Below are 288,358 nucleotides of genomic sequence, written 5' to 3'. Positions count from 1 at the left end.
CGAGGGGTAGCGCGTTCCAGGAAGAAAATATTATTTTACTAATCTACCTGTATAGTTGTATACTAAAACTAAATACATAATATACTATTATAGTAATACAAGACATTATTAAAAGTTGTCTAACATTTTTTCTTATAAATTTATACTTACAACTTTAACTCTTTAGGACAGTGACTATTTCTTTAGTAACTTGACCACTTCATCAACTTCTTCTATTGTATTTACATGCAGTTACCAGTTTAACATAAGTTGTACTGCAAGCTGAATTTAGACGAGAGGAACCTTATCGAGTTCGCAAAGACAACCGGAACAGACGACTAAGTTTTTCAATCAAGTAAAGGTTACATACCGAGAGGCCCAGAATCGATTTAACTTCCGATGCCTTCCTACATCGAGACGAAGCAAAAGCCTTTGTTTTAAAGAATTGAAAATGTTATTTTATCTTCTTTATATACGACAATGTACGTATTGATGGAACAACATATAACAAAACCTTATTTATTATTTGTATTAGATTCTAATTTATATCATAATCAATTATGTAATATTATATATATATATACATATATATATATATATATATATATATATATATATATATATATATATATATATATATAACACTGTGATTAAAAAGTAAGTTAAATTGTTTATAAAATGTAAATTATTTATTCTTCGAAATCAATTTCATCACCTTCAAAGTAATCCCCGTCAGATTAAACTCACTTTTGCCAACGCTTTTTTCAGACTTGGACGAGTATAGCCGTCAAGACCTTTTTCGATTCGGATTATCTCCTCAATCGTGTCAAAACGGCGTCCCCGCATTGGCCCTTTGAGTTTGCTGAACAGCCAGAAACTCACGGAATGAATTACGTCATAGATAATTTAAAATTTAAATAATTTCGTCCTGGTAGGCATATTTAGACGCATTTTTGAATTGTCTAATATTTTTTAAAATATTTACCATGAATTTCTGGTCTAAAGAAATTTAAGAGTGTTTTATGTATATATAATAATATAAACAAACTGAAATGAGCCAACTGACCAAACTCCACACGTTTTGATCAAGTAGTAACTCTTGAATGCTTTGATGATTTATTTAATATACTTTAAATTTTAGATTTATTAGCAAGAAATCGAAGGTCTAATATATCTTGTGCAACTTTATTATATATTTATTTTTATTTCTTATATTTATCATGTATATTTGTCGTGGCGTATTAATTATATTTTATGGAATCAGGCGTTACCTTGCGGAAGTCCATCCTAAGTAAGAAAAGGGTCAATATTTAGCCACTTCCAATCTGAGAGACTCTGTGTTTGGCACTAATCGGTGTAACATAACTCCTGAAGATGCCCCGAGGAGGGGTGAAACACGTGTCGTGTGATTTGACGGTGGCGGTTGTGTGATCCGCATTATTTGCCGCATACGCATTTATCAGCGGGCTGGCGGGCGGTGCACTTTGTTGCACGACTACCACTGCATGTGCGGAAGTGGCTAAATATTGGTCCTTTTCTTACTATTAATTATATGTTAATAAGTATGTATTGGGTAGCAACCTTCATAATACATATACATATCTTTAAAATATTTTTTTAGGTAATGTTTAGCTTTTAAGGTATAAATATCCTGATAAAACTCTTTTTTGTACAATAAATATCAGTTTCACCCCGTAATGAAATTTAAAAAGATAAATGCCATGAAAATAAATTAAAAATTGAATTTTACTCTAATATACTATAGGAACTACGTCGTCGTTTTAAAAGTCGTTTATATGGATTACTTTCAACTGAAATAGGATGGACTATTATGCTCGTACCATAAAAATTTTCATCAATTCACGCCCTATTGACTGACACTCAATGCTCTTGCAGTAAATAGATCGACTTACAAATAGGTCTTTCATGAACGTTGTATCGTGGAAATTCTTTTATGATCTACATTTTGTACGGATATAGTTGAATGGTGCGAGGACATTGTTAATGTAAAAATATGATTTATTAATTGACATCATTGTTAAGTACAGGTTTGTTGCCGTCTTGAATGGAAGTTTCATTTTCTCTTTGTTTACATAAATGGCGTCTATTAACTTCTAATGCTATTTTGCCGGAATGGCTTTTGAACTCTGCAAGACGTGTATAATATTACAGAAAACTCACTAGATGGCGCTAATTTACAAAACCGGTATCGATTAACTGCACACTGTTGCAAATCACGCAACTAGATGGCGTTGTTATCAATAATGATTATCCTCTTTCAATCATTTACCGTGATAACTTGTGAGCTTTTTGAATGCTAAATGAGCCAAATTTGGCAAGATATTATAGTCAAATTGAACTCCACTATAATCAACGTCATAATGTCAGCCGATAAAAAGGTAAGGCATAAGCCTCTCTCATAGATATTTTTGGACCTCCGTCTTCGGGGGTCTCCCGTTCCCCTTATCTTTTATTGGACAGGGACTTATACTTTTTGTTTCATTTTTTCTTGTTTCATGCCTCACACTGTCTTTCATACCACGCCATATATACCTTACAATTATACGTTATCTCCTGTTCTTCACTACATCTTCAGCAATTTTGTATTTATTATTTTTAACATTAATAATTTTTTTAATCAATATTCATTTTCTTGTTCAATTTCCCTCTATTTAATTTTTTTTGTGAAATTTAAGTTTATATGCTATTGAAACCTTTCCTTGTTATACTATCACAATTAGCTAAGCCTGTATAATTTTTTAACCTTCTTCTTCTTTTCAGCCTAGTAACGTTCACTGCGAGGTATAGGCTTCCCCCAAAGATAGCCGCGAAGGCATGTTCCGCCCCGCCCGCATACAACGACTTCCCTCGTCCTTGACTATGTCAGAGGCTTACCTAGAAGAAGGCTTACCCGCGCCGCGTCTACTGGCTCGTGGTCGACGTCGATTGCTCGACTGATGTGCTCCGCCAATTGCCACAAGCAATTCTTCGAGCTACGCTATTTCGATTCCTCCCTAAAACCTTCAATTTGAGCGCGTGACTACTAAGAAATTCTTGCAGGAACGCACGAAAACTGCGACATATTTTGGTTTTGATGTGAAATAAAACACTTTCATTTAAATAAATATCAATTATATTTAATATTTTCTCTTACGATGGTTTAGAAAAAAAACTATAATCTGTTAAGGGTGTAGCTATGGGGAGGAGGCATACATCTATTAGCATCAGACTCACTGAAACTAGCAGCGCAAAGTTTTGCAAGAGAAACAATGCAGCGTTTTTACGCCGCGTAGCAGTTTTCATAGGATATTCTATATATGCACTGATCTCATAACAGCCCACAATAAACCTAGTTAGGTTTTTTTTGTGTTCACTTTCGTAATCGTCTTAAGTTCTGTACCTAGATCAATAGTTTTACAATCGTTATTATAACGTAAAAATTATTTACACTGTAATAAGAATTTTTAAGAGTTTTTTTTGTAAACTTTTCTAAAAGTCAAATTTCAGGAAAGATATTTCTTACTATTATATCATTACGTTATTTATTATATATGACCAGAAGAAAAAATTATATCGCTAATTTTATCAATATATATTAACACATTTAAAGCTTTTTCACCTATAACTAATCATCCATGAAATTAGATTTTAAAGCCTCATAAAGTTAGAAACGATGTCAAGATATTACTTTGAACTATCCACTTTTAAAGCCGCGGATGTGGAAGCCGCAAAAATGCAGAACTTGATCCCGGACGAAGGCTCCATAAGACTTTTAATCTGTTCCCAGATGTCGCCGGGTCAACCTCGGAGTTCCATAATGTACATTTATTAAGAAATAAAACTTTATAGACCTTGTTTGCACTAGATATCATACGATATTTTTTTTTATTAAAACTCAAATTTAATTTGAAAATTTTCATATTGCTTGGACAACAGAAATTATTGTTCTATAGACATGAGTTATTCATAAACACCTACCTCTATTTATTTGAATTAAAGGCTTAGGTTACGTACGTAATAAGAGCAGATACGACCATACCAACATCAACGCTCTACAGACACTCTAAAACCACCCGGATAGCAACGGGGGCGGATTAGTTCCAGCGCAATGTAGACCTCCACAGGGACCTCAAACTCCCCACGGTCCAAGAGTTATGTCTGGCTTGCTCAAAAACTTACTTTGAGTCGGGGTCCGCGCATCCCAATCCTCTCACGCTACTCCCCCGCACCTTTCACCGCACCCAGAGACGTCCTAAAGATATTCTCCCCGCGCCCATCAGAGGGTTCCCACATGTCTTGAGAAAGGTACTGCATATTTTTTTTTTCAGTGAAATAACATTACAATATTTTATTATAGGAATTAGCATTGCTTGATTGTAGACTGCGAATAGACTCGTCGGTTTGCACTGATCCCGATGCAGCTCGGTGGGCATGGTTCAAGCGCTACTGCAAATGCATTCGCACCGCAGGCGCGTTACTCCGTCGCATCGCAATGCCTCCGTCATTTCCGTCCGACGTACGCAAAAGGCTTCATGACCTTGGCGTATACAAGGTGGAAGACAACGCTTTGGACAACCCTTACCCGTGGGAGATAAATACAACCTTCACTAAACAACATGACAAACAGTTACTGCATTGGGTTAATGAGTGACTTATATTCATGGGTCCGTTAGCAAAAAATACAATGTGTCAATATTATCAAATTATACGTATTTAGTCGTTACGATCTAAAATATACCTTCATCTGGTTATCGTAATTGAATTGAATAATTTTCTTGCCTAAGAGGCTGTAATTAGGTCTGTGGACAATGACAATTGATTGGATTTTTAATGTGAACGGACTATAGATTCAATTCTGTCGATTGATGTTTCGTTCCCACATTATTCTTATGCAACCGTAACCTCTGTACCGCGCCTTAGTTATGCGCACGGCTAGACATGTGAGAGTACCAGCAATCCCCTTTCGTCAGTCTTCCATCAATCCCCGCTATACTGTTCTGAAGCACCATAGAGCAGTTGTAAATGTGTATAGTAATGTATGTATGCACCCCCTCACACAGACACAACACTGCAAGCGCAAACCACTCAGAAACATCAGCAACCACTGCACCTGCAACACTTTACACAGGTTTCCGCGTCTTACATAACATAACAAAACATTATCCACCACGCCACATCACCCGTTTTTAGCGAGCAGCCGCCGCTCCCTAGTCGTGAACAGCGTGGGCGGACCGTGGTTGGATCCGGATCCCTCTTCGACTCACCTGTGGTCCACGCTGCCGTATCAACCCGCAAGCATACTCCAGCAACAAACCCCGTCAAAGCTCTACCTCGAAGTGCTATAGCAACGTGCGAACGTTACCTTGCAACTGGTAAGTGTTCTACCAGCTTTAGATTTTAGTTTTTATTTCTAGTTCACGGACCCTTCCGCTCCGTGAACTCAGTACCGACGAAGCTGTAAAAGCCTTAGGGCTAACGGCATTAACATCGATAGAGAAAAAGCATAGATACGACCCTATAAGAGTTCGTTGCTTCAAGGGATTTTGAGACACATGATCTGACTAACATGAGATATATCTCCATTTTAATTATTTTTGATGAACGCCAACTGCAAGGCTTGCGCCTCCCCCAAAGATCGTCACGATGACATGTTCCGCGCCACCCGTATTCAGCGATGTCTCCCTATGTAGTCGGATCATCTATTGAGGGGCCTATCCACACAGCCTCTATCAACTCGTGGTCGCCACCAGAGAACTTTCGGACCCAACGACCATTGTTTGCACGAACAATATATCCCGCCTATTGCCAATTCAGACGGGCAATCCTTCGAGCTAGCAGTAATCTTTGTTGTTCTGCAGATCTCGTGATTTCTGATTCGATCTCGCAGCGAATAACATAGCCCTCTCCGTTCTTCTCTGGGTGACCTTGAGCCTTCTTATCAGGCCCGTCGTGAGTGACCACGTCTCAGATCCCTGTGTCATCACCGGCAACACACATTGATCAAAGACCTTCGTTTAAGTTTATCTAAATACCTAAAAATATGATACACGCCCCGGTGATGCAGTGAAGCATAGATTCGTTACTTCAAACGACTGAATTTTATATTTTCATCCAAATTTCATCTCGTCGCACCGTCTGTATTAAGCGCATGGAGGGTAACGGGATCTTTCTCAACCTATTTGCATAGACAAATATTTTCACCAACTTTTCTGCGGGAATTACTACTTCTTATCGAGGAAACCTAGACTAGCCTAGAAAAGTCTAGCGTATGCCCAGCAGTAAAGTGTATACTTTTTTTTTATTGTCCCTCGCTATTGGCGGTCTCTCGTTCCCCTATCTTATTTACGGGACAGGGACGTTTTCATCTTATAATGATTCACTTTCTTTTCTCTTCTATTTCCATGCTTTTCTGTCATACTTCACACGATCTATCTATCTTCTACTTATATTCTACAATTTCTAACTTTCTTTTTTTTACTTTCTACAGTTCATTCATCGCCTCAATTCCTTCGCCTACTTCCTTACTCACAGCTTTTCACAGCTTTTGGTTATCACATTATTTTTACTTTATCTTATCTTTTATTTTACATTTTTTTATTTGGTTATTTACTTTATAATTATTTCTAATTGGTTTTAGCTACTATCTGTATTAATTTTGTTTACATTTACTATATGTTTTGTTGTTTTTTTTTGCAATAATAACACTAGCCTGTTGAGTTTTTCGTCTGTTAATAAGGCCATGGTGTCCTCTCTTATTTTTTTGCTCAACCTGCTTTCGAAATCTTACCGAAGTCCTCCGAACGCGGGACAGTGGGCCACGATCTGGTCCACGCCCGGTTCACAGAAGCTGTATATTAAAAGAATATACAATATCTCACACGATAAATGTGACAGCTATTAAATAAATACTTGTTAGTTAATTAATACGTGGCAGCGGGTGGAACACATCGCGTAGCCAACCTGTGGTCTTAGTGGCCGAAAGGTTCTCGAGTGATGACCACTAGCTGGTAGACACGGCGTGGTTACGCCCACCACTAGGTGACCCGACAACTTAGTTAAGGTCACTGGAAGTTTTTTTGGGGAGGCATATGCTTTGTAGTAGTCTCGACGTAGACAGATTGTAAAAAGCTAGGTTATGCTTTAACCTAAGATTAACCTAACCTAACCTAAGATTCTTTTATTTTGCCTTTATTGCTATTTCATGAAAAGCTCCGATTTACTACAATAAGCCGTTAATTTTTTCTTTTTTTCTTAAACTTTCACCATCTTCTACCTAATTGACTCTACGATATAGGCTGTATCATTTGTAGTGCGTTTTGTTAAGCATTCAGTTTTATTGTAATTTCGTATAGGAATAAAAAAAACACAAAGTGAAATTAAAAATATCTAATATATAAAATTCTCGTGTCACGGTGTTCGAACTTGAACTCCTCCGAAACGGCTTGACCGATTTTTACCAAATTTTACATGCGTATTCAGTATGTCTGAGAATCGGCTACTATCTATTTTCCATTCCCCTAAGTGATAAGGGTGGTCCACCCCTAAATTTTATTTTTAATTTTTAGACAATTTTTTTGGTTTTAATTTTATTATGATTCAGCATACAAAAATACATGCAAACCTAAATTTTCACCCCTCTACTATCAACCCTTATCTTACATTTGTTAATTAAAAACTTTAATTTTTTTTGCAAAGCAACGTTTGCGGGATCAGCTAGTATCAATATATAAATCTTATTATAGCAATTCTTAGTTGACGGAAATGTGCTTAATTTGGTAACGAACTAATGGTAGCTTATTACATACAATGTTAAAGTAATTGACGATTCAAAAATTCTTGTAAAAGCCTATTCAAATATGAATATATTGATATACATTATAATATTATTCACGTATGGTCATTTGTTAAGGCTGTATTTAAGTGAAAACCATTTTTAACACCAGAACACTTGTACGTATAATATCGTTTACTCAATACAAAAGACGGAAGATTTCGAGCATCTTCCCGAAAGACTCATCACGTAATTATATTACGTCGCCGTGAAATTGGGTTAACTTTGCAGAAACAACACTCACTTTAAAGGGCCGTAAAGGGTAGCATGAGTTTTAATGAGTAATTTCGTTTTCTACAGCTTAATAAAGTCTTAGTATAATTTCCATAAAAGCTCCCCAGTAATATGTCCTAATATTATAAAGCTGCATATATTATAAGAGCTATATCATATCTATACGAGTATATCAGTAACATAATTTTTACGATGCTATATAATTTAACAAAGGAAATTATTACATTTTTAAATCGAATTCTTGTTCTATTTTTAAAGTTTAAAATTACTAATACAATCTAAAACTAACGTTCTTATTAGTTCATCTTATCAACGTAAGATTAATTTTAATAAACGATTATAATAATTTCATATAATAAAGCAAATTTGAATAAGTTTTGCTTGGAGTTTCATTGCTAGAACGAATCAGAAATAAGGAGATCCGTGAAAGAACGAAGGTAGGTAGCTCGAAGAATTGCTCATCTGAAATGAAATAGCTTCTCGAGTGGGTGGGTGGTGGGTGGTTCGACGAAATGGTTACGATCAAGGAGGGTCACTAAATGCAGATAGTGGAAGACCGCTCATTGTGGAAACCTTTGGTGGTGGCATATTCTTCGTAGTCTTCTATCAGCTGAAAAGTAAAAAAGAAGAACGAATTTAATAAAATCCCTTAAAAAGAACATAAGTTTATTGTACTTTAGTTAAATATTTATCCCGTTACGGTACTAAATTTCTTATTTAAGTCCGTTGTAAAGGAGTCTGCACACGTACTTTTCAATTTACTGTGTTTTCTAATATTTTAATATTATTAATTATTGCATTGAAACGTAGCACCCTGTGTATTAGTGAGAGCAATAATTATCTATTTTAAATGAATAAATGATTACTATTGTAATTTACAATGAAACATCTTCTGTGTCCAATATCCGTCTATAGTATATTAGAAGAAAGTCTACCACCAATATATGTTAGCAGTGATTATTTATGCTACTGAAACGTGATCTCTCTGGAACGCATCGGTAAACTCAGTGATGATGATCAGTGATGAAGAGGGCTATACGGAATATCTATAGCAGATTAAATTAGGAATGTGGCAGTGGCAGCAGACATGTAGCCAATGAACAGATGGATGTTGGAGCATAAGGTTCTGGAGGAGAGACCTCACCAGCAAGCGCAGCAAAGGACATTCAACCACATGGTGGACAGACGACTGTATTAACTTCATCGGAGGACGAACAGATACAGAACGCTTTTAGACGATCATATTCCATCATCATCACCACTTCAACTACAAGACGTCTACTGCTAGACTTCCAACGACTTCGAGAAGGTCGTCTATCAATTTCAGTCAATATCACAAGACAATTATAAATCCGGTACAGGACGGATTTATAAGCAACCTTAAAAAAATATTATTATAAAAATAATAATACACTATTCAAAAATAATATACCGATGTTAATGCGTGAAATTAAATGTTGATCCTCACTCAGGAAGCTAATTATTGGTAAGATCTCTTCATGTAATTATATTTGTGAAGAGCAACTATTGAGTTTCTTCTCAGCAGAACAGCCTTCCGAGCCGGTGGTAGCTTCCTGTAGGGAAAACAATGCTGACATTTTATATTAATGGACGATTCGAAAGTGTTTAAAATAGCTTTTTTTGTTTGTTTGCTGTCCAACATATTTGAAGGTTAAAGAAGCCTTCTTCTTATAGCGCCGCGTTCACTGGCTCCGTCGGCCGGTTTTGCACCATCATCATCTTCGGGACCGTCGATACTATCATGCCCGTCGAAGTTTGTAATACGTAGGTTACTTAAATAATTAACTTTGACTTCGATTTTGATTTTTGATTTAGTCCTCCTTGTAGGTGGACGTCCAACACTGCGTTTACCGATCCTATTGATTTATCAATACGTCCAAAAATAGAACAACTACCGTAATATGCTTCACTAAACCTCTATTGCAAGTTAGTTTTCGATCTGCCGGATCTATCAGAGCTTTAATTCCATCGACGCGCACTACAGATACTAGCGTATCCATGTCTCGAAAAAATGCAAATCGTTCCCACGTTCGTGAGCGTATCTTTATACTCTGTTTATTCAAACAGAACCCGACAAAGCTTAAAGCTTATCAGATCAAATATGTAAGCGAGTTACCGTGATACCTCAAAGGTTTTAGCGCGATGTTTCGGTACGTTCAGAATATATATAAATAAAAGTGAACCTTGAAGTTGGCTGTATATATTTTTTAAATTGTATTAGACAAAATATCATATTAGTAATGGAAAACGACACATTTAATGGAATCAGGCGTTACCTTGCGGAAGTCCATCCTAAGTAAGAAAAGGACAAAGGCCAAATTACTCACTAATCGGTGTAATATAACTCCTGAAGATGCTCCGTGGAGGGGTGAAACACGTGTTGAGTGATTTGGCAGTGGCGGTTGTGTGATTCGCATTGTTTGCCGCATACGCATTTATCAGCGGGCTGGCGGGCCGTGCACTTTGTTGCACGACTGCCTTTGCATGTGCGGAAGTGGCTAAATATTGGTCCTTTTCTTACTTTGGAAAACAACGCTTCTCTGGAGTACATAGGCAAACATATTACCGTGAATCAAAACCAAAAAATCAGGTGTTGGAACGTAATCAAATAAAAAAGAGTAGAACATGTAATAATTGGTTAAAACTATAATAATTTTATAATGCAACTAAAAATATAGTGGGTCTTGAGGTAGTAACAATACGAAGCCCAAAGTAGAAGTGTGTCTATTCATTTAAACTTCCCTCGTATTTATATAGATGTTAATGAACAATTATATTTCTGTGGGATTCCCCTTTTTGATGCGACGCTGCCTAAGATATAATTTTGCCCCAACAATATATTATTTTATTAATATATTATGGTTATGTTATGGGCTCATTAATAAAATGTTATGCAAAAACAAAATGATAATGTGAATGTGCCTTAATTTTTACAACATATATATATACTTCATAACTTATTTAAAACCTATTCTATATAGAGATCTATATCTTCATCATAAATATGAAATCACAGTGATATTTAGCGCTTTTTTTATAAATTAAAGGATCTTCACATTATGACATTACTTTTGCACCAACTAATTCTGTTTTACAGGGTTATACGTTACTTAGAAAAGTCGCAGAAAAAGAACGAGTAAAAATACACGTAGTATATAATATATATAATATTTGAGCATATGTTCAATAAATTTAAAAGTTCCTGTTAAAAATGATGTGTTTAATATTGAAATTTCATATCAGAACGAGTTCGCAGTGAAGTTTTTTAGTTCAAGGATATCATTGGTGAACCAATTTTCATTCCAGTTTCTATTAAGTTTGTATATCAACCACTATATATGTACAATATATATTTATAATATCTATGACGTCATCAAACAATAATCCTACTTCGATATCTAAAAGATATCCTTAAATAAAGTCAGAAGAAAACGACGTCAAATCCGATGACAAATTTATATATCGTCTCCATAATCTTAAAGTGAATTCTATTGTACCTATTATGAAAGTTTTCAATATGACATCGCACATTGGTCTATTCTTGCTTGACAATAAGTATTAAATTGACTTCAGGATTCAAACCAACTACCCGGCTTTGTTGAATAGAATGCGGCCCAAGTTACAAGCTGTTTTACTATTTAAACAATAGACGCAAACCGAGTTTCTTAGTTATATAAATACATTTAAAAAACTTTTAAGTTAAACGGTTTTTTGATACCCATATTGAGAGAGTTAAGGAAAAATATGTAATCCGCCATTTTGTATCGGCGGCTATCTTAGATTTATATTGTTATTGATTTTATTATATTGTATTGTCATCTAAATTAAATGTGTGTACCAAATTTCAGATCAATCTGACAACGGGAAGGTGCTTAAATTTCAATTTCCTATTTTGACCCAAACAAATTCCGTACGGGTCGAACTAAATAAAACCGTTTCATTACAGCAGATACGGTTTCATATACACCTATAGGCGCCTTAACATATGTAAACATTCATCACGTCAACCAATCTTACTTTTATACCTGTTGCTTGGAGTTTTGGTGCTAAATCTAATCTGAAATGAGGGTATCTGCAGAAGAACCAAGTTTACCAGTATAGCTCGAAGAATTGCTCGTCTAAAATGGCAGTAAAAGGGGCATATCGCTTGTGCAACTGATTGCCGTTGGAGCTGAAAAGATATGGAGTGGCGATCATGAGTAAATAGACTTTGGCAAAGACCTCAACAAGGTAGACCGACAGTATAATTAAGGTTGCAAAAGGCCGCTGGATGCGGACAGATCAAGACCAGTTACAGTGGCGTTGCAACGGCTATCGCCTAAAAGAAGAAGAAGATACAGTCTTTTTATTCTTGTTACTCGTCTGTGTTCTGTCCAATGTGCGTTCTTGTCCTACTAGACATACAGAGTTAACCCCTTCTAATTTACACAACCAAATGCCAAACTCACGTATTTTAATTCATCGTTAATTTCATTTTTGAAAAAAATGGTGATTCCAATTTGATAGAAATAAGAATCAAATTGAGATTCTCTTCGGCTAACTTCAGTTCAAAACATTCAGCTACAGCAGTTCAAAAGTCGCCTTGACTTGTGAAGAGTCTACAACAAAATCAGTAGTGTTTTCTTTGTTGTGTAATTACTCTCTCCCTTTTTCTCCCCCTCTCTCTCTCTCTCTTTAGATAGGATGTTCAAACGCAAGCTAAGATTTAATTTTCTCCTACTACGAGTACTAATTCTACCTGCTCTTTTTGCCGCTTGGACATTATGTGATGCGTCTGACTCGACTATACTGTTTCTTCATCCTTCTAGGTGGTATTGGGTGGAGCAGTGGTCTTTAAATAATCTAGACCAAATCATCGTGGCGCCGTGTTAGTGTTGATAAATACTGTTTCTAATAACTAAAGAAATACTTGAACTGCTAAAATAATTCATATTAACTAGTTTATGTATCACAGAATCCCATTGAGGACTAAATTCTTACAGGCAACCTTACCAGATAACTCTGTCATAAACACGTCACCTCGTCTCTCGTATAAATAAATGTTCGTAGTTATTTGTTAACATCTCATGTCCATAGACAATAATTTTTATTGTCCATGAAACATGGTGAGATATAGAGTGATTAGTTCCAAAAGTGTAAAAGTTTCAAAAGGTTGAATGTATAGCTAGCTTCTTTGCTGACAATTATTGTATGGTACAAGCTAATTGAAAATCAATGGTTACAAAAATAATAAATAAAATAACATAATTTATATATCATAAAGAAAAATACTTAATAATTTTAATTTATTATTACTACATATTAAAATTAATAATTGTTTATTATCTGTCTATGTAGACTTTGTTACTGCTGTTCAAAGTTATATTTCTCAGTGATCATCGTGATGTGATTCGAATTAGGTGTAAAAGAATAAAAGATTAAAATGAGTTGTAATTAATTTTAAAGCTTTTATACTTAATTTCGATCACCCTGTATACGTATTAAAATTAAATCCTTATGTTCTATGTCTTCTAAGAACAATTTTAAGCCTGTATGACCGTGTACATAATGAGGCGGGAGCAATATCACTTCGCACGAACTCGTGCGTGTATTGCACGGACGAGACTTGAGATGCGATCGCAAGATTCGGCAACCGCCGCACAGATACTGCCGTACAACCTGAGGATGTTAATATGGAGTAGCGATGAGGAAGTGGTCGTACGAAATGTATTTTTAAAAAGTGGACTTTATTAGGACGTCGTTAAAATAGATTGAGAGACTTATTTTTTTACTTAAAAACTGTAACAAAAGCGTAGGCAAAAAATATTTAGAAATATCAAACGTAAACATAAAAGCAAAAGCACGGACGCTAACCTATGTTGAACGTAGAACCTTATAATAAAAAAATATTCTTAGGCTTAAAGTCTTAACAGTACAAAGCCCGACGGTAGGTTAGTTCTGTGATCATTTCAGCAATAAATGCAGAATAATTCCTTTTACAATTCAACAATACTGAAAATAGCTTTGTTTGTAGATCTTCTGAAACACGAGACGTACCTTTTGCCTGAAAGATGCGCTTTTCATCTAACAAAGAGCTTTTGATGCTGCAGAACGGTTGATCTCGGGGACGTTTTTATTGAAAATGCGCATTTATCCAGTTCGTAATTTAAAAAGCAAAGTTGATTTAAGAATTGCAAGATTTGAAATCCAATTCCTTCCTCGAGTGTTTTCACTGTTCGTTTTATATTTTTAAGGTTCAGAATAATGAAGTCAATACTATGAAATATAATTTGTAACTTGTCTTTAAAAACATGATTTTATGTATTTAATGGAATCAGGCGTTACCTTGCGGAAGTCCATCCTAAGTAAGAAAAGGACCAATATTTAGCCACTTCCGCACATGCAGTGGTAGTCGTGCAATACATGCACCGCCCGCCAGCCCGCTGATAGATGCGTATGCGGCAAACAATGCAAATCACACAACCGCCACTGCCAAATTACTCAACACGTGTTTCGCCCCTCCACGGGGCATCTTCAGGAGTTATGTTACACCGATTAGTGCCAAACACAGAGTGATGATTTTATGTATAATTTTTATATACAAAGATGTACTGCATTTGCGTTGCTTCATCAAAAGTTCTTAGTTTTATCCCATAAACCTTTTCGAGATATCCTTCAAAAATGATATAACATAATCGCCACGCTTAATATGCAGGTTAATAATCGCAGTGTGGTATTATGGTACGCAGAGGAAGATCCAGTCCATCCTCTGTAAAATTGTTTGTGAGCAGTGACAATCCTATGTAATAAATGCGCAAACTGTGAATTATATGATATTATAACCCGGGAATCGAAACCGTGATCTGTGATAGTCTAAGTTATTGATTTCTCTTCATCTTTGCAATTTAATTTACCTCGATGCACCATCGGCATTTACACATCTATGTTTATAAATCGATTACTTATTTCTCTTGCCCAGGAGTGTGTATAGGTCATGGAAGTAGCTCATAGAATTGCTTATCTGAAGTCGCAGCGGGGTAGGGGGTACATCGCTTGAGCTGATGGTCGTTCGAGTGGCGACCATGAGCGAGATAGACATGGCAAGGGTAAGTTTCCCACTAGATGGTGCGATAACATAGTTAAGATCGCGGGTATTTATTGAATACGGGCAACGTAAGGCTGGTGATCGTATCAATATTTGGGGAAAACCAATACCCCTCCTAGGCATTGGCTTTCCTCAAATATCGTCTTTATTGACTGACATGATTTCTTTGTCATTCCCCTTCTTGAGGATGACTTTAACGATTACTAATAATTTTTTTTATAATTTTTGTTAGATTTATTTTTCAAAACATTCTTATAGGAAAAAAGACAATTTCCATTGCGACCTGCATTTGCAATGTTAATAAATAAATCATAAAGACATTAGTTGTGTGTTTATGAGGCTTTTATATTAAAATTTTACATTATCAAATTCATATTATATTTTGTAGCACCGTTGAAAAGCATCAAAATTGTTCATTAGGCCGACTTACTAAATGTGCTAAAATTTAATAATAGCTATATATTAGGAAGGCCAAAGTAATGACATTTTCTTAAGTTAAATTCACACGACTAAATTTTTAACAAGTTTTTATTTCTAATCAACAATATCTTCGTTTTCAACAACCTTTTGCCATCTAGTATAAAAATCAATGCCGGAGCGGTAAAAAATCAATCGGCTTTTTTGTAAAATATGTCGACAGAAACGGCATTACTTTCCGGTCCTCCTAATAATTAAAACATTTGGCCGATATAAATAAACTTTTTTATCTTAATTCAACAGACATTAGCGTCTGTGTCCTTGAATGTAATTTTTTTTTGATCGTATTTCTTCATGTCTGTGTTTACTTAGTCTCTTAAAGTATTTCTTAACTTAAATATTAGGTTGTTATATCATTGAATCACTGTAAGCCGGTGACTCTGGGTCAGTTCCCAATCATCTGAAAAATACCCTGCAGAAATAATTTAACATCAAAAACTTTCCATTATTGTTCTATTATCAGGTGGATAGATGACCCCTTTAAAATAAGAAGACGATGCCCTATCAAGGCCTGTCTACCAGTGGATGTCTTAATTGAAAAGATGATCATCATATATTTTATTTTTAAATCATATGAATGTATTTGTATAGCAACAATTAAAATGCGAATTTTATTGTAAGAAATCTTTGGTAGTAATTAACAATAAATTATTGGATGATTTTAATTAATAAATCACGAAATAATAAATGTTTCGCACCTGTGAATTGTTAGTAACCTTGAATGCCAGATTAATTAAAAACGACCCCAATTCACAATGGAAGGTCATATTTCGATGTCAAACAAAAATTCAAATTTATATTAATAAATCGATTATCTATGAAAAGATATAAATTTTTGTTTCTCGTTATAGCACACCGTCAACGTGCTGTAACGACAAGAAATTATATTGCATAATTAATTGTACTATTACATACAGGGTGATTGGATATACGTGTAAATCTTTAGCAACTTAGCTTCCGATTTTTCACGGAGCGTACAGCGAGGAGCCGGTCTCGCGCCGGCGCGAGATGTCTACTCATTTAATTCTACTAGTCAACACGTCGCCGGCATTGCGCGAAGTAACATGCTAACGTGTTTGCAAGGCGCCTGAACATTCCAACTTCGTTGGCTGTCTATTGGGTTCTAATTGTATTTTATATTTTTTTATTACGCCGGCAGCGACAGAGAGAATTCTTTCAGCGGTGCCGGTCTCGCGCCAGCGCGTGATGTTCTTGATTTCTCTTTTTTTTTTTGTTAAAATTATCTTAAATATACAAAAAGTACTTAAATAATAAGATTTTAATCCTTTTAAAATAAATAATAAATGTTGGATTTTGACTGACTTATGTTCAAAAGATTGGCAGTGAAGCCGTTGAGAGAGTGAATGTATTGCACATTTGACAGCAATAATCTTTTCATACATTTTTTTAATTAAACTGTATAAATCGATCACTCTGTAACGAAATTTTTTTAATGCGACAGGGTTTAATACCTTTGGCAATATAGCCTGCACGTAGAAATAGTTAACAATATTTAATGTAAATTCGTAGTAAAAACCATTTTTAAAATGGTTTTTACTTATCACGTTATATATTATTTCTGGATCCATTGATAAGATACAATAATTATTTGAATTGAATGTTATATTAGACTAGTTACGTACGGCGATCGTTGCACTGAGCGAGTAAACGCAACCCCCTACTCGTGTGCCCTGTACCTTGAGGTCCTGTGAATACCCCATTGAGGATTTCAATCTGATTCTACAATAGTATCTCTCAACGCGTGAAGACACATTCTTCTCATAAAGTTCACAAGTCGTTACTTTGAATCAGTGATTCCCAAAGTGGTCTATATCGACCTCTTGGGGTCTATGACAACCTGCAAGGAGTCTACGTCAGCAAAAAAATAATTGAGGGTCCATGAAATGAAAATGGGAGTCCACGATAGTGGATCTCAACAAATACACTGACAGTACCTATTTACTTACATCATACTATCTTATAATATCAAAACATTTACATTATTTATAAAAGTACCTATGAAGTAAAAAATTTATTATAATTGTTTATAAAATTGTGTTAGTTGTAGGATGTTGGTATTCGTTTTGTGGTCGCGATACATTTTTAATTGTAAAAACCTGAGAGTCGCAGTCTCGTGTTTATTTAAGGTTACGTATATTTTACATAAAGATGCAAAATTTTATTTTGAGTAGTTTTAATTTAAATTAAATTAAGAAATGTATAAAGTAACATGTGTTTTTACTTTAAGTTTTTAACACTAAACTTCACTACAATTAGAAATTTACAGGAAATCAATATCAGGTAAGTAGAGGTTCTACCCAACACGTAAAAACATGGCAAGGGGTCTACGACATAAAAAGTTTGGGGAACTCTGCTTTAAATGAACCTATGGATGTACATACGAATAAATGAATGAAATTTACTGAACTAATACGTAAATAAATGTATACTTCGTCAAGACTTGACAAATCAAACACATATACGTTTCGGCTGAATAATGGAGGCTGTGTTCATATCTTATATTTAAACGACAAGCTTTAGCAGCCAATGACATCAATAACTCCCGCCTTGTCAGAGCACACAATGCGCTGTAATATGGCGCGAGCGTGAATTTTATCTTCGTTTGTGGCACAAGCCTTAAACGACTAGCGGTAAACACATTAAAATAAATATATACGCACTTGCACTATTTTTAAAATAGTGTAAACCTGTTTTTTTTTCTTCTTTTTATGATAATAGTCTTAAAAGTTTGGTCTGTGTAGTATATTTGACCGGTTGAATAAATAATTTAATTTTGTTCAGAAACGTCATAATTCTAATGTAGATAACCGATACAGATAAATCCAAAAATTTGGTAGCCTCCAGGACGCTCATCATCCACGAGGGTCAGGGGATAAAGTGCGAGGCATCAGGTCACTCCAACTCGCGCGTTATGTGGCGAATATGGCAACCGCCACACAGGTACTGGCGCACGATATGGATACAACAACTTGTGAAGAGCGTCAGAAGATGTTGAATACAGAAAGCATAAAATTGGTTCTTTTGGAAATTTGAGAGGTAGGGGGCTATGTCAAGAAGTGGGCATCTTACGGGTGAAGTAATTATGATAATGATACATTGAAATATATCACAACTTATGAAGTTTCTAAACGTCGATAAAGATGGCGTTCGTTACATAACTTTGGAGGAAGGCGATAGATGGCGCTAAGTGACTATTGTTTTGCGCTATGGTTTGAAGCAACTACATAAAAGTGTTTCTTGCTTGAATTGTAAATTTATTATAAAGAAACAATAGACCGACATACAAGTTGTGAGCCTGAAACATTAAGCCAGTTACAATTGTAATGACACAATTTTGCTGCTTACAATTTGGCAGGCGCATTTCATAATTTTATTTTGTCTTTTGGCATTAAAAACTACACAGTTAAAACCTCTAACTGTATAAGAAATGTTACTTCGTATATTGTTGGAGTTCCATAGCAATAATATTATCTTGAGCATTCCTTGTTACGGTCGTATAGGTAAATGAATGATATTTGTCTTGTCCCAAAATATAATATTTATTAATTTTATAAGAATCAAACTATCAGGATACAAAAGGGTACTTTGAAACTGTCCGTATTTTTTACGTCAGTTTACGGCTTAGTGCCGTGAATCTCGGTTTAAAGAAATCGATATTCTTATGGTGGCTTCACAATGTTTATGATAATATTTTGTACGTTTACTATAATTATAAAAGAAATAGGAGACATCCATAGTGCATGTAGACTTTGTGAAAAACTGGATATATCAAACCTTGGATTGCAAAATTTCTCTAATTCATTTGTTATAACAAAATTGCGCAAAACATTATTCGATTTCCATTTGCAAAATTCAAAACGATTATTAAAAGTAAATTAAAGGAAAACGCTTGTTATTCAATAAACGGATATTAAAATTATAAGAATCCTAGGCAGCGATGTCGCCTGATTATTTTAATTTCATTTAAGTTATATCAGATCTTTGTATGTATAAATCTGTGTGGTTAAACTATTAAAAGATATGTCATGGAATTTCTTTTTGCTTTTCCTCCACATGTATAACGCCTTGCGAAGCAGAATGTAATATATTTTTTTTAAAGTTGACGATCGATAAGAGTTCAAATGTTGAATAAATTGTTCTATTTATTTATTTACTTTATTGGAGATAAACAGTAACAAAAGGCAGTAAGAAAGTACAAACTTAGAAGCTTGGAAAAAGAAAATTAGTTACAATTGTTACCTTTTAACTATCTCACTATAGAAACAAATAAAAACATTACTAAATAGGGATCAAAGACTATGGTTTATATATTTATATTATGTTTGTTTATATATTTATATATTTATGTTATGGTTTATCTTTATCTTATCATATTTTTAACGGTTTATAACAAGAACTTAAATCATGTTTTATATACATTTATCGTACATTTGTGTCGTCGTTTATTGACGACTTTATCACGAAAAGAAAAAGAGTCGAACATATAGGCTTGATAGAATATACTCAGCAGTCCGAGAAAACTAGAGGGTTAGGTTTTCCAGATGATGGGCAGCAAGTGACCCATGACGCGATTTTCGGAAACTTAGTTAACATAATCGCGTAGGTTATTGCAGATAATTGACTTAATGCTGGCTTATGAGCAACATGAAACTGAAACACGTGTTGAGTGAATTAACGGTGGTAGTTGTGTTTCGCATTGTTTGCCGCATGTGCATTTTTTAGCGGGCCGGCGGGCGGTGACTTCATTGCACGACTACTGCTGCATAGCGGAAGTAGCTATATATTAGTCTCCTTTTTACTTAGGATGGACTTCCGCAAAGTAACGTCTGAATGTATTACAAATTTCATCTCCTTGCGATAAAACGCATTTTTGCCAACGCTTTTCAGTTTAGTTCTCGAAATAGTGTCGGTATAGCGCGAATTATAAACGTGAAATTGAAACCCGTAGTACGTCAAGGGAACGTCACCGTGTAATGATGGTAGTGGGCTGACTACCAACTCGTCTTATTCAGAAACGAAGGATATGGTAGTACAGTTCCACAGAGAGTTACCTACAATGCTGGTAATAATATAAAAGTTTATAGAGTCTAAACATAGGTGGTCTCTCTCCCAAAGTTCATTTTTCAAACTTAGAAATTCTTCGTGAAATGCAAATCAAATATATATTTAAGAGGTATGAAAAAAATATTGTTACACTAAATAAATATTTATTTAGTGTAACAATATTTATTGAAAATATATAAATATAAGAGAGAATATTTATATTATATATTTTAAATATTAATTTGGCGATATAGTCAAGGAGCGCAAGACCGATCATTGCGGCGGTCTTTAGCAGGGGGGGTTCTATGACATGCATTGGGTGTCCGCTGCCATGGTGGTGATGATGATGATGGCGAATTGGCCACAATTTTTAGTTATGATTCATATAGGTAAGTTATTTTATATAATGAAGTAATACGACAAATAATCCAAACCAAAAATGACTGGCAAGCAAGTTTGCCCTCCTAGTATAAAAGAAGTAAAAATGGCGGTTTAAAAATAACAACAGAATATTACTTAAGAAAAATAAGAAATAATTAAAAAATAAAAAAAAAACAAAACTTCGCTGCTTCTTTCCGTGACAAGCGACGTCGTCTTGAACCCCGAAGTCAATTCCTCTGCATTATAGCCGGGGTCGGTGTTATCATTTATTGTACGTATTGTTGGAGATACCTTATTTTCAACGTCCATTGTTGCTACAACACAACGACGACTTAATATTTTATAACGGAGTTTTCAATGTATACACACAATTATTATGGTCGAGAACAATTTTACTTGTTGCAAACGTCTAAATAGGATAGTGGAATGTTTTTTTATCGAAGAATATGACGATTTTTGTTCGACTCAAAATCAGTTATATTAAATGTTCTAATGCAAATATTAAACAATGAATCTGATATATGAATATATGTGAATCAAATGTGTGAATGTATAGCCCGTATGTCAGCATATAGCTTTTAATCTTTTATACCCATTTCAAATCACCCTGAATAAAGTGATAACCATTAAATGTTGCATATCCTATATTAGCCTCGCTCGGCAGGCGGTTTGTTTATTTTTTTTTATTAATGTAATGGAATAGGCATTTGTCTTTCTTCTCGCCTGATAGAAAGTGAAGATGAAGGTGGTATAGGCTCATCCAAAATAAACCTGTTCACTGTTTTTGAAGGCTCCAGAGTTCAACATTAGCACATTTCACATGCACATTGTAGAAATATGTACATTACTTGGAAAAGGTATTACATAAATACAAAAAAATAAGAATGGCTACCAATTTTTTTATTTTAGAGACCAAGAAAGTGCACATGAAATATGAGTTATAAATATACAATTATTTGAACAATCTAAAAATATCAGTCGAAGAAAAATAAACGAAAAAAACAAAACCTGCCTTTCTCTGTCAGTTGAGTTAGAAAAATATTGCCTTTTCTCAAAATTAACTTTCAACTTTTAATTACGCAAACAAAAAGTTGGTGAAAAAGCTTCTTGTACTCCAACTGAAAATTCGGCTGGACTTCAACGGAACTTGTCAGAGTTGTCACAGTTTTTGTAGGAGCCGAAAACTTCTTATTTGTAGCGAAGACGAAACTGAAAGAGAACAAAAACTTTGGCATTTCTACAACAATTTCAAATTAATATTTTAATATAAAAATTATAATATTTATAGCAATTAGGATAAAACCTTAACCCAGGTTTTATATCTTGACCAAAATACCAACAACACGAGAATTAAAATGTAATAATATAAGCATAGTGATACAAATAGATTATGCATAAACTTCTAAGCGATAATATTTGTCCACCAGGAAAAACCTTCCAGTTAGGCAAGTTCAACTTCGAGAGGAAGATCACTCGCCCAAATCAACGTTCAGGAACCTCCGAAACAACTTCTTATACAAAAGCAATAAAAATCTTTGATCAGTGTGTGTTGCAGGTGATGTTCAGCGGAGTTGAGATGTGGCCGTTTACAAAAAGCCTAATACTAAAGGTTTAAGGTAACTCAAAGAGAGGAGATGTCTATGGTAGAACCTTTACTGCAAGATAGAAATAGAATAATTGCATATTCGTCTTAGGAAATCCTCAAAACAAGCAAGGTTACCGAGGTATTGGTCGTCCGAAGTGGTAAGAGTACGTGCAATCGACGCAACATTACCAAGTGATGATTACGAACCGGTAGGTGTGATGTGGGTAGACTTGCCACAAGGCAAGTTAAAGTGGGTAGACTTGCGACGACTGTATCAACGTCGCTGGAAGTCGTAAACATAACTGCTAGACGAGAACAGAAGAAAATGTGACGAATAGAAGAGGATATAGTGATAGAAGTGATGGATGAAAGAGGAGAACAAAAATAAAATAGTAACAATGAAGCAAAATTATTGCTAAATAAAGTTCCTGTCCCAAATGCGATAGAGGAACGAGAGGCACCCAGAAATAGGAGCCGTTAAAATGAACAAAAACGTATCAGCTGACATGATATAGGAGTATATTCCCAGTAACAATTATCTTATTATAATATATCCAAGTGTATATCAAGGAGTGTTTGAACGTTTCATATTTTTTAAATATTTCAAGCTTCATTCTTCAAAGCTGGATCCGAGACGCATCTGCTTCGTATGCAATAGCATTTCACGAAGCAGTCGAACAAAGTTATATAAAGTTCTCTCTTTTTCACAATTCACTATTTCTTACAATCCAAGTTATAACTCGAATGCTGAAGTACTAAATCAACAATGAAAATATTTTTATTCTCGCTATTGTTTGAAATTTCAAACTAAAATGTATCATATTGTACACAAAAAAAATGATTTACGATTTATTTTTTTTACTACATAATTCTAAATAACTTTCGCTGCGAAATCGAATCAGAAATAAGGACATGCGCATAAGAATCAAGGTCACAGACGTGGCTCGAAGAATAGCTCGTCCGGAATGTCATTGCGCGGGGCGCATTGCTCATGCAACCGATGGTAGTCGGGGCTGACGGCCGTGAGAAGTTGCGGGTTGCGGGCAGCGCAAGACCGGTCATCGCGGCGATCTTTGGGAAGGACTATGTCTTGCAGTTGGCGTGTGTTGGCCACTATGAGTAGAGTTAACTTGTAGTGTCATTTTAAATCGTTTTTTTTATTTCAATATAAGCTTACGTTTAGATATAAGCTAACATAATTATGGCCAGGGTCAAATATGATATTTGTACTTTGTTATTTGAAACTTATATAAACTTATATTATGTATTATATACATTCATGAAAAGGTACCGGAAATAATAGAACAGATAATTTGAGTCCAGACCGGCAGACAATAAATTCGACCCCAAAGCAATTAGGCAGCGAATTCGTTTTACACAAAAATTTCACTTTTTTCCCCCGACCGCCTGCGTTTTGTTTATGCAAATATGAGCTATTAGGAGGCTTTAATTGTATACGATGAAATAAAACATTTTTATTTTTATTTTCATCGAAAAATATCGGTGTACAGTCAGCGACAAAACTTTAATCCAAATAATAAAGTTATCATTTTTTGTCAAATTAGTGAACACTGTAATTTTGTGTAAGTCTTATGTACAGCGATATTATGCTAAGGTACATCTTAGTAAATAGTAGCACTTCTTCTAGCATATTCGCTATTTTCACAGCAACATTAGACCATTTTTTGTTACTGACTTCTCCTGGTTTGTTTTTAGTAGACAATTTTTATTTATTTATTTATCATATTAGCCACATTGGATTATTTTTAACTTGTTTACACTGCCAGATTAATAACAATAAAGAGCAATTGAATAGAAAATTGAATCCGATTAAGCTCGACAAGCTTTAAGTTGAAGGACGCCTAATAGCATAAATGTACGAGGGCTCCAAACGCATCCAAATCGGAGAAAAACTCACAGCAAACTCCGTTTTTTTAGTGGTTTTTATTTATTTATTTACAATAACTAATAAATTTATTGCATTATAAATAAGATGACATCACTCTGGAGCGTATTTTAAAACCGTACCGGGCTTCCAATAAATGGCTTTATTTATTAGTTCATAGGCTCCCACTGCAACCGTAGGCCTTCCACGAAGATTGCCACGAGAACTGGTCCTGCTCTGCCTGCATACAGCACTTTATATATATATATATATATTCGAAGAAATATATTACATTTACCGTAATCTCTACGTCATCATTGAACTTTTCTTAGAGTGAATATTTCGCTATTACTCCTAAACCCTGTGACCATATTACTCGACTTCTATGACAGATGGAAGAAACCTTAGCATCTTATCCATAATTGAAGCTAGTGATCCTGGATCTTATGATGAAAGGATCAAGTGAGGACCACCACAGAATACTTTGATGAGGGAACTATTACACAAATCTTCAATGACCCGAATAACTCCAGCGACTCGTATATAAAAGGAACAAAAGGAACATACGACTCCGAGTTCGATGCAAGGTAATTAAAATTTATAATAGGAAAAAGAAAAATATTTAATTTTTGATTAAATTAAAAAAAAATTGAACAAAAAATTAAAAAGATAAATAAATTGTTAATTTATTATTTACTCACAGAAGCTATTAACATTCTAGTTAAAATGAAATAACTTCTACAGATACCGTTAATGTATAATACATTTGCAGCATTCATTGGTTTAAGTGTTTAAGCTCTTGAATAAAATCAGCAATGTAAATCAGTTTCGACTCACATGTGAAAACTACATTCGTTTACATGTACTCGGGTAGATTCATGGAAAGTTTCTGATACCTCCAGCGTCATTTTGATGTTTATGTTCCTATAGAAAATAATTGTGAAGAATTTTATTCTACAGGTTGTTAGCAAAGAACCAAAAAGCTTACACGTATTTTCAATCACCTTGTATAAAATGATTATCCTGAATTAAGATACATTAACTCATTTTTTATATTGGAATGCGACAGACTAATATCTTTTGGCTGTACAAATCTGCAAAGACAAATAAACAATAATTGATTTTAATATAAAGGAATATAATTTTGAAAACGTTTTATCTTACTTTATTATTATTACGTAATTAATTATTTCTGCAACTAACATATATCATACATTAATTTACAGTAAGTAGCATATTTTACACATAATATATAATTACTCCTATAAAGCCTTTACAAGCATAAATAATTATCCTGTATGGTCCAATAGCTTCGTAATGGTCCTTCACTTTCCAAAGCCTTCCGTTTACACGAAGGTTTCTCAAAGCGTCCCATGTGACATCTAATCTAATAGCTTCTTCCATCTGATATTGTTGACATGATGAGGTTTCAACCTTGACGTGTTTAACCCTTAAATGCATAATGATGCAAATCTGCAACATACCACTTAAACGGTATAAGTAACAATAAATGCATAATGTTGTATAGCTGCAACATAAGGTTTTTAAAAAAAAATAAGTATAAGAATATTAAACATGTATAAAAATATTTTCCTCTGCATTGTAGTGTACCTATCTGCAAGATATATATTTTTTAAAAGTATAAATAAAAGTCTTGCATTTAAGGGTTAAGCTATTTGAGATAAGGTTTCGGTGGATTTACCCAATTGGTCAATCGACAAATTTTTCTAATGCCTTTGCATAACTTGGCCTAGCTCTAATGACTTGACCAAGTTAAACATAATCTCAACGGTTACTTGGATAGTAAATCATTGAATATCTTCATCAGATTTAGGTAAGGAACATCGCCTCCTTGGTAGGTGACGAAAAACATCACCTTTCGTTCCTAATGTTAAGCATAGAGATCTTATAGGTTGCATGAAAGGGAAATAAAATAGAGTAGTGAGAGTCAAATTGGATCATTAATTAATAAAATGGAAATATAGTTATTATATTATAACTAAGAAATTATAAAAATTGTATGAGAATGTAATCGGATAGACAAATTAGTGGTATATCACCAAGGACAATAATTAAATGGTTCTGTCATATAAAAAGAAACCTACTGTGATATTTAAGAAGCAAGAAAGGTGATTTATAGAAGAAAACTCGTAACCTAAAGGAATGTGAGATAATGTGAAGAAAATTAGAGAAATTTAAATAAAAATAGAAGTGAAAATCAAATATTTCGTACTGTATATAGTATTTCCTTTCCTTCCCAAGATAGGAGTGAACGAAAGGTCTCCAATAATGAGGGTCATAAAGAAAACCTTGATTAGAATTTCAGCCCAAGGATCTGCCCTAGTGGATATAGACCTATAACATAGATATCCAAAAAGACCCGGAAACCGTACCAAACGTTTCCACGTGAAGTCTGACAAAGTCACTTGTCTACCTTATGTGGATGTCAAATGCTGCGGTTACCGGTCCGTGGTATTCACTTCAGCATAGAGCCATCAACGGCCATGGAAGGCATCGGTTTTATTCACTACATATTCTGCAAATTGCCATTTTATTTTCTAATCCGCTGGACTACCTCAATTACTTTCATTGAATTTTAATTATTTTTTTTTACAACATACCACCCACCACGACCGTAAACCTCTACTTTAAAATGGCAGGGACCTTGCAACTTAAACGAAGATTCAGGATCTCGGCCGACACATTTGGCATTTTCCGAATGTCCTGACAGCCCTCGAGATAGCGCTCATTTCAACCTGGAAGGCGCAATAATTCTGAAGTTTGAATTTCACTACACCGACCTCCTCGCCTCCACATCAGCAAGATCATAAGATCACGTTTCCGTCCCTGCTCTGAATCTTGCTACTATCTATAAACAGCAATAGTCGTCGTCCGTCTTTTTCCTGGATTTCCCATTGCTGGGTCGAGTTCACTAAATTTAATCACCGGAGAAACTGCAGTGACATCTTTAGGAAGCTATCCCTTTGTTACAGTCTCCCATGCCATCGATCTTACGCCCTTCAGGTACTGATAGAGCTTAGAAACCTCACGGACTTGCAGGTCCAAGAGCAATGTTCCCGTGAGGATCATTGCGAGGGTAGGTTGACCGTACAGTAGGGCTTAATTGAATAATAATATTGCGTTAAAATATTTATTTAATCTAGGGTCAATTCGCTGGCGAGTAGCGAATAAAATTCCGTCTTTCTTATTAGATTCCATCTCCGCTATACTCACAGACGTGTCTAATTAGGACTTCGTAAAATCAATCATTGGGGCGAAAGTGTATCAACCCTGAGAGGTTTTCCTGAAACCTAATTAACGGGGTGAATGGCGGTCGAGGGCAAATGAACCATGGAAAATATTTTTCTTTGACTTATATATTATACTCATAGCATCATCTTGATCATCACTATTGTTGAATACTGTCTCCATTGTAATTTCGAAATTCGAAATTTAAAAATTCGTAACATTTATTCAACTAGAGATTAACACATACATTTAATCGTCTATTATTGTAACATAAGCGATAAACTACCACCGATTCGGAATACCATCTTTATAATTCATTGTATCTATTACAGATTTTTAATTCTCTATTTTAAGTAAACAGCCTAAAGGAAAATCACTTCAAATTTAAGAGCTCTTTTGGTATCTAAAAATGAAAGCCAGACGTTCTCTCTTACGTGCGATCACTTTTCTTTTAATCTTTTTTTACGTAGTCTGACCTTTCTGAAATGTTGTAGAAAGTAAATTTTTAATGTTTTGTCACCTATAAAGAAACACGTAACAGAACCATTATTTATGCGATAATTTTAAACGTCATTTTAATTTATGTGTACTGCTAAATAAATGCAGTTGCTATAATTAAATGAAATCGAATATGTTATTAAATATGTACTGACAAGCAACCATTAGTCAATATACTTATTTATTAAAAACATCTGTCTTACCATCAAATTTATTATCATCACCAAAGATTTAGGGTTGATTGGATGCAGCCTATATCGAGTTTAACAGCGTCGTCTTTCCATCTGTAAGGTGGATATTCTTCGCTGTGCTTGTTGGTTCTTTGAAGTATTAAAGTTTAAATGGCCATTTATTCTGTGAGCTATATAGCTCACACACTGCCACTTTTAATTGCCAATCTACTGGCTTATGCCAGGAACTTTCGTTTTTCTATTAATCCTGATCGGATCTTCTATAGAAATCCCGAGCACAGATTCCTTGCCTTCGGCGACCGTAAGCTGGTTAATAAAATCTACAGTATGGCGTTACACATAACGTTTGTACAGTATCATAAAAATATATTTAAGAAAGTTTTTTTTTTTATTTAATATTTTTTTCAAAAATAAGGTCACTGCATATTATATGAGACACCTGCCAGTATAAGTTCCTTTAAAATGGGTCCAGCTATTTCAGAGATTAGGAACAAACTGACAGATAAAAATTTGTAAAAATTAATTTTGGTATATGTACCGTATTTATATTCAAGTGCGTGTAATAAACAGCGATTGTTTTATTTGTATAGCTTGTATATAACTCCTTTTTAATAGTCTACCCTTTTAACCAGCTAACTGTGATTGACGAGTATGCTCGTCATGTAGAAGTGGTACGATTTCATGTTTGACGAGTATAATCGTCATGGCTCGTTTTGGCGACGCAAACAGTGCACGTCCGCCAACGATGGTGCCATAGTTGACTGGTTAGACATAGTACTATAATGCGTTTTTATATTATGCGATTTCATTCCTTCGTAAATGCTTTCTCTCTCCCCCCACTCTCTCTTTATATATATACATATGTATACATAATAAGTAACCCGCACACAAACGTTCATTATTAATTTCCTACTTAATATTTCTTTAACGGGAAATAATAAACGAGAAATATTTGTAAATAGACGCTGTAGGGGGGTCCACTCAGCGTGTTATACGAGAATGCGCTTATCTAACGCTTTATAAGAAATATTACTGCTATACTAACAAAATTCTGTTCTATTTATATGCAAAATATTACATTATTTATTCTACTATTTAATTCGAAAAATATAAAAGAAATATTACTTTAAGTTTAATTATTTTCTATGCATTATCTGTGTGCAAGTAAAAATATAAATGTATTGAAGGGTATTAGGAAAAAGATTTGTGTCATACGTCAAAGGCTCTCGAGTAAAGAGTCTGGAAATATAACTCATTGGATATGAAACCGTATCCGCGAGGTGATAGCAGCTGGCACGTTGACAGGTGATGCTTCAAAATTAAGATGCTGGCTCCTGCAAAGGTATTTATTATATTTTATATAACACTTTGATACAAACTTAAACTGTTTTATATAATATATAAAATTCTCGTGTCACGGTGTTCGAACTTGAACTCCTCTGAAACGGCTTGACAGATTTTTACCAAATTTTATATGCGTATTCAGTAGGTCTGAGAATCGGCTACTATCTATTTTCTATACCCCTAAGTGATAAAGGTTGTTCACACTTAAAATTTTTTTTTATTTTTTTATCGAAATTTTTTGTTTTTATTTTTTTATGATACAGCATACAAGAATACATACAACCATAAATTTTCACCCCTCTACGATCAACCCTTATTTTTTATTTGTAAATTAAAATATCAATTTTTTTTTCAAAACAACGTTTGCGGGATCAGCTAGTTATTTTATATAAATATTGTTTCACCTATGGTACACTTGTGTATATTGACCATAGACTAAATGACTACATATTTTTAAGAAAATTGTTAAGAAATATTTACTACACCTATGATTATTAGTCATTTAATTAATTTATTTTAATTTTTCTGTTTCTTTATTTTTTCTGACGCAAGTGCGTTTCAAATCAGTTTGATGTGTTTATTTATTATTGTATTATATTTATAAAATGTATTGTACCTTATTTATTATAAGTATATGAGCTATATACATATATATGTATGTTTTGTACACGTTAAGTTCATTATTTATACCTCTACTGTTTCCATGCTAAGGTTGTATGGAAGAGATCGCCTTGTGTGATAAAACCGCCCAATGTACATTTTTGTTTTTTATTATTAAACTATTTAAATTTTTTAACGTGTACAATAAAGAATAATAAATGAAATTTAATTAAATAGCTAACAATAAAGCTTTTTTTCATTCCGTAAAAATAACTAAAAATAATAATTTTATACTTTAGATATTAGTTTTAATAATATGGTACTAAGTTTGTATGGACCCCCTTCAAAGTTTTCCATTTTTCTCTATCTTTGGCAACTTGGAACCAGCCGGGATCTGCCGTAGCCACGTTCTCGTCAGCCCATCTGGCATGAGGTCTGCTTCTCGCTCTGGTACCTCGGTACCATGAGGTCCATTTTATAACCCTTTGTATCCACTTTCTCGCCGCGTAACCTGCCCAGCTCATTTCTTTGGAAGGAATTGGTAAGTGCATCTGTTATACACGTTTTTTGGCGGAAGGCTGTATTCGTTATTTTGTCTTTTAATTTTATATCCAAGTAGCTTGGATACTTGAATATCTAGAAGAGATATGTACACAATATATTTTAAAAGTTGTATAATAGGTATCTTTTTATTTTTAAATTATTAAAAAAAAATTTCAACAAGAAAGTAAACTATGCGATTCAAATTGAATTTCAAAAATTGTTTCACTTGACAGATTCTTCAGGAATCTGAGTGTACGCATGCATAATAAAGTTCCACAAGATATCTTAGACCTTTCTTTTCTTATTTTTGAATATTAAATTAAAAGTATATTTATTACAGTTATTAGAAATACATTTAGCTAGGTTTGTAGACTCATTTACATGATTGATGTTATAAAATACACATAAAAAATTCTTATTTTTCACTTAAGCAACTGTTTAGTTTCTGGCTCTTCTCAACAGATCAACGCTCCGAGCCAGTGGTAGCTTACTGCTTATAATGTAATAAACTATAAAAGGGAATGTAAATGACTACTAGAATAAACATATTTTGAATTTGAATTACATCTCCTTATGTCATTTTGAGTCTAAATAGTCGTAATAACTATAGTTGGACTATGTATTTCTTTAAAATATTTTTTTTCAATAGATTATTTTTTTTTATTTAAATAATTTAATTTATAATAAACGTTGAAAAAGCATTGAAAGCATTATTGTCAAAATGTGTTATCCTTTATATAAACATCAATAGTGTAGTTATATACACAAAATATTTTTCTACTTTTTTTTAATAAATCTAGTGCTGAATTTTTTTTATATCAAAACATTTCGGAAATCATACAAATGTAAAATTAAAAAATTAATACAATAATATCCATAGATAAAACTAGCTTCAGTTCCCGATTATATACCTATATATATATATATATATATATATATATATATATATATATATATATATATAGGAAACTTTGTTCATATTAAAACTATCAACACTACATTCTTGTGCGTTGAGATATATGTGCGCTGTTTCTCTCTATCATCATCATTATAATTTCACCCGAAAACGTCCGTAGATGGACATAGGCCCACTCTATACATTTGTAATGAGATACGTTGTATACGACCAGCATTTGTATCGTCTTCTGAATATATTAAAAGTCTCAGCTGTCTACCCTGTGGGAAAACATCACCCGTTACGTCACTTTGTGGTCTCTCATCAATAACCAACACCCAGCAAGCATCATTTTCATACGCTACTTGGTCTGCCCACTTTGAAAAGAAAGAATGAGATAATTACATTAAATATATTACCTATGTTTATTTCAAGCCGTTTCCGGTTCTATTTTACATCTATGGAATATTATTATGTCCAGCTGTAGATGTCTTACGGCTGAAATTATGTTTATGATAATGATTAGTTAAATTAATCTTAACTAAATTAATTTGTCTGTTTTTTTTTTTAATTAATAAATGTTTTTTGTTGATCTATCACCCATATAATTCGATATATATATTCAAATTTTTAAATATCGAATCATATCTAATCATACCGATCACGAGATGGTAAACATAATCAAAATATTTTCCGCCTACATGTGTGTATATTTACAATGTCTGGTATAAATAAATCAAAAACATTATGTGAAAAATTATCTGAATTTGTACAAAATTGTTTGTCTATTTCGACTTTATAAATTCAGCAGGTTTAAGGCGGTAGAAAGATGAAGATGTGTAGCCTTAAATTTTCTTCTGCACGTAATTGCATGGCTTACAATACCGAAGAATATTTTAAATACCGGTATTTAAATATTTTTACTTATCTCAGTTGTTATATTGACTTATTAACAAATAATATATGAATTCTAATAAATATGGTTCTGAAATGAAAAGATATTATTTATTTTATTACATAGAGAGTAGGAGTAGATAGATACAAAGAAATGTGCAAGTGAAAGAAGTATATATTAAATTCTATGTTACATTTCACATGTAAGAGGCTCGTATGGTATTATACAATTAATGAAATAAATAAATACATTTAAAAAACTTTTAAGTTAAAGTGTTTTTTGATACCCATATTGTGGTGGTTGTGGAAAAGTATGTACCTAGTCCGCCATATTGAAACGGCGTCCATCTTGAATTTTAAATTTTGACATAATCATCGTGTTTTACTAGTGTAGCCCTTTTCATTTGATACCCATATTATGGGGGTTAAGGAAAAATATATAATCCGCCATTTTGTATCGGCGGCCATCTTATATTTATAATGTTATTGATTTTATTATATTGTATTGTCATTTAAATTAAATGTGTGTACCAAATTTCAGATCAATCTGACAACGGGTATGTGCTTAAATTTCAATTTCTAATTTTGATCCAAATAAATTCCGTACGGGTCGAACTAAATAAAACCGTTTAAAAATATAATTAAATTGAAAGCATCTATTAAATAATATTAGTAACTTGCGTTTTGTATGTATGAGGTACATAAATACCGGTTTTTAGTAGAGGATAAAAATCGTCCGAGATTCCGGTATTCAGGATCCCGGAATCCCGGTATTGTAAGCCCTAATTGCATAAAGCGTTAACATATAAATTTTAGTTACCAAGTTAAATGCCCACAATACTAAAGAGTTATTAGGACGTAATAAGTCACGTGACCAGTGGCATGTTGACCGAAGTCATGTTGTTAGGAACGCTGGGTACTACATCAACAACGCAATTAGTACAATTACCTCAAAGTCAACAGATCTGGCTTCCAATTGAGGTTCGGAATTCACGTACGCAACATGTGAATTAATTTTCAATTAAATTGCTTAAACTGTCCTAGCTTTGTTATCAACTATGTTGATGTTATGAGAAACTAGCTTCATACATATAGTTTGCGAGCAGGTACCTCGTGCTTAGCAGTAACGAGATATAGTAAAAGGAAAAACCTACTTATAGTCTAAATCTGATTGCAAAAAACAAAATAAAAAATGATGTACTTCATATTTAATGGAATCAGGCGTTACCTCGCAGAAGTCCATCCTAAGTAAGAAAAGGACCAATATTTAGCCACTTCCGTACATGCAGTGGTAGTCATGCAATAAAATGCACCGCCCGCCAGCCCGCTGATAAATGCGTATGCGGCAAACAATGCGAATCACACAGCCGCCACCGCCAAATTACTCAAGACGTGTTTCACCCCTCCACGGGGCATTCTCAGGAGTTATGTTACACCGATTAGTGCCAAACACACAATTAGTGCAAAACAAGATGTATTTCATTGTTAAAATAAAGTGGCAGTTGGCTACGCAACGTACAGAACAGATGACTGCTAAAGTTATTAAGTTCTAAAGTGGAGACCACGATGTGGCAAGTATGAAGTCATCCTACAAACTGAACAGATGACATTGTTAAGTTAGAAGAAGCTGCAAATATAAGTAAGACGCCTACGCCTAGCTGTGTAAATCCTACGGCTGATACGATGATAAATGATAATATAACTTTAACAATTTTTATTTATAAGTAAAGATCATGTATTTATGTTTAAAACACTATTTTGAAAAACGAACGAACTAAACTTTTCCAAAATCACTGACCAACTGTCAAATAATTTTTTCTAAACATTGCTTTATTCAAACAAATTTCTAAAAAAAATGTGAAGCATGATGTTAATAGAATTAGATGTAATCTATATTTTATAGTCATTTACATAACGAAAACATGTTTGTAATGAGTTTAATACATCGTTTGAAAATTTCCAAAAACTCGACGTAACCAATGACAGTGGTCATTGGTTACGTCGATGGTGGGAGACCTAGTGGATGTTGTTCTGGTGTTACCAAAACCGCAGCACTGTCAACATGAATGTTGTTGAACCTATTCACGTCGCAGAGAACCGGAACAGATATTGGTATATCGTAAGAGATAAGATTACTTTGAGATTGTCATGTACATTTGTAAATTGCATAGAGGAAATGTCTCAAGAAATAGGAGGAGTTACCTTGCCCATTATTTTATCTTGAGTTATAAGATGATGCAATTTACAGAAGGTAATCACCAAGGCAATCATCAAATTGTCATGGATAACAAATTTCTCGTTAAGCTGAATTGGTTAACGATACGGCTTCACCGGAATGTTCATCATTCATTTACTCTATAATGTTTTTTTCCATCCTGCTTCTTCCCTCTTATCTCAAATCAAGGTTTCAATTTCTTCATGATACACATAGGAGGTCTTTGAGATCATCAAAGAATCTAAAATTTTAAATTCCGGTGCATTATTCTTCGTTCGTGGTCAAATCTTTTACAACACAGACCGTTCTATTGCGGAATGAATTACCGATGAATGCAAGTCATGCTAAATGGCTACCTATTTTTAAGAAAATGGTTTATAAATATTTATTAGACCCTTGATTCTTTAACCTTTAATTACATTTTTTTCTTTCTCTTTCTCTATTCTTTCTGGGACAAGTGCGATCCAAGTCTGTTTGATGTGTATAGATAAACACACATTGTGCTTACAACATTGTATTATACTGTATTTGTATGTATGCTATGTACATCTGAATACATATGTATGTTTTTTCTATATGTACACTTAAACTTCCTTTACAATTCTACTGTTTCCATACTATGATTGTCTGGAAAAAATTGCCTCGTTTCATAGGACCACCCATTTCATTTTTTTCTCTACTATTATGTACCAATGTGCATATTTTCTAGCATGTACAATAAAGAGAGAAATTTCTTAGTGCCTGATTATGATGCCTTTCTCACTATTTATTAATTTTAATTCCAGGTTCGATGTATTATATGTAAACTAATATTCTGCTGCGCCAATTGTCGCCGCCGACACGAGAACACTGAACACAGCTTGACCTACGACTGTCCAATCTGTAGAGGCGAGAGGTTTCTTTGCAGACCAGAAGATATAAACGATGACTTCATACAACACCTAGCGGATAACCATATGCCGCTGCAGTGTAGAAAGTGCGATAAGATCTTCAACAAAATGGAGGATATGATCAATATAGACAGATGTCTAACTACATCTGAAAATTCCGTGAAAGGTAATGACACAGAAGTAATAGATGGAAATGGTATTGACACAAGCACATCTATTAATAAATCGAATAAAACAGCAGTGATCACACCTGTTATAAGATTACAGCGTCTTGTTGATTATGATTTAAGTGAAACAGAAACGGAAGGAAGTAGAATAGATGATACCAGCATTCCGTACTCGAAGGAATTCCCTAAAACTCCTCTTCCGATGAAAAAGCAAAGAGCTGTAACGCCGCACGTTAGGAAGTACATCACATTAATGAGACAAAAAGCTGTTGATGAATATGAGGAAATTTTAGAAAAAATGAACGGTTCTCCTTCTGGCATTGGTGTTTTGGAAGGTATTTTTAAATGCAATTTTTCAATTTTTATTATAAATTATTACAAAATCCAAAAATAAAAATAAATAAACGATATAATTATCATAACTGTACCAAAATAATCTTTTCACTAAAATATAATATAGTATAATATAATTTTTGACATATTGAAAATTTACAATACGAAACGCTCAATGGGTTATGCTCTTATTCGGGATTTCTTTCAGAGATCTAATCAGAAATACGTAGACGAGCGAAAGTTACACACATTCATTGCTAATTCAGCCCCGTGGATTGGGATTTGGAGTTAAGATCACGGGTTGGCAAGCCTAGTGTAGGGCGACCACTTACAAGGTGGACGACCTTCTTTGACCATTGGACGACGCTGTATCCAGTCCGCTTCTATACAGTTCTAATAGATACCAATTAGGAAACTTATATTCAACATTAGACTCTCGACGGCTCCATTTCTCCTACGGCTGAAATGACGATGAAAACAATTTATTCTTTAAAGAAAAACTTGAGACACATGTCTCCAATATTGGAGACAATATTGTTGATTCGCTTTCAAGAGCATAATTACGATTTTTGAGTAATTTTCATAATCAAAATACTCATAACAGTATCCCAATTGCTTCAGAATCAGAAAGACAGAACTTCAGTCAGAAAGAAGCGACAACACCAACTTCACAATTACCATACATGCTAAAGTTAGCGCAAGCTGTTACAACCAGCACGCCGACCCATCCAGCTGCAGCAGGGTGGACGCTGTTCGACGAGCAAGGAGCAGATTCGCCGCTTTCAGAAATAGAGGCGACTGAAAGTCCGGCGCAAAGCGTTGATAAAGACGTGAGAACTGTTTTGCTGGACCACATCAATAATTCAATATCTAAACTTTTCAGTTCGTGCGCCATCTAAGAACACACGTCTACAGACTTTTTTTTTATCAAAGATTACATTAAAAATTTTGCTACTTCCAATGGATCATAGAAATATCTGCAGATATTTCTAGAATATGCAATTTTTGCAAGTAAAGGTGGTTGAGTTTGTTGAAATATTATTACCCTACATTATTAGATAAAGTCAAGTCTTTATGTTAATTCTTTATTATTGAGAGCAGATATATTATAGTGGACTCTGCTTACGAATGTGATCTCTCAATTTTCGTCTCGCTAATGTAGACCCCGAGCGAGTCTACCTTGGATTTCGGGAGATTTATTTCCACCACAGGGAACCATTGTCTCAGACGTTCTCAGTACAGTGATATATATATGTATATATATACATACATATACATAATAAAGATAGCAATTTTAGTACTGTTAGTAAGTTCTTTAACACTCTGTAACTATGCGCTTGTAACACTCTGAAATATATCGAATTGAAATCAAAGTGACACTAAGGTTTGCGCTTGCAGATCTGGATGTGAAGAAGGAAGAAGTACTTCTTTGTACACAGTACAACAATATGTCGTCCATTGTTGTGTATAGGTCCCTTCAAGTTTTCAATACTACTGGTTAGAAGCGCCCTATGTACAGCATCTTCTAGTAATCTAATCAAGTTCATCTGTCCTCATCATTATGATTTTGAAAATTCTTATATAATATTATTTACCTGATTGTACACCTTATCCAATTATTATTAGGAAAGACTTTAATAGTGCTGTCTTTACAACCGTATTTTTGGACTCTATGAAAAACATGTTTCAGTCAAAAACGGAATCGGAGAATCTGCAGCCGAAACTGAAAAGCATAATTGTGACCGAAAGTCGTATTCGTCTAGGCAGTCAGGACAGTTCCGACAAACCCGTCGCACTCCTCGACACAGAAAACAGCAACGAGACTTCTGTGAAGATTAAAAAAGTTAAATTTGCACAGGACACAGTTTTCGATCCGGAGCCAAAGGTCAAGAGAGGTATGAAAAATTTCACTTATGTGTTTGTAATATAATATATGAATAAAAATGAAGTTTTGTCTGGTTATCCTTTATAGTTCTGTAAACTATGCATTTGATCATGTGATGATTTAGAAAAGTTGTTATGCATGACCCCACGATGATTTCTAAGTAGGTATGATAAAATTTCGATAGATGGCGCCATTGTCATCCCAAAGAGTTCCTAGTTTTGCCGTAATAGATCATGCTGATTTAAATTGCAATGAAAATAGTGAACGATTGACGACATTTCGAGTCGTGGGTCACATAAGAATTTATGTAAATTATGAAATTCATGCCCGGCTCACATAATTAAAATAAAAGCTAAATACTCTATTTATTAAATTCCTTGCAGACAAAGTCGCGAGGCACTGCTAGTGTCGTACAGAATGGAAATTAATTATTTATTTGTTATTAATCTAACTTAATGAATCAACTAACATTATAAAAACAAATTCCAAAACTTTTATATTTATCTTACGTTCAATACTTTTATAAACGATTTTCTCATATTTTGAACACCCTCGTAATATCCTCTATCTGATATATTCTTTCTTAAAATATTTAAAATTGCAAAAAAGGACTTTTAAAGCTCTTTCACTCTAGTTCTAAATTTTACCATCGGGAATACCATAGCACCATCTTTTTTCGCATAACACGGCATTGACCTTTAATATAACCGATTATTGAAATACAATACTTGATGTCGACCTCTTGAAGAATGGTGATATCATCTCATTGTTCTTATCACCACGAAAATTCTAATGGTAGTAAGCCTAGATTTATTATTAGAAATATGCTCTTAGACAAGAACATTAATTATGTCAACTGTTTAATACAATAGTGTATAACAGTCATCATCATTACCATTTCTGCCATAGAAATTCCACCACTGGACACAAATATCTGCCACAGATGTCTACAACACCAGTAATAAGCATCCAGCTTGTAGTACATTAAATATTACTTAGACTGGTACCTGCGTAGATAATTTTACAATTTTTAACTTTATTTGAAGCCTATGGTTTTAAAAGCACAGAGTGACGGAATCGTTTGTCATATATTAATATCTATTTATCTAGGCTATATTAAACAGCAAGACAAGACGTATGGGTTTACGACTTCCGCATACGGTTGAAATTCCTTCCACCCGTACTAAGCATTTTATAGTGCAAGCAGCCAAGGAGTGGAACAACCTGCCGGCGTAATTGTTTTCTGATAATAATAACTTAGAAGTCTTCAAGATAAGAGTAAATGGGATTCTTCTGAGCAAGCAGGGCTTCGTCGTCGATTAGGCAAGACAAAGGTTAAACGCTTCGCCTATAAACGCTTATATTTGATTCATACGCATGATTTATGGCTGATAGTAATTACAAAAACAAATTAGTTGAGGGCGTTATCTGCAGTATGGTTACAAAAAATATCATTAATTGTTTGGTGATATGAGAGTTGATTAAAAAAATACATTTCAATTTTTCAGTATACAGAAAACCGAAGAGAATGTTAACACCGGGTCCACAGAAACCGCGTTTCTGCTACAACCCTCACTTCCAAGCTCTCGTCAATCGGTTTGAACCTCCAACGAGGACGCCTGTTAATTGCAAGGATGAAGCCGATGCCTGTACGCCGCCCGTTGGAGATCACGGCGTGCATGCCCGCGCCATAGACTTCAGGGAGGAGAGCTGCGCCGAAGACGAAACGCACTCAAGGGAGTCCAACGACCTGTACAGCACCTGTGTTAGCTCACCAGGCGCCCCGCTCCGCGCCGCTCTCTCCGCTGTGACCGCGAACATAGCAGGCACGCTGGAAACCTGCATCGACACCGTACTTCGCACAACTGAGGAGGAAACTGAGATAGAATTCAAATTCGTAATAAAGAAGAAGAAAGTCAGCGTCAAAGCCATAGCTGAAGGCCCACAAGACGCAGAAGAAGGAAAAGAAAATATAGATAAAGAAGCAGCGGAGAATAGAGAGAACCTTTGGTCGTCGGTAGCGAAAGCCGTGAAAAGCGTGATATGGGGAAAACAAGGTGATCACATGTTTCTTTATATATATATACATAGTTATATAATTAGCCGACGACTTTTTGCAGAATAATGCTTAAACTAAGCAAGAAATTATATCTATTTCTTAACGAATAAGCTTCTTGACGAATAAGCCACCTATTAGACTATTTAAACATCTGACTTCGCTTTCAAGAAACATAACAACGCGAGGGAAATTGAACGATTATGGAGCGGCCGCCCGCTCCCTTACCGTGAACAGCGTGGGCGGACCGTGGTTGGATCCGGATCCCTCCTCGGCTCGCCTGTGGTCCACGCTGCCGTCCCAACCCGCAAGCACAATCCAGCAACACACCCCGTCAAAGCTCTACCGCGAAGAGCCTTAACAAGGTTCGATCGTCCATGTGAAATTGGTAGGCGCCCAACCACATTTAGTTTTTAAATCTAGGTCACGGACCCTTCCGCTCCGTGACCTCAGTACCGACGAAGCTGTAAAAGCCTTAGGGCTAACAGCATTAACATCTTCAGAAAAAATACAACGGTCAGTTACAGCGTCAGTCCTAAGTTAGGCTCCGGGGGAATTTCTACTCACCAGAGTACTAGGTCAGACTCACAGAGTCCCCAAACTCTTATATTAGTTAAAAAATATAAAAATACTCTTGTATAACTTTTTTTAAAAAGAAGATTTATTTAGATAAAGCTTTATGAAACGTGACTATATTATAAACATCATTAAGAGATTCTCTAAATAATAATAAACATAACGAACAATCTATTAAAGGTTGAATTAATTTTAGCTAAGATTATGTACTTTCATTACAGTGATGTCATAGGAATAAAATGTGTACATACGTACGGAGCAACCTCTTGGTCAAACAACTCAAAACAATCTCGTGATCGATCCATATTTCTTAAGCAATGTCGTAAATACCAATACGCCGAAGTTGATCTACTTTTTTGAAAATGGAATCTACTTTATTTATACCATCTTTATATTTACAATACAAATGATTAGACTAGAAGCCTTAAACTATTTTTGGTCATATATTTATTGGTAATAAAAACATTCGGATTCAAAGAGTAAAACCAAAGAGAATTTTGGCAAATACATGATGATAAAAACTAAATTACTCGATCCAGTAATATAAACATAACCAATTTTACAAAAAAAAGAAAATATCTTAATAAAAGTCGACTAAGATCATATTTCGTGCACAAATTGTGATTTTGGCTTTTTAAAGAAATATGTTTACCTTTTATTATTGAAATAGGTTTTTAATTAAAAGATACTGTCACATTCTTACAGTATTTATGTCCTTGTTCTCGTAATCATTGTTCCACAAGTAGGTTCGTCGTATTTCAATACACTTTATTTTCCTCTCCTTTTTTCCCGGCATTGCGGCGCCCGTTTCCAGGTAGACCCTCATTTTGTCCTCACTTTGGGGCATCGGGCTTATATATTAATGAATTTCCACGACCAGTGCTCTCTTTAAAGTAATTTATTGTGCTATTTATGTTTTTTTTTTTTTTTGAAATTGTTGTTTCGTCATTTAACATAATACTTTTAGATCCCATATCTTCTTGTGTTTCATCAGGAGATGAATTTAATACAAATTCCTGTAAGTTTTTTTCTCAGGCATCCTTATCTTGACGAACATAACTCATCACTATCAATGATTTCAAGTATATAATGAATAAATCACAATACACATTTCATTACAATTACTTGTTATTTTCATCGAAAAAATATGACTATAGGCAATTTCCAAATATTGGAAATCTATGAAGTAGATCTATGTATACCATTGGATTTCCTATGCCTGGAATGATGATGATAATGATGATGAAATTACACCAGTAACGAGAATAAGATTAATCAGTTACTGTAATATTAACTTTGACAAATGGCAATCTCTGACAACATCTTGTAGACATATTAATGGCATTATACCTTTGTATCTATTTGACTTTAGACAATATCTATGTAATTTTGGAAATAAACAACTTGAGTTTTAATTTTATTAGTTATATCAGTTTAAAATATTAAACTAATTTTCTTATAAGTATGGTTATTACGAAGTGGCAAGCAAGCCCAAAGTAAGGTCATGGGAGGTCGTTAAATGCGGACAACGTAAGATCAGTAATTGTGGCAATCTTTGCAGGGGGCCTATACCTTCCATTGGATGCCTATCAGCCGACATGATGATAGAAGACGCATGTGAATATAAAAGTTGACAAGTAATATAAATTACATAATAAAATATACGGTTTACCTTCTTGCAGTATGTCAGACACCACACCGACCGCTAGAGAGCGATGAGTCGAGCGCTTGGTCGGCGAACAAGCGCAAGTACGAGGAGATGACGGAGCATGAGCACAGCCCGCATGATTACAAGCGCCACAAGTACGCTGGGCGCATACGTGGCCGCCCACCGCTGCGCCGCGCTTCCACCTATACACTGGCAGGACTGGTAGACTCCGACGACTAGACCATAAGATACAACTGATGAAGATATAATTTTTTTTATTCTGTAACTAACATACCGCAAAAAAAATATCATAGCCACAAATTATACATCATAGTAACATAATATACATCTCAGTAAGAGAATATACATCACAGTAACAGAATATCATTAATTACACCAGAGTAATATACATCAGAGTAACACAATATACACCACAGTTACCAGTTATAGATGATAATAATTTAAATAATGTAGTTGACATTAAGTTTGAAAATGATTGAAATAATAAAATTTTTATAGAGAGAAAATTGATTTAAAACGCATACTTTTAGTTCTTTTTTACTATTTTATTCGAAACGGTGTCGGTGATTAAGTTAAATATCTCTGTTTTTTTTTTTAATTAATAAATAGCACAAAATTACATCATGACTTTTTAATTGAGTTTTCTAATCACACTTTTAATTATACCTATGTACGATTTATATATATAAAGTCAGTTCCCGACTTACAACGCGGTTCAGTTCCACAACTACGAACGGCTGTAAGTCGAATTTCATACAAAAACAAATAATATAATATGCTAGACATATATGTATATATTATATAAGCAAATATAATGGCTTTTATTTCTGATTTTTAATTGTTAATTATTTTTATTTTAGTTGGTTAATTAAATAACAACATACACAAATAAGTACATAAGCATTATTCTGGCTTATGGTCGATTATTATCTGAGCTTCTGATATTCATTGCTGTCTCTTGAGATATATCAACGAGTGTAGTAGTAGTGCTTTTAGTTTTTATAAACAAATCCAATTTTGTTTGGACAGTTTGTTTTTTCTTCACGCTGTAAATTTAATTATAATAGGCAATTGCTTGGTGAATATTGCATTGTACCTTATTGTGAGAAGCGTGCAAGATTATATTAGATATATATGTGACGAAAACTATAAAAAAATTAACACATATTTTTTAGAATTTTTTTTATGAAATTTTTTCGTCGTAAGTGGGAATGGTCGTAAGTCGAGAACTGACTGTATTATTAAATTGTAATTTATTTCTTACGCACTTAAAATAATTTTATTAAATTTTGGGGCAACGTGTTTTAGAGAGATTAATCTTTTGGAACGCATTCATAATTTAAATTGAAACATTGTCATATCATGTGTATGCATTCAGACTTTTCGCCCCCTCTACCGTTGTTCACAATACAACATTAAGGTTGTTGAATTCCTAAATAAATATAAAAAAAAGAAAATAAAATCCAGAGCATAATATAACCTGTTTCGCTGGTAACCCGATATATCTCCCTGATCTGTTTTGTGACATCAGTAAAGGCACTGATAGAAAAACTTCTGCAAATTACTTTAACGCTAGCGTGAGGAATTTAGAGAGATTTTCGGACGTCCGAAAACATGGCATCTAAGAAAACTTGTTATAACTTCACTTCAGAAATTTAACGGTGTGTCGGTGAATGGAAGAAATTGGGAAAATTGAAACTTTTAACGGAACTATTTGTAACTGTAAACCATTGAAAGATTTTCAGAGATGAACGTTTTGAGTGATTTTGTTGAAATATTCCATAAGGTAAACCTTAAAAACTGATAATTGCATTATAAACTTTTTTGATTTTTTTATCTACAGTCTAATAATTTTAACTCTGTCTGTGCCGATCTTAAACGATGACTAGGTCTACTATGCTACATGCCTAGAAGAAACCTATTTACTCTTGTCTTAAAGACTCCTTAGTTATAAGTCGTTCCACTCCCTGACTGTTCGCACTATAAGTATAACATTTAAACGTTTAGTGCAAGTTAAAGGGATTTCAAACGTGTATAGATGCCGTTAATCCGTGAATAAAGGATGGGAAAATAATGTATGTAACTCTGACGCCCTTTCAAAGATGCAGTTTATAGAACACCGATAAACTGTCAACAATCGCCGATGCTCCAAGCTCTGAAGCCTAGCGCGCCATGCCTAGTGAACTGGAGGGTGTCACGACACTAAGCAAGGGTTGAGGAGGATATTTTTTTATGAAAATAAATATCCACATGGAAAACCACAATTGAACATTGATGGGTCGCCGTGAAAAACTAACATGATAACAACAAGCTAAATTACCTGCAAAAAGCTGAGTGTTATTGGGAAGGTTATGCAGTATTTTACACCTGGACAGCTCTTAAGTCTGTATGTAGTACTAGTGGCGTAGCTAGGGGGTGGCGAGCGGGGCAGCCGCACCAGGCCCCACAAGCAGGGGGGGCACCAAAGTAGAAAATAATATTTTTTTTCTTATTATTTTGAATGAAAAAAAAAATATATTAACTACATTCTATTCTGAATTTTGAAATTTATTTGGACTCTTTGGGGGGGGGGGGGGGGCACCAAGCCCCAATCTGCCCTAGGCCCCAAATACCATAGCTACGCCACTGTGTAGTACAAGTCCGGTCATGTGTAGAATACTATAGCCGTCTTTGGGATGGATTGCAGAAGACCAGCTCGAAGCTTTGGACTCCGTACTGAGTCGAGCCAGAAGGCTGATAAGTAACGATGTTGCCAGTTTATCGATTTTATATAAACTGCATTTTGGAGACTGTGCATCGGAATTGCATCCAATAATTTCTCCATCTCCTTTCTTCCATCGGACAGCAAGACGTACGGTATCACGTCATCTGTACACGGTTGAAATTCTTTCCACTGTTTTGATAATACTTTTATAGTGCGAACAGCCAAGGAGTGGTACAACCGACCATCATCATTGATTCCAGACAATTATAACTAAAGAGAAATGAAATCAAATAGGTTTCTTCTAGCCGAGCATGTACCATTGTAAACCTCGTCATTGCTTAACATCAGGAGGAACAGAGGTCAAATGCTTTGTCTCAGTTTTGTTTCCGCGAACAAACTTCAAAAAGATCCTAGACGAATTGAAAAATTTAGGTACGTAGGCTATTGTCTATGTTCCTTCGTTTTTTCATTTTTATATTAACACGTTCACTGCGGCTTGAGGCCGATTCAGCCTCATGGTAGACTTTGCACTGGTGCGGCGCGTAAAACTCGTGTTTTCTCTCTAGTGCGGCGGCTGTTTACACTCAACCAAAACATGAGGCAGAAAAGGCCTCAACCGCACTACTAGGAAGTTCAGCTTGAGGCTGATTCGACCTCAGCCGCACCAGCTGAAAGTTCTTCAAAATTGGGCCCGCAGTGAACGTGTTAATATGGTATTTTGGGTATATAAATGTAGGAGATAGATCGTAGCTGAGACTAAAGCCCTAAACAAATCTTTTGGATTAATTTAGTAATGTATAACAGTGATTATTGTTACGCCTTTCAATAAGTTATTTTGTAAACATCAACTACCCATTATTAGTACCTCTACCTTTTCCATATTATGGTTGTCTGTAAGATAGGCTGTGTGATAAGATCGCCAATTGTACTTTTTTGTATATTATTTTAAAACTTATTGAATGTATCCCAACGTGTGCAATAAAGAATATAAAATAAAAACTAAATAATGTAATGATAATATAATAAAAAAGGTTTTAGATTCAGATTATTACATGAATTTATCTCACACAATCAAGTCTAATTTAGTACGAAATTGGACTTATATACATATATCTTTTCGTAAATGTATGAGTTTTCCACCTATATACTGACACATTACGATATATCTGAAACCATAAGGCTTTACTTAAAATAAGGTAGTAATTTTTTCACCAAATATATTTGCATATTATCGTGAAACTATTTAGATGTGTCCTAACGTGTACAATAAAGAATATTAAATAAATAAATAAAAATACGTCGTTTATTTGGGTTCCTTTCTTAGCACCATCAAATAGAACTGTATACAGGTTGTTAATATGGTAGAAAAAAATATATACTATTTATTTTTACACGTTAATTACTAATTCTTATTGATTTCAATAACCTCCTTTTCAATTTTCTGTGATACTTTAGTTAGTTGGCAACACTTATCGTTGCTCAAGAAGAAGGCGACACTTACGCCCTCTATTTTTCTTCCAATCTCACGCTCACACTATGCACTGGATTTTCTGAATACGAGACTTCTAGTTTTAGGTGGAGTTTCTGCGCTGCTCTTGTCTGTATGTGATTTCTAGAACCTTCCTTTTGCCTTTTCAAATTGCCAATCTTCTAGGCAATATGATCTGATCAAATCATAGTGAAAATGTTAATATTTTAGTATGATTTGTGATACGCGTATATGTTTATGTTAGTTTAGTAGCAATGGTTTTGTTCTCTCCCACAGAGTTTTATTTTCGCTGCGTAATATAAGTCGATCCAATTTTACCGCGTGACGTCACTAATTGAATTTTTCGCCTATTAGCCTCCGTCCAGCTAATTGAGGGCACGTGTATCTGAATTGGTTTAACTCTTGTTTCGGATCAATTCAGTGGTCATTCTTTATCATTAGTTATCCGTCAAGATATAAGCTACTGATTTTGATTTCACATCACAAGGCTGGTGACCTTGTGTAGATCATCGAAGGACGTTACAAGTAGGACACTTTTAACTGGTCCTACTCTCAATCTATGAGGTAGGTGTTTTGATAGATGATGATATTAAACAAGCGACAGAGGCTTTTACTATGGTTGAATTAAATGAAAGCCTTATATGAAGGCAACTCATAGGAGATTGCGAAGTAATTGAACAGTGACATTCATGAACCTGTCCAGTAAAGAGTCGTAAAGGCGCAGGTGGATTTCAGGGTTCGATACAATGTCTTCATGAATGCTCTCACTCCGCCAAACACATAGCTGGCGCATAAAAACTGACCGAGGCATGACTACGACCATCCTAACAAAAACACGACTTAGAAGAATGTAATATCTTTAAACAATTTACCGAATATAGTATCCTACAAAAATAATTATTTTCTTTTATTCCATTAATACATTGGATTCGAAATCAGTTGCAAAAGTAGAATGTAAAATCTCCTTTATTTTATTAAGTCAGGCTGGTTGAAAATAAAAAAAAAGTTTTCGATTTTATTCAGTTGGTTCCTCTTGCAATCAAACTGGTGTCCCAAAGTCTCCGATCGTGCGATGGACTGGCGACACTAATTGAATCAGGACCGTCTCGCGCGAACAGATAATTGGGGCCACACGAGGCTTCGTAATTCAATCCTGATAGTGTGTTACTTACGACTTTATTGCTTCCAGAATTTAGTCAAAACACAAAATGATTTATAGCTGATTTGTCAAAATGCGCCAAATACTTTTACACGTATTTACAACCTTGTGTAAAGCAATCACTATATTTATAATAACTTTCAGCACTTGTGTGTACACCTATCCCCCGATTTACACGGTACTCGTTTTACACGTTTTCGCTTTTACACGGTTTTCCAAATAAGTTTTTTTTTGTTTTAATAATCGATTTTATTACCATCTCTCATAATGTAAATATTTCTACTTCAAACATCGAATTGGCACAAATAACTTGGAATGATGAAAGTGAATTCGAACCTTCGATTCCGAATGAAAAAGAATGAGAGTAATTTATTTTTTGTTCTTCTGTTTAATGTATATTGTAATTAAATATAAAAAAAAACAGTTTTTCCGTAATATACTAAATATTTTAACTTGTCAATGCATTATATTTTTATTTCTGTGTACACCTAAAATTATTGAAAAAAATAACAACTGTTAAATAGCAAAATCATGCATTTTTTGCGAGTTTTTCGATTTACACGGTTTTGACTTGAAAATTTTTAATTTTCGATTTACACGTTTTTCTCAGGAACGTATCTACCGTGTAAATCGGGGATAGGTGTAATATGTTTTTCTTAATATGGTATAATTACGTAATATTTTTTAATCCATTGCTTTTTGGATAATGTACACCGTACATTAATTGATAATAAATGAGTCGTTTCTTTCTTCATTCACTTCCACTTTCTTTCTTGATTTACCGTTTTAAATTTTGTATAAGGTGATCACCCTAAAATATGTTACATTATTTTTTTTTCTATAAGAATGCTACAGGAAAATACTTCTGGCAATAGCCTGTAAGTACAGATAGTAAACAATAATTAATTTTATTATATGGTAATTATAATTTTGAAAACGCTTTTTCTTACTGCATCATAATTACGCTATTATTTATTTACACTGTATATTAATCCACAACAAAAAAGTTGTATATTCACACTTTTAAAGCTTTTGAATTTGTAATCATCCTGTATATGCAATACATTTATTCATGTTATTAATCGCTGAGGAACTTCTATAGTTATTACTTATGTAGAAGAAAGAAGGTTCCAATTTGATAGAAACTTGAATCAATACGAGTTGCTTATATTTTTAGCAGCTAATTGTTCAAACATTTCTTCAAACATATGTTATATTAAGAGTTCTTATGACCAAATTTTCATACTGATTTTAAGCAAATCAAAAAACAACTTTTTTATTTATATATTGTATGCATATGTGTGTGTGCATGCACATACATATATGTATACATGCATGTCCATGTGAGTATATGTTTATGTTTATCGTGTAAGACTTTGTTGCTCATCTTGTACTATAATCCTTGTATATAATATAATGATTATAATCCTTTTGCACGTTCTCGCAATGTAAATAATGCTAAAGGCGGAAACTTGTTATAACACCTTGATGTATGTCTCCTCTTAAATTGTAACTTGTTTTTAAGCTTCCTTAACGAGTTAAATGAAAATAAAAAATGTAATTAATAAGTAAAGAAGAAAAACATCACTTTTTAGAAAATTGGAAAAAATGATGTCGACTAACTTCGACACCTTTTTTTCGTATCGTTCGACATAAAACTACATATTTCGGCCGATTTAAAATAATTTAATTTGACCGGTGTCGCTATTAAAAATAATTTCGCTCGGTCGACAAAATTTCAACTTGTCGTATATTTCCCCTTTTTGGATGCGAGCCAGTTTTCATGAATAATAATTTTCCTGATTTTTTCTTCTGGACACATTCCAATAAAATTTAAAGAACATACAAGTGTCTTTTTAACCGATATTACGATCTAAGTTGGTATATCTTTTCAATTCATGTCACTTATTATCAGGTGTGTCGAATAATAGGACTTTCTACACTATACGTTCCCATCTTTTAATGAACTATCACTTCTTTTACAAGGAAAAATTTTCCTTTCCTTTCAACGGTGAATATCTATTGATCACAAGAAAAATTTTAAACTCTCTCTCTCTCTCTCTCTTACTATCCCTTCATCTCTTGTCCTATTTCTCGTGGTTGTAATTATTTTATCAAAAATACGATAAAATGTCAAATTAAATGTTTCAATATTCGGTCGCGCGCCTACTGCGGTCCGCTGGCCAGCTCCGTCACACACGGCGGGGCCCATTTATGCGAAGTTGAAACGGTAGGTGCGACTGGCTCATGTACACGGCGCCACTGTTATAATATTTATTTAGTTATCGTTTCAGCCCACAGATGCTTACTGTGTGGCCTCCCCCAAAGATATCTATAGGGGGATATACCAGAATCGCCATGATTGGCAGGCTGTTTGGTGATCGCATCGTGGTATTATGGTACGCAGAGGAAACTGCTGCCCATCTTCTAGCGCAGAGCTCCACAAACTTTTTTGTGTCGTAGACCCCTTGCCATATTTTACCGTGTTGGGTGGACCCCCTACTTACCTGATATTGATTTCCTGTAAATTTCTAACTGTAGTGAAGTTTAGTGTTAAAAACTTAAAGTAAAAAACAAATGTTAATTTATACATTTATTAATTAAATATAAATTAAAACTACTCAAAATAAAATTTTGTATCTGTTATGTAAAATATACGTAACATTAAATAAACTATAAATAAAATAACATAAGCAATAAACCAATATTTTTAGTGAATACCAACATCCTACAACTTACACAATTTTATAAACATATATAATAATTTTTTACTTCATAGGTACTTTTATAAATAATGTAAATGTTTTGACATTATAAGATAGTACGATGTAAGTAAATAGGTACTATCAGTGTATGTGTTGAGATTCCCATTTTCATTTCATGAACCCCCAAATTTTTTTTCGTTGACGTAGACCCCTTGCAGGTTGTCATAGACCCCTAGGGGTCGATATAGACCACTTTGGGAATCACTGTTCTAGAGACTTGTTTGTGAGCAAAGGCAATCTTATATAATTAATGCACAAAGTGTAATTTAATTAAGATTGTATCCGGATTGTAACGGTTATTTTTATATTATGTTGTTATGGATTGAATTTCACTGTACACCGATTGTAATATTATTGTGATGAAATTGATTTATTTTTATGCACGTGTCCTGTTAGGTAGCTGAGTTGAGATATGGCTGAGGAAAATATTTTTTTTTATTTGTGTCTGATCCAAGCGACAGGTCCGGTAGGTTTTAAGTAATTTTTAAAGCGTTCCATTTTAAACGATTACGAAAATCTTTTTAAATTTCCAGCGTAAACTACTTTTCATAGTTGCCAGTGAAATTTTTAAGTTTCATTCAATGCGGTCCGCATGCATCGCACAAGAATAGGTTAGTGTTGATTATTGAGTAAACGCATATTCACCACAGACGCAGTTGGAGACATTATGGTATATATTAGTAGCTTTAGATAGTTTTGTGTTATTATAAATAAAATTCAATAGAAGTATTGTATGAAACATTCCTCAAACAAGAACTCAAACATAAAAACCGAAAATCAAAGTTGGATTGTAATAAAAGCTCGCAGAAAGCTTTTATTGCGACGTAAAAAGCTTCGCGATGTCTTCCAATCAGCGCCGGGGGGAGATTAAGATCGCTTACAACCGTTTCCGGTCCGCTAAGGCAATATTAATCATAACGATGTCCTTTCAGATTTAAAAGGGGCCATTTTAATTAGGTAAACGCGTTCGTGTCTTTATAATTTCTTCAAGGAATACTCAACCGTGCGCTTTAGGATATAAAGCTGAAATACAATTGAATCATTGAAAGGAAGAGATTTAGATTTATCTAACATCTTTTTGAATCCTAACATAGTTTCTATATATAATACAATGGCAATATTTAGCCACTTCCGCACATGCAGTGGTAGTCGTGCAACAAAGTGGCTAATTATTGGTCCTTTTTATACTTAGGAGGGACTTCCGCAAGGTAACGCCTGATTCCATTAAATATAGTTTCTGTTCCCCAGCAGCAAAGTTATACGTACCTTCTTTTATCATCTAATTTAGACAAGGAAATTTTAAGAGTAGAGAATGATTTGTTTCTTTCTTCTTCTTGGTCGTCATTGCTGAGGGTTACGTCTTTCCTGTAAATCTTTGGTCGAAAAATCGACGAGCTACTTTCATATATCTCTATAACCTGCCTTTCTGAGTGCTCCCGTCATTGTGAAGGCCGTGACATAGTGTCGGGTTAGTAATCGTTTACTTTGTGCCGTGATAGTTGCTGAAATAAGCTATTTCATTTTATTTTACAATGAAACCTTACACACTAATATTAAATATATAAACCTTAACACTTGTCTATATAAGCATGCATCCACATGAACAATAGATATTAAGAAATATAAGATAGGTGAGGAATTTATAGAGTATGGAAAAAACATTAAATCTTAAATAAAAGTAATGTTTCACTTTAACCCTTTCCACTCCAAGGCTGTGATGTAGCATCGATAAAATTTAATTGAATTATAGAATCTTGCGATTCTAGAATATGTTTCATTCATTCGTGATTCAAACATTTTAGTAATAAAAATCTTTCCTGTTTTAAAATTTTCCGGAAAAAGAAGTATAACACCATGCCGATTATCACTCGACAGTGGAGCTTGTGGAACAAAATCAGTGTCGAGTGACACTCGACATTGGAGTGGAAAGGGTTAATTTTATCTTGTTAATTTTAATAATCCGATTAAAAGAATTTATTTAAACATTTTACGTCTCACTGTCAAACTATAAGTGTAGAATTAGTCGATATTAATATGACACGAAACGTCATTGAATATTCCTTCATTGCGTAACATAAAAGTATTGCATTCATAATTTGTTGTTGCAAATGGCATGTACAATAAAGACCGTTGTCTCAGCGTTCTATTACAATAAAATAGTAGTATATAGCGACCGAAGCAGAGGATCTTGGAGCTCTAGGGATTTACCTTAGGAAAAGCCTTAAACTTAAAGTCACGGAGTTGCAAATGACATTTGAGAAGCAGTGAGAATAAGAAATCTCAACGGGTTCGTGCGAATAACTCTTTTTCTTCTTCTACTAAGCTGAAAGATACGCAATTTTTTTTTATGGCCCCTGCTAATGGGGGCACTCGTACCCCTATCTTGTGTGGGATAGGGACTTTATGGGCAAATTTATTTATTCACATTATTATTTATTTACATTCTCTCCTTCCATACTTCACATATTCTTTCAGTCTATTCTTTCATGCCACAATTCTGCTGTCTTTCCCTTTTGCTCTGTGACCTTTCATTCCTCCCTCGTTACACATTACATTTTATATCTTTATTTTTATTTGTTTACATTAACACATTTTTTATTATCACATTTATTTCTTATTATCTATTCGCATTTCTAAATTTTCCTTAAGTTTTATTTTTGTCTATTGCTATCATAATGATTTTTTTGCAATATGCGAGGGAAAGATACGCACTGCAAGGTATTAGCTTCGCTTTTTTTTTGCTACGTTGACTGGTCGTGCACTCTTCATTCAGCAACTTCCTATGATCTTCACTATGTCAGGGTGAATATAGAGTATATATAATATATTCTATATATGTTTATATAGAAGAATAATCACTTGAGGTTTGGTACCTTTCTCATATGAACTGTTTCTTATGAACATTTTTGCCAGCCTAACAATAAGGGGAGCTAGCGTATTATTAATGTAGAGGGTCGTTTTAATAATCCATAACATTTCTATTCATACTAAATTCTATCTTAAACAGAGCCTAACCCACTTTAAATTAAAATATTAAGGAGTTTTTAATTGTTTTGCCTTACGCCTTCAGTAGTTGGAGCCGACGAGCTTAGGGCGGGCGGTAATAAGATGCCGGTACAATGGTCCACAATAGCGTTCCTACGTGAATGGTTGCTTTGTATAATGGCCTGTTTGCACGGCTGCTGCGCTGGTGTTTTATTCAGGCTCGACTCGCGGAGGCTTCGCAAACGTTCAACATTAGCTCTTTAAGATAATACTTACTTTTGTGCACGACTCTGTTCGTTGTTCTGAATGGACATAGCGCATTTTTTTTATTTTTATTTGCCCTATTCTTTTTATTTAACACCGGCATATCACTCGCTAACACGCTCTCTCTTTTATCTTACCTTTTTTCTTTTATATATTTTCTAGACTTACAATCCACAACATTAATTTGTGTCTTTATTTACAAGTTTTACTTTTAAACACTTATAATATTTAACTGTCGTGTTCGTTTCGAAATAAATTCTATCTGGAGTATTTAAAACCAAAACTTTTTCAATTTTGAATAGATAATTTTACTTAAACATCGTTCTTGTGAATCTTTGATTCGTATAAATAACCCTAATCTCTAGAAAACTTCTGTATACATTCTGTCATGCCTTCACCATTTCACATTCTCCGTCACTCTCACACATACTCTCTGTCACACATTTTTTCTCTACTTCACCCTCTCTTTCACGTAATCACCCGCATCTTTTTACGGGAAATTCATTTATTACTCCTTACAAGCTGCTGTAACTAGTGAAAACGAGACGGATATACTCAGAACGAGTCAAGAATCTATAATTTCAAAATACAAAGTCGTTTACTATGGTATAACTTGTAGTTAAGTATTTATGATTGGAGTGTGATAGAGACATGCTAGAGAAAGTGGGAGAGAAATGAAGAGACAATATAGGACCAGTTCTAAAAGGCATGCGGAAGAGAAGAAATGCAGGGGAGAGTGTGACAGATTACGTGTGTGATAAAGAGAGAGAGAGAGAAAGACAAAAACGGATATGCATAGTAGTATATCTAAGAGAGAGAGGGAAGGGGAGTGGAAGAGTGGAATAAAGAGTGTGTGAGAGAAGATTTGACGGTGTAGTTCTTTCAATTGTTCCACTGTCCGAGAACTGTTGGTATAAATAAAATTTGTAAATAAAACGACATTTTTAAAAACAGAATTTTATATATTTATTTATTAAACAATTCGCACAACTCGTAAAAACAATTATAACACTACAATACGTAGGAAACGTAAATGTAAACCGCATCGGAATTTTTATTTCATTTATACGCACTGTACCATTCGCAAATCACATAAATAATTTGAGCTTGACTGTACTTTCGCAATTCTATATCCGATCTAATAGAATAAAAGATATCACTTTAACAATAACACTGTACGCTTAAGATATTTACACATATAATACAGAGCATATAGCTTTCAATTTGGCGAATCGAATAGGATATAAACATATAACTATGTTTATTTATACAGTGAAACTATTATTAATGCCTTACATAATTGATTACATATACTGCTAAACATCTACCCTATTTATAATAGTAATCCGTTATATATAATATTTATTATAAAGAACGATAGATAATATTTTATATTTAATAATAAATTAATATTTGTCGAATAATTTACATATATTTCAACGATATAAAGGATTCATATATCGAACCCTGTCAAATTTGTTTATTTATACGCTGTTCATATTTAGTAAATGTATTTTTATTACTTTAATTATGCGAGTTTTTTGTTACTTGAAGTAGAAGCTAGTTGATTTTTACAATGTAGTCAAGATATATATTTAAAAGGAATATTTAAAAGAAAGTATAGTGTCATTGAATTTTATTTCTCTTGTAGAAATTACATTGCGACATCGTCAACGGCGCATCGAAAAGGGGAATTCCACAGAAATATAATTCTTCATATGCATCGGGCGAAAGAGAGAGCTATACAATACTTCTGGCTCGTGATTGGGTGACGATTTTTATTAGTTAAACATTGTTTTAATAGTTTTAAATCGACATCAATATGGACTAAGCTTGATGAATACACTTTTACTTCGGATTTCGTCTTATTATTTTCTCCAAGACTAGCTTTAGAAGGAATCCCACACTCTGTCCAAATATCTCGGCGAAAAAACAGTGCAGATGTTCTAAATTAGGGAGCTGCAATAGAACCAGTAGGAAAAGTCATCCACGCCTTCCGACAACCTTAACAGAAGAGAGTTGGACCTTGGTGCACGACGCCGTTTGTTGTTCCATATTTAATAGACAAGAGAAGAGTGTTATGCAGTTGAGAAGGAAGACAGAGAGCAGCAGAATTGCCTCCTTGACCTATCAAGATGGCGTACAAGAAATTAAACGTAATAGTTTCAGAATTGTGGTGAAAGAGGAGAAGAAGGAATGCAAATAAAAGTTTGAGATGTAATATTAATAATTTGTAAAATTTACACTGTTTTTATTAATTATCAGTGAGATAAACTTAATTAAAGTTTTTAATACCATTTTCATATTCTATTTTTGAGAAATATACATCACCGATGATCGGAATGACCTGTTGGGTAATTTCATCGTAAATTCATCACATGTGTACAAGTTGTTTGGGCTATATATATATATATATATATAGATAAACTGTTTAAAGCTTTTATATATATATATATATATAAAAAATATTTTTAAAAAATTAATAGATTTAGACATATTAAACAAAAAAAAAGCATTTTTAAAATTCGAATTGCAGTATATTAAAATTGATATAAGTTTACTATCAGCACCTGAAGACATGGTACTGTCAGAAGAAAAACAAGTTCATGTAATATATTTCAAGATGAACACTTTATTCAAGGTGATTTTAAATACATGTTAAACCTTACAGCTGTTTGCTAGCAACCTACAGAAAAGTTCTGCGAAACAGTGTTTTGTTTGAGTTGTGCAGGCTTTGTATTGCCAGAAGCTGTTTATATTTACTATTTAACTATACCATCCGCCTTGCTACGCCATTAACTAGATGGGCGTTGGGACTGAAAGGTTCTCTAGTGGCGACCATAAGCTTGTAGATGAGGAGGATTGACTGCTTAGTTAAAGGTAAAGAAAAATTTGCAAACCCAATGAGATTTAGCTTTGGGTTTTGTTCACGTGAAGTGGCACGGAGGGGCGCTGGAGTTGCGTGGAATGGCTGGTCAGCCATTAATAACATTCATCGACTAGATTTCGAACTCAAACGTACATATTTAGTAAGTGTAGTTTAGTGAGTTACGAAAAGAAGATTAAACGAGTCATTCAAGTACTTGAAAAACTATCCCAAAGAAGACGTAACTCCAACAGGTATGCTTAATTTATTCTAGCTTCTTGTATTTATATTGCATATGCTATAGTTCTTGGAAAAATCGATAATGTTTTTATGAACATACAATACATTTTCATATACGTATTAAGAAGCAATAGTATTTAAATTATGTAAAAGAAACAGGGGCGACTTAACCTATAGTGCAGGGTGGGCAATGCACACGGGCGCCGCCGTCTCAGGTAGCGCCGCTCCTTGAGACAGCTAAGAGCATCGTCTTGGAATCTATCGGGGTTTGCTGCTTAGTTTCGCAACAGAGATGTGCTACAGGCATAAAAACGATGAGTATTATTCTGCCGTCATAAGAAAGGCTGTAACTAATACCATACTGTAAGCTATACCTACTTATAAAAAAGCTTGTTGGAATATGAAGAAACTTTCTTGTTATAACGGCACAATTAATAGTTATAGGGGGGGAGGGGGTTCAGGCCTAGTTGGCGCCAGGGTTTCATTGCGCTATACGAGCTAGAGCCGCCACTGAAACTAAATAAGACCGTATGCAATTATTTTGCGAGAATCGTACAACTCCGATTACTGGTCATTACATGTTCATAAATATCTTTAAAATAATGTTTCCATCTACAATACATTTGATATGATCAAAATATTACCACGTAAATAATTACATACTATGGTATCAAATCGCGCCGTGCGTTGACTTCGTATTTACAAGTATTAACATCTAATAGTAAGTACATTAACACGTTCACTGCGGGCCCAATTTTGTAGAACTTTCAGCTGGTGCGGCTGAAGTCGAATCAGCCTCAAGCTGAACTTCCTAGTAGTGCGGTTGAGGCCTTTTCTACCTCATGTTTCAATCATTTTTTTCACAATATTGAGTCAATGCTTCGCAGACATAAAGAAAGCTATATTTGTCTTTGTCATATCTCACACGGTTGAGTGTAGACAGCCGCCGCACTAGAGAGAGAACACGAGTTTTACGCGCCGCACCAGTGCAAAGTTTACCATGAGGCTGAATCGGCCTCAAGCCGCAGTGAACGTGTTAACTAATGTAAATAAACATTATTTGATCTCTTGTACAAAGCGACCCATATTTGAACTCACTTGCCTTGTAATATAAGATAAAATAAAAGCAAATAAAACCCCTGGACGGAAAGGCGAAAATTTCAATATTGCCAATATTGTACTTTTAAACGCTAACACAATTCATACATATCATCAATACACTTACTTACTGGTTAATTATCAGTTTTAATAAATCTCACTACCTTATTCAAGTGTAACTTACATGCGACTTATGTATATTCTAAGTTAACAGCAAAGACTTAAGTGAGCAGGAACAAATGATAATGTACAATTAAATGTAAAAAAATATCACAACCTTAAAAACTAAAGCTTTATATTGCTGTATCTATCTTTTGGCGCATTTCTTAAAGAAATGTCATTAATACTGAAATGATTTTTGGAGAATATACAAAAATTGAAAGTTGTAGGAGGAATGATATTTTAGTGTCAGAATAGACGCAAATATTAGAATGACATTTTTGTAATGGTCGTGTGGAAAGGAATAGTTACACGGTACGCAGTCAATCGTAAGTTGGGCTCGGCCCGCTTAACGCGTTCGCATATCCTTGGATGTACTGTTACAATATATATTTTTATTCAGTTAATTTTCTTTTCGCCAATTCGCTAATAATAATGATATTTGGCTGTGTTGACAATATATCATTGGCGAATATAACGCTCAACGAATCCGCTGGCTTGGTCACTTGGATCGAATGGGATCGGATCGGAGTGTGAAAGACGCGTACCTGGAAAAACCGAAGGGTCGAAGACCAGTGGGTAGACCCAGGTATCGCTGGATCGATCGCGTTGAGGCAGACTTGCGCGAATTGAATGTCAACCAATGGCAGACGATGGCGCAAGATAGAGGAAAGTGGAAGTCTCTCGCTTCGGAGGCCAAGACCCACTTTGGGTCACTGAGCTAGCGGAGTAGTAGTAGTAATTTTCTTTTATTTATTTTATTAAACCACAAGAAAAAAATACATGTGGTCAAAACTGTATATGGAAATATTTTCCTCTCACTTTACTAGGATTGTAACAATTTTTGGAGAGTTTGTATCACACTGTGTTACGATATAAGTGCCAGTCTGTGGTGTGTATTGCTTTTACTGCTGTGGTATCAAGCGTTCGAATCAGACCAACACATGAAGCTGCTGCTAGTGATATGTGAAATACGGAATCTTGGATAGCAGTTTTATGCAAAAATAAATTAGACTGAAATGCGTGTTAGTTAAAATTGGCTAACGTTCTCGGTATATGGGCCGAGCCGGACTGACGATCTAATGTAGATATATTGCAGCCTTTCTAAACAACTGTTAGAGTATTTATAATTCTTAAAGCATTCCTCCTACGAAGCATAATATTTGTCTTTTAATTTAAAAATATTATTACAATTTGTATAAGTATTAATTATTAAATTTACTTTGATATGCTAATCGACTACCTTTAGGACAAGAAGTAGAACTATTATTTGATTATCACAACGTAATTTACATTTGTAGTTACCTTTCCGATTTTATTTTATCACTTATTGTTATTTGGTCGTCTCAGGAGATCTCAAATGCAGGTATGAAGCGCAGTGGGGATATGAAAACGTTTCGTTGTCGTTAGAACAGTACATAGTAGTTTAATAAAGAATTATTCGAGTGATTTAATCTTAAAATACAATTTATACAAACTGTCGCCTACCTGCAAAAGGAATCGTGTGAAATTCACAATCTACTGAGTGAAAACGACCAAATAATCTACGGGCTAGGTACTACATCTTAATATTTTCCTAAAAGCCTTCCTGAATTCAGGGTTGAAGATCGTGTAGATGACAGGATTTAAGAAGGAGTTTATGTAACCGAGCCAGGTGTTGAGGATAAAGACGGTGACTCCAGGGCTGAATTGAAGACCGAATTTTCCACAAATTGCGTCCACGACGTTGCAGGTGAAGAATGGTGCCCAGCAGAATAGGAAAACACCTGTAGACATACACATTATCATTTATTGGTAGCACTCGTATCAAAAATTAAGTAAAAGTTTTAACAGTTGTAAATACAATGGTTTTATTGATTTATTTTAGATTTCAATAAACTGTTTCAAAAGACTTACTGTAAAAAGTTTTTAGTTTTGTCATTAAGTTGCAACTTTTCCAAAAATCAGAGTTAAATCTTATGAACAATTTATATGGTCTCCATCATTTTGAACCTCCTATTCACCCTTATTTTAAAAGTGCAGGGATTTAATTTTTAGTTTAATATCTTTTTTTAGTTACATCTTTTCTTTCACTCTCCTCTTCCGTGATTCACATTTTCGCTCTCCTGGTGTGCATACAATAGCATCTCAATTTCTTTCTTAATTTTTTCGTTATTTTCCTCCTTTCATACATCACCTCACCCTTTTCTACACGATTTCCACAGTATCGTAGTGAAAATTTTCTCTTATCCTAATATCTATTTTGCAAATTGCTTTATAAAAAAATACACATTTTCTTGTAAACAATTAAGAACCAAAGTTTTCGAACTTTAAGGTAAATTGTAAACCTGTAAAGAAGGTCATAAAATACTTATTATATCGTGGAAAAATTATAATTGTATTAACTTCAAAATATATTTCTTCAAAAAAGAAAAGTATCAAGTTTTGTTATGCCGTATATAATATTGCGTCATGTAAACAACTAACATTTAATGCTGGCAAGGCCTAATCTCGACCTATGGTAAATAAAAAAAAACATTTTGTAATATAAAATACGTTTATGGAATATCGTTTTTGTTTGTCCAATTTGCTTAAATCAACGAATGGTATCAAAGTATAATTAAAGAGACTGTGTAATATTCCTCTGATTTTTTTTTATATACAAGTTTGTCAATAATTGTGCCAAACGTTTACTTTTAAGAATTATATTAATTTAATTCACCATCACCAACATTTCAGCTTTCATGTCCACTACTGAACGCAAGGCAACCCGGTAGATTTCCATTTTCTTCTTAACTATCTGTACCGAGTTGTCTATGCACTTTTTAAAATCGAATTATTGTTCATCGATTTTCCAAATGTGAAAATGAAAATTGGAAATATGTAATAATATAATAGTAGATGGCCGTTGAGGCCGACAAGTTCTCGAGTAGCTATCACGAGCTGGTATATACGGCGTGGCCGGTCGTCGTGATCATATTTCCTGAAGGCCTATGCCAATGGGCGTCTATTAATTGAAAAGAAACAGAAGATGTTTGTTTTTCATACCTAATACGATTGCTAGTGTTTTAGTCGCTTTCCGTTCCTTTTTAGCGGATGATTTCTCTCTTTTCTTTTTGCTCGCCTTGTTCGCTTTGTATATAGTGAAGCGGGCGGTGGCAGCGCTGGCCTTTCTCTCCTTCTTTGACGTTGTACCGTCTCTGAGGTCGTACGTGCTCGCCTCGTGGTCGTCTTCGGATCGCATGCCGAGTGACGCGTTCCTGTGGCCAAAAAATAATTAATATCATAGAAGATTCTCGACTTGTTTTTTTGTTTATTTAAATATTTGAAGTATGCATACTATACTTTTATCAGATGTTCTGTTTAAGTTTATACACACCTGTGAAGTAATAAACGTATGATATAACTGTAGTATGTTTCTCTCAATATTATAATATTAATCACCTGTTAGTTTTTTTACAAATTAAAAAATTGCGTCATATAATAAATAGGTAAACTTTTACGCTTTTATTTCATTTATTTCTGGATATAAATAAGTTAGAATACACAAGGCACGAAATAGCACTAAAGCTAGTGAATAAATCCTATACCAATTTAAAGAAATTTTCCTCCCCCCCCAAACAAAAAAATCTTTACTATGTTGTTGGTCCACCATGTTGAATATTTATGCGACATTGGTATTATTGACATTATTTTACATTATTACTTCTATTATTACATATTACATTATTTACATTATTAAACATAGTAACATTATTTAATTGCGCATTTATCTTCTAATAAACTAAAAGTAAAGAGTTTTATTTTAATTTGTTGTATACTTAGTTATTTGAATAACAAACTTGTACTTGGAAAATCCTTTAAAAATACTACATACGTTTTACTTTGTGCAAGAAGACAGCAAATATATTTTTAATGAAACCCAACCTTGATTCTGGATAGAGACGTGTCATCTTCTCGTTCTTCCTCCACTTGGTGTCGCAGGACATGTTACGGAGCACCGTTGCTCCCTTGGATCCCGGAGATGCCGGCGGGGAGATGTGCTCGCGGATTGCATCATCCAAATTGGATGCTGCGTAACCCGAGTCGTTGTTCCCGTTTGGGTCCGGTGTTATTTGCATCTTCAGACTCTTTTTCGTCTTCCTAAAATACATTATTGTTATTCATTTTTATCCTTACTACTCCGCGTTACAAATCAACTACCATACGTGCATATATTTAAAAGCAACTCTAGTTTGAATCATGTTAGAAAAAATCTTTAAATTATGGGGAAGTCGTCATCGATGTCGGTGGGAAACCAAGATATGAGTTAAATATTTAGCGCTGCTTGCATCGATTTTGGCGGAGGGCTATACCTTGCAACGGGAGTCTATCGGCTAAATATTTTTTTTCTGAATTAAAATGGTTTACACTTACTGCATTCTATTTTAAATTCATTTTCGTTGTGATTTTTGTAGTTTCTCGTTACTTTAATTTATGTTGAGTAATATTTAACATGTAAATCATTTTTTTATATAAATGCCCTCTTAATATAATTTTAATTGAATAAGAATTGAATTAAAATAGAATTTGAATTAATTTGAATAAAAAGAATTGATTCGGAATTGAATTTGAATAGAACTAGGATTAGATTGAATTAGAATTAGAATAGGATCTGAAACTGAATATGAATTAAAATAGAATTTAATTGGAATTGAACTTGGATTGAATATGAATTTAATTTGAATTGATCTTGAATTGAATTTGAATTCATTTTAAATAGAATTTGTATTGAATGTGAATTAAATTTTAAACAAATATAAAGTTTTATAATTTTTATGAGAGAACAATTAGTAAATACTTTTTGGTATATATATCAGGACAATACAGTAAATTGAATATATTAATTGAGAGAGTAATTGACATCTTCAACCGTTATTCCGCAACGTTTATTATGTCGTAGCTCCAAATAGTGTGCGACCTACCCACTGTATGTATATATATAATAATAATCTTATTGTCACATTTTTTGGAATATATGTTAATTATTTTTATTATTTAAATATTTTTTTTATTGCATGGATTGCAAGGTGTGTTGTACTCCAAGGATACAAAATACTATTAAAAATGCTAAGTTTAAAATATTACTTTGTTGTTTCTTCCGTGACAGATGCCAGCATGAACTCCGTGGACTTGTCGTTCGGAATGACGTGACAATCGTCGGCCTCGGCTTCCATATCTGCAGATCTCTTGTCGAAGCTAAAATTAATAATTTTTATTAACAAAATTACTTTGAGATAAGGTTAGAATATCTGTTGTATCACGTTTGATATTATTGTCACAGATGATCAACGTGGCTTTCGTATATGTATATGTATATGTATATATACACCATGAAGTGATAAATTTATAGCTGCAACACACAAATATATTATTTAGATTTCAAAGGTATTTTGTATATATAAATAAACAGCAACCGATGATCGTTGGGGTCAAAAGATTCCCGAGTGGTGAGAAGGTAGATGGTGGTGGTGGATGCAGGTAGCTCAGGGCAGGGTGTCGTGGCGACTTTTAAGGGAAATGTATGATATTGCTACAAAACACGAGTTACAGAACCCTCTAAACAATAACACAACACGGAACCCTAATAAGCGCCAAACACAAAAGTGCCGTAAACACTCGTTACCTTAAAGTTATTTATAGATTTTTGTGTGCGGTTCTCGGAAATTCTTACCGTGAACTACCCTAAACTTAAGAATACCACGGAGAAGATCTGGAACCTTCAGTATAAATAGGTGTACTCTCCATGACGTCAGTTCAGTGTTGCTTTTCAAGTTATAAGATCAAGATATACGATCAGTGATACAAAGTGACTATTTGATAAGTTATTTGGACAGTGATTTCTTAAGCAATTTAGAAGCGTAGTTTTGACTAAGCGAAAGTATAATTTGTGTCACAGTAAGGTGACCATATGATTTGTGAATAAAGAACTCCTTATGAACCAGTGGTGTTCTTTCCAAGTCAGAACCCACAATACGTACCAATATAATGCAATGTTCATCGGCTGATAACAATACGAAGAAAGCGTACAAATAGTCTAATTATTGTTACGCACTTGTTATTAAAGTATGTATATATATTAGAGCAACTGTTGAGTTTCTCGTCGGCTCTATTCAGTAAAATTGCCTTGCGAACCAGCGGTAGCTTCCTAGAGGGACAACAATGTCTGATATGTTATGTTTATTGTCGAATCGTATTCGAATAAAGAAAATTTTGATTTTGAAAGGGTTGGGTGTGTACATTGACTGAATGATCAAAAATACAACGTGAAACCAATAACAAATTGTAATAATACTGCTACATAAAAAGCCGCCATATGTGAAAGTTCCCGCGGACGTCGTCACAACGCTCAACCGTTTGCTCGTCTCGCCCACTCGTCTCGCTCACTCACACGGCGTGCACTATTCGCGTTCTTGCTTGCTTTGGCAGATAGCCAAGGCGCAGCACGTGCGCCCGCGACCATTGGAGTTCTCGGGAAGTCGGATTTGAATTAGGAAACGATGCGCAACCGCTCGTAGGCGCATTATTCATTTTCCAGGCACAAATTATATTAATTATTCAATAAACGTTTTTAACATCACAAAATTAAATTTACCGCGAACATAACATGCAATTACTTTATTGCGGAGTTTATAACGATAATTAAGTGTACACGAAGCAAATCCCGATGCCGCAATCAGCTGAATAAACAAAATGGAGGGAAATGCGGAACTGATCGTGAATACTTAGCTAAGTATTGCGGAGGAAATGAGAGAGGATACACTGAAGGTTTTACTTACATAACTTAAACATATTCTTTAATAATAAATCCTTTTTGATAAATTAGTTTTATCTATATAAATACAATAAAGAATAGTTTAAATTCTACTTCGTGTGTATGTGAAATATGTAATGCTTACTTCAGTGGCATAGCTATGGTATTTGGGGCCTGGGGCAGATTGGGACTTGGTGCCCCCCCCCCCCTAAATAGTCTAAATAATTTCAAAATTCAGAACAAAATGTAGTTAATATATCTTTTTTTTGGTTCAAAATAATAATAAATATATATAAAATAACATTAGATCTTAATAAAATTTATTGGGAAAATTTATAAACGAACATTCCTCGCTTTTTGGCCTGCAAAGTCATTAATCACATTTCAAAATCAATAGTGTCGTCTAGTTCATGTTCTATTGACATTATTGCAATATTATTTAATCTATTTATCATTAAATAATCTTGCAATAATGTAATAATTTATTATTTTGTCATTTAGGGCCCTTTTAAAAAACACTATGTTCTTTGTGAATGAAAAGGCTTAAACACTGTGTATATTGTAATTCGTAACCGTTTATTTTTTTTAGTGTTCATATTAATTAACAACTTTTTTAGTATAAAAATAGTAAAATTCGATATTCTTTTTATGTTATTTACTTTAATTTATGGTTTTCATTTTTCTTTTAACATTTCATTATTCATCATTCAAAAAAAATTCAAAAAAATTATTTTCAACTTTGGTGCCCCCCCTACTTGTGGTGCCTGGTGCGGCCGCCCCGCTCGCCACCCCCTAGCTACGCCACTGGCTTACTTATAACTAAACGATATATTTTTAGAAATATTTAAGATGATTGTATCCTAGAACCCAACGGTAAGCATTATGACCTGCGATCATAGGTGATGCATGGTAATTGATGCGCGCTGTTAGCCGTTTTGGCGATTTCCGGCGACCCTCTCTATGTAGTATGTCGATTGGGGGGCGGGGTTACTATGGTTTGGTAAAATCAAAAAAAAATAGGCAGGATTTTATATATGTGTCTATCGAGACATATGCAAGCATATGTATAACCGTCTATTATAACAAGAGTAGGCGCAACTTGAATAGAGCTAACTTAAACTTGAATCAATTTTGAAAAATAACGGTAATACTTTTAAACAATTCCTAGTAATTTTGTACGATTTTGAGTAATTTTTTTTATATTTATTATTCGCAGGAAAAATATTGTGTTACGAAATCTTTTTTTTTTTTCGTATAAATATTTACTTTTTTTGGTATACTTTCAGCTTTCATATTTATGCTGCCCATATGCATCGCACAAATCACACCTACAAATATATTAGAGTATAGTTAAATGAGTAAAATCAAATATATTGTCTACGAAATAGGTAACTTTGTCGTGATCACAGAGTAATATTTACATAGAGGTTACCTATCATCATGGTCGTCTTCATTGCTCCCAGAGCCGGTGTTGGTGGGTCGGTCGTCGTGCAGCGCAGTCTCTGCTAATTGTCTAGTCTGTGCCACGTTCTCGATGACCACAGCTGTAGTCCCAGTGATGGGATCTCCGGACACCGGAGGCTTTTTGGCTGCCCTCTGTTTTTTCGCTCGTTTTCTCAAAGCCTGATTATTAATACAAAAGTCAAAATTGTAATCATTGGACAGTTTCAATACTAAACAGGATAACTTGAAATAGGTTGTAAAATCTTTAAGAGGTGAATATATATATATTATTTGCTAAAAAAATTATAGCAATATAAAATGATCAATTATTATCGAATAATTCAAACAGTGAAAAGTTTGCAAGGACGGTATGGTAAACAATAATTTAATTAACTTGTTTAAAATAACATACATCTCAATGTTATTTTAAATTTTACACAGCAATGATTAATTGCGAATATTTGATAAAGGAACCACACTATTTAGTTTGCGGCAAAAAATTACAAACACGAGTTAATTAGATACAATGTATACTACATTTTTATGAAGGGAAAGTTTATTTTCAAACATTAACAGAATAATTAAAAATTGCTGCACATAAATGGGGGTACCACTACACACACAACTATTCGAAATTGAACAGGCAACCTGTATACTACTTAAAAAACAAGTCATTTTTTATCTTGTGGGATCATTCCCAGGGCCGGCAGGACAGGCAATGATAATAAGAAGTCCAAAGTAGAAGTGTGTATATTGAAACAGCCCATATTTATACCGATTCTTAGAACCATGATGATTAACCACTTCGACACGAATGTCGAGTATAGTCGACGGCCACAGGTGAATGCCCACAGCCGGCTCGTACCTGCTGCGACACTGTGCTCTTTAAAAAACTCGTAATAAGAGTGTTTTACATCACAAGCTAATACAGATACGCATTACGTTCATATAATGTTATTATAATAAACTTCAATTACAGAGATAGGTAAAAATTGTTCGGTTGACGAGTAAAGTCGACGCTCATCTGTGCGCAATCATATTGCGGCCGTCGACTATAGTCGACGCTCGGATATGTCTATGGTATTATGGTCGACAAGCGCTGTACCGAAGTGGTTAATATTGACCCAAGAAATAGTCATCCAATCAGAAGGCAAGAAGTATAGTAGATCTCTCTGGCGTGGGATTCCCCTGTCCGATGCACCGCTATTTAAACTCTCTATATATATCTCTATAATTAAAGTTGACTTACCTTAAATATATTGTAATATAGAAACATCATCATTATACAAGGTATGTAAAAAGAGCCAATAGAAGAATACAGCACGTAGTTTTGGCTGTTGAAGAGGCACTCATTGAAGTTGCGATCCGGAGTGTCGTTGAGCCCCAGAACTATGGGAGCGCCTATAGCGGCCGACACCAGCCACACGAGCACTATAGTGAACCATACACGTCTGTTGTTCTTGTGCTTCGCATATTTTATCGGTTGAGTAACGGCAATGTATCTGAAACAATGGAAATGCTTCGCCGTTAGGTTTAATATTTATTATTTATAATGACCAGGTATTTATGTTAATTCTAGAACGTCATTGCATATATTCTGGAATTTATTACGTAAATTATTGTTTTTTTTTTTAAATAAAAATTGTAACGACGAATAGTAAACGTTTATATTCGTATTAATTTGAATAGTAAGTAGTTCGAACCGTGAAAAGGATTTTTCATCCCATAAATATCTCCAAAATCGACCTCGTCAAGGCTTACAACCAAATTTGCGTCAACCCAGATGACGTACCGAAAACTGCCCTGACGATTCCATTTGGATTATTTGAGATCGAGTTCATGACGTTTGGACTTAGGAATGCGGCTCAGACTTTCCAGCACTTCACAGACGAAGTACTCCTCGGTCCTGACTTCACCTATGATTACATCGGCGACATTCTTGTGTTCTCCCGTACTGCGGAAAGTCATAGTGCTCACTTGCGCGAACTCTTAAACCAACTGAAGAAGTACGGGCTACCGATCAACACTTTCAAATGCGAACTTAGAAAACTAGAAGTCGATTTTCTTGGGTACGGTGTTTACAGCTGCAGGATCCAAGCCGCTTGAGAATAAGGTTCAGGCGATTCTGTATAACCTTTCTCCCAAGACCGTCAAAGAACTGCGTTGCTTTTTGGGTATGTTAAACTTTTATCGCAGATTCCTTTCCGGTGCTGCGAATCTTCAAGCTCCTTTGAACGCTTTGTTAAGCGGTCCGAAGGTAAAAGATTCTCATCCAGTCATATGATATCCACTAGATGGGCTATCATCACCGATACCTCAGAATCAGCGATTGGAGCTGCACTACATCAACGGAAAGGAGATGACTGAGAACCGTTGGCTTTCTTCTCTTACAAGCTAACCACCACTTAAGCGAAGTATAGCCCTTACGATCGTGAACTTCTAACTGTGTATATATGTAAGCTATCAAATACTTTTGCCGTGTGATTGAAACTAGGACTTTGGTAGTGTACACTGACCACAAACCACTAACTTTTGCCTTTCTGTGTGCAAGGAGAAATGTACACCACAACAGTTCCGACATCTCGATTTCATTGCACAATTTACGACAGACATTCGCTATCTACGAGGAAAGAAGAATCTTGTTATTGATGCCTTGTCTCGCGTAGAAGAGATATGCTCCATCGACAATTAAGCTCTTACACGATATCAGGATACAGAACAAGAACTGCAAGACTTGTTACTCCAAGGTTTCGCCCTGAAACTTGAGAAGATCAAGTTCATCAACAGTGACATTTCAGTCTACTGTATAGGTGTCGACCTCTATGAGACAACCCCGTCCTTATGTCACTCCTCAACTTCGCAGACTGATCTTCGACACAATTCATGGACTATATTATCCTGGAAACGCAGTTACAGCACGACTGGTCTCACAAAGATTTGTATTTCTATGGATTCGGAAAGACTGTAGAGCTTTGCCCACAGCAATGTTTACAATATCAGCAATCCAAAATCTCCAGACATACCAAATCTTCCTTTTACTCATACCTATCTTCGAGGTTCTCTCACGTTCACTCAGACATCGTACACGTTTTACGACAATGTAGTGAAAGATTATATGACGGTCGCAGATTCCTGTCATGGTTGGAGTCATGGAATTGCATGTATGGATTATGTAGGAAGGCGAAGTGTTAGACCTAAGTAAAGAATAGACAATAGTTTTTACAGTATATTTTTAAATTTATTTTGATCTGTTGGGCCCCTACAGATTTATGTAGATATATAGTCAAATTTCGACAAAAATGTGACGATCAAATTGACTATGGAAATTGGTGTTGCAAATAAGTTTCAACTACGAATTAATAGTTTGTCGCATACACAACTAGTCGTTTTTAGTCCTTTTGTGAACAAGCCTTACATACTCGCGCTTTGCAAGTTTTGACACTTTTTAAGGCGTCATTATTGGGGATTTATCGTACAACCCTGTCTTCGATTTACAGGGACAGGTTTTTCCTCACTCCCTTTTTGTCCGTCTAAATAATGCCTCGTTTCTCTTTTTTCCTTCACATAATCTTTTATCCCTTTTAATCCCTTTACGTTTCATACATCACGTCTTTTCTTCCACCATTTCCTCCAGCACTGCTTTTATACAATTCTTAATTTTATTTATCTGTATTTTTAACAATGTCCTTATACTTTTTATTTTCTTTATCTATAAATATTAATACATTATCACAATTTTTATGACTTATTTTTGTATCAAAGCAATTTTTCTTTACCCTTTCAAAGATTATTGTTTTTCGCTAGTTTAATATCTTACTTATTGGAAACGGTATTTGCAAGTGTGACTAAAAGTTTGCTAAACTTACTAAAACATTATCTTTCTACATTGACACACAGCTAAGAGCAGATAAATGTCCGTGGACTCTTTTTACAAATTTTGAACCGTCATCTTTGTCACGTCAACGTAAAGCCCCGCCGAGTCTCCCATGGACTTATTTGAATTGCCTGGACCACTATAAGGAGTAAAGATTTAAGATGATTACGCTTCGTATTGCTGATCACTACCACAATACTTTTATGTAAAATTATTCTTGAGCGTTCGAATTCGTATTCAAATTCAAATTCGGAATTTGAATTCGGACGTCATGAGTGATGAGGTCGCTGCCATTGCGTTAGATTCGTATAAGTTTTAAATATTGCGGTAACTCAGCTCCGCCCGCAAATTATTAGGGGGACTGGAAAGTAATGTCGCTTTCTCAAGTTATATTCACACTACTACATTTTTAGCAAGTTTTTATTTCTAACCTAACAGTATATTCATCTTCGTTATCGACAATCTTTTTCCATCTAGTTTACAAATTTTTAATGCCGGAGCGGTAACAATACAATCGGTTTTTTTGTAAAATATGTCGACAGAAACGCCATTACTTTCCGGTCCCCCTAATAACATAACGGATGACAACACCAGAGAAGAGGAGATCGATATCCGTATCCAGAACTCGCTGAGATGCAGTGCAGCACTTCACAAGGTTCTAGTGTCTAGGCTCCTAAGCAGAAGTACAAAAGTCTGTATCTACAAAACCGTAATACGACCAATATTGATGTATGGCTGTGAAGCTTGGACGCTAACTTTGAAAGAAGAACAAAAACTGCTAGTGACGGAATGCAAAATCATGCGGAAGATCTTGGGACCAGCGAGAAATCAAGACGGATCTTGGACGCTCCGAAAGAATGCCGAAATTGAGACTTTAGTAGCACAGCCAAATATCATTGGCGAATATAAAGCTCAACGAATCTGCTGGCTTGGTCACTTGGAGCGAATGGGATCGGATCGGAGTGTGAAGGTAACGTACCTGGAAAAACCGAGGGGTCGAAGACCAGCGGGTAGACCCAGGTATCGCTGGATCGATCGCGTTGAGGCAGACTTGCGCGAATTGAATGTCAACCAATGGCAGACGATGGCGCAAGATAGAGGAAAGTGGAAGTCTCTCGCTTCGGAGGCCAAGACCCACTTTGGATCACTGAGCCAGCGGTGTAAGTAAGTAAGTAATAATATCGATTGCATCTAAGATGTTACTTCTGAAATAAAGACTAATTTCAACAACAACACCTCGTTTGTATTATTTCTAATAAGTATAGAGATATGATCTCATAAATATAATAGTATGTAATACAAATCTTACCTGTCTACAGAGATGGCGACTAGATTGAATATACTGGATGTAGATGATGTGACGTCCATTGCGATGTAAACATCGCATATGAACGCCGGCAAACCCCAAGAGCCATTGACCTGAGAACAATAAAATGATATTGAATAAATTTGTAATTATAAAAATTGTAGTTTGTTCTACAATTCCTTGCTTATAATAAACGTAGGTATAAATAAGAAAAGGACCAATATTTAGCCATTTCCGCACATGTAGTGGTAGTCATGCAATAAAATGCACCGCCCGCTAGCCCGCTGATAAAAGCGTATGCGGCAAACAATACGAATCACACAACCGCCACCGCCAAACTACTCAACACGTGTTTCACCCCTCCACGGGGCATCTTCAGGAGCCATGTTACACCGATTAGTGGCAAACACAGAGTCAAAGCGGGCGGTGCATTTTATTGCACGACTACCACTGCATGTGCGGAAGTGGCTAAATATTGGTCCTTTTCTTACTAAGGATGGACTTCCGCGAGGTAACGCCTGATTCCATTAAAAATAGTAGGTATAAATGTCGTTGGAGTCGAAAGATAACGACTAACATGTGCCGGTAGACACGGCGTAGTTAGATCTCCCACTAAATGGAGCAAATGTCAAAGTTTTCATTTTTTTGTTGCCTATGTTTCGGAGCTTTCTGGTTAACCCCTAGCATCTGTAAAAAGACGTTACAATCTCAGGTAATAAAATTTTCATATATATCTTTTATTCATATTTTACTTCTTTCTTTCTACGTAAGATCTTTTACTACTTTTTCTTTCCTTTCATTCTTCATCTATTTTTTCCTTTCCACATCAAATTTTATCCCTCTTCACCATTTCCAAAATGTAGTCTGTCTATCACTATATATTTTAATTATAGATACATTTTTATTTATCACAGTATTTTTTTTATCTGCTAATTTTAATTATTTATTGTTACGTACTGTGGGTTCTGACTCGGAATGAAACACCACTGGTTCGCAAGGAATCTTTTATTCAACAATCAGATGGTCACCCTACTTTAACACAAAGTAGACTTTCGCTTAGTCCAAACTACGCTTCCAAATCGCTCAAAAAATCACTGTCCAAATAACTTACCAAATAGTCACTTTTATATCACTGATCGTAGATCTTAATCTTATAACTCGAAAAACAACACTGATTTCTCGTTATGGGGAGTATATCTATTTATACTACGGATAAGATTCTAGTAAGTTCGCGATAATACTCGGTTAGAATTTTCGAGATTTGCACACAAAAATCTATAAATAACTTCAAGGTCACGCGTGTTTACGGCACTTTTGTGTGTTTGGCGTTTACTTGTGTTCCGTATTTTTTGATAAGGGGGTTCTGTAAATCGTGCTTCGTAACATTATGTTCGATGATTATTGTAAATGTAATGCTACTATTTTAGATTTAGTCATGGCAACATTATTTATAATTGTTTTTAGGTTTATTAATCTGGCAGCTTTCTTCTTCCTCACCTGTCATTTTGTCTATGCACATCAAGTGCTGTAATTTTGTATAAATTTAGACCATGCATGCGTTGTTTTACTTAACAATTTGTACTTCATTTATTTTGACTTTACAGTTAAGTTTGCGGGTAGTCGCTGGATGGGAACAGCTATTAGTATTTGTGTAAATATTGTATAATAGATACACGGAATATTTGTACCGTATTTAGCTGTAGGTGTGAACGCGACCGAGGCCAGGGTCCTTCTCCCAGGCAATGGATGTAAACTACTGTAGTTGGTGCGCGGGCGCATTGGAATGTTTGTTATAAAAACGAGGGTCCGCTGAACCAATAGACACTTCCACGATCCCACTTGAGATGTACCGTTCCCCGCCAAGGGTTCAACAATTTTTTTATGACAGATCAATTTTAGTTTTATTCGGATAAATCAACTTCTTAGTTTGCGTCCACTGATACCGTATAATGATTTTAAACATTAATATTCCTAATTTTTTTTTCATAATGCCTATCACAGTTATAATATGTCTTATTTAGGCTCTTACTCGACCTTATTTATTATTTTATTACTACATATGACAGTCTATACTATTTTCCTGAATAACATCGGGAATATGAGGGCGACGTTTATAGTTAATGTGCGTTTGTTAATTTACTAATAAGTTTGATATGAGAAAGTACAAAGAATAAAGTTCACTATTAAACTATATTTAGAATTTAGGACAGTACAGATATGAAGACGGAAACTAATTTTATCCAAAGAGAAAACATTGAATATCAGAAATGCGATAACGGCAAAGCCAAAGAATATAATGCAAGGTTTATTGCGTTGCAAACGATTTGGAAAAAATCGCGGCAGCGAGAAGCGAGGATCAAGCGCCCGAGCATAGCTAACAATGGCGAGCAGCGGCCGAAGATTGCCGAAGTTAACCGATGCGCCAGCGCAGATAATAAATGCACGCGTAATGTGGATGCGATCTTTGCGTTATTAATGTTAGGAACATTAAACATTCCTTTTAGGTTGCCAAAGGTTCATTGTCACTCATACACATAGGTAGTTTTTTTTTTTAAATTTTCCCCCTTTTTGGGAACCTATCGTTCCCCATGCTTTCTTTGGGACAAGGACGTTACAATGCGGTTGTCAATATTTTTTTTCTTTTTTCACTTTTTTCTTTACAACCTTACACGAAATCTTTCATTCTTCATGTTCTGATATTTCTAATGAAATTGTTTCTTATTTCGCAGTATATTTTTATTTGTTTCCGTTATTTACGATTTTGTTTATACTTTTTATTTATTTATTCATTCAATTCCACGAATAATTCACCTTACTTTTTATTTTATTACCATTTACGTCATATGTAGATTAAAATGAGTTAGCTACAATATGAAAATAATAATCAAATAAATTCTCACGGATTTTATTTGAAAAATATTAAAATTGGTAAATAAAAAAAGGAAGCGAGTGAAATCAATTAGTTAAATGTATTATTTAAAAATCTACCGACAGTTCGCGCTACTGCAGATTTGCATATAAAATTAACATTCATTTAATTTTCGAGCAAACGAAATAAATATTCTCGTGTATTTTACATGAGCGTGAATCGAGTTCAAATAGAATTAACTGTTGCAGGCTCTGTGTGGAGTTGTGTTAACACTGAAGCCTTCGAAGCCACGCCCACTACATTTATTTACAGAAGCAATGAATCTACAAATTGAAAGCGAAAATAAAATTAATGAACGTTTTTAAATTAACAAACACAATCACTATTTTATATAATTACATCATATTTATATTTCGTCGTTTCATCCCACTGGCATATATCCCCCTCCCAAATATCTATGGGGGGATTTATCTTGATCCCCTTGCTTAACAGGCGGGTTGGCGATCGCACTGTGGTATAATAGTACACAGAGGACGCTGCTGCATATCTTCAGAAAACTTAATTATGAGCAATGGCAATCCTACATAATTAATGCACAAAGTGTGAATTATAAGGTTGCATCCTAAGAATCCAACTCGAACTTTACCGCTATACTACCTATGCTCGAATATTATTTACAATTACATTTTTTTTTTCAGATTTATTATTGTTAGGACCTGTATATATATTTTCTATTTGTAATGATATATATCATCATTCCACAATTATTGTAACCCTTTACGTACAAAAGAAGAATGTGGGAAGAGTTTTCTTGATAGAAACTACAATCAAAGTAACATCCTGAAATTAAAAATGAAGCTAAAAGTTGTACACTACCATGCAAAAGTTTTTGATGGTATAGGTTAAGCGAACTTGTCCCAGATTATAACAAGGAAATACCTTTGACATTGAAAAAAATTAAATTTTAAAAGATGATGTCGATATAATAATAATCTAGAATTCCAAATAACATAGGTTGATTAGAAAATAAAACTTCACTGTATATTTTATAAGCCTTATATTTTAGTTAAGCGTTAATCGTACAAAGACTATAAAATTGGTCTGGCCAATTCGATCCAAAGCGTAACAGAAAATTATTTTATCAGCGACATAAAAATTGTTATCTTGTGTAAATCATTACTGCAATGCACAGTTTTTTATTTCGTATAATCGGAAATCTGCAAAAGAACCCAGGTCACCGACGTCGCTCGAAGAATTGCTCGTATGCAGCCAACAGCAGTAGGTACCGAAGGGTTCTCAACGACCACCGGCCCATAGACGCGGCATGGGTAGACCCCAATGAGGTTGATCAACAACATGGTCAAAGTTACCAGAAGTATCTTGATTCTAGATTACAAATTGCTTATAATTACTTATATCTACTATCATGTGTAATTCAGTAATAAAAATGGATTAATCCTTATTCCATTGTTTATTGTGGTCAATGTCCAGTTCATCTTCGTCCTTAGCCAGTGGGCATGCGACACGACGTAATGGTGGGCGTCCGCTGATGCGCCCAGTGTACTTGTGGCGCTTATGTTCAGGCGGGCTGTGATCCGGCTCCGCTACTTCCTCGTACTTACGTTTGTTCGTCAACGATGCACTAAATTCTAAGCTCTCCATCAACCTCTGCGGTGTCTGACACGCTGCAAGAAGTAAAACCGACTAATTTCAATAGTAATAATACTACTAATAATATAAACCTTCACATTTTTCACGATGACATCAATTTGATTCCATGTTTTAGCGAAATTTCCTAAACTTTTTAGGGAATTAATGGAAAAAGGTAAATAACTTTATTAAAATCATGCAGAAGTTTCAGATGGACTAACCAAATAAGAAACATTATGGTAATATTGGCAGATTAATGTAATCAAAACTAGAAATGTAATTGCGGACAAAAGTAATCAAAATATTGTGACATAAGTGGAGGTAAGAAATTAGATTTCTTAAAAAGAAAGGAAAATGCAGGATTGTAGTAGAATAGAAAACAGTACTAAATACGAGATGATAAAGTAGAAGAGAGAAAGGAAGAAAAAGGACAGAAAATGTGCACAAAATTGACAACTTAGCATTAAAAGGATACCAAATAGGAGATACATCCTAAACACCAATTCACATCAATCTGCATATTACAAAAAAGAGAACTAACTAAAACATGGAACAGCATTGCGAGGTATTGATAGAAGGCATATATATGCTAGCAACTCATAAAAGTCCTATAAGTGAATCGAAGAAGCATACATAGTGTAAGATCGAAATATTTACATATACTTAATAATTTACGGACCTATCTATTTTCTTTGCTTTATGCGTAATGAATTTTAATTGCTATAGCTAACTGAATGCTAACGGTTGCAATTAAAGTTATTTAAATTTACTAATTATGATTTATTTTAATCATGTTAGCTTTTAAATGGAATTAATTAGCAAGTTTAATCACCTTGTTTGCCACATAGCATGTTCTTTACAGCGTTTGTTACTTTCGACCAATAATTCTGTGTATTTTCTACTGTCGACTTTTCAATACCAATTTCTTTTTTATCATCTGCGCTCTCTCTTTGTTGAGTCATTGTTTTAATTGTGACCTTCTTTTTCTTTATCATTAATTTTAGTTCTATTTCAGATTTCTCCTCGATCGTGTGTAGTACGGAACTCAGCCTGCCGGTGATGTTTGCGGTCAGGGAGGAAAAGGCAGCACTAAATGGGGAACGTGGAGTGTCAACATTCACATCTTTAGGCTTATTCGTGTGACTCACTTTCTCGATTCCACTATTTTCCCCAAAGTCTATGGCGCGGACATGTAAGCTGTGATCGCTTAGAGACGGCGTGTTGACATCGCTCTGTTTATTGTGTTCGATCTTTCTCGGTCGAGTCTCAAACTGGTCGATGAGGGCTTGAAAGCGTGGATTGTTGCACACCTGTGGTTTAGCTCGACCAGGTGTTAGCATTCTCCTCGGTTTTATGTACACTAAAAAAAGTTTGAAAATAATTTTTAATTTTCACTTTAGTTGGAGCTAAATAATCTGTCATAGTTAGTTTATCACAAGTGTTTAAAATTTACTGAAGTTTACCGTCATGATAGAAATTATTTATTTAACAATTACTTCCTTCTACATTTTAGATATTTTAAAGAAACATAAAAATTACACTGAAGTACAACTGACGATCATATCTCGTTCCTGTATTAATTACAATGTTTGATTTGGAAAGGTTTTGTATTTCAATAGCAGAATTGATGGATATGAAAAAAGAAGAATTATTTAATGTCTATCTACGAGGTGGACAGATGATCATGTTAACGTCATCGGAAGATGCTTGATGCAGGCCGCTTCCTAGTGGTAATTTATTGAGAATCTATGGAAAAGGTTTATGTCCAGCTGTGGGTGTTTAAAGACTTAAATGATGATAATGACACTAGGCGTTGCCATTCACTGGATGTAACGACGACATAGTTAAGATCAGGAGAACTCGTTGAATGTGGGCCGGTCATCGTGATGATTATAAAGGAAAAATGAACATAAGTAATATAAACATACAAATTCTGAATCGTATTAGATAGACCTATCGCATCATTTAGTTTTGCAGTAATTTTACATCGAACGATAAAAATAATAAATTTAAATCTAAAAGTCAAAAGCTTTAATAATTTATATATAAACTTGATTTCGTTTGTAGATGGGTATTAATAATTAATAAATAATAATATATGGGATAAGCAATGTTACGGATGCTTTAGATTTACGGGATATTATTATTTAAACAAGGATATTCGTGTTTTAAGATCAATCTATATGCAGTTCTATATCATAATTATATTGATATACTAAGCTTATATGTATTGCAACATATTATCGTCCTATATCCCTCAGTGATTACACGAAAGTATAAAACAAATGTGTTACAGATGACGATGGTAAGAAACATCACTCACTTCTGGTTGCATTGAAATGTGAACAGTTCGGCTTCGAGTGCCGGTCTGGAATTCAAGTCAGGAAGTAGACAATACCCTCCCTGATCAGTGGCGAAAATAAAAAGACATTTTTATCCCTATGTCGAGAAATCGCAAAAAAAGCCATCGACAGAAACAAAACAAACATTGTGTAAAAAATATAAAACAAAATAAAAAGCTAGAAGAACAAAAATGTAAAATAATAGTATAAGATCAATGTTAAACAATGTTAAATAAAATTAAAATTATAAATGTAAAAAGGAGAAAAAAGGGAAGAATGTCAGACGAATAGAGCGAATGAGAAAGAAAGACGAAATGTAACATGAAAGATAGACAAGACTGAAAGATTATGTGAAGAACGATAGAAGAGAAAGACAATAAAAATTCTGTGAAAAAAATTATATTAAAAGATTAAGTCCCTGTCCCACTCAAGATAGGGGTGCGAGAGGCCCCCAATAGCGGGGGTCAATAAAAAAAAAAAATGTGAACAGTTGTTCAATGAGCCTTTGATGTTCATGTAGGAGATCTATCGATGAGATCGCAACAGGAATTAATTTAAGTACACGAATCCCTTTGCTCCGTGAACATAGCTCCGATGAAACTGTAAAAGCCCTCGGGGTAACAGCAATAAATTCAATAGAGAGTAAGTAACAGAAACGAAGAGATCTAATGAAGAATTAGAATGACTAATTTAACCCAATGAGTCTTTAGAAACGATTTTCATAATTCACTAGACCTATGACGGATTTTTGAGTACTTTTAAGTACATAGCGTTAAAAACATTTTCAAATTAAAAGCTCTTTTGGAGTCTAAAGCCGTAAGCCAGTTGTTTTCTCTTACGTACAATCACTTCAATATTTTTTGTTGATTTTATACGGTCTGATCTTTGTAAAATTTTCTATTTAAAAAAAATAATGTTGTGTTACCTATAAAGGAACACGTAACAGAACTTTTATTTATGGGGCAACTTTTGATGTACTTTTACCTTATATGTGCTGCTGATATATAAATAAATAAAGCTGCAGAATAAGAAGTACACCTACAAGATGGACAAACAAACTTGTTACGATTATCCAAAGATGCAGGCCGTGACCAATCTATCCGATTGGGAATCATCACACTTATGTCCAGCTGTGGATCGATCGTAGATCGTCTACGGCTGAAGTTTCTTGAAAGACCCATGCTAATTAAATCATTATTGATTTTTTACGAAATTAAAATATAATATCATTTGAAATTGGAATACCTCTCTTGACGTCCGTTTCCGGCTCGAATACGGTGCCTTGTGCAAATTTAACTGTTTTAACGTTAGCGAAGGCATCGGTGCTAGTTTTGGAGTCCAGAGCTGTGGACGGTTTATCTGAACCATATTTGCTGTCCAAACTAAGTTGATTTCCGGTCGCCATTGTTTGTTCTTCTTTCCCCTGTATGACTTTCGAATCCATTTTTGTCTGTAACATGTTAATTGAATAAATAGATACAATTACTTCGAGTCTGAACAAGTTTTTATATTCTTATTGAGGCTCAAATTGCTCAAGCAAAGGCTTAAATTGCATTTGAAGATACTTCTGCTATGAGGTAGCAGGATGCAGAGTGCGCCTAGCATAAGGCCTCTTTCAAGGTGCAAAGGCTTTCAAGGGAGCCTTGGCTTGGGGCGCTACACATTAATACTTTACAGAATAGGGAGCCCACCGAGCGTTTAAATCACTTGGGTGAACGCTCCAGGTAGTGTCTATGGTAAAGAACTCCCTCAAGCCTCCCCCAAGGGGGTCACTTGCACGAGGTGGCTGAACCACAGCTTGGCCAGAGGTTATTGTCTGGCTTATATCACTACTGCCACTTCGGAAAGTGTTAGTGCTGTGAGAAGAAGAAGTGGAAGAAACTTCAGCAATGCTTCTATATAGTATGATACGGGTTGACGTCCTCTCTGATTTACGACCCGACCTCGTTTCGACGAGACCGGTTGGTAATCAAGTTTATTTAGTTTACAACTCTGAATATACTTAATATATACTCACTTCGTACTAATTGACTAGATTAAAAAAATACAACACGTATTAAACGTAGTGTCTTCAATTAAATGGGAATACATATACAGATATACATTAATGGACACTTAGTTTGTTTGTTTATTGTTAACTACCTACACCTATCTCGGTGTTAAAAAAAATTAGTAATCAATTAGTTTTTGGCAAAATTTTAAGACATTTCCCTTGAGAATATAAAAGTATATAGTTATTAAATGCTCACGTCTGTATCGGTGCTTTGTGTTGAATTTTCTGTCGCTTTGATTTCCAAAAATGGATCTGCCTCATTCTCTTCGAAAGGGCCCCACCCACCAGCTATTGAATACCTTGGAGTACTAGTGGTAACAGCTTGAGGCCACTTAACTTTGTACGACGATTTAGAAGTCGGTGTTGTCGTTTCATTCTGTGTCTCCGTAACTTAAAAGTAAAATTGGATTAAAGATACTTGCAAGAGATTATATTAATCGCATTCATAAGATGTTATAAGTGAAAATTATAGAAAATTATATTACCTTCTAAATGATTTATTCCTGATGGTGAACTATTTAGATTGTCATCATCGTTAGTTTCCTCGTATTCTTCATTTTTTGGTATCACAAGTAAAAAACAATGATCGAAATGCGGCGTTACTGTTCTTAGGTTTACTAGTTTTATGGCAGGAGTTTTAGGTACGACATCTGGATTTGAAACGTGTGTATCTTCAATTTGACTTCCTTCTATTTCTGATTCACTAAGTTCATGATCAACTAGACGCTGGTTTCTAGTAAACGGTATGATTACCGCTGTTTTATTAGATTTGTCGACCATCTCTGTCATTCTAGAATCTTCTCCTTCATTGTTATTTGTAACTTTTCTATACAACGAATCGAATTTATCATCCACTGCCTCTACTTCCTTAACTTTGATTAAATAGTCTGGATCAACTAACTCCGATATTGTCACGCATTCATCCGTAGTTCCTATGTTCTCCATTTCGTCGATGACGTATGTTCTTCCTATCCAGAAAATAACTTTTCAACTAATCTGATCAGGCGGTTGAAAGTTAAAAACTACTTTCCACCTTCTTGCGATGACGCTTCACTAAGAAAATAAACTATTTACCGTACCCAACAATTGAACCTAAAAAACCAAAAAAAAAATAATCAAAACATTAGTATCTTTTTGATATTTAAGAAAGCAGAAATAATATTCATCTGTTCTGGTATCTGATATCAGATAATGAAATTAGACAAAAAATTCTACTTAGATACGTATGCGTTGTATTGCCTTTGCAAATGGAATTGCAGAGCTGATAAAACCGGTTCAACTCTTCTAAGAATTACAAGAGCTGTTCGCTAAATATGTTAATTTCGAAAGCCACAATAACATCGTAGCAGTAGGTCGTACCATTTACCGTTAGGGGAACATGCTTCTCGTCTCAGCAAGATTTACAGTAACTGCGAAGCCATTTTATCTTTTTACCTCCGAGACGGGAATGTTCGTTGCGTTCTACCCCATAAGTATTCCGGTAAATCATTGATAAAATCTTATGCAATTTACAGGTGGAAGCAACAAGACTTGACGGGATTTTTTTTATAATTCTATTAAGAATTTCTACACAATTCAACGCCAGAACAACAAATCAGCACCAGAAAATACATATAAAAATAATACATATATATTTTTAAAATGTAAATTAAAGTAATAATCTTAAGTAATTGATAAAAAGTACTAATACCTATTAAAATACATTCATTTCATGAATGTATGTATGAATTCTGGAGTATGGTGTACAAAAAAGCAACTCAAAATAACTTAAGAATAAAACAAAATAATAAAAGTAAAGATTCAAAATGATGATACTAGTGTACTAGGTTCCTACATTACAATGCATGATTAATATATCGAATAGCTTCAATAAAATGAGTGACATTATTTACCTCAGATTAGCCAGTAGTAATAATGTAGATTTTTTATGGATATGACGTTTATTTATGGGACACCATGTTTGAATAAATCTCAAAATATATTTAAAATTTATAAAGCTTGATTGATACATTAAAACGCACACTGTAACAGAAATATATGAAAGTGAACAGAAATGTATATTTGATGCCTTTGCTTCTTTTGCATTTTTAGATTTAATTTTAGATTTCTGTTACTATAATGGGTTAATATATATATTTATTTATTTTAAACAGAAACACTATATATAATAATATTACATTTGATTCATATGACATAGTACAATAATAAATTTGTTCCTTAATTGCATGCGTATACCGCCATAATTATGTTAGCTTATATGTAAATGTTAATAACTGTATAAAAACTATATTAAATAGTTTTCTAATAATAGATCAAAATACAAACAATCCATTTTATATAAAATAATTATAGATAAGATTGAATCATTTTCGTTACAGTGTTACAAAAATTACGGAAATTGTTTAAGCATTCTAACCCTGAAAACACAAATAAAGACTAAAAATATTCATCTGGTTATATAAGAGATATATCTCAATATCGTAAAATGTAAAACAAATTTAGTTGTAAAACAATAAGCGTGTTAATCTAAAAATAAATAATACCTACCTTTGTGGTTATGTCATCCAGGACTATGTGCCTCAAATAACAAAACAATTTATTTGTAAAAAATAGAATTTGTTTTGTTACTATTAAATTCAATATTTAACTTTTAAAAATACTTCAATGTCACATTTAATTGCAAAATTCAATAACAAGATTGTACGCAAACAAATCAAAAACACTAATGATTTATTTACTTCTACCCGTAACTTAAAAGTAACCGCATTTTATTTTAAAGCTACCTTCAGTATATAATGAAATTAAATTATTATGAAATTGATTAGGGAATCACATACAGACAGATGAAGTTTAAATTTAATTGTCTTTATAGTACACGATACATAATTTATATATAGTTACCAGCGGATCCCGCAAACATTGTTTTGCAAAAAAAAATTTTTTAATTTTCAATTTAAAAATAAGGGTTGATCGTAGAGAGGTGAAAATTTAGGATTGTATGTATTTTTGTATGTTGTAACATAAAAAAATAAAAACAAAAAATTTTGTCTAAAAATTAAAAAAAAATTTTTAAGGGTGAACAACCCTTATCACTTAGGGGTATGAAAAATAGATAGTAGCTGATTTTCAGACCTACTAACTACGCATATAAAATTTGGTAAAAATCGGGCAAGCCGTTTCAGAGGAGTTCAAGTTCGAACACCGTGACACGAGAATCTAATTATATATTAGATATATATCTATAATAAATACTTTCTAAAACAATATTACAAAAAAAATCAAAATGTTAAATTATGTTGGATCACACATGCCTGATAGAAAATAAAGAAATAACCAGAATAACCAAATAAACCAAGTATTTGAGCAACCTGTGTTGCCAGTGACGACTTTCGCTGCGAGATGAAACCAGAAATGAGGAGATCCGCTGAAGAAGGTGACTAGAGCTCGAAGAAATGCTGATCCGAAATGGCAGGGAACGAGGTGCATCGTTCAGGAGATCGTAAGGTTTTCAAGAGGCAACTACGACCCTATAGACGCGGCAGGGCCAAACCCACCACTAGTTGGAACGACGACATACTAAAGGTCACGGGAAATCGTTGATGCCGGCAGCACAGGACCGATCATCATTCTGATCTATAGAGGCCTATGCATATGGGCGTCCATCGGCTGAAATTAAGAAGAATCAATGGTCAAGTAAATATTTCACAAACATTTACTGAAAATATGTGGTGACTTAGCATGTGTTATATTTATCAGTAACGCATATAAAATATAGTTAACGTTATATACTGTTTCAAATGCGAAAATATTTTTAGTGCTATTAGTGATTTTTACCTCCAATGATATGGAATTAATTGTTGAGAAGATTTTTCCGAATTGTATTTTTATAACGAAATTTGACTGTTTGTTAATGGATGTCATTTAATATATTTACAAGGTTTTTCTTCTAGTACAGGACAGCAAGCAACAAGTTAAAATACCAGTGGGCATATATAGAGTACAGAATAGATGGCCGACGCAGCCTTAAGGTTTAGAAGTAGAGATATCGAACCACAAAGCCGAAGTGTAAATTTTAAATATTCGAGCAGTAGATCGCTAACCAGAGGACTCCCACGGTACATAAACATCGGAGAACGATCACCGCAGAGCGGTTCCGAAGCTCCGAAGTCAGCGAGTTGGCACTAACAAATTTAACGAGTCAGTCTCAGGTGCATTGTACACGCTGCTTGCTTCCCTGTTTAAGGCCAGTGGGGCCACGAAATGTGCTTTTGTATATATATTAAGTGCACAGTTTAATATTATTATTAATATATTTGTAAAAGCTTTATAGAAAAGAATATATAGATCATTTGTTAGCAAAAAGCTGTGTCTACACCAATTTTCAATCATCCTGTATAAAATGATCACAGTGGATCATTTATAGTGACCATTAGTGTACGTTATGAAAAGAATGGCTGAAAATTAAAATAAATACTTCTAGAGTCTATAAAATTTACTTGATGTGTGACTCTAGAATGAGATTGAACTTCTCTAAAATGACAACCTTTAATTTAAATCTACGAAAAGGTTGAAAACACATCGTTTTCCGAGGAGAATCCACAAAAAATTCTAATTTTACTAATTTTATAAAGCATAGAGAAAGATATAACAAGCTAATCTTTATTTCTAGCTGTAAGTTTACGTACATAGACCAATATTTCTACAATTTAGTAAACGAGTCCCCAAAAAGGGGGCCATTAAAAAAATATACTTCAGCACATGAACCTGAACCATATATATATAAATATGTGGGGGTGTAAGTGGGCGGTGTAATTATGTATTAATTTGGAGGTACTCACATAGAATCTCTTTTAAAATTAAGACCCGCTCCATGTTTATCAATTCGCTGCTTTCATGGCCCGACAATCTAGTCGTACCTTAAATAACTGGGCCACCAGTACGGGTGACGTGGTCGCTGAGGGTCGGATTGTAAATCTCCCTAATTCAAGTTACGCGTTCATTGCACTTCCTCAAAGTTTAATTGGTTTCTAACATAAACTATACATTCAAATTATTTCCAGTTTGAAATCATTTGAAAAGAAAATCTGTATCTGATTTAAATTATGATTAACTTGACTTCTATAATGATCCATATTAAAAACTTGTAAACATAAAATAAAAAGGAATGTAATCAGTTGAAAACTAGAACCTTTTTTTTTAATAAATTACCGAACCCAACAGCTCTAATTGAAATGGGCAGATATGTATTTAGAAGTATGATGTACTAAATGTAAGTATCATAGACTAAAAAAGATGAAAGAAGAAAGCTACTTAGGTGGGACGATGGCATTACAAAAGGTTGAAGGAACAACATGAGATAGAAAGAGATAAATTTTTATTGACAACTCTTTGCAAGGCATATGCAACAAAGCAAGAGAATCAAGATAAGGTGGATAAAGTTTGAAAACGCATCCTGATTCGTGAAGGCACAGTAAACTTGCTCATGCAAGCATATAAAATATCTAAAGTAAATATTAGACACTTTCTAATAATAAAACAAACAATATATTATATTTTAAAAAATTCACAAATAAGATCAAATAATTTTCGATACAGTGATATTAAAGGAAATAGTTAAATAAAAATTTATTAGTAATAAACATTCGTTTCCAAATGTATCCAACTTGTGTATTACCTTTAATCATATTGTAATATTTAAAACAATTACAGTAGCAAAACAATAAACAAACTAATGTGAAACAAATTATAACACCTACCTTCATATTTATTTTGACCAGGAGATTGTGGTTCAAATAGTAAAACAATTTATTTGCTAAAATAGGTTTTGTTTGTCACATATATAAATACATTTAAAACACTTTTAAGTTAAACGGTTTTTTGATATCCAAAGTGTGGTGGTTGTGGAAAAATATGTACCTAGTCCGCCATATTGGAACGGCGTCCATCTTGAATTTTAAATTTTGACATAATCATCGTGTTTTACTAGTGTAGCCCTTTCATTTGATACCCATATTGAGGGGGTTAAGGAAAAATACGTAATCCGCCATTTTGTATCGGCGGCCATCTTAGATTTATAATATTATTGATTTTATTATATTGTATTGTCATCTAAATTAAATGTGTGTACCAAATTTCAGATCAATCTGACAACGGGAAGGAGCTTAAATTTCAATTATTAATTTTGATACAAAAAAATTCTGTACGGGTCGAACTAAATAAAACCGTTTAAAATCAACACATAAACTACAAACCTATTTCACTATTAAATTTAAAGAAACTGGTGTATCAAGAAAATTACTATTTTTAACAAAAGGTAGTTAACAAAAGATGGTTAGTAAAGTCTGTATTGATTTAATTTTATTTATTAATAATGATATCCCGGAACATAAATGCACGATGATTCAAAACGCATTCAGATCCGGGATCCAACAAGCTTAGTCCACTCAAAAACTAATCCTTCATACCTTTGACTAATTAATTTTCCACGAGTGTCCCCGAGTCGAGTTAGTTCGAGCAAGTTAATCTGAGATAGCTATCAGTGTGATCAATGAAAGAGAATCCAATGATAAATTGCATTTCCATGAGCTAAATAACTGTCGTTCATATTAAATAACTTACTTAAAATGACTGACTTCCGTGTATATATGGTTATTACATATGCAATTTAATATTTCTTTTTAAATTTCACTAAACCAAAACTATAAGACTAGTTATGGGTTTTAAATATTTAATGGAATCAGGCGTTACCTCGAGGACGTCCATCCTAAGTAAGAAAAGGACCAATATTTAGCCACTTCCGCACTTGCAGTGGTAGTCGTGCAACAAATGCACCGCCCGCCAGCCCGCTGATAAATGCGTATGCGAATCATACAACCGCCACCGCCGAGTCAACTCAATAACAACTCTGTGTTTGGCACTAATCGGTGTAACATAACTTCTGAAGATGCTCCGTGGAGGGGTGAAACACGTGTTGAGTAATTTGACGGCTAAATATTGGTCCTTTTCCTACTTAGTTATGGGTTTGATAAAAAGGTTCAAAGTCACCCAGAGAGCAATGGAAAGGGCTGTATTCGGAGTTTCCCTGCGAGATCGAAGGAATGAGGAGATCCGCAGAAGAACCAACATCACCGAACTTTAAGAAATGCTCGTCTGAAGTTGCAGTTGGCGCAGCATATCGCTCGTGAAACCGAACCGTGCTGCTGCCGTTGAACTTGTAAGGTTCTCGAGTAGTAGACCACGAGCCGGTAGACGCGGCGTAGGTAGGCTCCCCACTAGGTAGACCGACGATATAGTTAAGGTTGTGGGAAGTCGCTGAATGCGGGCAGCGCAAGACGATGTGACTATGTGACTATGACTATGTGACTATGTGACTAAAACTATGTGACTATGATTATGTGACTAAGACTATGTGACTATGACTATGCAGTGGGCGTCCATGACTAAAAAGAAGAAGAAGGAGAATTATCAATAGAAGACGAGATAAAAGAAGACAAAGGGAGATTTTTTCAAAATGTCTGCCGGTGTAAATTTGACAATTTTCACAAGGCATTTAATATATCATATTCGGTTAACTGATAAGATGACACATTGGTGAATAACTCCACCAGCGTCTCAATTTGTGTCGGGCCATCTAGTGAGAGGTAAACCTAACAATAGTTAAAGTAAACTGACAACAATGAAGGTCGCAGTAAGTTGTTAAAAGCGGGCAACGTAACACTGGTCATCTTGGAGATCCTTAAAAGCCTATCCCTTGTAATGGTCATCTATTACCTGACATAATGCTGATGATAAAATAATAAAAATATAAGATTACTTTGATAAAAATAACTTTTAGTTAGTTATTGATATGGTTTAATTAAATATTTTGTACCGATCTCCGGTGTAGGCAGTGGTCCTGTATAAATACGTGCCGGTTGCTAATATACCTGTAATTATACAACTCGGAGGCCTAAATAAATACATTACATGCTTATCTGACGTGTTTCCAAAATTAAATTAAGCACAACAATAAGTTGTCTACTTGCAAAGTTAAATGTTAATTAGTACTTTGAAGTTGCGTTGCGAATGCTATGTTTTTCATTTCACGATTGAGAACTGCATGTTTAACCAAAAATAAGTCCAATTCGAAAAAGATATCACACGTCGAAACGTTTTCTCGTCCAAAATAATCCGTAAGGTTTGAAGACAAAGGTCTTTGACCAATGGGTGTTGCCGGTGATGATATATGGATCTGAGATGTAGTCACTTACGACGGGCGTCATAAGAAGACTTAAGCTCACCCAGAGAGCAACGGAGAGGGCAAAAATGATGAAAACCGCAGAAGAATCAAGTTCACCGAAGTAAGTCGAAGAAATGGTTGTCTGAAGTGGAAGTTGGCACATCGCTCGTGCAACTGACGGTTGTTGGTGCCGGAAATTTCTCGAGTGTCGAATAACGCTACTAGTGCATACAAAAGTTTTTAAACTTATTATGCGTTTAGTATTTACAATTGTCATTAAGAGCCTGTTTAATTATACATATATATACTACTCAAAACAAAATAGGGCCAACCATCATTTTGCCCCTTAATTTATGTGCATACATGATTATTAAATTTTTACAATTAGTCGATGCTGAATTAGGGTTTTACACATTAAGTAAACACAAAATAACGTTTGAATTGTTTAATTTTATCGCAATACACTCAAATACACATTTTTTGAGAAAATGAGCACTAAGTAGACTGTCAATAAAAACTTTTATAGTCACTGTTTGTTTTTAATAAACTTGCCGGGAGCTTTTCTTTAGTATCGAGTAGGACCTCCTTTGCTCCGTATGCACTCTCTGAGCCTATCTGGAACACTCTCAATCAGATGAGTGATGTTTTGGTCGGGTATTCGTTCCCAACAGAGTTTCAGCGCGTTTATGAGGTCCTGTTGGCTGTTAACGTGGCTATGGATCTCTTTAAGGCTTCTTTTCTATTGATCCCATAAATGCTCAATCGGGTTGAGATCGGGACTCATTGCTGGCCAAGGTAAAACCGAGATATTGGCATCAGAAAGTGCCCTCTGAGTGACCCTAGCTGTATGCGCACGAGCGTTGTCTTGCATAAACACAAAATTATCACCTACTCTTTGTGAATATGGGATGACATAAGGTCGGATTACTTGCTTGACGTAACTGGCTGCAGTGACCGTCTCTTTGTTCAAGATCACCAGCTCTGTTTTGCCTAACAAGCTTATACCGCCCCATATCATCACACTCGGGCCCCCAAAACGATCAGTACCGTGCATGCATGGTTCAGTAAAACGTTCTCCTTCTCTTCTCCACACACGTACATGCCTGTCATCGCTAAAAAACTTAACTTTACACTCGTCTGAAAAGAGTACTGTCCTCCATTTGTCCATGGTCCAGTCCAAATGCTCACGCGCAAACCTCAAATGTGTTGCCTGGTGAGCCCTTGTTAATTTTAAACGGATAACACGCACCACTAACGCGTGTGCCAGTAGATTGCCTTAGCCGGGATTGCAAGGTCCGGGCGGTTGTCGTGCGGTCCCGGTGCGCAGTTAATCGAATGTACCGGTCTTCTTGAGCAGTTGTGGCTCGAATCCTTCCTGATCTAGGTCTTCTAGCCACACTACCTGTCTCCTGGAACCGCTCCCATACGTTTCGAATAGCTCGCCGTGACACACCAAGGCGAGATGCAACCGATCTTTGCGATTCTCCCTCTTGAAGCAAAAGAACTGCCCTTGTCGAAGTTTCCACATCCATATGATGACGAGAACCTGGCATTGTAATCGGGAATAATGCCGAAACGAAAAAAACACAGATAAACAAAGTGTGACCAAAGTATTGCGCTTAAAGCAAGACTGAGAACACAAACGATTGAAAATTTAAGAAATGGAAAAAATGTAAGCACTTTACTTTTTTGTCTACCCATTTGAAATCAACAAAAAAGTTTTAAAACATCATTATGAACTAATAAACATGTGTGCTAGAAGTGGTAGTGCTTCATTTTGTCAATGATTGGTATATGAGTTATTTATAAATACGATTAGAGACAAAGTTGCGGTGGGCCCTATTTTATATATATACACTAGATTGCAAAAGGTTGTTGATAACGAACGTGAAAATATTAGTTAGTTAAAAATGTAGTGTGAATTTAACTTAAGAAAGCGACATGCCTTCTGGTCCTCCTAATATTTGTTATATAATATATATATTAGGAGGTAACAAACCAATCGATTTTTATGTAAAATATGTCGAGACAGTATTTTGGACATCATCAAAACTACGGCGTCCGAGAGATCAAAATCGTCTGATCTGGACTATGAGAATCATTTTTGGCATTATCGTACTTAAAATTCGCTTCACATCGTAAATATTTTTAGTCACAGCAGTTGCGGTATCACCCTTACGAAACTTAAAGCATACAATCCATGCTATGCTCTTATCCTATCATATCCAAGATATGCTCTTCTAATATTTGGTTGGTCATTTGTCCCTAACATTGCAAAAAAAAGTGTAATAATTAATTATTCGGAAACAAATATGACACAATAACTTCAAAATCCCTTTGATACACCTTTCAAGTACGTAAAGAGCTACCAATTGACTATCAAATATCGACATGTGCACAAAAGACATTACGTTCTTGTTTACCATATATATATATTAAAATCGTTTCATAATCAACCAGTTAAGTACCCATTATTACTTTGATTGCGACGGTCGATCTGCAAAGTGGAATGTGGCTGACAGCCGAGCATGACGTGGGTTCACGTTTTTGGCTGTACGTGTCATTCCTTTTGCCCGTAAACCCTTTTGTTGTCTGCATAATAACCTAACAGTGCTATTGTACCGTTGAATACAACCAATACATCCGTCCGGGGCTGAAGATTTCTTCAAAACCAATGACATATTTACGCCAATAATCTTTTCAATCTTTTGCAATGATAAAAAAATTATATACGTCCATACATGTATACTATTGACACTTTACCAGTATCTCCGTTTCAGCTGTAAGACGGCCGCTGCTTTACATAGACATCTTGAGTAGTTTTCCAGTAGAACCTTCTGAAAGCGGCCTGTATCCTACATTTTCCGACGATCTTAACATGGTTGAAAATCAGAATAATTTATACGCATTAATAATATATTTATATCACCGTTAAACTTTACCAAGCAAAGATGTCAATGCTTCTCATCTTTTTTCTATAAAATATAACTTAAGATTTTGCCATGTACATCTATCGTTTATAAAGTATTATTTTGTATCCACAAAAACACCCAAAAAATATAATAAAAAACCAGGATAGACACGGTGTTAATAATAGGAATAAAAATTAACTGTATAGTCCTAGTTTTAAAGCCTATTAAAGCCTTTTTGGAAACCAGTGTTTGAGACAATTTAATGATCCTTTCGTTCAGAAGTGAGATAGGACATTTCTTCAACCACCACACTCCTGTTCCGTCTCGCCTTCGTCGAGGACGGTATTAAACAGCTACTGTAAGAGTCACAAGACTGGCTATCCACCTGCCTTCGAAGCTCATCCATTATTTCATCCTCAACTGGCGCTTTATTCTTGATCTGTTTTATGGATACACTAATCTCAAACAGGCTGAAGTCTTGGAGATCTTCAGATATAGCGTCAAATCATCAATTTAGCTCTTGGGTCTTTTGCTTTTGGTAACAGTTTTACTTGCCGGTAAATGTTTGTCCTAGTTGTATGACAGCGTATAATAAAACGCGATGTAAAAGACAACCAGCGCCATCTTGTATATAAAAACGCAACTTCAGATTAACGTTCTTTGTTAAATGGGTTAATATTTATTTTTAGCTAAATCTACAGATGGAGATTAGTTTAATGCTAAATGTAACACCAAATCTTTTATTTTTTAAAATGAGTATAATAGAAAATTCCGAATTTCACAGACTGTTCATAGAATTCGGATTATCTTCTAGCCTTTACACTATATGCACAAGGTGTAATTATGAGCCTTTTGGCGTTGTCTACATAGGAGGTGATAAGTAAGAAAAGGACCAATATTTAGCCACTTCCGTACATGCAGTGGTAGTCGTACAACAAAGTGCACCGCCCGCCAGCCCGCTGATAAATGCGTATGCGGCAAACAATGCGAATTACACCACTGCCACCGCTAAACCACTCAACACGTGTTTCACCCTTCCACGGGGCATCTTCAGGAGTTATGTTACACCGATTAGTGCCAAACATAGAGGCTCTGTATGACTACCACTGCATATGCGGAAGTGGCTAAATATTGGTCCTTTTCTTACTTGGGATGGACTTCCGCAAGGTAACGCCTGATTCCATTAAATATTTTAGAGGTGTTAGGTTGAGAAACATTTAATCAGTAGGGAACCATGGAATGCGACCCAAAGACTGCAGCCCCATGGATGGTCTAATCAAGTCCTAACTACGCTCGATACATCGTAGGATAGATAGTTTAACATATTGCGCCTTAATATTCCCAAAAAGATTCAAGATCTTCGGTAGTAAGAGATACGAGTATGTAAAGAATAGAAGATGTCCTGACGTGATTTCTATTCTTATTTTCTTTTGGGTTTTTTAACCAGAACCAACAGAGAAATTAAAGAGAACCCTACTTGTCTCGGGTATATTTCGCTGCTTGTTTTTTTTCTACTCTCTCTAACTTATTTCGAACGCAGTCGATTTCAATTTAAAATGAACGTAGACTTCACGTTTGCGCCGTTTATTAGGGGAATAAAACAAATTAATGGAGGGTACTCGTAAAATTTCTCCTCATTACTAAACAACTCACAATTTTACTAAGCGCCCGTAATAAAATGAAACATCTTTATAAATGTAATATTACATTTCGTTGTGTCTAAAACGTGAAAATACTAAGTATGATGAACAGCTGGATATCTTAATATGTACAGATATCTTTTTGAATAGAAGGAACAAGAAATAAACATTTATTTCTATACATAATAAATCATAAACATCATTGTATTGTTTCTTGTCTCTTTGTATCAACGAAACACAGTTTTACTATTGTAATACATAATAATACAGACCGAACGCAGAGCACGTCCGCACGCGAAAGCGATCCATGTGCGAGTGTCATAATTAGGTTGTACATACACTACAATCATTCATATCAATATATAAGCCTATAAACGCCCACTGAAAAGCTTGGGATTCCCCTAAATATCATCACGAATACCGCTTTCGCTGCGCGCATCCAGCGGCATGTCTCGATCTTGAATAAGTTAACTTAGAAAGGGACTAATATATAGCTACTTCTGCTGAACCAAACCAACCAGCCAAAGCTCTGCCAAACACCGAGTCTAAGAGCACTTGTCGGTGTAACATCTCCTGATGATGCCCCGTGGAGGGGTGAAACACGTGTTGAGTGAATTAACAGCGGTAGTTGTGTTTCTCATTGTTTTCCGCACGCGCATTTATCAGCGGGCTGGAGGGCGGTGCACTTCATTGCACGACTACTGCTGCATAGCGGAAGTAGCTATATATTAGTCCCTTTCTTAGTTAGAATGGACTTCCGCAAGGTAACGCCTGAATCTATTAGATACTTGACTATCTATCTATTTAATGGAATCAGGCGTTATTTTGCGGAAGTCCACCCTAAGTAAGAAAAGGACCAATATTTAGCCACTTCCGCACTCTGACTCTGTGTTTGGCACTAATCGGTGTAACATAACTCCTGAAGATGCCCCGTGGAGGGGTGAAACACGTGTTGAGTGATTTAACAGTGGTACTTGTGTAATTCGCATTGTTTGCCGCATGCGCATTTATCAGCGGGTTGGCGGGCGGTGCACTTTGTTGCACGACTACCACTGCATGTGCGGAAGTGGCTAAATATTGATCCTTTTCTTACTTATCTATCTATTTATTACGCAACTGTCAGGTCTTGGTCAACACTTAGGAAACTGTCAGCCATAATAGAAATACAATTTTATATACAATTTAAAATTAAATACAGCGGAAAAAGTTTCTTGATAGATAAAAATTAATTATTGTTATTTGATAGTGATTATGGTTTTTGATTAGTTTTAGAGAATAAGGCTTGCTGTAAACGCCACGATAATTTTAGTCCATAACACAATTCATACTACAAAAATGTTAAAAAGTTAGTATTGCAGGCAATGGAGACCACTTCGTATAAGCTTTGTGTATTTAAATTGTTTATTTAATGTATTTTTATTTTAATGTATTAAACTGACACACTGCAATATTAATATATGTTACGTACCATCAAATTTTTTATATGTAACGATATTGATGGCAAGACTAAGTACATAATACTTAATGGAATCAGGCGTTACCTCGCGGAAGTCCATCCTAAGTAAGAAAAAGACCAATATTTAGCCACTTCCGCAGATGCAGTAGTAGTCGTGCAATAAAATGCACCGCCCGCCAGTCCGCTGATGAATACCTATGCGGCAAATAATGCAAATCACACAACCGCCACCGCCAAATTACTCAACACGTGTTTCACCCCTCCACGGGGCATCTTCAGGAGTTATTTTACACCGATTAGTGCCAAGCACAGAGTCTCTGTGTTTGCTGGCGGGCGGTGCATTTTATTGCACGACTACCACTGCATGTGCGGAAGTGGCTATATATTGGTCCTTTACTTACATAATACTTGGTTAACTACGACGTGCCCCATAAGAAGGCTCAAGGTTACCCAGAGGGCAATGGAGAGGGCTGTGCTCGGAGTTCCGCTGCGAGATCGAATCAGGAATGAGGTGATCCGCAGAAGAACCATGATCACCGATCTAGCTCGAAGAATTCCTCGTCTAAAGTCGCAGTGAGCGGAATACATCGTTCAAGTAACCGACAGTCGTAGGAACGGAAAAGTTAACAAGTAGCTACCACAAGGCGGTAGATACGGCGCCGGTAGACCCTTCTTTGAAGAGGGAGGGAGGACGCCTTGTAGTGGGCGTCAATCGGCTGAAAAGAAGAAGTGCATAATAGATAATTGTCATTTAATGGATTCAGGCGTTACATTGCGGAAGTCCATCCTAAATAAGAAAGGACCAATATCTAGCCACCTCCGCACATGCAGTGGTTGTCGTGCATGAAAGTGCACCGCCCGCCAGCCCGCTCGTAAATGCGCACGCGACAGACAATGCCAACTACACAACCGCCATCGTAAATTCACTCAACACGTGTTTCACCCCTCCACGGGGCATCTTCAGGAGTTGTTACACAGATTAGTGCTAAACACCGAGAGATAATTGACATCATCTAGAAGAGGCGTTGATTCTTTTACGAATTTAAATTCTTCCCTTTTGTCTTATCTGTCAAGTTACAAGTTAATCTTTGGCGAGCACGAGATCAAAAGAACAAGGAAAAACGTTGATAAAATTCCCTAAAGCATTATGTAAGAGTCTAAATCACCGATATTAATAACGTTTCAGGCGATTTGTTGCCCCCGATCGAAGATTAAGAGATTTTAATAAGCCCTAAGCACACGCTGGGGGCGGATTTAACGGGAAATATTAAAAATAAAGACTGGCCATATCACAGCAACATATATTTATCATTTTTAAAATATTTCTATTTGTTATAAAGACAGAAGTCTATTGGATGCGGTCGCGGTTTTTTTGGTTATATATATATATATATATATATATATATATATATATATATATGTATATATTTCTATTCTATAGACGTATGATACAATATAAAGGCTCTAAAGATGTGCATGTATCGCTTAATAAACTAATTTGTGGGTGTACACCATAATCAAAAATCTATGGTTTTTATAATTTAGTAAAAAAGATCGCTACCATTTCGGAATAATATATTTTAATAAAATTCATTGTTTACTATCTGTCTTTGCAGTACTATCTGTATTTCCAGTAGATATAGGTTATACAGGATGATAAAAAATAGATGTAAAAGTTTTGAATCTGCATGCTGCCAAATGAGTTTTACATTCAATCCATTAAACCGTTTAAACATATCACTAATTAATCTATATATGGGTCGGGTGTATATTTTGATGGATTAGAAGTTAACTTTATCTTATATATATAAATAGACGGAAAGTTAATGAACACTGCTTCTATGTATATCTACTACGCTTTTAAAATTACTTATAGTAATGACTATATGAAATCAATATTTTTTATTAAAAAAGTCTCACTTTACAAGGGGATAATAAAATGGAAACGTCTTAGAAATTGAACTGCGGACCATTGAGTCGTAAAAGAATCACTTTGGACGTGATCAACGGATGGTCGGGGCGGGCGGATGCAGGATTGCTCCCCAGAGGAACCGCTTGATTTAGTAACACGGCCCTTCATACATATCTGTTATTAAAAGAAAAGTTTCTCCAATGTTTTTCAATCTGACGTGCAAAATGTACGTGAGCTAATTTAATTGATAATGAGGGTCAAAAAGATTTTGATAAAAAAATACGTGATCGAATCTTACTCACTTACTCCCCTGGCTCAGTGACCCAAAGTGGGTCTTGGCCTCCGAAGCGAGAGACTTCCACTTTCCTCTATCTTGGGCCATCGTCTGCCATTGGTAGACATTCAATTCGCGCAAGTCTGCCTCAACGCGATCGATCCAGCGATACCTGGGTCTACCCACTGATCTTCGACCCCTCGGTTTTTCCAGGTACGCTACCTTCACGCTCCGATCCGATCCCATTCGCTCCAAGTGACCAAGCCAGCGGATTCGTTGAGCTTTATAATCACCAATGATATTTGGCTGTGCTACTAAAGTCTCAATTCCGGCGTTCTTTCGGAGCCTCCAAGATCCGTCTTGATTTCTCGCTGGTCCCAAGATCTCCCACATGATATTGCGTTCTGTCACTAGCAGTTTTTGTTCTTCTTTCAAAGTTAGCGTCCAAGCTTCACAGGGGTACATCAATATTAGTCAAATTACGGTTTTGTAGATACGGACTTTTGTCGACGAGATCGAATCAAGAATCGAATATGGAAGTAGCCCAGTGGATTGACAAGTTGAAGTAACAGTGGGCAGGATGGCAGTTGGGACCTTAAGATTTTGAGACCACGGACTAACAAGTGTATCGTGGACATCCACACACTAGGTGGACAGACAGCTTTGTTAAGTTTTTTTGTTTTTTTTTATCCTCTATGGGGACCCCTTGTACCCCTATCTATTGTGTGACAGGGATTTTGTTCTTATTCAATAATTTTCACATATAATATTTTTGTTTTCGCGCTCTTTTATCGTTCCTCCTTTGATCTTTCATTCCTTTATTTCCTTCCTTTCTGTAATTCCTCTTTCTTTCCTTTTCGAATCATTTTTTCTATCTAATGGATTCAGGCGTTATTTTGCGGAAGTACATCCTAAGTAAGAAAAGGACGAATATATAGATACTAGCTAGCTACTGCGCATGACGGAAGTAGCTATATATTCGTCCTTTTCTTACTCATTTTTTTCTTTTTATTCGATACCATTCTTTCTTCTCCTCATACTTTAACTACTACAATTTCTTTGTTTTTATTCTGTATACTACTATACTACTACAATACTACTACTACTATATACATTTTTGATCTAATTTAGGTACATTTTTGTATGTATTATTTTATTTATTTAATTACCTGTTTTTCCACTTTTATTCACAAATTTTTTAATTTTAGCTCAAATCGTGTTTATTTTTCTCACGTTTTCCTCAATCGTTCTGCACATTTATAGGAACATTGGTCTTGCTTCCTTCTCTTTGATTAGCGAGGCCATAGAGTCCTCACCAACCTTACCGCCTAACCGGCATTCGGAGTCGACTTGTTAAGTTTGTTTGAAGACACTGGATGCAAGCCGCTTCTATTAGGTTGATTTTACAAGGTCACGTTAAATACGTTGGTTCTCGTCAGATGATCTTAAATAAGAAACTTCGCGGTCAGTACTTGAAAGGGTGATTGCTTGGGAACAAAGCGTTATGTTGGTTAAAATAAAATCTAGCTTGCACTATCTATCGGTCGATAGTCGAAAAACAGGTAGTATTCGCTAATTTAATAAGTTAAGGTACTGCATGATAAGTATGAAAATCCCTGCTCAGTTTGATGAGATAAAATTATCCTTTCGATCATAGCCATCCCGGAAAGATGTAAGATCAGACTGGAAGGCAGCATCGACGTAAGAGGTAATGTGGTGGGCGTGTTTCGTTCCTTTCAGTGGCAAGGAGACAACACTCGGATAGCATGTCTTCTCACGTACGGTTATTCAAAATAATAATACAAGCTGCTATTTAGCATAGCTATTTGGCTTAGCTATTTAGCATAGCTATTTAGCATAGCTAATATTAAATGTTCGTAGCGATGCAATGGCCCAAGGAACGGCACGGCAGCTGCCCGTCAATCTAAAACGATGTTTGTCGAATAAAATGTATCCAACTTTAGCTTTAGCTATCAACAGAATATGAGGCAAAGTATTGAACAGCCTACATAATGAAAATAATTTCGTTTGTATTAAAGATAAAATTGTATGTCTGTCTTCACAGTTCGACTGCTGTTAGACGTAGAATTTTTCTTACCCAATGCATCTAAGTTTAAACTCAGACTAAGCAACGCTAAGAACTCGGAGCATTCATTCGTTATGGAATCACTTGAAACGTGTTAAGCGCTCCTTCCAAGTGAGCGAGCCGGTTGATTGCTGTGCGGACTTTCTTCACTTAACTGGGTTTAAGCCCGGAGGGGAATTGATATTTTGCTTATAGCTCTCATATTATGTAAGCAATTTGCAAAATTCATGTTGGCATGTCTGCACAGAAGATCAAAGATTCTAGCATCGAGATTGCATTTAGGTAACATATTACAAATACGTACAGGATGATAGTTTACAGATGCATATGCTTTAATGTGGTGATTGTTTTTCGCCAATTATAATTAGAAAATCTTCAAGATAAGAGTTAATAGATTTCTAGACAAGCATGTACTGTTATGGACCTCGTCATCGATTAACATCTGGCAAGACAGAGGTCAAATGCTTTGCCTATAATGAGTAAAAAAGTGTATACCTTATTTACTGACAATTAACTATGGTACACCCAAAAGTTAATGGTTTCAGAAATAATAAATACATAATGGTAATATAGTAAGAAAAATCGTTATAAAAATTCGTATCAAAAAATATTAAAATTGATTATTGTTTACTTCATCTGTCCTTGCAAACTTTGCATTTCCCGCAGTTATGAGTCGAATTCTATTAGAAAAAATAAATTAACATAAAATATTTCAGAATGTTTAATTAAATTATTTTAATTATTTATTTTACACGTCCTAAAATATATAAATAGTTATGTAATTGTAAAAAAGTACAACGGTCTGTTATATCACACGAGGCTTTTCTTCCAGACAACCATAATATGTAAACAGTATAGAGATAAATAGCATATAATTAACGTACTTATATAGAAAAAACATACCTACGTATAAACTTATTTAATACAGGATTTTTAGAAATGAGTGTAAAAGCATTTATCAACATACGAGGTATAAATTTTCCCAATTAGAACTTTAACAATAATAATCTATCAACTTATATATGTATTTATTTTCCACTGTGGAGAATTTTTACATATTCACGTTAAGGGAAGAATAATAGAAAAGTACAATTTGATACATAATAAAAAAAAATTATAGAATCCTGAAAGAAAGGCGATGGAAGTGGAGTGATGGATGGAAGGAAATATAAGAAAATATGACGTAAAACAGAAGAATGATTTAGAAGGATGAAAGGTAAGAATGAAAATAAAAGAAATACGTGTAAAAATTATCATTGTATATATATAGGGAGTACAAGAGGTCCCAATAACGCTTTTATGCTTGCTTTAACTTGAGCAGAACTCCGAATAAACATGGCCTTGTAAACTTTCTTTGACATTCATTTCGTTGAACAAATCAAAACCACGTTGATAACGGTTTGTTCAAACATTTTAAGTGATTTATTATGTAGTTTTCGTTGGGGATGAAAGGTTCTTGAGTCAACCAGGCGGTAGACGCGGAGCAGGTAGGCTTCAGCAGGAGAACCTTTGACATAGTTAAGGTGGCCAATAGTCGCTTGATGCGGATCATTGGGAGAGGCATATAGCCTTACAGTGAGCGAAGAAGATACATGCACACAATGCGAAAGAAATTGGTAGTGACTTTGGATCGAGTCTAGTCGAGTGTTTAGTAAGATTATGTACGACGCCCAAAGCAAACGCGAAATCCAAATGATTTTTATTTATTTATTTGTAATCTTTTCATACATTTTATGTATGACGACTAACTTTATGCCGAAAGCATTCTCCACCAGTAAACTGTTAAGCGGCGAAGATATATATTAATGAAGGTAAATGGAACAAGTTAATATCATAAAAGACTAAAAATAAAATAAAAAAGTAAAATTGAGAAGAAAAATAATCACATAAAGACACCTCATATAAATATACTAATGGCTACTACTTGATATAATTATATATAAAAATACAATAATACACATTTAAATATATACGTATACTATTTATATAAATATAATAAATAATAAAATTCAATTATATATATATATATATGTATATTTATATATATATATATACTCAGACACTGCTAAGAAGGTTAAAAATCTGTCGGAATTAACAAGATAATTGAATTTTACACATATATATATATATATATATATATATATATATATATATATATATATATATATATTATTTCTGAGTATATTTTTGTAGAGGCTTGGTTGGATCTAAAAAGTTTTCTCTTCCCTTACCGTTGCTTTACATTTGTTGTGGTACAGTTCTAAAGAGTTAGACTGTGACAATATTAGGATAAAAAAAAACAATTTGTTTTAAAACTTAGTAGCTACTGTTCGGATTATTAAAGAAATCAAAATAATTTGTACATATTAAAGATCATACTCGTATACAGTGATCACATTACTTTGAGATGTAAGGTGAATTTAAATTTAAAGTAAACAAAGTTCGATCAAACGTATTTTTGTTTTCTTTTCAGTTCTTCGAAGGCTGATTTCATGACTCCCACTGCTCAAATATTGTTTTTTTTCTATGTAATGTCTTCGTACCTCACTGTAGTCTTCTCTTCTGGTCGCTTTGAAAAAAAGAGGCTTTTAGAGCTGATAGAACTATATTCACTATCTTAATCTGAACACTTGTATAATTTTTCTTTTTTAAACACAATAACAGCGTAATTTAGCGAGAGTAATGCTGAGTGAGATAAAACTTAAAGCGCTCAACACAGTCGAATATCTGCCAAAGCCACTAATTGTAATGGCCCCTGGGAATGGAAAGATATCGCGGATCTCTTTTACGGAACAAGGAAAACGCCTCGCCCGGGACCCGAGGTATTATTCTGTAATTTAAATTTGAAAAATCGTGGCACACTTAGTCAAGGGCACGGGATGTTGGACCAAGTGGAAAACGTTTCGTACAATTAGATCATAACAACTTCTCTGAAAAAGTACCTAGCATTTTTTTGTACAAACTCCCATAAGAAGAAAAAATTAGTGATTTTTTAATTTAGATTTATATTCTATAGTGCTCTCTCTTTCTCTGTATACATATATATGTATATATATACACACACACATATATATATATATATATATATATAAGAAGGTTAAAAAACTGACGGATTTAACAAGATAGTTGAATTTTATTATTTATTATATTTATATAAATAGCATACGTATATATTTAAACGTGTATTATTGTATATTTATTTGTATATTTATCAAGTAGTAGCCATTAGTATATTTAATTAATTATTTATTTTATTTTTAATCTTTTATGATATTAACTAGTTTCACTTACCTTTATTAAAATCTCTTCGCCGCTTAACTGTATATAGCGTACCTTATTTGTCATTCTTGTTTGCTTTAAGTTAAACGTAAAGTCAATTTAATGTCACAAGAAATATTTAGTGACAAGATTGTTACGCTAGCAGCGAATAGACTAATATATAATTATATGAATTATATATTAACATATAATATTAAAGATAATTGGAATAAAATAAAGATTTGTGTTCTGGACCTCCGCCTTTATTGTTTAGCAAACCTTCGCGTTTATATTTTTATATATTGCATACTTAGCAATGGTAGTCCATCGGTAGATTGATATGTGAGATCATAGGTCGCGAGTTCGATTACTGGGGTACAATCTTATGTAATTCATAATTAGTAACACCACACTGCGATCTCCAACATGCCAAGCGTAGCAATCGTGGTATATTCTCCCAATGGATATCCTTGTAGAAGGCCTTGTAGCCGTCTTTATCAGCTAGTTTTTTTGCATCGTGATCAAAGCGTGACAATATCGCGATTACAACGTGACGAAAGCGCGAAAGAAGCGCGGCAATATCGCATTTGCAACGTGATGAAAGCGCGACAGCAGCGCTAAGATATCATGTTTGCGTCGCGACTAAAGTGCGACAAAATTGCGTTTATATCGTGACAGAAGCGCGGCAATATCGCATTTGCAACGTGACGAAAGCGCGACAGAAGCGCTAAGATATCATGTTTGCGTCGCGACAAAAGTGCGACAAAATTGCGTTTATATCGTGACAGAAGCGCGGCAATATCGCATTTGCAACGTGACGAAAGCGCGACAGAAGCGCTAAGATATCATGTTTGCGTCGCGACAAAAGTGCGACAAAATTGCGTTTATATCGTGACAGAAGCGCGGCAATATCGCATTTGCAACGTGACGAAAGCGCGACAGAAGCGCTAAGATATCATGTTTGCGTCAACAGAAGTGCGACAATGTTGCGTTTATATCGCGACAGAAGCGCGGCAATATCGCATTTGCAACGTGACGAAAGCGCGACAGCAGCGCTAAGATATCATGTTTGCGTCGCGACAAAAGTGCGACAATATTGCGTTTATATCGCGACAGAAGCGCGGAAATATCGCATTTGCAACGTGACGAAAGCGCGACAGAAGCGCTAAGATATCATGTTTGCGTCAACAGAAGTGCGACAATGTTGCGTTTATATCGCGACAGAAGCGCGGCAATATCGCATTTGCAACGTGACGAAAGCGCGACAGCAGCGCTAAGATATCATGTTTGCGTCGCGACAAAAGTGCGACAATATTGCGTTTATATCGCGACAGAAGCGCGGAAATATCGCATTTGCAACGTGACGAAAGCGCGACAGAAGCGCTAAGATATCATGTTTGCGTCAACAGAAGTGCGACAATGTTGCGTTTATATCGCGACAGAAGCGCGGCAATATCGCATTTGCAACGTGACGAAAGCGCGACAGCAGCGCTAAGATATCATGTTTGCGTCGCGACAAAAGTGCGACAATATTGCGTTTATATCGCGACAGAAGCGCGGAAATATCGCATTTGCAACGTGACGAAAGCGCGACAGCAGCGCTAAGATATCATGTTTGCGTCGCGACAAAAGTGCGACAATATTGCGTTTATATCGCGACAGAAGCGCGGCAATATCGCATTTGCAACGTGACGAAAGCGCGACAGCAGCGCTAAGATATCATGTTTGCGTCGCGACAAAAGTGCGACAATATTGCGTTTATATCGCGACAGAAGCGCGGAAATATCGCATTTGCAACGTGACGAAAGCGCGACAGAAGCGCTAAGATATCATGTTTGCGCCAACAGAAGTGCGACAATGTTGCGTTTATATCGCGACAGAAGCGCGGCAATATCGCATTTGCAACGTGACGAAAGCGCGACAGCAGCGCTAAGATATCATGTTTGCGTCGCGACAAAAGTGCGACAATATTGCGTTTATATCGCGACAGAAGCGCGGAAATATCGCATTTGCAACGTGACGAAAGCGCGACAGAAGCGCTAAGATATCATGTTTGCGTCAACAGAAGTGCGACAATGTTGCGTTTATATCGCGACAGAAGCGCGGCAATATCGCATTTGCAACGTGACGAAAGCGCGACAGCAGCGCTAAGATATCATGTTTGCGTCGCGACAAAAGTGCGACAATATTGCGTTTATATCGCGACAGAAGCGCGGAAATATCGCATTTGCAACGTGACGAAAGCGCGACAGCAGCGCTAAGATATCATGTTTGCGTCGCGACAAAAGTGCGACAATATTGCGTTTATATCGCGACAGAAGCGCGGCAATATCGCATTTGCAACGTGACGAAAGCGCGACAGAAGCGCTAAGATATCATGTTTGCGTCGCGACAGAAGTGCGACAATATTGCGTTTATATCGCGACAGAAGCGCGGCAATATCGCATTTGCAACGTGACGAAAGCGCGACAGCAGCGCTAAGATATCATGTTTGCGTCGCGACAAAAGTGCGACAATATTGCGTTTATATCGCGACAGAAGCGCGGCAATATCGCATTTGCAACGTGACGAAAGCGCGACAGCAGCGCTAAGATATCATGTTTGCGTCGCGACAAAAGTGCGACAATATTGCGTTTATATCGCGACAGAAGCGCGGAAATATCGCATTTGCAACGTGACGAAAGCGCGACAGAAGCGCTAAGATATCATGTTTGCGTCAACAGAAGTGCGACAATGTTGCGTTTATATCGCGACAGAAGCGCGGCAATATCGCATTTGCAACGTGACGAAAGCGCGACAGCAGCGCTAAGATATCATGTTTGCGTCGCGACAAAAGTGCGACAATATTGCGTTTATATCGCGACAGAAGCGCGGAAATATCGCATTTGCAACGTGACGAAAGCGCGACAGCAGCGCTAAGATATCATGTTTGCGTCGCGACAAAAGTGCGACAATATTGCGTTTATATCGCGACAGAAGCGCGGCAATATCGCATTTGCAACGTGACGAAAGCGCGACAGAAGCGCTAAGATATCATGTTTGCGTCGCGACAGAAGTGCGACAATATTGCGTTTATATCGCGACAGAAGCGCGGCAATGTCGCATTTGCGTCGCACTGAATCGTGGTTATGTAGTGCGACTACACAGTTGACCGCTACGCAACTGTATTGATTCACACGCGCGACAGCTTCGCTACTAAAAGCATCGGGCGTGAGACTAACACAATAATCTTTGACTAAACCGATTGGACTACAAAACGTTGTGTCTGATGTCCAAACTAAATGAATCCATTAAGACTAGAGGGAATGATATTAAATCACAATTATCATATACAAAATACATAAAATTACTAGCTTGTTGTTTGATCGTAGAGGGGTGAAAATTTAGGTTTGTATGTATTTTTGTATGCTGTATATAAAATAAAAACCAAAAAAATTGTCTAAAAAATTAAAAATAAAATTTAGAGGTGGACCACCCTTATCACTTAGGGGTATGGAAAATAGATAGTAACCGATTCTCAGACATACTGAATACGCATGTAAAATTTGGTAAAAATCGGTCAAGCCGTTTCGGAGGAGTTCAAGTTCGAACACCGTGACACGAGAATTTTATATATTAGAAGATGATCGAGGAATATTTTTTTGAGAAAACATTTCGACGCGTGTCATGTAACCTGACATTCTGACAAGGGTCCCGTCACGTAATGACCTCTGTAGGTGGATATTATGTTTCGCATATTTGCTGATTCCACCCGGCCGGGTAGCAGGACAAGGAGTTTGATATTATTAACTTGCTTACAAGGTGCCTTTTGACACGACATGCTAGCGCTTGTGATCTTATGTTAACCCTTTTTTTAGTTAAAACTTACGAAATCTATATTTAAAATACTTTTATTCAAATAGACATGTTTATTTGAATTGTCGATTATTTTAACATAAGCAATAAGCTAACACCGACTGGAACTCAACAGAAGCACTCTTAAAATAAAATTTTACAATTTTTTATGTGTACTTTATAATATCAACTATGTGAATTGCCATAGTTATACACATTTAGATCAAGAAAAACTCTAATATACATACTTTTAAAATTGGGAAACGTGAGGTCTAAGATAGCTCTGAGATATCTTGCGGAACTTTATTATATATATGTAAACTTCGATTACTAAAGGATTTGTTAATCTATTGAAAACGAAATTTAGTAGTTATCACAAACATTATTTTAACCATAGGAAGTCAATTGGACATAGGCTTTTGATATTTTAAATGGAAGGAGCCTACATCCAGCGACTTCTAATGGTTTCAACAAGGTAATTTTAAACTTAACTTAAATTTCATACTTAGTTAAAAACACTTTATTAGTTACGCATTCTTGTTAACACTTCTTAAATGTGTTTTCCTTGCCATACAATGTTTACGAACTACTGCATGATGAAATACACAATTTTTTTGTCATACTTTTATCAAAAAAAAATTACAAACCAAAGTGTTTTGGAGTTTGTTGTCAGTTCTTTTCAATAGATGGCGCTTTACACACTAAAATAAGCGTTAATTTAAGCTGACGACTATAGATTATTGTTATAATCTTATGTAATAAAGCTACTTTGACTAAGATATAGCTTCTCCGGATTTCTATCATCACTATCCTTAAAATTATTAAATAATTTAATGCATGCTTATTTATTTTATGTTGTTGATTTGATCCAACGATAGACAACCACTGCAAAACACTGTCCGGTTTTTATATTTATATGAATAAATCGTTATGCCAGATGTCTTTAATGTTTTATGTTTAAAAAATCGTGCATGCTCTCCGGCTGTATAACAGTGTCCATCATGCGGCGTTAGCAATATCACGTCAAAGGAACTCGATCGAGCGATAAAGCGATCGCAAGATTCATCGATGTGGCGAATAAGGCAACTGCCGCACAGATAATGGGGTATGACCTGAGGATAGCAATATGGAGTAGGGATGTGGTCATACGACACGTTAATATATAATAGATTAAGAGAGTAAATACTGTAATATGCAAAATGTGAGGGACAATGTCGTATATATATTATAGATATGAACACTAATGTCTGTGGAATATACATCCTAATAATAATAAACTCGTGCATACCTTAAGTGTTTCAGCCCATAGAAGCTCACTGTAAAGCATAGACTATCAGGAAGATAGATATGAAAGAATCGCCACGCTCGGTAGACGGGTTGGCGATCGCGATGTGCTATTATGGTACGCAGACCACGGTACTCCCCATCCTCTGAAAACTTGGTAGTGAGCAGTGGAAATCCTATGTTATCAATGCGCAAAGTGTGAATTATAATACATATATAATCTTTTTATTTGATTTCACTTAGTTTCTTGGCCCCCGTTTTTGACCTCTCTTTCTCCCTGCTGTGTGTGGGACGGGGACGTCACATAACTAAAAATTTTTTTTTTAGTTAAAATTTAAATTTTTCTTCTTCCATTCTTCACAAAGACCTTTATGCTTTCCTTTCTTTCTTCACAATATCTATCTTTCTTTCGCTTACATATCATCAGCCTTTCATTTCCTTTCTTCCCTCTTCTTCACTCTTAGATCATAGTTTGAATCACAGGTAAATTTTGGTTTCACAGTATTGACTCATTTTTATTTTAATTTATTTCTAGTGTTTTTTTTATTTTAACTTTTTAGCTAATACTATTTTAATTTATTTTCTTGAAATATTTAATACCTATCTTGCCTTAGAGTATTTCGAAAAAGTTTCCTAGCAATGTCAGTTTGACTTTTGAAATAATATATGCAGAATGTAATATAATTGTTGGACATAACATGGTCCAGAGGTGGGGAATTAAAATAACTATCCATTTCATACTCATATATACTTAACAATTTTCAATGGCACAAATGATATTCAAGTAATTGTATTTATTCTTAAATATCAGATGTCTTCACAAGAATTAATGATACAATGTACAATGTATATGTTAGGTCAACGGTACAGATTTGGTGTCAAGAATCTTTGGCAATGATGTTGCTTGATTATTTTAAATTCATTTAGACTATATCTTATAAAGTGTGCATGTATTATATTTGCTTGAGGTATATAGCTCCCTACAGGACAAGTATCTTATTTAATGGATTCAGGCGTTATTTTGCGGAAGTCCATCCTAAGTAAGAAAAGGATCAATATTTAGCCACTTCCGCATATGCAGTGGTAGTCGTGCTCTCTGTTTTTGGCACTAATCGGTGTAACATAACTCCTGAAGATGCCCCGTGGAGGGGAACACGTGTTGAGTAATTTGACGGTGGCGGTTGTGTGATTCGCTTTGTTTGCCGCATACGCATTTATCAGCGGGCTGGTGGGCGGTGCATTTTATTGCACAACTACCACTGCATGTGCGGAAGTGGCTAAATATTGGTCCTTTTCTTACTTAGGACAAGTATAGTTTATTTCTAAAACTACTTTGTGTCAATACAAATCCGTGACTAACGTATATATTGAAGAATTCACAATACGCGCAATCCTTTTCCCGATCAAATACTCCTTTTAAGCTTCAAATATAACACTTTTGAAAAATACAGCCAGTGTATTCTTTTCTCCTTGTATTTGACTGGAGAGGTTGAAAGAAGTTTATACAAGATCTATAAATAATTTTCGTTAATGAAATACTCAATTAAAACATTGCGCTAATTTTTACACTGAAAATGTTTTTTTTTAAATGTGTTGTTGTGGAGTTCTTTCCAGCTTCTTCTCCACAAGTATAACAATTTGCGAAGCAGAGTAGAGTAAAAAATAAAATAGATTAAATTTATAAATAATACGTTGACGATCGATAGTTCTGTTAAATGTTTCAATGTTGAATTTTGTTCCTATCTTTCTTTTATTTTTTACATCGGGGATGGTACAGCCTGTAACATCTTAACGACATATATTTCAACACGACCTAATGCCACTTGGATGGTCTATTTCTTAATTACAATACTCTGAAAAGAGAATTTTATAACTCAGCGTGGGTCATTATAAAGCTCGAACAAAAACGTTTCGCGTCGAGCACGCTTTTTGAGTTCATTGAAAGACGAGAATGACAATCGTTCATTACAGTTCATGCATTGCCGATTCGCTGAGCGCTCAAAAATAATTTTGCGCGGCGAGAGTGCCGTGTATAGCTGGTGACTAATTTGTGACGTTTAATTTTATTTTATTAGTGTGTTGTAATATTTCAGCTGCTATTTGCTATTACACCATACCATAATCAAAAGATAAGAGGAACTTGTTGATAAAATTTAAATTATTTATTTATTATTCCAAATTATATTCATCCACATCCTATAAAAGGTACTTTTGCCAACGCCTATTCCATTCAAGTCAAGACCTTCTATTAAAAAGGCGACTCCCTCTCCATTACTCAATTAATGTTTTCAGAATAGCCAGATGATTATCACCTTACTTTTTGATCGCAGAGTAAATATAGCTTATACACTGCAAGGTGATGCAGAAGTAAGATCACCGATGTAGATTGAAGAATTGCTCATTCGAAGTGGTAGGGGCGTGGCACATCGCTCATGTAACCAATTATTATATTGACAAATGAGCTATACATTCATCCCTTTACAGTAATTACATCAAAGCTTCTATATGCATAGATTTTAATTTTATTTCAAAATTAAAATTAGTTTTAAAATATCTTTTACAAAATTTTCATTTGTCCTTTGACCATGTATTAGACAATGTACGTCGTGAAGAATCACACCTACTGTAATTCTATTATAAAGGAAGGTATATATATATGCTATATAATCCAAACACCTGTATCATATTGTTATAGCATAAATTAATTAAAGCACTTGCACATTCAACTGTCAAACCGGCGCTGCCAGCGCTGCCTGGTTTGACGCGACGCGTGAAATCAATTACAAACGGTAGATTAATCAAGTTGATTGAACTGATAACTTCACAGATTTAAAGATCCAGTTTTCCAGCAACAGATAACAGATGAGGCGAATGTCAACGAACAAAATGCTGAAGCGCATTCGGTAAATGTGACCTAAAATTCTGTGTAGGTGATAGGTAGGTGGTTGTTCTACGATAGGTGTGACAGTTTGTACTTAATGTATCAGTTTTTAACTTAATCATACAACATTTATTTATTGTTTTGCATAAGGATTGTAAAAATCAAAATTTAACGGTTTGACAGCTCGTTTTTGGTGAGAGTTGCCAAGATTTGGAACGACCTGTCAGGGTCTATTTTTCCTGGAGACTTTAAGCGCAGAGTGAAGAGGTTTCTTTTGGATTGGCGTATACCACCTTCATCTTCATCTACACTTCCCATCAGGTGAGATGGAAGAGAAACGCCTATTCCATTTGAACTATATAAAAAAATCTAACTTGGATCCGTCCTTATCTTTTATTTTACTTTTTTAATTTAATTTTTTTACGTTTTATCATAGATTAAAGGCTTACTTGCGTGAGTAAGTGTTCTCAAATATCAAGAAACTAGAAATTTCGACAAAAAAGTCTATGTCTTCACTCAATACGAGTAGGTATTGTATGTTCATGAACGGAATTCAAAATCTTCGAAGTTTCCAGATGCGTGTTTGACCCAATGATGAAATGGGCAGCAAGGGACCTCTTTATTCATATAATATGCTAATTTTAGCCCCGGCAATATAAATGCGCTTTACCTTCGACCCTTCTGCCTACGTAAGGAAGGGACGATATTTATATAAATGCATTTGTACGTACGAACAAGATACATCCATCTTGTTTACAAGAGGGAAATAAATTGAAATTAACCTTACCTTTCTGCTCTAAACCAGCTTTCAACGTGATAATACTGTGAAGGTAAAAAGGATTTTGTTCTTATATCCCATCTAAGATAAAACGTTGAATCGTAAAATATTTTACGCAAATAACTAAGAATCGATTTTGTACCTCAAAAGAGTGATTGTTTTTAAGCTTTAAAATGAATAGTTAGCTGTATTTGCAATCAATTTATGTATGGGTTACCCTATTAAAAATCAACAGTTTTATAAACAATAAAAAAGTAAATATATAGGAAGTATTAAAATTAATTATTGTTTATTATATGTCCCTGTAGACTTTGTACTTCTAGAAGTAATTAGCCTTTACTATACAAATTTTTTTTGTTAAATTTTGTACCTGTCCATAATTTGTAATATAAAATCCCTTTTGAATATTTCTGGATCGGTTAAACACCTTGACGTATCTTACTCAACACATAAAAGGTTGGCGAGGAATTTTAATACCAAAATAAAATGCACAGTATCCTACCGTCTTTGAACCAAACTTATAAATATATAGTAAAAAGAACTAACTAGAATGTTGATATATATAATCATACGCACATTATGAAGGATAGATTTTGTATTTATATATCATTCTACTCATTACAGAACGTTGCCGAGCATTTTTAAATACAAAGTCCTTTTTGAATTTCATTCTTCATTGATTTTGCACATGACAGACCTTATAAAAATGATATAGGATATCGGAAGATTGAAGAAACAGGACATATGTTGTGCTGAAGATATGGTTGTTTGGGTCGTTAAGGTTTCGGAGGAAAGATCCCGGATTCGTATTTACATCCAGCAATGGACATCCTGGGATTGAAATAATGATGGAATATTTTCTTTAACGGCACAGATTAAAAATGCGTGATATTTATAGGTTTATTTTTATATGTAAATTTGCTCATCAGATATTCTGTTGTATCGGGACTTTTTAGATGAAAATACATTACTGAACTCACGCTGTCATATCTCATTGTAAGCGTACACTTTGTTAGGTTATTTAATTTGACAAAGGATGGGTCAAAATTACCGCTCAGAGAACCCTGCTAGATGGAAGGGACTATTGCTTGAATAAAAACCTTTTATACTTATATATTACGACAAATACATCGGCAGCCATCAAATTTGTTCGATTAGTTTAAATTTGTTACAATAAATGCATAAAAACTTGTCTTTTCTGTCCATAGACTGCAAAGCCTTCCATGAAGATTTTTAGGGATATATAACCTAATCGCCTCGTTTAGCAGGTGGGTTGGGGATCGCAGAGTGGTATTATGGTGCGCAAAGGACACTGCTGCCCATCCTCTGGAAACTTCTTTGTGAGCTGTGACAATATCATATAATTAAAACACAAATCGTGAATTAAATAAAATTTTATTTCCGGGAATCGAACCCAATCAATACTCTACTACGGGACTGCCAATGTTCATAGATATAGAAATGATTACATTATAATTAAAAAAGATTTTATTAACCCATATGCTACACTATCCTTTTCAAAAATGTATAAGATATACAATCTCTAAGTTAGACATTTTTGAAAATTTTTGAAATGCCTTTAATAAAACCTCAAACACCTTTTGTTTATTATTTATTTTCTTTCTATAATATTACTGTAATTAAAATACAAAAGTTGTTAACACTTATATAAAGTTAGATTTCGTTTCAACCCATAGACGCCCACAACAAGGCATTGCCCCCCCTTAAAGATATTAATGGGGGGATATACTATAATTAGGTGGCGCTCATAGATGCACATTATGCATGCATTTCAAAATGTATGTACTGCGTCCATTAGGAACAGAGAATGGTTTAGGTTTTCTCCACCAATATGATGGGATACTCCCCCAAAGATACCTATGGAAGGATATTTACTATAATCGCCACGCCTTGGGTTGGTGATCACAGTGTGGTATTATGGTACGCAGAGGACGCTGCTGCCTATCCTCTGGAAACTTCTTTGTAAGCAGTAGCAATCGTATAAAATGCGAATTATATAATATTGTATCCCGGGAATCTTCCACATATGATATTTGTTACTACTATTAGCTTTATTTTAAGGAAATAGTACAAATATACCCACATCTCTTAAACAAGTCAAAAAAATTCTATGACCGGTTTGAAGAGGTTTACATCCAACGTCTTCCGATGACCTGATGAAGGTCATGGACAACATACCCTGGGCTTGCTGTTCTATGGTCTTTACTCTAGAACAGACATTCCCAAAGTGGTCTATACCGACCCCTAGGGGTCTATGACAACCTGCAAGGGGTCTACTGGGCGAAAAAAAATTTATGGGTCTATGAAATGAAAATGGGGGTACACGATAGTGGATCTCAACACATACACTGATATTTAATGGAATCAGGCGTTACTTCGCGGAAGTCCATCCTAAGTAGGAAAAGGACCAATATTTAGCCACTTCCGCACATGCAGTGGTAGTCGTGCAATAAAATGCACCAAACAACCAAATTGTTTGGTGGTGGCGGTTGTGTGATTCGCATTGTTTGCCGCATACGCATTTTTCAGCGGGCTGGCGGGCGGTGCATTTCATTGCACGACTACCACTGCATGTGCGGAAGTGGCTAAATATTGGTCCTTTTCTTACATACACTGATAGTACCTATTTACTTAAATCATACTATCTTATAATATCAAAACATTTACATTATTTATAAAAGTACCACCCCATGAAGTAAAAAATTTATTATATATGTTTATGTGTAAGTTGTAGGATGTTGGTATAATAGATTGGTTTAGTTAGTATAGTAGATACAAAATTTTATTTTGACTAGTTTTAATTTAAATTCAATTAATAAATGTACAAATTAACACGTGTTTTTACTTTAAATTTTTAACACTAAACTTCACTACAGTTAGAAATTTACAGGAAATCAATATCAGGTAAGTAGGGGGTCTACCTAACACGGAAAAGTATGGCAAGGGGTCTACGACATAAAAAGTTTGGGGAACTCTGCTCTAGAACATCAAGGTCCCAGTGGTAATCCGTGAGGTAACTGGCTTGTCTACTGCCAATTTAACTTGGTAATTTTCTGGACTATGTTGGTTATTTACTTTCTACGGATCTTTTCATTTCTGATTGGATCTGAATATATTCCTTTCTATAGCCCGTTGAGGGGCTTTTAGCTTGTCCATGGGGTAAAGTGAGAGTGAGATATGATGCTTTTATGTCGTAGGACATCTGTGATAACACACTTTGGTCTTAGACTTTCAACAATTTCTTGAATGCGGACAGCAAGACGATTCAACGATTGACTACCTTCTCGAAGTTTGACTTAGCTTGACTATTCTCCATCATTCTGCATAGCACATTGAGTAACTATAAACTTGCCTATATGGCTAGAAAATATATTTAAGTTTAACACAACCTTTTTTTAAAAATATCAACGCATAAATTATTCCTAATTAATTTTACACCCTTATCCCCTTTCATTCGCATCTCCACTCGTGTAATGTTAACTGTTTGTCTTATATAAAACGGTCGAGCGGTAATTTTGACCCTTCCTTTGATAAATTAAATGCCCTGGGCGAAATGTTAAATTTATGCGCCGTGAGAACTGAACAGCGACAAAACGGTCGTTTTAATAAAGAGAACAAACCATACCAATTAATACCTAATGTTCGGCATCCGAATTGAATATAAAAAACTATTATTTACATCATTTATTATTTTTTTAAATAACAATACATTTTTTTTCTTTTATATCTTTAGATATAGACAATATACATATGCTCGATAGATTTACAATAACACGGGCTTGAAAAGTTCTTCATCTAGCATCTTCTGATGATGACATTCCTTGCAAGTAAACATCCTATGCTATGCTTACAAGTCTGTAGTCTTCATTCCAGAATATTAGGGTCATAAAAGTCATCTATTTTGCGTGCTATGTGTCTTATCAACTGCCACTTCAAGTTACTAATTCACTGGGTTACTACATCTAGCAGTGGCCTTTCTGTCAAATGATGGTGATGTCATTGATTGTTCTAGTTATAAAGTGCCAGTAGAGTTCTTTTCCTAAAGAAAAAAGTTCTTCTTGGTTCTTCTTCACAACTATAACATCTTGCGAAGCAGAGTACAGTCATATATAAAATAGATTCAATTAAAATAAAAAGTATGTTGTCGATCAATAAGAGTCTTGTTAAATTCCAATGTTGGATTAATTATATTTATTTTATCTTTATATATTATTATCTATAATTAAATGATACATTCAAGTATATTATATTAGGGTAACCGGAAAGTAATGTCGCTTTCTTAAGTTAAATTCACACGACTAAATTAACAAGTGTTTATTTATAATGAACAATATATTGTCTTTCTTTATCAACAACTTTTGCGATCTAATATACAAATGTTCAACGCCGGAGCAGTAAAATCAATTGGTTTTTTCTAAAAAATATGTCGACAAAAACATTACTTTCCTGTACGCCTAATATAAACAACAAAAAAATAGAAAGACAAGTTAAATATTGCGTTGCTAAATAATATTTATGAATACGTATCAGGAAAACTCCAATTCACAGCACAGTAAATACTTTTATTCCACTTTTAATACTCTTATAGGCCAACTAGCATAGTTTCCACTAGACAACTTATCACTTCGATGGTTATCGAACGAGTGACCGAGCTCCCGACTCAATAATCAAACTCGCTGTTACAACCCCACCACTCTCAATCCTTTCCGGTTGTCACAAAAGAGTGACGGGGTCGAGTACTGTTGCCATTTAAGAAAAATAATATTGCCTTTTATAAAATTACATACATGTGTTTGTTTATATGTGTAAAGATTTTTTGGTGTGTTTCATGTGTTTAAATCTAATATATAAAATTCTCGTGTCACGGTGTTCGAACTTGAACTCCTCTGAAACGACTCGACCGATTTTTACCAAATTTTATATGCGTATTTAGTAGGTCTGAAAATCGGCTACTATCCTATTTTCCATACCCCTAAGTGATAAGGGTTGTTCACCCTTAAAAATTTTTTTTTATTTTTTTGACGTAATTTTTTGTTTTTATTTTTTTATGATACCATATACAAAAATACATACAACCCTAAATTTTCACCCCTCTACGATCAACTCTTATTTTTAAATTGAAAATTAAAAATATTTTTTTTGCAAAACAACGTTTGTGGGATCAGCTAGTAGTCTTATAATATTTCTATTCACAATATTTTCTTGAAAGAGATTGCAAGAGAGATTTTGTATTAAAAGAAATTCAAGCACTTTTTTTGTAGTACATGCACGAATATTTAGATAATATAATTTTTACTAATTTCGAACCAAAATAAATATTTTAAAAAGTATTTTTCTTAAATGAGTACTAAATAAGGTTTTGTCGTAGGTAGGTTTATGTATAAACCACGGAGAGTCACTAATAGCTACAAACGTGTAAGCTTTTCAACTGCAAATTATTAATCAGTCAGGATGGACGCCGATACAAACACGACCCCGATAGGAAGCCGCGCGAATTTCGAATGTAACTTTGAATTCGTAATGACCGCTATTGTATTGTCGATCGTATCGAATATTGACGAGAAATTTAGTTTGCTAAGGTCTAAGGTTTTACAGTTCATTAGTTTCTTAAATTAAATTCACATGGCTACATTTTTAACAAGTTTTTATTTCTGATCAACAATATATTCACTTTCGTTATCAACAACCTTTTTCTATCTAGTATACAAATATTAAATACCGGAGCGGTAAAAATCAATCGATTTTTCTGTAAAATATGTCGACAGAAACGACATTACTTTTCTGTTCTCCTGATATATACCAGTCGTCGTTTTAGTAATATCATATCATAACACCTACTGCAAGGTATATGCCTCCCCAAGAGATACCTATGAGGGTATATATCATAATCGCCATGCTTGGCAGGCGGGTTGGCGATCGCAATGTGTTGCCTATACTATGGAAAATTATTTTTGAGCAGTGGAAATTATTTGTTGCACAAGGTATGAATTATAAGATTATATTCCACACGTTGGGCTATCTCTGCCCACAACACACTGGTCAGTAGTATAAATTAGTAAAAGAGAATTAGATAGAGGACTGAGACTGGCGAACATAACTCTCTCTGTGTTTGGCACTAATCGGTGTAACATAACTCCTGAAGATGCCCCGTGGTGGGGTAAAACACGTGTTGAGTAATTTGGCGGTGGCGGTTGTGTGATTCGTATTGTTTGCCGCATACGCATTTATCAGCGGGCTGGCGGGCGGTGCACTTTGTTGCACGACTACCACTGCATGTACGGAAGTGGCTAAATATTGGTCCTTTTCTTACCGGCGAACGTAAATCGTATGTTCGATTCCTCGGATACAATCTTACAATTCACAGTTTCTGAATTAATTATACAAGATGGCCGCATATAAACAAGTTTCCAGAGGAAACAACAGTGTCGTCGGCGTACCATAATACCACACTGCGATCGCCAACCTTCCTGCCAAGCGTGGCGATTATGGTATATTCAGTTATAGTATGTTTGTATATAAGGAAGCTATACGTTTTTCTTATAAAAATCAAGTCGAATTACAATAAATATATAAATAATATTATAAAGAATAACAAAAAAGGTCATAAAGGTAACAATGTCTACATTTTTATTTCTCACATGCCCTTGGAGTCTGCGCCGGAAGTAATACATGAATTAATATGTTTTTCCACTTTGGATCAAACCACAACAAAAAAATGCCGTAGTATATATATATATATATATATATATATAAATACATAACTTACTTACCAAAAAAATTAAGGAACGTCAAACAATTCTATTCTTTTCAATTTGATTTTAAGATTTTATTTTAATTGCGATCATTTTAGTACTAAAGAACAATAATAGAAAAACTCTCTACTAAGGCATTTTCATGCAATTTTCTCTTCACGTACACACAAACGTTTCACGTTTGATCCAAAGTGGAAAAACATATTAATTCATGTATTACTTCCGGCGCAGACTCCAAGGGCATGTGAGAAATAAAAATATGACCCGCATAAAAGAAAATCAAGTTTTCCCGGGTGTGGTGATAATTCCGATCTTAGCGTACGCCAGTCGCATACTAAGCGACCGCGCGAGCTCCTGTTACAATAGACTTGTGATACTGGATTTTGCTGCTCTATGACTGTGACCTTGACGAGAAACACCGCCCAATGCATGTTGATATTTTATATTAGTTTTGATAAGTTATTTTTGTTTAAAATATGACACTATGTGCATAAAGCAATGGAAAAAAACACAATCATTTAAACTCTGTTGCTATGTCAACAACTAAGTGTTATTCCAATAGTTTTGCGCGCTTAATTGTGAGTTGAATTATTTCACGTAGATTTTTACTTCACCTATAATCCTAAACATCATCAATTTCGCTGTTTTCGTTTCAATTCAAATCGGCATGAACTGTCACGGTAATTTATGAAATTCTATTGGAGCGACAGTGGCGCCATCTATCGAAAATTGGTTATACTAATTTAGAAACTTAGGCTCATGTACAACTTCGATAAAGATTTTTATATGATATAATGGATAGTTTACAATTCTATAAAGGACATAGATTATTTTTATGTAGATAGATGTCCAGTGCAAATGTTTCTGGAATGATGATCACGGTTGACAGGTGACCTTGTTAAAGAACATGAATGCAGACTGCTTCCAACCGATCTTTGGATTCTATGCCCAGAAGTGGTCGTAGAATGACGTATATATGATTTTTTATAGCCGTTATGGAATAGGCGTCTTCTATCTCATCTGATGAAAAGTGTAGATGAAGACGAAGGTGGTATACGCCCATCCAAAAGAAACCTGTTCACTCTACTCTTAAAGGCTCCAGAGGTCAAATCATCAGGGAAAATAGGCAAGTCGTTCCTGATCTTGGCGACTCTCACCAAAAACGAACTGTCAAACCGTTTAGGTCGACTTTTGGGTGTGTCAACAACATAGAGCGATTTAAAATACTACTAACGCCATCTAGTACGGAGTAAAAGACTTTAAATGTCTTGAGTTGAAGTTCTGTGATACACCAGTTAATTATTTCTTAAATGGAATAAAGTAAACTTGTAGGAAACACAAATGTTAGTGAGTTGGGGCTGTGAGTTATTTAGTAGTTCTCAAGACCTTTCTGGCTTTTAGATTAGCTGAGTAATAAATTATTTATTGCTTCCGCCCTCAGCTGTACGACTTCATGAATCTTTGAATACCTTTTCAGGCTAAATATCCCTACCTATTATAGTATTTGTAATTTTATTTCTAATTATTTATAAAGGTTTCTATTCATTTTCATGAACAGGTCGTAGCAATTCTTTGTGCCGGTTTCGTCTTTGTGCATCCAGCAGTTATGACATTGCAACATTCAACCGCTGGAACAATTTGTTTCACCAAGTCCAGTTTTTTTCACGTGATAGCAAAAATCTTACAGATTTTACACATTTTTCCAACCATCTCGTATAAAGTGATTTAACTGTAGTGATAGCAAAAAGCCTATAAATTTACACAAATTTCCAACCATCCGGTGTAAAGTGATTGCTTTGAAATGTTACATTATTTTTTTAGCTTAGCAACAGCTTCTGGCAGTACAATGTCCGCAGGGGCAAATTGTAAGCAATAATTATTTTTTATATTAACTTTATACGTACACCCCTTTAAAACTTTACACATAACCAATCACCCTGTATAACAACTGAGTCGTTCATGTCAAATTATCAAAAGGGTCTCGTGAGAAAATGTTTACGATATATACAACAAGAATACAAAAGTTATTTCCTCTCCACTTTGTATTTGATTTATGAATGACATTTAACATAACATTCTGTAGATATTTCACATTAAAGGCACCAAATTTATATCTACGAGGTGGATTTTATTTATTGCTATTCCGCACCCGTGGATTTCCTTTTTTAATTTCACGTCATGCGTTCGTGATTCTTTAGAATTGCCACCGTTTGACATTGACTTTTAAATCAGCGAACATCTAGCGCTGTCATTACCTTTCTGTCAGAATAGACTTTTCATTCTTTGTACCATAATATTTACAATCAATCTTCTTTATAATACGTCTTTTAAGTTTGTGTTTCAATATATACTTAATTAATTGATTTACCTATTAATATCTTATATTGAAAGTAATCTTACATTTTTTTTGAATATCATTTTCAGACTTTTTACAAGTACATATACAGGGAGAACCATAATCTAAGAAAATCAAATTAAAAAATAAGCAAATTGTAAACTGTAAGTCACCCTTTGGACGACGAACGAGAAAATAATTAAACCAATTAAAACTGTGATACTGTAATAGAAATGGATAACTGAAGTGTTTGAGGATGTACGAAAGGAATGGAATGATTGAGAAAGGAAGATGGAATTGTAAAATTATAGAAGGAGGAAAAAAAGATGTTTTGTACTATGGAAGACGAGAACGAAAATAAAAATTCTAGTAAAAAAAAATAATTAGAAATACAAAACCCTGTTCCCAAATAAATAGGGGGTGGAAGGAGAGGTCTCCAATAGCGGGGGCCACAAAAAAAAATAAAAAAACCCTTTTGTAAGCGGCAGACGAAAATGACTGATATTGAAAATTTTAGTATAATATGGTTTATTCTATATATCTTCCTTTCAGCCCGTCTAATGTAAGGCATAGGCCTATATATATATATATATATATATATATATATATATATATATATATATATATATATATATATATATATATATATATATATATATATATATATATATATATATAATTTTTTTGTACATATCGACTAACCTTTATTATAGAGTTTCTAATTTGGCCCTTTTTTTGGATCTCTCTTTCGCCCCTACCATGTATGAACCAAGGACATTACAACTCATTTAAAGTATTATTTTCCTTTTTATTCTTGTGTTTCACTTTCTCCTTTCATCCTCCACAATCTCTATCTTTCTTCACATTCAAATCATCTCCCGTACATCACCTTCCTTCATCTTTCTTCTTAGGCCACAGGTTTGCTATATTATCACAGTTTTCACTCAATCACTTCTAGTTTTATTTTTATACGGTTATATCTATTTTATTATTTTTTCTTATTAACTACCTATATTATTTGTGCTGTGTGTATCTTAGGATTTTGCGCGACCGACTATAGATACTTTTTTTCATATACACTGCTATCTGGTTTTGCACAGGGCTTTATATTTTTAATATGCTTTTCCTTATTTAATAATCGATATCATATATTTTCACAGCAAGATTTAGATATTTTATTATTATTTTCATATTTTGTTAATAATTATGATTTTAATTATATTTTGATTTCCTCCTATTTTTACATGCTTACCCGACCTGTTTTATTTTTCGGTACTATGTCTTTTGATCACGTCCTCAACTATGAAAAACGCATTGAAAAACGCAGGCCTATCTTTATCGCCATGTATTAGTGAGACGATGCTCTCAGTATAAATACAGATACAGATAGTACACATATATATATCTTATATGGATTTCCATCAATCAGAGTCAGGGTGATATCGGTCATAAAGGAAAGTAGTGACTAACAGGGAGACTAATTAAAATTTATTTGACATTTTCATGAAATGATTGTCAGTCTTATTATACGTGTATTTCTTTCATATAAATTTCCCAGCAACAAACAGAAACATTTTCCTCGGAACGTGGATAATAATTATAAAGTAAAAATTCAAACAACAATAGCATTAAGAGTTCTTCTTGCTATTAAAGAGCAACAGAGCGAACAAAGACTCGTTTTCAAATCTCGTCCTGCACCAGAGCCAAGGAGAAACTTGTTAAAATTAATAGAAACATAACGAAATGCAACGTCGGTACGGAATATTGCATTATAGAAAAGACAGCGTCCACTGCGATGAGAGAAATAAATACTGTGATTATAAAACCGGAAGAGACTCTTCAAGCGAAAACTTTGCTTTGCGGAACTGCTTGCATAAACTATATTATTTATATCTATTCATTTAACTAAACTGAATACATATTATATAAGTAAATACTTTTATACTTCAATTACTATGTTGTTTTAAAATAATTACGCCCTCCAGGTTGTATTCAGCCGCCTGGACATATGTATATTATCAGTATAATGACATTGTATAAGATTATTTTTCATCCTTTATTTTATCGTTCATCTATATGTGATAATATAGTCCTCGCAAGACTCCTTTTGCCAGACACATATTACAGCACAATTTCAATTACAGACCATCACCGTGATCATCATTTCAGCAGTAGTATTACCAGTGCTGAACATAAATAAGCCTCCTTCTTAGATTTCTAACAAAAAAGATTTTTTATTTATGAGATCCGCAATTTTAGGGGAACTCTCGCTTCAGGGAAAATGAAAGTTTCAATTTTTACCCTATACTCACTTTCGTCCTTCTCATTATATTCTATTCATTTATTTTGTGCTTCACATGATCTGCCATTACTTGCTTGGAGATCTTCTTTCTGAGATCTCCTTCCTATCTTCATTCCTAGATCACAGTTTTTTTTAAATAATAATTAAACTAATATCACACTCTTTACACTTATTTATGGTTCTTTTGTTATTTTACTGTAACAGAATAAGTTAGATGCAACCTGCGTTTATCATGTTCCAAAGGTATCAACATCATCATCTGTTCACCTTGTAGGCTGTCGTCTCTCGTTAGCTAGTTCGAGATCACCACTCCAGAAATTTAGCTTCAACAGATATCTACATAGCCTGCATACTGCCTTCTATATAGATATATGTGTATACCGCGGAACATAATAAATACGACAGTATATAAAAAGTTGAAGCATCAAGTAAAACTTGAATGAATTTCGTAAGAAAATAATGTTATATAACAAGTAAGGTACGGTACGTAAACATAAGACCCGAGAGTTTACGAAGAAGTTAGGCGAAATGTTGAAAATCAATTACGCGTTTAATTCGACAGGCGAGATACTCTGATGGGGGCCTTGTTCAGTCTAAGAGGTGAAACATGGATCGAAAATAACTGGAGTCTAGTTGTTAGATCGTGGGCAGTGTGTTCGATTCTCATTTAACTGCGTAATTACAACTTCAATGTACATACAATGCGATTAAAATAAGAATAGGACCGGCCTAGCGCCATGTTGTGACGTCACAACGGGAACTTGGTATAGTGTGCAAAAAAAGCAATGTTAAAAAATAATACCAGTGGCTAAAGTCCCTCGCTCGGTTACCTTCGAAGCATTTTCCAAATGCTTAATGAAACTTCCAAATACATCACGCGATATATGAATATTGCCATCTGGCCCTGGTACAATTCTCGCTTGTTTTAACTGGTCCAACAACATAATGGCACGTTTTTTCTCTTCCTCGAAGTACTTATCAACATTGCTGATATTCTCTCCAGCTCGTCGATGTAAAACACTCTTTTGCTCATTGTAGAACAAATAAAACAATCAACAAAAACAATAATTATTATTTTTTTATTTTATATATTTAATGCTGACCGTACTTATATGAGTGAAGTTAGCCGAGAGCCCGTCCTATTTTTATTTTAATCGCATTGTACACTCCAACATCCCTCGCTCCGATATGTAATGTATAATTGATTGATAGATTTAAAATCTTTAAATAGTTGAATAAATTGCTTATTTATTAACAAGAACCTTAAAGTCTTTTACATCTATTTTCCTTCACCCTGTATAAAGTGATCACTTTGAAAATAGTTACACTAATTTATCTGCTTTTATGTATACGTATCAATGGAGCAGTGGTAGCTTAGCGGTATAAGACTAAAACTTGCAAACGTAGATGGGTTTGATTCCCGGAATACATTCTTATATGAATCAAACTTTCTGTATTAAATGAGTTTTCAGACGATAGACAGCGGCGTCCTATGCTTAACATAATACCATGCTGCGATCGTCAATCCTAAGTGTGGCAATCATTGTATATACCCCCATAAATGAACAGAAATTGTAAGACACTTTTTATTACTATGGATAGGGTGTAACATACAAAAGTTGACAGTAAATGAGGTAGACTTTTACACCTTTAAAGCCTTTGTACCTATAACCAAACATATATATGTTATAGAACAGTATTTCGACTTCAATTAAAATAGCAAAAGCTCTTAGATTTTTCTATATGTGGCCGGCAAGATCGCAATGATAATAAATCAAACATAAGTAGGGGTTTCTTTCAGATGTGACACGAATACAGATTTCGCATCGCGACCGCAGAGCTCTCGGAAAGTATATAGCCTCGCCAGTGACCTTGGATTATGGTATTAAAGTGAGTTGGATAAAATTATCTTTACTTTGCCTTGAACTAACTAAGAGGTGAAGATATAGAGATTTCTCTAATATAATATTTAATATATGTAAAATATTAACTATTTAAATTTTTTAACACGTTCACTGCGGGCCCAATTTTGAAGAACTTTCAGCTGGTGCGGCTGAGGTCGAATCAGCCTCAAGCTGAACTTCCTAGTAGTGCGGTTGAGGCCTTTTATGCCTCATGTTCATCAATATTTTTTTACAATATTGAGTCAATGCTTCGGAGACATAAAGAAAGCTTTATTTGTTTTTGTCATACCTCATACGGTTGAGTGTAAACAGCCGCCGCACTAGAGAGAAAACACGAGTTTTACGCGCCGCACCAGTGCAAAGTCTACCATGAGGCTGAATCGACCTCAAGCCGCAGTGAACGTGTTAAAACGCAAAAAAGTTAATAAATAACAATGGTGTCTTTAAAACCACTTTATGAAACATACTTCTAAAATTGGTAGGATTATTTACAAATTTGGCTGGGAAAAGAAGGAGAGTCTGGTACCTAATGGTGAATGCCAAATGTCTTACACATGCTATACGGGTGGGCAGCTTCAACCACCGTACCCGGCCCTTCGTACAGTACGATAGATCCGACACCCGTACGACTATAGTCCAGTTGTTAGAGATGTTGGTAGGTAGTGAATTCGATCCTGAATATATACACTGAATTATAACTTCAATATACATACACCTCAATACTGCCCGCTTCCATATGTAGAGGAATATTTTCAAAACACTTGTATTCAATCAGTATAGTGATTACTCTGAAATAAGTCACATTAATATATTTTTTTAATGTGATGAGTCGAATAGACAATAAACTATATATATTTTTAATATCTATACGTACTATTCGAGCAGTGGTAGGATAGCCCAGCTGTGGGGCACCGAGACTTGCGAGCTTAGGTCGCGGGTTTGAATCATAGCATACAATCTTATATTTCACACTTTGTGTGTTCATCATATATGATTGTCACTGCTCAAAAACAAGTTTCCAGAGGATGAGCAGCAGCACCCTATGCGTACTATAATACTACACTGTGATCACCAACCCGACAGTCAGACGTGGTGATTATATATCACCTTCTTCATCTTTAAGGGAGGCCTATTCCATTCAGTAGGCTTCTATGGACTGAAACAATGATATATAATAATAAAAAATCATTTTTAATTTTAGTTTTACATCACATTTAAGATATGTATATATATATGTATATCTTTTAAGAGATTTTAAAAATGAAATATGATATAATATAAACCAGAAATCGTCAACATTTTTGACCAAACGAAAAGACATTTAAATAATTATATTTAAATTATGTACAGGATAATTTTGTCGCGTGCCGAATGTTGACAATACCTGAATAAGAATACGTTGAAAGCTAATAAATCGACAGCGGCGAGTCGGCTATAAATTAAATAGAGTATCGACATTTAGTGCCGCGCCGTAAACATCGACACCAACGGTTAGTACAGTTGCATCGATATAAAACACATAAAACTCGAATTTGTCCCATAAAAATGATCGAATTTGAATCTGGCCATATCGGAAACAAGTATAAATGTCATTACAAATTTATGTCATGAAAATATTTTTTCATCCATACACGGTTAGAATTCAGATCTTCCTTTTCATTTAAGCCGATAGAAGCCATACAAGGCTTAAGCCTTATATTAAGCTATTATCGATCTGTTTCAGTGATTCCCAAAGTGGTTTTTGATTCTAGCTTCTACCAATAAAGAAACTTCACGCAATCTTATCCCTCTTACCCTAGGGGTCTATGACAACCTGCAAGGGGTCTACGTCAGCGGAAAAAAATTTGGGGTCAATGAAATGAAAATGGGGGTCCACGATAGTGGATCTCAACATAAACACTGATAGTACCTATTTACTTACATCATACTATTTTATAATATCAAAACATTTACATTATATTACATTATTATATATGTTTATAAAATTGTGTAAGTTGTAGATTGGTATTCGCTTTGTGGTCGCAGGACATTTTGAAGATACACTAAACTTCACTACAGTTAGAAATTTACAGGAAATCAAGATCAGGTAAGTAGGGGGTCTACCCAACACGGAAAAACATGGCAAGGGCACTGTGATCTATTTGAAGACCGCGTCTTCCGTCTCGTGGTCGCCCCTCGAGAACCTTTTACGTAAATACAGTAAACAATATTAAACCTTCACTAAAGTATAAACGTTTCCTCAACCAACATTTTGGTTAATAGATATAATCAAGCTAAAAGGATTCAATTACAATTATTGACAACTGATTGAATACTACCAAAATTGTTTATTTACGATTGGATGTCTGTATTTGAAAGCTAAGATTTATTTACATAGGAATATTTGCTGATAAATAGATAATACATCTACACAATACTTTAGTATACAAAAAAAAATTATGTTTCGAATCAGAAATGATATGATCCGCAAAAGAACCAAGGTGACGGGAGTAGCTCGAAGAATTTCTCGTCTGAAATGGCAATGAGCCAGTATTAAGTGGCGATAACGTACTGGCGTGGTTTGGTTTCCCACTAGATGAATTGACAGCTTAGTCAAGATCGCAGGAAGGTACTAGATGCAGGCAACGCAAGACTGTGATCATCGTTGGTAAAGGCCTGTTTCATCAGGCGCCTACCGGTTGATATAATGATTATATCTTAGAGGAGTAGAGTAAAAAACAGGTGATCGAGCTGGTGTACAGTTTGTAAAAAACTTAGAATTCGAAAACCAATTATTAACTTACCTAAACATAATGTTAGTGCACGAGTTACAGAACCATTTAAACAATAAACACTAAACCCTAGGATCAAGAACACGCGTGACTTTGAAGTTATTTATAATTTTTTGTGTACGGTTCTCGGAAATATTCATCGAGTACTATCTCGAACTTACTAGAACTTGTTCCGTAGTATAAATAAGTGTATTCCTTATGATGAAAGTTCAGTTTTGTTTTTCGAGTTATAAAATTAAGATCTACGATTAGTGATACAAAGGGACTATTTGGTAAGTTATTTCTTAAGCGATTTAGAAGCGTAGTTTGGACTAAGCGAAAGTATACTTTGTGTAAACACGTTCACTGCGAGCCCAATTTTGAAGAACTTTCAGCTGGTGCGGCTGAGGTCGAATCAGCCTCAAGCTGAACTTCCTAGTAGTGCGGTTGAGGCCTTTTTGCCTTATGTTTCAATTATTTTTTTTCAATATTGAGTCAATGCTTCGCAGACAAAGAAAGCTATATTTGTCTTTGTCATACCTCATACGGTTGAGTGTAAACAGCCGCCGCACTAGAGAGAAAACACGAGTTTTACGCGCCGCACCAGTGCAAAGTCTACCATGAGGCTGAATCGACCTCAAGCAGCAGTGAACGTGTTAAAGTAGGGTGACCATCTGATTAGTGAATAGAGGACTCCTTGTGAACCAGTGATGTTTTATTTCGAGTCAGAACCCATAGTACGTAACAATAACAAGGCTAGTATACAAGAATGGATGAAAGCATTCCTTCCGAGTCTCAACTAATTGTCTTAAAATTCCGATCCCCGCCGTCTTGCTTCCCGAATTTATTCAAGAACGCGCTTAGCTCTTGAAGCTCGCGTACCATAAATATTTCGCAGTACTTTAAACGGATTAAGCTGGCTAAGTAATCTGCTTAGCGATTGCACAGCTACCTACACTATATTTAATTCAACAATTACTAATAGTTAAAATAAATAACGTTCATTTCAAGTTTTATAACAAAGATGCAATAACAATATTGCTACATCTATATTTTTTTGGCCCCGCTGGGGTCCTCTCGTTACACTCCCTATTTTGTTGAGAACAGGGATTTACTTTCTTTATTTAATTTTTCACTTCCTTTTTATTATTTTCATACTCTTCTTCCATTCTTCACAATCTCAGTCATTCTATTCCTCATTCTATAATTCAGTCAATTTTTCTCTTCCGCTCTTATATCCTTTCATCCATCCTCAATTACTTCAGTTTAGTTTATTTATACGATTTATATATCACAGCTTTTCTAGTTAATTTTACACTTTATACCTATATATCAAAGTTCTCTTATTTCTCATATTTTCAATATTAGTATTTATATATTAAATTTATTTCTATTGTAATTAGTTGTAATATACATTTTTGTATTGCGCTGTTTATCTTAATATTGTTCCTATTTATTACTGTTTCGGCTACTATTCTGCAGAAGCCTAGGAAGGTTTTTCTGCCCTCTTTCTCTATTAAAAGTTATATCTATATTGCTACACAATGATTAAAAAAATTACCAGCACTCGTATGTAAGTACAATTAATTAGTTTCAAAAATTATGCATGAAAGTCAAAATGGCGGCAGGAATACTATGAAATATATTTATATTTCTGTATATTACTAGAATTATAGGAAAATTTTTGTGTATTTTTTCTGACACAATACTGCGAGCAAATCTATGAAGTACATCGTTGACCTAAGTTCTTCCCTGCGACATCATATAATCTCCATACGTAAAAGTCAATACATACTTTAAGACATATTTTAAATGGCGATATCTGTGTACAACATATCAATGACTATAATTACTTATTCTTTGACTACATTCCTTCATTTAAGGCTTCGCTGCATGGTTCTACGAAACAATCTATGACATTATCTACGTCAAAAATGTTTGTTTATTATAAGGCGTGTATTATTGTCAAATTAGTTGTGTTCATCAGGGTGCGCTGCATGTATCTTATAATTCCCTTTCACTGCACAATATCCCACAATATCTTTTCCGAGGTACATCGAATAGATAGATTCATATAGATATATAAATTTGGTCATTTGATTCATTTGGTTTTTTAGTTTAGCATTCTTTATGACAGGTATTAAGTTTTCCTCGATTCGGCGTGTAGTAACCTCGGACCTAAGGAAACTTCATATTACAGATGCTCTTATTATATTATTTTGGTTCAGGATCTTTCGTGGTCCTAATATGTTTGCTTAGAGATATATATAAATTAACCAGGTTTGATAGCAGTATTGGTAACTTTTTACAAGAAAAACAATAAGAATATGTTTGTAGCTTTAAAATCATTACAATAACTATCATTTTAAATAGAAATAAATCCAGAGAAAATTGTTAAAGCCTATTTATCAAGACATAATAACGATGGAAAACTTTTTCAAAACTTTTTCTTCCTACGGACAAAAAGATGCACAGATTCACGACATCCGTACAAGGTTGAAATTTCTTCCACCCGCACTAAGCGTTTTGCTAATACTTTTATAATGCGAATAGCCAAGGAGCGGAACAACCTATCGGCGTAACTAAGGAGTCTTCAAGACAAGAGTGAATAGGTTTCTTCTAGGCAAGCATGTAGCATCGTGGGCCTCGTCATCGCTCAACATCAGGCGAGACAGAGGTCAAATGCTTTGCCTATAAAGGATAAAAAAGTCTGCCACAACTCCTCGCTCAGCAAGACTACCCCGCCGGGCGGGTTTTCTCCCTAATTTTTGGTGAGGGTGTGTACATTTTGGTGGTCGTGTTGTTTAAGTGCCAGTGTTACTATTGGAGTATATGTATATACGCGTTTTAAAATAAGTAGTAAATATATTTAATATATATATATATATATATAGGGAACACACACATAGACACACGCACACACGCACGCACACACACACGCACACGCACAGGCACACACACACACACGCGCACACGCACAAACACACACACAATGAATGAATAAATAACGATTGTAAGTTGATAATTAATAAGGTAGTAGTATAATAATTAAAATGTATTTATTCATTCGATCACTCCCGTACGAGTGATATTTCAAAGGCGAATCATATTTTAATAAGAATCACGGAATGATTGATGCTGGAAGTTTTAATGGGAGTTGATTTATGTTGCGTTAATTGAGGAAATTTAATCAAGGCGCCGTAGAGCCGCGCTACGATCTTAATATTGCTGTAGCAAGCTGTAGCCGGCTGTAGCACGTCGTAGCAAGTTTTACCAAACTCCTACAACTAAGATGGGACGGGCAAGTTTTCTTTTTTTAAATTTTCTTTTTATATTTCAGTGACTTCACGTTACAAATTATAATAGGTTAAATGAACGATTTAAATTATTTACTTTGAGAAGGGTTAAATTTTAGAATATAAAGGTAATAACACACGTATATATATATATATATATATATGTATATATATATATATATATATATATATATATATATATATATATATATATATATATGTGTATACGTTTTTATAATTATTCACGGAGTAGACGTATGAAATATATTCCGTAATAAAAAAAATAGAAAACCCGGAAATTAAAACACAACAAAAATCTTTTTTTATAGTGGTTCCCGATTGAATAAAGGAACCTCGACGATTAGGCAATTACTTTGTTTTAGGTCAAACTGATTATAATTTTCAATAACATAGCAACATGTTACAGTTATTTTATTATCATACTAACCGGTAAACGACAGTGGGCGTCAGTCAATATATGATGATAATGACCATCATATATTTTTTAAATTTTTTGTTAAATGAAATGAGTGATGTTCATAAAAATAAGTGAAATAGGCTTTCTAAATTTTTAACGGGAAGGCACGCATAAGTGCATGCTCGCAATCACATACACATAAACATGTTGAATTTATTTTTAGTATTTCGTTTCCTTCGGAATTAATTATTTTTTTTGTTCACTTGTAGCATTTTATTACTACGCTCTTACACGGATGTGGACGCCATAATAGTCACGTTGTTTTTCTAACTGCAGTTACCAACTATCGACCATTCCTCTTTTCCTGTTTATTATTGTACGAAATATAAATTTTAATATATTTTTTCACTTACTTCAATGGTTTATCCGAAATAAAGAATGATGTAGTAAGGTTATATACACTTTTCCAGCGACAAGACAACCAACTCACCAAAGAAATGACGGCTATGTTCTCATAGCTTTAACTGTGTGTATTTTTTAAACTTCTATGCTTACCTGTAACAAAAATAACGTAAGTTTAATGAAAAAAATAATATAAGTATGATATAGACAGTCCTAAGAGAATTGTACATATAAAAACATGTCTTCGCACATTGTGTTTTCTTGGAAAACTCAACCCGTAACCATAACCCATCACTGCAGACGACGATAGTCTGGTTTTCAAGGTCTAGAAAGACAGAAACCAGAAGGCTATGGAAAGAGAAGACATTACATTGTAAATAGTGTAGTACATAAAATAATACAGTTTATATATGTATATCCTGTGTTCTTCGATTCTCTAATTAATTAATTCCCGGCTTCACTGAGAGATATTCATTTGTAAAACCTGCATTAAAAGGTCCGTAGTTACAGCGTTGCGATATGTACATAAATAAGGCTTTTATATTTACATGCTTAAAGCTTTTAGTTCTCTTATTAACCATCCTGTAAAATATATTCGCCTTTGATTCGTAGCGCTAAAAGAAACTTTACATTAAACGCAAGGATTATTTGAAGTTAGATATTTATAATTGCAACTAGATGAATACGCAGTAGGCATGATATTGATTCCAAATCAAAGTGTTGTGTGCTAATTGGATTTTGAACCCGTAGTGTATAGTGGATGCCGGCTCACTGGCTTACCTTTTGGAGGGAAAATGCGTGTTTGTCTAATCACTAGCGCACAAATGGTTTATTCAACAATATCTACAAAAATTATGTTATATGTTATTTATTTATATTATTGTATGCTTTATTATGCATAAAAACTCTATAAAAATGAATCAACAAAGAAATGTAATAAAATAACGTAGATAATAAATAAACTATTTATATTTATTCGAAGCGAATCAAAATTTACTACACATTTGAGAGTTTCACACTATATATATATATATATATATATATATATATATATATATATATATATATATATATATATATATATATATATATAATAACACACGCTACGCAATGTCCTATGTTAGATGCCAATGAAGTGTCTTACTTTCTTTTTAAATGCTGGCGGCGATTTAGCGCATCTTACTGCTTCTGGTTACTCATTCTATAGAGCAGTGGCAGACCAGTTGCAGCGGACTAAAACTTGCAATCGTAGGTGGCGGGTTCAAATCCTGAGATGAAATCTTATGTATTTCATACTTTGTGCATTAATTAAAAAGATTTCCAACGATCGCCAACCTATCTACTAATCTTGGCGATTATAGTATATCTCCTCAGATATGGTTGGGGTAGGCTGTACTTTGTAGTGGGCGTATTTGAGCTGAAACAACGATTCAATCCATTACCTGACAGTGATAACAGAGAAAGATTACTCCAATATAGTTTTAAACTTAACCAGAAATGTAAAATTTATTTACTTTTGTTTTACACGATAGAGGTTGTATATACTTAATAAAATAGAATATTGTTGTCTGTTGTAAACAATATGGCTATTCGATACGAAATGATATACATATTGAATAATATCAATGTTCTCAGAGTAGTGCGGCGTGTACTGTGGCGAGCCCTGTCAACATATATTCTGTCTTTTCTTTTTTTTTTCCAACTTGCATATACAGCCAGTGTCCTTTCATTTACATCTACTTTGTTAGTTATAAAAAATTTTTGTCAAATAAAATAAATAAATTTTTATGTCGTTCGCTTAACCTTCTTACTATTAGAATAAAATTAAAGGAACTTAAATTTGTGAATAATTTAAATGAAGGTGATTATTAAATGACATTTAAAAGGAAAAAATTACATTTAAAAAAAGTTCCTATGTAAAACAGAGGAGCTACGAATGCCCAACCGTCACCAAAAAAAAAAAAGATCTGTTATATATATTATTGTGTTTTCTATACAGAATTTACTAAAAGTTACAAAAACATACCTGACTTTGTATACATTACCATAATATAGTATTAAATACAATCAAATTATGTTTTTTAAATTATTTTTTCTACAAAATTTTATTAATTTTTCTTGTTGCTTGTTTTCTTATCTTTAAGTTTTACAAACACAAGGTTAAAATTGCAAACACGTTATTTTTAACCTTCCTATTTTATTCTCTAGATCGTACATTTCTTGTCCATAGGTGGGAGTGGAAGTCCATGTTTAGGCTTTTTTTATATGACCCCCACTATCGGGGGCCTCTCGTACCCCTGACTAGTTTTGGGATAGGCATTTTCATTTTTTTTAAAGTAATTATTTCAAATATTCTATTTTATTTTTGCGCTCTTCTTTCACAAGTCTTAAGATCTTTCATTCTTTCCTTACTTCCTACATATCATCTGTCTTGCCCTTTCATTTAATTTTCCCTCTTTTTCAATTTCTTTCATCCATCACCTCATTCCTTAGCTTTTACAATATTTGTTTTTTTTTATTTTGCAGAATTTAATTTATGTACATATTACTATTATTTACAAATACTTTTATATTTTTAGTTCTTATTTCTTTTTATTATTTGTGTTATAATTTTTTTGCATAGTCTAAGGAATTCTGGTCGCATCTCATCAGTTCTCGCTGATCTTCGTGCGTAACCGGCATTCGGAGTCGACTCTGAGTCCTCCGAATGCGGGGCAGTGGGCTACCAGGTGGAATACGGTCTTATCCACGTCCGGTTCACAGAAGCACCAGGGGTCCTCATTGAGCTTTGACCGATGAAGGTACTCGGAGAACCCTCCGTGCCCTGTGAAGAGCTGGACCAAAACCGCATCCACCTCGATAGTGCGGAACATGCGATATTCTGAAACGGCGTCCGAGAATGTTTAGACGTTACTAGAAGTCTGTTGTCATGTTAAAAAGAGTTGAAGTATATCGTCAGGAATTTTGATCACAGTATTATATTTTTAAACAAATTTAAATTTCGTTGACTAAATTTTCAGTCAAGGAGATAGTATTAAACTTCTAGACGACCCTTTAAATTCTATCACCCTTTAGATGAAGAACAGTGGTTGCCTAACGGCCTACTGCAAGGTATGGACCTCCCCCCAACATATCAATGAGGCTATATACTAAAAGTAACTCTTGGTGGGCGGGTTTGCGATTGCACTGTGGTATTATGGTAGTAGAGGGCGCTGCTGTGCTTTCTTTGAAAACTTGTTAAGGAACAGTGGCAATCCTGTATAATTAATGCACAAAGAGTGAATTAAATGAGATGGTGTCCCAAGCATCGATCATCAGTCTCAGTCTACTGCAGATCTACAACTATGTGTTCACTATAAATGATCTAAAATGAATTATATGTGTAAATAAAGATTATCAATTCGATAATAAATCAAGTATATAACTCTACTGCGTTGAAAAAAGAACCTTAAGACTATACAATAAGTATGTGTTTTCCTTAGCCAGCGTCGCAAGTTGTTTATCACGACAGCGTCTATTGTTCACGAGTATTATTCTTAAGTGAGTAGATGATTCTCGGTTCATTAATCTCGAAGCTTCCGGAACATTCGATTTTATATAAGAGCACAAGAGCTGCGTATATGTGAACATGTGAATTATAGCACCGGATTGATCGCCCGGTAAAGATAATTTGAATTTCGAAGCGAATGCCAAGAGATCTGATATTCTATTGATGCGTTCAGATAGTTGGACTACTAAGAAATTTAAAGTGCGTTCATTTATTTTTCAGTTAAGTAATAAACGACATATAGTTGACCGATTGAATTCTATTACCCTTTAGGTAAAGGATTGGGACTTGCAATCTTAAGTACGGGTTTGATTCTTACGATTCAACCTTGAATAATTCAATCTTTGTGCGTAAGTTATATAGGATTGCCACTGCTCACATAAAAGTTTCCAAAGGGTGGCAGCAGCGTCCTCTGCTTACCATAATACCACACTAAGAACACTAACCCAGCTATCGCGGCAAGTATGGTATATGCAGGATATATATAGATGTCTCTGAAAGAGACGAAACGATGACCTATTTATAGCATAGGCTAATTAGTTTCATAGAGGCCACTATCGCCTCCCTTTTGATAAAGGAAAAAGGCAGAAACACCTTCCTCGACTTCTGCATACCAGAAGCAAAAGCAGACAAGACAAACAGCGCAATACAAAAATGTATATTAAAACTAATTATAATAGAAATAAATTAGATATGTAAATACTAATATTGAAAATATGTGAAATAAGAGAACTGTTATATATAGATGTAAGATGTAAAATGAACTAAAAAAGCTGTGATATATAAATCGTATAAATAAACTAAACTGCAGTAATTGGTGATGAATGAAAGGATATTAGTGCGGAAGAGAAAAATAAACTGAATTATGGAATGAAAACAGAATGATATAGATCGTGAAGAATGGAAGAAGAGTTAGAAAATAATAAAAGGGAAGTGAAAAATTTAATAAAAAAAGTAAATGCCTGTTCCCAACAAAATAGGGGTTGGAACGAGATGTCCCCAGTGGCGGGGGCCAAAAATTGATTTATGATAACTAGTCAAAAGGTTGTCGACATTCATTAGTGTCCAATACTCAAAAGGTAATGGCAGATATATATCTTCGCTAAATATATGCGCGTAAAGGTAATTGTGATACAATATACCATTATCTTTAGACACCAAAGCAATATTAATCTACAATTCAATCTATTATCTATGTAATCACGAGAAGATTTGACACATATATTTATTTCTTACTACGAAGTTATGTAAAAAATAGATTCGTTAAAGACATAAACGCCTTTAAGTTGATAGAAGTGTAAGCTATTTCTCAGCAAAGATTTTTAAAGCTTTTACACCTACTTCTAATAATATCTTATTTTTCTTCTTCTTAGCTGATAGATGCACACTGCAAGACAAAGGCCTCTCCGAAAGATCGATGACTCCAAGGATCTCCGAAGACACGATGAACAGTTTTGATCTTCCGGCATAGAGCGATTTCGACCTTACAACCAGGAGGGGCCTACCCACGCCGCGTCTACTGAACATGGTTGCCAATCATCATTTATTCCTATGTCTCCAATATGCGGCAAAGGGCGTCCACAGCCTCGCGCTTTACTTCGCTCCACGTCATTCCAATCGCCTTCAATTCTGCAGTGATAGTCCGCCGCTAGGTTTAATTTGAGCGGCCACGTCTTCGCTTTATTTAAGGATTCTATTCTAGGGTCTGCCTCGGTATGTGATCAGGGTTCCTTCGGAGCATGTGGCCTATCCAGTTCCACATACAGCGTTTGATCTGCTGGTCGATAGGCATCTTACCGCAGCGTTTCCAGAGATCTACGTTGGCGACTTTCTTAGACCATTATATACTGAGGATACGTCGAAGCTAGTTGGTAACGAAGAATTGGAGCCGTGGCGAGATATCTTCAGTGACCTTCCGCGTCCTGCATACATATAGCGATACGGTTTTCAAATTGATCTGGAATATTATGAGCGTAATTCTCCTAGACAGTTTACGTGATTGCCATACGAACGGAGCTGCGCGAAGGCTGCTCCTACTGTTTGTTATGATATGTTTGCCATACTGCTAATCACTATGTGTAAATTAATTATTTATAAATATCTATTTTTCTATTCAAATGCATCAGGACAATTATTTAAGGTAGTACAAAGTCTGGAACAAATAGTAAACAATAATTAAATTTAATATGCAGTTAACTTTGAAAACGCTTTTTTGTCGTATGATATCAATACGATAAATAATTATTTATTAATTCTAAAACCGTAGATTTATGGCAGCGAATAAGCTATAAATTCAAGTTTTTAAAACTTTTACACCTATTACTAATCATACTTTATATCCGATACTCGAAACTCACGTCGCCGATTGAATGTCGGATGCACATTAAAAACATCAAACAAAATCTAAATATAACAGATATTTCAAGATCTAATATGATTTTATGATTTATTTCAATGTTTATAAGTAAATATAAAACAGGTAAAGAGTGTAAGATGCACATTAAAAACATAACAATGATATTTAAATAGCATATGCATAAATTTAAATAGTTTTAAATTATCTTGAAATATCTGTTAGATTTAGTAATATAACAGATATTTCAAAGATCAAATATGATTTTATGATTTATTTATTTATTCCAATGTATGTAAGTGACAATAAAACAGATAATAAAGATATATATAAATAATGCTATGGAGTCGTGTTGTTGTTAAAATATTTTAATTTGTTTTAGACTGCAATGTAAAGGATTTATTGAGAAACTTACGACCGTAATATCGTAAGTTGAGCAATAACAATTCGAGAACCGAGTGGGATGAGGTTTATTTCCTTTGACTTTGTGCGATGGTTATTAAAAAAAAAACTTTAAGGCACCTTTTAGGAGGTAAAATATAGTTCTGTCGATTTTATTAATGACATTCATCGTGATGCGTAGTTTCTCAGTATTCCATAGATTCACTTTTAACATAATTTTTACGGTGTATTAATTTTTATTTTTTATTTTAGATGCCCTGCTTGGCAAGCTATTATATTTGTAGAGAAGAATCAGGAAGAATTTCCACAACAACACACTTTTAATGGTTTAATAATATAGATTTATACATTTACACTTTATCAGATATACCCTAGATGAATCGATATTTATGAAATTCGGTGTGTCCACTCGCAACTTCAAATTGAGGAAAGCAAGGAAGTTTTTTTAATTCTTCTCACACATAGCCAGAATAACTTAGAAAAACTTATGATTATTGGAATAAACAACTAACGAACTGAAAGGAGTAGATAGATGGCGAACAACAGACCGTTGCCTCATGCTTTTGTTTTTACAATTACATTTTTTTCGCTTGCTATTCTGCATGCCAGTATTTACTACGTCTACTTAAACTATTTCTTAACTTGCTGCTGCCTCATGGTTCGATCCGATGAAGTCTGAACTATACTTGATACTACAATAGCCGAAGAGAAATACACAATCGAAGACCGGTATAGATGGCGTAATGTAGAGAGCGGTAAATTTTTCCAAAAAGGGTCACAGTCCTCAGCAGAACGGATAAGATTCAAGGAGGTGTCGCTTAAATCTAGATAAATATGTGATCCAAGAATCATGAATATTTCAAAAAAGAATATTTAAATATTACTATAGTAAAGTCATTAAATAAATGCATTTTTATTATAACATAAATATTGTAAACTTCGTCGATCGGTTGAAACCGGCTTACACTATCCGTGACACAAAATCATGTGATCGTGTACAAGAGAAAGAATGCTAGAATCCATCACCAACAAGGAACCCGGAAGCTCGTGCGTCACAATATGTTTCGGGAGAAAGAACAAGCCTTCTGTACGCTTCGCTTAAGAGAGAGCACTGTAGCGACGTCGACCGGCTACTTTCGCTCGTATCGTTTCGAAATATACGTTTATGATACGATATTAAACATTTACAACTAAATGCTCAAAAAGCCTTCGGGGATGATCTCCTACGAAGAAAACATCTCTCCTAAAATATTAAAATCTGTTAAAAATAAAGAAATATTAACTAGTAAACAAGGAAATATGTTGGCGCTAGGCCAGACACGTGTGGAGCCCCGAGCTGTGACAGATGAACACGTGTAGAACAAGCTATTCCGGATTTTTTTTAGACTGTGAAAAATAAATTTCCGTAAATATTTATTATAAATGTACATACTAGCTGTTCCAATAGACTATTATGCCAGAAGTAAAGGACCAGTTTCGTATCACTTTTGAGGATCGAAACTCTTTTTGAAGAATTTGTCGTGCGAAATGTTGTTCATCTCGGAATAGGACTTCAGATACTGTGATATCGCGTACTTCCTGATAAAGCCAGTGCATGGACTGCAGCCTAGTGGTAGCTGTCCATCCATTTCGGTGATCATATTTTATATAGAACCTTAACACAAAACTAATCATATTTTTCCAAGATGTCATAGTTTTTCCTGGCTATGTGACATAAAAACCTTTTGAAAATATAGTGGAAAAGCGTGTGGACACTTAGATTTTCATCATTGGATCAATCAGTCAATGGAATTGACAATTTTCGTCTCTAATACTACTTCCCAAAGGATACCTATGTTGCCGAAACAAAGACTACTGAGGTATAGAACGTGGTTTGGACCTGTGCTGAGGTTGCGGCCTTGTGGTCGCCGTCCATATACGTTTTCAGTAATGAAACCTTTGTCTAACTTGTTATCGTCTTTTCAGGCTCTGCGATAGAAAACCTCAAAAATCCGGTTTGTGCATAACGGAAACACGATTGGATATTTTGTGTTCCATTTGTTTCAATTCGTGGGTTTTACTTAATTAGTATAAGTTACATTTAAATCCAGAACGATCAAAATACCGATATCGTGAAAACTTTTGAGATATCAATGTTTTGAAATAACAAAGGCCGTGGAGCTTTTGGGCTTCCGCTACATTGAAAGTTCGCTCGATTGTTACAATCACACCGCGGGGATTAAAATCCAAAGTCAATTTTCATTGATCCAGCGCCCGGCTGGATTACCTCAACTTCCCCGCATAATCTGGCTTAAAAGCGACTTTATACTTTTAATTGCGTTGTTGCATCACGACGTCAATTTTTGAAGTTCCTTTTTTGAAATTGATTTTTTTTTTATAATTACTACTATCAAGTTTAGTGGCCAGAACGAGAATCATTTACACAATATTTGTGTGCAATCTTTTTATGATTATTTAAGCTTCATAAAACTAGAAAGTATTTTAACAACTGTCTTCTTCTTTTCAGCCAATCGAAGAGCAGTCCTACGCTACCTGCATCTAGTGACTTCCTGCAACCTTACCTTAGTCATCGATCCACCTAGTCTGGCTTGCAGGAACGATGTCCTGCGCCCATTGCCACTTATCTCTTAGCGATCATTTCTGATTCAATCTCGCAGTGAAACTCCGAGCATAGTCCTCTCCATTGCTTTTTGGGTGACCTTGAGCCTTCCTATGAGGCCCGTCGTAAGTGACCACGTCTCGGATCCGTGTCATCACCGGCAACACACATTGGTCAAAGATCTTCATCTTCAAACAACTGTCTACGGTATAACAATATACTCCCTCCTATTAATATAGTATACAGTTGGCATTATCTCATACGATATCTCGCATTAGTTACTGCGCTTTGCAGGCGGCAGTAGAAAACTGGTCTTGCTCAAATTTCTTTCTTTTACATTGTAGAGTAATATAATATCCAACTGTGACATATATAGTATACATAACAGATAATATTTAGAATGATGTTCGATGGAAAAACAATGGCAAGTCTATCACTGTCAACATTTGAATTCAAATCGGCGTTCAAATTGAATTCGAACGAGCAATGATAAATATTTTTAAAAAGTATTGGTGATAGTACACGTGGTGGCCAGTATTCTTGTATATTTGTCACTCGATCGCTGCATAAACTGTAACATCTTACTAAAGGATATGTTTCCGCTTAATCTGTTTCTACAATATTCTTTACCTTATTGTTTTTATTTGTTTTAACGTATAAATTATAAATTTATGTATTATACCTAGAGGTACGGAATTTTCGCAAAAAAAAATCACCAATTTCGCATTAAATTTTTTCAAACATTGCAAATTTCGCATTAATTTCGCATTTATACTTTTAAACTTATTAAATTTGGGGTAATAGGCATTTTTCGACAAAAATTTTTCAAAATTAAAGGTGCATGCCTTAACATTTGACAAGTTTAGTTAATTAAAAAATCGTAAAAAAATTAATATTCGCAACCTTAAGCGTTCCTTTTTAGTTTGTTACGACGACATTGTATATTTTAAAGATGAGTTAAGCGTCCACTATGTAAAGTTGGATGTCAAATACTCTGTATTAGATTCCGCTCCATCAAAGGACGAAAAGTTGCATTTGACGGCCAACAAATTGTCATGCATATTATGATTTATATTTTTATAAATGAGTTCATGGATTAGCCCATTGATGGCAGAGTTCGAAAAAAAGATAAGGCGTTTTTCTAAAAATTAGGGATTTTCAACTGACCAGAGGTCTTTTACACAAAACAAAGAGCTTCTTAACTGGTAAGTAAGCCAAGAAATATATCCCGTAGGCCTTAGGGGTCTATGATACGGGGTTGACATCACTGAATTTACCTATGAAAGTGTGTATATTCATCAATTAACTCATTTAAAAATGACCTTGAAAAACAGAAAATTGCATACATTTCGCATTTATTCGCATCTATTTCGTAAATACGAAATTTCCGTACCCCTAATTATACCCTAATAAAAAATACATAAATATTATGTGAATAAATTTGTAATTAATACAAAGTAACTTTAATAATCAATCAAATGCATTTTTCAGTATAAAGCTTTTAACGGCACGATTAAAAAGCATAATATTTTTATAATCTCTTTAAGGCTCGAAAAAGATTTTTGTGGGAGGGAAATATTTAAAAAATTACGTAAAAATTGTTTAAGTTTAGACATACTACAGAATAAACTACAATACTTGTGGAGCAATATATTTGACGACAATCAAAACTATAGAATGGAATTAAAACTTAAAAATACAAGAAATAACTTATTTTTGATGATATTGTTGTTTTTTTCTTAAGACACTGGCTTTGCCAAAGGCTCCTCCGCATGGAATTGAACAAAAACATTTAGTTTATTTACTTATTTTTTTGTTAAAGAATTTTTCTTAAATAAAAGTAGCCCAAATAACTTCTTTAAACATCAGCTACTTGCCAGTAGCCTGTTACAACCCTTTTAGCCATTTCAGATATTAGTCAAAACACAACAAAAACAGTCAGACAAAAATAAAAAAAAACGTAATTTTGGTGTATGTACCGTATTGATATTCATGTATTAGAAAGTTGTTAATTTAATATTATAAACAGACGCTCAAATTTTATGTATATGTATAGATTAAATCAATAAACAGCAATCACTTTAAAAATGTTTCTTTTTTTCCTTTCGAATGCCATGCCAAAAATTTTTATCATTACGAAATGGGATCAGCACAGATTCACAATTAATATATTTATTAATTCAATATCTCCTTTTAGTCAAATTCTATAAAGATAAGTTAAATGTAAAATATATTTATTGAAAATTATAATTTTTAATAAATCTCTCATTTATCGTCGACTTATTATCTATTTTTTTAAATCTATTATATTTATCTTCTTTGCTTCGCAAGGTATTATAGGTCTATAGCAGACGCAGGTAGATATTCCACAACAATACGGTTTTTAAACAAGCTTCAAGAATACATACACACTATCAGATATAGCCGAAATGAAATCATAATAATCAGGCATCATCACTGCCAAGGATTTTTATCATTTAACCCTTAATAGCCTGATTTACGAAAGTGATGTTTTTATTATTACTGTTTGCTTGAGGGTCTAGATGAAGGGAAAAATAGTTTTTTTTTTATTTCGTTATAAAGAATATTATACAACAGTAAAATTCGTACAGCCAACCTATAAAAAACACTAATAGTAATGTGAACATTCGGTTTAAAAGATTGGTATCAAAATTGAAACTCTAGGCTAAAATATTCGTTTATTGAATAATAAGCTTTCTTCCGTCAGTTTTCTTTTACTATGCGTTTTGAATTTTGTCAATAGTAGTCCAAAAATTTTTGCGGCATTTTATTTAATAATCGAACTAGAAACTTTTTGCAATCTAAACTTCGGTACAGTATATACATGATGTACGAACAAAAGAAAATAGATCAGTTAAAACAAATCTTCTCAATTTGATTTCTTTGACTATTTTAAATTATTTATGGCTACACAGATAGAAAGTTGCAATATATTAGTTTCACAAATCTCTACTGCATAGATTGCCATTTAGGTAAGCATATAAATTTCTAAGACATAAAATCAATCATTTATGGGACGTAAAAGGTTTATTGCATTGTGTGGGTACTTTTATAAGATACCAATCCTTAGTTGATGTATCACTTATTTATTAATTACACTTATTTTGTACTATGACAATAAATAAAAGCCTTTTATTTCCTATATATCCATGCATGCATGAGTTAGTTTGGTTTATCCTTTTCTATTAATTTACTTAATTAGACTATATTTTTATGCGTAATTTTAAAATATTTATTTATTTATACTTGATTGTACACCATAAATAATAACTAAAAAAAAGTAAAAATTATATACAGGAGGCGGTCTTATCGCTCGAGGCGATCTCTCTCAGACAATTATTGGAGGGCAACTATTTTTTTACTATCTTTACTATTTCCCACGATTTCACTGTCATTATTATTTTCCACCATTTCAATGTCATTATTATTTTCCATTAATTCACTGTCATCGTTATTTCCTATCATTTCATTATCTTCACTACTTTCATTACTTTATTATTTTAAATATTTTATTATTTCATATTTTTTTGGTTTATTATTTCATAATTTCATTACTTCATTATTTCACTACTTTATTGTTACATTACTTCATTATTTCATTATTCCATTATTTCATTGTTATATTACTTTATAATTTCATTACTTCATTATTTCATTAGTTCATTGTTACATTAATTCATAATTTCATTACTTCATTGTTACACTACTTAACGATTTCATTTCTTTATTATTTCATTACTTCATTATTAGATTACTTCATAATTTCATTAATTTATTATTTCATTACTATTATTGACTCATATAACCTATCTTTGTAATTATCAAATAAACATTAAATGTTACTATTTTCTTATATATAATTTAAGCGGTCACGTCAATATAATTTGAATTACTTAGTGACTAATATTATTTACGTAGACCTTACATTTGTAAGTGTTTAAGAATAGAGACAAAAAATAAACAAATTACCCTGTTCTTAACAGCAAATATTCCGTGGTGTATTTTTCTTGTCTCGACTCCGATGTAACATCGCGTTGCTTCTTCGATCCTATTCTAAGTTCCACTCGGGAAATATATGTCGGGAGCAGACGAGACTTTCGTGTATAACAAATATTGCAACGTTTGAGAGTAATGGTTCCTTCTACCCGGTTCGAGGAAAACGAAAAAAATTCACGCGAATATTTTACCACTCATTTGTATGTTTGTTGGCTTAATACTATATTTTGCGAAATATTCATTTGATACATTTAAAACTTATGAAGTAAGTGATCGTATGAAATAAAATTTTATTAAATTTAGGTTACACATAACACTGAAACCAGAAAGTATATCAAATTAACATTTGTAAATAAATTAAATTAAATACAATAATATAACAGAGTATACCAAAAATAAATTATAGGAAATGTAAAATGTCCAAAATTTCATAAATAAAGTACAATACCTGGCGACAAATATTGCAGATCGACCTTTGGAAAGAGACAATTGGCTAATTTCGGCTTCGTTGAGCACTATCTCTGTCCCACACTACCTATTTGACGTTTTGTCAGTCGTTGTATTTCGTGCGAAAGAGACAACGCTCTACGAAGCCTAAATTAGCCGATTGTTTCATTAGGAAAAATTGTAACTGCGATAGAGTGGAAATCGTGGAGAAGAGAATAAGATGATGTGCGGAAGGAAGAAAAGAATTTGTTGTGATGAAAGGCAGATGAAAAGAGCGGAAGATAATGTAATGCGTGGAAGAGGAGAGTTATATAAGAAAGTAATTAAAAATTATATTAATATTAAAAATAAAATCAATGCCCCTTCCAAGACAGGATTAAACGAGAGGTCCTTTAATGAAGGGGACCAAAAAATATATATACGAGTGACTACGACTCATTTGAGTGCCAAACTTCCGTCATAGAAATTGTGATTACATTTTAAACCCGGACTATCTTAGAAATACGGCTAAAGTTTGGACATCTGCACGCGACGATTTATATGTTCTCCTTGAAACTTTGAAAAACACTGGATAGCACTTTGTTATTCATTTATTAACTGTACTTGTTGTTTTACAGTGGATTCGGAGGACTCTTTTACGATCTCGCGAAAAGATAGTCAACAGTAACGTCGGAATAAATGGTAAAAATACTTTTGGATAAACAATTTTATTTATAACAGCCTTATATTTCTAATAGATTCCGGCGTTACTTCGCAGAAGTCCATCCTTAGTAAGAAGAGGACTAATATATAGCTACTTCCGCCTTGCAGCAGTAGTTGTGCAATATCCTCTCAATGATACCTCTTTCGAAACACGTATTGAGTGACTTAACGGTGGTAGTTGTGTAATTCGCATTATTTGCCGCATGCGCATTTATCAGCGGGCTGGCGGGCTGTGGACTTTATTGCACGGCTACTGCTACATAGCGAAAGTAGCTATATATTAGTCCTTTTCTTACTTAGCCTTATATTTTACATATGGATATACTTTTTGCTTATTGACAACTAATTCTCTATATATCAACATCATAAATATCAAAACCCTGTGACATTTGGCACTATTTGTGAAAATTAAGGCACATTCATATTATAACATTACTTTTGCGCCACCTTTTAATAGTGTCATGCTGATTTTTACATGTCATAATTTTTACAGGTATCAGGTTCTTCTCGACATAATCAATATTCCAGACCTAGCTGTAGTCTATATATAAATTTATATTTAAATGTACGTTACACCAATATCTTCACTTTTCGAAAGTGACACTCAACAATGCCTTTTGAAATTATAATTTCCATTATCTGATTCATTTAAAAACTGATTTAATAGAAAAAAAAACTGTATATTATTGATTGAGACCTTGTTAGCTATACAGGTTGATGGATAATTGGTAGTAAAAGCTTTGGAGAGGTATATAGATAACTTGCTGAAAAAATTCACTCAAAATTATTTTAAAATTATTATTTTTTTATTATTAAAATGTGACTAGCCAGTAACTTTTGGCAGTACAAAATCTGCAATGACAGATATTTTAAAATAATTATTTGTAATATGCAGTAATTAGAATTTTGAAAACTTCTTATCTTCCAATTTTATTACACTATTATTACGTTAAAACCATTTATTTTTAAACTGGGTGTACCGTACACTGATCGAAAAAAAATGACCCACATATTTATCTCCTTAAAGCTGGACTCATTTTACATCGAACAGCTGACGACCTTAAACTGCATACTTGTTCAAACACTTACATTTAAGTTATAATTAAGTTATAGTTTACTTCTATAGCCAAACTCGTAGGAGTTTTTTTTTTCAAATATTCTATTACAAATCTTTACTAACTTTAACTGATAACAATATAATTATTACCTTTCGTCCCAAACCATCATTTTATTACCTATGTTCAATTTATCCCATCACAAGAGTGGCGATTTCGGTAAATCCCCACAAAGATATATTTGAATCCTATCGTCTAGGCATCTATGATCTGTCAAATTGCCTGCAGCTATAAACCTTCCATAGCATTTTATTTCAAAAATTGTTTCTTTGATGTTTATTAGAAATAGAGTAACAACTATATTTATTATATGTTTCTGTTTTGTTTGAAGGAGGTTTTATATCGTCTCAAAAATTCTGAATTGTCCAAAAACACTTCGTCTCTTTATCATTAACTTATCAATTCACGAAGGAGTAAAACTTAACCTTAATTACTCAAATGAAACTTTTTTTGAAGCAATCAGCTTGTTGCCGGTCTTAATAATGATTGATTACTTGAAAGATTCTCAATTTTAAAGAAATTTCATTTTAACGCACAGATGTCTTTTAATAAAGTAAAGTAAACCAATACATCGAACTGGACACATGTCTGGCCCAAATGTTCACGGGGCATATGTGATTCTCAGAGTACCTGGATTAGTATAAGTTTAAAGAGAGTCGGCCTTGTACATTTGTGACCCAGCTGTAGACCAGATCGTAATATATGCAGTCACTTACTATCCCATGTACAGAGGGTCTAGAGTGGCTTGTGTGAAAAAGAAGAGAGCTGTTACACTTTCTTGCGTTTTTGTTACATTTTGAGAAGAAATTGTAATATAGAGTATGGGAAAGATACAATATCAATGTATTAAAAAAATGCAAAACAGAAAATTTGATGGTAAGAAAAATAAATATAGTGTATCGGAAATGTAAATATTTAAATTTTAAAGAAATGTGGCGAAGGATGGGAGGCGATGCGTGAATGTAATGTAAATGAATGCTGTGAGAGTTATTGAAAATATGAAGGAAGAGAGAGACAAGTAAAGGATAAGAGAGAGAGGGTTAATATATTTATTTATTTACTTTATTGGAGATAGACAGTAACAAAATGCATTAAGAAAGTACAAACTTAGAAGCTTAGAAATATAAAATTAGTTACAGTTGTTACCTTATAATTATCTCATTGAGAACATATAATGATTTATAGTCAAACAATGAAAAAACAAATAAGAATAAAAACATTACTAAACAGGGTACAAAGATTATGGTTTATATATTTATATTATGTTTGTTTATATATCTATATTATGTCTATATTATGGTTTAAATTGCATTGTATGTACTCAATAATTTCAAACGAAATTGTTTTTTTTAAAAGATACGAGAGAGCACGAGAATATATCAATATCACTAACATATGAATTGTGGATACACACATTCTGTATAAGGGTGCACGTAGAAAGATTTATATCCCTGTTCTAAAACTAAGATGGAGAAATAAGATTTTTTCTTATTTGTTGGTATGTTCATACATGTAAATAAGTGTGGTATTTAAACGGTGTAAGTGAAACGAAACATAAATTTATATATTGCTAATAGCAGTTTACATAAATGCCTTTGTTCATAATTAACGATTCCCTTTTACTCGTTGTTTCAGACACTTAACTTACTGCAGGTCATGCCATTCCCCAAAGATGTCTATGACGAGATATCATAATCGCCACGTTTGGCAGAATGATTGGCAATCGCAGTGTGGTATATAGTACGCAGAAACATGCTACTTCCCATCCTGTGTTAATTTATTTGTGTAAGAAAATGTTATGCACGCTGTGTTTGGCACTAATCGGTGTAACATAACTCCTGAAGATGCCCCGTGGAGGGGTGGAACACGTGTTGAGTAATTTGGCGGTGGCGGTTGTGTGATTCGCATTGTTTGCCGCATACGCATTTATCAGCGGGCTGGCGGGCGGTGCATTTTATTGCACGACTACCACTGCATGTGCGGAGGTGGCTGAATATTGGTCCTTTTCTTACTTAGGGTGGACTTCCGCGAGGTAACGCCTGATTCCATTAAAAATTTATTTGTGAGCAGTGGCAATCCTATACAGTTAATGTAGTGTGAATTATATAAGATTATATCCCGGGCATCGAAACCACGACTTACGATCGCAAGTCTCAATTCTCTACCGTTGAGCTATCACTGCATGTGTGATCTATAAATTAAACATATAAATATATACATAAGGGGTGATTTGCCGGTGTATATAAAGAGCAGATTTTATACTACCAAAGTTACTAATCTATCGCATTTCAATAGTTTCACATTATACAGGATGATTAAATGTTTAACTTACTTAGATATAAGTTAATTTATTAAAAGCCTTTACACCTACAACAAACCATATTGTATGTATATCAATGAAGAATTTTCCAGCAAGCATTGGGTTTTAAGATGTATTTGTGATCTAGTATTTAGTTTCATTGTTGTTTCCGTTTGTCATATTCCTTTTATAGCAGGTGTAACTTTTTATGATTATACTGCAATTATCTATCTATATATATCTATTATTAAAAAATGAATATAAAGTCAGTTTCCTTGTTTCACAGTTTGACTGTGAATCCAATTTCCTGTCTTTTTTATCTTATGGTAACCTATACAAAATGATATTAGATAAAAACCCCGTTGAAATCAAATAATGATTTTATCTCGTAAATATTTGCTTGAATATTTGAGTAGGCGAGAATGTAATGGAGGTTTTATTGAAGTTTTATGTGAGCTTGTTTTACGATTATATGTTTCTTCTGTACTCAAGCGGGGAGAAGATTACATGTGTAGTAAATTTGTCTGTCAATTTCAATCGATGTATATATATATATATATATATATGTATAGCATCCACGCTACGTATTCCTGGCCACTACGGCCAGAATAATTTGATGTTAAATCACTCTCGCGCGTTCGAACTCAAAATTCGAACGCAGATTTGAATTCAGAAGCCATCAGTAATGCGATCGTTGCAGATCATTAAGGCCCTAAATTGTAAATAATTCTTACATATATGAATACAGTTTATTCGATCACCGTCGGCTATATTGAATAGCTTATATATATTACGAAAGACGGCGCAAAAGTAATGTCATAATGTAAACATGTCTTAATTTTTACAAATAGCGCCTAATGTCACTATCCCTTGATATTTATGATATAAATATACAGATAATTAGTTATCAATAAGCTAGGAATATATCTACATATCTACAATATACCTATCAAAGAATAGTCGCGCTACATATGCAATTAGGCGCGGTCTAGCGGTGCTACGCGTGAAAATTGTGAAGAAACACAGGACCGCGTCTGCACTCTGGACCTTCGAGTCCATGAAGCAGCCTGTTTATTTATAATAAAACGTGGTTAGCTACTAATGGAGAATCCCTCCTGTGATCCGGATGTGCGCCATACCACGTGCACCTGATCACCGGCTGTCCCTTTCTCGGGGCTAAAGTTGAATACCAGTCTTTGCTAACATAGAAAATAGAGGAGGAGAACATCGCTTCACTGGTTAGTAAAGAAGAATGTCGTGTAGATATTTTGGTGTTCTGCAAAGAATTAAAAGGTGTAAATAAATAAAAAGAAGAAAATTTATTAAAATAATAAACAACAGTGATAAAACAGTTGTGATATTAGAAATGTAAATTAAGTGTGATATAGACCGATAATAGGATAAATAAATTGCCACAAAATGATAAAAGTAACTAACTTAAAGTTGCAAAACTCTGGAAAAAAGTCAGGCAATGTATGGAAAGGAATGAAAAATATGATTTTAGAGGAAAGAATGAAATACGAAAGATGGGTATGGAAATTCATTAAAATTATGTGAAAAATTATAATTAAAATAGACACTCTGTTCAGTCATGATAATAAATGAAAAAAAATGCGATAAAAAATAAGTACATTGTAGTTAAGATCACGGGAAGTTATCTATAACTTGATATAATGCTGTGTAATTAAACAAGCTTACTTTTCAAGTATAACATTAATACATGTCTTGCATTATAATTTGATGGTGTAAACATTTTTAAATTTTCATTGTATATATTCCCGATAGAAGAGGTAAAGAGTGGCCATTACTCTTGTCTGTGCAATAGTTGTACTTGAGCGGCAATAAATTTCTTGAATCGAGGTTAAGTGAGGTGTCTCGGGTACAGTGCGCCGTAAAGTACAGCGAGAAAGAAAACCCGGAACCTGGATAAGTTAAAGCTTAGCCGATAACTTACTTTATTTTTACTAATTCTTTAATTAAGTTTCACCGTGTTACCTCTTTACGTAATTAAGTTTTTACTTGACAATAGTGGACATTTTTTTCTTTTTCATCTTTACTCTGTACTAATACAATATAGGTTAGGTTTTGCTTCTCGTAAATATCAAATATCTGATATTATGACAAATTTATATTTTCGTTTTAGTCAGCTATGTTTATAGGATAAATATTTTTTTTATAATACATGGATGTTATATCATTGTGGATAATTTTGAGTGTATTTATACTTACAATAAAAAATATTGCATTAGTAACACTAATTACTCGAACTAGAATAGTATGACAAAAGCTAACAGATACATAAAGCAAATCAGAAAATGGTTAAGAACTATTCACTAGATCTATTATTATTTATCTGTTAATTCATTTCTTTTTCTTTCTGTTTCTTTGTTCTTTCTGAGGCAAATGTGATCCAAATCAGTTTGATGTTTTTATTTATTATTGCATTATATTTATAGTACTTATATGTATGTTTGTATATATGTATGTTTTGTACACGCTAACTACCCATTATTTATACTTCCTCTGTTTCCATACTAAGGTTGTCTGTAAGAGTTTGCCTTGTGTGATAAGACCGCCCATTGTACTCATTTGTGAAATTTTATAATTTTATGAAACTATTTAAATGTATACTAGCGTGTACAATAAACAATATTAAATAAAAAAAGCAGTGAAAATATTTATAGGAACAATTGTATATATTCTTAGCGTAAGAAAAGAGTAAAATATTTTCATATATCGTATAAACTTTTTATTCTTCGTACTTTACCATGTTTATTTACAAAATATAAAAGATAACTTTGCCTATCTTTGCCAATTTTAGTCCGAAAATTTGCAAATATTTAAAAACCAATAAAAAATTATAAGGGCGTTTTTAATTTCGTGCGATAGGGGCGGCGACACAGGGTGTACCATAATTTTCATTATTTTACAGCAAATGTGTAATTTTACCCTTTTAATACTTTTACAAAAGTAAACAAACTTAAACATCCTGTATATGATACAAAGTAGAAAAATAAATAAATAAAAGAACGAATCACCTAATATGAAGTGTATATAGCATTTTACATGTATATGAAAATACTTTTGTAGTAAAACTGATTAAACGTAAGTTATGAAGATTCGTCGCGAGAAACAGTAAGTTACAATCCCAGTTTACTTAACGGCGGGGAACTGGTGTAACTAAGTGATCACTTAAGTTTCCAAGTTTATCTGAATCATATAGTAGATTAAGGTGGAATAATATGTTTCTTAAGGCTTCAGTAACTTACGAATACTAATGAAGCTCCTATCTTAAGTTATTATTAAATGATGGTATTTATTATGTTATTTTAGTAGAGGTAACTTTACCATTTCAACAATGAAATGTCCACCACTGGACATAGACCTCCTCCATATTTCTTCAACAAGACGAATTGGAAACTACTTGTCAGCTTCTTCCCTCGATCTTAACAAGGTTGTCTGTTTACCTTGGTAGTCTCCTCTCTAGAACCTTAACGTCCTAGCAGCCTTCTTTTCTGGGATCGATCTTGCCTGCCTACTGCCACTACAACCTGCCTACCTGCTGGGCAATATAAATAGATATATACAAGATACTTATACATAGAACAAGATGTACCCGTTCACGTGTTCCTGTGCTGTGAATATAATTAAAAATATGAACAAAAAAGCAGTCAAACATATACTGATATAAAAACCTTCCTTCATATCCCCCATATAACATTTTATTAAATTTTCATGGTGATTAGTTGTATGGTTTTTGAATCTATCGAGTACAGAGAGATAGAAAGACAAACATTAAAACTTATAGATGTATATAAAATTAATTTATTCAATTTTGGCAAATTATTTTTTTTTAAAACCTATTTTATTTTTGACTCTACTCTTTGTTATAGTTGCGGAGAAGAAGCAGGAAGAAACTCCAAAACAATACATATTATATTAAAGTTTAACAATACAGATTTCTTCAGACACACTTTACCGGATATAGCCTAAATAAAATCAAAATAATCAGGCGACATCATTGCTAAGGATTCTTGTCGTTTAAATATTCGTTTATCGAATAATAAGCCTTTACCGTCAATTTACCTTCAATATGCGTTTTGTATTTTGTAAATGGTAGTCCAACAAAAGTTTTCTGAAATTTTATTAAAAAAACTGATTCCGTTTGTTACAAATAAATTAGACTTTTTACAGTCAAAACTTTGTCACAGTCAGTTTTCCACGGTGCCTTGTAAATACACTATGGACTTCGCCTATTTATATATGTCAGTATATATGTATGTCTATATATATCTATATATATGTGTGTGTATATACTTCAATAAAAGTTCTTAATTTTCAAGAATTACTGATTTTTTTCAATTTTTTTTAAACTCTTAAATATACATGTACGCAACATTACTCAATATACATCCATATGTACATATATATACGTGATCTATGTAGCTACAGCGACAAAGTCGAACTTGACGTTGGGTTGTAAGATTGCTAAATGAGATAGCTTCGGATATATAAATGACTAAAATTTTTTCGAACTGGCCGGTTAAAAATAATAGAAAAAGTAATTTAAAATTCGAAAATAGAACTCTACTAATCTTTCACGAAAATTACATCAATTTCATATGCAGTAGTAGCCCAGCGATACAGAACTGAGTCTTGCAATCATAGGTCGTGAATTCAATTCCTGGAAAATATTCTTATATTATTCAATAAATAATAAAAACAGAAAAAATATAAAAAATATCATGATACGTCACTTTAGATTTCGTATTTAACGAATTTGAATGTTTTTAATATATATCTTCTATGATTTTTCATGTATTTATAGCTTCTGCTATTCACATTTATTTATAAATATTTTTTTGCTTGATCACTTTTGAACGTCAAGTTACAAATATCGATAGTGAAATTTGATTTGAAGGTCGACGTATTTTCCACAAGTGTTTATAACACGAACATCTACGAATGTAATAATAACTCTTATTGTGCCGATAAAATTAACTTAATATTTTTTTTAAATTTTAAAATGAAACTCACTTAGGCTACACCTGCCTAAAGAATTGCTCGTTTAAAGTGACAGGGAACGGAGTACACTGCTCATGCAGACAGTCTTTGGCGCCGGACGACTCTCGACTGGCAATCATAGGCCTATAGACTCGGCCTGGGTGTACTTACAATATAATAAAGCCGCTAAAGGATGCCTATATCTTGTTGACCGACATGACAATTATGAAATTTTAAATTCGAAATCATATCATTCGTTGATTATTGTTTCAATGACAAAACTCTTTTCATTATGCTCATGGATTCCCTCAGAATCTCCAGCTTAGTGATATCTTAACGCATTTAGAGGCTGCCAAGGTTTTATAACACTTCTGAAAAGGCTGTACCGCGCCTTAGATATGCGCTTCATTCCATCACTCTTTCATTAACATTTAAGGTTACGCTTATGCTCTTTTGCTCGGCCCTCACCTCACCACTGTCCTAATGAGCGGTACAGCGGTAGTACTATTTTACTAGATTTTAAGAATCTTGTTAAACCTTTAAATACACTTAACCATATTTTTACCCTTACTATTATTATTACTTTGATACAATTTTATTAGTATGTTAATAACGTTACACAAACCTATTAATATATATTCTTTTATAATCGAACTGGGTAATAAATAATAATTAACTTTCCTCTTGATATTAATTATTCATCAATAAGTTAATTACACACATAATTCTTTTTTTAATATATAATTTTTAATATATTTTTTTAATATATCTATCTAAAGGTTATAACAACCTATAGATTAGTAGGCATTTCATATTTTGAGTGGATATAGTGGTTTTTTCGGAATTACATTCGACGAACTGTACACATTGTAAATTATTAACTTGGTCGAAATAATTGTTGTTCTATAATACAGGGTTGATTAAATTTACCTAGATTACATCTACAGGCCGCATTTATTTTTATTACGGCAATTTTATAGACGTTATAAATCTCTACACGGAGATGCGGGAGTAATTTGTGTCAAATTAAACGTATAGAGACAAATCAAGTATTGCTTTTAACATCGAGTGCTTTTGTTTTATTATCTACCTCGACATACTTGGCACTGTTATGTCATAGCGGCACCAGAGGAAAAGATACAGATGAACTAACCAAGAGTGGCTTCAGCATGGTCGCTTACGGCTTGGAGCCCCTCATCCCATGGCAAGGCCAGATCTCTCGTATCGAAGCGTACTATAGGGTAGGCCAAAAATTTTTGCAAATAGCAACACTTGATTTCTCCAAAACCGTGAGAGTAACCGTGAGAGTGCCAAAGGCGAGACGGAGCACATCTCGACGATGTAATTTTTAAAAAATAAATTTTAATAAATGATAATTACGGTAAATAAATCATAAACAAAATAGCATTTGTACTTTTATTTCTACACATGTTTCAAAAGTGCAAAAATTTATGGCCCACCCTATATAAGATAATACAATGAGCTATGGAAACGTCGACTAAACTGAAGGTAGATATGGAAAGCATCGCCTTAATGATGGGCGACGACAACCTTCGCCGATCATTCCTATCGTTTGCTCGCAGGGTTGTAAGTAATGCTATTAAAAGGAACAAAACCAAATAGAAAAACTGAAACCAAAAATAAAATAAATGCACATGTAAACGAAATTATCAAATAATAATAAAATATAAGACAAGTCTAACAATGTTTGTAACAATGTCTAGCAAAGTTCAAATCCAAACAAATCTGAATCAAAAAATGAAGATAAAGATTGGAAAATAAAAATGTACCTAGACACCTAAGAGTAAAAAGATGAGGAAAGGAAGGCGGTGAAAGCAAGAAGGAATGAAAGAACAAAAATTGTAAGATATTGTGAAGGATAAAAGGAAAGAATAAAAGAAATTGAGAAGTATGAAAGTGAGTGTCGAATTAAGATAAAACTCTCAAAAAATTATGTGTAAATAAAGTCCCTGTCCCAAACTAGATAGGGGGTACGAGAGGCTCCCAATAGCGGGGACCTTAAAAAAATGAGCTATTGACCAACCATAAGCATAAAAAGCCAGTTCTTCAATAATCTGCTTCGTCCGTCACAAATTCAACTTCGTCTGTTGGCAGAGAACACAGATCGTGGAATTTTTTAGCAAACATATGTTTACTTTAGGTTTTACGGAGATTCCTCTGTGCAAAGCATGTCTAGAAGAGGACAAGGCTGTTGCCCATGTACTAAAATACCCTACAGGACTATATCAGAGCACCAAGGTTATTTCCTAAGATCGCTGACGACATCAAGTGACTGCTAGAATGTCTCGAAGAGTTAGTTAAAAGAGAAGACAGGACAAGACTGTCAAATTATGACCCGTCTATTTATTAATTATGTTTATTAAATAATAAGTAATCTATGAAAACTACCAGACAATGATAACGTGATGACATTTTAATTGCAGTGTAACATACAACCTTTTTTTCATAAAGAAAATTATTTCAGTTATAAAACGTCCAAGACTGGAAAAAGTCTCTACTTAAAAGCGGCTTCATCATCTGAAGATATTAACTGGATCATCTATCATCTTGTAAACCTCCTAACCCGATACGCTGATGATACAAAATTTTAATAACATGACAACAAAAACAAATTTTATATACCTAAGACACGAGACAATATTCGTACCGTATTCGCCGTAGTAAGAGCAGGATACCAGCCTCGGTAAACAGAGAGAATAGAGGAGAAGAACATCGCAGCACTGGTGAGTAAAGAGAAGTGTCGCCAGAGCTTTTTGGAAGTTATGCAAAGAGGTAAGAAAATACAATAAAAATCAATAAATAATGAAAATAACCAAGAATGATAAAACAGCTGTGGTATTAGAAATGTAATTTAGGTTTGATGCATATAAATTTATACAAATGTATGAAATAAAAACAATAAAGAATTTAAAATAGTCCACTTGAAACTGTAGAACCCTAAAAGGAAAGCGTGGGAAAGTATGGAAAGGAATGAGAGATCTTGTGAAGGAAATTAGGGAAAAGAATGAAAGACATTAAAAGGGACGAAAGATGAGAGCGATAAATTAAAAAAAATTGAGGAAAAACATTCAAACAATTCCTTATGAAGGTATGCACCTATGATATCCAGTTATGGGGCTGCACCAAACAAAGTCATATAAATACAAATCAGCTGTTCCAAAATACAGTATACAGCGGTATAGTAAATATACCTCAGAACTTTAGAAATGAGATCTCCACCAGAAACTTGAGCTGGAATCCGTCAATAATGTTATTAAGAAGTACACAGACGATCATGAACGAAGGCTTCACCATCATGTGAATATTGACACTATCCAATTCCTTGATGAGAAGATTATCAAAAAATAAACTTAAAAAATAACTTCGGGTATAGTAAAATCGATGTTTAAGTCGACACTTAAGTTATTCACATAATATTCAATGACCGTTGTGAGGCATCGGAGCGTACATATGACCGTTCCACGCCCGGGAGTCAGCGCGACGCCGTCCCGAAGCTAAGGGAGTATTGACCTACTTGTAACAAACGCCACGATCCGTGTTATTTTTCAGGAGTCGTAAAGTGCGCAATGAAACGACTACTTTATGCAGATCACTCCTTTACAGTATATTTCTATTGTATGTTTTTTCACTGTAGCTGTAGGGGCAGTGGTTAAAATTACTGTCATTGCTATACTACGGCATGGGTTCTTTATGTAATATATAAAATTCTCGTGTCACGGTGTTCGAACTTGAACTCCTCCGAAACGGCTTGACTGATTTTTACCAAATTTAATATGCGTATTCAGTAGGTCTGAGAATCGGCTACTATCTATCTTCTATACCCCTAAGTGATAAAGGTTATTCACACTTAATTTTTTTTTTTTTAACGAAATTTTTTGTTTTTATTTTTTTATGATACGGCATACAAGAATACATACAACCATAAATTTTCACCCCTCTACGATCAACCCTTATTTTTTTATTTGTAAATTAAAATATCATTTTTTTGCAAAACAACGTTTGCGGGATCAGCTAGTTTATCTATATAATTTTTATGCCAATCGACTAAAACTTAACTTAGAAATGTGCGTAAATATCTGAAAATACAAAAGAGGTAAAACAATACTATACCGGTTACGTAAATGTAAATAAAAATATACAGGCTATTTTGTATACTGCTAGACTTCAGTAATAATTTGTATATATTTACATTGTAATGTTTTATATCGCAAATGTTTTGTTGTGCTTAAATAAAAGCAATGAAATGTGCTAAAAAATAGAAACACAGTTTTTAGTGATTATTGTCAAAAACGATGTTAAAATGTTATTAAAATATCAGCATAACAATGTGTAACAATTTTTTAACTATTTCACAATATTTTATGATATTTATTTGTGATAAAAAAAGGATGAAGCTTCCATTAGAATGAAACTGCTACTTTAGGGTGGTATTTCGAAAACGATAGACTTTTATCACGTATGTAACGATATCCGCGGGGGCCGATTGAAATAATAGCGAACGCCCGATAAACGCAATGCAAAATCGCTTCCGGCATCAGATTAGTAATGTACGGCCGTTGTATGCTATTATCGAACATATATACGTTGTTACTGGCTGCCCACAGACTTAAAACTGTCAAAAGTTTCCCGTTCTAGTTCTAGTTTAAAAAAAAAACATAAAACGCGTTTCAAAGTGATCAATTATTATTATTTACAATAATAATTTATGTTCTGGCTCCTAACAATATCTCTGGAGCAATAAATCATATAAACATAAAATTGGGTAGAAATATACCTTACGTTAAGCAAAAGTCAATTAAGAACGAATAAGATTGATTTTTCGGAATACAACCCACTAAGGAGTTGAAAAAAAAACCGATATTTTTCAAACTCTATACATTTATAATACCATAGATGGTTTTCTGAGGGAGTTTATTTAGAAATATCATACATCAAAATAATATATTTCTATTTATATTTTACGCCCCGCGAAGCGAGCAGAGGACAGGTAGTAACTTAAAAGTAACTTATTTTAAAATACAGGTTGATTCGTTATAGATGTAAAAGCTTTAAATCGGTGAATGTACAGGTACAGGTATATATATATATATATATTTATATATATATTTCATATATATCGCAAGGTCGTCTGTTTAGTTTAGAGGTTTATCCTTCTTGTAATGAATTCGAAGGCTTCGTATCAGCCTTTAGACGCCCACTGTAAAGCTTACTCCTCCCCCAAAGATATCTATGGGATAGGCATGTGTCTAATCAGCAGATAGAAGCCTTCGAGAAGATATATGCCTCACTGAACATTGCCACCATAATTATACTGTCGTTCCATATAGTGGGGAGTCCAATCCTGCCTCTTTTACCGGCTCAAGGTCGCATCTGTCAATTCAGACAAGTATTGTTCGAGCTGCGTGGATGAACTTGGTTCTTACGATTTCATTTCTTATTCGATCTCGCAGCGAAACTCCTAGCATAGCTTTATATCTTTTAATATATTGAAATTTGCTAATAACAACATGATTAAAATTGTTACATAAATTGTAACTCGGTTTAAGTTGCTTCAACGAATCCGTAGCAACTGAAGATGTAACATAACGAAACGTCACATTAATACGAGACGTTGCATGCCATTATTAAGGAGATTATTCCCTACACAAAGACAAACAACTCTTAGATAAATGTCTTTAGTTTGACCTACTTTCGTACGTTTTTTTTTCATATATGGGTAAACAATAAGAACAAACATTAATAAATCATGTCGACGTTTTTTCATTTCTTTTTTTTTTTAACCTAACTTTTGCGAAATTTCATCAATTATTTAAGTCATCGTTATGGCTTGTTCTATAGAAGTTACCTATCCATCTTTGTTCTTCTAATGACTAATTTATAGCATTTCTAATTGAATACACCATGTTTTGATTGTTAAAATATAATCACGTAAAAATGAAAAGGGTAAAAGAACTTTTGTCATTTCTTAGAATTATTTTATTTCTTTACTATTTAGGATTTAAATAGGTTCACATGTTAAATGTTTCGATTTTAATTTAATTGTGTTAAACGCAAAGGACTCCCCTAAAGATATTAAAAATAATAATAATAAAGTTTAAAATTTCATTCCATAAAAATTACTTAAAATTAGTAATTAGCTTTAATAATTTTGTACTGTTTGTATGTACCTCCTCAGGGTAAAAGTCTACTGAAAAGCTTTCCATTTTTCTCTATCTCTGTTAACTTGGAGCCACCCGTGACCTGCCGTTGCCACAATCTCGTCAGCCCATCTGGCATTAGGTCTGTCTCTCGTTCTGGTACCTCGTCTAAAGATTTATGGGGAGATATACCATAATCACCACACTTGGCAGGCGCATTGGCAATCCTATAATAGATGCACATAGTGTGAATTATATAAAATTATGTCTCGGAAATCGAGCCCGGGATCTACTGCTTACGTGATCATTATAATCAACAATTTAGAATAAAAAATCGAAATACTGAATGAAAATTAGTATAAGCGCCATCTATCGACACCAATAAGAAACTGGTTTTTCAAACAAAACACCGTTTTGAAATTCGAAAATATTTGTACGTAATACACAAAAATCACTCCCAATGGAGATGGTTTATATTCTTTAACTCATTTTTGTGTTGACAGCCAATCTTTTATCGATATTGAGTGGCTATGTATATATAAAAATATAAGGAAAATCGTAGATAAGCGAACGTTATATTTTTCCCCTTGGAATCTATATCCAATATGGCGAATTTTAGACGCTGCTTAAACTTGGAGAGTGCCTATAGATATGAATCTTTAACTAATAAAAACCAATCTATTTATTAGAAATCAAGTAATTTCATTTATACAGGATGTTTGTTTATTTTTAATTTAATATTCTTTATTGTACACGTTAAGATAGATTTAAATAGTTTCATAATAATATAATTAAATTACAAAGGGCGGTCTTAGCACACAAGGCAATCTCTTACAGACAACCATAGTATGGAAAAGGTAGGAGTACTAATAATTGGTAGTTTACGTGTACAAAACGTACATAAACTTTCATACACTTGTATATAACATATATATTTATAATAAATAAGGTATAATACATATTATAAATATAATACAATAATAAATAAAAACATCTAGCTGATTTTGATCGCACTTGCCTCAGAAAGAAACAGAGGAAGAAAAAGAAGAGAATTTCGATATTTATACTAAGTAAGAAAAGAACCATTATTTAGCCACTTCCGCACATACAGTAGTCGTGCAACATCTTCAGGAGTTATGTTACACCGATTAGTGCAAACACAGAGACTCTGTGAGATGCCCCGTGGAGGGGTGAAACACGTGTTAAGTGGTTTAACGGTGGCAGTTGTGTAATTGGCATTGTTTGCCGCATACGCATTTATCAGCGGGCTGGCGGGCGGTGCACTTTGTTGCACGACTACCACTGCATGTGCGGAAATGGCGAAATATTGGTGATTTTCTTGCTTAGGATGGACTTCCGCATGATAACGCCTGATTCCATTAAATATTTATACTAAGTGCCCGATGCCAACTTAAAATACGCCCCCTAGATTCAATTTCCAAGTCTTTACTACCTTACTGTTCTAGTAACGTCGTAGTGAGTACAAGAGAATCCTAGGGAATACAGATATAGATAATAAGCAATTAAAAATTAAACCTCTCTCTTATCGGGTCACTCGCGGTAGTGTGTCATGATTATAAATTAATTAAAAATACAAAAGCATACTATGATAAAAATGTTTAATTAAAATTAAGTGCACAATCATATGCCGCTAAGCTATATTAACCGAACGAAGATGTATACATATGTTAGTGCGCTCTTACTGGTGATACTGAGTGTATATTTATGTTCGACCGAAAGTAAAGTCGCGTTCACATTTACCAATGTTTGTTTCGCTTCCTAGAGTAAAAATGAAGGTTTAATACTATTTCACCTATTAAGCAGTTAATATCATTATTTTATAAATAGTATACAGGGTGATAGGTTTTATATGTAAAAGCTGGATATAGGATAGATGATATATGTATAGATCATTTTCCAGCATGAAGCTTGAAATAAAACTTTCAACGTCTGTTTTCAAACATCCTATATAAAGTGATCGGTCTGTAATATGTTACATTTTTTTCTATTACAATCCAATTGAACCATAGCTGCTAGAAGTACCAAGACTGAAGGGATAGATAGTAAATAAGAATTAATTTTATTATGTAGTAATAAAATTATTCTTCTCTGCAACGCGCTCCCTCTTGATTATGATCAGGAATCGTTGTGCATTCAAAGCGAAGGTTTGAAAGGTGTTGCTTGACAAGCTGACAGAATCATCACGAATATGTCTACATATATTTGATCATTATATATTTAAATATATATTATATAATATTTAAATATATAATCATCATTAATATATTTATTGACGGGTTTTTATTTTAATTCTTATTTTGATTTTACTTTTAATTTTCTATGCACCGCCCAAATGATTAACTGCCAGAGAAAGCTTTCGGCATTAAGTTCGCTGCTATACGTTCATTGTATAAGTGCTTGAATAAGTTGTAGGGTTGAAAGTTTAGTATATTCACTAGGTGTATATGAGAGATGGAATGAAAGTTTTTATAAAAAAGTTTTATCGCTTAAAGTTGCTAGTTTGTTCACTAAGTTATCACAAAATGAGTTTCAAAATTAGTTGGCAAAGAGAAAGGTGCGTGCGTTTAGTTTTGATCTCAATGTATGATCTTCGTAAGTTAGATGCGTTGATTATTTAACAATAATTAGTCGCGTAAGGTAGGTGCGATTTTGTACTAAAGATCGCCACAGTTTAAATTATCTGTAATTAATACGAGTATGCTAGTTACATATGTAAGTAGACTCGTCGGGAGTATGGGAACGACAGGCAACATAGTCCGCCCGCCGCTCTCGCGTCTCTAAGTATGCTGACATTATAAAACATATGAGTGCCTTCAAAGTTAAAAGATAAATAAATAGTCCATATTTTTTAAAATACATTACCTTACTATGTTAACATTACGTTATTTAATGAAATCAAGCGTTACCTTGCGGAAGTCCATCCTAAGTAAGAAAAGGACCAATATTTAGCCACTTCCGCCCATGCAACGGTAGTCGTGCAACAAAATGCACCGCCCGCCAGCCCGTTGATAAATGCGTATGCGGCAAACAATGCGAATCACACAACCGCCATCGTAAAATCACTTAACACTCACACAACCGCAGACACCGATTAGTGCCAAACATAGAATGACTCTGTCACTAATCGGTGTAACATAACTCCTGAAAATGCCCCGTAGAGGGGTAAAACACGTGCATTTATCAGCGGGCTGGCGGGCGGTGCATTTTGTTGCACGACTACCACTGCATGTGCGGAAGTGGCTAAATATTGGTCCTTTTCTTACTTAACATTACGTTATGTATTATCTTATAACAATTATTTTTTGGATAACATGTACCATATATTCATTTATAGCAAACAATATATATATATATATATATATATATATATTTAATATTTTTAAGATTTTACACAAATAACAAATTAAACTGTATATTAAATTCGAAAAATAAATGTATGACTCGTAATAGAATAAATACGGAGCCTGTTATAGAGGCATCTATTGTACACTTAGGGCGGGCTTGTCCTACTTTTACCTGCCTCTTAATGGCGGATTATTATCCTTGATTGCAATACATTGTTGTAGTGATGTGTTTGTTGGTTATTTATGTCGATATTAAAACGGTTCTCATGAATAGAAGAAATCCTGAAACTTGTGCCATTAATTGGCTGTTGATGGTAGATGAAAGAAAACAGTTACTCGGCAACAGAAGAAAAAAACATATGTTTTATTAACCCTAGAAAGATAACCATATGACAACGTACGTAAAAGATAACCATACGCTTCGGAGGCGCATGCTTATCTAAGGCGTCAATTTTATACTAACAATGGATATTTATGTAAGTTAATCTAGTCATTTTAAAGATTTGGCATTACTATAAATATAAAATACATTTATATTATATTTTTTGACATTTTAAGTAATTTTAAACGTAAATCACTAGACCTCTATGAAAAATTAACAAAAATTAACAGTCTTCGGTTTATGGGAACAAATCCCGTAAAGTATCACAAAAAATAGTGTTTTATCCTTACAAAATAGTAGACTATAATATTATCAGTTTAAAAAAACTATAATATCATAGAAAATGGGTAGTGGACAGAAGGCCTGGTCTGATTTTACATCGCAGCTCGGTACTCCCCTAATGGTGGTTGTAGACAGCCACGCGATCTCCCAGGACTGGTCAGGCGGCAGCAAGTCGAGAGCAGGGAGCGCTGGTAGTTCACAGGATGTGTTCGTTCCGGTGCAAGGTGATATAAATTCAACCTCAATGATCGTATGTTATTTTTAGTATAAAACTCGCATCCCACTTTGGGGCGCAAGGCGATATAGAGTTTGTGGCGTGAATTAAAAGGTGCTCCGAGAATGAAAAGAACCAAGACGTGAATTTATAACATAAATTGGAATTGGCCCCGGCGTGTGAGACGTCACGTAGCTGGTGAACGCGACCGACACAAAGAGACTCGCTTCCACGATCCCACGCCACTCTAGATGTACCGTAACTCGCCAAGGGTTCAACAATTTTTTTTGCTGTATTGCGATTTATGAGATGTTACTGGTGTTTATATTTTTTTGGTTCAAATTTTAATTAATTTGATGACACAATGATCGACACAATCACCGGAACTGCAGTAAAGGTTAAAGAGATTTCAATCGTATGTAGATGTCCGAGGAGAGAAAGGAAAGTAAAAATTAGTTGATGTAACTTCGACGCATACTCTCCAAAACACAGTCTAAACAATACAAAACAATATACATCATATATATATTTAAAAGCTTTACTGTTTTTTCTACCACATTATAAAATGATCACTGTGAAGTATAATATTCATTTTTTTAATTTAATTGCGAGACACAAATAACTTGTGACATTACATAGTCTGTTGGTACATAAATTGAAAAACTATTTTAATATGACTGTATAGTACCAACTAATATACAATTGAGTAAAACTTACAAATTTTATGGTTAATATGTATATATTTTAGCTGTATTTACCCATAAGAGAAAATTGTGTAAGAGAAATTGTAAAAATTATAAAACGCTGTCGTGCCTCGCAGCTGGAAGAAGAAAGATCCGTATCAAATAGCGGCAACCCTCTCCCAACTGTCTGCGCTTAGAAAAAGCGAAAAAAAAATTAAAATTAATAACAAAAAATATGTCTATATATGGTGTCAGTATTTTATTTTTTATTTCTGAATCTACTGATTTCTAGACAGGGTATATCTGATATTAATTTACAGCAAATTAGCTATAGATTCACATCTATAACTTTTATCTAACCACCCTGTATGTACAGTATCGAAATAAAAAGCACATCACTAAAGTCGGCAGAGAGTGTCGGTCTGTGCACGATAATGGTTGTGTTAATCACACGTGAGCCGCGTTGTAATTAGATTTGTAATTAAAACTACTATTTTACTAAATTCATTTTCTTTGAAAATAAATTAATATATAACAACAGTTAATCACATATATTTATTGGTATAATTATTATCTAACCAAATAAACTCTGATAAGATACAAGTTTGAGTATCGGAATCTCAGAGCAAGAATTGGTAGCATCTTCTATACCACACAGCTAAGGTGACAAAATACAATTGCCTGAAACTGTAAACAAATCCTTTGTGAATTCGTGTGGTGGAACTAGAAGCGTGAGGTATAATTGTATAATATATCTATAATCTGCTAAACAATTTAGACCTATTAAGATGGAATATAACCAATTATTCCAACAGGTTTCTAAGGCAGTGTTAGTGGTATATATATTTGAGATAGGAGGAGATAGATGGCATAGTTATGTATCTAATGGATTCAGGCGTTACTTTGCGGAAGTCCATCCTAAGTAAGAAAAGGACTAATATATAGCTACTTCCGTCGTTTTAACATTCGTTATAAGGAACATATTCCCGCGTATAGGAATGATCGTCCTGAAAGATCTCATTTCTCTAAACATTTATTTGAGTCGGGACATAGTTTACCGCACGGTCATTCCTATGACTTGCTGCATACCTGTAGCAAGAGATTGCGGATGGACGTGTTGGAACAGTTAGAAATAATAAGACACGGGGCTATTGGAACTATATTTAACGAGCAGGTCAATGTTTTCTCTTCTCCATTATTACAAATTTACCAGTGGACTAGCTCAAATTACTCATCTATTACGTAAAATCGCATATAACTTACGGATAAGAGAGGGTATAATAAAAATAGCTCACGTGATCGGTCACGTGACTTTGAGTGGTAGTGGGGGAGGAGGTGGCATATAATATAACAAAGCGGCGACGGACTGAGCTCGAATCGAGTGTATGAAAATGAAAATGTAAAATTAAAAAAAAAATCATGACGCTGTTTTTAACATGAGATAGATGAACGAGAGGTCCGTAATAGCGGTGGCCATAAAAAATATTGACCCTCCATCATCGATAATGGATTTAATAGCCTAAGTATTGAACTAAATATCCATTTCACCCGCAAAGTTGAATGCGATTCGAATTGTTTAATGTGTACGCCCATTATGTTAGAGAAATAGAGCGACTTAAGAGAATGTGAAAAGCTCCCTAAAGTTTCGGGACGTAATCAATTTTGACGCTCACAAATGTTGACCTCAATATTTCGACGTATGCTCGGACTTGGGTTTACGTATGTGTGTGTTATTTACTAGTGTGTGGTAATTTGAATGGACACTTCAAGTCCATAGAATATACAGAACTAACAAAACCCGAAAAAAAAATTAAAAGTATTTTAAGTAAGAAAAGGACCAATATTTAGCCACTTCTGCACATGCAGTGGTAGACGTGCAACAAAGTACACCGCCCGCCAGCCCGCTGATAAATACGTATGCGGCAAACAATGCGAATCATACAACCGCCACCGCCAAATTACTCAACACATGTTTCACTCCTCCACGGGGCAAACACAGAGACTCTGTGTTCGGCACTAATCGGTGTAACATAAGTACTGAAGATGCTGCATGTGATGAAGTGGCTAAATATTGGTCCTTGTCTTACTTAGGATGGACTTCCGCAAGGCAACGCCTGATTACATTAAAAATATTTCATAAGTAAGACTTAGATTTACTTAGTTTTTCGAACCTTTTAACTGTTGAAAAAATTTCGAACTAAACGTTGTAAATCGAGCAGTTATAGCGCAGCGGTAAAGGACTGAGACTTACAAAGATCGCAGGTTTGATTTCATAGATAAAGTCTAATTACAAATTAGTTTTTACTCTATGTTCGATGTAGTTTCATAGATCGATTTAACTTTTAATCAAATGATATTTTAACATAAAAAATTAGATTAAAAAAATACCTTTAAGTATATAGTACACTAAAACAGACACACACAGACAAACTAACTACTCACGTATACATAAATTCAGGAATAAATAAAACTTAGTTGCATAGGACTAGTAGGCGTGGGTTCGATTCCAGAGATAAAGAGTTATATATAATTAAAACTTTGTGCATTATTATATAGGATTGCACTGTTCACAGACAACTTTCCAGACAAAGCACAGCAGCGCGTTCTACGTACCATAGCTTCACATTGTAATCGCCACCCTGTCTACCAAACATGGCGATTTTGATATTAAACTTTGAGGGAGGTATATACCGAGCAGTGGGGACCTACGGCATGAAACGACGACGAACACTTGGATCGCCAACCTATCTACTTAGTGTGATGATTATGGTATATATTCCCATAGATATTTTTGGGAGAGACCCAACGAAGAGCATTTAGAATAGACCTCTAGATTTGTTTTTATTATTTATTATATTTCTTGTATTAACCTGTTAATATAATACGTATTTATATATACATTGACACGAAAACAGATTTATAATGCTGTTGGAAATGTTAAAAAAAGTTCTTGTCACGTAGTTATTACATTTTAACAAGTGACGAATCTTTATTTCCAACTTATTATGTCAATATATACGTATATAAAAAAGGATAGTAAGCGAGTGAGATAGATGAGAGCGTAGTGTGCGTGTGAAAGAGATGCAAGATCAAAGTGACAGATAGTACTTCGTGAAACGTAATAAGCGAGGCATATTTACAAGACAAACTAGACGTATTTTACTACACGACTCGGCGTGTTTTATTACGCGGTAGTAAATAGAAAGGAGTTTGGACGAAGAAAATATATTTAATTTTTTCTTCCTAATCTCATATCGGTAGAGAAGACGTGTTTAATAGAATCAGGCGTTACCTCGCGGAAGTCCATCCTAAGTAAGAAAAGGACCAATATTTAGCCACTTCCGCACATGCAGTGGTAGTCGTGCAATAAAGTGCACCGCCGGCCAGCCCGCTGATAAATGCGTATGCGGCAAACAATGCGAATCACACAACCGCCACAGCCAAATTACTCAACACGTGTTTCACCCCTCCACAGGGCATCTTCAGAAGTTATGTTACACCGATTAGTATCAAAACTCTGTGTGTGAGACTGTGTTGTGTAATATTGGTCCTTTTCTTACAGAGGAGACGTGCTCACATACGACGCGTTTCATAAGAATTGCTCGTCTGTTAAAAGTCCACATAGTAAACACAAGATTTAGTGATACATAAATGTATCCCTACAAATCATATCCACTTATATATCTCTGATATCAACCTACGGCAAATATCTTTTGACGGTATGATTTTAGATGTAGCATTTATTACAAACAGATCATCGATTTTATGTTTATTTATAAGAATCTACATTTCACAGACAACGTCCATGCCTTTATTTTCACAGCAAAGTTTAATATTAAAAAAAATAATAATTCAAAGTTTTAAATCGTGAACTATTTAAAATAAAATAAAGTAAAATAATTATTATGACTATTTTTTTTTAAACAATTGGTGCTTGGTTTGTTTTTAACGACGCCCTAACAATGTCTATTTTTAAAATTAATATTCCTGTCACCACTTCCTCATTCATACTCCATATTGCCATCCTCAGGTTGTGCGCCAGTATCTGTGAGATGGTTGTCGTATTCGCCACATCAATGAATCTCGCGATCGCATCTTGAGTCTCGTCCGTGCAATACACGCACCAGTTCGTGTGACGTGATATTGCTACCGCCGCATGATAGACACTGTTATACAGCCTGAAGGTGTCTGTAATTCAACGGGCAATGATGACAGCCTCTCTCTTTAGACCCTGAGCCTCGTGGATGGTGAGCATCATTAAAACTGTCTAAAATTAATGGTTTTAGAAATAATAAATAACATTTTGACAATATAGAAAGAAAGACGATCTTCATTTTTTCTCGCAGATTAAAATTAATTATTGTTCTTATGTTTACCTGTTAATTGCAAGACATGTTTCCTATTCTTTAAAATGTCTGTCATATAAAGGTCAAGCGTTTTTGTATGTAATCGGCTACAGAGGTAATGCTTAAAAGGTTGTATGCGCTAGGACAGTGATAACCGCCTAGTTCTATGTAAGAAAAGTACCTATATTTAGCCACTTCCGCATATGCAGTAGTAGCAACTACTGCATGTGCGGAAGTGCAACAACTCCTGAATATGCCCTGTGGAGGGATGAAACACGTGTTAAGTGATTTGACGGTGGCAGTTGTGTGATTCGCGTTTTTTGCCGCATACACATTTATCAGCGGTCTGGCGGGCGGTGTACTTTGTTGCACGACTACCACTGCATGTGCGGAAGTGGCTAAATATTGGTTCTTTTCTTACTTAGGATGGACTTCCGCAAGGTAACGCCTGATTTCATTAAATATGCCTAGCTCTATGTTTATATAACTTGTATAGCTATCACACTTGAAGCTTGAAGGAACCTCTAATGATTATTATCATTAAATGTTCTCACAGTGTTATCACTGCGGGTGTATAAATTGCCATAAACTTTTATTAATACAATCATTCTTCTTGTTCACGGAACAGTTTCATTTTGACATGAAAACAATCTCTACTTCTGAAACTCTGTTCCACTAAACTTGTATTATTTAAATTTGGTTTCGCTAAAACCGAGTTGTCAACATCCATTAATAACTTGATGACTTGTTTGTCTTCGCATTCATTTCGAGCGTTTCGCATAAATACTATTGAGATGGGACTCGGAATTGGAACAAACGAATTAACATTGCCTTGACGATTTGTTTCTAAACTTATATACAGGGTGATTGGTTATATAAGTTTTGAAGTTATTAAATATATCACTCATTTGAAAGTATAGTTACGTACTGTGGTTTTTTACTCGAAATAAAACACCACTGGTTCACAAGGAGTCCTTTATTCATAAATCAGATGGCCACCCTACTTTAACACAAATACTTTCCCTAAGTCAAAACTACGCTTGAATATCGCTCAAGAAATCATTGTCCAAGTAACTTACCAAATAGTCACTCTGTATCACTGATCGTAGATCTTAATCTTATAACTCGAAAAACAACACTCAACTGTCGTCATTGGGAGTACACTTACATATACTATGGATAAGGTTGTAGCAAGTTCGAGATAGTACTCGGTTAGAATTTACTGGAACTGTACCCAGAAAATTATAGACAACTTCAAAGTCATGCGTGTTCACGGGATTATATCACTTATCTATTTAACATAAGAATTAATTTCCTGTATAGTCCATTTTCTAGAACTATAGAGCTGCAAGTAGAAGTATTTTTTTTTTTTGGTTCTTACTTGATCCCAGGGTTCAGTGTTTATTGTTTAGAGGGTTCTGAGGTTCACAACAGATGTAACACGTGCTTTGTAACAGTATGTTACAATTTATTCATAAATCAATGATTTCAGAAATAATAATAGTTATGAAAGTATAATAAGAAAAACCGTTTTCAGAAGATAACATATTGGAACTAATTCTTATTTACTCTCTATACCTGCAGATGTTTGCTAGATGTTATTGACCTGTTGAACTCTAATAGAAAAATAAATTAAAATAGCATAATTCAGATTGATCATTTTATGCAGGTGAATATAAATATATGTAAAAGCTGTAAATATTTCCGCAGTCGAACGAGCTCTTTATACATATACATATATATATATATATATATATATATATATCTATACGTATCATTATTTTTAACCTCGAATATAGAGTTTTTAAATTGGCTCCTTCTTTAGCCCCTACCATGAATGGGTCAGGGACGTTACAACTCGGGTTAAGTATTTTTTTTCCATTATATTTTTGTGTTTCACTTTCTCCTTTCATCCTCCACAATCTCTATCTTTCTTCACATTCAAATCATCTCCCGTACATCACCTTCCTTTCTTCATCTTTCTTCTATATATATTACATGCTGTATATAGTTTTGTGTTCTTTAGACTGTATTTTGGAGAGTGTGCGACGGAGTTACATCAACAAATTTTCACTTTCCTTTCTCGTGTCGGATATCTACACATGGTTGAAATCCTTCAACCCTCGCTAAGAGTTTTGATACTATTTTTATATTTCGAACATACAGGTTATGCAACAACCTACCGGTGTTCTTGTTTCTACTATCTATCTATTTATAACTTGGAAGTCTTTAAGTCAAGCATCTAGCATCGTAGATTTTGTGATCTCTTAACATCAGGGAAGACAGAGGTCAAATGCTTCAAATATAAAGGATTAAAAGTATCACCTTTTTGAAGCTTTTACACCTATATACAATCACTCTGTATATCAATCGTTTAATTAACTAATTACACTATTATTCCCTTGGTCTACACGATTTTTTTCCAATTTCTGGAGCTATAGTTACCAAGAAAGTCGATCGCGTGCCTTATCATTTACCGTGTAGCTGAAAATGTGTATTTTTCATGACATATATATATTACACTGCAACGATAGGAATTGTATAATAATAAACAGTACTTAGGTTCAAACAGTAACTTTAAGACGTCCTGGTGCAATTTCATTCAATTGATCAGTTAACAAAAATGATTATTAAAAGTAATTAAACCTTAATTAAACCTATAAACACCATTCATACTCGTTGCTTTTGTCTATGGCCCAAATTTTTCATCACGAGTCAGACTCATACTCGTTAATGGAACAAGTTTTTCATCACAAGTCAAACTCGTGGTTATAGAGCAAAGAGTTAGCTAATATTATCTTCCATATCTTATGTATATTTAGTTTTAATGTATTTGTTATTACCTTTGTTATATGATAAGTGATAAAACTAAAGTATTGTGTAGGAGAGTTGGTAGCAGAATGATGACCTAACAAGCATGCCGAAATGCACTGTAAAAATCAACCATATCATCACCAGTATATTTACTAATTTATAAATATTTATATTTATTTAAATATAATATCGTGGCATAGGTTCAAGGTAATAACGAATAAGTAATGGCTTTTATAAAACGTTCCAAATCGTGTAAAGAAAGACAAAAAATAAATATCTTTTTGGCATATCTTGATCTGCTTATATGTGTATAAATGAAACATTCAAATAAATATGTAGAAAGAAAAAGTTGCACAATAAAAGTTTCTCAAGGAGCAAGTAAAGTCAGATCTCGTAAATTTGTAGTACAGTACGGAGTTTATATAACAATTTATTGAACCGCGTAACTTTTTCAAAAGAGAACAAAAGCGAATAGTACCACAAATTGCTAGTAGGGCAAACTTTAACACAGAATAACCTCTATCGATGTCGCTGTTATACAACAGAAAACGAAGGAACATTTAAAGTTTTCCAAGCTATATTCATTAATATCGCTATAGAACTACAAAAGCAGTGGAGTCGATGAAATCGAAAAAAAATTCTTTACATTAGAGAAGATAAGTTATAAACGGAACACCAATTTATCTTCCAATAAGGGAAAAACCTTTGTTAATTAAATCAGAAATGTACTTCAGTCTTGACTACTTGAAGTTATAAAGGTGTCGTATGACGGTTTATGTTATTTATTTCATTATTGATTATTGTACAATGTATTTATAATACGAAATCTAGTAAAGCGACCTTTACGGAATTGCGTGTATATTGTTATATACTTTAAAATATTACATTAGGCCTCATCTGATAGCTTAAAAATATCACTAATCTTATTTTAACTTTTAGTTTTAGCATTTGAACTTTTAGTTTTCCGTATTAAATTGTTCGCATTCTTACATTATGAAACACACACACACACACACGCACACTCGCACATGCACACGCACACGCACACACATTATTTTTATATATAATATACACACACAAACACACACATGTGTGTCAATATTCTTACGGGGGCCTCACAATGTATTTATGATAGTATCTTGTACGTTTACAATAATTATGATAAATCCAAAAAATAGGGTATGTCCTTAGGCCTTACAAGCCACCGTGAAAAACTAGCTGCACCAAAGTTTCAACTGCAAAAAGTACATGATACATTTGCTATAAACGGAATTAGATTTTTTAAAATTCCGCAAAACATTATTGGTCTACTTACAAAATTCAAAACGCATATTAAAGAGGAATATTTAAATTACAATAATTCTTGGCAGTGATGTCGCTAGATTATTTTCATTTTATTTCGTTACATGTGATAAAGTGTATATGTATAAATCTTTGTAAAAATCATCATCATCATCAAAATCAACCAATACAGGTTGTCTGTAAGAGATTGCCTTGTGTGATAAGACCGCCCCTTGTACTTTTCTGTATATTAAAGTAAAACTTATTAAATGTATCTTATCGTATACAATAAAAAATATTAAATAAATAAATAAATAAAAAAATAAAACTTTATTAAAAGATGTATTGTTGTTGAGTTTCTTCTGCTACTTATCTACAAATTCTACACCTTGTAAAGAAGAGTAGAGAGAAAAATATATAATATATAATAGATTTTTAAATAAACGATGCCGATCAATTAGAGTTCTGTTAAAAGTTTCAATGTTGTATAAATTAATTTTATCTTTTATCAACTGTGCCGATAAAATATATTGACGGGCATATTTTTAATTCTCAACTTGCTAACACATTGTTATTTCTCATCGGACTTTCATGCATATATTTTTTTTTAATTTTCTCCCGACGTAGGTGTAATGATGTGGGGTTAACGGAGGTATGAACTTCACATAAAAGTCTGATGAAAAAATTACTGCATCGTGTTTGAACAAAGGGACGCTGTGTTGAAATCTCTTTACCACGTCACCCACCTATGATTAACACGGGCTTTATGGTAGACAGACTAACGGCCCCACAGCTTTAGTGATGGGTTATATATCGATAAATGGCGAACACGAACCGAAAGACTAGGTGTGGGTATACGCACCTTTAGGTAGATCGCTGAAATAATTAAGGCTGCGTTCTATAGCCTAATATGACTAAGTTATAATTACTAGATGATGATCATGATGATGTAATAATTAGTAGCGGTCCTGACACTCTTAGTCAAAGGCATAATAGATATACAATTAAGTTATGTTGGTACGTAACACACGACCGATTTTTTTGATAATTGTATCAGTAATGTTACAAAGCACAAGTTACAGAACCCTCTTAACAAACAACACGGAATTCTAGCAAAATAAAATAGTATGGAACCCTAGAATGTAGTGGTTGAGGATGGATGTATGGCTAATGGAATGAAAGAGAAAGACTGGGAAAATTGTAGAACGAAAGGAACAGTACGACAGATAATCTGATACATGAAAGAGGAGAATGATAATAATAAAAAACTATATGAATTAATTATTAGAAATAAAAAGTCCCTGTCCCACACGAGATAGAGGAACGAGATGTCCCCAATAGCAGGGACCAAATATAAAAAAAAAACACGGAACCCTAGGATCAAGAAGTGCCGTGAACACTTTTAAATTATTTATAAATTTTTGTGTACGGTTCTCGGAAATTCCAACCGGGTACTATCTCGAACTTACTACAACCTTATCTGTAGTATAAACAGGAGTACTCCCCATGGTGACAGTTCAGTGATGTTTCTTGAGTTATGCGATTAAGATCTGCGGTCAGTGATATAAAGTGACTATTTGGTAAGTTAAGAATTATGACTTCTTGAGCGATTTGGAAGCGAAGTTTAGACTAAGTGATAGTATACTTAGTGTTAAAGTAGGGTGACCATCTGATTTGTGAATAAAGGACTCCTTGTGAACCAGTGGTGTTTCATTCCGAGTCAGAACCCAAAGAACGTTACAGTATTTTTTTATTATTTCTAATATTAAAAAAATTCATTTCCTAAAACATTGATCAAAATTATTGGCTTGTTTTGCTTTGCATTCTAATACATAAAATAAATTCATGTAACATTAACTGTCACAATTAATAGTGAAATAAATAAAATATTCTTGTGATCGATATATAATGACCGGATTTTAAACGACATGTGATTCAAATGCGTGAAGTTCGTAGCAAACTGTCAAATTCAAATGTAATCAGATTTTGTTAAATTTTTCAAGTTTTTACGTAATTTATAAATTCCTTTACTATGAAAAGACTCTGGAAGTATTAGAAAACATAAAAAGTATGAATGAAATCGGTAAAGTGGTTCTCTAGTGTGACTGACGGAAACAGAGTTTCATTTACATACATAAAGATTGGTTATATGTGTAAAAGTTGTGAAAGGAAGAATGTACTGCTCCTTTATAGTACATCCAATCCAAAAATCAATGGTTTTAGAAATAATAAATAATGTAATGATAATATTGAAAGAAAAAGCGTTTTCAAAATTAATATTACTACATATTATAAATAATTATTGTTTACTATTTTCCATGCAGACTTTGCAAAGTCACAAGTTATTAGTGTGTCTTATTTTATATATCGGTGGGGGAGCGATAGTAGGGGGATAAAAACAGCAACCCTATCATTTTTCCATTTTTCCTCGAAAATTTTATATTTTCTAGACATCAAAAAAAATTTTTTTTTCTATCGTAAATAATAATGCTTAATTAGTCTAGACATTCCCGAATTATATTTTGAAAATTTCGTGATCATGTTTTATTTATAAATAAATATAGATAATAAATTATCGATACCACGCAACTTTTGCTATCGTCCATCACTAATCTTGTATAGCAATCAACCATTACGCCTCGCTATTAAGACGCAAGGAAAGTAGGGCGAATGCGTTCACAGTTCCGAGGTAAGCAGTGTTTAATATTATCGTCAATAAATATTCAACACAGTTTTATGCACTCCCTGTGTATAAGATACGATATATCATTAACATCGTCATCGTCGGTATACTAGAAACCTCACCATGTCTTGCGTTTCAAGAGATTCGCCGAAATGACCAGATATGAGTTATACCAGCGCTTAGAATTTTTTTACTATTCTCACTGCTGCTTAAATTTGCAGATGACATTTACAAATTCCGCGGGAATAAGGTATCAGGGCGTAGAGTGTACCAAACCTTAGATCTAGTAAGATAAAGTAGCGATGCTCTATAGCTTCCGGGGATCCTAGACTCGAGCTGCACATGTTACTATTTTACTGAATTAGGCGGCATCTGAGTGAATAGATCTTCGGTAAAGTAGGGACTTGTAAACCGTATCCATAGGCACTCTCTCTCTCGGATACGGTTCTGTTAACATAGTGTAGTTAGTTCGTATTATTTACCTATAGTTTGTGTGTAAACAAGTTTTAACAGTTACTGTATAAATAAGAGTGTTTTTAAAGTAAAGATGAACAAGTTTCTTTCCAATATAGTCTTGCGAGTTTCTTTTGAAAGCTAATCCCACGTGTCGTACTAACTAAACTAAAAATCAAAGTTAAACCGCCTCTGTGAAATACGGAAGAAGGGGTACTAAATATTTAATGGAATCAGGCGTAACCTCGCGGAAGTCCGTCCTAAGTAAGAAAAAGACCAATATTTAGCCACTTCCGCACATACAGTGGTAGTCGTGTAATAAAGTGCACCGCCCGCCAGCCCGCTGATAAATGCGTATGCGGCAAACAATGCAAATCACACAACCGCCACCGCCAAATTACTCAACACGTGTTTCACCCCCCCACGGGGCATCTTCAGGAGTTACGTTACACCGATTAGTGCCAAACACTCGGACTGGCGGGCGGTGTACATTATTACACGACTACCACCGCATGTGCGGAAGTGGCTAAATATTGGTCATTTTCTTGCGGAGGGGTAATAGTTTCATTCAAATGACGTCAACTGTTGGACTCAAGCTATGCCTGTAGAATTCCAATAACATCCTACTATACCGGTCTTTTATCCACGCTATATATAGAAGTTCAATGTTGCTCTTGAAAGTATTTCGTCTCCACTTGACCAGACCACAGCGGCCATACATTCTACGCGCCATGACCTGATTACTGCCACTTAGGACATTTATGGACATATGTGTCTGATAGTTCTGTCAATCCGAGGTTTTACTCTTCCGAGCACGTTAGGATCTGAATTCTAAATACTAGTGATAATAATCGAGGTTTATTGGGGGCCTTTGATCCCAATTTCTTCATAATTGAGTAAAACTTTTAAATTATATTGTTTAGATGTATAAATGTTATCAGTATTTATCCATAAGAAAAATTGTAAAAAATAATAAAACGCTGTGGTGAATCGCTGCTGGGAGACGAAAGATTTCTGTGCTCAGTAAACGGCAAAAATAAAATATTTTAAACCAAACACCCTTGCGATACAAACAAAAATTAATTAAAAAATAAGATAAATTTTTAAACCATTGTAATAAAATGAATAAATGTGAATGTAGAATCTGGAAGAGAAGGCGATGAAAGCGATGCAATTTATGTATGGAAAAGAATGAGAAGGTATGAAAGAAAAAGTGAAATGAAGGTAGGGGGAACCAATAATAGACACTAAAAGGATGTGAGATAATAAGTATAGTATTTAAGTAAATAGAATATGTCGTATTATTAACTTTTGTGTAACATTTAAAAAGGCCTATCAATTATCTGTACATCGCCTTGGTTTAGCTGGTAGAGAATGAAAAATTAAAATTATTAAGTCCGCCATTATGAAGATTATAAAAAGGGCGAATAAATAAAATAACTATAATGCAAATTTAAGGATTATTAAAATCATTTACAAATAAAAATGAAAGTGTAATAAGTAAAATCATTACCGAACGTAAGTTGGAGAATCTTGTGAAGATTTCAAAATGGCGTCCGCTCGGTTCGTAGTTAAAATCAATTTTGTCGGCACACATGTCGGCCCAAATGACACAAGGGTGTATAATGGAGCACTTAGAGAGCTATAACTTTACGGAATTTGGCGTTGATAATAGTTTCTCAGCGTTCAACGTACAGGATGTCCCAAATTGTTGATTCCACATAAATTTTTTGACGAAAACTAATGTAAGATTGTTATTATCAGCACATATTTGAAATTTTGCAGTTCCAAATATTAGGAATAATTAGAAAAACATTAATACGTATATTTATCACTTTCACAAACTCTATCTCTTCTGTTTCTTATCTTCTTCTTCTTTCTTATACCTTCAAGTATCTTCGACTATAGTGAGCCTATATGTAACCTTTGAAATATCACCTCTGTAGCCAATTTCATACAAATACGCATGAGATTTATATCACAGATAATTTAAAATATAGGAAACATATCTTGCAATTAACAGGTATACATATAAACAATAATAAATTTTAATATGTAATAAAAATAAGAAAAAGCGTTTTTTTCCCACTAAATATAATAGTAATGATAATAATAATTACGTATTTTTATTATTCCTGAACCATAATTTTCTCGAAAGGTTCAAGGACTCTCACCATCCACGAGGCTCAGGGGGTAAGGAGCGAGGCGGTAATATTTTACCTTCAAACAACAGGCAGTGTTCATCATGCGGTGATAGCAATATCACGTCACAACAACTCGTGTGTGTTTTACACGGACGAGATTCAAGATGCGATCGCAAGATTGATATTGCGAATACGGCAACCGCCGCACATATACTGGCGTACAACCTGAGGATGCCAATATGGAGTAGGGATGAGAAAGCGGTCGCAAGAAACGTAATTTTAAAAACTAGACATTGTTATATCGTTGTTAATATATATATAAATGGATTTAGTAAAAATTATGACATGCTAATGTATGAGTAAAAAAAATCAAATTCAGAATTATTAATGTAAAAACAATGGAACAAACGCCTATATATGTGGAGTATAGATACTAGGAATAATTTGAAAATGTTACCGATTTTTGAATATGGTGTACCGTACATAAATTGACCGCAAATAATCTTTACATCTACCTGTGTATAACTTTTATATCTATTATTGATCATCCTATATAAAAAAGCTTAGTATACTATCCATTAAATTTTCGATCATTCGGATGATTACATACATAGTAAACATACGAAATTCCCCCGTATTCCTAACAAATATCATATGTCGCAAATATTTGTTCAGCGCAAGGCTCGAAGCAATAACACTCGACTTTTTTACTAGTGCTCGATATATTTTTGTAGAGCGCTTGTAACTAGATACCGCTTCAACTTTTATATGTGTCACTAAATTGTCGTGCAGGAAATTTAACACCGGGTTGAACTGTAGTAACAATTTATATAAAAATGTAAATAAAAATATTCACTCTTTAATAAAATTAAATTCTAAGTATTATTATGTATTATAAGTAGTTTAGATACAGTGTGATTGGAAAAAGGTTTAACAACTTTGAAGAGGTGAGTAAATACTCGTAGATCTTTTAACAGTAAAAACCTTCAAAGTTTTACCTAACCCAGTCAATGATTCAAGATCCATAGGTCACTCAGCATGATGGTGGAGTCAAGCGAGTACCAGACATTCACCACTTATGATGAAATGCTTCTGTGAGAAAGAGATGGCAAGGTTATCAAGACTTTCGTGACCAGAACTCCTCTGCGAAGACCGCGAAGTATGAAACTTCGAAATAAACGTGAGAATGAACGGTTTATCCATAATCGGGTACATCGGAGTTCCACGAGATCAAGTTACAACTTACGAACAAAAAGTTTAAGTAGCCCATCTCGACAAAGTTTACTGAACTCGTCGTATCGGGGACTAAGTCACGTCAGAAGCAAGTCCAGCTTAATTGGAAGTCACAACGTCCCTCGTCTCATAAACCTCACGAGTATTAACGAAATATACAAGATGTTTTAGATCATATTACTGTTTATAAACAATTTGCTTTTAGATTAAGTTTTATTGTTTTGCTTCTGCTATGCGTTGATCATGTTTATTCGTTTATCATTCGTGTAACTTTAAGTTAAAGCCTTCAAGAACTTAACCTTTTCTTTGTGACCACTTTCATAAAACTCCTTAATTATATAGGCAGTTACATCTTATAATTAGTAAAAGATATCTTTAACACTGTGATAGATTTTATTTCATAATTATTTTTTTATTTTAAATTTGTTTCACGGATACATCACCATCATGACTACGTTTATCATGATCGTAAAAATTATCACCATCATCACCATAATCATCACACTCATCACCAAAATCATCATTATTATCACCTTCATCATCGTTTCAGCATAGAACGTCCTCTACAGTCCACTCACATAGTTAATCAATCGAAAATAAACTCAACTCCGTCGTCTTTGCAATAAAAAAATAAGACAATTGACGGACTTAAATACAGCTCGACTGATATATTTTAGCTTCTTTCATGGAATTTCGTTTTAGGGTATTTTATTAGGAGACGGTGCCGCCGAAATCAGTTCTGTATTTGATTTTACAAAAAATAGCTATTTGAGATATTTATAACTTAAAAGCTATGGATTCCCTGAGAGATGTTTTTAAATAAATTGTTATTCTAACAGTTTCTTTTCAATATATATTTAGCAACATATTATTTACGTGGAAAAATTTAAAATATTATATAGAAATAGTTACAGGTAAATAATAAATAAAAGAAATGAAAATAAACTCGTAACGCCTACATTTTCACCTTCAAAAGGGTTATAAATCTTTCGTGGGTCTAAAAATACGTAAATAAAATATAAATCCACAAGATATCTTAGACCTCCCTTTTCTTAGTTCGAAATTTAAAATAAATAGTATTTTATTAAATGAATCTAAATATAGCATTTAAGATGTTTTTGGTTCATCTAAACGTGTGGAATTTAGTTTGTTGACTCATTTACATGATTGATATAATAATGTACACATTAAAAATGTATAATTTCAACACATCTGCATTCGGAGCCGGTGGTAGCTTCTACTTCTTCCTTCCTTTTTCCCTTTATTTGGAGTCGGGTCTCCTTATCAATTTGCGCCAGGCCTCTCTATCCTGGGTTGTCTCTACATCAAGTTGAAGGGTTTCCAGTTCCTTTCCGATATTAGACCACCACGTAGATTTTGGTCGCCCTCTCCCTCTTAAGAATTCTGGGAGGCTTAAGGCAGTTTTTACCACGTGGTCATCTGGTTTTCGTTGAACGTGGCCATACCATCGCAATCTATTTTCCTGTAATTTGCTCGGGATCGGAGCTACCTTAAACGAACCTCTGATATATTCGTTCCGTATTCTGTCCATTCTAGTGACGCCACCCGACCATCTAAGCATCTTCATCTCATTGACATGATGTATTTGCTCGTGTCTCTGACTTACAGTCCAGCATTCCGAGCCGTAGAGCATAGCTGGTCTGACAACCAAGAACCAGTGGTAGCTTACTATTTATAATGTTAAACTAATCGATATTTCGAAAGCTATTATGAATTTAATTTTTTTTAAATGTTTGAAATCAGTGTCGTAATCAAAAGAGACTGAATAGGACATCGCTTCGAGAAGTACAGCCTTTGCACGTCTCCGTTCTGTATAGCAATCACAGAAACTGACTTAGAGACTTTCCAAAAAATTCCAAGGTTCAAAACATTCCAGTCCAATGTGAAATCCGTGTTGCTGTAAGAATGCGAGACATGGAAAGTCACCAAAGATATCTCGCGTCGGCTCCATGTCTTCGTCGTATTCTAGTTATATACTGTTCTGAGAAAGTCTCTAATGTAGATCTCTGCAAACGCTGCGGTGAGATGCCGATCGACCAGCAGATCAAACGCATCAAGTGGAAATGGATAGGCCACACGCTTTAAAGGGACCCTGATCACATACCGAGGCAATCCCTAGAATGGAATCCTCGAGGAAAGGAAGACGTGGCCGCCCAAAGCAAACCTGGCGGCGGACGGTCACTACAAAAATGAAGGTAGTTGGAATGACGTGGAGCGAAGTAAAGCGCAATGCAGATCCAGACTGCTCGGGATGGCGACGTACTGCGGACGCTCTCTGCACCACCTCAGGGACATGGGAATAAATGTGTTTGAAATTAAGACTTCTGTTTCATCTAATAATTTGACAGTTTATCTTTTCACTTGAAACACAATAGACGATTCAAGAAAGACAATGTGCACTCGACGAGCGTGCACGAGCACAGGCATTCACAAATCTGGAGGCACTTAATCAAAAACAAGTCAAGTATTAATAGACAGCACTTCTTGAGCTCTTCACATTGTTTGTGAGTTGAAGTTGACTCTCGAGTGTTGCGTGGATAGCGAGCATAAGTAAGGCGAGGCTTTTGTTTGGGAAGTATTTAACAGTTCTTAGGGGATCGTGATATACAGTTCGTTGAAACAACTATTATCTAATGATCAAATACAATAAAACATATGTTTTAAGACCACAAAATTTATGGTATTAGAAATGCTTACACCTATTGCGATCTAGTTAAATAATGCTGTACTTATGTGCTTTGTTAGCAAAACAAAATGGAACTTTTCTTACAGAGTTGACCAGTAGCCACAAAGTATGACTCAGTGTTTGGCACTAATCGGTGTAACATAACTCCTAAAGATGCCCCGTGGAGGGGTGAAACACGTGTTGAGTAATTTAACGGTGGTAGTTGTGAAATTCTCATTGTTTACCGCATGCGCATTTATCAACTGGCGGGCGGTGCACTTTGTTGCACGACTACCACTGCATGTGCGGAAGTGGTTAAATATTGGTCCTTTTTTACTTAGGATGGACTTCCGCCGAATAACGCCTGATTCCATTAAACAAAGTATGACATTACAAATATTTTATTTTAACTATCAAATCATGAAAGAACTTAGCAGTCGATTTAGGCCTCCTACTTTTTATTAAGTATATACGAAGCAATTACATCTGTCTCGCCTGATGTAAAACGAATAGGTCTACCATGCTATATGCTTGTCTAGAAGATACTTTTTCACTCTTGTCTTGAAGACTCCGTAGATATAATTGTCTAAAACAATGACGCCGGTTGGTTGTTCGCATTAAAAGAAGTATTAGCAAAACGCTTAGTACGGGTAAGCAAATTTCAATCGTTTACGGATGTTTTTAATCCGTGCGTTTCGTTGTCCGATGGAAGAAAGGAGATGGGAGAATTTTTTGGTGTAATTCCAACACACACTCTCCAAAATGCAGTCTATAGAACACCAATAAACTTTTCGTCAATGCTCCAACCTCAAAGTTTAATGCTTACAAAACTATCGTTTTCAATCAACCTCTTGGCTCGTTTCGATATGGAGTCAAGATATTATTATATGTGAACCTTTTCATTCCGCGAACTTAGTTCCGATCAAACAGTAAAAGTCAACAGCGTCAACATCAACAGAAACTAAGCAAGCTTTTCGCATGACATGCATTAATTCTGGTAGGTTAAATTAAGTCAATATATTATTAAATTATCATAATTTTTCTAAAATAAAAATAGCCCAAGTTACTCCTCATTACTTCAACTACCTGCATAATAAAACTTGTATAATCCCCGTCAAAATCGGTCCAACCATTTCGGAAATTAGCCGGAATAAACAGATACAAAGATGACAGATATAAATTTAGGTGTATTTTAATGTATGTACCATATATATGTTCATATGATTATATAATTATATTTATTTATAAAGATTATGATGTAAATATTTAATGGAATCAGGCGTTACCTTGCGGAAGTCCATCCTAAGTAAGAAAAGGACCAATATTTAGCCACTTCCGCACATGCAGTGGTAGTCGTGCAGCAAAGTGCATGCGGAAAACAATGCGAATTACACAACTGCCACTGCCAAATCACTCAACACGTGTTTCGCCCCTCCACGGGGCTTCTTCAGGAGTTATGTTACACCGATTAGTGCTAAACACAGACAGACTCTGTGTCTGTGACCTTTTCTGACTTAAAAATTATGTAAAGCCACCGTAATACTTACTAAGCCAATGTAATGTATTTATTAACCCTTAATTAGGCGCATTAAGAAAATCACTCAATTAGGCGCATGGGGTCTTAAATGACCCCAAAAAAACATTGGGAAAGGAGTATCAAAAAGGAATAAAACTTAATGGATTTCTATAGTAATTAATAAAGTTCTTTAATATACTTAACTTTAAGAAACAAATACTTACTATGACATTAAAAATATTTAAAAAAAGACAAAAACAGTAAACCTCTCTTTAAACTAATTTTTTTGGCATAGCCGAGATCAACTTAAGAAATAAAGTTTATTCAGCCTCATCAGCGGAATCTTCTGTTCTGCATCCGACGCAGTAAATCCTTGAGTGTTGCTGACAAATAAATTTACGACACTTGAAACATTTTGTTGGCATTTTTATGTCGTCCTTTCTAGGACATGATGAACAGCGCCCGCGCTTAGCTGTCGATTGATAAACCGCCTTGTTCACATTATAAACTTCATGGAGCCGTTTTTTTGTTGTCGCTGGTACAGCACGTAGTTGTATGCGACGTTTTTGGTGATCTTTCACAAGTGTCGCAGCTATTTTCTTCAAGAAAATCCGTCTTGTATATGTCAGTCTTCTCAGTATTCGCTTTGTGTATGACAAATGCGTTGATGCCAGATATGTTTATACTCCAGGTAAATGTAAAATAATATTTTTTGCTCGGGTCCTTACTGCGTTCGATGGTGGTACTTTACAACATTTCACTTTCGGGCCATTCCTCTGAGTATGTCGAGATAAAAAATAATTGTCTTCCGTTGACACAGGGATGTCTTGGATATGTTCAGACTCCTCAATTTCGCTTTCTAAATTATTAGCACTATCAATGACAGCATCGTTTAAAGTTTCGTCTTGCGAATCCGAACCCACAACATCTTGCTCTTCATCAAGCACTTCATCCAGCCGTTGGAATACTTGTTTGTCGTTAGGCATTTTAATTAAAAAAAAAGGAAAAAGCATAGAAAAAAACTGAAAAATACATAAAGAAATCATACCGTATCAAAATACACACATACAAAGATAAATAGTAAACAATATACTAATGTAAACACAAAAAAATTACAAAAGTAAAAACTTACCTTCGCCAAAAAATGTAACGTAACTGGGCGCATGGGGTCAGCTCTCTAAAGGACAGCGATGCATGCACATGCGTTAATGTTCTGGATGTGACTAATTCGCGTACCCCGGGGGGAGTGAGGAAGCTAGAAAGAGCGTTAGTATGCTCTGAAGACTGTAAGCCATTATTTTTTGAACATCAAGTGGCCCTGACCCCATGCGCCTAATTAAGGGTTAAAACTGTGTCTAACTACCAATCTAATATGTGTTATTTCTCTACATGTTTTATTAACATTTTCTGTTCAAACAATTTAGCAATAAAACAAAAGTGATCATAATAAAATTTGTTTAGATTGCTTATGTCACATTGTAATTTACCTTTATACGTTTTTATGTTCACTTTATGCTTTTACCTTTAAGTTCTTTTTATTAGTCTAATAATACGGGGCAATCAAGTTAAGATGTTTGTTTTTAAATTTGAATCACGTCTGAAGTGTGAATAGGTATCTATTCAAGCATGTAGCATTGTAGACCTCAACATCTCTTAACGTCAGGTGAGAAATTAAATGCTTTGCCTATAAATAATAAAAAAAAAATTAAATTTTTTTTCAGAGAAATTTGGAGATGTCGTTTTGTACCCGCACTTAAATATAGTTGAAAGGTTTTCTAACGGTTTTATTTAGTTCGACCCGTACGGAATTTTTTTATTTGGGTCAAAATTAAAAATTGAAATTTAAGCACCTTCCCGTTGTCAGATTGATCTGAAATTTGGTACACATTTAATTTAGATGACAATACAATATAATAAAATCGATAACATTATAAATCTAAGATGGCCTCCGATACAAAATGGCGGATTACATATTTTTCCTTAACCCCCTCAACATGGATAACAAATGAAAGGGCTACACTAGTAAAACACGATGATTATGTCAAAATTTAAAATTCAAGATGGACGCCGTTCCAATATGGCGGACTAGGTACATATTTTTCCACAACCACCACAATATGGGTATCAAATAAAACCGTTTAACTTAAAAGTTTTTTAAATGTATTTATTTATTATTATTATTACAATCTATGTTCCACAGACATTAGCGTCCGTGCCCTTGTTTTTATATTTAGTATTTACAATATTTTTTTGGGCTCACGTTGTTGCATGTTATATTGTTAACTAAGTCTCTTAATCTATTTTAATGCCCTAACAATGTGAAGTTTTTAAATTACGTTTCGTGCGACCACTTCCTCGTCTTTACTGTATCATCCTCAGGTTGTATGCCAGAATTTGTGCGAATTATTATCGTTTTCAATTATTGTTGTCCTTTCAGCCCATATACACCCACTGCAAGGAATAGGACTTCCCGAAAGATATCAACCATAATCGTTACGCTTGGCAGGCTGGTTGGCGATTGCAGTGTGGTATTATGGTACGCAGAGAACGCTGCTGTCCATACTCTAGAGCAGTGATTCCCAAAGTGAGGTATATCGACCCCTAGGGGTCTATGACAACCTGCAAGGGGTCTACGTCAGCGAAAAAAAATTTGGGAGTCCATGAAATGAAAATGGGGGTCCACGATAGTGGATCTCAACACATACACTGATAGTACCTATTTACTTACATCATAATATCTTATAATATCAAAACATTTACATTATTTATAAAAGTACCTATAAAGTATATATTTTATGTTATTTTTTATAGTTTATTTTACGGATATTTAATGTTACATATATTTTACATAACAGACACAAAATTTTCTTTTTAGTAGTTTTAATTTAAATTCAATTAATAAATGTATAAATTAACATGTGTTTTTACTTTAAGTTTTTAACACTAAACTTCACTACGGTTATAAATTTACAGAAATTCAATATCAGGTAAGTAGGGGGTCTACCCAACACGGAAAAACATGACAAGGGGTCTACGACACAAAAAAGTTTGGGGAACTCTGCTCTAGAAACTTGTTTGTTATATTTGATTACATTACCGGAATCAAACCCGCGACCTACAATCGCAAGTCTCAGTCCTCCACCCCTAGGCTACATTATACAAAATCAATATATTGATTTAAATATTTAAATTATTATTAAAAGAGAAATTCTTTCTGTGATACCTCTGGGTGAGTCATTACTTCACTCGCGCAAATGACCCGGCCCAGATATCGATAGCAAATTAAATAGAGCAAGCAATCGGTGAAGAGAGCAAATAAAGTTTCTAAATTGACTCATTTGGTTTACCGTTTTATTTACAAATTTTGGTTTATTTTTCAATTGCTATATTTACTGACAAATTATCCTGATATACTTCGTATTGTCAAAGTTACTCGCCTGTCAAATTTTTTTTAATTTCATGATTATTCAGAAATGTTACATGGGAATGAATTGGCAAGTGAGTAGGAGCGCTCTACAGCAGCAGAACTTAGCCTTTGAGGCTTTAAGATGGAGTGGAGACCACAGAGCCGCAAGCGCAGAGTAGAATGTCCACCCACAAGGTTGATAGACGTCCTTATTAAAGATAAGACAAAGATTAAATACATTTATTTAACATTTAACAGGACTCTTATTGATCGTCTAATTTTTATTTTTGACTCTACTCTGCATCGCAAGGTTATAGTTGTAGAGAAGAAGTAGGAAGAAACTCCACAACAACACCATATTTTAATAAAATTATTACAGATTTAAACATATACACTTTATCAGATATAGCCTAAATGCGATCAAAATAAGCAGGCGACGTCACTGCCGAGGATTCTTATCATTTAAAAATTCGTTTATTGAATAATAATCTTCTTCTGTCAACTTATTTACTCGTATTAACTAATTTTATTATTAGTAGTATAATGATAAAAGTCGACAAAATACTTTTTTTAACGTTTGGCCGTTTTTGTAGACCTCTCGTGCGCCCCTATCATGTGTAAGCAGGGAAAATATTTAGAATAAATTTTTCATAGATTTTTTTGTTATTTTCACGCTCCACTTTTGTCATTCTTAACATCTTTCGTTCATTCCTCTGTTGTGCTTTTCATTCTCTTCCATTCTTTTTCATACCTTATTACCTTTCATACATCGCCTCTCTTTCTTCGACTTGCCTTCAAAATACAGTAACAGTTCAAATTTTTTTATTTTTGATCTTTATTTTACACTTTTTTTAATTTATTTAGGTTTTATATTGAATACATTATCCTTTACAACTATACATTTCTATATCACAATATTTATTTCAGTTTCTCCCAGCTTATACATAATTTTTATCTCTCTTTTATTGAATAACGTGTCATTCTTTTGTATTACTATTTTGATTATCATTCTACAGCATTCTAGAAAGATCTAGCATCATTTTTCGCTAACTAACGAGACGATGTTACTTTCCTCTCTCCTTTCCTGTTGGATGTCGACAGCTTAGAACTGTAAATCTGCCAAGACTTATGTCCAGTAGTGAATGTCCTTTGGATTCAATGATGATATTCATCTATTATCATCTCAGAAAGCCTTTATAATCTAGACTGCATGAACTATTCGTGGATATCTCATCTGCAATACAAAAATTGTGTAGGTGTGTACAAAATTATTCCATAAAAGTTACTCTAAGAACGTACGTTGTAAAAAGAAAAAAAGAAAAGAAAGGTATACCTTTAAAAAAAGAATTCGAAGTAATTTGTGTTGGAAATGTCCCCGCATTGCCAACCACAAATCACTCTAACGTGCCACGTCAGTTGAGCCGCTCGATGCTATTAAAATAGACAGTCGACGAAAATAAATCGTGTTACAATTCTACTCCACGCCAATCAAGTTCTAAATCAACGAGAACTTGAATTAAAACCTCCTTCGTGTTCATCTTCAGTTGAACTCGATAAGGGATATAAATTTAAATAATTTTTCGAATAATAATGTTTACTATAGGTTACAAATAGTTTAATGTATGCAAGATTAGCAGCATGACCTTGGACTTTATTTTGTTGAGATCTATTCTTTTAATCGTACATACTAGTTTATTATTTTCACTCAGTGGTTCGTTTAAGTCAATTCTACGTCAATATAGTCACGTCAGCCAATAGATGCTCTCTACGAAGTAAAAGCTTTTCCCATAGCTCACCACAATGCGCTGCACCAATCCAACCTATGCCGTTGATCCAACCATTGGGAGGTCTGACCACACCCCGTCTACCGCCTCGTGGTCGCCATTCAAAAAAACTTGGACCTCCACAGCCATCTGTTGCATGAGCGACTCACTCACTGCCACTTCATATGAGCAATTCTTCGAGATACGTCCGTGATCTTGATTCTTCCGCCCATCTCCCAGCAAAGCTCTCTCCATTCCTCTCTGGATGACCTTTAGCCTTCTTATGAGGCCTGTCGTATGTGATCAAGACTACCTCCGTATTGCCTCACCGGCAACACACATTAGGCAAAGACCTTTGGTCATATACCTTCATCTTCAGATATTGTAGGATTATGGACGAGAAGAGATTTCGGAGCTTTCCGAAAGGTACCAATCCGAGTTAGATTCTAGCCCAGCGGTGGAGGATTAAGACTTGCGAACGTAGGTCGAAGGTTTGACTCCCTGGGTCAAGTATTTGTAAATCACACAGTGTACATTAATTATATAGTATTGTCGCTGGTCACAAACAAGTTTACAGATTATCACACTGCGATCGCCAACCCATTTTCCAAGCTTGGCGATTATAGCATATCCCGTAGATATCTTTGGGGGAAGCTTGTTCATATTAAGCGTCTATAGACTACAATGACAACGACGACTTTTAATCCAAAAATCAATGATTCAAGAAATAATATACAATGTTATGATAATGAAGTTAAAAGAGATTTTTTAAAATTGGAATTACTGCATATTACTTTTAATTATTGTTTATTAGTCCCTGCAGATTGTGTATTGCCAGAAGTTATTTATCTATTGCATTTCAATTTAAAAATATAGGTATCATATTTCAAAGTAATCACTTTATACTTTATACACGGTTATTGGAAATATGTGTAAAAACTTAATACACATTTACTTATACATAAATACACAAACTTAATAAAAATTTTATACACACGAATGAGCTATATATAACACTTTTAGACTGTAAAATCTAATTGTGATTAATCACCCTGTATATAAAAATAATATAGAGCTTCTTTGCTTACATAAATCAATTAGGAAAACAGAATTACAGTGATGCAATAAATTACAAATGTGTACGAACCCAAGTTGCGTCTTAACAATGCCTTTTAATTAACCATATAATTACACTGAGTTATTTAAAGTAATTTTAGGCTTTCATTGATTATATCTACAATAAATTATATTATATATCAACTAAGAAACGGTAAATAAGCGGATAACAGACTAGTCTTCAGTTCGAATCCCAAAAAGTTGATATAAACTTCAAAGAAAAATTAAAATGGGTAATATATCACTTGGATCGGAACACTCAAAGAATAAAAATGTATGTTTGTTCGTTTACTATTTAATGACTTTGTACAAACCGCTTTTAACCCTTAAATGCATAATGATGAAAAATTGCAAAATACCACTTAAACGTAAAACAAATAAATACTACACTTAAAAATAAATGCAGTGTTGTACATCTGCAACATAAGGTTTTTTTTATAAAGAAAGTATTAAAAATATTATATATATATCTTTTTCTTTTTTTTCCGTGCTTTGTAGTGTACATATAAATACTGTCGGATATATTTTTTTTAATGTATAAATAAAAAACATGCATTTAAGGGTTAAAGTGGCGCACACATAAATTAAAACAAACTCGATTATCTACCACTTCATTGGAAGTGTTTCTAGAATTTTCCGAATCATAAATACAGTACATGTGCAAATAAAACTTAATAAAACGGATGTAGGGAATGAAAATGAAAAACACAAATTGGCCGTCGGAGCTTAACGAAGCATGTTCTATATAAATTAAGAGAACGCCTTAATTAAAGTGGCGCGAGTACTGTTTTACAGTTAGCTGTTACGTGGCATTGATAATGAAAATTCAATGAAACTAGACAAAAGAAAACTCAGTAATAAATAGTATTAAAATTATATGATAATACCAACTTGAACTCTGAGTCTTATTTGCAAACTCATAATCACTCAATAGGCTACGTAAAAAAAGCTGTTCCTGTAATTTTTTTATTTATAACGTTGAGAATTGTTCGCTAGGCGCAATGAAAACGTTCATGCACTGAGCTTCCGTGTGAGATTGAATTAGAAATGAGGAGATCTGTACAAGACCCAAGACCTCCGATATAACTCGAAGACTTATTCGCTAAATACTTATTGCTCATCTAGTACATCTGAAGAGTAAGCTAGTTACTAATCATAGTCAGCTACTGTCAAAAATATACTGGTGTAAAAAAGCAAAATCATAAAATAATGAAATCTATTTTATAATTCGCTTTAAAAACGTAAATAATTATAATGTGAAACACAAAACTAAATAGAAAGATTGAGATAATTTTTTTTTCTTTCTTTACACGGTGACGAATTTTGACGGCCGCGTGGGATTTACTCAGATAGAATACTTAATAGGATTAAATCCCTTTTGTCTTTATTTTTATAATCGGAAATAAAATGTTATAAATAAATTATATCAAATAATGACCCAAAATACTTTATTCAAATATTAATCATACTTTTTTATAAAAAAACATTTGAAGATGTTAAAAACGTGATTGGATTTAAAGGAGTGAATGTATAGGTTATTTTTTGCCTGTATAATTTTTATTACATTTTTAAGTTGGTAATAAAAGTTGTGAATATTTTTATCTCTCTCTCTCTTACGACACTAGTTTCTTACGACAAACCTCAAAGTCAAGTCGTCTGTTTTTGCGTGCAACACAAATTTATTTCTTCCTCTCATTTTTAGCTGATGATTCTGCATTACCTGAATCCAGCGACTTCCGGCAACCTTAAATATGTCGTCAGTCCTCGCAATGGAGGGTCTATCCATGCCTCGGCTCACCAGCTCCTGGTCGCCAATTAAATATTGTTTACTATATATCTGTGCAGGCTTAAGCCTCCCAGAATTCCCCAGAGGGAGAAGGCGTCCAAAAGCTACGTGGTGGTCTAATATCGGAAAGGAACTGGAAACCCTTCAACTTGATGCAGAAACAACCCAGTATAGAGTGGCCTGGCGCAAATTGATAAGGAGACCCGACCCCAAATAAAAGGAAAAGGGAAGGAAGAAGAAGAAGATATATCTGTGCAGGCTTAAGTCATTTATGATTTTTAAAATTTTATAACTGATATAAATACATGAGTGTGTTTCTGTATTCGTATCTGAAATAATAATTCTTATTCTAGATTAATTAAGAATAATAAGTAATTGAAAATGAAAATGAAAGAAAAATAAAAATTCATATGAATTATTATTCGAAGACACCGGAATATTAAGTTCAAAATGTATCTTCCTAACTTACGAGCTTAACAGAATACCTGTTAAGTTAGTAAAAGTTCATCACGTATGCTTTTAAAAGCTCAAGTCACGAGCTCGCCGGAGTGAATATCACGTGTAATGGTTTCGGCAAGGGAGCAGCGGATATAAACGTCGTATGGATTTTATTGAGGCGCGTGCGGTTTAATCTATGTTTTTCGATCTACGTGATTCTATTTTCAATTCTAACGTTCACGTTATTTTAACAATAATTAAAATTACGTTAATAATTGAGTACACTATCTACTATTATATTACTTACGAAGAGAAGACTATCAAATTGTGTTATATATATATATGTATGTATATGTATATACTCTATGTATTCGTATGTACGTACATCCTTATATGCCCTCTCATTCATGTCTCTCATCTCCATTCAAAGTTTGTCTGGTAGATACCACACCGAGCAACAAAACTGCCCTTTGTAACCATTATATAAATTGTTTCTTTTTTTAGTTATTACCTATGGTTTACAATAAAGTGTCAATAAATATATATATATACATATATATATAACGGTGTCGTTTCCAACATTTATTATTTTAGACAAGTTTAATTTGAAACATATGAAAGTATGACAACATTCAAGGTTAAAAAAAGAGATTGATTTTTTTCCGACAAAAATAATACCATTCGTAGCACTGCTCCACAAGTAGGTCACAAGTCCCGTAGCCCCGGGAGAGATCGCGTCGCGCCTTCGGCCTCCGAGGGAGGTGCGGCCTCTCGCCTCCGTGTTTGTGCTTTCCGCAGGCAAAGAACGGTCATTGAATTTTAAGTATATAACTCCGAGACCAATGTAACCATTCATTGTTAACTTAATTTAACTTACTTTTGATATTAACATTATTTCCAAGAAAAATTACTTTTAATTAAATCTGAGAAACAACTAAGTATTACAAATAACAAATTTTATTATAAATAGTAACTTCTTAGTAGTTTCTTGTTCGTACTTTACCATGTTCATGTTTTGCCAAAAATTATGGAGACACACACACACTTACACATACATTTTCGTCTGGCCCCGATTTAATGAAGTCAGGAGGTCTTGAGAAGAAGATGTATGCTGCAAATTTTATCTTGAAACTCTTTCTCTTCTCACCCATGCTTGGGAACTTACGAGCGCGAATTCTTCGACCGTGCTAAAGGACTTGGGAAAAAGAGAGCAGGAACGAGAGAACCTAGCCTGAACAGCCACTATATTAGGGAAAGCTGCGTCTAAATTCCTCCCGCGAAGTGAGTTTATATATATATACATACATACACACACACATATATATTTATATATACATATATGGATGTATATACACACACACACACACACACATATATAGATGTCAATAAAATATACACGTACCGAAGAACCGTTAATCCACAGCTTTGAACGAAGTCGACTCCCTTTGAACAATCATCTTGTTCGACAAGCCTTGCCTTCAACAACGCACCACAACAGGACACCGTGTTGACAAACATACTACGCGATGTCCAAACTTTTTACGATATTACTCCCTAGGGTGTGTAAATAGCGATGTCATTTTTATTAAAGAAGGCAATGTATGAAAGCCTTTTTCAACAGATGGGAAAACTCTAGTGGAGGCTTTTGTCCAACAGTAAATGTCAAATGGCTAAAATAATAATTATGGTGATGAAGTATACGGTATAGAACAACAAGGTGTTTACTCCATGCTGCTGTGATCAAAAAGTCATTGAGAAAGCAAATATTTGTTTTTTAAGTTGGTAGAACTGTCATATGACTCAGCACCGATCATTTTAAAATATGCTGTTTTATGTTTCAAGCTAGTCAAGTCTTCTTGGTCAATGTCAAACTGCATTGGTTATTCGCAACTTTTTTGCCTAAAATTCGAATCATATATATAAGGTGCGTATTCGCCTGATTTGTCTTCGTGATACTTCTGGCTATTCAGCAAACTCAAAAAGCTAGTGAGGGGACGCCGTTGTTACATGATTGAGGAGATAAAAAACGAATCATACGTCTAGAAAGCTATATCTGAAATAGACTATTCCGACTGTTTCAAGGACTGGAAAAAGCGTCGACAATAGTGTGTTTTCGGACAGGAGGAAATTGATTTGAAAGAAAAAATAAACAATTTACATTTTATAAAAAAATCACCTTACTTTTTGATCATAGTTTTATAACCAAACATTTATAGTTTATCTATTGTTAAATATTATCTATATGTACATATTTATATATCACAGTTTTACTCGTGTGTAAACATACAGAAATTACTATATAACAAGCTATGTACTTTATATTACATATATAATACAATAAGAAGGACAAAACAACATAGTATTTGTATACATAATGTACTGCTCAGGCTGCAGTCGCTGATCAAAATGATGATGACAGAAGAAAAGCGCTGTCGCAGTGTTTGTTTTACACTCAGTGGAGACAGTGTCACTACTTGTAAAAGTCTTATATATGCTAGTTTATTTTATTACTAAAGATATATAAATACATTTAAAAAAATTTTAAGTTAAACGGTTTTTTGATACCCATATTTTGGTGGTTGTGGAAAAATATGTACTTAGTCCGCCATATTGGAACGGCGTCCATCTTGAATTTTAAATTTTGACATAATCATCGTGTTTTACTAGTGTAGCCCTTTCATTTGATACCCATATTGAGGAGGTTAAGGAAAAATATGTAACACGCCAATTTGTATCGGCGGCCTATCTTAGATTTATAATGTTATTGATTTTATTATATTGTATTGTCATCTAAATTAAATTTGTATACCAAATTTCAGATCAATCTGACAACGGGAAGGTACTTAAATTTCAGTTTCTTATTTTGACCCAAATAAATTCTGTACGGGTCGAACTAAATAAAACCGTTAAAAATATGTAATATACATGAATCTGATGTTGTTCCATCACGTGTATATATTAACATATTACATGTTTCCGGCAGAAACAGTTAATGGAGTGCAATGGTAAAGAATTTATGGGTGACTTGGCTTTAGGTTGCCCCGGAGAGCCGGTCGCGTGGAAAGGCCCCCTTTCCATATCTCATTTCGTTTCCCAATAGTCATTTATGCGTAGAGGGCGATGTTTGGATACATTTTCTTACTTTATTTTTCACGGAAGTCATTTTACTTTGCCAAACTCTAACAGGATTCGATTCTAAATTTACATCGCGTTTGACATCCACAGAAAAACATGGTAATATTTAATAGATAGATTTGTTATTAATTTTTTTTTTGTCTCTAATAATGATTGATAACAAGATACGTTTGAAACATTTAACTTTACAAGATCGATTCTACGTGGATTTGATTTATTAAAAGTAAAAAAAAATTCGCAAAAAAAATATTCGGGTTCCATCACAAAGATCATTTATTTCACGACACGCTATTAAAACGGATATGCGCACAAAAAAAACAAGTTGCACAATAAAACAGCAGTAAAACCGGCGAGCACCGAGTTACTGTGGGTGCTAAATAACACCGCGCACCATATGCGTGGACGATATCGTGGGAATATTTCGTTAGACTCACGCCGGCCCGCGGTGACGTTGGCTCGCAATTTTTCCCAAAGTTTTCCGCATCCCCTTTCCTCTTTTCAATTGTAAAGGAGCTAACACACTTACAAATCATTGATGTATTTTATAATTACCTTTACTTGTCTAAAATAAAAATGTATCAATTTATCATGGATTCACAAGTTATTTTTTATAGCACCCATTTTTGGGGTCCTCTCGTTCACCCAACCACGTGTGGGGACAGGGACGTAACTCGAGAATATTTTTTTTCATTTTCTACTTTAATTTCACTTCCTCCTTTCGTCCTTCACATTCAAGTCGTCTCCCACTCCTCACCTTCCGGGGAGGAATGCCTTCTTATATTGTCAACTTCTTTCTTAGACCACAGTTTTGACTCAATTTGTTCTATTTTATTTCCCCCATGTAGGTAGTTTATTGAGAGTGATTAGTTATAGGTATAATATCTGTGAATATATAGCTCATTTTAGATCAAATAATCTATAGTCCACCGTATCCAAAAACCTAGGGTGTTAGAAATAATAACGTGAGGTATAGAAGGAAAAACGTTTTCAAAATTTGAATTATTCACGTATTTATATTATCACACACACTGTACAGACGGAAGATATGTCGAAATAAATTGACTGCAACAAATCAACGGCTCGGTGATCAAGTTATTTAAGTACATTTCACAGGACAGACTGCAACGTATCAAAGGCTCGGTGATCAAGTTATTTACAGATCAAGTAAATTTCACAGGACAAACACAAATAATTTTATTATAATTACGTTGTACATAAATAACAATTGTGATGTGGAAAAACATTTATGTAATAATTAACATAATTTGTGCCCGGAAAATGAATTATGCGCCTACGAACGGTTGCGCATCGTTCCCTAGTTCAAATCCGACTCCCCGAGAACTGCAACGGCCGCGGGCGCACGTGCTGCGCCTTGGCAACCTGCCAAAACGCAAGCAAGAGCGCGTATAGTGCACGCCGTGCGAGTGAGTGAGACGAGTGGGCGAGACGAGCAAACGGTTGAGCGTTGTGACGACGTCCGCGGGAACTTTCACATATGGCGGCTTTTTATGTAGCAATATTATTACACAATGTTAGAGAAATAAAATGTAAAACTAATCAATGTATCTATTTACTGGTTGTTTTTAATTCTTTAATAAGAAAATGTACAACATCCGAAATGCGTTTTTTTAAAACGTTAAAAATATGAGTATGTCAGTGTGTTGGGTCCCTTACCTTCATTCCGGTTATAAAGCTCAGTAAATGGACGCAATATCTTCCCCGCCACGTGGCTCGAATCTCGACAATTCGCGCGGAGACACGCCGAGCGTATATCGCGGTAAGTGGAACGGACTTTATTGAAGACATTTTAGTGGCAAAGTTGTTTACCGCGCCCGGCTTTGTTTATGTTAAAAGCTTCCGTTTTATTCCGGTGCGCTGCCGCCTTTACGAGCAACGGGATACGTTGAGGCTTCAATGCATCTATACTTATTCATGAAATCAATACAAAAAGCTACGACGGCGGTAAGCTTTCGTAGCGTTACTGGCCAGATAAAAGCTCACTTTGATTGTGATTGGAAACACAGCTATATACGCTATTGGTATAATGTATATATTTAAAAAAGCTTCTTATATAATTCATTTAATATTGCGAATTTAATGTCGAAGACATTCTTTTCCATTTAACCGCTATGCGGTGCAGAGAAATTTAACGTGGGTAATTGAAACAAGGCAATTTCATAAAGAACAAAAATAAATAAAAAAGTAAATTCAAATTGAGAACTAAAATAATCACTAAGATGAAAAAATACCTTATGTAAAGAAATGAGTAAAAAATAAATAAAATCGGTGTTTCCGACAAAGAAAAATAATTTAACAGACTTCAGCCATCATTTATTTATTTAAAGCTTTTTGTATAAGTAATCTGTAACGGCAAACTTAATACCGGAGGCTTTCTCTAATAGTTAACCGTTACGCAGTGCAGAGATAAATTAATGAAGGTAATAAACAAGAAAAAAATGAAGGTGAAACAAGACAATATCATAAAAGACAAAAATAAATTATAATGGGCAGGAAAATAATCACGAAGATAAAAAACAATTTAAATAAATAGAACAATGACTATTACTTGCTATTATAATATATAAATATACCATAATATATATATTTAAATATATACATATACTTATCTAATAGATTCAGGCGTTACTTTGCGGAAGTCCATCTTAAGTAAGAAAGGGACTAATATATACCTACTTCCGCTATGCAGCAGTAGTCGTGCAATGAAGTGAACCGTCCGCCAGCTCGCTGTTAAATGCGCGTGCGGCAAACAATGCGAAACACAACTACCACCGTTAAATCGCTCAACACGTGTTTCACCCCTCCACGGGGCATCCTCAGGAGTAATGTTACACCAACCAGTGTACACATTACATTAATATAATAAATAATGGAATTTAATAATCGTGACGATTCCATCAGCTTGTCAAGCGACAGCTTTGGAACCTTCGCTTTAAATGCGCAATGATTTCAGATCATCATAAAACCCAGGGGGGCGTGCTCCAGACTACACTGTATTGCGAAGAAGTGAGTAAAGTCGGTACTATAGGGGGGACATCTAAGTAGACGAATTCTCGAGGAGTGTAGTGTTTTTTGTGTGTACTGGCTATGAACTGGAATTGAGATGTTAAGAAGATTGTTAATACACACAAATAGCGCTGTCGGATAGGCAGTCAAATCTATCTATATATAAATACTGGAGTTTAATTTTAAAATCTGAGAGGCATATACTTTGCGATCTTGTTCTTTTTTTTTATTATGGTCCCCGCTGTTGGGGACCTCTCATTCTCCTATCTCGTGTGGGACAGGGACTTTTTGTTTCTAGTAATTTATTCTTATTTTCTATTATTATCATTCTTCTCTTAGGTGTATCATATTATCTGTCGTACGGTTTCTTTCATTCTACAATTTTCCCAGTCTTTCTCTTTCATTACATTAGCCATAAATCCATCTTCAGCCACTACATTCTAGGTTTCCTTAATGCGATCTTGTTCATATAAACATTAAAAATGAGTAACTTTGAGTATCTGGCCTCTGGCGTTAAAATCAGGGAGGAGACAATAGCCTCCCTGATAGGCGGAAAGGAAACTAGGGAAGAATTCCTCTCATGCTGAAAATAATTAAAAAAGTTATACAAAAAAATAAAAATTTAAATAGACAATAAGAAAAAAGGTGATATAATGTAACTCAAATGTGATATAAAGTGTGATAAAAATGTAAATGAAAGAAAAAAGATAAAATGTAACAAGTAATGAGGGAGGAATGAAAGGACACAGAGCAAAAGTGAAAGAAAGCAGAATTGTGGCATAAAAGAATAGAATGAAAGATTATGTGAAGAATGAAAGTAGAGAATGAAAATAAAAAATTATGTAAAAAAAATTAAATTGCCAATAAAGACCCTGTCCCACCTAAGATAGGGGTACGGGAGGCCCCCAATAACGGGGGCCAAAAAAAAAAAGTATCTGGCCTCCTCTTTCAGTAGATTAGCATTCCGTTTTGGTGTTAGCTTACTACCTATAATGCATAAATAAATAACGATTTACGTACATAAATATAAATGTGTAATAGAATGAAGATATTTTGACTGGTAAGCATAGATCTCACCTATAGATTTCCAGCAAGATCGGTAGAAAATGTCGTTAACTCTTCACAGCCTTTCCCGTAGTCTTCCCCGTGATCTCTTTTTGTCTTTATGTCAGCAGACGGTTGTATCAGGATTACTGACAGACATGACATTTAGTCTTTGATTTGTTTGTATTTCTATTCCTCAGAGTGTAGAAATATAGTGTAGAAACGTTGGCATCTATTTTGTTTATTTATTTATTTTCATAACAGTCTGTGACGATTATATAACATTTATGTGTGTATATATATATATATATATATATATATATATATATATATATATATATGCACAATCTGGATTCTTCATAGGGCAGCTAGATCTTGAGATAGTAACATCACGAAGTCTGATGTGTATATTCATTCTAACTTCGTACTTATATCGACCCAAATGAACAATTTTAGTTCTGGGGAATTCCCCTTTTCGATGCGCCGCTGACGATGATTTAATGTTGCCACGTCAAACTCATAAAAATATTATTCATTTATTCAACATTGAAACTTTTAACAGAACTCTAATTGATCGCCAACTTATTATCTATTTATTTTTAATCTATTTTATTTTTGAATCTACTCTGTTTCGCAAGGTGTTATAGATGTCTAGAAGAAACAGGAAGAAACTCGACTACAACGTATCTTTTATTAAAGTCTAGCAATACAGATGTAAATATATTCACTTTATCAGATATAGCCTAAATGACACCATAGTGCGACTTTAAAGAAAAAGAAGATGTGTGCACTCTGTGTTTGGCACTAATCGGTGTAACATTACTCCTGAAGATGCCCCGTGGAGGAGTGAAACACGTGTTGAGTGATTTAGCAGGGGTGTTGTGTAATTCGCATTATTTGCCGCATGCGCATTTATCAGCAGACTGGCGGGCGGTGCACTTTATTGCACGACTACGACTGCATGTGCAGAAGTGGCTATATATTGGTCCTTTTCTTACATAAGAAGATGTGTTTTGAATTTTGTAAATTGTAGCATTACTGAGTATAATGTTTTGCGGAATTTAAAAATCTGATTCCGTTTATTACAAATGAACCATAGTAAACATGTAAACATAAATAAACATTCCATTAACTCTCAGCCAAACCTTATATATATTTCAGTAATTAAAGACCCAATAATGGTTGATGTATGTTCCTCGATTCGAACAATTGCTTCGTGTATTATAAACGTTCCATAAATAACTAATATTGGAATTAAGTTCAGCTTGGGATGTTACATGATGGTTATAATAAACCAAACGCTTATTACTCTTAATGGTACAAAGTTACTGCGACCAACTCAAACTAAATAACTAGATATAAATTCATAGTATATTTGTATTCGATGAAGGTAGACGTGACAGGTAAAAACAGCGCAATATTTCCATGTTTATACATTGAAACTTTTCTGTTCAACACAAATAAGAAATGTTTACTTATATTTCTCCTTTTTTTAAAATAGAGTATATATTGATCTTTAGTTCAGTTTTTTTATACAATATGAAGTTGTTTCGATGGACCTCATAAGAAAGCTCAAGGCTATTTGAAGAGCAATGGAGAGTGCTATGCTTTGTTTTAAAGCAAGATCAAATCAGAAATGAGGAGATGTGTAGAAAAACCAAATGCACTGAAGTAATTTAAAGAATTTTACGTATGAAGTGACAGCGGTCAGCGCACATCACTAGTGCGAAGCCGTGGGGGGGTGAAGGTTCCTCGACGACCACGAACAGGTAGTCGTGGGCCCTGCCCCCACTAGGTGATCTTACAGTTAAAGTCCCGAGAAGCCGGTGGATGCTACTCGAGAATCTTAACTCCACTTGGCCACACGAGTGATGAAACCCAGCCAAATGCCACTTAAGACCAGCAGTTTTTATTACTTACATTAATTCATGCTATTATCTTTTCTTTTTGTCTATATCAGAGTTCCCCAAACTTTTTTGTGTCGTAGACCCCTTGCCATGTTTTCCCGTGTTGGGTAGACCCTCTACTTACCTGAAATTGATTTCCTGTAAATTTCTAACTGTAGTGAAGTTTAGTGTTAAAAACTTAAAGTAAAAACATGTATATTATACATTTATTAAGTTTTTACAAGTTCAAAATGTATTGCGACCACAAAGCGAATACAAACATCTTGCAACTTACACAATTTTATAAATATATATTTTTTTTTTTCTACTTCATAGGTACTTTTATAAACAATGTTAATGTTTTGATATTATAAGATAGTATGCTGTAAGTAAATAGGTACTATCAGTGTATGTGTTGAGATCCACTATCGTGGTTTCATTTCATGGACCCCCAAGGTTTTTTCGCTGACGTAAACCCCTTGCAGGTTGTCATAGACCCCTAGGGGTTGATATAGACCACTTTGGGAATCACTGGTCTATATCAAGATAAGATTGCGAGAAGATTCTTTATTGATAGAAGCTAGAATCAAATAAGAGGTTTTCAAACACGTGTTTACTTTGTCATCACTTTTACAATTATTCGCATGCTTACAGTTTTTAATTTCTTTAATAATTAAAAATCATTATCACTACCACAGCTGATGCCGGATAGAGAAGACTAAATAACGTGAAACGTGAAATAAGGTTACAATGACGTAAATTGAAATAGATTATCTTTTTAAACAACATATTAGGTAACAAAGGAAGAAGTTTGGTTTAACAGTGTCCCAAATGCAATTTATTTGTATAACAGACGACACGCACACAAACTAAGACAAAATATTTAGTTATTTTGGTTTAAGTATTAGAAACGTAAAACAAAATTATGAAGTAATAATTAGATATAAACAGTGTCCCTCAATGACATACTTGTTGTAAATAGAAGGCATTTACACATTGTATATATAGATTTAGTAGATAATTTAGGAATAGGAAATCAATATATTTTATACTTATATATGGACCACGTTATTGGATATATTTTGCAATGATTTTTTCACGAACCTTCCAATTTTCACCATCTCTCTCTCATCCTTTACTTGTCTCTTTCTTCCTTCATATTTTTTATAACTCTCACAGCATTCATTTACATTACATTCACGCCTCGCCTCCCATTCTTCGCTACATTTCTTGAAATTGTAATTACTTCCAAAAAAAAAAATTTTTTTTTTGTTCAATTTTTGTTTTTTTATTTTATTCTTAACTATTACAACTTTCTTATAATACATAATAATTTATTCTAAATATTTTAAATAACTCAAGCTATAACAATATCTTCTCGTTACACGATTTTATTACCCTTAATTACATCACTTATCAATTTGTAACAAAACCGCAAGAAAGTGTAGCTTTCTTCTTCCAAAAGAGAAGCGATGCTGCCGCAAGTAATGTTCTAACACATTTCCATTTCACAAGCCTAATGTATATTATATGGTAGTAAATTGAAAAATAAAATAAATAGATTAACATATAACTATAAGCAATCTAAATACATAATAAGAAAGTAATTATTAAGTACTGTACAGATAAAAGAAACTTATTAAATAATGAATTAGCGGCGAGGAAAAATGTAAATGTAATGATAATTTTACCAATATAAAAGCTCCCTGCCATTTGGCGCCACAGGATTACATGTAGTTTAAATAAAAGAAAAATGGTTGACATTGATTTTTGCGATGATTTTTATAAATATTCATTTTATTTAAATTTGTTCGACCATTTTATGTGTGGTAAATATATAGAATTGTTTGATCATATTTACCATAAAAACCTACTAGATGGCGCTAGTCAATAAGCCTCATAGACGTGGTACTGATTTACCGACGTGCTGTTTAAAACCATTCAAAATACCTTTATACATGCTCCACAAAATAAATAACTATATATACCAAACATGGTGTTTCGGTCTTAAGAGCAGAGTTCTGTCCTTTAAGAGCAGCCTACTATTATCTACAATGTGTAATTGTTGATATAGTACACCTATCCCCCGATTTACACGGTAGATACGTTCCGAGAAAAACGTGTAAAACGAAAATTTAAAATTTTCAAGTCAAAACCGCGTAAATCGAAAATCTTGCAGAAAATTTATGATTTTGGTATTTAACAGTTGTGATTTTTTTCAATAATTTTAGGTGTACACAGAAATAAAAATAAAATGAATTGACAAGTTAAAATATATAATATGTTACGGAAAAACGTAACAAACGTTTTTATTTTTTTAATTTAATTACAATATACATTAAACAGAAGAACAAAAAATGGTGATGGTAATAAAATCGGTTATTAAAACAAAAAAAAACTTTTTTGGAAAACCGTGTAAAAGCGAAAACGTGTAAAACAAGTACCGTGTAAATCGGGGGATAGGTGTATATTATTTCTTATATATTAATACGTAAGATGTCAAGATATCTTCTAATTTCGAATATGGAATAATTATATATAAATATATTACTTTGGCTTTACAGATGCCTTGTCAGTTGATTAGATAGAGAGTATAAAATATTATATTTTAATTTATGTAGTCTCTTACATGAGAATAAATTAAAAAAAAACTTATTTGTAGCTCGAAATATGTAATTATCAAAATTTTCCATCTTAGTAAAATTTTACTTGTGCAAACATCGTGCGTAGGATCAAACACAGTAAATTGAAACAAACAGTTGTTCTGATATAACCAACAGTCGTAAACAGTTAGGAGGAAACTTCATGGCAGGCCGTGTAACGCCGGGGGCTGGAGTTATACTTCGGCGGTCGGACCGCAGCCAACTTAAGCAATAAGGAATGCTTTGGCGGTATAATTGCTCGCATACCCAAGTTTTGGGATATTTTTTACATTCACTTCGTATTTCTGGAGTTAAATGAGGCTTTTAACATTTTTAACTTGCTAACAAAAGTGTAAATATTTTGAAAGACGCCGATTTATGTGGTTTCTTTGAGTTCTCTTAACTGCTAGGTGAAGTCGTCAATTTTTGCGTGCAAATAATTTCTTCTACTTTTCAGCCGATCGTTGCCCATTGCGAGGAATAGACCTCTTCAAAATTTTTTAGGTTATTTTGACACCCACTATATACACAGTAGATATATTCCTTGAAATACAAGCAAGAAAAAACGTGTAAAAAATAAAATGAAAAACCTGTAAATATTTTCCAAAAAAAATCGTGCAAAAGAAGTAATTAAATATATATTACATTAGTATTTATAAAATGCAAATATTGTTTTTTTTCTTACAAGCAATTTTTAATTTTTCTATTAAACATGTAAATTTAATTGGTGATCAGTTTCAATATATAAGTACGAAATATATAAAAATTAAAATTGAGATTTATACAAATTCTTCTGAAGAACAGCTTCTTCGATCACTCTTGTCTGTTGTCTATCATCTCTCTTGTTGGTCTATCATCTTGCTTGGCAACGTGCTCGCACGGTAACTTGCCGCCGCCAGCTAATTGCGTACATACGAAAAATCTTTAAAATGTTTAGGACAACCTCATAAATTGATTTGGATTTTTTTTACAAGAATCCAGTCTTTCTGTGTACATATAAAAATGGATGCCATTTTACTGTAGCGAAAGTAAAATTGTAATTGGTTGATAAGATTTGTTGTTAAGCAAACAAACATAACGCATGTACAAACGCGTTATGTTTGATAATTTCGTTACATGATTATGATATATACGGGACAGGTTCGCTGTATTTGCGTAATTTGGCAATCCGCGGTCAACCGCAAATACACAAGCCTGCCTTTACACGGTAATTATTAACAACCAAATGACCTAAACGTTGAAGTACAGTCAGTTACTTCTAAATAGGCGGTTCGATTTCTTTTTAACTTTTCACTTTTAAACTTTTATATATATATACGTACAAATATTTACACATAATTTATATATATATATATATATATATATATGACTAAAGAGCACTTTTTTGCCTTTAAAATAGGATATAGTGTAGCATCTCATAATTATTTATATTCATTTCGTATACTTTCCCACGTAAATATTTATATATATACATACATACATACATATTTATATATATACATACTTATATATATATATATATAAGTATGTATATATATAAATATTATATATATTTATACATACCTATTTCTGTAACAAAAAACTGTGCGAGAAATCTACTATTGCCAAAATTATAATTGGCGTTTTTAATTTGGTTTATGGTTCTGCTGGTTCTAAATTATTTTGTGGTATTGTATTAAAATGAATTAGATAATATTTTAGTCGAAACTTTGGTACAGTCAGTTATAGTTATAGGTTTCCAATATGTCCGGCTTAAAGCGACCCTTTCCATAAATCTTAACAAAGTCATCTGTCCATTTTCTGTGTCGTACGTCCTGCGCTGCTAAAAATATTTTTGTTGTTTATTTTCATTTCATAAAATATATCAATAATCTGTTTACGTCATTATTAAGAACTTCGGAAGACGTTTGGTGAAGGTCGCTTTCTATCGGTTTTATAATCTATAAGGCGAGCCCATAGGTGGCCCACAGCTGGACATATACCTCCCTTATAGACTTGTGGTAGAAACAGTAGGAAACTACCTGCATGCAGCTTTGTCCAATAACCTTATCAAGGTCATCTGTCTAAATTCTGGGCAGAGGTCCAACGCTGCCCAGTTACCGCTTAAGAACTCTAATGACAAGTGCCCCGCGCATTGTTACTTCAACTTGCGACCACTATGCTATCTTGAAATCATTAAACAAGATCAATTGAGGTGACTAAAAACGATAACGAATGAGATTTTATTTCAAAGTTTCATTTATTTAGAAAACGATTGACGTGGAGTTGAATTGTAAATCGATTTATTTTCGTCGACTGTCTAATAACATCGAGTGGCTCTACTGATGCGGCATTAAGATTGATTTGAGGTTGGTAAAGGGATTTTTGAACATATTTAAAAAATATTTTTTTGATTCTTAGGTATTAAAGTGAAGACTACAAACACAAAAAGAGTAAAGTGGACAAGCGACCTAGGTCGTCTAAAGAGACAGTATTCATGCTGCATCGTTTTTTATGGCCCCTGAGAAGATCCTGCACTATTTGGGAGATCCAATCACACAACCGCCTTATCATTTAAATATTTATTTAATAACAGACATGCAATCCGCGCGTTGTTTAGCGATCGACTACAGGCAGGCAAGCGCTTGTGCCCCGCGTGGTGGATCTTGTTATTCGTGCGCGAGCTTTTTCGAAGCGGACGGATTTTGTACATTTATGTATTTATTTACAAAGATGCTATGGCCCCCATTTTTTGGAAACTTCTTTTCACATCTACAACTTTGTTTATAGAGATTTACCAAGTCATTTATTTTATTTTCTTCTTCAATTCTTATAATTTCTTCTTGTATTCTTCATCTTTCTAGCTTAAAATTCATGACCTTTATATTAAGTAATACAATTTCATAATTCATTAGTTTCTTAGACTATTTACAGGTACAGTCAGCGTCACGGAAAATCACTGAATGGCATCGCAAGACGGATTATCGTACCAATCTATGGGGGAGTCCTATTCCTTGCAGAGGGCGTCTATCCGTGGACAAGATGATGCTGACATTATATCATTTATTTATGTTTTCATCTGCAACTATTAACTAATCTATAATAATTAAAATGTATATAGGTATTAATAGAGCAGGAAACCAATGAATTTGTGGAATTGTTCCCAGGGCCGGTAAGTTTTGAGGTACTCGTAATATCAACACGAAGTAGAAGATGTGTATTGAATATTTAATCGAGTCAGGCGTTACCTTGCGAAAGTCCATCCTTAGTAGGAAAAGGACCAATATTTAGCCACTTCCGCACATGCAGTGGTAGTCGTGCAACAAAGTGCACCGCCCGCCAGCCCGCTGATAAATGCGTATGCGGCAAACATGTATTCATTCAAGCTTCGCCCGCATTTATACCGATGTAAATTAACAATTTTATTTCTGTGGAATTCCCCTTTTCGATTCGCCTCTAGCGATGACGTAATGTTGATCCTAGAAATTGATGTTCACGGGGCGCGGGGCATTCGCTGATTACCTGCGTGGGTTCGAACTATAAGAGTCCTTCTTTCGCCTGTTTTTCATTCTTTCTGACCCTGCAGTGGTCAAGACCGAGGCGCATCTGATCACTGACTGTTCCGTACTTGGCGCACTAAGAATGGATTGTCAGTTTCGGTTGCAGCTATGGGTCGAAGAAAGAAACATCGCATTACTTATGGACAACGAGGGGATTGATTGAAATTTTTCTAGAGCACTGCAAAAGTATTATAGGAGAGACAATTAAAAGGAAAACTGGTATAAGACTAGTCAAAATTAAATTCAAAAATAAAATAAAAAAAAAAATTAAAAAAAAATCAAAGTTAAATCTGTAATAAATGTAAATAAAATAGGAACGTAAAAATAAATTATGATGGATTGTAAATATAAGATTAAACTAGCGGGAACGCGACGAAAGTATGGTAATAAATGAAATAAAAATATATAAAAAAATGTATTACTTTCTAATAAAATCACTTTGTTTCTCTATAATATTTAAGTTTACGTCATATGACTGCAATATTAAATGATGAAGTTATCTATAAAATTGTGTAACAATTTTTGTAAAAATAACTTAAATGAAAAACATAAATACATGTATATTCCTCATAGATAATACGCTTGTAGTACAGATTTTTTTATGGCCTCCACTATTGGGAGCCTCTCGTACCCCCTATCTGGTATGGGACAGGGACTTTTGTTTTTATTTATTTAATTTTTCACAATAGTTTTTTTTTATTTTCGCTCTCTTCATTTATGCATCCTTCGATCTTTCATTCCGTGTTCATTCCACATTTCTTCTTTCATTCTCTTTCGCTCTGTGACCATCCATTACTCTCTCATTATACATTAGTATATTATTTATTTTATTTCTGTTTATTTACATACTTTTGTTTTACATTTGTTTCAATTAGGCTTTATAATTCTATTTATTTACAATTTACTAAGAGTTGTTACCACTATTACTTATGTAGTACAGATATAAGTACATTAGAAATGTGAATAACATTTAAAATTACTTTCTGTTTAAATAAAACATGAATAATACATTCTGCGAAGAGGGAGTTTGAATCAATCTTGTCTGCCTACCACAACGCTACATACCGACACAACCTAATGACGAATGATTTATTTTAACATAAAAATTGTCGGCTTTTTAAAATGCTTTCAATGTAATATCATTCCAAAAAACTTTTTGAATTTTCGTATTTATTTATAAAACCTTATTCATTTACTTAATGATCACATTCACACGTCAGTACAGTCAATAGCTGAAATTCACAACTGTGGCTTTGAACTGTTACCGCATCCGCCGTATTCACCTGATCTGGCACCATCAGACTTCTTTCTGTTCCCTAACCTAAAAAAGCACTTGGGAGGTCAAAGATTTTCGACAAACGACGAGGTCAAAGCAGCTGTAGACGCATATTTTGACTCTAAAGAAGAATCATTTTTTTTCAACGGTCTAAATGTTTGGAAGGGGGGGTGGCAAAAGTGTATTGAACTTGATGGTGATTATGTAGAAAAATAAAAATATAACTGATTTAGTATGTGTTTATTTTCTTGGTTAGGCCGAGTACTTTTCAATCCACCCTCGTATACATCAAGATAATGCGAATAATAATACTAACAAGGCAAAAGAGATTTTTTTTTTTAATTTAATAATCCAATTTTTGGAGGCTTCTCTTTTCATCTGCCTTGTAGTGGGCAGGGACGTTACGAATTCAGGTAAAGTGAGTTTTTATATTTTAATTCTACATTCTCTTTCGTGCTTCGTATTATCTCTTATTCATTTCTTTTACGCTTCACATGATCTATCATTCTTCGAATGCAGATCGTTTTCTCGCATCATCTTCCTTCATCTACATTACTAGATCAGAGTTTGTTACATTAATTATCAGATTTTTTTTTTCCACAGACTATACTTATTTTAATTATTTACGTTTCACTTATTTTGCTATTTGGCACTATGTTACTGCCAAAATAAAAATACAAACACATGTCTTATTGTAATATCGTTTCTTGTACAACCATTCGATGTAATTATTTACTGGTTAAACATAGTACAAGATTTATCATGTCATAAGAAATTATTGGAAATCTGATCTATAATTACAGTGACAAGCTGTGCCCGCGACTTCGTTCGCGTGGAATACAACAAAAAAAAGTTTAGTGTATTTAGAAAATTTTTTTCGTTTAAAAATTTTTCCAAAATAAAAGAAACCTTAGTTACTTCATAGTACATCTGCTACCTGCCAATATAAGTCCCGATAAAATCGGTCCAGTCATTTCAGAAATTAACCTGAAAAATTAGACAGACAAACTGACATTTTTTTTTAAAACAACTTTTTTATTAAACGTATATGTATGTATATTCATATGCATGTAGTAAAATGTGATATTTTTATATTACAAACAGACACACTAATTTATTTATTGTATGTAAGTAGAATTACAGAGATAATAGTGAAAAGCAATGAAATAAAGTCTTCAAGATATAAATAAAGATACAGACTTTCTTATTAACATAAGAAACACAAGCGTTAAGCCCAGGATAAATGATTTTTCTAATAAGCGCACATAGAAATTGTGAATGGAAGATTCTTTTACGATTGCAAGATTCGTAAAATTGCTGCCATATATATTATTAACAAAAAAGATATACCCAAGTTTAAAACATTATGAAAACACATTTTTACACAAACACAAGTTTAAAACATTATGACAACACAAAAACTATTTGATGCTATTTTTTTTTTTGTTCACTTAAACAGTTTATATTACACTTTAAGGCTTTTATACATATGAATAATCATACTATATACTGCCTTAAGATATTACACATAAAGAAACTAACGACCCACTAAATCCCTTACAAATGTTAGTGGTCGATCTAGCGAGAAAGCGTGAGAGGGGCCTCGTCATAGACAAATAGATTCGCAGAATTTGCTCGAACCGTGTGGGTTTACCGCAGATTAGCGTGGAGCTTTCGAATTGTCAGCAGGAAGTTGTACTCACGTGCTTACGAAATATGACTAAGAAACCTGAAGCTTTTGAACACAACTGTATTCTTTTACATCAAATAATAAGTGCACTATATCACTGCTTTACAAAGTGAATTTAGATAATATAGAAAGATACAGGAAACATTTTCAAGTAGAAACGTGTTAAAAATTTCCTAATAGAGTCGTGTATTTTTTATTTAATGGAATCAGGCATTACCTTTCGGAAGTCCATCATAAGTAAGAAAAGGATTAATATTTAGCCACTTCCGCACATGCAGTGGTAGTCATACAACAAAATAGGACAGTAGCACTGATTAGGACACTGTGTTTGGCACTTATCGGTGTAACATAACTCCTGAAGATGGCCCGTGGAGGGGTGAAACACGTGTTGAGTGAATTAACGTTGGCAGTTGTGTAATTCACATTGTTTGCCGTATAGGCATTTATCAGCGCGCCAGGGCTGGCAAGCGGTGCACTTTGTTGCACGACTACCACTGATTGTGCGGAAGTGGCTAAATATTGTTCCTTTTTTGACTTCGTGTATTTTACTAAAAAAGCTTTTTTTTCATGACACGCATGGTTTCAACAGAACAGTTACACAACTACGGAAAAGATGGAAGATGACTCATGATTTACATCAGTCATCAACATCATGTTGTTGTGGAGTTTCTTTCTGCGCCTTCTCCACAACTATAACACCTTGCGAAGCGGAGTAGAGTCGAATATAAAATAGATTAAAAATAAGTTGACTACTAACTAATAAGTTGTATAGTAATTTTATCTCTATCTCTTTCTATACCTCTGTCTTCATCTCCATATATATCTTTATCTATGTCTCTGTCTCTGTCTATGTCTCCGTTTCTGGCTCTGCCCTCTGCCTCCATCTCTATCTCTACCTCAATTTCTATCACTAAATATAAATGATTTTTAATGTTTATAATAAATTATTAATATTTAAAATAATTTGTTGAGAACAGAGTAGATATTATTTTCCAACGAAGGTTTATTGCACGACTTAACATAAATAACATTTGAAAATTACACGATAAATCATTATTAATAAAAAATCACCTATACCAATATAAATCATGATCTTCTAATATAAGCCTTTTTATTTTCACTTCAAATGATTTAAACTAAGTGTAGAATTACCTTATTTTAAAAATTCCAACTCAACACCAAACCTGGGCTAACGATCGCTGCAATTTATCAACGACGTTGCAACGGCCCGACGTATCCAGAGCACGAACGGCTTTCAAAATAGGCAAACTCCCCCGGGCACTTAGAGCAGGGTTTAACTTGAACGATCGCTAAATATATAGCTAAGTATGAAATATCTACGATAGGTTATATCTGTCACTACCTTTTAAAGAATTTGGTGTTACATTCTTTTCACCAAGTGATCACAAAACTTTATCAGATAAGATCATATCAAAAAAATAGCCAAGGTTGCGGACGTTGATCGAAAAATAGTTCGTCTGAAGCCTTTGGGGTGAGGTGAAAGATTTTTGAACAGTAACCGGGAATATTTAATGGAATCAGGCGTTACTTTGCGGAAGTCCATCCTAAGTAAGTAAAGAACCAATATTTAGCCACTTCCGCACATGCAGTGGTAGTCGTGCAACAAAGTGCACCGCCTGCCAGCCCGCTGGTAAATGCGTATGCTGCAAACAATGCGAATTACACAACTGCCACCGTCAAATCACTTTTTCGTTTCACCCGTTCACAGGGCATCTTCAGGATTTATGTTACACCGATTAGTGCCAAACATCGGGAACCCAAACTCGCAGGAAATGCCGATTACTTATTTAATTCATGGTAATATAAGAAGAGAATAATTGATACACACGAGAACCGTGTTAAACTTTCTTCTTATATCTCACTTTTAAATCTATCAGTCCATCTTTATATATATACACGCATATATTTAAAAACCTTTTACTAAATTAAAATCTACTGCTTTTATTTACGTATTTACTGTCAAAATTTAACGCAGTTTCAGCAGCTCGTGTACAATAGACCAAATTTCAGAAAATCACAGAAATAAATGGATATTGTTGAACAATAGTTTGTTGCAAAATGCTATAAAGGATGATAGGTTTTAGATGTAAACTTAAAATGTGTTTGTATAGCTTGTTTGTCAGCAAAATTCTTTAGAGATTATAGAAATATTTTCAAATACCCCGTTATAAATTGTTTAATCGGAAACTAAGTTTACATCCACTGAGTTTACATCGATTGACCGGGAGTAGGACCCTGGCCTCGGTCGCGTTCACTAGCTAGGTGTCGTCTCACACACCGACGCACACTCTTTGTGCCGGTTGCGTTCACCAGCTACGTGTCGTCTCATACACCGGGGTAATTCAAATTTACGTTATAAACTCTCGTCTCCGTTCTTTAACTTCATTTTCGGAGCATCTTTAAAATCACGTCACAATCTTTATATCACCTGAGTATTATAAAAATAACCTTCGATCATTGAGGTTGAATATATTCGTATCTCGCATCGAGAGGAACACATCCTATCTACTATCGGCGCTCCCTGCTCTCACCTGCTGCCGCCTGACCAGTCTCGGGAAACCGTGCCGCAGAATACCACCATCAGAGGAGTGTAAAATCAGACCAGGCCTTCGTCCCACTACAATTTAAAATTAAATATATTTTTCTTCTGTTGTTCGCTGTTTCTTTTCACTTTACCACCCACAGCAAGAACCGGTACACTACTCGAAAATCAATGAATACACTCATCTTTTTAAAGCTTTTTCATTTATAACCAATTATCCTCTATAATGAAAAATTCTTCTTGTAACCTCACCCAAAAGAACCAGATCCAAAGTTCACTTATTTTCTGTGTAAACAGTGTGATTTGATTTAAGTTATTATGACATCACGATTCCCAATTGTGAGTTTAACTCTGTCCATATTTTACTTGGTTTTCCCAAATCTGATTAAGCTATTGGTTTACTTAATTTTAACAATAAGGGTATAAAGTTTGTCATTCAAATGTTTAACTATGGGATACGATCCCATGGTTATCTTAAATGCTTTAGTTAACTAAGTTTATGGATTTAATTGCAATTGTAAATTATTTAGTTTTATATTTCTTAGATAAGCTTATTATTCAAAAAACGTATATTTAAATGACAAGAATCCTTGGCAGTGATATCACCTGATGATTTTGATTTCATTTAGGCAACATCTGATAAAGTGTATATTTATAAATCTGTATTATTAAACTTTATTAAAAGATGTGTTATTGTGGAGTTTCTTCCTGCATCTTCTACACTATAACACTTTGAGAAGCAGAGTAGAATCAAAAAATAAAATAGATATAAAAAGTCAATAAATAATAAGTTGACGATCAATAAGAGTTCTGTTATAAGTTCCAATGCTGAATAATTTAATTATCTCTTTTACCTTTAATGGCATCTCTTGGATATTTAATTAAGACTCAATTTATTTTCGTATAATTGTCGCTTTATTAGGATTGAGAAATTCCGAGGAAGAAGAAAAGTAATCTCGGAGTGGCAACAGACAGGCCATATGGCGAGCGAAACCGATGACCGCTGAAGCCTTAAGGTTCTGAAGTGGAGATGATGGACCAGTAAACACATCGTGGGAAGGTCACTCATAAGGTGGACAGATAAGCTAGTTAAATTCGTCGAATAAACTCGTCATAGGCCCCTTCTAAGCGGTCTTATTGTAAATCAATTGCGGACGCACATAACTAGAGGTAGATAAAACTGAATAATAAGTCTTAATCAGCTAATTACTTAAAAGCAAACTAACGTTCCAAACGCTCGCACAATCAAGTCAAGTGCCTCGTGCAAAGTGATTCAAAAAGAGATGTCGCTTTCAAAGCTAACATTTAAGAAGATGTTGCTTTTTTGAAGTCAGATGTTTTGCGAGCAATAATTCTTTGCATGCAATGCATTCATGAGATGGTCACTTGAGAGATATATTTTTTTTAAATAACTATTAATTTTACACTTTCAAGTAAACTTCTTTCAACATGAAAACCTTTTTTTTAATTTATAACAAAATGGCTGCTGGTTCAAATTATGACATTGCTTTTGCACCACTAACAACATTTTGCATTTTGCAATTTTAACTAAGGAGTCAAGACAAGTGTAAATGGGTTTTTTTCTACGCAAGCATGCAAGCAAGGAGAGAGAGAGGTCAAATGTTTCGCCTATAAAATATAAAAACAAAACCTTTTTAGTGCAGTAAGTATAAAAGGAACCAAATCTTATTAAATTAAACATGATGATATCATAATATAAAATTTTAAAAACGTTTTTGATTATATTTATAATAAAAGGGGTAAACACATTAAATAAGTTTATCAATCTCACGAGTTCCTATTTATTTGTACACCAAATTAATACCAGAGAATATATCCGGAATTTTCTGATAGAATAGCTTGTAGAAGGAATCATTGTATACAGAGTAGATTCATAGAGGAACCGATATAGGTTAGGGGATTTGCGAGAAGTAATAGTGGGCAGGTCATGTCGGTTCAGCCCATAGACGTCCACTGCTAGGCATAGTCCTCACGTACAATATTTTTGGGGATATACCTTAATTACCGCGTTTGGTAAGCGGGTTGGCGATCCCAGTATATTATGGTACGCAGGGGACGATGCTGCTTATTATCTGGAAACTTTTAAGTGAGCAGTGGCAATCCTATATAATTAAAGCACAAGGTGAGAATTATTTATGATTTCATATCGGGAATCGAACTCGCGACCCATGATCGCAAGTCTCAGTCCTCAACTACTGCGCTTTCACTACTCAGAGGGCATATAGCACTAAAACAGATGATTACAAAAAAAAGGAAATGATATATTCGAACACTTTGATTCCTATAAAATAAACTGCGCAGTAATTGAAAAAAAAAACCCAAAATATTCTTAAAAAATAGCCGCCTAAGTTTTGATTTACTAGAGTTCTATTTTAGCTGCGCTGTTAATATAATTTGAAATGAGCGCTTATTTATTGGGCGTTTCTCCATAAAATGCCCGACTTAATCGAAAAAGCTAGAAAGTAATATGGAAAGTAAAATGGAATAAATTTCTAGTAAAGTGTAATAAGTATGCCAAAAACCAGTGTTATATAAATTTCTCACGGAGCAAGTCGAGCGGGCCGGCGTACCTTCCCTATAAATTTGTATCCGATTAAAATATACTACGCAGGCAATTTTATATTCTTATATATTGCGAACATACATATTATATATCTGGCACTGGAAGTAATTTCATTTGCAAGAACCTTCTAAGTAAAAAACGCAAATTTTTTGCATCGAACATAATCAACGAAATTTCAGTCATAACAATTCCACTTCTGGGCATACATAGACTTACCCTATTATTTCCAAGAGATCCAGTCGAAAGCACTAATATTAATAACTCAAAAAAAATTACTACAAGAAACGGAAGCAAAGGATCAAAACATAAATGAAATAGTATTGTAGTATAGTTAGTAGTATAGTTAGTAGTGTAGATAGTATAGTAGTATAGTTGTATTGAGTGGTATTTTATTATATATAATAATGGTGTACTAACAATAGAAAAGAGAAATAAAAGAACAATAATGTTAGGATAGGTTCTAGACAAGATTTTACAAAATGAGCAGTTTGGAAAAATAAAACAGTTTGATTCCAAAATCGAATCGCATACTTACATGTGTACTCTGAAAGATTTGCGAAGTTTCTAATATAGGCGATTCCCATACTGTCGCTTAGTAGGTTAATTTTGTTTTAAGTATTACTTGAACAGGTTAGGAATACGCTCCATAGTCTTTTAGAGTACGGAGGTAATTGAGGTCGGTAATTAGGGTCGGCATCACTACCTTCATAAGTGCAGGTTGTACATTTGAAAGCCTCCAAGACTTCAGAGCTTTCAGTTATCCGACGTCTATATTTTTATCTGATTTATCTAAACTAGCTAGCTTATTACACTTATTACATCACTTGTATCATAAAATTATTGCTTAAAGAATCCAGTTAGATAGTAACTAGACTTATATGAATCACTTGCAGTTCCGTATACGGAGGAGTAAGAGCTGGTTGTAAAGCAGATATAAAGGAAAAGTTAGTTAAAGAAAGTATTACATCCCTCATGGGAGAAGATAGGAACCGTCACATCCTTTTGTGGTTTTCCAAAAAAATAGTGGAAAACGTAACACAGCGAAACAAAAAAGAAATCGAATGAAAATAATACTGTCCAAAATAACTGTGATAAGTATAATAAGAAAAGATTTTAACTGCACATATGCCTGTAATGTGTAAAAAACAGTTTTTTAAACAGAGAAAAAATCGAACATAGAAAATTATCGCAACCAAAAATTTATAATTCAAATTTAAAATGTAAAATTGCGAAAAATGTGACGAACGATGAAAGATGAAGCATAAATATAACAGCATGAAGCATAAATAAGTGTTAATATGCTATGAGTGTGGCAGATAATGTGAAGAAAGAAAGAGAAAAAAATAAAAGAAGTTGTGAAGGATGAGGGAATATAAATCCTTGTACAAAAATTAAAATAGGGAAAATAAGAGGACCTCAAAAGCGGAGGTCACAAACGAAAACTAGCAGTATATTGAGATGTCGTATAATGTTATCCTATATACATCCTATTCGGGTTCTAAATACACCATGACCTGACAAAAAAACCACAAGCGAACAATAAACTCAGGCGAATACTTTAGTCATCATTTCAGAAATTATATTTACGTTATTTCTGCCCCAAAAGCCTTCAGTTATAAGAACGATGTGATCCGTCCACTGCGACTTCAGACAAGATATATCGATGACTGGTTCTTCTGCAGGTCTCATATCTAAGTAAGAAAAAGACCAATATTTAGCCACTTCCGCACATGCAGTGGTAGTCGTGCAACAAAGTGCACCGCCCGCCAGCCCGCTGATAGATGCGTATGCGGCAAACAATGCGCACTAATCGTTGTAACATAACTACTGAAGATGCCCCGTGAAGGGGTGAAACATGTGTTGAGTAATTTGGCGGTGGCAGTTGTGTAAATCGCATTGTTTGCCTGTGCGGAAGTGGCTAAATATTGGTCCTTTTCTTACTTAGGATGGACTTCCGCAAGGTAACGCCTGATTCCATTAAAACGTCTCATATCTAATTACATCTCGCAACGAAGCTTCGAGCCTTTATCTCCATTACTTCCTTGGTGACTTTGAGATTTCTTATAAGGCATAGTAGACGATAAGGTTTCTGATCCATTTTTAATCATCGGAAACACACACCTATTTATCTACAAAGTTACCACTCTTGAATATAACTTGGTAATACAAATTAGTAAAACTGTTAAGTTATATAAATAAAGATCCATAAAAACGAATCGATTTTCCAATTTTTATTGTACATTTTAATGAGTTTTAAACTTTGTGTTCAGTTCTTAAATTATCAGTTTGTACTCTTCCAACCATGTTTTCCTTTTCTTTGATGCTCAAGTGAAAATATTTGGCTCCGTTATTCCATAAACAATCATTACGTCGGCCTCAAAGCAAGAATTCCACTCTATGTTTCTGTGAAATCAAATTGGTAAAGTTCTTAAGGCGGCAGGCATTTTCCATTCGAGAACGGATGAAAAGCTCCCTCACTCTTCTTGTAATGGCTTGCTTTCATCAAGCAAATTTAAGTAAAACGATCATATTATTTATTTTACCACCGTACGTTGTATGCCCTTGACATTTAGACGTACTGCTTAAAATAAAATTTATTTGCTAGAAACATGGTTACAAAATGTCACAGATATTGCAATGTTAATAAAAATTTTAAAACAGAACATCGTATTCTATTTATTATTAAATTTTTACCTATAAATAAATAATATATTTAAAAATATTTAATACTTACTAAAATAACATTGATTCAGTCTCTGTGAAACATACTTATAACATGTTATGAATGACACTGTAAAAACATTTTCCAATGTGCTATTATTTATCTTTAATTTTGAATTATTTGAGGCGCAATTTTGGTTTAGACTTAGTACTTTGTTGCATAGTATTTAAACGGTTTTATTTAGTTCGACCCGTACGGAATTTGTTTATTTGGGTCAAAATTAGAAATTGAAATTTAAGCACCTTCCCGTTGTCAGATTGATCTGAAATTCGGTACACACATTTAATTTAGATGAAAATACAATATAATAAAATCAATAATATTATAAATCTAAGATGGCCGCCGATACTAAATGGCGGATTACATATTTTTCCTTAACCCCCACAATATGGGTATCAAATGAAAGGGCTACACTAGTAAAACACGATGATTATGTCAAAATTTAAAATTCAAGATGGACGCCGTTCCAATATGGCAGACTAGGAACATATTTTTCCACAACCACCACAATATGTGTATCAAAAAACCGTTTAACTTAAAAGTTTTTTAAATGTATTTATTTTAAAATGCATTAAGGACTCTAATATATACTACTATGATCAAAAAGTAAGGCGAAATTGTCATTTAAAACTTCTGGGCATTAGAAAGACAGCTGTTTTTTTTTCTTGGTTCGTAGGACTGTCTGCAACATTTGCCAAACGTTTATTTGTCGAAAGTTGGAATATCATCTGGCTCAGGTCAAACCATTTAAAAGGATGTTTTGTGTACCATACCTGTGAAGTTTCGATTGGTCGATGTCGTAATGCATTGGTTCTTCGCGACTTTTTTTGCCAAAATGTCGACTCATATCATTCCGCTATCATCGTATTCACTGTTTTGTCTTCGTGCGACTTCTAGCTATTCAGCAAATTTAAAAGGCTAATGCGTGGACGCAGTTTTATTATTGATTCAAAAGATAAAAACAAAATCTAAGCAGATCTTGAAGGTTTGAAAAAGACTATTCCAACTGTATCGAGGACTGGAAAAATCTTTGGCTAAATTACGTTCTATGGTACGGGGATTACTTTGAAGAGAATGAAATCGATTTAGAAGAATAAATAAGTAATTTACATTATATTAACAAATTCAAGTTACTTTTTGATCACTATATTTTATATATATATATATATATATATATATATATATATATATATATATATATATATATATGACCTAGTCTTGGAGCGTCCCTTTTAACCCCTATCTTGGGTGGAGCGGGTGGACGTTATTTACATTTTTTTTGCTTTTTATTTCAATACTCATATTTCGTCCTTCTCAATGTCTTTCATTCTTTCCTCTAATTTCCTTCACAATATCTCTCATTTCTTTCGATATTATCTTTCAAACATCGCCTCACTTCCTTCGCTTTCCTTCGAGTTCTACAATTGTAAGTTTATTATTTTTATCATTTGTCTAAAAGCTTCTCTTTTTACCTCATCTTATTTTCTGCCGATGGACGTTCACTGCAAGGCATACGCCTCTCCCAAGGATTGTCACGATGACCAGTTCTCCACTGCCCGCATCCAGCGAAACCCCCACGTTCTTAACCATGTCATCGTGGCCCACCTAATCCACCTACGTGGTCATCACTCGAGAACTTAATATATATATAAAATTTTCATGTCACAATATTAGTTACTGTACTCCTCAGAAACGGCTTGATCGATTTTTACCAAATTTTATATGCGTATTTAGTGGGTCTGAGATCGGCTACTATCTATTTTTCATACCCCTAAGTGATAAGGGTTGTTCACCCTAAAAGATTTTTTTTAATTTTTGAACGAAATTTGTTTTATAATGTAGCACTAAAAATACATACAACTCTAAATTTTCACCCCTCTACGATTAACCCTTTATATATATATATATATATATATATATATATATATATATAAATAACTAATGCAACGGCCTTGACATGAGGCCTACTCTAATGTCCAGTACAGGATATCCTACTCCTGAAATATTAATGTACAAATGCCGTATAACATAAAGGCTCATCATCATGGCCGTGTCAGCCGATAGACGCCCTAGACTAGACTTCTTAGCCCCCCCCCCCACAAAGATTGTCACAGGAACCGGTCTTGACCCACATCCAGCGACTTACCGATACAATGACTACATCTTCGGTTCACCTAATGTCTCTTCTACCGGCGGTCGCCACTCGACAAATTTACGTCTTCAACGGTTATCAGTGCTTTGCCGGACTTTTTTAAACTTTTTTACGAACTATTTTTCGATTTATGTCAGTTGCTCTTTTTCTGTTTCAATCTACCAGTTAATATTAGAGCATAGCTCTGTTGTCTTCCGTGTGACCTTGAGCCTGCTTATAAGACTCAAATTATGACCACGTCTCAAATCCGACGCATCACTCAATGGATTTTGAAGCATTGATTGGTGATGGAATCTCCTAGCCGTTCTGGCTTCTAGCGTCTTCGGGCTCAGAAACCTGACAACCTTACCTTGTTTCCGTGTGCGACGCAGCGCCTCACTTACCGGCGACTCCAATCGATCTTCTCCCAACTCCGATAATAATTCAGATAAAAAGGCTTCAGAGAAAAGTATCACACCTTTCAAAATCCTGGTAGATATCAATTATCCCATACGTCAGGCGATGCATCTGACGTAGATTTTTTTAAATTTATCACCTCGCAAATACACTAGTTATGACAATCATTCTGTCTTTCTTTAAAAGATCGAATGACAATATTAAAAACTATATCTATCACTATGTGTCTAGTGTCTAGGCTCCTAAGCAGAAGTACAATAGTCCGTATCTACAAAACCGTAATACGACCAATATTGATATATGGCTGTGAAGCTTGGACGCTAACTTTGAAAGAAGAACAAAAACTGCTAGTGACGGAACGCAAAATCATGGGGAAGATCTTGGGACCAGCGAGAAATCAAGACGGATCTTGGAGGCTCCGAAAGAATGCCGAAATTGAGACTTTAGTAGCACAGCCAAATATCATTGGCGAATATAAAGCTCAACGAATTCGCTTGCTTGGTCACTTGGAGCGAATGGGATCGGATCGGAGCGTGAAGGTAGCGTACCTGGAAAAACCGAGGGGTCGAAGACCAGTGGGTAGACCCAGGTATCGCTGGATCGATCGCGTTGAGGCAGACTTGCGCGAATTGAATGTCAACCAATGGCAGACGATGGCGCAAGATAGAGGAAAATGGAAGTCTCTCGTTTCGGAGGCCAAGACCCACTTTGGGTCACTGAGCCAGCGGAATAAGTAAGTATCTATTTCTATCACACAATGAGTCAATTTTGATTTTATGTCAAACATAAAAATAAACTTACATAAAATACGAAAATAAAAGTGAAAATTCGTGTACTAGAAGGGCGAGAGCTTTAATCAAGAATATTCAATCTTTTACTAAAAAGTTTTTTCCTCTTCAATGAGCTAAATCTGTCTTACAACAGGTTCAACGAAATTGTTGCCTCTTTGTCGCTGGTCTGGAAAAGTTGAATTTACCCAAATGTTCACCGTTTGCAGAGAATTCATTTTGCTTAGCAACTTTTCGTACGCAAATTGCTGTTTTTTTATTTTCTAATTATTTGTACATAAAATTTCTACACGTATATACACGTGTTCATTTGTTTTAACAAAAACCTCCGGTGTCATCACAATTGACATAACAGCTACAGGATGTTCACCGTTGGACTTAGACGTCCCTTTTTATATATTTAAATTTTAGTGTCGTTTATCCTGATATTTATAAAAGATACCTTAACAAATAAATAATTAAGATATGTAGTACGTACTATGAGCAGTGGTATACCAGCGGTAGAGGACTGATAATTGTGATGGTATCTCGCGGGTTCGATTCCTGGGATGCAATTTTATAGAATTCACATTTTGTGCATTTATTACATAGCATTACTACTACTCATAAACAAGTTTCTAGAGGATGGATAGCAGCGTCCTCTGCGTACCATTGCTTCACACTGTAATCGCCACCCCGTCTACCATACATGGCGATTATGGTATATCCCCCATAGATATCTTTGAGGGAGGTATACACCTTGCAGTGGGCGCTTATGGCTTGAAACGACAATGGACTACATTTTTCTAATCACCCTGTATAAAACGATTATTTTGAAACAAAATTTAAATGCGACAACCTAATAATTTCTGGTAATACAAAATACGCATTTCAATATCATCATTTCACCCATTATGTTCACTATTGGACATATGTATCTGTTACAAGCGGCACAGGGTCTTCCAATGACCTTAACAAGATCATGGGTCTACCTAGTGGGCGGACATTAACATGTAAGTACAGTAATACCCCGCTTTACGCGAGGGATACGTTCCAAAAAAAAAAACGCGTTAACTGAAATTCGCGTATAACGAGGTTTATGATTAAACATAGTCAAAAATTATTACAAAAAAATACAAATCATTTTAATCAATCACTTTAATTCTAGGAACACTTTATGCAACACATACTCTTATTTTTTACGGAAAAATACATCTATTGTCTTTTGGGTAACGTTTTGTTTACGTTCTTGTAAAATACGTTCATAACACCCAACACTGTTTTTAATTGTTTGACAGATGGTCAAGACACCATAGAGAAGTTGATGACTACATTATATTTATACGCACTCTTTCGCGTAATTCGAGGCATTTGAGCAAGAAATTCGAAATTTGCAATACGCGTTATAGTGAAACCGCGTATAACGGGGTCGCGTAAAGCGGGGTATTACTGTAATACGAATTTTAAAAACGCTGTTACTCATAAATACGTTATTTTTTAAACAATTGTGTTTTAATATACGTTAATTGATATAAAATGAGCTTTAAATAAAAATCTTTTACATTTATAATCATCGAGTCTGAATCGATGTGATAATGAAATAAAAATGGGTAGATAAAAAAATTTAATTATACGTTCAAAGCGCATCCATAGATTGGATTTATGATAGCTGTTTGATCTTCGCTTTATTAAGTTATATTATTAAAATCCTGCAACAGTAACTTAAGAAAGACTCTCTCAAATTAATACACCAGTCCTTATTAAACCGGGAGTGGAATAATGAACCATTGCCTTTGCGGAATAATTGATTTGTTCCTAATAGCTTCGAGTAGGATCAACTGGATTCGATATTTTCGGATTAATATTTCTTATAATTCGATCGATTTTCTTTATATTTCTAATATTACTCGTCGCTACATAAATCACTTCATATACTTTGTCTCTTTTGCATTGGCTAATAAATATTGTGATCAAAAACAAGTTAGGGTTGTCAATAAAATCCCCTGGGCATTAGAAAGGCAGGAATTTTGTTCCTAAGATGGTGGACTTTCACAACAGACTGTAGCTGATGTAATAACTTAGGCTACATTTATCAAAGAAAAATTAAAATTTAAAAAGAAAATAAACGAACTAAATAATTCTTTAGTTATTTAACGGAATCAGGCCTTACCTTGCGGAAGTCCATCCTAAGTAAGAAAATGACCAATATTTAGCCACTTCCGCACATGCAGCAGTAGTCGTGCAACAAAGTGCACTGCCCGCCAGCACGCTGATAAATGCGTATGCGACAAACAATGCTAATTACACAACTGCCACCGTTAAACCACTCAACACGAGTTTCACCCTTCCACGGGGCATCTTCAGGAGTTATGTTACACCGATTAGTGCCAAACACAGAGTCTACGCTTTGTTGCACGAATACGACTGCATGTGCGGAAGTGGCTAAATATTGGTTTGGCACTAATCGGTGTAACATAACTTCGCGAACGAAGCCGCGGGCAAAGCTAGTGTATAATATAGTTCGTACCTTACAACATTCAAATTTTATTAAAAAATAGAAGAGGGTTTTGTGACATTTACTAATAATTGTAGATATAGCATATGAATTTAATGCAAATTAAGAATCACTCATATAAATTCTAAATTTGAACGTATAATACATTCAATGCCACAGATAAAAAATATAATGATTGATACATAAATTGTGTTACAGATAAAATGTTTACCATTACCTTAGAATATAGATTATCTCATTTTACATCATTAAAAAAGTAAAGCTAATTCAAATGCGATAGAGCAATAAAAAAGTTGAGTATGTATTTGTTAATAAAAGGTGTAAACAAAATAAGATTCCCGTGTAAATATTTTATACAATGTATTATTAATTATCGTGTTATATATTTTTAATTATGTTATGGTATAATAAGCGTCATGTAACATTTGTCTCAATAATTTTCCACGCGCCCTCAGGGTGGGTAGGCGAATGTTTTTACATCATTAATAATTACACATCGCTCCGAGGTGGACTTGTCTGTTTTAATAATAAAATTGATTTACGAACAGGGGATGAAACTTTATTAAAGGGAAATAAACAATGTTGTCGGAGTGGCGGCCTGGTGTTCAGAGATTGCGATTTGTAAGCAGTGGTCACAGGTTCAATTTGTTAAGATGATATATTAATACCGCTGTTTCGTTCGAAAATCTAAAGTGTATAATATCCACGGAAAAATTCCAAAGATATGTTAAAACTAACATAAATCAGAAAATTGTGTGAAATCAATTAAAATCTGAAAAATTTGTGATATCTAGTAAAAATTCTAAAATATCTGAAATGTACCAGAAATCCGAAAGATAAATTAGTCACATGTACCAAAACTCTGAAAGAAATGTAAGATCCATAAAATACTTAAAAAATTTTTGATGTACCAAAAATCGATAAAATATTTGAAATATTCCAAAAATCCGAAAGATGTCATGTACTAAAATTCTGAAAGATATGACATTAACCAAAATTCCGAAAGATATGATCTATGATTAATCTAAAAGGTTAGTGTTTTCTACCAAAATACAAAAATATACCGGAAATGTACCAAAGAATGCAAAAGCAAAGTCCAGGTACAAAGGTAAAGTCCAAAGGTACATGTACCAAAAATTTGAAACCCGTACCATATCTCTAGTCTATAGTATCGTGTGAAGTTTGTGCTGTTAGCCTTGCGGCTTTTACAGCTTCATCGGTAATGAGTTCACGGAAGGGAGGGGTCCGTGGACTATATAAAATTTACAAGATTCGAGTTTCCGAACCCGTATCAGTACTCGGCGGGGAGACGAGTCACAAAGGTAGTGGCCGCGAGATAGAGGCAGCGGGGCCAACCCAGCCAGCCCTCGAGGACACAAACCCAGCGCGACCCAGCTGGCCGGCAGAACTTACGACTAGCGCGCAGGTCTGTGTTGCTGAAGTGTACTGAGTGAGGAGTTAAGTGTTGACGGCAGCGTGGACCACTCGGCAATCTAAGGAAGGATTCTGATCCTACCTCGGATCGCCCACGCTGTTCGCGGCGGCGGCGTCGGAAGGCCGACGCCGTTTAAGTAACGGACGATGAGAAGTGTGGTGTGTGATCTTTGTGCATCGCACGCCGTACCATGTGTATCTCAAAAGTATTTAAGAGACTTTATCCTTTCTTACAATTAACCTATCGTCACTAAATCTAACTTGAGAGGCAAATGTTAAAGATACGTACAATACCCGGCAATAAATATTGCACATGGACCTTTGGAAAGAGACAATCGGCATGGGTAGTTGTGGGACAGAGATAATGCTCTACGAAACCGAAATTAGCCGAATGTCTCTTTCCAAAGGTCAATATGTAATATTTATCGTCGGGTACTGTATATACTCGGACCTAGTGTACAATTTTAGTTATCTTTTACATACAAATTCAACTATATGGATAATATATAGGATATAGAGAAATTGACTTCGTGATCAAAATTATACAGTTGAGCCATTCTCATCTTAAAATTTGAGTTCCATTACCGAAACTTGTACAATGTTCGCATAAGACGATACGTGACCGGAATATGTTTAGCATAACGCATGCAACTCGTGTGAAGCAATGCAAACAATCGTGCATTCGGATCTACATTGTATCTGCAATTGTCTTTATGCACTAATTTACTGATGATACTAAGACACAATACAACCTGAATAAAAAGGTTGCTGATTTACATAGAGCATCTTTGAAATGCAGCACTGGAGATATAACTTTCGTTTGCAATTGATAGAGGAGAGTGGAGTGGTCACATTGGGCACATTGGGCACAGTGGGCACAATGGGTACAGTGGGCACAGTGGGCACAGTGGGCACCGTGGGCACCGTGGGAAAAGTGGGCACGGTGGAAACAGTGGGCACAATGGGCACAGTGGGCACAGTGGGCACATTGGGCACAGTGGGCACACTGGGCACATTGGGCACAGTGGGCACAGTGGGCACACTGGGCACATTGGGCACAGTGGGCACAGTGGGAAAAGTGGGCACGGTGGAAACAGTGGGCACAGTGGGCACAGTGGGCACAGTAGGCACAGTTTGCACTAGGGCTTGTGCCCAAGAGCAGGTAAGATTTTTTGTAGCATTATATTCATCGCATAAGAACAACAAAATGAACATAAGCTGAATATATCATTCTTGTTCCCTTGTCAAATCAAATGCACTTGAATATCGTTGTCATGTATCTAATAGAAATCTGTATTAAATTAAGATACTTATGATCACCGATAAAGTTGTCGGAGAGAGCATGCGATCTAAGTCTAAATATTAGCAATGATATTGACAAAATACAGGAAGAAGTGGAAAGGGAGACAAGTATAATATAGGAAGAAGAGAAAGAGAAAGAAGGGAGAATACGAAACCTTAGGTTGTAAGGCTCTACATGTTTTAAAAGACAGGATGATAGTCTATAGTTAAGTATAGTAGCATAAAGAAGTCCTATACTGATGTAAGATATGATTCTAAGTATTATTAAGAAGAATCAGGAAGAGGAAAATCTTGAAATATGAAAAAGTCGTCGCTGTACGCGGGCAACGCAGTATCAGACATCATAGCGATCTTTGGGGAAAGTCTATGCCTTGCAGCATGCGCCTATTGGCTCAAAAGACATGTAGTCTTGCATTTAAGAACTCCATTTTAGCCTAATTTTAAAATCTAGCCTAGATAAAGATGGAATAATATGCACTTTTAAAAATATGCACCTTACTTTCTTGTTGATATTTAATATGGATGTAACATCTGTACTGGTATATCTTGCCGTGGCGGAACGGTTCAGTAACTGAGCCCTGGTCATTCATAGATAAGATAAGTTGAACCTAAACACAGCTTGAAGTGCAGGGCTGTCCACAGGTCGCTATCCTATGTTAGATCGATGAACTCACTTCATCAGTAACTATCGTCTTTTTTCAACAACGTCAAAATCTCTACTCTTAATTTATAAAGAAATGTTTAATGTTATTTTTAGATTTTATCAATATATTATTTTCCAATTGCCATTTAGAATATTTTTAAACGACCTAAAAAAAGTTTGTGAGAAATTTATTTATCCTTTGGATATTTTTAGCTGTAACGGTCTATTAAACGTAAACAACCTTTGATATTGATATCAGATGGTATTAAATGTTAAATAAACTAAATTCTTACTAAAGTTGGACATTAAATTTATTAAATGTATTCTGTAGACGCATATTTTTCTTAAATCAATTTATATTTTATGTTATGAACTTAAAAAATAAATTATACGAAATAAGCAATTCTAGAAGCACAAACTGCGGTTAACTATACGGCGTATTTTTCCAAACAACCTTTTTGTAACCAGACTTGAAAACCAAGGAAAAACAGCAAGCGGACATCAATTGATAGAAGTGGAAAGGAATAAAAAGTCAATTGGAATTAAATTACGGAGTAGTCATAATAAATATATATTGAAAGTAACTATATTTTATAAAACACACAATCCAGATGAAATACAATGTTTACATGTGTATATTATCGAGTGATATATAATATCTTTACATGCCCTTATTAAAAGTATTTTCAAAAACCTTTTTTTTTTAATTTTTTTCTGAACTATTGTAGCTCAAGAGTAGAGGACTGAGACTCGCGATCGTTGGTCGAGGGTTCGATTCACACTTTGCATATAGGATTTCCACTGCTCACAAACAAGTTTTAAGAGTTTAATGGAATCAGGCGTTACCTTGCGGAAGTCCATCCTTAGTAAGAAAACGACCAATATTTAGCCACCTCCGCACATGCAGTGGTAGTCGTGCAACAAAGTGCACCGCCCGCCAGCCCGCTGATAAATGCGCATGCGGCAAACAATGCGAACTACACAACAGCCACCGTCAAATCACTCAACACGTGTTTCACCCCTCCACGGGGCATCTTCAGAAGTTATGTTACACCGATTAGTGCCAAACACAGAGTTTTAAGAGGATGGGTAGCAGCATATTCTGCGTACCATAATACCACACTGAGATCGCCAATCCGCCTACCAAGAATCGCGATTATAGTATATCCCCTCATGTGCATCTTTAGGAGAGGTCTATACCTTGCAGCGATCGTGTATAGGAGGAAACGATAAACAAGTTTTTAGAGGATGGACAGCAGCGTACTTTGCGTACCATAATACCACACTGGGATCGCCAACCCGCCTAACAAGCGTGGCGATTATAATATATCCCCTCATAGGTATCATCAGGAAAGGTCTATACCTTGCAGTGATCGTGTATAGGATGAAACGGAAAACAAGTTTTAGTTAAAGTTTTCTTCGAAAACCCGTCGCTAGTGTTGTACTTAAAAAAATATTACGACAATGTATTTTCTACCTAAAAATACGATAACTTCTTGATTCACTGAAATTCCTGAAGGGAAATCGTTCAGATTCGCTATTGTGCGACCTGAAATAATTTTATTACATATATTTTACGACCATCCGAATTTTCTGCGGCCTATAAAGTTTTTTTTACGACTGGATTATTCGGCATAGCAGCACAAGTGTAGTACGCGTGTCCGAGTACAGGATCGAACTCGGGAATTTTTATTGCTAATGTATTATTTCATATTTTGCTAAGCCTTTTATCCGACTTGCGAAATGATTACGCCAGCCCCGTCAACGGTTGGATAAAGGAGCTTAACTTCTACTCGCTCTAAGGAATTAAATTAAAAATTTTCTTTTGTTCATCCATTTTTATTTTCCTTATTTTGTAGGCTTATTCCTGGCACGGAGCTTTCATATGCTACTCGATAATTATATAATTTTAAAAGCTTTAATGATTTTCTTTGTTTTTTTTTTAATTGTAATATTGTTCTATTATAATCTGTAACAGTTTAAATACTGAAACATATATATAGTTATTTATCCATCGTAAGTTAAGAAATAATACTCTGATCAATAAATAAGGTGATTTTTTTTAATATCTAAATTCTTTATTTATTCTTCCAAATCTATTTCAAAGTAATCTCGTCCAATAAAACACATATTTGTTAGTTCCAAAACAGTTGAAACAATCTTTTTTCGGTATAAACTTCAAGAGCATCGATTCGATTTTTATATCCTCAATAGTGTCAAAACACCGTCCGGACATGGACTTTGTAAGGCATGGAACCAAATCAGACGATTAAAGAAGAGTTTCAATTCAGGTTTTGCGGATTTCTTCCAAAAAAATGAGCAATTTTAGCATCGACCGAGTCGGCACATTGGAAAAAATTGAAACATTTAACAAAAACACATATTAGCTGAAGATAATTAAACCTTTTGAAAAAAGAGACGCTTGGAAAATCCTAAAGAATGTCAAAAAAATTTCTCTCTCTTCTGAAAGAATGCCGAAATTAAAACTTTAGTAGCACAGCCAAATATCATTGGCGAATATAAAGCTCAACGAATCCGCTGGCTTGATCAATTGGAGCGAATGGGATCGGATCAGAGCGTGAAGGTAGCGTACCTGGAAAAACCGAGGGGTCGAAGACCAGTGGGTAGACCCAGGTATCGCTGAATCGATCGCGTTGAGGTAGACTTGCACGAATTGAATGTCAACCAATGGCAGACGATGGCGCAAGATAGAGGAAAGTGGAAGTCTCTCGTTTCGGAGGCCAAGACCCACTTTGAGTCACTGAGCCAGCGGAGTAAGTAAGTCAAAAAAATTTATCTGCATCCCTAATGATCTGGAGTTTTAAAAGACAATTTTACTTTACTTTTGATGATTGTAGTGTATATAGTATAAATAAGCCACATAAAACATAACACAATATAAAATATTAAAGACGTTATATTTTTTAATTATCAATTAAAATAAAACTAAGTTGTACGTAAATATAAATATACAGTATGATAAGTAAATAAAAACAATTCAGAAAATTGTTAGGTTTTTTAAAACAAGTTTTTTATTAAACTTTTTGATTTAAAATAGAAGGAAATGTTTTAATATTTGCAGAGTAGATTCAGCAATATTCGTACAAAATTTAAACATGATAATACAGACATATAATTCAGGTAAAATTTTCAATTTTATTCCACTTTTGAGGAATATTAAGTCAAAAGGTGAGAGGTAAACATGTTATGAATATCATCACATTATCATCAGAAGTGGTAGCAAAGTTATTGAGACTTTCGATTGTAGGTCTCGGATTGATTTCTGGGAAGTAATATTACATAATTAACGTTGTTTTGATTGCCACAGCTTTCAAACAAGTTTTCAGAGAATGGGAAACAACGTCCTCTGCATACCATAATAGATACGTTCACCAACCTGCGAAGTGTGGCAATCATGGTATATCCCCCATAGAAACCTATAGGCGAGGCCTAGGCATTGCAGTGGGTGTCTATCGGCTACAAAGACACATCAGGATATAGTCAAAGTACAATATGAAGTTGTTATTTTTATATTAATAAACTCAGGAAGCATTTCTGTCTATATATTCTAAACACGATATACCAAAAATAAACACTTTATACCCTGATTTATGTACACAATGGATGTAAATTTTAATTTAATCAAAATCAAGTTATGGCTTATTGTTATCACTCACCAAGTAATACACTCCAAACGGCATCACCACCACCGCCACCAGCAGGTCCGCAACCGCTAAGCTCACAATGAAATAATTCGTCACCGTCTGCAATGTTCTCTCCCTCACTACACTCAATATCACCAACACATTACCGAACAGTGTAAAAAATGGAAAAATCAGCAATAATAGCGCCCAGAAATTGTACTCCGGATGTACCTCAACCCGGCTAAAACACGAAACGTTTAACGTACCATTAAATGTACAATTAGAGTACTCATAAACATCGTTAAGCGCGTCTATTGTACGATTGTGTACACTAAATATATCTTGACTTGCGTTACTGTAGAAATAATCACTGAAATCATCGACTAGCATCATGAATTTCTCACTCTTATCTCTTGTTCCATTATCCTCTTTTCTGTTATACTCTTTCGTTTTCTCTATTGTGCTATAGTTTGTTTCTTCTATATTCTTAACCATATTATCTGGTGGTCTTTTAGAAGGGTATGAGTAAGTTGTTATGCTTTGGTATACTGTGTTATTGTAATATGGTACTCTGGTTGTAACTGTCATTGTTGATTCTACTGAAGCGTGACCATTTAGCTTATCATGCTTCATGATAATTCCCTATCTGTCTTGTGAACATTTTGGAGCCTCGATTATTTATGCCTTTTCAGCCCGCCTTCAAGATTCTTCTTTCTTCGACCATGTATTCGTGTTCCATTGTAAATCTGTAACAAATAGAAATTATATCTTAATAGTTCTGTTTACATACATATAACATTAATATTTGTCAGCAGATAGACACTAAAAGGCAAGACCTTCCTCAAAGATCGCTACATTGACTGGTATTGCACTTGATTATGTCTTCGCTCTACTTGGGGGAGAGCTTACCTGCGCCACGTCTACCGGATCATGGTTGTCATATTCACAAAATACGACTACATTATTTTAATATGATAAAGGTATGGTGAAGTTTTGAGTTTCTTTGTTTTTTAATTTTTTTTTCGTTTAAGAATTTTCTAATGTAAAAGTAGCCTTACTTACTTCTTATAACATTAGCCATTTCAGAGATAAACCATAACAAAAAAACAGACAAAAATAAAAAAATGTCAACTTGGAATACGTACCGTATATCAGGAGGACCGGAAAGTAATGTCGCTTTCTTAAGTTAAATTCACATGACTACATTTTTAACAAGTTTTTATTTCTAATCAACAATACATTCACCTTCGTTATCAACAACCTTTTGTCATCTAGTATACAACGTTTTCCAAGTACGAAATGATCTACCAAATGACAATCATATATCGTCATGCGCAGAAATGACATTACTTTCCGGTCCCCCTAATATTAACATGCATGTAGTAAAAAGCTGTTATTTCAATGTTACAAACAGACAGTCAAATTTTATTTATTTTTATAAACGATTTACTTTTCATTGTTTTATTGTCAAGTTTATAATCTGTACCGATGATATCTGATAGATTGTTATTCAAATACATAGCATGAATTTAATTTAATCTGTGAATGTAAACACCGTGTCCTAATCCGCTTACACTGCCATTAATATGGACTTTAGTGATTATCTGAAAGAAATTCGATCATCAATCAATTTAACGTGTTATATGGACTTCCTGTACCAAAGCTTTTAATAATTATCAAAGAGATTTAGGCGTGTAAGTCGATTCAAAATGATTGATTTAAAAATCGGTGTCAACTTTGAAACAGAGAATACAGTGATCAATCATTTCATATGTAATATTGATAATACTTTTGTGAGTTTAAATACTTTTTTTGACTCTTATGTGTCATTCTCTACCTACAATGTATACACGTTAAGAAAACACTGACTCGTCTTCGTAATTCAGTACAATAATACCCTTTAAGCAATTCATCATCTCTTCAGTAGTAATACGTCCACCGCTGGGCAAAGGTTGGATTCCCAGGAAGGTATATTGTAAGCGGTCTGTTCATCATGTGGATTCGTGATCACTCCAGAACCCTAAAACCCCAATAGCTATTTATTCTAAACGTTACATGCCCAGCTCATTGCCACATCAACCTGGCAATCCGCTGGACTAATTCAACTGCTTTCATAAGTCTACAAATCATCATCATCCCTGATTCAATCTCGTGGGTAAATCTAAGACAGCTCTCTACATGGTTCATTGACTGTGAGATAAATGTGACCAATTCTTCTATTTTCAGCCTATGGACATCTTTGACAACGTTTAGACCTTCTCAAAAGATCTCGACCCTAGAGAAAAAATAAGAAGAGACTTCCAGCGATCTTAACTTTGTCTTTACCCACGCAACGTCTGCCGGCGTGTGCCACTCAAGAATCTTTTAGGTCTACCAGTAATGGGCGACATACTCCGCCCAATGCCACTTCACACGAGAAATTCTTCAAGCTACATCGATGATCTTGGTTCTTCTGTGGACATATTCCGATTCGATATCTCAGTTAAACTCAAAGCATAATCCTCTCCATTGCTCTCTGAGTGTCTTTGAGCCTTCTTATGAAGCCCGTCGTAAGTGACCATGTCTCGTATCCGTATGTCATCACCGGCAACACACATCGATCAAAGACCTTCGTCTTCAAATATTACACTATTTGGACGAGAAGAGGGTCCTGGTAAGAATTAGATCAAATTAAATTAGAACGCCGTGTTCACACTGACCAGTTAGGTCGATAAAACATACGAATGAATATTTTGTTTATTTAAAAAATGTATATGTCAGGTTTGGAGTAACTTGATCGTATCATAATTTTATTTTAAAAATTTGATTTACAGTTCATTTGTTTTTCGGGAAATTGTTTAAAAAATCTCCAAGTTGCAAGTGCTTTTATGTTTATTTGTTAATTAACAAGAAAGTTTACATAGGTGTTACAAAGTAACAACTTTTAGTAATAATAAAATTATTCTACCAATTATTACGGAGTTCAAAATTATTATATATGTCTCCATAATACGTAACACGTTATAATTAATTCGTAAACATTTCAAAACAATCTGATATTGTTAACGACTAAACTTTGGCTGTGACAATAATAAAATGTAACCTTTAGTGTCGCGTAATATTTTATTGTTCATATCTGACCTTTTTTTTAGAAACGTAACAAATCATTTTCGATATGTAAACTTTTGAAACGTATGTTTTACTGTCAGTTTGTAAACTACTGTGTGATATTGTGTTATAAAATTTTAACATTTAAGAACCAGAAATAAAGAAATCCACAGAAGAACTAACATAACCTATCTAGCTCGAAGAATTGTTCATCTAATGTGTCAATGAGCAAGGCACGCTTATTGTGTAAGAAATGACTGTTCAGGATTAAAAGTCTTCGAGTGTCAACCACAAGCAACGAGCCGGTTATCATAGCGATCATTGATGGAGGCCTATACCTTGGAGTAGGCATCCATCGTCATGAGGCTGTATATTTTACTTTAATAATTTTTTTTCATTATTCTTATAAAAAGTACAACGTAAACCATACTTAGTTACGTAGGTTAACATTAGCTTAACATGGTGGTATATATGGTGGTGGAATCGGTGGCAGAAATGGTGGTGTACGTGGAGAAGTAGGGCAGGGACTGTGGTAGTGCTGGTGATGATGACGAGCAGTCTGATCATCTTTTCTACCCACTGGTAAAAAACATGACTAGTATACAATTAAGAAACAAATAGTTAACATTTCAGGAACTAGCAATAAATTCAGAGATTGCATCCGTGATGAATGGTAAATGTAATGCGGTCAGGGCGGTGGTGGGGAACTTAAAAAGCACGATTTAACCCTTAATAGCCTGATTTACGAAAGTGATTTTTTTTAATATTTCTGTGTTTGCTTGAGTGTCTAGATAAAGGGAAAAAAAGATTTTTTTTTAATTTCGTTGGAAAGAATATTATACAACAGTAAAATTCGTACAGCCAACCTATAAAAAAACTAATAGTAATTTGAACATTAGGTTTAAAAGATTAGTATCAAAATTGAAACTCAAGGCTAGCAAGGGTTAACTAGTAACACGTCTATGAACGAGAACCGAGTGGCGAAATCATTAAGACGTAAAATTAGAGACATATTCCCTACTAGTAAACCAGAGAGGTGCAGGGATTGATTAATAAAGAAAACGAAATAAAAATAACGAAAACCATTATCATCATTGCAGCCAAAGGATGTCACACCTGCATATAGGCCTTCGCTATAGATTTCCAATATGATCGATGAGAAGTAGCCTATATCCTGTCCTTTTATGCGACTTTGACAAGGTCGTCTGTTCAACTTGCTGGTAGACTTTGGCGCTACACTTGCCTCATTCTCTCTAGAATTTCTCTACCACAGCGGCGTTTTGATGAGTGCGGTTAGTAACATATATGATACCAATTTTGTATTATATATGTGACGTTATAAGTTAATATGTAACCTTATGAATTACGTAAGTATTTGTTAGTATGTTATCTTTTATAATTTTAACTGTTATGCAGCCTATATATCAATTCTGTAGTAATACCCGACTGCTTTTTGTTTGTAATTTTTTTTTCTTGTACATTCATATACTATTTTTTTATATACTACCTATTTTAATATGTTTATAACTACAAAGTTTATCAACCTATTAGTATTTTTTATTATTTATTTATTAATGATCCCGTTTTTGAGCTCTCTCGTTCAAACCTTGGGTGCATAGGGTATTTACTGACATATCTATTTTTTTGTTTTTTTTTATTCCTACTCTTTTTTTCGTTCTTCTCAAGGTTTATCATTTTTTTCGTAAATTTCCTTTTCCATATGTTTGATTCTTTACATACTTTCCTACGTTATATTACTCGACGCATGTGGTAGTGGAATTGTCCACAACATAAAACATCCGATTGCAAAAACATTCCCGATAAAAATCAATAGCTCAACAATGTCAGCCATTATGCAAATCCTGCTTCACGGGTTTCGGGGCTCGGCAAGTATGATGGACTGTATTATGGTAATTTAGGCAATTCACTTGGTTTGATGGATTCGGTGCTGACAGCACTCTATTGTCAGCGATTTTAACACCCATTACCCTCTTTAAATGAAATGTCGGAACGTCGAAATATCCTTTATCGACAGATCCACTGACCTGACTCCGTTTAAGAACATCACTGTTAACTTTATTTCTTACAAAAAGATTATTTATTTATATATACACTTCTTTTATATAACTCATCATCATAAATCGGCTATCGTTCACTGCAAAATATAGGCCTCTCCAGAGGGTCAGTTACTTCCTGCGACCTTATCAATATCAATGGTCCACCGAGCCGTGTGGCAACAGGTATCACTGTGTTTAATGGAATCAGGCGTTACCTTGCGGAAGTCCATCCTAAGTAAGAAAAGGACCAATATTTAGCCACTTCCGCACATGCGTGTGTGGACTCTGTGTTTGGCACTAATCGGTGTAACATAACTCCTGAAGATGCCCCGTGGAGGGGTGAAACACATGTTGAGTGATTTGACGATGACAGTTGTGTAATTCGAACTGTTTGCCGCATGCGCATTTGTCAGCGGGTTGGCGGGCGGCGTACTTTGTTGCACGACTACCACTGCATGTGCGGAAGTGGATAAATATTGGTCCTTTTTTACTTAGGTTTCACTTTGCACCAAAACACTGCGGTCCAAACGGGGAAAGCCAAAATCCAAGAGTAGATTTTCCACTGCTAAAATGATGACCAAGATATTAAATTATGAATATTTATTTATTCAAAAGTTATGAGGAATACCTTCCTCAACAAGGTGGTGATGATATCATCACATTATCACTTCAGCAATGTACTCCCCCAGAGATTTCCAATAGGAACTACATCTTCTATACTTCAACTCTTTTCATAGCGCCGTGGTCATGTTCCTATAGGTCTTGGTGTCTCTGCATGTGCTTGTATTTGACATTAGTGACAGCTGTGATGATGTCTGTCTATCTCGTCGGAGAGCATGCACGAGATCGCTTGTTCCATTTTTCCTTTCATCATCAAACGTTGCATTGAGTCCTTATTACGGGTGATATGTCTAAAAACTTAAGAATAATGACCTCTCTCTTATACTGCTCCGTATGAATGACATAAATCTATTTTAAATATTCATTCTGTGACTTGATAACGTTGTTAGATATGAAATAATATAATGTTCAGAATTTCATAAAGGGAATTTCGATAAAGTTCTTCAAACAAAAAAAAATAATTTCCGCTTCGATACCAGGAGCGGCATAATGGCATTTTAATTACAGTCTACTTCTAAAACAGATGCTATCGAATATTCGTTCAGGAATCTCGCGCGCGCCATCCCGATATCTCGACTCTTACACGCCATCTCTTCTTTTCTCTTATTTCCGGCAATTCAGACATCTTTTATATTGACTTGGTAGTTGATGACCTTATAGAAATATTTATTTATGTTCATTTTCTACTATTTTACACTCTTATTTAATACAAATTATAAAAATTTACAAGTCACCAGTTTTTATTTTATTTAACTAACATCATTTTGGGTTTTTATTATTGCTTCCTAGTTCTTTTAATTCTAGTTTTTTTTTTCTCCACCTCCCGTTTATTTGGTTGCTTACCCGACCTGTATCAGCTGTAACAGCTTTATTTATTTTATAACATCCTTCCATATCTTCCTGCAGCATTTTTGGAAGGCTGGTCTGTCATTGTCATTTTTCATTAGTGAGGTGATGCTGTTCTCGCTATGCCTTTTGCCCAACCGGCATTTAGAGTCGAACTGAGGTCCCCCGAATGCGGGATAGTCAGCTATGATGTACCTCGGTCTGGTCAGCACCCGGTTTACAGAAGCATGCGGGAATCCCCCTGAGCTTAAACCGGTGATGGTACTAGGGGAATCCCCCGTTCCCTTTGAAATACTGGACCTAGACCGTGTCCAACTCGGTGCTGCTAACTCCGCGAATAGATATAAATAGGAAACCGGGTACCGTATTCACGCCAACTGTCTTACATACGGTACCGTTTTTATCATTAATAGACGAAGCATTTGAACCTGTCTTGCCTGATGTTAAATGATGACCAGTTCTACGATATTTAATGGAATCAGGCGTTACCTTGCAGAAGTTCATTCTAAGTAAGAAAAGGACCTATATTTAGCCACTTCCGCACATGCAGTGGTAGTCGTGCAACAAAGAGCACCGCCCGCCAGCCCGCCGATAACAGAGACTCTGTATTTGGCACTAATCGGTGTAACATAACTTCTGAAGATGCCCTGTGGAGGGGTACAACACGTGTTGAGTGATTTGGCGGTGGCAGATGTGTAGTTCGCATTGTTTGCCGCATGCGCATTTGTCAGCGGGCTGGCGGGCGGTGCACTTTGTTGCACGACTACCACTACATGTGCGGAAGTGGCTAAATATTGGTCTTTTTTTACTTACTACGATGGCACATATTTGCCTAGATTGGGAAATAACTTAGATTCTGAAAGTACGTATGTAAATATGCAATACTATACTGATAAGCTGGTAACATAGTTACCAATCAGCCTCTTGACTTGTATCTGTACGGAGTCCAAAGCTTTTGAACTAGTACTTTGCAGATCATCCCACATATGGCTACAGTATGCTACACATGACTGGATCTGTGCTACATACAGCCTTAAAAGCTGTCCTGGTGTAAAATAAATCCGAACCTTCCAATACTTAGATTTTTGTCAGATAATTAAGCTTCTAAAAGTACCAGCTTATTATATTATTACCTTATGGTATATTGTAATTAGTTGTAGAATAAATTAGCTTAAGATTGTATTTAAACTAATGTTACTTAGCGGATTTCTTTAATGTATTGTCCTGTGAATTTCTTTTAAAAGCTAGCTCCAAGTGTCTCGCAGCAGTCCAATAATTAACTTGAAAGCGTCTCCGTGGAATACGATCAGAGACGCAATATACATATATACAAAAATCAATGTTTTATATTACGAAAAATATTTGAATACATACTAATTATTAAAATCTAAAATGAATTATTACTTACTGTCACTCATTGCAGAATTTGTAATGACATAAATTATTGGACATCACAATAGTTAGACGCAATAGAGTTTTCACTTTGTACAACGTGATTAGGTAGGTATTATTATAAAGCACTTAATAAAACTATATTTGTAAAGAGCAACTGTTGAGTTTCTCGCCGGCTTTTCTCAGCGGAACTGCCTTCCGAGCCGGTGGTACCTTCCTGTAGGGACAACAATGCCGACATTTTATGAATTAACTTTTCTAAAATGCTTGTAATAGCCTATTCGAATAAAGAATATTTTGATTTAAATTTAGAATTACTGCTTATCAGTCCTTGCAGAATTTGTACTGCTAGAAGCTATTGGCTCATCGCATCTCATCAGAGTTTTAGAGTAATAACTACCTCTGTATAGTCTTTTAGTGTTTTGTTAAAAAAGTAAAAAATGTAAAACTGAATAAATTTATTTAGTTTTACAATATGAAAAACCATTAAAAAATTCTTAAAAGGGAAATGTATTTCAAACATACTTCTTTTATTTGAAAGCCTTCAAAGGCTTCAGTTAAACGACAGATTTGTACAACCTTAATTGGTGAAAAAGAAAAAGTATCAATTAATAACTTCAAACAAAAGTTTCAGAGATTCACTTCTTACTTTACTTTGTTCTTTTCTGTTTCTCTCCTAGTATTCGGGCTCCATTGATTTATAAGTAAATATACTTTTAATGAAAATACATTTTAATAAAAATTATTTTTTAACGAACCTCTGTGAAGATATAAGTATGGAGGCTTATTTTATTCTTTAAGGCCATTTTAAGAGATATCTACGGCGGAATATACATTAATACCTACATGGATAAATATATTTTGAATTTAGAAAACTTTTATGCCGACGATTTGTCAACATCATAAGCATTTAATGGAATCAGGCGTTACCTTGCGGAAGTCCATCCTAAGTAAGAAAAGGACCAATATTTAGCCAATGTTTGCCAAACACAGAGTGGCTTAGTGTCAGTACACTAATCGGTGTAACACAACTCCTGAAGATGCCCCGTGGAGGGGTGAAACACGTGTTGAGTAATTTTGCAGTGGCGGTTGTGTGATTCGCATTGTTTACCGCATACGCATTTATCAACGAGCTGGCGGGCGGTGCACTTTGTTGCACGACTACCACTGCATGTGCGGAAGTGGCTAAATATTGGCCCTTTTCTTACTTAACATCATAAGCGACTTGAGAATATAAGATGTTCATATGATATACATTGGAATAAAGTGTTAATACGTAATAACACTAAACTTGACATCAAAGTTTCATTATTCCGTTAACTGCCAGCACTTTTAAGTATCAAGCTAACAGTAACTTAAACCACTTAAGCATCGACTATGCGTCAAGAATCTTCTTACTTCAGTTAGTTGACTAATTCGTACGTTTCAGTCTGTATCGAGTTAAGTTTAAAGTTTATATACTGTTTATATGTAACATATTTTTTTATGGCCCCCGCTATTGGGAGCCTCTCGTACCCCCTATCTTGTATGGGACAGGGACTATTTAACATTATTTAATTTTTGCACATATTTTTTTTTTATTTTCATTATCTTTTTTCATACATCATATGATCTTTAATTCTTTTAATTCTTACCACAGTTCTTCTGTCTTTCCCTTTCGCTCTGTAACGCCTTTCATACATCCCTCATTGCTCTTTTACATTTTTATTATTTTATTTCTATATAGGATTATATGTAACATATTAATTATATGTAAAAGTGATTACAAAAATCAGCAGTGACAGGCCAGTGGTAGAAGACTGAGATTTTCGATCGTAGGTCGCGGGTTCCGTACCCGATATACAATTTTATAAAATTCAGACTTTGTATATTAACTACATATGGTTGCCACTGCCTACAAAAAAAGTTTCCAGAGGATAGATAGCAGTGTCCCCTGCGTACCATAATACCACACTGTGATATCTTTGAGAGAGGCTTATGCCGTGCAGTGAATGTCAATGGGCTGAAGTAACAAGGAACGACGCATTCTGCTTTTTAATGGCATACTTATAAGTTATATTTTAAGCGTCTAGTTTTTATATGACGACAACATATGACGGGCCTAATAAGAAGGCACAAGGTCGCCCAGAGAGATATGGAGAGGTCTATGCTCGGAGTTTTGCTGCGAGATCTAATTATAAATGAAGGTATCCATGGAATAACCAAGATGATCAAGGTAGCTCGAAGAATTGCTCATTGGAAGTGGCAGTGGGCGGGGCAGATTGCTCGTGTAACTAATGGCCATTAGGACCAAAAGGTTCTCGAATGGTGACCACGAGCAGGTAGACGCGGTGTTGGTGGACCCCCCCCCCCCCTAAGTGGAACGTCGACATAATTAAAGTCGCTGGATGAAGCCAGCTCAAGGCCGGTCATCTGCAGTGGGTGTCAATGAACTGAAAAGAAGTTATATAATGGTATGCAATTATTTTTAAAGCATCTATGTCGTTAGTATTATGTATTTTAATGTCTTTATATCCTGAATTTTTGACCCTTTCTATTATTTGAAGACCATCCCTACTATTTTTCCTTGGTAAATAAGTCATGTGGATAAAATATCAAATTATTTATAAAACTTCCAATTGTATTATATTATTATTTTTAATGTTTATTTCCTATGTTTATAGCTGTTGGATAAAGTAATAAAAAATTATAACTAAAGAATTAATCTGTTTGTCTTATTTGACATTTTCGATAGCACATTTAACATTCACAAATCTTACTCTTTTTAATTAAAGATATAAAAATATTCAGTTATTGAATAAGTAAAAATGAAAAAAAAAAAACAGAAAAGCTTGTAATAAAGACGAGAAATCTAAACACCGTTATACTTACTCGTACATATAAAACTTTTTTAAATTAATCTAATTATTTTAGAAATGTTTTTTTCTGTGCCACTCCATAGCGTTTGAAATTTTTTTGTTCCGTAACAGTTATACACGGGAGTAGCAAAAGAAAAACGTACAAAGGCCGCCTTCACAAATCCTCGCCGCGTCAAGTGGAACTGTTTGAAGCGCTAATGTATTATTTTCGCATAAAGACCCGCGCTCCCTCTGTTTAATGTAGGACAAAGCCAGGTCAAGGACTTGGAGACGTATAAAAAGGGTGAAAGTTGTTCACGTTCCTTTTGCTCTAAGGACGAAGATCTGAAGTGAGGAAGTTGCATTGTCTTTATAAAAAATACCCTTTTACATCACCTAGTAGTAGTACCCGTGCTCAAAACTGAATGAGTAATTAGGTGCTATTTAGAACAACGAAATACATAGAGAGGTATACATACTAGAGACATCTGAAAGTACCACCAAGCCACTAAAAGGAATGGAGTAGCTAATTGGTACCTTTACGTTATATCGTTTTTGTTTCTTCATTTAGAAATACGAAGAAATACGTATGCAGTACACACCCAGGGTTTTGAGGAAATGTTCGCAGGAAACTTAATCTTAAAAACTGGACGTTGTTAGGGCTTCATAAAGATAGATAACTTAAACACTGTAAAATGCAAAAGAAAGGCACGGACGCTAATATCTATGGAACTTGAAGATATCAATAAAAATATATGAAAGAATGAGTAAGGAGGTATCTAAGAAGGTTATGTAAATGAAAATGAGCTGGGTCTTCATGCCAAAGAAATAGAAGATGATTAGATTAATTGATATATTCTAAGAAGAGAGGCTGCCACAGGATCTCGAAACGAAGCAACCACTGGAAGGAGATGAATAAATATAAAGATAATTACAAATCATACAAAGCATAAAATAATCTCAGTTAATTATAACTAATCAAAGCATTTTAAAAAAATAAGCAAAAGACTTTCCTAATTGCCGCTAAAATAAAAGTACCAATTAAGAATTTCAAAGAGACTACGGGTTCAGTGTTCTATTATACACTCCTTTGCTAATTAGGAATTAGCGTGACGTCACGTCCGCTGAAAAGTGTCCGTCCATCTTTCTTTTCAGTTAGTAACACCAAAGTTCCAGCTAGCTTTTCACTTTGACATTGATTACAATTTTAATTAAAATTACTTTTGGCTAAAAATAAATATATACTATGTTAACATGTAATATATATATATATATATATATATATATACATACATATATATATATATATATTTATACATATATATATAGACTTGTCGATTCAACTCAAAGACGCCTATTTCAAGGCATAGACCTCCCAAAGATAAGGGGATGTACCGCAATCGCCACGAGTTGACGTTCGCAGTGTGGTATTTTGTTACGCATAGGATGCTGCTGCCAATCCTCTAGTAACTTATTAGAAAGCAGTTAAAAAGTGTGGATTATATAAGACTGTATCCCGGGAATCGAACAGTGGCCTAACATCGCAAGTCTCATTCCTCTATCGCTGTGCTACCACTGCTTCAAACATAGATGATATATCGATATATCCATAACTGATTATTATTACTAATGTAATCTCGGGCTTCAACTTCTAAACAGCAATCAATATTAGAGTAAAAGAGTGTATAGATACAATAATTGTATGTAAACGCATTCTTATCTTGCCATTACCAATCTACTAAATATGATGTGTTCCACATGGAGATTAAAAATAGGTTTAAAAGTTTTAAAGAGATGAGTGTACAGGTTATTTCTTTTTTTTTTCAGCCAATAGACTCCTTTTGCAAGGAATAGGTCTCCATCAAAGATTGCCACGAAGACCAGTCTTACTCCACCCGCATCCAACGAGTTTCCGTATCCTATGTTGACGGTTCATCCTGATGGGGGGAAGGGCTACCAACGCCTTGGCCTACCAGCTCGTGGCCGAGAATATTTTCCAACAGCCATCGGTTCCACGAGCGACGTACCCCGACCACATCACTTCAAACGCCCAATTCTTCAATCTACATCGGTGATTTTGGTTTTTCCGCAGATCATTTCATTTCTAATTTGATCTCGCAATGAAACTCCGAGCATAGCTCTCTTCATTGCACTCTATTTGATCACAAACCTTTTTATAAGGCCTATCGTACCACTTCTTTAATCTACGAGTACATTGGTGATTTTGGTTTTTCTGCAGATCATTTCATTTCTAATTTGATCTTGCAATGAAACTCCGAGCATAGCTCTCTTTATTGCTCTCTGTTTGATCATGAGTCTTCTTATAAGGCCCATTGTAAACGACCATATCTCGGATTCTTGTATTATCACCGGCAAACTTATTGGTCAAAGACCTTCGTCTTCAAGCTGCGGAATTTCGGAAGAGAAGATATTTCGAACCTTCCCGAACTCTGCCCGATCTGAGTAGGACTCGAGTAGAGATCTCCTTCTTGAAGTTGGACTCACCAAACTTGATGGTTTACTGTCAATTAATGCATGGTATGTATTGTTAAATATGGTTTCAGAAATAATATATAACGTAAGCTTAATGTATTTAAAATAGCGTTTTCATTATTAATAATATTTTTTTTCTATCTATCCCTGCACACTTTAAATTGCCAAAGGTCATTGCCCTGTCGCATTTCATTCGTAAAAACAATTTATTTTAACATATTTTGGACTAGAGTTTCCCAACCCCAGGCCCCATAGGGGGGCAATTTGATTGTTAAAGGGAGAGAGGTACTTCGAAAGTGGATTCGAAACGATTCTAGCCCATTACATAAAAATATTTATGTTAAATATGGGGGCAGAAGAATTTTAAAAAGGCTAAGATGATGTATGGCACATAAAATGTTGATAAATATAGTTTTTGAGTGATCATATCTATATAGGAGGATTGTAAATAGGTGCAAAAGTTTTAGAGCTTTTTGTTGACAAATGACATATGCATTGACCCCCCGGTCCAACACCGAGTCTCACTTCGTTGCACGACTACTGCTGCATAGCGGAAGTAACTATATATTAGTCCCTTTCTTACTTAGGATGGATTTCCGCAAACTAACGCCTAAATCTATTAGAAATTTTAGTATTTCGTTTTGCGATTTTAGTAGTATTTATGAAAAAATTTTTGTAAAGTTTTTTCCTGTAATGGATTTTCCTAATAATGTTTATTGAACATCGCTAGACGAAATAAGGTTGGATAATTTAATATCTTCAACGAGCCGCGGCACAAGAATGCCTGATACGGTCCCCGATGGATCGATTGATCCCTGACTTGTGGATAATTGATATCTTTATTACCCAGGGTACATGATTTATTTCTTTCTTATAAAGGATAATATATAATTTCCATTATAACAATAATAAAATAATATCTTCAACCGTATATATCAACCGTAACATGAGCCAGAAAGTACTTTTTTATTTATTTATTATACACGTTAAGATACATTTAATAAGTTTTACAATAATATACAAAAAAGTACAATGGGCGGTCTCATCACACAAGGCAATCTCTTACAGACAACCATAGTATTGAAAAGGTAAAAGTACCAGTAATGGGTAGTTTACGTGTACAAAAAATATATATTTACAAACGAACGAACATTAACATACATACATACGTATATATCATGTATACTTATAATAAATAAGGTTTAATTCATATTATAAATATAATACAATAATAAATAAAAACATCTAACTGACATCGATCAGTATTGGTTCGATCGCACTTGCCTCAGAAAGAAACAAGAAGAAAAAAGAAATAAATTAAGAGATAGATAATTATAGGTCTAGTTAATATTTCTTAACCATTTTCTTGAAAATAGGTAGTGAGTTAGCACGTCTTATATTCAAGTACATATATAAAAAGTACATATTTATAAAAAAAGTTCCACAATATATGTTACACCTTATTTTACTTAATTTCAAATGTAAAATTGAAAGTTTATTATTTATACATCTTATTATAGCATTCAAAAGTAATTATTTAATAGAAATATGTAGAGTTGTTTCAGGCCGGCTTGTATCAACAGATCAGCGTTCCAAGCAAGTTATAGCTTGTTACTTATAATATTAAAATAATGTATGATTAAATAGCTCATGTAAATGCCCTTCCTAAATAAAAAAAAATGTATATTAAATTTTTTATACAGAATTGAATCTAGTAACGTACCATCGTAAATTACAACACTCAACAACAACTATAGTCATATGATGATTGTTGTAAATGACCGATCATTTTATAATCTTAAATGATATTAATTTTCATCATTCATTATCGATTAAGATAAGTGGGTTATGCTCCTATAACCATTTTTCATACGCATCAAGACACTGCAAGCGATGGTTGACGGCTCACGACAGAAACCGATCCATCACCGCAGCAAGCGAGTTGGGTTGAAATATCAAAATGTAATAATTGAAAATAATTTTCTCAACTAACGTATTTTAATTAAACTATTTATAAAATTTAAACTTTGTTTGTTTTCCCTGTAATAATGAATTTATGATCAGCGGTGGTATCCCAGCGGTCGAGGACTAGGGACAAAGATCGTAGGTCGCGAGTTCGATTTCAAGGATACAATTTTATAAGCATATACTCTATTCGTTTGTTATATTGAATTGTCTTTGCACACAAACAAGTATTTAATGGAATCAGGCGTTACCTTGCGGAAGTCCATCCTAAGCAAGAAAAGTACCAATATATAGCTACTTCAACACATGTTTCTCCGTTCTCATTCTTGTCTCCGTGGGGCATCCTCGGGAGTAATGTTATACCGATTAGTGCTAAACACAGAGTCCAGGCACTAATCGATGTAACATAACTCCTGAAGATGCCCCGTGGAGGGGTGTGTGAATCGCATTGTTTGCCGCATACGCATTTATCAGCGGGCTGGCGGGCGGTGCACTTTGTTGCACGACTACCACTGCATGTGCGGAAGTGGCTAAATATTGACACAAGTTTTGAAAGGTGGCGAACTCGCCTGCCAATCGTGACGACTATGGTATATCTTTCTATAGATATCTTTGCGGGAGACCTATGTCTTGCAGCGGGCATCTATGAGCTGAAACAATGGAGGTAATATTCATTGTGAAATTGTATGTGCTTTAAAGCGCGAGATATAAGAGAAAAAATCTATCTTTTTTTGGATTCCATGACAGGACAAGATCCTTCAGAAGGATGGACAAAAACATTGTCATTGGTAAGATAGGTATTATTTAAAATAGACAGAGAGAAGTCTGGTCGTTTGTAAATTGCAGGCAGGGCTGTTTAAAACTGCTACGCCAGTCGTCAGCCCCGAAAACCTCAGTTAGCTCCTCTTTCTACAATCCGATGAATTTACCATTGCTAAGATGAAAAAGAAAATGTTAAATAGCATATCCAAATTCATCACTCTTGGCTCATTTTTGTGGATTTGTGTTAAAAATGTTAAAACAAAATGAAATTAATCCATTAAAATACATTTTTAATAGAACAAAGTTTCTTGACATGCTTCTTGTATTCAATTAACAGTGTAACAATGACTTGAGACATCCGAATGCTTCGAACATTTGAGGAACAATTTTCTATCTTTGTGCCGTCAGTGAATCGTTTATTTATATTCATCAACAATACTGTTTGTCTTCCATTCAGAAATATTTTTTGACTACACTACTAGTTACAAAGTATATATCACCACAATCGTAGTCGATATATATGGTATATATACAAAATTGTATCATCAAAATGGCATTTACAAAATGACATTTAATCTATGAACAAATTGCTCTAAATCACAGGCAAAAATTTTCTATGTTTACACAAAATCCATTCAGAAAAATAGGATTTAAAAATCAATGCTAAAGATATGATAAAATACAGATATGTATTTGTTAACAGGGAATATTACACGTGCCACGTCAAGAGGCGTAAGGGATACGAAAACAAAATGGCCGACGTAATAGAATCTGTTTTCAGTAAATGCAAATAAATTTCTCGGCACCAAATGATTTCCATTAGAGTTCGAAAAGAGATCTAACGGGGCAAACACGACGCATGCCGGCAGCGGGAGGGATCCGACGTTATTTTCTTTGATCTGATTATTTAAATAAATTTATTTACTTCGTATATTGGTTCTTTTTTTAACTGTCTATATAGATGTTAACTAAAAACGAGGGTGTGCTCTTAACTTTTAAAAACCATAATCAAATTCAAAATATCTTTTTGAAGTATGCATTTCAAACAGAACAGGACCGATAATCGTGGCGGCCTATGTCTGGCAGTGAATAGTTCGATAGTCAGAAAATGACTCATTCATCACAGTTGATTTTCTAAAACAATAGTTTGATTAGTAAATACACAACAAATAAATACATTTAAAAAACTTTGTGAAAAGTGAAACGGTTTTTTAACGGTTTTATTTGATACCCATATTGTGGTGGTTGTTGAAAAATATGTACCTAGTCCGCCATATTGGAACGGCGTCCATCTTCAATTTTAAATTTTGACATAATCATCGTGTTTTACTAGTGTAGCCCTTTCATTTGATACCCATGTTGAGGGAGTTAAGGAGAAATATATAAATATAATCCGCCACTTTGCATCGGCGGCCATCTTAGATTTATAATGTTATTGATTTTATTATATTGTATTGTCATCTAAATTAAATGTGTGTACCAAATTTCAAATCAATCTGACAACGGGAAGGTGCTTAAACTTCAATTTCTAATTTTGACCCAAATAAACAAATTCCGTACGGGTCGAACTAAATAAAACCGTTTAAAAAGGATGTTTCGGGTTAACAATTTTGATAAATTACTCGATAAAGCAACTAGTAATCTGCGTCTGGAGCCTGATTGGCCAACAATTCAACAAATTTGCGACTTAATTAGACAAAATAATTGCTCTCCAAAATTTGCAGTTGCAGCTGTCAAAAAAAAATTATATTCGCAAAATCCTCATTAGGCAATGTTTGCACTCCTCACTCTAGAAAGCATTGTTAAAATTTATAGATTTGTAGTACATGATGAAATAGCATCTAAAGTATTTTGTGAAATGCTCAGAGATTTGATGAAATCAACACAACATGAAAATATTCGCAATAAGATCCTTGAACTGATACAGGCGTGGGCATTTCCTTTTCCCAAATATAGAGCTGTGCAGGATACACTCAATATTTTGAAAGCAGAAGGATACAAGCATCAGCATTGAAGGAATCTGATGCAATGTTCTCGGCTGATATACGGCGATGATGATGAAAGACAGACATATTTATATTTTTTATTGTATTATTACAAAGACTTTTTAACTTCAATTTTGTATTTAAATTATTTTTTTCTCAATATATGCTTTTTATAAAAACTATCATTGACGTAGATTCTTTTGCCTGCCTTTGTCTTTGCCAGACTTTCACTGCTACTCAAATGACATTCGCAGATTCCGCATGTTTGAGGGCACTAAGATCTTTTTTAAAGTAGCAAGGCTCGACGGCTTCCGGGAGAGCCTTGGCTCGGGTCGCTACTTACTATTGTTCTACCCGATTGGGTGGCTTTTCATAGCATTCCGACACCAGGGCGGCTGGCTAATATCACCACTTCCACTTCAAGAAGCGTTACTTCTAGAAGAAGACGAGGATGAAACTCCAGCAAAGATTCCATCTATTATGATATGGTTCTCGTCCCTTGAGACCTAAAATCCTTGTCTATCTATTCATTTATTAAATTATACAGAGATTCCGTTCGATTTTTGTGTTAAAATATCCGAACAGATAGCTTTCTTATTTCACTTGCCGTGTGTACGAAGGCTGTTTTTCTAAATTCCGTTCGTTACATCTTGGAACTGAGCCATAATTGTTACGTTTGTTCAGTCAACGCTTTCCGGTCGCTCCGAGAACTTCTCGCTTGAAGAAATCCATCTGAAGCCGTGCATTGAATTTCATGAAATTAATTTTGATGTTAATTACCTACTGTTTTGAACGTTTAATGAATGTACTTCTTTGATTTTGGTGCTTAACCATTTGTAAATAAGATTTAAATGTCAAACGTAATCACTTATGTCCTTCTTCAAATACAGTCGCTTAGTACATGATCTTCTATTTTCGTATAAAATAATAAATGCTCAAATCTCTTGTAGAAACCTTTTTGAGTTTATAGGACTAAAGGTTCCGTGCCATTTGACTCGACACTCCCATTAAAGTCGTCCTCTATAAGCCCCACTATTGGGCAAACGTTGGGCTGCACAATTCTATCTCACGAATGTGCAGTTTTTATAACAGAATATTTAAACAATTGCACTCTATCGATATCTTTCCGACTTCTTATAGAGTCTTAAAGAAATCATCTTAATAATAAACTGTATTCGTAACAGAATTTAATTTTAATTTAGTATTTATGAGAACACAGTCTTGAAAAAATTACGCGCCGGTGGAAACACTTTCAAATTAAGAGTTCTTTTAGTCGTCTAAAGTCGTAAGACAGATCTTTCTTCTCTTACGTACGGTCACATTTCTCTTTAATCTTTATTTAATCAATTTATTTTGATTTATTATGGTCTGATATCTCTGCAAAGTTGTATAAAGTTAATTTTTAATATTGTGTCATCTATAAAGGAACACATAACCATTATTTATATAGTAACATTTAAAGTAATTAAAATGTTTGTTTATTGAAATAAATAATGAATAAACATGCTATACGGTATGATTGGTTATTGATGTTAAAACGGTGGTGAATGTATGGCTGATTTATCAGCAAAAATCTTTAAGTTTAATACGTTTTCCTGAATCAAACTATATAAAGAGGTCACTCTGAAATATGTTACATTGAATTAATAGTTCTTTTGGAATACGATTGGTTAATGATTTCAGACCGTACAAATGATGCAAGGAACTATAGATAGATAATTAAATAAGTTTTTAAAATAACATTTCATGCGACCACTTCCTTATCCCTACTCTATATAGCCATCCTCAGGTTGTATGCCTGTCTCTTCGCAGTGGTTGCAGTATTCACCACATCGATGAACCTTGAACCTCATCCGTGTCAGACGCACAAGTTCGTGTGACTTGCTATTGCTACCACCGCAACATGGACACTGTTATTCAGCTTTAGGGTGTCTGTTGTATCACGAACAACGATGACTGCCTCACTCTTTAGCCCATGAGCCTCGTAGATGATGAACGTCCCTGAACCTATCTCTTAGGACGTTTTTGGTATTGTAAGATGTTTATATTACAGCGAAAGGGTTTGAAGCGTGGGCTGTTAATAGACGCCTACCCACCGCGAGAAAAAAAGGCGTGAGGTGCACTAAAATCGAGCACAATACTGTGTACAAACCGATTCGTAAACGGAGGCGGCCGCCCGCCCTTGCGTACGCGAACAGCGTGGGCAATTCGAGGTAGGATCAGCATCCTTCCATAGATTACCAAGAGGTCTACACTACTCTCTAAGCTGTATAAATTACTCTCTATACTAATCACAGACACTGCGAGGTAAGCTTCCTTCCTTGGTGAAAACTTCATCGTGGAATTGGAACTATTGTATCTTAATTGAAAATTCGGTACAGTAAACGGTCCTTGGGTTATAAATAAATACATTTAAAAAACTTTTAAGATAAACGGTTTTTTGATACCCATATTGTGGTGGTCGTGGAAAAATATATACCTAGTCCGCCACATTGGAACGGCGTCCATTTTGAATTTTAAATTTTGACATAATCATCGTGTTTTACTAGTGTAGCCATTTCATTTGATACCCATATTGAGGGGGTTAAGGAAAAATATGTAATCCGCCATTTTGTATCGGCGGCCATCTTAGATTAATAATGTTATTGATTTTATTATATTGTATTGTCATCTAAATTAAATGTGTGTACTAAATTTCAGATCAATCTGACAACGGGAAGGTGCTTAAATTTCAATTTCTAATTTTGACCCAAATAAACAAATTCCGTAAAGGGTCGAACTAAATAAAACCGTTTAAAAAGACGGCACCACTAGGTACCAGAGCGAGGTACAGACCTAATGCCAGATAGACTGACAAGACCGTGGCTACGGCAGGTCACGGGTGGCTCCAAGTTCTCAAAGATAGAGAAAAATGGAAAGCTTTGGAGGAGACTTTTACCCTGAGAGGGTACATAGAAACTTAGTACAAAATAATCAAAACTATTATTTAAAAATTCTAATTTTTAGTCATTTGTATGGAATGAAATAATAAATGCTTTATTATTATTACAGTCCACGGAGCCTTCTGTTCCATGAATTCATGTCTGAAGCTGTAAAAGCCTTAGGATTAACAGCGTAAATTTCATCAGAAACAGTTCAATATCATGTATTAGGAAACATTGGTAAAGATATTACATTAATGTTTTATATTGTGTTTGGTCTCAATTTCATAAACGGAAAAGGAAAAAAGGAATACTTTCAAAAAACTTACATATAGATCCTTCGTTTCTTAGATCAGAATAATGTGAATTATACTTTGGTGTAGTAAAAATAAAGTATAAATTTGTATAGCACTGGTCCACTTGATAAATAACGTCGCTATAAAGAAGGGACCGCTAAAATGACATAAATCTGACGATTCCTATGGCACTGATATATCGCCAGATTTACTTAGATGGAATATGTCAGTCCGTGGCAACAATCCATCACACCCGACAGACTCTGGTCTTGTACAGGGCCGTAATTGGTTGTACAAATAATAAAAATATTTTTTTATTAACATGAATTTTATGTTTTTCAATAAATGGACACCTCATTCAATAGACAACGGTTTTAGAAGTAATAAACTATTTCGTAGAAAGTATTTTATAAGTTCGTATAACTATATATCAAAATTAATTATTGCTTACCTATCTATCGGATTTTAATGGAAAAAGTAAAATTATATAGCATATTTCAGAATGCTCTTAAAGTTTATTAAATTAGCTAGTTTTAACAGGCCAACGATTCGAATATGTATACCGATATGCTTTAAAATATATATATATATATGTATATATATATATATATATATATATGTGTGTGTGTATAGTAGTAGTTATGATCGCAGGAAGTCGCTTGATACGAGCAGCGCAAGAATGGTCTTCGTGACGATCTTCGCAGGAGACCTAAGCCTTGAAGTGGATTTTCACCGGCTGAAAATAGAAGATGATGAATTGGTCGCATTCAGCTCACAGTTTTTCAACGAACCATGGAGAGACCTGTTTTCGATTTACTAGCGGATTTGCAGGTTTTTTATGGCCCCCGCTATTTGGGTCCTCCTATACCCCTAATTAATTTATAGGCTAGAGACTTTTATTTACTTTTCATTAACTTTTTTCATAAATATTTTATTTTTGCGTCCACGCATCTCAAGATTTTTCATTCTTTTCTTTGCTTTCTACATTTCTTCTGTCTTACCCTTCTATTCCATTTTCCCCCTTTTCCAATGCCTTTCATCCATCTTCTCCTTTCTTAGTTCTTACAATTTTGATTTTTAATTTATGTACATATTTTTATTCCTTACATATATTTCTATTTAATTTACAATTTTCTTACTTTTAATTTTTTTTCCTATTTATTATATATGCAGCAATTCTCTTACAAAGCCTAAGGAATTCAGGACGTGTCTCTACTTCCCTGATAAGCAAAACCATTGAGTCCTCGCTAAACTTTATGCCTAAACGGCATTCGGAGTCCACACGGAGTCCTCCGAACGCGGGACAGTGGGCTACAAGGTGGACCACGGTCTGGTCCACGCCCGGTTCACAGAAGCACCAGGGGTCCTGAGATTTGCAGGTTTATTTAGAAATGTACACATAGCTTATTGTATTTCAAAGTCATCCATTTACTACTTAGTACTTATAGATAGCTGCATGAGGGTTTTTTTAATAATTTTTCTGTTTTAACTTATAAACATTGTGATTACAACAGGCGTCGCTTGATTTATATTTTGTGGTCGGCCGTCGTCCGCAGCCGCTGCAGCCGCGGCTTCCTATTTAAGCTCGGCGAAATTATTTTTGTGCGAAAATGTACTGATTTATTTTAATGGGAAACGGGTTGCATGTCACGCGCATTTGCCGTTACATTGTATTTGCGAATATATTTTTTTCCGTTATTTGAATATAACCTTTGTGGACATGTCTTTTGAAAATTCGGCAACATATCTATTCTTTTGAACCGTGTGTTTAATAAAGCAATTATGATTATAAAATCACCTGCGGAGATACATGTAAGTGAAGGCTGGTGCTCAGGTATTAATCCCGTTTTACATGACAATTTACCTTGGCTTCGGGGACATTTCCGAGATCACTGGCAACATTAAAGGTTTGCTGGTATGTTAGCTTGGATATTAAAATTAATTATTGAGTAATATTTTGTACTGGACTGTCTTTATACAGTCAGAAGTTATTGGCGTGTCGCATTCTGATAAATAAAATAATCAAACACATTTCAGAGTGATGACTTTATAAAGAGTAAGTCAAAATTGTAAATGCTTTAAAGTTTTTGTTGAATCAAATTAGCTATACATTTAACAACTAGTTTTTTTACATATTTCTAATCACCCAAAGGTCAATTGGCAACTCCTATTTTATCTACATTTAAATTTTATATGTTGAATTTCAAGATCAAGAAATCAGTCACGGGCTTTTAGTGACTCAAAATAATGTGTATGTGTAGGTACATATGTATATATAAATATACACACATATACATACATATATATAAAAAATTGTATATATATATATATATTTATTGGTATGATGCCTTGTCTAAGACAGCTAGGGCTACATCTAACACTACTGTTCTACTGAATTTTGGGGCTGTGAGACTCTTAGAACATTGCGGCGGATGCTCTCTGGAGTAACTAGGGAGAAGAACCCACGCGAGGGTATATCTGCTTGGGATGACCCTCGTGGATAATACCCAGAGAACATTCCGACATGAGCTATAGAGAGAGAAGAACTTCGGCTTAACCTGTTGCTATTTTTGGGCTAATATCACTACTATCACTTCGAAAAGCATTATCGCTTCTACCTATTATGATCGAGGGTTGTCGACTCCTGACTTCCTCTGTCATTTAAAGTTTTATAGATGACTAGCTGATCCCGCAAAAGTTGTTATGCAAAAAAAATTTTAATTTTCAATTTAAAAATAAGGGTTGATCGTAGAGGGATGAAAATTTAGGGTTGTATGTATTTTTGTATGTTGTATAATAAAAAAATAAAAACAAAAAATTTCGTCAAAAAAATAAAAAAAAATTTTAAGGGTGAACAATCCTTATTACTTAGGGGTATGAAAAATAGATAGTAGCCGATTCTTAGACCTACAAAATACGCATATAAAATTTGGTAAAAATCGGTCAAGCCGTTTCAGAGGAGTTCAAGTTCGAACACCGTGACACGAGAATTTTATATATTATATTAAATCTATTTTACAAGCATCAAATATATCTTTTCTAATTATAAAGATAAGTCTGTACGTTACAATAAAATGTGTAGAAGTGATCTTTTCTTATCTACATTGAAGTAATTTGGCATTAATTGCTAAAACTTTTGCGGCCTTTGCCAAGTTTGACCTACTTTATTATCCACCCAACCTGAATTAAATTGAAGAGTAACATATATATATATATTAGGAGAACCGGAACAAATGTCGCTTTTTTAAGTTAAATTTACACGACTACATTTTTATCAAGTTTTTATTACTAATCTAATATTCGCTTTCGTTATCAACGGCCATTTGCTATCTAGTATACAAATATTCAATACAGGAGCGGTAAAAATCAATCGATTGTTCTGTAAAATATTTCGACAGAAATAACATTACTTTCCGGTCTTCTTAATAGATATACATAGTCAAAGATAAACGATATGTAGATAATTAAAATATAAAAGTTTTTGTAAATGAATCGAATTAAAAAAGGTAAATAAATGGAAAGGAATGGAAAATAGAGTGAAGGAGAATGAGTAAGAGATATTAAGAAGTACGTAATAAGAGTGACAATAAAAAATATAGTTAAACTATGAACCCAAGACGGGGTTGTACGAGCGGTCAACAATAGCAGGAGACATAAAAAATGTATAAAATTTTAAAAATGGTGTTCGAAAATTGAAAACCATTACTTGCTATGAATATATTTTTTAATAATTTTAACTATCTATTTATACGTTGTCCACGGTTGGACATAGACCCGCCCCACAGATTTTCAATTATCGACCTGCATCATCATCATCACCTTATAGCGTTTATTTAATAACGCTTCATGTTACTGGCCACTACGACTACCTTTTTCAAAAAAAATTTGAGCGCTCTATTTGAAATTCGAATGAGGATTTAAAATCGAACGCCGTAAGAAATGCTACCGTCGTCGTCGACGAGAAAATCATACACGGGTGGTAATTTCTAACGCTTATATACTTTTTAGAGTAGACGTCTTTGCTTGCTTAAGGCTCAAGAGACAACCTTACTGCGTGCAACGTAGCCTGAACACTGCCATTTTGACGTGCCAATCCACTGGCCTATATCGGTAACTTTTATATGTCTATTCTTTATTCAATATCGTAGATAAATCTAAAGCATATTCCTCTCTGTGGATTGTTGAACGAGCTTACTAATCAGGTCAGAAATACAAAAAGCGAATTTTTGTCTTCACAAATTAACTACATATAGCATTAAAAGCAAAAATTTCAGTTATAATATGACCTTCCCTTAGTGTAACATTTTAATATTTTACAAAGATAATCACTTAGTGTTTTAATATATTTAATGAAATGCATGTATCGTGTAAAAATATTTTTTTCTTAATGTATCTTTTAAATGCTATGTGTATAATAAAAAAATATTTTATGTACATTTTAATTTACTTTAATAACATGCGAGTTAAAAGAGGATGCTTTAGTCTTTCAGCTTTTGATTATTTTTACTTAGCGTGTATTAAAATATGTTTCAAGTAAATATATTTATGATTGCAGGCTAAAATAGAACGCATGTACAGCGAGATAGTAGATTTTAAAGCTACAAAGGGTTTAATGTATATTTCATTTATCATTAAAAACACTTTCATTTCCAAATCATCCTGTATAAAATGATTATTATGAAACTCTAATAGAATGTGAAAATCTAATAATTTTGTCAATAAAAGGTATATATGGAGAGATAGTGAGTAGAAAATATATTTTTTTTAATAGTGCCGCAAAACATTTTAGAATGCTATTAAAAAATTATATAACACATTTAAAAATAAATTGACGGAGAAAGCTTATTTATTCAATAAACGAATATTTAAATATTTAATGGAATCAGGCGTTATTTTGCGGAAGTCCATCCTAAGTAAGAAAAGGACCAATATTTAGCCACTTCCGCACATGCAGTGGTAGTCGTGCAACAAAGTGTACCGCCCGCCAGCCCGCTGATAAAACCGCATGCGGCAAACAATGCGAATTACACTACTACCACTGTTAAATCACTCAACACGAATTTAAATGAATATTTAAATCACTCACTCATTTAGGCTATATCTGATAAAGTGTATATGTATAAATCTGTGTTAAACTTTATTAAAATATATATTGTTGTGGAGTTTCTTCCTGCTTCTTCTTTACAGCTATAACACCTTGCGAAGCAGAGTAGTGTAAGAATAAAATAGATTAGAAAGGTAAATATATAATAAATTAACGATCAATGGGAGTTCCAAATTGGAATAAACGAATTTTATCTTAACAATAGTAAATTTTGAAAACGAAGTCGCTAGAAGCGGGCAGCGTAAGGTTTGTCGACGTGGTGATCATTGGAGGAAACTTAAGCCTAGCAGTAGGCTTCTAAACTTATATTTTACATATATACTTCTATACTGATATGTTGACTATTTAATGGAATCAGGCGTTACCTTGCGGAAGTCCATCCTTAGTAAGTAAAGGACCAATATTTAGCCACTTCCGCACATGCAGTAGTAGTCGTGCACCATAGTGCACCGCCCGCCAGCCCGCTGATAAATGCGGACTAATCGGTGTAACATAACTCCTGAAGATGCCCCGAGTAGGGGTGAAACATGTGTTGAGTGCTTTAACGGTGGCAGTTGTGTAATTCGCATTGTTTGCCAAATACGCATTTATCAGCGGGCTGGCAGGCGGTGCATTTTGTTGCACGACTACCACTGCATGTGCGGAAGTGACTAAATATTGGTCCTTTTCTTACTGATATGTTGACGTTCATTAAGTTTTTATTATTTCTTATACTCTTGATTCATATATAGGGTGTACCATATATTTATTACAATAATGGATTAAATCATTTACAGCTTTTACATCAATAATCATAGAATGAACAGTATTAAATTTCCAGCTCCTTATAAAAGAAAAATATAGTGTAGAATTTTATAATTAACTTTAGAAGAGAAAATATTATCTACACTCATTAGGTGGTAAGAAAAACAAAAGTTAATATCGTGGCTAAACAAAGAAAAGTGTCCTCCCGGAAGTAAAGCAATTTTTCTTCTCTAAAACTATAAGTAATACGGTCTAAAGTTTCTTAATCACGGACCGACTTTCAAACTTAGTGACGTAAGTAATGGCTACTTCTAAACAACTCTATCCTTTTCTATAAACAACTACCATTATACAGGATGATTGGTTATGTAAAAACGGTAAAGGGATGAATGTAGAGCTCATTTATCATTTCCAATCACACTATATAAAGTGATCACTCTGAAATATATTACATTATTTTTTTTTAAATGTGACAGGCGAATAACATCTAGCAGTACAGATTCTGATGTAGTATTTTTAAATAATTTATAACGGTTCTTCTTACTGTATTACCATAGCGTTATTCTAGTAGTTTAAGTCTAAAAACACATACTGCAAGGTACTGGCATCTCCCGAAGATATCTATGGGGGATATAACATAATCGCCACGCTTCGCAGACGGGTTGGCGATCGCAGTATAGTGCGCAGTGGCAATTCCATATAATCAGTGATACTGTCAAAAGAAATAATGTCAAAAGGAATAACAGTATAGATAAGTAGGTACAAAATAAACTGCACAAATAACTGGTCAATTAATAATAGGAAAAATAAACTAAAAATAGAATAAGAACTAAGTAGTATTGTATTAAAAAAAGTCAAACCTAAAAATAAGTAAACTGTGATATAAAAAAAATAGGATAAGTAATAAAATAAAGAATAAAAGAAATGTACCTAGCCACCTAAGAGTAATAAGATGATGGAAGGAAGGCGATGAAAGCAAGAAGGAATGAAAGATATTGTGAAGGAAAAAAGGTAAGAACAAAAGAAATTGAGAAGAATGAAAGTGGATGAAGAATAAAGATAAAAATTTGAAAAAACTTATTTGTAAACAAAAACCCTGATTGATCCCTACAAATTAGGGGTACGAGAGGCCTCCAATAGCGGGGGCCAAATAAAAACAAATTCATATAATCAATGCAACAATTTTGAGCCATATAAGATTGTATCTCGGAAATCGAATTTGCGACTTAAGATCGCAAGTCTCAGTTCTTAACCGCTTAGCTACCATAATGTTATTAATTATTAGTAAAACATTTGATTTTTTGGTAGTGTATCATATATTTTTTTTAATGACCCCCGCTATTGGGGGCCTCTCGTACCCCTATTTATGGTGGGACAGGGACTTTATTTGATATAATTTATTTTTTTTGATTTGATTTGATTTAATTTATTTTTTCACATAGTTTTTTATTTTCTTTCTCTTCTTTCGTACTTTATTGTCTCTTTCGGTCTATTATCTATCTTTCATGCTACAGTTCTTCTATCTTTCTCTTTTGCTCTATTCAATCTTTCATTCTTTCCTCTTTTGTTATTACATTTTTCATTTTAAATTTTTTTTTATTGTACATTTTTATTTTACATTATTATTACTTATCCTATAATTATTCTCTATTACAGTTTTATGTATCACTTTGGTTCTATTTTATCTTTTTTTTATCTATTATCTATTTATTTATTGTGTTTGCGTTTTGTTTCTTTCAATGGCACATTTTGCAATTGTTTTGTATTATATATTAATTGATAATAAACGAACTATACATTCACCAGAGAGCAATGGAGAGAGCTATGCTCTGCTGTGAAGTTGCAGTGGGTGGGGTACATCACTCGTGCAATCGACAGCCGTTAGGGCTGAAAGGTTTTTGAGTGATGACTGCGAGGCAGTTGAAACGGCGTGGTTAGTTCTCTCGCTAGGTGAACTACATGGTTAAGGTGATGAGAAGTCACTAGATGCTAGCAGCGCAGGTCTGAAAAGAATAAGTGTCGACCGAATTTCTCTGAACAATAAACTCGCATATTAAAAAGCTAGGAAAAATTTTCACACCGCAACTCGTTCGCTTCAAAAGTGTGAGTGCAAAAATATCCTTTTACACTAACCAATTTATCAATCTAAGTGACTTGTAGTAAATATATGACTCCGTAAATATAGATTTATAGCCAGCTTAGTGTGAGCTATACGAATAAAGGTATTGAATAAAAAACCAATATATCACATATATTACGACGTTGAAATGGAATTTTGTTTTATAACGAACACAAGGTGATTTTAAACGTACCTTTTTATAAGGTTAATATTAGATATATATAAAGATTTTAGAAATACTGTGGTTTTCTAAAACCCTTTTCAAACGATTCAAACTAACATATATGTAGATATATATATATATGTGTGTGTGTGTGTGTATGTGTGTATATATATAACTGTGCTAATTTAAGATTTAAAAAATTCGTTATTGCTCATATGGACGAGATATATAAGACTTCATCGACATAATTTCAACCAAAGAACTATAAATGCTAAGTATTGGACTCTTCCACAGCGTCTTCTAACGATATATAAAGGCTGTATCCACCTCGTTGACGGAAGCCATAACTGCTGTAGAACCTTAAGGCTCTGGCGGTCATATCGTTCTATTCAGTGCCACCATTTTTTTTTCCAATTAAACCATTATTTTCTATCGTGGGTCCTGCATTCCAAAGAGGCGTGATTTGATTATTACAGAGGAAGTTCTAAAATGGAATAAACACGAGTGAATCCCTTTCGATTTAATATAAATATTATATATGTTAAATACGAGACGTAAGAATTTAAAATAGAAATTTCAGTGAGACATGTTACGAAAAAAGGTTGGAGAACACTGGACTAAACTGCATTAATATTTTTAGTGAATTATAAGAGTTAAATCAAACTTGAATTCCGCCTACCATCAATGAACAGAAAACTAGGTAAGCAGACGTCTTTCTTAAAAGTTTTATTTAAGTTAAAGAGATAAGTCCAGCAGACATCCTAAGCTAAATGTAAGATGGATCAGAGATATCTTCACAGACTCTTTAGTGTGTAAACACCGCATATGTCCCTGAAATTCCTGAAGAAAAACCTACATGACGTAATTTAGTTTACGTATTTATTTCCTTCCCTGATATAACTAAAAGCAAATTGGATTGAATATTTTCCCGCGTAATTTGATTTCAATTCAGTTGCGTGAGGTACCGTGAATAAGGTTGCGGAAACGATTACTCTTGAGTGTGTTTTGGAACCAATTCACTTGATTCGACGAGCTAAAGATAAAATATTTCGGTTATTATTTACACGCGAGCCGTGAAACCTTTTGAAACATTTTTTTATTTTTTATAAGTTATACGAAAGAGATACTAACACTTACATAAATGAAGAAAATGTTTTCGGTTTAAAATTTTAATTCTTTATAAAATAACTCAATGGAAATACTAGGTAACTGGTAACTCAACGTATTATATTTAATGGAATCAGACGTTACCTTGCGGAAGTCCATCCTAAGTAAGAAAAGGACCAATATTTAGCCACTTCCACACATGCGGCATATAAATAATAAGCGACGAACTGAGCTCACTCTGTGTTTGGCACTAATCGGTGTAACATAACTCCTGAAGATGCCCCGTGGAGGGGTGAAACACGTGTTGAGTGATTTAATGGTGGCAATTGTGTGATTCGCGTTGTTTGCCGCATGCGCATTTATCAGCGGGCTGGCAGGCGGTGCGCTTTGTAGCACGACTGCCACGGCATGTGCGGAAGTGGCTAAATATTGGTCCTTTTCTTACTCGACATATTATAGTTCAGGGAGGCTGAGTGGTGAAGGAAATAAAGTGCCTTTTGTTTTATTTTTTGGGTAAAGAAATAATCACGAAACATCGTCGTTTCAGCTTATATAAATAATTCCTTTTTCAATATCTTTGGAGGGGTATACCATAATCATCACGCTTGGTAGGCGAGTCGACCACGTTTCCAAACTTGTTTGCAAGCAGCGGCAATCCTATATAATTAATACACAAAGTGTGAATTATATAACATTATATTCCGGGAATCGAACTCGCTACGTATGATCTAATTCCTCTGTCCTGTACCAATGGGATAACATTTCTCACCACGCTTGGCAGGTAAGTTGGAGATCGTAGTGTGGTATTATGTAAAGTAATACGCTGCCAGCTAGTAAGCTGTTCATACTCGGGAAACTTCTTTGTTAACAGTGTCATACCTGCATAATTCATAGGAACAAAATTTATTTTGATGAATAAATAAAGAATTTACTCTTTATTAACAAATTCATTTAACTTTTTGATCACAGTATTATTTAAAAGATTCTTCTTTGCTTTTTTAGCTGATAGACGCCCAATGTATGGCATAGTCGTCCTCCAAAGATATTTTTAGGGGAATATAACATAATAGCCACCCTTGGTAGGCAGATTGGCGATCACAGTGTGGTATTATGGTATAAAAGGACGCTGCTATCCATCCTCTGGAAAATCGTTAGTGAGCAGTGGAAATTCTCTAATATAGTTAATGCACAAAGTGTGAATTATTTAAGAATGTCTCCTGGAACTTCAACTTGAGACCTACAACTGCAAATTTCTGTCCTCTACCGCCTGGCTACCACTGCTTAAATTTTAACTCGTAATTTTTTATAACGTAATGTAATTTTTTGTTTTTTCATTGTTTGACTATAAATCATTATATGTTCTCAGTGAGATAGCTATAAGGTAACAACTGTAACTAATTTTATATTTCTAAGCTTCTAAGTTTGTACTTTCTTACTGCTTTTTGTTACTGTCTATCTCCAATAAATTAAATAAATTAGTAAATAAACGCGTAATACATCTACTCATATAGTGGATATATGTTGTTATTAAGGTCATTGGAAGACGCTAGGTGCAAGCTATTTGCAGCCTCTATATCAGTCAGTTTGCGTAATATAGCCTGTCGACAGTCGACTACCACTTATGCTTCCTAATTAGTTGGGTTAAGTCGATGATTTTCGTTCATAGCATATAGAAAATATATAGTAAAAGCATTGGTTAAAAATTAATAATTTAAATAATATTAAAACAGAAAAGAAAACGAACGTACAAATGTAGGAAAAAAGAAACTTAAAAGAAAAGTAACTTAAACTTGAAGATAGGAATACACGTTCAATTGCACCCGATGTGTCTAGAGAAGTGATTTATCGGCTGAAACACTTTTTGTGTGAAGGCTTACTTTACCACTTCATACGAACACTTCCCGTTATCGTACCTCCGTAATTTACCTGAAAACTTGTGTTCTAAATCACGCACTCGTGACTTAATACACCGACTTTAGGGTGAGACTCACAAAATGTGTGAATAAGTTTTTTTTAAAAAAAAAAAGAAACATGCTTTAATTTTAATTAAAATGTGATTCTTATTTACAGCCCTATTCCGAATAAATTCCAAATTCAAATACAATTTTTTTTATTCAATACACGATTGAATAAATCTTCTATTAAGTTCAACACCTCTTCCATTTATAAATAACTTAGACCTAAGAAGAACAGGCGAAAGAGATCGTGATTAAATATATTTTATAAATAATGTAAAAAACGTATATAATTGAACAGTGGTTACATATATCGCGGGTTCAATTACCGAGATATAGTCTAGTAATAAATTAGTTTTTACGCTCTTTATCTTCGAGCTCTTCACCGATGTTGTTTTATAGATCGATTTAAATTTTAAGTAAATTATATTACAACATAAAATAAGTCAAATGTAAAGTTTAAAAAAATACCTTTAAGTACATAGTACACTTAAACATACACAAACTAACTTCTCACATATACACATATTAAGGAACAAATAAATATTAGTTGTGTAGGATTAGTAGGTCGCGGATTAGATTACGAGATACAGAGTTATATTAGGGGGACTAGAAAGTAATGTTGTTTTTGTCGACATATTTTACAGAAAAATCGATTTATTTTACCGCTCTAGGACTGAATATTTGTATATTAGACGGCAAAAGGTTGTAGGTAACGAAGGTGAATATATTGTTGATTAGAAATAAAAACTTGTTAAAGATGTAGTCGTGTGAATTTAACTTTAGAAAACGACATTACTTTATCTATCTTTCTAATATATAATTAACACTGTGCATTAATTATATAGCTAACTTTGAAAGAAGAACAAAAACTGCTAGTGACGGAACGCAAAATCATGCGGAAGATCTTGGTACCAGCAGGAAATCAAGACGGATCTTGAAGGCTCCGAAAGAATGCCGAAATTGAAACTTTAGTAGCACAGCCAAATATCATTGGCGAATATAAAGCTCAACGAATCCGCTGGCTTGGTCACTTGGAGCGAATGGGATCGGATCGGAGCGTGAAGGTAGCGTACCTGGAAAAACCGAGGGGTCGAAGACCAGTGGGTAGACCCAGGTATCGCTGGATCGATCGCGTTGAGGCAGACTTGCGCGAATTAAATGCCAACCAATGGCAGACAATGGCGCAAGTTAGAGGAAAGTGGAAGTCTCTCGCTTCGGATGCCAAGACCCTCTTTGGGTCACTGAGCCAGCGGAGTAAGTATTAATTATATTAGATTGCCACAGCTCACACACAAGTTTTCATACGATGGACAGCAGCGTTCACTGTATACCATAATACAACACACAATACTACGAACGCCAATCCTACTGCCAAACGTGGCGAATATGATATATTTATTCTTTGGGGGTGATCGAACGAAGAATTTTTAAAAATGATCTCCAAAATATGTTAACTTTAGTATTTTTTTTAATTAATTACAATTTTGAAATATTGTACGTATTTATAACTACAGCGACATGAAAACAAAATTGCAATGATATTCAAAATATAATAAAGTACTTTTAACCAAATTATTAAACAATAGATTCAGGCATTACCTCGCGGAAGTCCACCCTAACTAAAAAAGGGACTAATATATAGCTACTTCCGAAACACTGATCGCACGGTCCAAAATCTCCTGAGGATGCCCCATGGAGGGGTGAAACACGTGTAGAGTAGATTGAAGTAGTTCTGTTTCGCATTGTTTACCACACGCGCATTTATCAGCTGGCTAGCAGGCGGTGCACTTTATTGCACGACTACTGCTGCATAGCGGAAGTAGCTATATAGTCCCTTTCTAAATTATTAAACATTAAAAACAACTTTATTTCCGATTTATTATGTCAATACATACGTATATGTTGAAAGGAAAGTAGGCGTTTTTGTATATAATTTTAAATTTACTATTTAAAACAAATATCAAATTGACGAACATACACTGTAACAATGTTAATAAGCATTTTATTCATTCGTGTAAAAGTGTAACACGACAATGTCCTCCGACAATTCATACGTGACAAGTGCCGTCAAAGTTATTGTCTCAAATCATCCCGAGTGCACTGTCTGTCTGTGTTAAGTACATACAATTTATTTCATTCTCTTTTGAATAATACTTTTATATCCCTCTTCATGTTTCTCTCACTTAAAAGAATATTTTTGAGAGGTGTTAAGATATTATGTTTAGCTTCTGAATTTATTTTAACTGCGGTGAATTTATAATAAATGTATGTATGCAACTCAATCGACTTTATAAAACAAAGAAATAGTATCTAATAGATTCAATCGTTACTTTGCGGAAGTCCATCCTAGGAAAGAAAAGGACTAATATATAGCTACTTCTGCTATGTAGCAGTAGTCGTGCACGACTATTTGTCCTTTTCTTACGTAGAAATAGTAATTTTATTTTTTCTTCTTTTTATCCGATGGTCGGACACTCACTGCAAGGCATAGGCCTTCCCCAAAGATCAAGGACCTGAACTATATCGACGGTCTACCTAGTGGGGTACCGGAGAACCTTTCGCTTCATACGAGTAATTCTTCAAATTATGTAGGTGATGTTGATTCCTCTGCGGATATCCTCATTTATGATTCGACCTCGCAGCTAAACTCCAAGCATATTTCTATGTACTAGAAAATTTTTTAGAGACAAATTTATATTTGAAATATTTTTATATATGTATTCGTTTACATACGCTTTGAAATCGTATTAAGCTACCACTGGCTCGGAACGCTAATCTGTTGAAAAGAGCCGACCTGAAACTCAATAAACTCTATAATCGAATTTTAACAATTTTTAATGTGTACATTATAATATCAATCATGTAAATTAGTCTACAAGTAAAAATTCACATATTTCGATCAACTAAAACTTTTGAATGCTATAATAAGATTTATTTAATGATATACTTTTAATGATAGATTTAAATTAAGAATCGCAAGGTGTTTAATATAACATTTAGAAGACGAAATTTAGATGTTACAAGTTTATTTTTATTTCTCGTATTCGTCATGTGTCTGTCAATATTTTAAATATATATATATTTTTTAAAAAAAGCGCATAAATAATATCCTTTTAAAAATGTATTGCGATGCAACCGTTGGAGTACCTATTTGATTGAAAACCTCTGTCAGTGAATCATTAGCTTTTAAGTTATAAATATCTCAAAAAGCTCTTTTCTGGTGAATAAAAATGAGATCATTTCTTTGAACAAATGATGATTTAATTCTATAAATATTGAAAGATGCAACTGTTAAACGATAACCATATATATATATATATGTATATTTATGTGTGTGTGTGTATATACATATATTTCAAAATGCCTGAAATTCAAAGCGAACTAGTAAATCTTAGCTTAGTCTATAAAACTTACTGCAAGGATAAAGTCTCCCTCAAAGATATCTCGAGGGATATACCATAATCGACGCTTGGTGTTGGCGATTTGGCGATCGCAATGTGGTTTATATACACAGAGGACGTCGTTGCCCATCCTCTGGAAACAAAGTGTGAACTATATAAAACTGTGTCCCGGGAATAGAACTCGCGACCTACGTTGCAAGTTTCAGTCTCTTACCTCTGGGCTACCACATAATATAAGTTGGCTAGTGGTAACATTTTAATTTTATATTTATATTAAAAAAATACTAAAAGTAATTTTTTATTTTATCAAAAGTTGGGCAGATTATAAAATACATTAAATATTGAGTCTATAATCCGGAACGAAAATTATTTTATGAAGTCTATCATAGATCAAAAGCATCAGAGATAAACCAGAAACAAACTCCTCTACAACCTTCTTATTAAGGTATAGAGATATTATAAACATACCGCGGAAATTAAAGGGAATATAACACAAGTATATTCTACGGCTTCACCGAAATATTTGTGTCAAGGCAATCATATTAGCTTTGCGGTTTTCTCAACAACGCGAGACTGTTTTGCCGCATCGGAATTTATCAACAGCTCCCTCGAACTGCCACAGACTAGATAAATAACATCATATCGCAGTAGAATAAATACATGCCTCTATTTACAGTACGGTATACGAAAACAAAATAGATTGCTCTACTGAAACTAACACGTGTGTGTACGTGTGTGCGTGTACGTGTGCGCGTCTGCGTGTGTATGTGTGTGTGCGTATGTGCGTGTGCGTGTGCGTGTGCGTGTGTGCGTGTGCGTGTGTAAGTGCGGGAGCGCGCGCGCGCGCGCGTGTTTGTATGTGTGTGTTCTCCAATGATCCAAGCAATATCACGTGAGTCACGTCAAGAAATTAAATCTAGATTAAAAGTAAGAGGGAGTAAGTGGGTTATACAAGATACTATAGAGAAAAGAAAGGATGCAAGCATCCCGACAAAGTCGAATCGGCAACCACTTGAGTTTATTACGAAATTCAAAAAGGTGGTCATATATGTGCAGACCAAATATGAACCTAATACAAAAATTCTGAAGGCACTCGTGCTTATTACGTTGCTCTTTAGTAATATTAATATAGATGGCAATATCATCATAATCAAGGAAAAGAAGAAGGGACTGTACCTGTGAAATCTTGGTAACCAGGGGTAGGCAGTTGTGTTATCTTCGCAAAGACCCCGCAAACGTAAAGACTTTATGACCTATATTTTTTTCTATAAAAATACGATAGGCGTTTAACTTCTGTCAATACACCCTGGAACAACTACTATCATAATTAAAAAATAATATCAATTAAAAATTAAAACTGCCTGTATTTCATTTACGCAACAACCCTCAATATAATGAACGTCGTCTTATTAAAATACAAGATTAGTTTATCAAACTCAAAGCATACAGGGCGGACATTTGTTTATAGAACTAAACATTACAGCTCCCTACATGAGAACAAAGGCCCTTGGGCTATCATGGAAGCATACGTACAAAGGTGCTAACACACTACAGTAGGCTCGAAATTTAAACTTGTACTCGGTATTTTCCGAAATCGGACAAGTGTGACTGCGCCTTTATGCTTACTTTTATAAATATACAGAAACATATTAGTATTTTAAATAAGTCATATATCTTTTACATAAATGTATGACTTCAAAATTACTTATTTAGTTATTTCTACGTAGACCGAAGAACCGAAAAGAATATACCTTTCAGTAGGCGTCCATCTGCTGAAAAGATGAATAAGATCGAATCCACGACAATAATAAAAATAAGAAAAGGACTAATATATAGCTACTACCGCTATGTAGCAGTAGTTGTGCAATAAAGTGCCAAACACCGAATGATCACTAATCATTACTCCTGAGGATGCCCCGTGGAGGGGTGAAATACATGTTGAGTGATTTAACAGTGGTAGTTGTATAATTCGCATTGTTTGCCGCATGCGCATTTATCAGCGGACTAACGGGCGGTGCACTTTATTGCACGACTACTGCTACATAGCGGAAGTAGCTATACATTAGTCTTTTTCTTACTTAGGATGGACTTCCGCAAAGTAACGCCTAAATCTATTAAATAATAAAAAATATTGAAGACACCTCGGAATAACTATGACATATTTAAGTCAAACATATCTCTTGTACTTATGACTATGGGTTTGAAACACTTTCAACATCGTCATCATTTCCATGAAAGGTCCACGGCCCCATCCACACATCACCAAAATGACGGATAACAAGCGACCTGCGTTGTGCTTTTTCCTATGACCTTAACAAAGCTGTCTGTCCTACTGGAGTTCTGCAAAAAGGTTGTTAGCGTCTGACTGGGTCATTTAAAACCTTGTAATATTTTCATTTGTTTTTATACTTTTTTTATTTACTATACAGATTGTTTTGTCTGTCTATTGTTGCGTATTATTTTACTGCTATCTAGTTTTTTAAAAAAAATAATTAAATCACCACTATCATTTGCGTTTATTTAATCCGTTTATACCTTCCACATGCTCGCTAACAAAGGTAATAGGAGAAACGAGAATTATTAATTATTAGTTAGTTATTAGTGTCAAAATAGCTTTGATATATAAATGTTAATTAAATTAAAAATAGTAAGAAAATAAACAGGAATTAAAAATAAATTAATTGTTAAATAAATAATGTGAATATTAACGTAAAAATTGAATAACTCTTGACGGAAGGCGAAGGAAGTGAGAAGATGTATGGAAACGAACGAAAGACATTTAGATGGACGTAAAATTATTATTGAAAATGAAGACCCCAATCATGGTACGAGTTGAAGGAGAGGTCCTAAAACAGGGATATATAAAAAAGAGGTGTACACACTACATTGCACATGTCTTTCTGTGGTTTCCAATCCTAACTTTGGGAACGTAAAAAATAAAAACCAACAATATATGATGTGTTAAAAATTATTTTTATTTAATGAGTAATATTATATTTAAGATAGATATACGTATTGTCTGAAAGCGTGTGTGCGATGTTAATATGGATATAGAATGGGGGGATATTAAAGAGAGAATAGCAAAGGGATGATTAAACACGACAAGTTCTAATGAACTGGAAAGCGATAATACGGCATACGGCGTTATCCTTCCTAAAAGTAATTTAAGCAAATTTATTACACGCTGTGATTACGTGTTTTGATTTTTCCGACAATATTTTTTTAATTTTTAAATTGCATTCCTGTGATATAAAACCTCGTTCTTGAGGAAGTATTCTAATTTAAGCAAATATATTACACCCCGTGACTACGTGTTTTGATTTTTCGGACTATTTTTTTTTTTAAATTGCAATCCTGTGATATAAAACCTCGTTCTTGGAGAAGTATAATTCATCAACCACAACGAACTTACATTAAATTTTAATGGATCACGTATACGCTTATAACGTAGTTGTGTAATTTTTTATGGCCCCCGTTTTTCGGTATTTCTCCTTAACCTTTATATGTAGAACAGAACCTTGTTTAATATTTTTTTTTAGTTCATTTTTATAAATCAATTTAACCACGTCCTCACCATATCCGGTTTTTATAGCTACGATTCTTGCGATTGTAAGTCGTAGGTGCGATTCACAGTTTGTTCATTAGTTATATATATGATTGTTGCTCACATTCTAATTTTCAGAGGATGAGCTCTGCGTACAATAATACCATATTGCCATCACCAACCTGCCAAGCGTGATCATTACGATTTTTCCCCCCATAGATATATTTGGGAGAGGCCTATGTCTATATTTTAGTTTTTATGTCTATCACATTTTAAATTAAAATTTTTGAATTTAAATCCCGTATTGCAAGATTTAGGTGTTACGACATCTGTTTAGATCTGTGATATATTTTACTCGATTACTTTTGTTACTTTTAAATCAGATGTCGTTGCCAATTGAAATCAGAACTGAAATGCAATAAATTTTGTTCTCGCTAGTCCGGTGGAACAAGAAAAAAACGCTCTCTAAATGATAGTATTATTGTTGTAATTTGTGGCCATGTGAATTTCTAATGCAATACTTACAATAAAAAATTAGTACTGTTACCAATGTGTTACTGATGACAACCTGCGCAAAAGGTGGTCTCTGATTTCTGGCCTTTTTGGCAAGTTCACAGTCGCTTAATCAGCCACGAAGAGGGCTTGACTAGAGAGGGATATGCTCAGGATTACTCTACAAAATCTAAATAGAAGTGACGAGGTACGTAAACGAAAAGTAAGTAAATGTCATAGTGCATTAGATCGATAAGTTGAAGTCCAGTGGGCAGGCCACATAGGGAGTAATACAGATAGCCGCTGTGGTTGTTAGTTTCTAAAGTGGAAACCGGCAAAAGCTTAACTGGCAAAGGTTTAAACTGAAAGAGAGTCTCTCGTGCACGTGTGACCCTGTGGTGGACCAGACCGTAGCGCACGTGTTCATCGGCTGCCAGTCTAGGTTGCACGAAAAAAACATCCCCTCACTGGTGAACAAAGAAGAAAGCCGCCAGATATTTCTGGATAACTGTCGAAAGGTTTTAGGGAAAGTAATAAAAAATAATAAAATACAAATGAAACGAAATGGAAAGAGAGATAAATTATGACTGAGAAATATAGTGATATAAATATAATATAGACATAAGATATAAATAATAACAATATAAAACAAAATAAAGAACATAAAGGAGCAGTACAGAAGAAATGGTAAAGAAATAGAGGAGATGTATCAAAGGTGAAGGAAGAAATAGTAATGAAAGATAAAGTGAGGAAGAAAAGAAGAAGCGAAAAATATTAAAGACATAAGAAGACTGAGCAATTAAAGAGAACGTGGAAAAATCAAGCCTAAAATTGTCCGTGTGCACCCAAGAAGAGGGATTGTAAGAAAGGAGAGATCACAGTCCACGCTGTGGACAGTCGACCTTGATGAGATCATCGGAAGACGCTGAATCCAATTTGCTTTCAACCGGTCATCCTATAGTAGATATTCACTGTTCATGTAATGTTAATGGTTTACATTTTTAACATGTTTTACAAATGAATAAAGTAATAATTTCTCATTTACATTTGACATGTTACCGAAAAATGAAATACATTTATGCCTTCCGCGCAAACCGTTATTATAAACATTAATAGAAAATTCTAGATCGACCTACAGAAAATACGAAAGCCGCGAAGCTTATGTATATAAAGATCAAAGTTAATTATCATCACTGATTTAATTGAATAAAAACTCTAACGCAATAGAGATAAGGTGTGAGTTTGCGTGCACGTCGCTGATCCGATTTACTGGACACGAAATCAGAGGGCAATGATAGATTGACCTTCATCTCCTTCGCCCAATTAATCGAGGTTTGCTACATCTTGACATCATTCCTCTTACGAGTGATATTTTCTTTGAAAAGAATACATTGCATCATTCGTTTGTAGGTATTCTTTTGAATAGGTCGTGTTGGTTGAACCTTTTCTCTCCTGGAATTTGTTTGAATCTCGCAAAGGGACTCATTAGCTATGTTTCTATCTCTACAACTAATCGGAAAGGCTTCGTGGATGCATTGGAGCTGAAGATGATAATATTCTCCATGACTAATAAAGATTCGGAATGATAGAAAAGTTTTTGAAATATATTTTGTTTTTGACTCTTCTTTGCCAGGTGTTATGGTTGTGAAAAAGAAGACAGAAGAAACTGTACAATAATACGTCATTTTAAAAAGTTTAAGAATACAATTTTATGTATGTACATTTCATTAGATATAGCCTAAATGAAAACAAAATAATCAAGCGACAACATCACCAAGGTTATTTGTTATTGAAATATTTATTTATTGAATAATATGCTTTTTTCGTCAAATAATTAGAGTGATAGGTGGTGGTAAATATATATATATATATATATATATACACATGTATATATATATATATATATATATATATATATATATATATATGTATATATAAAGTCTAAAATATATGAGTTTCAACAAAATTGTTTTTTTTTGCTCTCGATCTTCTACTGTTTTATTGCTAAAATTCATTGATTTCTCGCACTTCACGAAGCTCTGTCTTTATCTCTACGGTGTTAAAGGTGTTATTTCATTAAATCTCCGGTTACAAATAAATTTCATATTAATGCACGTACCTTTAGAGTTTACTTTAAGAATATATTTTTGTATAAAAGTATTGTGGCCGCGGTGGCTAGCGATACGGGAGCATGAACTTATTACATTACTCAAATTATTATAATTGCACATAATTATCGTTGCTTCATATGTTCAAAGACCACACATTCGAACTTCAAACTAATTTATTTATGAAATATTTCAAGTACCTATGACTCTTGGTGAGGGATTCACGACAGCGCGATTCAAATGCCTAGTAGCGCCATCTACAAATTTCTTAGAGAACTATTCTTAATTATAAATTATAAAACGAAAATCTCATCATTTTGAACGCTTAATTACTTAAGTTACTTAATTAATGCTTAATTCCGTTCTGTTTAATTTTCTTCTAATCTTAGTTCTTTTGTATACACAGTGTACAATAAATGTATCATAATTATTCAAATTATATCTACGTAAATTGAATGTCAAATTTATATAATTATAAACAATTTGTCTTGCTTATACATCCGTTTTGGGAGATATCTCACTGTCGGATTCAATTTTATCTTTGTGATTATAATCACTAAACAAAATACGGATTAAAATTGCATGATTAAATGAAATTTAGAATATTCTGGAATTTCGAAAACATTTATTTTGCTTCTCGAATCATATGCGATTTATTCAAGCAGGAAATTCATGCTAATACAACGATATATACGATCGATCGATAATATACGATCAAATGAGTATCTTAATTTTATTAATCAAAACACATCTGATATTTTCATTTTAAAACGACTTCGATATCTTTAATAGTAACATAAAAGAATACATTACTTATTCTCGGCTTAAAGAAGGGCGATATCTTAACATATTTATTTTTAATGTATTTTAAAACATACACACTTTTGTTTTATTAATAATGAATATACAGAATAATTAGTTATAGATGCAAAATTTGTAAAGAGGCTTGATATAAAGTTCATATGTTTCAATGTATGCGGTATTCACATATCAATAGTTTTATAAATAATAAGTATAGTATAGATAATATAGTAAAAAAAGCGTTAACAAAATTCATATAACTAAATTTTCTTTTTTTCAGCATATAGATGCCCACTGCAAAAGCCTTCCCCAAGGATCATATGATGACTGGCTTTTCGCTGCCCGCGATCTTTGACTATCTTGTTCTCTTGTATCTCTATCCAGTAAGGGTCTACTGACTTTGGTAGCCACTTGGAAACCTTTCGAACCCAACGGCCACCGGTTGCAAGAGCGATATGCCCCACCCAGTTCCACTTGATATGAGCAACTCTTCGAGATACGGTCTTTACAAAAATATGCCAGGCTGTCTTTGTCGTGCTTTTCTTTCAAAATAGGCTTTATTACAAATTTTTGTAGTAGTTATTTTAAGCTAAATATTATCTTTATAGGCTAGTTATAACGTTATCTACCTGTTACGCACTGTGGGTTCTGAATCGGAATGAAACATCACTCGTTCACAAGGAGTCCTTTATTCACAAATCAGATGGTCACAATACTTTAACACAAATATACTTTCGCTTAGTCTAAGTTTCGCTTCCAAATCGCTCAAGAAATCACTGTCCAAATAACTTACCAAGTAGTCACTTTGTATCACTGATCGTAGATCTTAATCTTATAACAAAAAACAATACTGAACTGTCAACATAGGGAGTACACCTATTTACACTACGGAGGAGGTTCTATTAAGTTCGCGATAGTACTCGGTTAGAATTTCCAAGAATCGTACACAAAAATCTATTAATAACTTCAAGGTCACGCGTGTTCATAGAACTTCTTGTTCTTAGGGATCCGTGTTTATTGTTTATAGGGTTCTGTGCTTTGTAACACACCGAATAAATGACGAAATAGTGTTGTGAAAACTAAAATTTATTTAATTCTAATTTCAAAATTTAACAAATTTGACATGAACAGCAGCGTCCATTTGCGTACCATAATAACACACTGCGATTGTCATTCCGCTTGCCGAGTGTGGCGATTATGGTTTATTCCCCCATAGATATCTTTTGGGAAGGCCTGTCTTGCAATGTCATAACCAGCTATCTAGTTTAAATTGAAATGATATCTATTTTATAAGTAGTTTTATTTCCGCCTGTTGGCAATAGTACCAACCAAAAATATTTTAGGTAAGATCTTGTCTATGGTTTGGCGAATTTGTAAAATATGTTTTTATCTGTGCTCTCTCTCTCTGCTTCCTGCCGCCACCGAGCACACGTGTTTTCGCTTCCTTATGAAATTAAGTCTTAATAAATTAATTCATTCTCTGGACCAAGGCCTTTTAATTAAATACAGTCCACTAAATTCAACCCCAATCTTATACACCGCCTCATAAAAGTAAGTGAAAAATGATTAAATTGAAAATTGGAATAAAGATATATTTGGGGAGGCCTATACCTTTCAGTGGGCGTCTATGGGCTGAAACAAGGGCTTCAGTATTTTGAAAGGATTTAAGAAAAATCTTTGAAGATTTTTGTATTAATATTATGTCTTCATAGACTTGTGACTTCTTAGTAAATAAAACTGTTGTATATAAAATAGACAAGTAAGAGTTTCCAGTGTAAATATTCAGTAATCGAAATACGTAAAAAAAAAGTTACATCGGGAGTAAAGCCGACGTGAAAAGGCGATAAAAAACCGCCCTCGAAAACCGTATTATACACTTTTATCAATGACGGATAAATGTATGTAGTCCGGATTGATGGACGCCAGATCGTTCTATTTCCGCCCAAAAACTAAATGGGAAGGTTTTGTGGTAATCCTTAAATTTGTTCGGCCGGAACCGATGACCTTGACGATCCGAATCCCCTTATCAGAATTTATATGCGTGGAGACCAGCTTACAAATTATTTATTTTAATACCAACCATTAATCACAGATTACAGAAATCCATAGAGCTAGAAACGTTTATACTATTATTAACAGGTGGCGCAAAAGTAATGTCATAATGTGAACGAACGAACGAACGGTGGTAGTTGTGTAATTCTCATTGTTTGCCGCATGCCCATTTATCGTAGTTTATTTTGTAGATGACGTTAAAAAGGCCTATAAAGACACCGTTTAGATGGAAATAACTCTACAGAGGTTTGTAATAAGACCTAATATGAAAGAAGAGCACATGAGTAATAAATAAGAGACTCTGTGTTTGGCACTAATCGGTGCAACATAACTCCTGAAGATGCCCCGTGGAGAGGTAAAAACACGTGTTGAGTGATTTGACGGTGGCAGTTGTGTAATTCGCATTATTTGCCGCATACGCATTTATGAGCGGGCTGGCGGGTGGTGCACTTTGTTGCACGACTACCACTGCATGTGCGGAAGTGGCTAAATATTGGTCCTTTTCTTACTTATAATGTGAATGTGCCTTAATTTTCACAAATGGCGTCAAATGTCACTACGTTTTGACATTTATGATAAAGATATATAGATATACTTCGTTACTTGTTGACAACTAATTCTCTGTATAACATTTGGCGCCATTTGTAAATATTAAGTCACGTTCAAATTATGACATTACTTCTGCTTCAACTTTGACATTCAATAATTAAGTAAATCTAATAGAATAGATAAGAGAAGGGATTTTTCATAAATTTCATTATTCACTATTGCTGTATAAGCCTTTTCTACTAGTCGATCTTAGGTGGCGAGATAACAAATAGGCAGATGTGAAAAATTATTGAATTCACAAATAAAAGTGTAAAAAAGTAGGACTGCTCAATGATTTAATGGAAACGATAAAGTTCTTCACGAATACAACAGTTACATTCGTTTCACATTTATAATTCATCCTAACTTCATATCGTTTTGGCGATGGGATTGTTAGCAAGCCTGTTATATTTAAGTCCGTGTCGTGAGCTTTTTATTATTGTATTATGTGAACAAGACACGTTCTACACGTTTTTACAAATCTATTCAAAAAGAATGAGATTCGTGGACAAATAAAAGTAACTGATGTATAATTAGCAAGTAGAAGTGAAAGTGGGTAGGTGTTCAGACATTAAAATTCTGAAGTGAGACCATAGACCAACAAACGCAACGTGAACTGTTCAGCCATAGAGAGATCGCCTAATTAAGACACTCAGAGAACTGTCACGTATTTTGTAGCATAAAAACAGATCTGGAAGAATAGAATTGAAAGTCAAAATAGATACTGGCATCATTACCTTACTGATAAGGAAAGCAGGACACCGTCACACTTTTTTGTAATATGCAAATATTTATAATAAAGTAAGTAATAAAAATAAATAAAATCGCCGGTGTTATGCAGGTACAAAAAAATAAGTACGATATAGAAAGAAAACTTATTCAAAAATTAGAATTGTAAATATAAATGTGACGAAGGATGTAAGGCGATGCATAGAAAATACGCAAACTAAAGCAACAAGTATGAAAGACAATGTGAAGGAAGGAATAAGATAGAATGCCAGATGCTGTGACGGACGAAAGAAGAGAAATAAATAAAACTATACTGAAAAACTTAGAGAAAGCAGAGTTCCTATCACAAAAACGATAAGAGAACGAGAGGTCTGCAAAAACAGGGGTCTTAAAATAATCTGGGAGTGGAGTATGTCCAGCAGCGGATGTCTAAGGTCTGAAATTATAACGATTATTACGATTAGATTGATGTTATTAGTTACCCTGTCTGAACAAAAAATTAAAGTAAAATTTCATGTCTGGTTTTTCTTTTTTTATATTTATTACAACACTTTGAATGGTAACACCAATTCATTAGATATCATGCAACCGTGAACGACCCCATCTATTACCAATTCATACGAGCAATTCTTCCAGTCCTACATACACTTCTTTATTACTTATAATCAGGCGTTACTTAGCGGAAGTCCATCCTAAGTAAGAAAAAGACAAATATTTAGCCACTTCCGCAGATGCAGTGGTAGTCGTGCAACAAGCTTTGTTAAGATTATAGGAAAAAGCATAACGCAGGTCGTTCGTTATGCGTTCTTTTGGTGATGTGTGGAGGAGGCCGTAGACCTTTTATGGAAATTATGTCGATGTTGAAAGGGTTTTATACCCATGGTCAGAGGTACAAGAGATATGTTGAACTTAAATATATCATAGTTATTCCGATGTGTCTCCAATGATTTTTATTATCAAATGGATTCAGGCGTTACATTGCGGAAGTCCATCCTAAGTAAGAAAAGGACTACCTATATTATTTCATAGTAGTCTTTCACCTAATATTGAAATTGGGGCAATATGACCTCCCTTTAGAATTATCCCATTTAACCCCTTTCAAATTCCATTATTAAATACAATTATTTTAATTACCTCAGGAATTACAGTCACCTGAGCTCACCATGCAATTATAGAAAATAATTTTTCTCAAATAACTCAAGGATTATTTATTACTATTATATTAGGAATTTATTTTTCTATTCTACAAGCATATGAATATTTTGAAGCTTCTTTTTCTATTGCAGATAGAATTTATGGTTCTACTTTTTTTGTGGCAACAGGATTCCACGGACTTCATGTAATTATTGGAACAATTTTCCTTTCTATTTGTCTTATCCGTCATTTAAATTTCCATTTTTCTAATAATCATCATTTTGGATTTGAAGCAGCAGCATGATATTGACATTTTGTTGATGTAGTATGATTATTCCTTTATATTTCAATTTATTGATGAGGAAACTAATTTATTTATATAATATATTTAGTATATTTGACTTCCAATCAAAAAGTTTAATTTAATTTAATATAAATAATTAATTTATTATTAACATTAACTATTATAATTATATTAATTTCTAATATTTTAATACTTTTATCCTTAATCTTATCAAAAAAATCATTTATAGATCGAGAAAAAAATTCTCCATTTGAATGTGGATTTGATCCCAAATCTTCTGCACGAATACCATTTTCTCTTCATTTTTTTTTAATTACTATAATTTTTTTAATTTTTGATATTGAAATTGCATTAATTTTCCCTTTAATTAATTGTTTTAACTTAGTAAATTTTTCTACAATAATAAAAATTAGATTTTTTTTTTTAATTATATTATTAATTGGACTTTATCATGAATGAAATCAAAATATACTTAATTGAACAAATTAGGATTATAGTTTATAAAAAACATTTGATTTGCATTCAAAAAATATTAATTTTTAATTTATCTTAAATAAGAAGCAAATATTGCATTTAATTTCGACTTAAAAGAAAGAGTTAATAACTCCTTATTTAAATAATTAATTGAAACCAAAATAGAGGTATATCACTGTTAATGATATTATTGAATAAAAAATTCCAATTAAATTATGAAATATAAAAATTAAGCTACTAACTTAAATTATAGTGGTTAATAACCATTAATATTTCTATTTATATTAATGGTTATTATATATAGCTACTTCCGCTATGTAGCAGTAGTCGTGCAATAAAGTGCACCGACCGCCAGCCCGCTGATAAATGCGTATGCGGTAAACAATGCGAATTACACAACTGCCACGGTCAAATCACTCAACACGTTTTCTACCCCTCCACGGGGCATCTTCAGGAGTTATGTTACAACGATGCCAGTTAGTGCCAAACACAGTCTCTTATTTATTACTCACGTGCTCTTCTTTCATATTAGGTCTTATTACAAACCTCTGTAGTGTTATTTCAATCTAAACTGTGTCTTTATAGACCTGTTTTAAGGTCATCCAAAAAAAAATTGTTTAGTTTAAACATGTGAGTTAACACTTCTAATTACGAATTTATTTTTTTAAATTCTTTTTTCTAACTGGCCTGTTTGAAATTACATTTCCATTTGTATTATTAAAACAATTTCTCAACATCGTATTTCTATGTTAAAGACGTCAGATAACATGTAAAATTAGCTCTGCTATTATGCTTCAGCGCTGTTCAATTTAGGACATAAATATTTACCCACAATTACTTGACTGAAGTAGCAGACAGTCACGCAATAGAAATAAAAACCATAATAGCAGACTGTTATATAATATGTATTAGCTTTAAACGATATTTTTAAATAACGAATTATTTTAATTAGCTTTTAAAGGTATTTTTTTAAATAACGAATTATTTTAATTAGCTTTTAACGGTATTTTTTTAAACAAAAAATTATATAAATAAGCCTTAAATCTTATTTTTTTAAATAACGTATTTTTTCAATTAGCTTTTGACGTTATTTTTTAAATAACAAATTATATAAATTAGCTTTAAACGTTATTTTTTAAATAACGAATTAAATAAATTAGCTTTAAACGTTATTTTTTTAAATAACGAATTGTGTAAATTAGCTTTAAACCATTTTTTTAAATAATGAAATATGTAAATTAGCTTTTAAAATCTCTAGAGCATGATTAATATAATTTGTTTTCTCTTACTAATGCGATCAGGAAACATCTGGAAGCTTTTGAAATGCCGTGGACGGATACAGTATTCAATTGTTTTAAAACGATACAAATATGAAAACTAAAATATTTATATTGTATAATGAGATATAACAAATTGCTACTACTACGCTATCTGCTAGCTACTATAGCCACAGTACTTTTTTTATTAAATCATTCTTGTACGTTCAAATTCGAAATTCGAACGCCGATTTGAATTCGGATGCCATCTGTGATGTCGTCGCTGCCGTTGCGTTATGTCGCGTCAATTGTATATACTCTTTGTGAATACCCTAATCCTTCACTCTTGGCTATCATCTTCACGAAAGTGTTTGGATTGTAAATCACTTTCACATAAAAGACAGCACACGCAAATGGAGTGTGGACGCTACAAACTCATTTAACACCGAACTGCGAGGATACCATAGCCTCACTAATAAATGACGAAAAGAAGAGAACAACATTCCTTCAATTTTGCAAGGAAATCGCAGCAAAAGTAATAAATGGGAACAAAAGTTAAAATGTAAAAAATATATGTAAATAATAAAGTAGCAAATAAGGTAAAATAAATATAAATGTAAAGAACAAAATGTGTTAAAAAAAAGATTAAGAAATGTAAAATTGGAGAACGAGATCAGGAATTAAAAGATCGAATAAAAGGAAAAGGTAGAATAAATATAGAAAGACAGGAAAAAGTACGAAAGAACATAAGACGAATGAAAGAAGATCGCGGAAATAAAAGTATTATATGAAAAACTTATTAAAATAAAATAAAAGTCCCTATCACAAAAATCATAGCTAAAGAATATTACGGAGTAAAAGAAACTTGAAAAACATACTTGATTGCCACAACAGCTGTAACAGAAGTAAAGAAATTTCTATTACAAACTAACCTCCGGTAAAAGATTGCTTTATAAGAGTAAAAACCGATGTCTTATTTTTTATTATATCTTATTATGCGTCTATACAATATCAATATTTTGATACAAGTATATTCTTAATAAGGACATGTATTGTAGAAATACATTTTGATATTTATTTAAACCAACCGTTGACAATTAAAATTCCTATTTTCGTATCCTCCATAACTTGAAAACAAATTTATCTATATCATTCATTTAATATTTCCAAAGTATTTTTAAAAGTTTCTTAGGAACAAAAATTACAATTTCCATTGCGTTTTGGACTACCAAAGTTTATGTACTTTTTAATTATTCTTTTCATCCAGTAGACGCACACTACAAGGCAAAGATATATATGATAAATATATAGATACAGTTCATATATTCAACATAAGAACTTTATGGTCATTTATTTTACTCTACTCTGCTTCGCAAGGTTGTGGAGAAAAATCAGCAAGAAGCAAGCAAGTACACAGTAAGATTATATTTCTGCTATATATCTAAGTATATGTTGTTCTTGTTTCAGCATTGTGTTTAGGTCATAGATAGACCAAATATATCTATGGGAGATCGCCAAGTTTATCAGGCAGGTTGGCGATAGCAGTGTGGTATTATGGTACGCAGAGGACACTGCTGTTCATCCTCTGAAGACTTGTTTGTGAGCAGTGGCGATCCTTACTGCACGAGTGTGAATTATATAGAATTTGTATACTCCTAATGCTGGTCTATGATTTCTGGTTGGATTACCGCAGCTCGAATTCAAACAAATCCAATTTATCTAACTTAAATTTTATGAAGTATAAAAAACGTAAAAGTTAAGAACAGTTCCTTTTTTAAAATGATATAGGAGCATCGAGGACAGACGGACAGAAGTTAATTCGACCTATTTCCATTCAGTACAAAATCGAATTTGCATAATCCACGGCATTCAATTTTCTCGACTTTAGCGATAATGATTTAGGCTTGTTCCTTTTGGATGGCTTCCGACCTTTTGTTTCGTATAACACTCGCTATTTCTTTAACAATTATAAAGACTATATTGTTCCGTATACATTTGGTACAAGAAATGTATATATTTAACAAGCAAACATACAACTCTACCCTATAATGGCAAAGACCTTATACTAGCTCATTTGTAGTTATTTTTTTTTAAATTTTCCATTTATTAAATCAAATAACTAACCTCCAACAGCAGATTATTTTATGCGGATGTTAATTTTAATGTAATAATCATTCAATTGTACCAAAAATAGTATAAAGTAGGATTTTATCCCACAAAACTTTTTTTTATTCTATTGGGGCTATCCTACACCCCACCGCTGCGATCGATTGACATTTAAAATTAAAAAAGAACTTTTGTTTGTATATACACACACAAATATATATATGTATATATATACACACACACACACACATATATATATATATATATATATGTACATATATGTATAGTGTATATGTATATTAGTACGTCAATTCATCTTATATTATTATAATAGTATATTTAAAATCCAATGTTTCAAAGTTCAAATATAATTATATTTAATGATAGCACCTTGCAAGGCGTCAGGAGTTAAATCGATTCTGTGCCTCTTGGTATGTAACCTTTAGTTGATTGAAAAACTTAGTTGTCTGTTCCGGTCGCCTTTGCGAACTCGATAAGGTTCCTCTCGTCTAAATTCAGCTTGCAGTATAACTTCTGTTAAACTGGTAACTGCATGTAAATATAAATAGAGTAAAGGCTTTCAACGAGGCTTTCTTTAAACCTCTCGTACTCCACTTTGATTCACAGAGACAGTTTTGCTTAGTGATTGATTTACATTCTTTTTTTGACTGTCCCACTTCTTCCGTCCTTCTTGATATCTCTTATGCGTTCTTCTTTTATCCGACACTTTATTTTCCATCCGTTTCTTTACTTTCATATCTTACTTCTTATCCTTCACCGTTTCTCCTAGAGTGAACTGGCTACTATACAATTTCAATTTATTTATTTACTTTATTTCACATTTTATTATATTCTTACTTTTCATTTTTATTGTCTTAACTTTTGTTTATATCACAGTATTATGATTCAATTTTTTATCATGCTGCGTTTTATTACCTTTCACTACTATATTTACTACCTTCTAGCAGTAATCCAAGAAAGTCTGGCGGCTTTCCTCTTTACCTATCAAAGAGGTGATGTTCCCTTCTATTTTTTCTGCAATCTAAACTGGTATCAACCTGTAATTCAGTATAAGGTCCAGTGGTGATAAGTGAGCATTGTCGTAGGCACAATTTAATGAGTGTATTTTATCCTTTTCATAGGATAATTGTAAAAATAGTATAAATTTTCACTTGATACAATGTTCATAATCCATTTTTTGCTATGGTAGTTCAACGGTAAAAGACATAGACTTGGGATCATACGTTGAAGGTTCTATTTCAGGTATACAATCTTAAATAATTCACACTTTGTGCAATAATCATATAAGATTGCCACTGTTCAAGAGCATTTCCAGAGAATCGACAGCAGCGTCCTTTGCATACCATAATACCACACTGCGATTTGTAACACACCTTCCAAGTGTGGCGTTTGTGGTAAATCTCCTATAGATATCTTTAAGGTAGGTCTATGGTCTATGAAGAATTGCTCGTTCGAAGTGACATTGGGCGGTGCACATTGCTCATGAAACCAAAGGTTGTTGGCTCCAAAATCTTCTCTAGTGGCGATCACGTGCCGGTCGACGCGGCGTGGGCCGACTACATAGTAACAATCGCGGGAAGTAACTTGATATAGACAGCGTAGGACCGGTCATTGTGGCCTCTATCAGCTGATATAAGCAGGGTGATTATAAATAGATGTAATAGGTGTTGTTTTATAACTTTTTCCTAATTATAAGCTAGAACATTAAGCTATTACGTCAACCAATCACCATGTATACATTTAATGCGAAAGATCGATTAAGTAGGTTGCAACTTGAAGCCAATATCCGCTAACTTAATGCAATAATGTGAAAACATGTTAGAGTTCAACGGAAGTACTGTTCAAACTGCACTGTTTCTAAGCATCTTATATTAATAAGGCGACGATACCGCATTGTTAAATTGCTTCACTGTTTAACTTGTTTAAAAAATCGTGATTGATTTGATAATATATGTGTTACAAAGGGTTGGCGTAGACCCTGGATTATTAAGCACAGAAAAGGACGTCCATCTACAAGTTGATCAGATAGACCGCTTTCAACTGGTGTTCAAATTGTGGTGGGAATGTCCCATACATTTCAAGAGGTCTACGTCAACAATAAATGTAATGTTGCAAAATAAAATAGTAAGAAAACCTAGAATGTAGTGGTTGAGGATGGATGTATGGCTAATGGAATGAAAGAGAAAGACTGGGAAAATTGTAGAGTGAAAGAAACAGTACTATAGATAATATGATACATGAAAGAGAAGAATGATAATAATAAAAAATATGAATAAATTACTATAAATAAAAAGTCCCTGTCCCACACGAGATAGGGGAACGAGAGATCCCCAACAGCGGGGACCATTTAAAAAAAAGAGGTCTACGTCAAGCAGAGGATGTTGTGCTGTTGAAATAAGTATGATGGTGATATATAAAGATATTATTTCTTGAATAGTTTTGATACTTTACCCTATGGTCTAATAAAAAAATACCCATGTAAACAACATCCTTATCCAGTCATTTAATACTTAGTGTTATATGAAGAATTACCTTTGATTACTTGTTTGGGGGAACCTGCAGCAGAAATGATGACGATGATGAAAATATAGAGTTTAAAAAATATATGCTTAAGATTAAAATCCGTGACCGAAATACGTCGAGATAAATCAAAGTATACACGTAAGAAATAAAGAGATTTTTAACATACATACAATTTGTTTCACGGAATACGACAGCCCAAAGACACGAGATTGCTTCGGGGCTCCGACACATTCGTGACGTCCGACACACATGTACGTGACCAACTCAGACCTACTTAGATCTAAACGTGCCACTCAGACTTCTTGACATTTTGCGTGCGAGACGCAGGGGCGTTTGATTTTACCCCGGCACCAATTTTCATTTCGTTCGAAAAAAAAATATCACTTGTCCCACTTCGTCGAAGCTTGTTACGTGCTAACACGAAATTTTCAGTGATGACATTATTTCATGAAACGTGAGTACTCGAGCTAAATATTACATTTGAAAAATGTAATGTTATAACTTGAGATTATTGTAATAGAACAATTTTTATCACATTTTCAAGTTGTCCCATAAATCAACGTCATGTCGAAATTTATGATAGATCAGGCAGAGGTTATTCCTAGAAAATGAATTTAAAAAATCTTCATCTAACCTTTTTTAATGTAGTCTGTTAAATATAGATTGATTAATAATATTTTTTGTCACGCTTTCTCACCTTTACCGTTAAGAGGCAGAGACTTTTTATAATTAAGCTTAAAAAAATTCAGATTCATTATTTTTTGTTTACATAATTAATATTTCTTATTCTTCTAATTTCACTGGTTCAATAACCTGTAATAAGAGCTCTACTCTAGTTTACTTACATTATTATCCTAGTCTATTTTAGTCCACTATAATTTCTAATTCTTAAGTGTTTATATCAACCTATCTTTATATTTATATCGTTAAATGCCTGCTTTCCAAATTATTGTAAAAAGCCTTACGGCTTTTAATTCTTGGCAGAATTAATGATATATTTATCAGAATAACCATGTTGTGAATTCGCATAATTTGTTAAAAACAATTATTACAACACATACATATTGATGGTGGACAGGTTTAAAAACGCGTAGAATAGATAACCGCTGAAGCCTTATGATCCTGAAAGAGAAACCCTAAAAGTAAGACTTCCACAAGGTTTCTAATGGATTCAGGCGTTATTTTGCGGAAGTCCATCCTAAGTAAGAAAAGGACGAATATATAGCTACTTCCGCCATACACGCAATGCAAAAAAATGTATGACGGAAGTAGCTATATACTCGTTCTTTTTCTAACTTCCACAAAGGGTGATAGATGTCATAAGACACTGGATACAGGATGTTTTCAACCGGGTGCATTGGAGATATCTAAAGGAGGTATATATCCAGCAGTAGACATCTTAAACGATGATGATAAACAGTATAATAATGCTTATTTATCGAAGTTACAGTACTTCAAAACTATAAGTACTTGACCCAAATCATTTCAGTATAAGAATGTTTTTATTCGAATCTATTTTTATTTATTTCAAATTAAAATTATAGTATATATAGATATATAGATTATTGGATGTGACGTCATGAGGCTCAAGATCAGGGTGTAGCGGCAAATATTAAATCAATTATCCCCCCTACAAAATAGTGACCAAAGGTAGCTATGGGCAGGCCGGTGCAACTGAAAATCTATAAAGAATGCATATATCTAGTAGTAGAAGTCTTTCAGCTCAAATGATGGCGACAGTTATAATATTTTTTAAAATTAATTGATACGAATACCTGAGTCTTTTATTACAAGGTAGATATGTACCTAAAGAGTGCATTATAAATGTATACAAATGCATGTGACATATTGAATAAGTAAAAAAAAACTTAAACGAAAATTTAAATCAGGAATAAAAATTAATTTTGCAACTATTCATTGCTACTCGATATGAAAGGTGTACTTTTATTACGGACTGTTCCAGAAATTCACTAATCAATACATACGCCTCATACTTCTAGTAAAATAGTTGGGTTTCAACTTTCTGAAATGCCTCCGTTTGTTCATTTAGTTGTTATAGTCTTTTACACGCCACTGTTTATTTGTTTTTTCAAGTTGCTTATATAAATTTTGATATACAGCACATACAATAGCAATGCAAAACTTAATTGATTCTTTTTACATTGTGTTTGATTACTTTGAAATTTTAATTCAAGCTCCATGCAGAATTAAAAAAAAGTATTTGTGCTAGAAGAAAAAAGGGTACAAAAAAGTTGAAAGTATTTGTAAGCCTTATTAGTGGTGTAGGAGCTACAAAACATCGTCAGCGGCGAAAGAAGGGAATCCCCCGTTAGGACATTCTACAATAGATTGATAGGTATGTTGAAAGTAATTCTATTTTCTACCAAATTGGGTTTCCATCGCACTCTTTTGATGACCTACACAAGTATTTACAGAATAAATGAACGTATGAATGAGCGAATGAACGATCAGAGTAGTGAATGAATGAACAAATTGACTAATAATACAAGACGAGAATAAACGAACGAAGGAATGAACGAATAAATTAATATAAAATTAACAAATGCATGAAAGGACGAATGAACAAACGAACGAATAAACGAATGTATGAATGTGCAAATTATGGAATAAACTAATTTCTGAGTGTAAGAATGAATGAATGCACGAACGAATGTAGGGATGAATGAATACCCGAATGAATGAATGAACGAACTAATGAAAGAATGAATTAAAGAAAGTAAGAACGAAAGAACAGAAGAACGAATGATCAAATGAATTATTGAAGCAATTATCAAATGTACGAATGAGTGAATGGGCAAATGAACACATCAAAATATTGATGCATAAATAATAGTTGATCTTGGGTTTTATGGATTGTT

At 34.1% G+C, this 288,358-nt stretch overlaps 3 protein-coding genes across 3 annotated transcripts; 1 reads left to right on the top strand and 2 right to left on the bottom strand.

Annotated features, from left to right (window-relative positions):
* The first annotated feature begins 29,715 nt into the window (after window positions 1-29,715).
* On the top strand, window positions 29,716-42,765 carry fs(1)Ya (female sterile (1) Young arrest). The gene is made up of 6 exons (XM_068776159.1): window positions 29,716-29,821; window positions 35,756-36,362; window positions 36,982-37,190; window positions 38,051-38,255; window positions 39,754-40,302; window positions 42,560-42,765. Exons 1-6 carry the CDS (start codon window positions 29,804-29,806, stop codon window positions 42,763-42,765), a joined length of 1,794 nt encoding a protein of 597 aa, XP_068632260.1. The 5' UTR covers window positions 29,716-29,803.
* A 16,960-nt stretch (window positions 42,766-59,725) lies between these two features.
* Window positions 59,726-231,882, bottom strand: LOC137932574 (dopamine D2-like receptor). The gene is made up of 8 exons (XM_068776185.1): window positions 231,523-231,882; window positions 71,674-71,783; window positions 67,740-67,992; window positions 66,480-66,670; window positions 63,382-63,492; window positions 62,182-62,397; window positions 61,303-61,514; window positions 59,726-60,041 (listed from the first exon to the last, which is right to left on the bottom strand). Exons 1-8 carry the CDS (start codon window positions 231,880-231,882, stop codon window positions 59,827-59,829), a joined length of 1,668 nt encoding a protein of 555 aa, XP_068632286.1. The 3' UTR covers window positions 59,726-59,826.
* Window positions 75,605-82,511, bottom strand: LOC137932573 (uncharacterized). The gene is made up of 6 exons (XM_068776184.1): window positions 82,477-82,511; window positions 81,070-81,676; window positions 80,781-80,974; window positions 79,777-79,981; window positions 77,022-77,549; window positions 75,605-76,224 (listed from the first exon to the last, which is right to left on the bottom strand). Exons 2-6 carry the CDS (start codon window positions 81,527-81,529, stop codon window positions 75,992-75,994), a joined length of 1,620 nt encoding a protein of 539 aa, XP_068632285.1. The 5' UTR covers window positions 81,530-81,676; window positions 82,477-82,511; the 3' UTR covers window positions 75,605-75,991.
* Window positions 231,883-288,358: the final 56,476 nt, after the last annotated feature.

Source organism: Battus philenor, unplaced genomic scaffold (assembly GCF_028537555.1).
Source record: "Battus philenor isolate CCGP_79_NKW_IND1 unplaced genomic scaffold, ilBatPhil1.0.hap1 SCAF_11, whole genome shotgun sequence".
NCBI lineage: Eukaryota > Metazoa > Arthropoda > Insecta > Lepidoptera > Papilionidae > Battus > Battus philenor.
Note: the sequence above shows the minus strand (reverse complement) of the source record. Positions and strands in the feature narration are given on the sequence as shown.

Excerpts from the sequence above, each read along its gene's own strand:
- LOC137932573 (XM_068776184.1), bottom strand. The coding sequence starts at position 81,529 with ATGGAGAACATAGGAACTACGGATGAATGCGTGACAATATCGGAGTTA. Across the intron at positions 80,975-81,069 it reads AGGAATAAATCATTTAGAAG|TTACGGAGACACAGAATGAA; the intron begins GTAATATAATTT and ends TTTACTTTTAAG. Across the intron at positions 79,982-80,780 it reads CACAAAGCACCGATACAGAC|ACAAAAATGGATTCGAAAGT; the intron begins GTGAGCATTTAA and ends AACATGTTACAG.
- LOC137932574 (XM_068776185.1), bottom strand. The coding sequence starts at position 231,882 with ATGATGCTAGTCGATGATTTCAGTGATTATTTCTACAGTAACGCAAGT. Across the intron at positions 67,993-71,673 it reads GTCGCCATCTCTGTAGACAG|ATACATTGCCGTTACTCAAC; the intron begins GTAAGATTTGTA and ends CCATTGTTTCAG. Across the intron at positions 63,493-66,479 it reads GAAGACGACCATGATGATAG|CTTCGACAAGAGATCTGCAG; the intron begins GTAACCTCTATG and ends TATTAATTTTAG.